This window comes from Periplaneta americana, chromosome 10 (assembly GCF_040183065.1).
Source record: "Periplaneta americana isolate PAMFEO1 chromosome 10, P.americana_PAMFEO1_priV1, whole genome shotgun sequence".
Taxonomy (NCBI): Eukaryota; Metazoa; Arthropoda; class Insecta; order Blattodea; family Blattidae; genus Periplaneta; species Periplaneta americana.
This window is the reverse complement of record NC_091126.1, coordinates 16,078,233-16,327,853: the sequence shown is the minus strand read 5'-3', so window position 1 is coordinate 16,327,853 and position 249,621 is coordinate 16,078,233. Positions and strand designations below refer to the sequence as shown.

The following is a 249,621-nucleotide window of genomic DNA, read 5'->3' as shown; positions in this document are numbered from 1 at the left end:
TGTGTAAAACTGAAGTCATTAGGTTGACGTGTGTCTAGTCGTTTAACTTCTATTTTTAATGAAGAAAACTATGTTTTAATAGGTAATCCACCTTATTCATGTTTTCACACTTCGCTCGCATGCACTATTCAACATTTACACGGACACTTCTAGAACTAACCCACTGTTCAATGGCACTGCGACTCACAGTACAACAAATAACTGCGATTGTCCCTTCCGTCCGGCAGGCGGGCCAGGCTCGTTGGGCCTCAACGAGAAGCATTATACCCGTGACGGGTCCACCGTTGTGGCTGAGAGGTTAGCGAGTCTAACTCCGAACCCAGTGGTCCTGGGTCAATTCCCGGTTAGGACGAGTTGCCTGGGTGAGTTGTTTTCAGGGGTTTTCCCTCACTCCTATTGGGTTATTTTACGACGCTGTATCAACATCTCAGGTTATTTAGCGTCTGAATGAAATGAAGGTGATAATGTCGGTGAAATGAGTCCAGGGTCCAGCAACGAAAGTTACCCAGCATTTGCTCGTATTGGGTTGAGGGAAAACCCCGGAAAAAACCTCAACCAGGTAACTTGCCCTGACCGGGAATCGAACCCGGGCCACCTGGTTTCGCGGCCAGACGCGCTGACAGTTACTCCACAGGTGTGGACCCCTCACTCCTATGGATGAATATCAGGTAACATTATCAGGCGATTGGAACCCCACTCATCTTCGCCACTTCCTTTCCTCCCCATCATCCTTTCCTTATCATCCCGTTTCTGGTTTTTCAGATCACTCTGCCGGCGGCCTCCCGAAGCTGCTGACTCTCTCGACTGGCCTCCGTGGAACGTAGTTCATTGATGTTGGATGGCTTCTGCAATGCTACTCGAGGCTGACCTACTTGGGGGAGGAGTTTCGCCTCGGACCGACAGGGGGCCTTGGGGGAATTTGTCGAAGCAGGAATGGTATATGGATTCTGTTGGCTGTAGGGACCGGTCGTTAAGGGAGTCATATGGTTAGGGTGGTGTGCGTAGAGAATATGTGGCAGCAACTCATTCCATATCGAGCTTTAGTACAATAGATCTTAATGGGCCGCAGTGCTGGGCCATCCGTGCCCGCCTCAGTTAAATTCCATTCCAATTCCATACCCATGACGGTAACTTCGTAACACTTCGTGAATCTCCGTCGATAGCGAACATTGCATACCTCCCACCATGGCAATTAAGAGCTAAAGTGATTCAAGTTGTGGGGCCCTTTGACACGGGCCCAAGGTCACAGAATTTAGTGTCATACAGTCTTTGACATTTTACTGAAACACATTGCGCCATTTTATGAAATTTACTGAAACAATTATGAATTCAGTACACTGTCTTGAACAAAATTTACGCATTTTAAATGTGAAAAGAAAATTACTGGGGAACGAAATATTGGTGGAGCATGGCCCCGTGGCCCTAAGGACGGGCCGCCCCTGCAAATGATGGCCTTTGCAATGGTTGGAGTCCTATGTCGAATGCATGAATGGAAACAAATGGGAATTTTTATACATATATTGATGAGAGGAAGACGTAAACAAATGGGAATTCTATATATAGTGATTAGAGGAAGAGCGCACTAACATGCATATTGTTGAATGTTCACACTTTGCTATATTTTTGCGATTTATTTCGTAGCTATGTCACGTGCAAATGTGAAGATCGTTTCTACTTAAACGCACTGGAAAATCATATGTTTCTTTTTAGATTCGATAACTACGTCATTAGTTCTTCTTAATGATAATATATAAATACTTATCCAATATTCCTTTCTGACAACTCGAGTAGTTCCCTTGTAAGGATAGTGACCACCTAGTTTGCCGCATCTGTGGCTGAAGTGTTAACTGACGATGCTATGAATGCTTTTAATGCTATCGGTTAATAGAGGTCCAATTCTAATCTAATCTAATCTAATCTAACACACTGGTCTTTCATTTAGGTGACTCAGGTTCGACTCCTGGCCAGGGTGTGATGGAAATTGTGGTGGACAAAGCAGACGTTGCAGAAGGCTTTTCCCGCGGTACTTCCGTTTCCCTCTATCATTCCAGCAATACTTTACACCTACCTCGTATTTCATCAATCAACTGCAATATTAATGGTAGTTAAAAATAAGCTAGGGTGAAGTGTTGGTGGTAGTACAAGTTCACCATGCTCATATAGGGCTCTGAGCCATGGGGCTTATAAAGTTCTCGTCTGAAGATGGGACCCGGCTCTCTCAGGGCTGAAGTAGGGTAGCCCATCTGCCAACAACGAATTCACTAATACCACCTGTCGGATTATATATAGGACGCATAATGGGTAATATAAGCCCATGATATGACAATCCGTCCCATATTCGACCCTCGAAAAGCCAAGCTAAGCGAAGGCAACCTGGCATGGCAAGAATGAAACCGAGACTGACAAAATTCGCAGTGGAACGTAGAATAACTGTGATATAGTAATTAATTTATCAGAACCATAAAGATTTGGGGACACACTGGGCATTTCATTTACATATCTCTTCACTTTATGGAACAAACAAACCAAAATGAAAGTCGCTAGAATACATTTCGAGTTTTTCGTCATTTTGTTTTTGTTTGTTTGTTTGTTTTTTTTTTTTTCAAATATATAGACCTATTAATATTTCATTGAAATTATTATATTTCATGTGCATCATTCCCGGATATTGAGTATGAAAAATCCGTTCAATAGTTAAGGAGAAATTATTATACACAGACGAATCGACGAACAGCAGCTTTTTCGATATTTGTATCAGGGATGATTTTAATGTGTTTCCGCTAAAATATCGAATTGTTATTTTTTCTTTTTGTGCCCAATAAGAGAGAAAGTAAAAATACTTCCATGTGAAGAAATTTCAGTTTAATCTTCGTTTATAGATGAATTCTATGACACAAAAAGTTATTTTATAGATACATATAACATAGCAAAAATAATTGTTTGAATTGATAAAGACATGAATGTATTGCATGTTACTGATACCAGTAGTCAGTTTGTTAGATCCTATGTGCGTCTGAGACTGATCCCTAAGGGTGCTATTCATAGACATTTCGCTAGCCCGCGCTACGAGCGTGCTAAACAGGATTCATATCATATCATATCACATCGCTAACACTGGTTTATGAATACGAAAAACGTTAGTTCGCTGATCATCCACCAAAAGCCCGCGCTAAGAATGTCTATGAATACGGCCGTTAGTTTGTTAAAATTAATATTGGCTATACCGGGAACATTAAATCCAGACGTTTGAGGTGTGCAGGGCATGTAATATGTATGGGCGAATCCAGAAATGCATATAGTGTTAGTTGGGAGGCCGGAGGGAAAAAGACCCTTGGGGAGGCTGAGACGTAGATGGGAGGATAATATTAAAATGGATATGAGGGAGGTGGGATATGATGATAGAGATTGGATTAATGTTGCACACGATAGGGACCGATGGCGAGCTTATGTGAGGCGGCACTGAAACTCTGGGTTCCTTAAAAGCCATAAGTAAGTAAATAAGTAAGATTGAATAGGTCTACATATAGGTAAAATCTCAAAATTTTACTATCATAAGTATTTCTCGAAAAGTAATGTTTAAAAATTTATAGCTACTGAAGAAATCTTTCGCATTAAATATCATTACGCTGAACTTAAGTCTTAAATTGATTTCCGTCGATCAAATCGTGTAATGACAAGTACGGAGATACCATATAGGCTAGAAGTAGGCTATTATGTGGTGACCATCTTGAAGTAATTTGTTACAATGCAATTTATATTCATTGTTTACAGCAATAATTATATTGTGGCAAAAATTGTGGACTTGTATAAATTTAGCATAATGAATAAATATTACTCTTTCCTATTTAACTTAGTACAGTGCGTACACGAATTCTTTTACTTACAAGGGAAAGCGATTAGCCTATAAAATATTGATTCGAGTTCCAGACTAATCTACACATAACTTCTAAAATTCATATTACCCGTACCAGTACCGGTACCGTGCTTTGTTTCGAAATAAGGAGAAGTAATTCGGATGTCATCGGTTTATCCGCTTAACCTGCAATTTGTTTCTCTTTCTTTTCTTTTTTTCATCAGGTAATGGTATGTGGTTAAAATTACGAACAAATAATAATGGAGTAGAATAAATAGCTTGTACACGCTTCCATCAAAACGCTTTTTACGACCAGTAATAAGACATTTTACAGAAAGAAAGTCGCTCGTTCATAATTTGAATGTGTGGGTAATTGTCAAATCCAATCATGCACTCTGGGCAGGTAAAGTCTTATTGGTAACTAGGTCTAATACTCGTAAGAAGATTCTCAGGTAGGGGGCGTCTTGTACTAGTAGCCTTCTAGCAGTGATTGAGTACGGAGGGTGTTTGAAGCTTGTAAGGTACGTATGTCATTTGTTGTGGTCTGTTTAAATATGTCAAATATAGTCAGTATGACAATGGGTGGTAAAGTACCGTAGAGTACGGTAAAATCTCTGAATGATGGATTACAAATATCGTCGTTTACGTAAGAAGGATAGTGGGCCTATAGGCTAAGCATTGCGCTCACTGAACATAAATGACTTACGACTAATGTCAAAGTAAACAAACTTGTATCTCTTGCCAGCACACATTGGAATCCTCTGTTCGTTCGGCATTATTCCTATTAAGTAGTAGTATTAGTAATAGCATTAGTAAGCTTAGTAGTTGTATTCGAGGCTATCAGATAGAAAGAAATGACTGTAATTATGCAGTAAGCTTATCGGTAAGCATCAGTGATGCCATCTTCCCGTAATAGAAGGGTTAAACGAGCGTTGAGGGACTTCCGCCGATTTTGGAATAGACACTATACACTGACCCACTTAGGTTAATTTCAGTTAAGAAACACGCCAAACGAATTATCTTTGCACCAAAAACGGATGCTCCCTGGACCAAATTATCGTATTTTATAATTATTTGAATACAACAGAAGTCTTGCTAAAATCGGCGAAGTCCCTCAACGCTCGTTTCACCGCAGAATTTGCAGCATTTTCAATATCTCAATCCTCGTTTGTACTCATTTTAACAACGTTTATTTCTTCTAATATTGCTGTTATGTTATAAATAAAAATCTATATTATTCAAAACTAATTAAACAAACAAACGAATCGCATTTCGCAGGAAGAAATAATAATAATAATAATAATAATAATAATAATAACAATAACAATAACACAATCGCCTCTCCACAGAAAAAAATGTTCAAAACTAATACAAATAATACAATTATTACTTTTATTAAAAAGTTATTTTTTTTAACAAAGTGGATAAAACCTTGTACAATATAACTTATCATAACTACAATACTCGACTGGTTATCAAACGAGGCCGTATCATATTGTAATATGAAATGATGAAATGTTACGATACTCATATCGTAAATTAATTAAACCTCCGTTATATTCAAAGATAAACCACACATGTTGGGCCAATTGAATAGTGTTCATAGATTTGATAAGAAACGTAAAAAATTATATATTACAGTTATATGAACATTAATGTAATATAATTATTAAAAATTAGTAAAAGTCAGACATGTTTCAGAGATGCTTCTCCATCCTCAGTGACTTTACCACGACGCTGGTTCGATCACCTGGTCACTGAGGATGGAGAAGCAGCTCCGAAACATGTCTGACTTTTACTAATTTTTAATAATTATATTGTATTTATTAATGTTCATATAACTGTAATATATAATTTTGTTACGTTTCTCCGTTATCTTATGAACGACATACTTTCGGCCTCTTTATATCCGTAAATTCTTAAATACATTCAAGCATTTCCCTGGCGGGGGGGGGGGTTCTTTAGTAATGAATTTAAACGATAAACCTCTATATTACCTACATTTCGTGCTAATGGGTTTAATAAGCTACATTGGGAAAAGGAATCTATAACTTAAATCTTTGTAATCTCAGAGTCCACAAGGATTAAGTTTTACTATGCACCAGTTAGGTTATAGGTATATTCAATAAGAATTTGTACAACTGTTGAGTGACATCTGTGACCAGGTCATTATTTTTCTATGTTTTACATGAATAAATGTGTGAATGAATGAATGTGTAATAAATGTTTACAATACATAAACAGAAAATCTTCCTTTGGCTTTGGCCTGATTTATGGTTAAAATAATAGTTTGTTTTATTCTTCGTGGTTTACCTCTTAAGTGTCATCTCATAGGGAAAATACTCTATGTACCATAGACAAATAGGTCTGCATTAGGTAACTATTTACCTGTTGCATTTAGACTAAGTGGATTTAGATGGAGCCATTGATTATCTCTTACATATGAATGGATACTTCAACAGTGAAAGTACCGGTATGTAGGTTAGTGCTAATCAGAGCTATCAAAAATAGAGTACAACTCTAATTGTTTTTTTTATATACATTCCAAGACCTACTGCAGATAGCAGCAACTCCTGTATATAAAGGCTTGACAACATAGAAAACAGTCTGTCATGGTGATCACGGAACATCACTGTGGTCTGCAATCTGGTAAAACCAGAGTGCGGCAGCTTTCTTCACAAGGTTCTTGTAGTCTGGGGGATCTGTATTGTACAAGAACACGTACTCTGGCACTTTTTCAATTAACTTTTCAATGAAGGTCTCTGCCATTCTGTACCACCAACATGGCAAATCTTTCTCCAAACACAAACTGTCTGCTGCCTGCCATGATCTGTCAGCCTTTTGTTTGACAGGGATAATAAAATCTTGTATAATACAATCAAATGCTTTCCTGCCACAGACACAGATTGCTGTCCACCTCTACAGCTCGCTTTCTGTGTGGCCAAGTCTCAAATGTTGTTTCGTTTACAAGTTTAATTGTTAAAGTTAATTACGTACAAGACTATCAATATTACATTTTTTAAATTGAGAATATTCCTCACTACAGAAGTTCTTCTGCTGCCAGAACAAGATGACATTACAGCCATGCTTCACCTTTTCTTTCCATTTATTAATTTCCTTCATTGATCTCTATCTTGAGCATCATCTTCTGTAACTCCAATATTCCTCACATATTACTATATATTCTGTTTCCAGGAAGTCTATGGTCGCTGTCTTTGTCTTCCCTCCAACTTCCATTCGTACACCATCTTAGGAATACGTGTCTCATCCATTCTGCAGAAATATCTATAGCATTTCAATCTTCTTCTTTCAATTTCCTCAATTATGTCCTCTTCAACTTTCATTTCTTATCTCGGTGTTCCTGATCATTTCTAGCCGTGATTTTCTAGCTGATCTTCTCCAGAAGTCCATTCCAACTGCAGTCACCTTATCAAAATATCGTCCAGGTCTCTGTCCCTTACAGGACCACACTTTCCAGTAGTGACTTGCATATCAACCGCTTTGTTCCTGCTCCACAGTACAGAATTCAACATGCCGACTACTGTCCTTCCATTGCTTGCTGCTCTTTTAATTATATCCATCTCTGATGAATATTAAAATTCTTTGGGGAGAACTTACTCTCTGGAATAAATTAAATTCAAACATTTTAGCTTAGCAATCAAGGGATGAAGAGCAGTGAGAAGTTTCACTATGGTTGTCCACTTTCAGCTGAATTGTGAGGCTTAATATGTACATAACGAAAGTATTTCTAAATGGAATAGAATTTATAGGCTACTGAATGAATCATTAAACCATAAAACAAAATTGGATTCTTTAATGTTCATCACATCTAATATGAAAAGAGGTACAGATATGTTTGTTTAGCTTGAACACATTCTGAATGATTTTAGTAAGAATATTTCAGCCTCTACATTTGAAACCATAACCTATTTAGGTCAACAACCTATAAGAAGTAATATAATATTAGCTTACAGAATAAAATATTAGAACAAGTAAGTCTAAATGGATTTACCCATCTACTGTAGGATACAAATTAACACATTTAAGAAGGCGACAAAGATTTCCAAACAAAAATATTATATATACCAACAAATATTTGGCATGTTAAATTAAATTTTGAAAACTGATCAGGTGAAGAATTAAACTGTTTTTGAAATCAGCTGGACACTTTGTTAGACCATAAAACAAATTAAATTTGACAGGAATTAGAAGTGGTATCTATTTTATAGAGAATAAAAAAAAAAAACAATACAAGCAAATTTTAATACAAGTTTTATTAAGAGTAGAATAAAACAAAATCCACCTAAATCTTTGAATTACCGACCTGTAGGAAAAAGAAAAAAGTAGGAAGACTATTAAAACGTTTAATTGACCATTTATTTCATTTTGTGTGCTGAAGCAGACTACCTGGTCTAGTATCATGAAGGATTAAGATATAATTTTTTTAGTTGGTTATTTAACAATGCTGTACCAACTACTAGGTTATTTAGAATCGGTGGGATTGGTGATGGTGAAATGGTATTTTGGAGCAATGAGGCCGAAGCGTCTCCATAGATTACTTGACATTTACCTTACAGTTGGGGAGAAAACCTCGGAAAAATCCAACCAGGTAATCAGCCAAAGTGGGAATTGGACCTGTACTCGAGCACAACTCCAGATCGGCAGGCAAGCACCTTAGCCAACTGAGCTACACTGCTGGCTTAAATTTTTTATTGCACATAAATTATGAGCTATTGATAGTTGTAATAATGTGATGGGAAGCATTCTGACAATTGGTTTCATTGACTGGCCACAGCATGCAAGTCTGCCGAAGCTGTTGACTGCAACCACAGCAGTGATGAAGTACCTTAGTTCGAATAGTAGCCTATTCCTTAACAAAAAAAAAAAAAAAAAAAAAAAAAAGGAAGTTTATAATGACTTAGAACTAGTGCTGCTTATGATTAGGTTTTTCTCCAGAGTGGTTGTTTGTGCACTTTCAATTGGAGACCTCCGGATTACCTCCGATTGATGCTGCACAGGTTGATGTGCTGTGGCGCAGACATACATTTTCCGCTGAGCATTCCTTTAATTGGATCAGGTATTGATTCGAGTCCGCTGACGTCAGCGTATCTTTTAAAATAAGTTGTAATTTGTTGTTGTTTAATCTCTCTTTTATGTTAATCTCTCTCTCTTTCTTCAGCTCTTTTTTTTCTTGTTTTGCTTCAAGAGCTACGTTAGCGGACAGATTTTTTTCTAGTTTTAAAATTCATAGTATATGTGGAAAGGCGTATTAGTTTTAAGTCATTGATCAAATTAATAACGTTCAATCTAACTGCAAAACTAACGCAGAAGTAAAGCTTTTCAGTAGCTAATGTAAACATTTATGCTGTAGTTCTCCTAGAAACTCTCCTTTAATCACAAACAGTGTTTGTCAATTATTATTCTAATCGGTTTAGTTTAACGTAAAATATATTGAGGGAGCTTCAGAATGGAACAAAAGAAACGTGGGCTATCAATGGGTTAAAGTTTACTGTCCAACATAATTTATTCAGATTCTTCACCGGACAGGATTGTGATTATTGTGTTAAAGGGTGTCCATATTTGAACTGCCGCTTCTAAAACGCGCCACTGTTTCTCTGTACCGTAATAAAAATATAAGTGGATATCAACTTAAGAATAATTGTAATTATATTATTACCACATGTTTCTTTAGTTTCATTCAGAAACTCAATATTTTAATCCAAACAGTAAAATATAATTCAAGTTGTCTAAACAGCAAAATATAACTCAAATTGTCTTTCAAATATTCCATATGCTTTTTTATTGCCTCGAAAGTTACGTTTTAGAGAAATTTCAAGACTTTTTCCTATACTGTGGGCCTTTGGGAACAACAGCACTTAAACAATTTAAAAAGAAATCTTATCAAATGTTTTGCGTAATTGTTTTCATCAAGTTCGCGTTTGTGCGATCACTTCAAATGGTCTAACACATTCGAAGTTCCACCACCCTTAGAGTAAATTCGCCCACAAAGTTTACAATGTGCGACTTTATTATTACCTTCAACTAAATTAAGGAATTTTCATGCGACAGATATCCAATTTTGTGCCATTTTATCCCACTCACAACTACCGTCAGTCCGTATGCGCCGATTGTCCTTGAGCTAACTGTCGCTTTGCTCCAAACCACCGCATCCTTCCTTATGTCCCATGTTCCATCTACGGTAGTACCGGAGATCACCGGTGGAGAGCTTTATTCGTAATCTCCGATTCCTCCACGGTAGTAGTCACTCCGATGAGCAGCACTGCTTAGAACTGGGGAAGAGTTTTATTTGCTTACGAGGTGAATATTTTTGAGAGAAGCAGTGTCTCTGGATTTCGGGTAAGAATCTTGTAACCTTATATTAAAGGCATTGCTTACCTCTAAATTATAAATGACACTTCTTTGCCAATCATTTATATTTCAGCTCTGGGATGGTCTCTGCGATGTGTCAGCAGTGAATCAGCAGAGATACTCTATCTGCCCTGGTATTGTCTCCCCATTGTAGAAATTGTTTATCACACTCATCTCTCATTACACCATAACTGTCTGGGAAAAAGACTAAATGGGAAAACGGCATATGCATTTTCAGTGACGTATTGCACCCTGTAACTTGGTACAATGATATTAGGCACTTCACAAGTTCATTACAACTTTCACTTCTCACATTTCCTGGAAATTGTACCACCACATTTCAGAAAACGTCCCATGCTCTATGTTCATCACCAGTTAACAGAGTTTCAAAATATTGGTCGTTGAGAAGTTCACTAATCTGTGGGCCTATAAAATACCCCCTGTGATTTATTCTGACAGGTGGAAATTTAACTAGGGAAATATTTCAATGCATTTTTTTTTAATGTATTTTTAATATACATCTTGATTACATAACTTTTAATACTATATCACTTCGGATTGTAAAGTTTATATATGCTTTCACGTGTTAATTAACGAGGTTGCCTTGTTGACTACTGGGTGTTCATTTCAAAGTGTGTCATTACGTCAATGTTGATGAGTCAACGATTTGAAGCGAGTTTCAGCTTTTATGTCAGAGAAGTTGCCTATTAATCAAGGCGTTCAATCTGAACTTGAGAACGTGTATGGTATAACTTGAACGTCGTACCAACAGATGGCAGTCTGTACGGTCTGTGTGCTACCATAACCTCTTTCGAACTGTGTTTTGCACGTCCAAGTCGTACGCAGGGTACTTGTTATCATCGGTTGCGTACCACAACATTCCACAACACAAATCAAATGCTCCATGTCTATGTTGACCATCGAAATTAATGTCAACAAATACGTAAGTAATCGTCTTAACCCTCTCCCCATATCTCGACAGTAAGAAAAAAACTCACCCCAGTACGTGTTTCGAAACAGTTCACATTCCTGCCACTACCGGCATTACCGTACGTATTGGTAAGTACTCTTCAGAATGAACGCCGTACTTGCTAGGCAACTTCTCTGGCACATAGGTAATACACCTCTGCGGAAGTGTAGGAAGATTGAATTCTCTATGCTCATCGGCTAGCCACATGATGGCATACAGCGAGCCATGACACACTTTGAACTGAACACCCAGTAGTTTCAGCCTGTGAACTATTCTCAGAACTGGGTGGTCTTTGCATCTTCTGATTGCGTTTCATGTGGGGATGTGTTTGTGTAGTGTAATGTGGAGTCGAAACCTTATTTTTAATATTCTTCATTTAAACAATGGAAGAAGTAAAATCTTGCTAGAATTTACCAAAGGAACATGTTGAATGTTTTTTCTTCCTGGTTTCCAAGACTCTCGGAGTAGTCAGTTTTCCTCGATGTAGAAGGATGCCTTAGCATGGCAGTCCCACTAACATAAAAAAAACAGTACTTGGTTTAGCCTAGCTGCAGACCAAGAAGTATTGCTTTATTTTAGTCATCACAAATGTACCAATTATTGCATTCTTTGTAATTCATGGCAACTAAGAAAACTCTGTTCAAGGGCTACTGACCAGTATATTACTCTCTTAGCTTGACACTTCTGGCCAGAAGGTCCTACTGTTGCAATCTGGATTCAGGTTCTTCTTTGTTCTTAGATGGTGCCAAGTGTCTCACAAAGTTGTTAAATTCTCAGTGATTATGTGGAGATTTAATTAAGATATATTAATTCTGAAGTCAAGAATCTTAGAATGTAGATGCACCCCAGGTATAGAAAGATCAGCTATAGCTGAATCTTTCTGCCTCATGCTCATTGGATGATGAATCGAAGGAGTGGGATTCAGGAGTCTGGTGGAATAGGTAATTTTCCACTACATGGCACAGTACGAATAGCCGATGGGATATTTAAGTCACTTTTTTATCTAAATTTCTAGAAATGAAACAAATGGTCCAGTAGTGTAGAATAGCTCTTTAATGGATCTCACAGGGAAGTTCCTCTTTCCTTGAGTTCAAAGATAATGGAGTTGATAAATAGCTCTAAAACGCGGTACCTTTATACACCTACGAAAATGCAGAAATAAAAAAATCTGATGTTGAAAATATTACGCATTCATCATATGAATGAATTCAAACAATAACTTCGGTGGTACAATCTTAGGCAAAAAAATGACTGGCGGCCATATGTTAAGTCCCCTTTGGAAGACTTCAGCCATCCACACCTGTGGAGTAATTGTTAGCGTATCTGACCACGAAACCAGATGGCCCGGGTTCGAATTCCAGTTGGGATAAATTACCTTGTTGAGATTTTTTCCCGGGTTTTCGCTCAACCCGATATGAGAAAATGTTGGGTAACTATCGGTGCTGGGCCCCAGACTCATTTCACCGGCAATATCACTTCATTTCATTCAGATGCTAAATAACCTGAGATGGTGATACAGTGTCGTAAAATAACATACTACAAAAAAAACTTCAGTTGATTCTGTGAGTGTTTAGGTTTACATGTGAACGAATTTCTTTTGCATGACTCCACTTCCTTTTTCCTTTGTTTAGTTTCTGTTGCTTTTTCTGTCTGTATATTGAAGGAGTAAATTAGGTGTAAAATCAATTCTTTGCATAGTTGTGTGAACTAGGCACTGCTGGAGTAGACAAATTCACGCTACTGGAGATCGGTCATTTTTTGTATGTAAGGCTGTACGTACCTAAATTCGACCTTCCCCTCATCATCTACATAAAGATTTTTTAATATTCCAAACTCCATGTGATTTTTAACATTTTCCATCAATTGCACTTAAATAAGAACTACAAAATAATTGAAATAATTTATTTCCATTTTCATCAATCGCTTGATCATATCAAACTGATTAACATTCAAAGAATTCAAACTTACAATAATAATGAGACTAAATAAATAACCTTAGACATAATTGCTGTACTTCCACTAAATCTTATTTCATACTCTCTTTACTGACATACTGAAATGGATAATTTATTCAGCATTGGTGATATGAAAGGTGTTGTCATGAAGTGAAGAAGGAAACGGCTATTTGAAGGAGTCATTTACGTCCTAATTCAGAACTATACCTGGAATTATTCTTGAGCTTGAGGAAATTTTCATTCAGTGTAAATGAAGACGGATGGAATCAAATCCTTAACATCTGGAATATGACACTAGGTAGATAACCCACAATAATCCTGTCTAGTTTCCATGAATCGTATGTTTTTATACAAGTAAACACACATTTTGTTTTTCAGTGTTTGCATACATCAGTAGGAATACAATGTTTATAATGTAACATATAATGCTACACACTCTTATCAAAACTATAAGTAATCATAGAATGTACACAGACAAAAATAAATCGGTATTTCATCTGTAAAGAAAAATAAGTACATTACGTCTTGTTAAATATTATGTGACTGTACAAGCATACATTGGAAACAATATAATTAAGAATATACTTATTTTCAGCTAAATGAAAGTGTATACAAAGGTAAAATAATAAAATATTTTTGTCAGAAGTACTACTATAATCTCTATATTGTTAATAATCATTTGATATACCTGTGCTGATAGCTTCTGCTGGAACTAACCCACCACTCTACATGATGGGATTTGGTTGCCATAGAAACACTGGAGGTGGATTCCTCAGAAAAGAACATTCGTATATCAAATGAATATTATAATTGTCGAACATTAGCATTCATGTGTATCATATACATTTTCAGAAATCAATTTTTTATAATATCAGTGGCAGCTTTCTATTGAAGCATTTGAATTGTTGAGTGACTATCATTTTGGAAAAAAAAATTACAAGAATTGAATTTATTATTAAATTTTTATAAATATTATTCAATATTATTTGTTGCTAGTCAAAATGTTAACTATCACTGTGCTCATATACGGAATTTCTCTGTGTGAATAGCCTGAACTGCAATTAAATCAATTATTATTGACGCAACTCACTCATGCCAGCTATGATCGATCATGTAAGCTGTGTTGATGACAGGTGTGTTACTAAGGTGAAATTTTGGCCATTTTCAGTCAAAAATCACATTTTCGTTTTTTTTTTTTAATGAATCAGCAATCTCTTATTTTTATGTTGAGCAAGTTTAAGTGCTCTGCAGTGCTTGAATGCATAAAAATTACGTCATATTTAAATGATTGCACTTTTCAGCTTGAATTTCTTGCCAACTTTACAATCTGTTTTCTCACACTTTTTTCAGCACATTTCAGCTTTTACAATTTCAATATGAATGACATTTTTATTGCGTGTTCTATATACTGTGATTAACGAAACATTGTAGCATTTTTTGATGTACTAAATAGTTTTCGAAATTAAAAAAATATAACTTATTTAGTGGACAGAAAACTTTACATTTTGAAGATGCATATTTAAAAAAAAAATTCTCCCCATTTATAGATGTAAATTTAAAATTCTGGATACTTTGCTCTTTTTAGCCATATCAGAAATGTAAAAGTCATGCTTGAAACTTGTATTTTGTAAGGGGTGACTATGGTCTATTACGATCTCACAGTTGAATTTTCAACCCAGTGTTTCTCTGAATGACCTAGAGATCTCTTTCCATTTGGATGATAGTGAAACATGGATTTTGGAATTGTATCTGTAGGCATGTGATGCATTACAGGTTCTAACTGTAGTTCCATGACATGATCCCATTTGGTATTTCCTGCTGTGTAAATTTAATTTCATTAGCCGTTCTTCTGTATATATCAGACGTGAGCATTTAAAGAGATGCGCCGTACTACTCTGATTGCTGCAACACGCATCACCAGTTAACGTAATACTCAGTGGTGGATCGCGTGAAGTATTCAAACACTGAACGTTAAGTAATTATGCAGGACAAAAAGATACACAGTTTTCTACAAATGTTATTCTTATGAATAATGACAATGAAAGAAAACAAATTTTCCAAAACAAATACAAACTATTTTACAAAAATCTGAAACATAACTGTATGTCTAATTTAAACAATTACTGTAAAATCCTTATAAAATGATATAAAACGTACAATTCCACAACAGTTAAAAAGTAATGCCATAATCTGAACCTATTTGTTTTGAAAGGGCATCAGTCACTAATTTGCATCCTTTGAAAATAAAATTAAGAAACTAAGGAAAAATAGATTCATAACAAAATATCAAGCACATTATTAAGAAACAGAAAAACAACAATTAGGCTATTTTTTCAACTTCTTACTGTAGTTCTTTGTTGTTTTTTTTTGTCAATTGACTCATGCCCTTAAAAGAAAGGATTCGTTTATTCTTCTTCGTCACGTAAATGAGCAAGTGTTTCAAAATTTGGAGTTACGTCAGACATTGCAATTGTGAGCTGATAGAATGAATTTTCGTCTGAAATGCGTGATCTTGATTTGGATTTTACAATAGCCAACTGAGAAAAAAACTGTTCACAAATAAAGGATGAGCCAAACATAGAAGCAATTTTCATAACAAAACTCCGAAGATGTGATTATTTTACTTTGCAAAGTTGTTTAAGCTTATATACATCTAAACCAGCCATATTTGTGCACTTGCACTTGGGGTTTCGCGGCCAGACGCACTAACCGTTACTCCACAGGTGTGGACTACTATTATTATAAAAAATAAAATAAAAAAAATTGTTCCATTAAAACGAATCTTTTCATAAAGTCGCTCAACGTGCTAGTAAAATTTTGTAGCATAATAAGCACCTAACGCTTTCCCCTTCTTCGCAACAAAAGAATTCATTTTCCCATTTTTTGTGGAAATAATATTTTTGGACTTTTTTACTTCAGGAGCTTCCTTAGAGAGGGACATTTTGTTTTAGTGAAATCCACCACTGTCCGCCAGTTCTTCAACCGGTCGGACAGGTATCCCAGCTAGGGGTGTGGAGGGAGGGAGATCACGTCCTTGCGTTCGACTCCGTTCGACATGTACTACTGATGCCCACGTCTGGTATATATAATGAATTGGTCAATATCAATACTATGCTTTACAAAAGTATTCTAGCCATATTTTCATAGTACCTATGGCATATCAGTTTGCATTATTTACTTAACAACCACCTGTATCATTTTGAATACTCACTGCATTATCACATCTTGTATTCTTCTTTTTCTCATAAAATTAAGATTCAAATTATAGTTTACATTATGAATTATTCTAAGTAGGATTCGCAAAATCAAAGTCAATTTCACTCCATATGGAGTTAAACACCTGTCATAATTATAACAAATCTCTGATTAGTTGAGTCGAAATTATTAAATGCTAAATCACGATATGGTATCCATTTCAAAGATTCAAACACATTCCCTACTGATGCTTTGAATAATTTAAAATTATGCTATCCAAGTACTTCCCTCAAACAGAAAACTAAAAAATGAACTAGTGAGACACCTCAAAGGAAACTGTACTGGTATGGCTGAGGTGTTTGCAGAAGCATGCCAAGTATTCAGCTTAATTCTTACGATTTAATTGACTAGTTCTGCAGAGAGAAGTTTATTCTGTTTAAATAGGATTAAACCATATCTCAGGAATAATTTGTACAACAGCTTTAATTCACTAGCCTTAACCACCTCAGTGAATTAATTAAATCTCATTTCTTCTACAAAGACACAAAAATTGATCTGGTTTACAGATAGTGAGGTCAGTTTTAATTTTAAGTGCAATAATTAGTGTCTGTTATTGTTACTGTTGGTACTATTAAAGCACATCTGGTAATTTAATAACGGGTTGTTATTTGGAGCAAAATTTATTCCTTTGAGAGAGAAAAAAACCTTTTCTTCAGAAGCTTCTTCATTCACTCTACAGCTGCCACTGATACATAAAATAAAGCTTTTGGATTCTGCTCTACATTACTCATGATTTCCTTGGAGGAAGTAATGTTGAAGTCATAAATTTACGAACTTTACAAAAATATTTACTAAACCTAACAATAGAAAGTAATGTAGTCTGGTATAATGTAAACTAACCTAACTTAATCTAATGTAACTTCAATCCAATCTGAAGTTGTCACTGATCAAATCTACCTATACTTGTATGAAAAGAAATAATCCACTTCTACAGGTGCTCTGAAAAAAGGTTTCAATATTTTGAGAGGTGATAGTAGGCATCAAAACAAGAAATAAAATTCCTACAAACATGGGTCCTAAATTAATATCTTCTGAGAAATGAGCAAATGTTTACCATCACTGTAAGAGCAGCATATCTTCTACATTGTGAACTCTTTGGCAAGAGGAAACCATTTGTCACTACATATTACACAGTATACCTTTGTTTGTGATTGTATGAAGAGGACGCTTAAGCAGACGACAGTACGTTAGAGTACTACTCCAGTAGTATTATTGTACCAGTCAGGTAAGTTAGTATCGTGTCTGAATGGGAGCATGTTACCATCACTGTAAGAGCAGCATATCTTCTACATTGTGAACTCTTTGGCAAGAGGAAACCGTTTGTCACTACATATTACACAGTATACCTTTGTTTGTGATTGTATCAAGAGGATGCTTAAGCAGACGACAGTACGTTAGAGTACTACTCCAGTAGTAATATTGTACCAGTCAGGTAAGTTAGTATCGTGTTTGAATGGGAGCATGTTACCATCACTGTAAGAGCAGCTTATCTTTTACGTAGTGTGAGCTCTTGGACAAGAAACGAAACATGCTCCTATTCAACACACATGATACTAACTTAGCTGATTGATACAGTAATACTACTATAGTAGTACGATTACGAACTGTAACAAACTGCCGTCTGCTGAAGCATCCTCTTAATACAAATATAAACAAAGGTATGCTGTGACAAACGGTTGCATTCTGTTTCCTCTTGCTCAAGAGCTCACAGTGGAAGATATGCCGCTCTTACAGTGACGGTAAACATTTGCTCATTTCTCAGAAGATATTAATTTTAGGACCCATGTTTGTAGGACTTTTATTTCTTGTTTTGATGCATACTACCTTCTCTCTAAATATGTTGTTGTTGTTATCTAATGCCGGGCTTTGGCAACGAAGCCATTAGCGTTCTTGCTCTCCAATATTTCTCTGTGGTGGATCCATCAGGTAGAACTTCACAGGTTTGTAGAAGATCTTCAGTCATTTCTTCTTCTTTGTTGCATAGAGGGCAATTTGGATTTGTGTAAATTCCTATTTTATTCAAGTGTTTGGCCAAATAATCGTGTTCTGTAAGCAGTCTGAATTTTGCTACTGCAGATTTACGTGTGATTTCTGCAATAATTTCTGATTTTTTAAATTAAAATGCTCCATTTTTTATCTTTGGCTTTGGTACATAGTGCTTGGTTTTATATTTATTTTTAATTAGTCTTTTGATGGATGTAAAAGGTAGGCTTGTATTTGTATTCTGAATTAAATTGGATCCTTTTTTGGCAAGAAAGTCAGCAGTTTCGTTTCCAGCAATTCTGCAATGTGCAGGTATCCATTGCAATTGAATTCTTTTCTGTAGTTTTTGAAGTTGTTGGATCATTTTGTGACATTCTTTAATTTGGATTTACATCATTTTATATGAATTTATTGCATATAATGCTGCTTTAGAATCAGAGAGAGTGACAGCATTTTGAAATTTATCTATTCTGTACAGTAGGTGTTGGAATGAGATATGAATAGCCATTATTTCCGCATCAAAATTTGTTGTACGATATCCTGCTGGTTGATAAAATGAGAATAACGCACACGTAATTCCTGATCCTGAGTTGTTATCGATAGTAGACCCATCTGTGTAGATATGTAACCATTCTTCTGGTGAGTATCTATTGTTCACAGCTTCTAATGCTAGCGCTTTTAGTACAGGTTTGGAAGTTTCAGATTTTTGTAACTGGTTCTTCTAAATCTAGTTGAATGTTAATTGGTTCGAAGGTTAGAGGGTTTTCTCTGCTTAAAATGTTTTCTTTAGATTTAGGGAGATTCGATTCTGTTTTTATTTCCATGACTTTGGACAGGAAACTTGTTTGTGTTTTCAACTTGGTTGGTTGTAACAGTCTTTTTTCCCATTTTTCTCTCTAAATATTAAAACCTTTTTTTTTTTTTTTTTCAGAACACTCTGTATAATTACTTTGAAATTTGTCTTATATGGCAGACGCCAAATATCTCCAAACATCTATGTAATATAAAAAGTGAAAATAATTGAGAACGCATTATCAAGCTGATTGTATGGAGTCCATTGTAATCTTTCAATGGAATGCCGACAGGCTTAAGTTCACACACTCTCTCAGCCCGCAATTTCCTTCCCTTGCTAAGGATGCATTTTTGCATACCTCTTAAATGTTCCTCCTCACATTTCCACACCCGACATTGTAATGGCAATGCTCAACATCTGTGTTCATTAGCTGATGGTTTGACAAGTAATTCAATTTTGTTGTGAAATATAAACATTCACAAATGGTATTTCTTATACTTAAGGTATACATCGACTGTTAGGATAAAAATTAACATTTTTTCTTTAATGACTTTCAAACTTAGGTGACATAATTCTTGGGAGTAAACTGAGCAATTTATATAATTCCAACTTATAAATCTAATTTGGGGGCCAAAAGAATTTTTTTTTGTGGGGGGGGGGGGGGAATATTAATAAAAGTTTGGACTGATCTAACTACACTAGAAATTGACTTAGGGTAAAATTTATTTCGTCAAAATGATCCCCTTCATATGGAGAATGTTACATACTAAAGTTATTTATTAATCTTGAACTACTCAAAAGATATACCAAAATAATAATAATAATAATTTATTTAACCTGGCAGAGTTAAGGCCATACAGCCTTTAACACTCAACCAGGAGTAAAACTGTGATACAAAAAACACTACAAATTTACAAATTAAAGTACAGTACAATTTTACATACAAAACTGAAGTAGATAATCATAATATAATCTGTCAGTAGAAATCAGACATAATATATAACGTATAAGAAGAAAGGAAAATGTGAACAGTAGGTCAAAATAAATGAGACATACAAAGTATAAAAATACAAGACAATAATAATATTGATGATGAAAATAATAATAATAATAATAATAATAATAATAATTAATAATAGTGAAGTAGAAAGCATAGAATGAACACAATATTTTTAGGTACACACAGTAAGGAAAATTATGATTATACCTAGCTCAAGTTATCACATTACAGACATACCATTATCGGGAAATATGATGAAAACAAAAAGATAAAATAAGTTAAATATTACTAGAATACAAAAAAAAAAAATGTAGTGAATACGTGAAAACATGCCATACAACACTTGTCATAACAGTAAGCTAGTTTGGCAACTCGTCATAAGATAATTTTTTAATTTGGATCTGATATATAAGCACTTTAGAAAAAAAAAACATATATTTTTGGGATAAAAAAATTATAATCGATTGAAAATAATAATTTTAGTTTACAACATAGCCACATGTTTCAGCTTTAATTTGGTACCTCAATGAAGTCTTTTGCCCAACTGGAAGTCTACTTTTTGTCCGTCGGAAGGATAATAAATGTCGGAAAATGTGAAATAGGAGCAAACAGACACTGAAGATGGCGTAAGTATAGTGCACTTATATTATAAATGCCCAAATAATTATGAAATTATTGAGATAATGGGTACAAATTATATATGTTGTTTGAAGACTAGAAGAAATGAGCTTCCAGATGAGGTAAAAACATTATTGACCAAAATTTTGAAGAAAACTGACATTTCTAGAGTCGATATATACCTTAACTACAAAACATTAACAGCTTGATATATTTAAATATTCCTGAACAATGATTTTTGACAGGTTGAGAAATATGCGTCAGATAAGAAATTATACCGGAAAGTGAAAACCGAAACAACTGGGTTATAAATTGTCAATATTATGGGAAATGTTTCTCTAATATAATAAAAAGGTATCCCGTTTTTATGCCATTAAGACGCAAGGGGCTCATGAAAGTAGAGCTCTTTGTTTCCACTACAATGAGGTAGTGCAGTCAGCACTATGCTCGGATCACTTTCGCTCAATATGACATAAGGCCAGCTGGACCCCGGGGCTCTTCTGGAAGTTCTGGCAACGAGAATAAACTCTCCATCATCCGAAATTGAATCTGCGACCTTCCAGTCTGTAGTCAAATGCTCTACCAACTGCCACCTCTCTAATATAATACTTAACAATAAATCTATCTCAATACTCCTATATAACTTAAATTTTAAAGGGTTGACTGAAGAAATATGATGGCTATAAAATGTGTGTGGGAGAATATTAAGGAAACATTAGACAAGCTATAATTATTTTTGAAGTACGCAAAAGAGCAATTGGGGAATTGCCCAATGTGGAAGAATTCACACAAAAATCAATGTACATTAATTACTGTACAGAAAAAAAAATTAAGCATGGAGTATAAAGACCCATTTTGTGTTCAACACTTCTTAAAATCTTTAGAAAACGTGCAATAAAACTATTTTAAACTTGATATTCCTTTTTGTGTCAGAAATATTTTAAACTTTTTGATTTTGTGAGAGAATCTTAATCGCTTCTTAATTTTATGAAGTCTATATGGCCACAAAGTGATCTCTCTTAGTCCAGCATAATATGACACGTTTTTCAATAATATATTAGTAATGCAGGGATATTTGCGTTATAAAACTTTTAGACAATTATTTTAATTTTGCGTAAAAGAATACGTTATTTTATCGCAGGCCCCAACAGTAAACATTCCTTCTTGATAAATCAGTGGAAGTTTGTCTTTAGACTATAACAGTTGTGTTGCTTTCAGTATACTGATTGAGTGATTAATTTTGCATTTCCTAGAAACAAGATAAACTAAGTTTGTGCAATATGAGAGTTGTAGGTGAGTGATAAGACATAATGTTATTGGCGTGTAAACACAGTTTATGGACGTGGATAGGTATGTAATGTTTCATAAAATGTAGAAATAAGTTACAGTATTAATCATTTTTCTCAGCAGTTAAATGATAACAAAATGATTTGGCACTATATAAAGATATGTTACTTATTTACCACAAAGATATAATAAATAAGAATGTAAAATGATGCATATAATCTAGTACAGGGACATCACATTATTTTTACCAACATTTTTAACATTAACCTGACTATACTCGGAAACACTGTTACCCCCTTCCATTACAGGTGCTTGGTGTTACTAGTGCAATATGTAAACAAATCATTTTACTAGCTATAGGAGGAGAGAAAAGTAGTGTATTCATTTATCTTGCAGGTAAATACGATATTACGATTTTCAGTTTGTTTATTACTTTTACGGTATTTTATCAAAATACAGTAGAGTAGTAACAGTTTTTTTTTTTTTCACAAATTCAACTCTTCAGGCGGTTGTATTCATTATATATAATGGGTACTTTATTCAGCATATTACCGTACTTTCGGTAACTCTAATGTTCACTTCTGCTCAGTCCACACAGATTAAGTTATTCAGTCATGCTACACACCGTACCTGTGCGAAGTAAGCAGGGCCAGATGTTTATGGAGATCTCGAAAATCACGACATAATAGATATACTATAGAATTTTACTAATCTTCACGAATTAAATGATTCTGATTAATAATATGAGGATAAAACAATCACGACAAAACAGGAAATAGAGTTCTAATAGCGAAATATGAACACATTCGCGAATTATTATTATTGCGCCTTTTTATAGCGAATTTCATATTCTGAGTTCTTTTTTCGAACTTTTTTTTCCATTTCAATTTGTTATACATTCAAGTAGGCTACATTACATGGTATTCCAGGTGTTCTGATTACATTAGTGAACTCAAAAGACGGAGAATTCAACATTTCACAAATAATTTGAAAGTGTTAATTTGAGGGCTGCAAGTATTTTTTTTCTTCGATTTTAATGAATGTGTGTTAAATACAGTTTCAATCCAACAAATATTGTCTACTGGCCATACCACACCTTTACCAGAATCCAACGAATCTTTAATGTTAATTGTTTGGAAAGTAATATTTATACTGAGTTAATTGTATTTTCCAAAATTTCCATTAATATCCGACAAGATTACAAATCAATCTCCAACAATCTCCTCCGACACTAAAATTAAAATACACAAATGACAAAATTAATCTCCATAATTACCTTCCCTGGTAATAAGCTTCAATAATATAGGCTCTTTCTTCAATAGAAAACGCAACCATATTTCTGAAACACACTATACTCTGTAATGTTTACTTCACTGCTAGCAGACTTCGAATGCAACAGCAACAGTCAGTTTGTATGGCTGACGGGAGCAAGGATATTAGTTAAAGGGGAGTCAAGTACATTCAGAAACGCAGGTACAATAAAAATGCAAGTAAAAATAAAGTGATGTCCCTGTATATTCACTACAAAGCATTAGTGTTTAACATTTTTAAATCTATAGCCCCTTAGTTCAGCACATAAGAAAGAGAAAGTCTGCTAATAATATTGTTTTATATTATGTATTCTGAAACATAATCACAAACGGGTTACATAGCTACTTGAAACTATTACAAAAATGTTCCAGTAGAAAAAAAAAAAAGTTGTTTTAAAACTTCACCTCTGATGTTAAATTCACACACAAGAGTCGTCATAGCAAAATACGAAACCACCAATATGTTGTTCCTCACTGTGTCTCCTTAATTCATTCTTGAACAAATTGCAGAAATATGGAATACTGAGCACAATCACGGCCTTGTTTTCACTTCTTCGAAGAGAAGATAGTAGAACTATATTCCTGCAAACAAAATGTTTCAAATAAATTACCAAAAAAATTTCATGGATTGAGAGGACAGCAAGTGCTTAAAATTATTCACTGTAATCCACCAAGTACAAATTAAGGCATTTAAATTTAAGAAATTGTTCTCTCTCTTATAAATGACGAATCATTATGCATTTTCAATAATTTCAGGTAGCGTAAAATTACCTAAAAATAACTTTTGTCTTGCCCAAAATAAAAGTAGGTGCTTCTTACTGATTCATACACCCTTAATTGGAATTTTAAATCCAACATATGCCATATAATGTTCTAGGGATTTCATATTCTTTAATGCAAAATTACGAAACGTGAAATATTCTGAATGTACCACGTATTTTAAATAAAAATGATGTGCAAAACACATATATAGGCCTAGGTCACAGAATTGCATTTACTGAAATTAATTCCTGTTGCATGCATGTTTTATATTAAACAACGTATTATTCTCTTCAACATTTTAAAATGATTTCTGAGAGATTTTCCTTTGTAACTGGGCCAGGATATTCTCTAACAAGAAACGAACAATAGTAAGCAAGCATGCTGGGTGACCATTTACCACATACCACCCTTCAATTTAAACGAGTTAACCTTGGCTCTCCCAAATAACTGTATATGAAGCAACGCAGTAGTTACCATTGGGGATGCTGCAGTGAGGATGGACTTTAAGTATTTCGGAAATTATGAAATTCATTTTTTGTGCTCCAACTGTCCCCCTTCAAACTTGGACCAGTGAGGAACAATAATATATATTTTGATGGGATTTCTTCCAGTGTTTGTTGTTCAACTTTTTAGAAAAATATGGCTTTTGATAGTGTGATGTTTGTTTAGTCGTCAGTGATAGAAGTTGCCATCCTTGTAGTTGAGAGATTTAGATCAGTTGTGAGATCATTTAAAGCTTAATGTGAAATTAAATAGGGCTTTTCCTTTTTCTTTAATTTGAAATTTGCCTGAAACAGAATAACAATATCTGACACATGAAACTTCTGTTCTCTGCATAGGGGAGAGTCGGGTAGTATCGGACATCGGGTAGTATCGAACAGTGCGTTTCTTTCATCTACCACCATATGGTAGTACCTGAATGAAATGGTTACGTTTCTCTATGCGACATCACAGAAACGTAACCATGTCAATCAGGTACTATCATCATGTGGTAGATGAAAGAAACTCACTGTCCGATATTACCCGATGTCCGATACTACCCGACTCTCCCCTAACATTGGAACTGTGAATGGCTTTGGAAGAAAGGTACCATTTAACCAATCTTTGGCCATAAAATTAATATTTGCATTTTAAGCAAATACTATGCAGTTATGAGAGTTTTTGACATTGTAAACAGTTTTCTAAGCATGCGCTTGAATAGCACTTTGACTACTGCCTCTCCCCCAGATTTACCTTCCCTCCCCACGTTAAGCAAATCTTTGGACTATCCTCTAATCCCGGATAACCAATCAGTTGATACATCGTTGTTAAATAAATTAAGAAAAATAATTCCATCTGAACTCTTGTTAAACAGAGTGGAAGTGATGTAAATGTGCAAATTGAATGGGGCAATAGAAAACTTCCTACATTAAAATAAATAAGAACCTGTTACTGCATTTTGTAATTAAGTGCATGGTTAATAAGAAAATTAGGATGAAAGTTTTCGTAGTTTGGCAACGGAGCATCGTATCATCTATGAATACACATACGAACTTTTTCTTTATATGAAATCATACAAGGCTCAAGAAAGAACCGGCATTCTCTCTCTTTCTGCAATTAATTTATTATAGTTATAATTCATTAAACATTCCTTCAATATCATACACTCATAACACTGTAAAGTTCAAATCTTGGTAATTGGAAAAATACCCACATGATTTTACAAATTAATGGAATGCTTTAACTAGTTCGTTCGAAGTTGGTAGTCTCCATTTTGAGTGATGTAACGAACCCATGGCAGTGCTTGGTAACCACTTTTCTCAATGATTTTCAAGTAGCGGACCTGTAACCAACAACAGAATTAATGTGGCAAAGCAATACATAAAACATAGTGTCAATTTTAAGCTATACAAAGCAGGCTTCATATAATAACCAACACTCTGTCCAAGAAACTTAGGTATGTCATAAATTTTGGTGTTTCACAGAAGTTACAAAAATGTTATCTCCAGCCATCGAGGTATAAATTTTAACACCATAAAAAGGTAGAATTTACATGGTGCTCTTGCAGGCCTATGAGAGATTACTCTCGTAGGTATTTATCTTCGAAAATATGGAAATTATACTTAATTCTTTAAATATTCCAAACAGATACAAACCATATGACATGAAGACAGAAATGCTTTCCCAGTTTCATTTAACTTATTTCTGTTTTCGTGTCTAAAATAAACCTGAAAAATTTTGTTTACCTAAAGACTTGTACATCGAGGAAATGTTCAATAAAATGTTGTCAATGACTCTGTTTTTACAAAATTTTCATGAACAAATGCTTTTATAATGCATGCCATAGACTTGGTGTTACACTTTGAACTACTGAGCAAATTATATGAAGTACAGGTGACTGAACCTTACACAGACTCTCCTTGAAATATGAAATTAATGTTTTGACATTGTCTTGTCTAGTTAGATTCTCTATATATCTTCCACTCCCATCTACGTCTTGGCCTCCCTAAAGGTCTTTTTCCCTCCGGTGTCCCAACTAACAATCTATATGCATTTCTGGATTCGCCCATATGTGCTACATGCCCTGCCCATCTCAAACGTCTGGATTTTAAGTTCCTAATTATGTCAGGTGAAGAATACAATGCATGCAGTTCTGTGTTGTGTAACTTTCTCCATTCTCCTGTAACTTCATCCTGCTTAGCCCCAAATATTTTCCTAAGCACCTTATTCTCAAACACCCTTAACATATGTTCCTCTCTCAGAGTGAGAGTCCAAGTTTCACAACCATACAGAAGAACCGGTAATATAACTGTTTTATAAATTCTAACTTTCAGATTTTTGGACAGCAGACTGGATGATAAGAGCTTCTCAACCGAATAATAACACGCATTTCCCATATTTATTCCGAGACTTATTGTAGGGATTCGTAACAAGCTGTTTTTTATGGTGATGGGTTGTTAGCCCTTCGCCCAACCCCCAAGCTGGAGGACCACCCCTTATCGGCTGTCCACGACTGCTTAATATTAAAATGGATTTAAGAGAGGTGGGGTATGATGACAGAGACTGGATTAATCTTGCACAGGATAGGGACCGATGGTGGGCTTATGTGAGGGCGGCAATGAACCTTCGGGTTCCTTAAAAGCAATTTGTAAGTAAGTATATATCTTCCACTATTAAGGGAAAAAAATCTGAAACATGTCTTTGCCCAGACACGTGGTTATAAGAAAACACATAATTGATGGTGCTTATTCACTGTTATTCGCCCTCCTGTGTGTAATATTATACATACTATATAATTAATATTTGCATTTTCCACAGTGTAAATGCTTCCCATATAAGAGGTCCGTGGCTCAATTTCTGATATGGGCAATGGAATATAATTATCTTCTGTCCAAAGGACTCTTGTGTTCATTCCTTATCATGTGCTGTCTTGTGTTCTTCAGTGGTGGCGTTGTATCGAGCTGACTACATAACCCAGGAGGCCCCTAAGCTGCTTTGCATTGTAAGTTAGACAATTTTATCACTTCTTTTCAATACTAAGAAAGAAAGGTAATAATTCTTTCCAAAATACATGAATTGAAGTAACATACTGTATTTTTGTAGACGTGATCTAAGTTGTGGTTAATAATCATTTAACCATTCGAGCTAAATTCAATCCTACATTCAAAGATCAAACATGATTCTGATGCTATTTGCTTGCATAAGAAGTATTTAAACATTTTTATGCTCGACCATGCCGAAATGTAGTAATTATACACCTGGTAGCAGTCCTTTAATGCATGTCATTAAAGTACACCTATTCATTAAAGTTCAGGTTTTCGATTATTCTCGGATATGCAATCGAAAGACACCGAGGGAAACGTCATGCAGGCTGGAAATCCAATAATGTCGCAGAAGGTTATGTTCTGTTACTATAACAATTAGCGTTAGTTGTAAATAATATTCAAATAAATTCAATTTGTCATCTCGTTTTTCAATTCTAAATCAATTTCCAGGTTATATCAAGGTTAATATTTAGTTTACTCTGTAGGTTATAGGCTATCAAGGTCAATGTGGAGATCTGTTCCTCGGAAAAAATCAATACTTTCGCGTCTGCGCACACCTCACAATTTACGAGGCATTGCACAAGGTCAGTTCCGCTCTTCAGTTAGATACAAATAAAATGAATACTTCTGAATAATTTTAAGTTAGAAATATGGTCGAGCATAAAAAGTCGTATGAAAATTATGAAACTTGCTTGCACTCATTTCATAAACAAACATACTTGCGTCTTAATTACTGTCATTATAATGTACTATTACGTGCACAGTACTGTTTCATATTTACTCTTTTCTAGAAAGAAAATTCTTGGATATCGCAATCAATGTCCACAACTCGGGACAAATTACTCCATTCTGAGACAATCCCTTTCAATGAGGGATGGAACATTCCATGAATTCGAACTTACTTTTTAACTGCATGTCTGCACATCTCAGAATGTTGTTAGGAATAGGTACTCTAAAGGGAATACAACTCTGGGCTTCTCTGTTTACTTTTCTCTGTCTCGTAGGAGACAATGGTATGTTTACATCATAGTGCTCCTGTATTGGCTCTCGCCATATGCAGGAGATTAACAGCAGTCTAGTCATAACTCTTAACTATTAATTTCATAAAGAGTGATCATGAAATCATGTCAATACAAAACCCAAGATTCTAATTATGCATATTATTTAATCTGTCTTTTATGAAATCGCAATAGTGAAATATTTTCTGCTTTTACATACATCTGTCAATTGTATTTTCCAACAAGATATAAGTTACACTTTCCTAATTCAAATTCTTACATGTCAAAAAAAAGTTTGGTACCAAGGTAACGAAATAGTGTCCTACCTGTATACCAGATGTAGTGAAGTAGGGGATTTCAAATTTCACTTGAATTGGAGGTTTTCCTTCCGAATCTTCACCTTCTACACTTGGTAAACCAAAATGTGCCCTCATTAGGTATTCTTTGCCACCCTATAAAAAGTAACAATTAATACAAATGTGATCAACATTGGAATAAAAGGAAAACCGTGTAATAAAGCATGTCAACTGAATGTAAATTACTCACAATATACAATCTGTACTTGTAATGTACTATGTAAGGAGATATTTGTGACATTGTGAAAATTCAGAGAATTAAGCAGAAAGCTGCAATATAATAATAATAATAATAATAATAATAATAATAAGAGATGGGCAGGGCATGTAGCACGTATGGGCGAATCCAGAAATGCATATAGAGTGTTAGTTGGGAGACCTGAGGGAAAAAGACCTTTAGGGAGGCCGAGACGTAGATGGGAGGATAATATTAAAATGGATTTGAGGGAGGTGGGGTATGTTGATAGAGACTGGATTAATCTTGCACAGGATAGCGACCGATGGCGGGCTTATGTGAGGGCAGCAATGAACCTTCGGGTTCCTTAAAAGCCATTTGTAAGTAAGTAGTAATAATAATAATAATAATAATAATAATATGATTTATTTAACACTCAACCAGGAGTAAAACTGCGTTACAAAAAACACTACAAATTTACAAAGTACACACAAAACTGAATAAGATAATAATAATAATAATAATAATAATAATAATAATAATAATAATAATAATAATAAAATGTAAACAAGTAAGTAGAAATCAGGCATAATATATAACATAAAGAAAGAAAATAGCATAATAAAATGTGAACAGCAGGTCAGAATAAATGAGACATACAAAGTATAAAATATAAAAAAAATAAGACAATTATTGATAATAATAGTAATAATAATAATAATAATAATAATAATAAAATAGTGCAGTACAAAGCAAACAATGAATACAATATTTTTAAGTACACACAGTAAGGAAAATTATGATTATATATATAGCTCAACTTATCACATTATAGATATACCATTATCGGAAAATATGAAAACAAAAATATAAAATAAGTTAAATAATACTAGAACATAAAAAAATATATATAATTTGCAGTGGTTTGGGAGTAACATATGTAAGTACAATGGTAGTAGTTCTAGTACATAAGTTTTAATCTGGGGTGAAAAGCTGCGAGTTCGGTGATGCAAGCAGTGTCTGTAGTGTTGCGGGGGGGGTGGGGGGGCCTTACAGCTGGTTGGCTAATAGAGACACAGGAAATGTCCGCTGGGACTCACTGTATGACAAATAGTATTATTTGAGATGCATAAGTTACTTTGAAATGACATATGAAGAATACTAAGCTTAAGCAAATTCACGAGATTTTACTACTACATTATATTTATATAAGTGCCTTTAGCATGTGCGTAAAAATTTACTGATACATCTATTTAATAGTTATGTCCACAAAAACCCCCTTCACAGGAACGAACAATTCCTTTATTGATTTGAATTTTTAAAAATGAAAAAAAAAAAAAAAAAAAAGACAAGAATTTCATATTGTATTATGATAAAGAAAATCAAAGAAATATTAATTACTCTTCTTAAAGACTATGTAAATGTAAAAACTCAAGACACATGTTATCATGGATACATTTGACACGAGTCAAATTTACCCTTGGTAAGTCAGTGCTAGAAGGAGCTAATTGTCATAAAAAAGTATACTCACAGGGAATGATTTCACAGTCCAGGTGATAGCATTCTGTTCTGGAGCATACTTGACACTTCCAATGGTGGTTTTAAATTTAGGCGAGTCTGCATCAGCAGGAACAGGAATTACAATCTCAACATTATTGGCAGTAGACCTACGTTTGAATTGAGATTTTGCTTTGATCATGTACTCCACACGACTATGTGCATGACGCTCGATCACAGACTCGATCCATATTAATGGTTTTACCTGAAAGAAAAATTGTTCATTCTTTAAATATTTAATTTGTACTTAAATTTTATGTTACACAAAATATGGTGGCAATGGGAAGGAGATTGTTCTGTACTAGAGGGAAATAAATTGCGAAATATAAAGAATACTGTTCGAGTTTGAATTCGTCCACAAGAGCGTCAACACCAACAAGTTTTACTTATCTGGTTGAAGATTAGCCACTGCTGTCTGACACGTGGTCATTTCCTATGTGGTGAGCCTCAATCAGAGTGTGATGTGTGTCATGTACCTGTTACAGTCGAACATTTATAGAAAATGATTTTAATTTTGAAATTCATTTCTGAGATTTTTATCCAATACTGCACTTGACAAGGTGATTTAGATTTTATTGACCCACTGTCGCTTACCATCCGGGCCCATTACATCTGGAGGTTATTTTTGTTCTTTTATATTAGTTTTAGTGAAAATTGACATTTCTAACCTACTACATCAGAATATTTTATAGAGTTTTATTGTTTTGAAATCACCTGATAATTTGTTTCTGATGGTATTTGTTTTATTATTTGATGGATCTTTTTAAACACTAAATTAGGGTCTAATAATAGTTCATTCTTTATGATTTTTAACGAAACACCTTGTTATTAATGCATATATGTACCTGATTTTAGTGTGACAACGTTTTTTAGTTAGAGTTCCTATTTTAGCTTATGGTATTGTTTGGGTTTTATGTTTTTTAAAGAATTATTGATAAGGGTGCAAATAGCCATAGTTGCTGATGCGCGCTTTTTTAAACCCCATTATCTATCTACCTACCTACCTACCTACCTACCTACCTACCTATCTTTTATGTTATAGCCTACACTGATAAGTTATAAAAGTAATATCAGTGACATATCAATTATTTTTAGAGAGATGCATATCTGAAATAATTCAAATTAATGAGATCTTCAATACTGCTGCAAAATTTAAAATGACTGCAAATTAATATGGAAGTATGTACAGTATCAATATTTTCTATTTGGGCAAACCTAAAACAATGAGAAAATGATGACTTCCTGAAAATGTAATAATATCAACAAATACATTGCTTAGCCAGAAAACAAGTACACACCACTGAATCTACACACAGTACTGCAACACCTGAGCAATCCAGTCTCGACCTTGAGCAAAAATTTGGAATTAGAATCCACGTACAATAGAAAACAAGGATATGCATAATGAGCTATTGTTAAATTGGAGCAATCTTCAAAAATTGGGATTCATTGATTATTGTTAACTGTAAATATGTCTTGTATGCATTTGTATTGTGTTTGTTTTTCATGTAATGTAAATGTTTTATATTGTTTTGTAAGTTGATTTTCATTATAGCACAAAACAGGATAAAGCCATACTAATTTGGCATTATGGGAAGTAAATCATAAAATTCTACACAAAAAAAAGTAATTGTTCAGGTGAAACTATTGAGCGCATTACAAGACATGCTAACATTACCTATTTATAAAGAAGAAACGAGGTCCTACAAATAGCCTTCAAACATTACCTCATAACCAACCCAAAGCCATATTAAAAGTGTAACTCGGAATCAGTGCTACAATATAATGAAATCTTGTTACATCAAAGTACCAGTAAGTCAAAACAACTAACAAGATATTAGGTTACTTGTGTAGCTATAACAGTGTTACTAGATAAGACTACTGCGTGTTCAGTTCAAAGTGTGTCATGGCTCGCTGTATGTCATCATGTGGCTAGCCGATGAGCCTAGAGAATTCAATCTTCCTACATTTCCGCAGAGAAGTTGCCTGGCAAGTACGGCGTTCATTCAGAAGAGTACTTATCGATACGTATGGTAACGCCGGTAGTGGCAGGAATGTGAACTGTTTGGAAACATGTACTGAGGTGAGTTTTTTTTTTTTCGTACTGTCGGGATATGGGGAGAGAGTTAAGATGATTACTTAAGTACAATATTTGTTGACATTAAGTTCGACAGTCAACATGGACACGGAGCATTTGATTTGTGTTGTGGAATGTTGCAGTACGCAACCGATGATAACAAATACCCTGCGTACGACTTGGCTGCGCAAAACATAGTTCAAAAGAGGTTATGGAAGCACACAGACAGTATAGACCGCCATCTATTGCTATGACGTTAAAGTTATACCGTACACATTCTCAAGTTCAGATTGAACGCCTTGATTAATAGGCAACTTCTCTGACATAAAAACTGAAACTCACTTCAAATCGCTGACTCACCAACAGTGACGTCATGACACACTTTGAAATGAACACCCAGTATATCAGGTCACTAGTACTCATAATGATGGAATTCCTTTAAAGACAAATTTAAAGAAAAATGGAATTCATGACCTGAATTCTGTTAGTCTGGCTGAATTTAATGGCATTTCTAAGATGCATGCACATAAAATACATTTAGATACTAGAGGGGCACACCAAGTATTAGCTGGTCATCATCTGGTTTTGAAACTAGATGTTATAAATGCGTGCTACAAGGTCTGTTGATAATTTTACCCATGTTATTAATGGGTTGAATGTCTTCTTTATATTCAACAAGCTTAGTATAACATAAAAAAAACTTTACTGTTACACACAGGATATGAAAGACAAAAATTAAAAATATAATGTAGAATATACTACGTGAACTTACATGAGTGTTTAGACGATATGACATCAGCTCAAATTCACCATCAGGTGGAATGAAGGAAATTGTTCGATCATTTTCAAATCTGAAAAGATAATCAAATTAATGGAACAAGTCTCGTCATGTTGCACACAGTGTGCGTAATCAAAATATGATCATTAATAAGAATGAAAAGAAATGAATTGATTTTACGAGTAAAAACATGTGTAGTGACGGTTGCTTTGCAGTAATGTTGTCTACCTTCCCGATTTCATAACTGTTCCCCTTTTCCCGTTATAATAGTAGGAAAGATACATTAATGTATCTATCTTTTGGAAAATAATTTTATTTGGATTTTTTCTCTATAATGACTTACCTGGATAAACGGACACATTGATGGAACTTCACATCCTCCAACTCAACTGATTTCGACTTGCCTCGACCTGTACTTTCAAACAGAACTTTGTCATTTAATCCAAGTCGAAGTTCTGGCATACCACTCAAATAGACACGCATTTTGATGGCACCCACAATCTCGCTTCTCAACACATTGCCATTTGCATTTGCCTAGAAATGAACATCGTCAAAATCGATTTCCAATCAAGGTTCGACAGAGAAATCATATATTAATTACCAAATTTCATTCATTCTGGAGTTGGTATTCCTCATAGAAAGACAATTGAAATATAAGTAAAAACGAGTGACAGATCTAGTCTTATAGACAAGGTGAATTCAACAAAGAATGTAAATAACCTTTCCAGATTAATGAAGGAAAAATGGTTTTAAGAATAATAATAATTCTTTTGCCCATTTTTTTCCTGAAATATTATTATCATCTCCCATTTTACTAAAATTATTTACGAAACTTGTATAATAAGTTGGAATAAAATTTTATTATATCCAAAATAGCCTACTACATGATAGTTCCGTTAAAGTTGACAGAACGAAATACTATACTGTATTCTGATTTCATGATTGCCTAAGATTATGAAACGAATGTTGATAAAATGAAAGTAAGCTTTTTGACAATTGTTAAAACATTTGATACTGGTCAACTTGTGATAATCTTTCGTGAAAATGACCAAATGATAGCGTAAGTCCAGTTCCCACAGTGCGTGTTTTCTTGCTGGTGAGCAAGCTTGATGCTGCACTAAATACACTGCTGGCTCCCGTGTTTGTTTCCGTTCATATGCAGTGGGCTCTCTTCAGTTCAAATTGTAAAATCGTGTGTTGTTTGTCTGCTACTTCATCCGTTACTAACACTCATAATGAATAAGAAACTAAACCATAAGTGGAAAGCAATTGAAGTCCTACATTAACAATAGTAAATATTGTAATAAAATAATTTTTTTTAGTGGGTTATTTTACAATGCTGTATGAACATCTCAGGTTATTTAGCGTCTGAATGAAATGAAGGTGATAATGTCGGTGAAATGAGTCTAGGGTTCAGCACCGATAGTTACCCAGCATTTGCTCATATTAGGTTGAGATAAAACCTCAACCAGGTAACTTGCATCGACCGGGATTCGAACCTGGGCCACCTGATTTCGTGGTCAAATGCGCTAACCGTTATTTCACAGGTGTGGACAATAAAGTAATTAAACCAGAAGTGTAAAACAAATGAAGTCCTACATTTAATTATTGTATTCTTGAAAACAAAGGAAGACAAAAAGAAACACATTTAGTTTGAAAACAACTACCTTGGTATCACTGTTCCAGCATGCAGGCAAGCGCGAAAATAAGCAATAGACCTAATCTGAAAATTCAGCCGGCTGTGGACAGGATTTTTTTTAGCAAGGAAGCATACTGAACTGCCATCAGCATTCCCCATATGCTATCAAAGAAACACGCTCTGTGGGAACTGGAATTTAATTTTGATTTAATATGCTGACAGCTGACTGATCAAGGATATTTATGTCTAACACATAAAGCAAAATCATTTATAAAGTTTCAAATGATATTTATTAAATATTCCTTGATTTACTATGACTTGTAAGAGTACAAATCAAACATTAGTACAAAGAATAACAAATGGTATTTTGGACAAGACGAACTGGAGAATAAAGATAATTCACACAAAGATTAAGAAAAATTCAGAAGAGAGATATAGTTAGAATTAACAGTACCCATGTACATACCAACAAATTAACAGACTCAATGACATCAAGGAAGACCTCATTCTTTCTATATTTGATGCCTTCAGATCGCCAAGATACAGCATTTGTAACTGCCATTGGAATTCGTGGTTGAATTTCTAGCTTGTGTCCTTCTTGAGTTATATATCTGAAATGATAGTATATTGTGCCCTGAATATTTTACACATATAAAGAATAAAGAATATAAAAAAATGATATTGGAACATATCTATAAAATGTTAGTTTTCGCATTTGTACATGCAACTGTTTCTATATATTTTCGGAAGTACAAAAGTCGTTTCTCTGCTCCCAATTTCCAATGAACTCTATCCAAGCAGTCTTCTTTCTTAAGTCCCCTTTACTGCATGGATTCCTTATTATCGTCTTACCAACTATGTCTTCTTTCTAAACAATACTAAAATATTCAATGAGAGAAGAATATTCACCTTCCCTGAATTAAGCCTAGTTTTTTTTTTTTTTTTTTTTTTTTTTTTTTTTTCAGATAATGACTATTACTTTCTGTACATCAGAAGTGAAACTTTTAAACAAGACAGCAAATACCATACCGATAATCCGCAGTCAGACCCTGAAGGCCATGTACAGCAGTCATAACACTAACAACAACCTCTTTTTTGCTATAAATTCCCACATTCCTTAGAGAATTAAAGGATCGGACATTCAGTACAAATACCTAGTTAAGAACTTTTCCAAAATTAATTTTTGGAAGATGCAGTAAAAGCACTTATCATGTTCTCAGAATTTATTTATTTATTACATTAAACTAATGGATTGTAAAATTATAATACTGTAAAAAAATTAAGAAAACAGCTATTCAATTGTTGGTCGGTGCTGGGGATAGGGTGGTCCTTAAATGGAGGTAAAAATACATTTATTTTATGGGTTTTTACACAGAGTGGTTGACTTTGGAGTGGCCAAGACTTTGTAATGGCTATTCGCCTGATGACATTTTCAGTGGTGATGGGCTGGACTATTCTATCAATTAACACCAGAAGAAAAAAATTGAAGTTTTAAGGAGAAAAATGTGTTGGTGGTAAAATGTTAAAAAACCAAGTAACATTATGAATATGCAGTAACATCAGGGTCAGAGAAAAGAGATGGTACTGTACTTTTTTTAAGAGAGAATAAATACTGTATTACATGCATAAAAGTACTGTACTATTTTAGTTATATTATTTTCCAACCCTCTCAATTTAAGATTTATTTATTTATTTTCCATTTATCGCCAGAAACATTAATAGTATGTGCATAGTAATATCAGTAGCATAGAAACAGACACTTCGGTTTCAGTGAACCTCAGATATAGTGAACAAAATATGCAGGTGTACAGACGTACACTAAGACTGGAGTTGATTAATTTACGATACTATATTTTCATAATTTTATTCATATTCTCATCATTTAACCAACTAGCTATCTCAACTTAATTATAATTCTTCATATATTGCAATAGACAGAATTGAATTACATTAGCTCATAAATTTAAAATCTTCACAAAAGTGCGCTAGGCTATAACACTCTAGTGTGATTATGAAATCACATACATATATGGTGTCTAATGGTTGAATACTTACTCTTGTAATATCTTACTGTCAGTTGTTTGAGGATATCCAAAGTCAAGCAGTTCATCTAGAAGTTCGTAAATTACAACAAAATTATCTCGTATACTTTCTTCTTCAAGTTCCTTAAAATACTCAATCATTACCTAAAAATGCAGAAAATACTCATAATTTTGAAACTGTCCGGCATATTATTAAAATCAAAAGTTAGAAATTAGAAGTTAGGAAATTGACCCTTGTGTTTAAATCTCGTATAAATTTCCATGTAAATTGGCTTCAAATCAAAATTTGTTCTTTTTTACACATTTCCCTTAAGCCCCTGACACAGGTGACACCTAGCACTGACATTTAACTTACTTTAAATAGAATTTTTCTTTCACTTTATTATTTTATTTATTTATTTATCATGGCAATTGACATTGCGAACATAATACACTAAAATTTACTTAAAAAAATTGATTTGTGTATAAATAATAAAAACAATTCATTTACATTTCGAATTACTAATTTTACTCTCTCAATAACAAGGCAAAATTTGACAAGAGTAACTATGGGCAGGGCATGTAATATGTATGGGTGAATCCAGAAATGCATATAGAGTGTTAGTTGGAAGACCTAAGGGAAAAAGACCTTAGGGGAGGCCAAGACGTAGATGGGAGGATAATATTAAAATGGATTTTAGGGAGGAGGAATATGATGGTAGGAACTGGATTAATCTTGCTGAGGATAGGGACCGATAGCAGGCTTATGTGTGGGTGCCAATGAACCTCCAGGTGCTTTAAAAGCCATTTAAGTAATTAATTATCCAGTTAGGTTAGCCTCTTGGTCTAGTAGTTAGCAATGCTGGCTCCTAAACAGGGGGTTTCTGGTTCGATTCCCAACTCTCCAAAGGAACTTTTCCTTGATTGTTTATTCGTCCTTATTATGAATGTCCTGCATGTTTGTGTTGTCCTTAGATTTAAGTTAGATTTATATTATACATTTTAGAAAGGGGAAAACGCACCCTACCAAAAATCCGCTATGAATATCCCCTTACGGGATCATCAGGGGTTGCTCACAACCTGATGAACTTACATAATCATCAATTATTCGATTACATCTAGGTAAATGGGGACTGGCGTTACTGGTATTCAATTGTAAATTTCCTTTATTTGTACGTAATATTTGACAGTTTCTATCCAATTCAAAAGCATTAATAAGAATTCTCATTCTTTAGTTCCCTTAAAGAAACTTCGAAAGAAGCTTACTCAGGTTTACATAGTCAAACACAATTAATTATTCTGATGATAAACATAAACAACAGACATCTGTAACTTAGACTTAACAGAAAAGCCAGCCAGCTGCGGTAAAATATTCATACATACCATCACTAAGACTACTCACCTGCACGATCTTATGAAGAAACACAAAAACTAATGCTATGTTTGCATTTTTCTTTGTTGTAGATACAATATATAAATTGTTGTATTTTATGTATGCAAATGTACATTCTGATGTTTGCAGAATTGGTGTCAGCATACCTTCCTCTTCTTTTTCCATAAGTAAAGGCATGAACTTTTCAATAACACCAAGGTCAATATCGCCTCGGTAGTTTCTTGATATGAGGACCTGTTATAATTTGAAACGTTTGTATGCAAAGGAAGTCAGTTTATATTAAATAACACAGTACTCCAGGTATTTCTGACACACACTACAGAACCATGCTTTAAATAACTTACCTTGCCTTTCACATCAAGAATATAGACCGCAGATGATGACATGTTGTGATTTGTTGTGATTCACTCGAACATTTCAAAATAAATCTAGAATGAAAGAAAGCTCGGTAAGATCTTCTCAAACATTTGTAAAGCACTAGCTGGTATTTATTATTTTCATGAAACTAGCGCTGAGGTAGTTCCAGTGATTCTGGAAGTGAAAATTGTTGAATTTATAAGGAATTTTTTTGTGGAAATAGTTTTCAATTCAGTGTCATAAAATTTTAGTAAATGTGCCGAATGAACATAAGGTGTTTTAAATTTAACAACCTATTAATTCCCTATTGTATGCTTTGTTTGTTGAAAAAAAGACACGTAACAATTGATAACATCAATGTTTACTTCTTGAAAGCCAGATATAACCTAAACTTCGTATTTAGTATCGTAAAACAAAACATGAAAAATCTAGAAAAAAATGTGAAAATATTACATGTATTACACCAAATTATTTAACTCTTATTTCACCGAAAATTAGAGTAATACAGATATAAATTACGAAAGTACAAAGTTGAACTAGCAAGTTGTTTCGTAAGATTCCTAACATATTTAACCACCACAGATACACTGTCAGGGGTGGTACATTTTTATTGTGATATTACTTAAATTAATTGTTACCTCTGTTTTTACATCACTGAGCATACATAACTTACCAAATGATTAGTCAGATCGGGAATCCAATATTAATCAACAAATACCCATAACCTGCCACATGAGCCGCTGTGGCACATTATCTTCGCTCGTAAATTGGTATACCTTCATAAACCACAGTTCTCGTCATATATATAGGCCTCTTGGTTCTCGTCTACACGTTGTAGTCATGACTCGGAACATTTCGTTAGTGACATTGGAAAACGGAACGTTTCATCGGTGTTGCGAGGTAAATCGATATGCCGTTTTTGACATATTGTACCTTCTCGTACATGTCATGAATCGGATTGTAAATTTTAGTGTCATCATAGGAAATAGTGAATGTAGTACGTCTGTGAACTTTGTGATAATTATTCATATTTAAAATGATGGAGGAAGTACACAACACAAGTGAAATTGAAGATTTAGACTTCTATGATAGACCAGCTGGCGAAAGGTGGGCCCCGCTAGGTGCAAATGATCTGGACGATGAACCAACGTGTTACATCCAAAATAACCGGCAAGTCTAATTTCATATTACATTTGAGATTTGTGTAATTGGATCTTATATGGTTACTATTATAATGTGTTAATGTTTACTAGGAAACCACATATGTCTAGGCCTACATAATATTATAGATCGTGTTCGTATAACTGTAATAGCTATTTTGGTTTACCTTTAGTATTAGTAAGTCTTCATTTGTCATACTTATATTAACCGTGTAGTTTGTAATTCATAATGTATAGCTTATTTCTTGGTTTTGGTTTGTCGATTTGTGAAGTAATTCCTTAGGTTATGTTGTCACCTTATGCCATGCTATGCTAGGTATTTGTCACTACTTAGCTATCGGTTAATACTAGGTGTAATTTTCTGCTTGGTAATTCCCAAGAAAAAACCGCTAGGTATACCTTCATCTTATTTTACCTAACCTCAAACGAAATTGAAATAATGGAGTGACAGAAGTATTAAACAAGTGGTAGGGGGAAGAGGAAGACAGAGACCTTTCCTTAGAAATAAATTATATTCCTAGTGCAGGTACAGATAAATTCGGATATTCTGCACAAGGTGGGCACTTGCGGCGATAGCTACGTAACAGGAGGCCGAGGACTGTGACAAGGTTTGAGTGGGTTAGATGAATGATAGCTCTGATCACATATCAGATTGTCCATTCCCATGTTATGAAATGGAAACATGAAAAGGGAACAACCACCAAAACCTCCACTGTCGAAAAGGTATTTTTTGGTAACGACCGCTAGATGGAAGTACAGTTGCAAGTTATTACACCATGTAGTTCCATAAGGGTTATAGCGTGATTTCTTTTGCAGTCGCTAGATGGCAGCATAGTGAAATTGATAAAAGTGGTTGTCTTGAAAGTCCATTAGATTGATTAGTCCATTAAATTATGTGTGATCAGGGGTGATGGGAAGCTGAGGACCGTGATAAATTTTGAGCGGGTTAAACGGCCCATATACGGTGAGACGTGCCTCGAGGCATGTGCAATACATGGATCTCATGCTGCACAGTTTCATCTATCATCTTGTCCGCACACACACTTGAGACTATTAGTGAGGAGACTATATAATGAGAAAAATACTTGGTTAAATGAGCATTGAAGTAGTTTCGTTGAGAAATGTTACTAAAGGGGTGTATTATGATGTGACAGGTTTGATTAGGTGTGTATTATGTGACAGGTTAGATTAGGTGTGTAGTATTATTACTATGTTGGCGACACTGAAACCCACTGTTACATTAAGGAAATATGGCCGTATTCTTCATTCACGCACGACAATTTTCGTACATAAGTAAGGTACGTACTTAGGGCGGGTTGTGTGGGCATACAGCTCTCCCAGTGATCACATCAATTTCTAATAATCAATACTATAAATCCGAGGCATTTTCGAGGTATTTTAGCAAGTTCTTATGGTGGCCAGGACATAAGTAACCTTCGCCAAAACATGTTACGGTGTTATGCTGACGCTTTACTGAAACTCTTGAGGGAGCTTGAAATTTTCTTTGACATCTGGAGAAGAGTTGACATCTTCACTAAGCTTACTGGAAAATTGCAATCAAAATACCACTCTTAATACAAGGACGAATTTTGATAATTCGGTAGAAAACATTGGTCAATATGGCGGACATCAAAAACAAATTAGGTTGGGTTTGTTCAGGTTTTTGGTACTTTTGCATATAGGTTTCTTTGGTGGACATACCAAAAGGCTAAACAAATCAAACCTAACCTGTCGTTGATCCTCAATGTCTGCCATATTGACCAACGTTTTCTACCGAATTATTGTCGTACCATCGGATCTATGCCCCTTCAGCGCTGTCGTCGTTCTTGAAAAAGTTAATGCCTCTACTCACCCCATTCCACCTGTTTCTCTCCCACTACATCAAACAGCAGGCCACGTACCTTGCCGAATAGGGATGTTGCCAAACTTCCGTCAAACACTGTCATGTCTCTTGAATATTGCTTATAATACTGTAAGGTTAATTATTACTTATTCATAATTTAATTTAAGTAGGTCTAATGACGCTGATTGACTTATGCAAAATGCTATTACTTGCTTAATAATATTTCTTTCACCACTCCGTGCTACAGTATTCATGTTGAGTTGACAACACTGGACTGCAAGTGCAAATAAACTGTCCCACAAAGAGGCTCAAAATTGCTTAGTAGTGGGGGAGAGAAAGAGAGAGGGATAGAAAAGAGAGAAATAGGAATACAGAGAGAGAAATGAATTGCCGAGGCTGAAAAGGAATTAGGGTTCAGTTCGCATATCTTACGGGGGCACAGAACCGATGGTTGGACTATACCCATTTTGTAATATAATTCTTGTCAATCTCATTGACATCATGCTTCTCCAAACTTCTGGAACGGGTCATTCCAGAGTAAGTTTCGTTAGTCACAGGACATTCAGAATGTTATGTATCGAAAACTAATAAATATATTCATGTCTTGTTTTTTTAGTTTTATCCAGCTCAAAATCTGCTACTAATTTCATATTAGCTCAATGCAATATTGTTATTTACTGAGTAAAGAATAATAAAATACAGTGTTAGTCACAGGACCACTTACTGTGGAATGACCCGAACATGTTATTAACACTGGAGAAACCTGGAGTTAATTTTCCAGTTTGCTTAAACTTAGTTATGACTGAGTAGCCTCATGGAAGAATGCACTGTTCATGCATGTGCACTAAGGTTCTTCTGACTGCCAAGTTACGTAAAGGCTGCATACCCAGAATGGCTGGATAGTTTCCAGAGAGACTTTGTCAGTTAGAATTTGCAGGCTGCGTTAAGCTTAATATGTGATGATCTTTTATGATGATTAAATACGAGGGGGATCCAGGAAATAACGACCGTTTTGTTGTAATAATTAAAAAAAAAAATTATTTGAAAAAACAAAGTCTGTTACATAACTGAAGCTTCTTTTACTTCTCTACATAATCACCACCTACATTTAAACATTTGTCGTATCTGTTCACTAGCTTTAGAATTCCTGTGTTATACTCCTCTGCCGCCAGTTCATTAAGCCAGGTGTTCACTGTCTTCTTCACTTCCAAAATGCGTACCACCCAGAAAGTCTTTCAGCTTAGTGAAAAGGTGAAAATCGCTAGGAGCAAGGTCTGGACTGTAGGGCGGATGATCAAAGATTTCCCAACCGAATTGATCCAGCAATTCTCGAGTTGAAGCAGCAGTGTGCGGGCGGGCGTTGTCGTGAAGAAGCACAACTCCTCTCGAAAGCATTCCTCGCCTCTTGTTTTGGATGGCTCGCCGTAGTTTTCGTAAAGTCTCACAATAACGATTTGCATTGATCGTAGTGCCTTTTGGCATGAAATCCAGCAAAAGAACACCTTTGCGATCCCAAAAGACAGTAGTCATGACTTTTTGTGTTGAGAGAGTCTGTTTGAATTTTCTCGGTTTCTTGGGTGATGAGGGATGATGCCACTGACGTGATTGGCGCTTGGTCTCTGGGGTGTTGTGAGACACCCAGGTCTCATCACCAGTCACAATTTGATCAAGAAAGGCGTCTCCATCTGTGTGATATCGCATCAAGAATGTCAATGCTGAGGCCATTCTCTGAGTTATGTGTTGGTCACTCAGTTGCCGTGGAACCCATCGTGCACAGATTTTGTGGTAGCCAAGATGTTGCGACACAATTTCACCAAGCAAAGAACGAGAAATGTCAGGAAAGGCAATATGCAATTCGTCGAGTGATGTGCACCTGTCTTGCAAGATTCTGTTGTTCACTTTAGTCTTCAGGTCTTCTGTGATGAGTGATGGGCGTCCGGGTCGAGTTTCATCATGGACATTTGTTCGCCCATTGTTGAACATATCGCACCATTTTCTCACATTTCTTTCATTCATTACAGTATCACCATACACTTCTTTCAATTGCCGGTAAATTTCTGCAGGTTTCAAATGTCGGGCATTCAAAAATCGAATCACATTCCTCCTCACCTCACAGTTGGCAGGATTATCAATGACGTCGTTCATTTTGAAGTAACACAAAATGCACAATGGCGACTTGTTGCAACCAGTACTCATAACGTTATGAGAACACATGTTAAGGAAGCCAGTTGACCTTCAAACAAGGAAGGGGAGTCAGCTGCGCCGCGGGTATGCGCAAATGGTCGTTATTTCCTGGATCCCCCTTGTAAAAAGCATATTTGTTGCCACACCAAAGAATAAATTGGGAGTAGGAAGACCAGTGATATGGAGAGGTGACATCTACAGGATAGGCCTATTGAAATTCTTGGGATGAGAATCTGGAGGAGATGGCTGCCAATAGGGAAGAATGGATGAATGGATGAAGTGTTTGAAGAAGTCTAGAGTCTACAAGGAACTGCTGAGCGAATTGTGAGCTCTTGTTTTGAATTATTCTCAATTTCGATTAAAAAAAGTGATATTTAGAACCTGCAATAAGGATTTTTTATGTAGGCCTATTGCAATCGAAATTTTAAAATTTAGTTCAGTTGGGAAGGAAATAAAGTAACATTCGTGTCTGTGGTCTAGGTTAAACAGTACGAAGTCACAGTATGTACTTAATTATGATAATTATTGCGTTATACAGGTTGATTCAGGAGGAATAGCAAATATTTTAAGGGGTGATCATATGGACTAGAGTAAAAAAAAAAAAAACCATATAAAGATGTGTGAAATTTTCAGTGGGTGTGGAGATACAGCTGTTTGAATACATATCTAGTTTTCAGGTATAGCTCCCTGTAAAGCTGACGAATAATTTCAAAGAAAAAATTCTTCTGGGACCAGGTATGAAACCTGAAACCTTTGGCTGAGCATGCCACTGCTCTATTGACTGAGCTACCCAGGAACTGTACCAGATATGGGCTCAATTTTTTCCTTTTGTATCCACATTCCGTACCTATTTTCAAGTTCTGTTCTGCAGTTTTAAACTTATCATTATGATTTTTTTTTATTACGTTTATGTACTTAACAGTACATGCTGTACCAAACTTGAACTAAGTGGTTCTGCTCTAATAACCATTATGTGGGTTTATCGATTCTCCAGTTTTAGCTTGCTACTCATTAATTGCTAATTGATATAAGAAATCCCTTCCATAATTTTCATTCTGATTGAGCTGAAATTTTGCATTAAATTTATCTCTCATGTGTGTAACATCATATATCATATACTGTCCACACCTGTGGAGTAATGGTCTGCGTGTCTGGCCGCGAAACCAGGTGGCCCAGGTTCGATTCCCGGTCAGGGCAAGTTACCTGGTTGAAGTTTTTTCCAGGGTTTTCCCTCAACCCCGGACTCATTTCACCAGCATTATCACCTTCATATCATTCAGACGCTAAATAACCTAGATGTTGATACAGCGTCGTAAAATAACCCAATAAAATAAAATATACTGGCAACAAGTATTTAAACTTTCATTTTAGTACTCAAAAAAATTCATTTGTATTGTAATTCAGTGGATTAAAATTTATACTAAAATCCTAGAGCAAATTTTAATTCTTGTACTTATAAATGCAACATTCTCAGAAACATTCAATTGATTTGCATAAAAACTGTTCTAAGCAGGATTTTATATACAGTAAAATGCTGAAATATGAAGAACTGAGAAATACAAGGGTGGCATGTACCGGATCGTTGAGTGGAAAAAGCGCAAATCATTTTTTTCCAAATTCTTCAAATTTCAGTTATGGACTTAGTTTTCGTTAATTGTCCATCACAGCCTCACAGGTGCTGACATTCTTAACTGTTTTCTCGTTTTAAATCAGTGTTTAATAGCAAGAAATAATAACACGAGCTGACAGTGACACATGGCTTTCTGATGTTTTCTCATGCACAGATAACATCTGCATATATCTATTTGCTGCTATTGGTTATTGGTAATGGGTAACCAAGTTTGTTATAGTTTGTCAAAATCTCCATGCAATTTCATTTCAGTTTGATTCAGCAGTATTCAAACTTCTTTGCTAGCATACTCCCAAAATACATTTTTTTTTTAATTTCATACCCTCAAACTACATTCCAGTTATATAAGACTATGAATGATATATACGAAATAAATAAATAAATAATAATAATTGTTGTTGTTCATACAGTAGTTCATGTAATAATAATAATAATAATAATAATAATAATAATAATAATAATAATATTGAATTATGTAAAATGTTATTGAAGTGCAGGAAAAACAATCTGAGTTGATATTGTAAAGAAAATATGTAAACCCCTATATCAATAAATGTAATGAAGTAAAGGTCATAATTTTTACGTACCTAGTCAGTGGAATGCATACCCCTTGAGACAGCTCTGCGTACCCTTGAGGGTATGCATACAGTAGATTGAATACCATTGGTTTAATTTAACTTGAAGGATACATTTATGTTACAGTGGCATCACAGAGGCAGAAAGACTCCGGGACTTAGAAGAGCAGCAGGAAACCCTCAATTCTTCCCTAATAGCTTTAACTACACACTTTGCACAGGTAAACCATTTCTTGTGTGTTTGTGTATCTATACAAATTAAATATATGCCTGCTGTTATGTGAAATAATCATTACATTTTATTTTATTTTCACACTATCTAAGGTGTTGTTCCACATTAACAAAAGACACTTTAAGCATCCGTAGATTACATTAATAATTATGTCCTATGTCTGTCATAATAATAATAATAATTATTATTATTAGTATTATTATTATTTTTTTGTATTATTATTACTATTATTTTGACAGTGTTCAGGCCATTCACTTTTAAACGATTACAGTTACTGGTAATACATTTTTTTTATACTTAGTCTTCATGTGATTTTCAGGTCCAGTTTAGACTGAGGCAAATTGTTGATGCACCCCCAACTGAGAAAGAGAGTCTCTTGAAAGATCTGGAACAATTTGCCAACAGAGGAATCCCAGAATTACGTGATGGAAAAAAAGTGAAGAACTTGATGACTCCATCTTCAAATCCTGTAAGCAATAAGTTCAAATACAGTAGCGTGCAAATTAATCCGAACAACGTAATTACTTATGGAAAAACACTCAAACGGGATAAAAAAAGGATCTAAGACATACCTCAGTAATCTATGTGGCCTCCCTTGTTCCTAATAACAGCTCTGAGACGATTTGGCATGGATTCCACTAATTTCCCACAAATATTCTTCATTTCTTCATCGCGAAACCATACACCAATGAGGGCAGAAATCATCTTCTCCTTTGTAGAACAATCCATTTTTTGCATTCTTCTTTTGCAAATTGACCACAAGTTCTCAATGGGGTTGATGTCGGGTGAGTTGCCTGGCCAGGAGAGTACCTGAATATTCTTCTTGTTGAAGAATTCTGTAGTTTTTCGAGACATATGGCATGGTGCCAGGTCTTGTTGGAACACACCTCTGCCATCCAGAAATGATTTTTGCAGCTGGGGTACGATTCTGGTTTCCAATAAGTGAATATATTTGTCAGAATTCATCATTCCCTTGATAGGTATTAATGCTCCAGGCCCTTCATGTGTAAAACAACCCCAAAACATTACTTTAGGGGGGTATTTGGGTGCTTGTTGGAGATGAGCTGCTGTTACTTTTTCGGATCCTTTCCGTACGTAAGAAACATGGTGGCCGTGGACCTCGAAATGAGACTCATCGGAAAATACATTCTTCCAGTCATTCACTGTCCAGTGTTGATGTAATTTTGCCCACATTAAGCGTTTTTTGCACATAACAGGGGTTAGCAGTTGCTTCTTAATAGGCTTACGAGCCCTTCGTCCAGCTTCCAAAAGCCTACGCCGCACTGTTGTGACGTGAATATTCGCCCCAGTGGTAGCCATTAACTCGTGGGTTAAGTCGACAGCAATTATTCTAGGATTTAATTTACTTTTCCTGACAATTAAACGATCATCTGCAGGTGAAGTCTTCCTTTACCGGCCACAGTTTCCTTTTTTCTGGGGTGTGATGGATCCAATCTCCCTGTATCGTTTTATGATCGAATTAACAGTAGCCAAACCGATGTGACATTCTGCAGCAATTTGCCTCTGTGTCATAGAAGAATGCTCTGCTAATGTTATAATTTTAGACCGTTTTCGTGGAGTTGTATCCATTTGTGAAGATAACAGAATGTACACAGGATTGCAGTATTAAGTCTTCAACACAACTGAAATGCTTATAAGTACAAAACGACAGGCAAAATGTCACATATTATAAAAAAAATAATGACAGACCTTCAACAATGGAATTACACGTACTACAGATGTCAATTAAAGCAGTATGAGCAGCTGTGAGGCCAACAATGACAGAAAATTTAAAAATATGTCATGTTCGGATTAATTTGCACACTACTGTATTTTTGGTTGTAGTAACATTGCAACAATTTCCATGAGAGGTAAAGAAGAATAAGCCATTAGAGCCTTCAAATTAGTACAAGTTCACAAATTAATCTTACAATAACACTACCTGCGTAGCTCAGTTTGCAGGCGCGCTTGCTTGCTGATCCTGAGCTACAATTACGTGTGGGTTTGATTTCCACGTGGGCTGATTATCTATTTGGTTTTTCAATTGTAAGACAAATGTCAGATAATCTGTGGCAAATCCTCTGCCTCATCTCGCCAAATACTGTATCGCTATCACCAATTTCTTCAGTCCTAAATAACCTGGTAGTTTATACAGTGTCATTAAATAACCAATTAGGCTGGGCGCACACTTATCTAGCAAAACTGCTTAAAGCATTATGCTTAACAATGTTTTTGTTTCGTATTTGAGCATTTTTGCTAGATAGAAAAACTTTTCTTTTTTCCGAGAACATTAGAGCCATGGCAGACTAGAAGTAGAAACAGAAATCAGTCTTGCAATGGCGGTAGAGGATGCTGTGGTTGTAGTGTTATGGCATTGGATGGACTTAGATCGAAATTTGCTTAATGCAATTTCGTGTTTGGGCCGGCTTGGGCCTTAGAGAAACGATTTTTTTTTTTTCGCGAATTATGTACTGATTAAAAAATTAATACGAAAATAATGCACAATTAGATGTCCACCCAGCAACCATCCAGAACAGTAGACTACTGGTACGTAAGTTATTCTTTATTTGGACTTCGTATTCGCAATGGCATTTGTATCATCTCTACTGTCATAGATACAGTGCATTGATTATTTGTTTTACCTGGGAGACTGGGAGATTACGCTTTCTCATGCTCCTAGTTTAAAGTAGCTCATTTTGTTTCTATGCCTACCATATTAATTCTGAACTTCTCCATGTCTTTCTAAGGTAATTTCGGGTTTCAAGTCGGACTCTGGTGTTAATTATAAGCTAATCTCGGGTCAAGTTCAGATTTGGGCCTAAGAATTTCGGCTCATGCAGACTTCTGTAATCTATAGTGCAAATAGGACTTATTTGAACGAAAGCAGCTATTTATAGTTACTTGTAAAACGTAATAGATTATACTTCCATGAAAATAACTTCAAGAAAAGTTTTGAGAAGTGTTGAATTTGACGAAAATTTGTGTATAAACAGCTTTAGAGTTTAGAGTGGGACTTGTTAAGAAATTCAAAATTTACTCCATATTTGAATAATTGCAAGGTAGCTTAAAGAGATTAATAGAGCAGCCGCGGCGAAAATGCGACTCACGAGCACATTGTGGCTCGCAGTGCATTTCCCTTGCTTCCTACCTACAACCCCCACCCTCTCACTCACTGGAGTCAAACTCCGTTCCATGTATATTTGTCTCTGACCTGCGAGTGGCATATCGTCGCAATGTCTCTTTCGAAACCATGTACCTCTATAAAAACGAAAGTTTCAAGTAGGATGGGAGGACACATTTTTTGCTGACAATATGATGAGAATATTAAATGTATAATATATTCACAAGTATTACTAGGAAAATGGTTGTGTAACATAAAACGGCATTATAAGTTACTACATGTTACTGATGAAACATTAAAAGGTTAAATGTTGTTGTTGTTATTATTATTATTATCATCATCATCATCAACATCACTGTACGTCGATCCTTTTTCAGCAGATGTACGAATAATGCGGTTAGATCTTCAATTTAAATTCACATATTTACAATGTGATGTTAAATGAAAGCTAGATGTAAGGACTTGACAAATGTTGAACTTTTCAAATCTTTGGCAAAAAATAAATATTTGAAGCTTCGTTCTTTCGCTTGCTCTGTTGAAGCTATGTTCGCTACAACTTACATTTGTGAAAAATTATTTTCAACAATGAAAATAGTAAAAATCAAATTTAGATCACGACTGACAGACAAATACCTTCGTGATCAACTACTACTGGCAGTAAGTGACATAATTCCTGATTTTGAAACTCTGCCGCAGAGACATTCTGAAAACAATTAATTTTAGGTTGTGATAATGTGTCCTATGTTTTTTTGTTCATTTCTTTCTTCGTTACACATACTAAACATTAGTTTGTAACCTTGTACTGGTATATAATTTTATTTAAGTGCTTGATGTAAGGAAAATGAAAAACCGTTAATGTCAGACAGTTGCTTCAATTCCCCTTCGGGTGTCCGCCTCCCTCCATAGGTGCTATGCACGTTGCAGCTTACACAGTGGCTCGGCGCACGATAGCATTTTCGCCACCGCTGGACTACAGTGATAAAATATAAAATGTCAGTTAATGAAAATCTTTGTTTCTATTCAGAATACAAATAATGAGCAATAAGAAGAGAACTGATAAGAGAGCAAAGTTATTACGTGATCATCATAATTTAAGTTTGGAGGTTTCTTTTTGTCCAAGTATGATTTATAGGTTTTCCAGTATAAAGGTGTTAATACGTTTGATATATACTTTGTAGGATGGAGAAGACTTGGAAGAGAAAATGTTAGCTCAGAGAGCTAAACAGAAGGAGTTAATTTCACAACTTAAGACGCAATTAGAAGATCTCGAAAAGTATGCCTATGAGACAGGAGAGGCTGGTCTTCCGCAGAGTGTAGTCATGGAAAGGCAGAGGGTGATTATTGGTGAGTTATATAATGGCAAATATCCTCTTAGATTCTGCAGAGTCCCTTCACATTTTTTGCACATGCAAATTTCATCATAATTTTTTGTTCCAAAAGGACATTATATAGCCCGTAAAGTATAGAGCAGTTGTAAATATCCAACTACAGAGTGAATGGTTGATTGGATTTCTGCCAGCCAGGTTTTACCTTGTTCCAAGCACATTTCCAATCACAGATTACGGGGACAACTCATTGTCGATAATGAAAACAAAACAGCAAAGAATATACCGCTCCTGCATGGGTGAACACAGCATCTTTCCCAGATTGTTTTAATTATAACCAAACTTCCTGGACAGCCCAGAGAATGAAGTTCCATGATGAAATAAATTTACAGACAGTTTAGTTCATGGCTCAATATCTAGAAGATTGTGCACAGCTGAATCACAATCCTCTCATTTACGGCCTTGGTTGGTATAATGCTAGGGTGTGGAGGAGTGACAATTTGACCCCTTAGGCATTATCATTAAACAGGAAGAGAGGGAGACTGACATGATTCCCAGGCTAGTGTGATCCTTCTTGTTTAAGCCACTGTTGATGGCGTGATGTCAAATTTAACCAGAATCCTATCAGTTCCGGACAGATCGACAGGGCTGGAATCAGTGCATGACTTGCCTGGCATCCATAATAATGAGCCCTGAAAGAAATGGGCCATAGACCCATCTGCCACTAGTATACATTTCGGATTTCTTCACTTCTCTTCAGCTGCCGATGGAACCTTGGCATTAGTGGGTCTTAAAACTCCAGCAGGCATTGAGAACTTGGCTTTGGCAGTGCTGCTTTTCTCCCTCAGCTTGAGAGAGCAGGGGATACGGTAGTAGTGTCTATCTATTCTGTTGTGGATACTCTTATGTAGATGGCTTAATTACCCATCCACTTAACATTCCACTAGTTGACAGCCCTTTCAGCTTTTCTCCCTTAGAAATTGACATAAGTCCATTGAGTGGAACAGAGTGAACAAAGTGAGACAAGTGGCTGTTAGGCTACGAGCTCATATAGGGGTTAAGATGAGTCTCAAGAGCCCTTAAGGGGAGAGGATGGTATTTTTTGGTGAAAAATGAGTAAATTAAAAAAAAAATTTCTTTAAAATACTCTGTGATGTGTGGAATGCATAGCATAACATTTTGTGGGTATGTGTGTCCTTATCGGATGTTGAGTCGCTATTTGTAAACTTCCTGCGTTATGGATTTTTAAATCACTCTCCCACTTTTATTGTTGTTTCTGGTAAATTAAATTTTGAAAAAAAAAAATGTTTTTTCTTTAAAATACTCTTTGATATGTGTGGAATGCATTGCATAACATTTTTTGGGTATTTGTGCCCTTATCGGATGTTGAGACGTCATTTTTAAACTTCCTCCGCTATGGATTTTTAAATCACACGCCCCCTTTTATTGGTTTCCAGTAACTTCATTTTTTTGCTACATTGCCAGACAAAAATGGATATAATTTCTGAACTATTAAAGATACATGCATGAAATTTAGAACACACATTCTTTAGACTATTAGGAAACTTTTCTCTGTAACAGAATTTTGTTAGTTGATTTCATTTTAAAAATACGTCTGTTTGTTTGCAAGAAAGGAAATCAGAAAATTGTTATTAAATTTTAATTATTTATTTTACAAATGTAGGGACCAATATCAAAATTCTGTTACAGACAGTTTGTAGAACATGCTTTTGTAAATGCATTGTAAAAAACTGTTTGAATCTATCTTTAAAAACTGTTTAGATATATCGGTTTAGTACAATCCTGCATTAGGTATATTTTTTTTCAAATTAAGGCCCCCAAATAATTTTTTTCAAAATATTTATATCTGGTTGAGTTGCTACAGCTATGAGCTCTCTACATACAAAAAATTAATATTTTACACCAAATAGGAAAAAAGTTAAAAAAAAAAATACCAGCCTCTCCATTTAAAGGGCTGTGATAAACATTTGTACTTTTTTTTTTTTTTTACATACTGTATGTACTCATTTCTCCTCTTTTCATACATTCACTAACTCTTCTGGAACATGAGCTCGGATCTATTGAATTTTTACCTAAGGCCATTACATTTTGGGATGATAATTCTGAATAATTTACTAAAATTTATATCCAGGGCTTCACAACTTCAGTGCTACGTGTATTTTCAAACTTGTGTGACACTTATAACTTCCTCCCAGGCTTCAGATTGAGCAAATTGAGGACAATAATAGTGTTGGGCACGACTTTGTAGAGTATTTCTCCCCAATATGATTTCATTGTTTGTAAGCATTTTGATCATCAGTGCATAAAGAATGAGATAAATTGAGACTAAGTCTCCACGCATGTTGAGAGACAAATGCCATGTCACAATAATATTCATTTTTTTCACTCTGTATATCAACAAATGTAACTATATTTAAAAAATGTTAACTGTTCTAGAATCTCGATTACCTGTCTCACAACTATATTTAAAAAAAAAAAATGTTAACTACTGTTAAACTTGATTATCTGTCTCTTAGTTAACCGATCATTGAATTATCCAATGGTCTTCCTGCTTTTTTTTTTTTGCCCCTAATTAATCACGAAATGGAGCTGAAATTCGATCTGAATGTGAAGCTACAATTCTCAATGACAGTGACAATAATGGAGGGGAAGAAGGTAAAGTCCACACCTGTTGAGTAACGGTCGCGCGTCTGCCGCGAAACCAGGTGGCCAGGGTTCGAATCCCGGTTGGGGCAAGTTACTTGGTTGAGGTTTTTTCCAGGGTTTTCCCTCAACCCAATACGAGCAAATGCTGGGTAACTTTCGGTGCTGGACCCCGGACTCATTTCACCGGCATTATCACTTTCATTTCATTCAGATGCTAAATAACCTGAGATGTTGATACAGTGTCGTAAAATAATCTAATAAAATATAAAAAAAAAGGTAAAGTGCCTGAATCACGCATTCCAGCGCAAACTGCACTTGCAACAGTAGAGACCTTCATCCATTTTTTTGGAGCATGATTTTTTACTTCGTAGAATTAGAATAAAGATCATAAAAATTGTTGATAATGATTTTCAGAAAAAGTGACAGACTTCTTTAAAAACATAAAAATAAGATAACAAGCAGAATGGATTATCCATGTTTTTTATTAACCGTTTCTCACCTGCTCTTCATTACGTTGGATAATCGAGGTTCTACTGTATGAACATTTTTAAACAAACAAAAAAATGCATGAAAATTACTCGAATACTGGGTAATTACTCCTTTATGTACCCAAAAAATGTATTTTATTTATTTATTTTTTGACAGATCAACTGAAAGGGAAGCTCAATTTGAATGTAGACGACATGGATAAATTAACAGTGGATGACCTACGAAGTCAAGTGGATTATGCAATAAGTCAGGTAATGCAATATCAGAAAGAAATTCAATGGGCATGCTGGTGAATTAATTTAAAAGGTCATGTCTGTTGTGAAATTTTCAGGTAGTTGTACATTATTAAGAAGCTCGATTGTTAATATTTTGTAATACCTTGCTGCCGTTTACTTGTAAGATCCATATAAATCTGACTGTAATGAATGAATTTTGAGAATCTATATTAATTTTGTGTCTATTACATGTAGACTACATAGAATTCTTGATCACAATATGCTTTACACATCTCAGAAGAACGACTTATAACATGCCAGTTAATAAAAAGTGAGACAGTTCACGTATAAATGTCAGCTGTTTGGCCAGTGTTTGAATTCTTCTTCAGGTATAGTTTATCGTTCATATCATGTGAGATTTAAATTTGAATACAATTTTCAGAAATAAAAAATTGCTGAAGCCTAATTTTGTACTTAAGTTTTTATTCACTATCAGTATTAACACCATATATGGTGCTTGGTAAATTGGGTCATTGTCATAGATAATTTATTATAGCAAGTAGGTTGGGCATGTTGGGCATGTGTATGATGATACTTATACTTGTATCCCATGAATAGATTAATAACACTTAATAACCAGTGATTAGTAGGGCAAGTAAAACAAAATGGCGGCCAGGTCCACAGGTGATTATTTCGAAGATGATTATTATTGTACAGTACTTGAAGTACTTGGATAGAAGTGATGGTGAGCGTGAAGTTTCTTTAGTGGAAAGGGAGAATTCTTACGAGGAATTAGGTGACAGAAAATTTCAGGAGGTATTTCGTTTATCAAAATCTACAGTTTCGTTTCTGGTGCCACAAATGGATCACTTGAAAAAACACAATAACAGTCATATTTCTCCTATGGATCGGCTGTTTATAATACGATTCTATGTAACTTATTTTTTGTATTTTAAGAAGGAACACTCGAATATCTCTATCTTTGTGTCACTGGCTGAACGAAGAGAGGTTCTTGATGGGTCTTTGGATAATGCACAGTTCCCTGGTGTAAATGGGGTCCTGGATCGTACACACATTCCTACTAATCTTCTGCATCCTTTTCTTTTATGGGTTTTCTATCTTTTTATATAATATATTTGGATATAGTAATTAAGTCTATCGATACTTCAACCTCACATTGGGATATAGTTATTTTTGCATTCATTTTTCCATTGAAAAACAAAGAAATGTTACTCACAAACATAACAGCGCCCAAAGGCAAACAAATGCAACGCGAAAATGTAGGACACGTTCGTTTCGATGTAGAATGGAGTAAGTGCAGTCATTTTTAGATGTTGACTATTATCTTTGCAGAGGTATGGATGCTTTTCTTTAGTCAGTATACCATCATAGACTTTACTCTGGTTAAATGAGGTGTCAGCTAACCATGTTTAAGTAATCAGTGATTATGAATGCTGCACAGAAATTACATTTTAACCACAGTTACTGTTTAACTGTTGTTTTGTAACCTATGATTACTGCATTTTTAACCGAGATTGTTATACTTCGCCGCCAGTGGCTTATTTTCTGACAAGATGAATTAAGGGAAAGATAGGGTGAATTGGAGTGTAAATGGAAGGTTTTATAATGTTGTGGGAATGGAACAGCTGGGAAAAATTCACATTTTCTGATCTCTTCCATCACATGTATCATTGTATTTAATGCTGGAGATTGAACCCCTGATTTGCAGAATGCTGAACATGCTCCTTAGAATTGAGCCACTAGGGGTATACATTGATATATCTGCTGACCACTAAATCTCTACTGGTAATCAGAGAAATATATCTGAGAAATAAAAATTCTTAAGATACTTCATTGTACATCACATCTAAACCTAACTTAAAGCATGTTCTTTGATTATACCTATCCTGAAAGAGAATAATTTCAGTGTATGATAAAAATTAAGCTTGTGCATGCCCTTCAGTGATGTTTGGAATAAATTACTTGACAGAGATCAAAGTAATTAGGTTACTGGCGCAAAGGTATCATCTACTTGCATTTTGTAACAAGCATAACACTTCAAAGAGAATTAACAGTAATGGTTTAGTGCGTAATGGCTGTGGTACCTGTGCTAGCTGCTCTAATACTATTAACTTCATCTTGTCTTTCTCATTTGTAGCTGGTTAACCCATTGAAGATGAAAGAGCACTTGGTAACTCAGCTGAAAACACAAATTTCTGATTTGGAAAGATTCATAGAATTTTTGCAAGGTACTAATGATTTGTATAACACTGTGTGTTTTGATCTAATATGCTTGTTTACCTTTATATGTTTCACAATATGCTCCTTATATGATATTCTGCTTTAACTTTCATGCACTGAAGTAAGTATAGGTCGTGCCAGATAAATCTGCCATGAAATATCAGAATACCTTCTTGCATACGAGTAGAGGAATCAAAATCGTGAAAAATTTGTGGTGGTTTTCTTCTGATATGCCACCATCAGGAAGCACAAACAGTATCATTTTTACATTAGTGATTGTAAATTAATTTATTACATAAAAGAAAGTTGTGTTAAAAGAGAAGTTGGTCTTTTAATTTGCCGTAGTTCTATTTCTTGATTTTTTTTTTTCTAGTAATACCGGTACTGAAATAGAGTTTGAGAACACATTCATTATCTTTTCTGCGAAGCTAGTAGTGTCATATGATGAAGTTCCAAGTGTGGCATTAATAAAGGTGACAGTTGCAACATTTTTTAATACTCACGTTTGAAATAGTTTTGAGTATTAATTTTAAATCCTCTGTGACCGCAGAATTAAATGGCTCTACCTATACTGATTCTTCTGCTCTCATAATCAACTCTTTCTCCTCTCTCCCAAGTCCCAAACTTTTTCAGTTTTCAGCTGGGTGCAAAACTGTCCAAGAATATGTGCATGTGCAAAATTCGTATATAATGTAAGTTGAAAATATGTAGCTACACTATTTAAATGGCTTTTTAATATAGTTTTGCATGTTTCGTCACACACACTAGCATCCTAGGTGATCTCTTGTGCTTGGTATCTACTCCCCAAATGCCTTGTACTGTAGGTTGGAATAACTTGAATTCTATATGGGAATTGTAATTTCGGAAAAATTTATTACTACAATCCAAAACAGAATCCTAAGTACGAATCTTCACTTGATCATTACTTCCTTTCTCTGTTGAGAGTTAATTTTGGTCACACTTAATTCAGTGGCTGTGCATTTGGTACTTTGGTATTCTATTGATTGTACTGTATTATATGTAAATAATATCTTGGGTAGTGTTAGGTTCTAAGTAATCAAAGTAAACATATGAATTCTAATTTTGATAATTTTAACATCCTTTCTTATTCATTGTTTAGTCCCGTCCTTTCCTCTTTATTTTTAATGGCAGAATATATATCTATCATAAAGTATGCAAACCATTTTTTGCATGTATACACTTAAAAGATCGTGATAAATTTAATCCATAAACTTGATCTTTGGAAAATACGTTAAATGGAGTTAGGAGTCTGTCGAATCAAAATTTAGATACAATTTCTTTTTAGAACAGTTTTTGTTAATACTTTCAGAAAAGAAAAGTATAAAAACTAGTACAGGTTGTTTGTAAAATTGGTCATTGATATAAAGAATCTGTTATTTGTGAAGGGATACAGATACCACATTTGTAACTAATGTAAATAGAATGAATACTCACGAGTTTATTTTTAACCTTTTAATTTATCATGTAGGCTAATAAATGTGTGCATGCTAACCTGAAAAGTTGTATACAGATTTGTTTCATGTTAAAAACTCGTAGGAATGTAGAGAGAGTAGTGAACGATCTGGCAATAGGAACCCAGGTTCAAAAACTTCTCAATTGCAAGATCTAGTAATATGTAATATTTGTCAATAAAATATTAATAAATTACCCAAACCCTCTGACATGCATGCATATTGGTTTAACTGAAAACAAAGATAAACTCGGTAATAACTGTTTACTTTCTGCAAGATTGCTCAGACTGACCACTGAACATATAGCACCGGGCAGGCACTACTCTGATGCCATGGCATTCATGCAGATACTCGAAGAGTCACTACCAATCTGCTGGTAAAGTTTTTTCTTGTGATAGACATCCATTATGCATGCGTACAAGTGGGTTGTCTGACTTCCTGGTATTTTATTGAGTACCGTACTATTGTAGACTAGAAGTCATTAATTGAAACATTTCTGTGCATGGACTCTTATTCACAAATTGATCTCTCTGACTTCCTCTACAAGCCCTGTAAGTTCATAACATGGTCACTGGAATGCACTAGGTAAGTGATGGCTATGTTTCCTCTGCTTTTATCTTCTTGGTGTTGCTTGTATAAAAATATTATTTACTAAGCTTCAATTTTTGTTTCAGATATATTTAGTGAACTGTTGACCATATTGATAACTAGAGTCTGAATTTATATGCATTAAAAGTTAATATTTTTACTTTGTATAATTTATGAATATGAAAGCCATTTCCCAAACCTTTTTAGGTGCCATTTTTGTCATTCATTATTTCAGTTTGGCAGTGTCCCAAAGCCGGGAAGAAATTAAACACAGAATAAATATGGGAAATGCCTGTTATTATTCAGTTGAGAAACTTTTATCATCCAGTCTGCTGTCAAAAAATCTGAAAGTTAGAATTTATAATATTACCGGTTGTTCTTTATGGTTGTGAAACTTGGACTCTCACTTTGAGAGAGGAACATAGGTTAAGGGTGTTTGAGAATAAGATTCTTAGGAAAATATTTGGGGCTAAGAGGGATGAAGTTACAGGAGAATGGAGAAAGTTACACAACGCAGAACTGCACGCATTGTATTCTTCACCTGACATAATTAGGAACATTAAATCCAAACGTTTGAGATGGGCAGGGCATGTAGCACATATGGGCGAATCCAGAAATGCATATAGAGTGTTAGTTGGGAGGCTGGAGGGAAAAAGACCTTTAGGGAGGCCGAGACGTAGATGGGAAGATAATATTAAAATGGATTTGAGGGAGGTGAGATATGATGATAGAGACTGGATTAATCTTGCTCAGGATAGGGACCAATGGCGGGCTTATGTGAGGGCGGCAATGAACCTCCGGGTTCCTTAAAAGCCAGTAAGTAAGTAAGTGTCCCAAAGCTCAAGTCTCTACTACATGCTAGTGACTAGCAACTAGGTGACTAGTGAACTGCACACTAGGGAGCTTTGGACATGTATGCTTGAATCATGGCCTTTTCAAGAGACTATTTTTCTAAAAACCATGACATTACGTTACAGCACTGAATTGAGACGGCAGTGTCCTAATGCAGCTTCATTAGGAGTTAGTATGTGGAAAATATAATGGCCTAAAATATTACAATATTAAAAAGTGTAGAAGGTTCGATATTAACAGTGTCAGTGTTCAAAGTTAATGTGTTATTCTACATTATATTTACATTATTTTACCCCTAAAGCATCTTCATATTTCATAACCACAATTGCTGACGATGTGTGTCAGAGGTAAGAACAATTGTTTGTATGCATCTGAAGTCTGATTAGTGTAATATATAGCTAGTCGGCGATGTATGCAATGAAGGGAGAAAGGAACTGGCCACCCTATTCTATTATCTCTTGGCCTAGTTGCCTCATAAGTGGTGCCTTGTTGGTATCACTTGTGACAGTTGACTAAACAACAACAACAAAACAATTGCTGATGAGCCATCCATATTTATTTAGTGTAAAAGTTATCAAGCAAGCATTTTCATTTACTAGCTACTACGGATTTGATTACTATACACTATGTAGCTTTGGATCATGCCTCCTGACGTCACATCCGGCTACTTAGTCAACTATCTTATTCACTTCAGCTGTAAATGTAGCTTTGAGACACTGCCTTAGAACCTACTTCATCAAACATATTTAACTTTGTTACTTAAAGTACTTTTTAATTGACACTTAAAGGGACAATGTATTTCACCAACACAAATTGGGCTTTAAGCTCTCAGTAAACTATATTTAAGTTATTTGGTCATTTAAATAATTAATCCTGCATTAACGTCAGTAATTTTCGTAATGGCGAGGAGAATGGTCTTGATATATAAAAATGATGATTTCTTACCAAGATAGGTGAGGATAATTTCCAAAAGAGAAGATTATTTTAATACAATGGACGAAAAAGATTTGTAAATGAAGTTTAGACTAAGAAAAACATAAGCATTGTATATTTTTAATAGTGCAGAAGGTGATTTAGAATTTCTAACTGATAGTTAAGTACTTCATAATATTATTTAAATGATTCATTTATTGAAGAAACCTTTAATCAACCTTCGGTTGCCTAAAATATAGCAACTGAAGTAATATGAATAACAAATTTATCATGTAAGTCTAATGTTACATTTGAAGGCATTGGAAAAGCGAAATCCATGAAGTCTTTCCATTTTGCTTGTTTCATGTCATTTCCTTGTATCTAATTTCATATTATCCCATTTTGTCTTCAGTATTTCCGAAGACATTGGGATGAGGTTTTTTTTTTTTTGCATTGGAATCTATTTGTACTTATTTTCAACCTTTCTTCTTTTCTTCTCTGCCCATCTGTCATTTTGTTTTCAATGATTTTAATGTGTTTTGACGTTACCTCTGTTTATGGTGAAATTATATTATCGTAATGTAACAAATGAACTCATAAAAATCATTGTCACTGTTTACATTAGCAAGGCACATGGTCTTCGGAATTACTATGATTCCAAAGGCTGTGATGACTTAATTCGAAATTAAATTCATCATCAGCGCTACAACCCGGAGTGGGTTTTGGCCTCCTTAACAACAGCCTTCCATCCTTTATCATGTTAGTCCATCCTCTCATTCCCATAATTTCAAGATCTTTGGATACCCCATCCATCCACCTTAACTTTGGTCTACCCTTTCTCCTCCTGTTATATAGTCTACCCTTTAATATTTTAATAGGAGTGCGTGTTTCAGGCATCCTGTTTACATGGCCTAGCCACCTCAGTCTTTGAGCTTTCATAAATTTTACAACATCTTGACCTCCTATCAGGTTAAGAAGTTCACTGTTGGAGCGTAACCTCCATCCTTGATAATCAGTGACTGGGCCAAAGTCGAAATTAAATTAATTGACATTATTTTAAACACGTATTAGTTTGGTGAAATGCAAATGAATTGAATATGAATTAACTTTTGTATTTGTAAAAAAATTGTACAAAATTGTAAAAATTTTAGAAAATTACTAAATTGTAAAACTATAAAATTTTGTAAAAATTGTAATTGTAATATTGTAAAATGTTGACATGTTCCACATCTTAAAGCTTAATTGCTCATGTAAGATCTATGGAATAAAATAAATGAATGAATGAATTAAGTTAAATGGCAATTAGTTAATTGTGGATTAATAACATGTTTGTGAAATACTTAGTGTAACTTACATAAATTTATGCTTCAATCACAAATCACCACAACCATTATCTCCCACTTCTGCTACTTTTGCTGCTGCCACTGCCACTACCACTGATATGGTCTAGATGTGGTGAGCAACACATGCTCCAAGGCTGCGTTTGGGCATAGGTTCAAATCCCGCTAGGGCTGGTAACTGGGTTGCTTTTGTTTAGAGGATTTCCCAACTATAAGACAATGTCAGGGTAATTCCATAGCTAATCTTCGGGGACAACTTGTTGAAATACAACCTTAATATCACAGATTCAATCGTTATATATAGAATTGTTCAATAACCAATTGAACAACCACCACTCAATTTTAAAATATAATCATATCCATAGTAATAATGCTTATAATAATATTTAATGTAGCTTACACGTAATTGGTTACTTATTAAGGGTTATGGCTTTTTATAAAATTATGAGCATAAAAATATATATGCCTTGGAAGTGTGGAATTTATACTTTTAATTTCATATTTAGTATATTTATATATTAATTCAGAACTTATGCAGAAGATAGAATTCTAATGCAATTTTATTATCACTAGAGTGGAGAAGTGAATATTGTGTACATGTTCAGTATTGATATATCTTATCTTTTACTTCACCAGGTGAGGGCACAACAGAGAAGAGCGTGAAACATAAGGAATGCACATGCAACTGCCCAGTTCATGGTGGATTGTCGTCATTGTCGAGAAGAAAACTTCAGAATAAGAATGAAGATGAGGTGCGACATAACATGAGAAAATCATCACATTATTCAATCTCCATTATATTAAGAAAACGGATAGTTCACATGTTCCAATTTTGCTTTTGAATTGTTGACTATTTCTTGTCTCTCTATACATTCATCTTCAGTTAATTGGGGGGAAACTGCTTCAAATTTAAGGCAATGTATTGGTAAGCAATTTCATGGGAAAAAAACAGTACCAATTATTCGTGTTTCTACCAGTAATTATCACACAGCACATATACTTTGCATACTTCCACTCGGTAATGAGTTTTGGAATAATATTCTGGGGAAATTCCACAGATAGTAACAATATATTTCTATTACAAAAAAGAGCAGTGAGAATAATAGTAGGCGCCAAATCAAGGGAATCGTATAGGACTATTTTAAAAAAACTACAAATAATGCCCATGGCTTGTCAGTATATTTTTTCATTAATAATCTTCCTCGTATGTAATCGTGAAAACTTTGTAACTAATTCAACAGTTCATAGCATAAATACACGTCAAAAAATGACTTTCATACTCCATCGGCAAGTCTATCGTGCTATCAAAAAGGAGTGTGTTATATGGCAGTAAAAATTTTTAATAGCCTCCCTATCGATATAAAAAATGAAACTCAAAACATAAAATTATTTAGGGCCAAATTAAAGAAGTACCTAATTTCTCACGCCTTCTATTCTGTAGGTGAATTCATGACATTCAATAACACTTCATGAAATTGATACTAAAACTTTGTGTTGTAATAGTAGACTATATTGTAAATCTCGTCTGTATATATTTTATCTAGACTGTGACTATAAATTAAGATTTTATAATAGTATTAAGTTTTTTGACTTGTTCCATATTCTAGCTGTAAGCATGTATGAATACCGTGGAATGTTAATAAATACAATACAATAGGAAACTTAGGATCATATAATGAGCTTTCGTGTATGAGTCTTAGATTTACACACAAGTTAAATAAAATAATTAATTGTTATTGTATATATTATTGTAAACGATCTGTAATAATTGAGGTACTTCGTGTTCAACTGTTAAGTTTACTGAGTGTGGTAAGATTAACTTATTATAGATTATGCTTGCCTAGATTAAGAATTACTGTTAGTAATTTTTTTCCATTTACAGATTCGAGCAGAGACAATAAACATAATGAAGAAAGCAGCTACACTACTACAGATATTTGCGGTTGCACAGTTTGGGTGTGGTAGTGAGCATTTCAAAAAGAACTCTTTGAAGAAAACAATGAAAGCAAATCATTGGGGGTAAGAATTAGTTTTTTTTTTTTTCTTTTCAATAATTTGTGTAAAATCACACATCAACACTGGCTGAAATGCTGTACTATTGTGTAAGTGTGAAATGTCAAGTTCTCAGTAGTTGTTACATGCACATATTAATAACTTTACATTAATTTTATTTTAGAGGATAGAATGAATAGCCATAAAGAGTAACGACGATTTCGAGAAATATTTACCAAAAATTGTATTTGTAAGGTGTCCAGTGACATCGTAAATTTTTACATACTGCTTAATTACATTCTACAATTTGCTTATTATTATTAATTGTATTTTTTTATCAATTATGTTTATTATTGTCATTGAGTGTAATTAGTTACCACTGCCACCGAGTATTTACCCATTTGCAGTGTGAATAAATACATACATATAAGAGTATACTAATTGCATACATGTCATACACTTCATATTTGAAAGATGTAACACAGTTCGGAATAATAAGAATTATTCCATATACAACACCAGGAAAGACTCATGTCCTACATTGTAACACAATTTATTATACACAAACTCTTCTTTAAAATTGAAATCTCTAGCTCTTACCCTTGAGATATTAATATCTTTCTTTCTGCATTAATTTTTTTTTTTTTGTAAGAGTATCTAAAACATCACATATCATTTCTACTATTGAGGAACTATGAGCTACCAGTGTAGCTCAGTTGGCTAAGGTGTTTGTCTGCCAATATGAGTTGCGCTCGGACATGGGTTTGATTCGCATTTGAGCCGATTATCTGGTTGGGTTTTTTCCCCAGAGGTTTTCCCCAACCATAAGACGAATGTCAGGTAATCTATGATGAATTCTCGGCCTCATCTCGCTATCACCAATCCCATCAACGCTAAATAACAGGGTAGTTGATACAGCATCATTAAATAACTACTTTAAAAAATTGGATACGAGCAAATTCTGGGTAACTTTCGGTGCTGGACCCCGGACTCATTTCGCTGGCATTATCACCTTCATTTCATTCAGACGCTAAATAACCTAGATGTTGATACAGCTTCCTCGTAAAATAACCCAATAAAAAAAAATTGGAAATGTGAAGGAACTTCTTTGATTTTGTCTTTTTCTTTTCTCATAATACTATACTTAAGTTAAGGTGCTGCAAGAAATTTATTTGTAAATATATTGGAAGTTTTGTTTGGTGTGCCTTCAGTTGTGTCGGGTTTTGTGTACAGCTTTTTAAAACACATTTGTTGTCGGATTCTTTTTTTATTCAGTGTTAAGTTATTCAGAAATTATGGATGTTAGTGTTATGAGTTTTTATTCGAGATATGATGATTGCTTATACGAAATCTTTGAGAGTGGAGGATACTTGTCGAGTGTTGGAGCTAGGTTTGAGTTATTTCTTCTTATATTTTCCGCTATATAAGGAGTAATTGAAAGTAATAATATAACAGAGGCTTTTTTTTTTTTTACAAAAAATGTGACTCTTCTGAGCATTACTCGTTAAAAGTAAAAATATCCTTATATTGAAATGTTACTTAGAGAAAGTAGTGTGTTTATAAAGATGGTCACGTTACTTTCAAAACTTGAATTACCATAAAATTTCACATTTAAGAGATAAGCCTGAGGCAAGCGTATTAATATTGTACAGTGAAACCTATTCAAATCAGAACCTGAATAATCCGGAATACTGTCTATTTCGGAACAATTTATTGGTCCCTGCGAAATTCGTATGTATTATGTGTAATTTTTTTCTGAATGAAACGGAAACTGTCCAACGCGGAAACGGAAACTGTTTGCTTCTGTTCAAAACGGAAATAATATTTTGACACACTACTTTAATGTAAACTATATTTTGAAACAGTATGTGCTTTCAAGGAATGTACGAAATACGTAGGTCACTAAGATAAAAACAAGTTTTCTTTGCAAAATTGTTGAGGGTTTGAGGGTGTGTTGGCCTGGTGGTCATAAATTTTATTACCCTGTTGACTAGGCTGACGAGTCCCTTCAAAGATGTTCAATGCTTCACTCCTATATACTGTCATAGCTGGGTATCATAGAACGCAAGTGTATTAGCGATTTCGTGATAAAAAAAAGTTGTGTAAAAATGTTGCACTATATTAAATGATGAAGTAAAAGTTATCGAGGAAAATTAGAAATGCACGTATGGAAAATAATGTTGAAATTTATGAATAGAAAACTCACATGTAACTTAACACTTTAAAAAATAAAGGCCGTATCATGAGTGAGTGGCTTGCGGTCAATAATGGTGACATAAAAAGGAAACAGAAAACAACTGGTTACGTAGAAATAAATGAACTATTGTGAGAGTGAATTCTTCTTGCCCTTTCAAACATCATGCCAATTTCTTGACCTATTCTGCAAAGCAAACCATTGAACTGGCAAAGAAATTAGATAATCCAGAATTCAAGGCTTCTAATGGATGGCTCCTAGTTCAACTAAATAATCTGTTGTGATATACAGTACAGTATTATAGTATAGTGTTAGATATTAAATTTAGTGTAATTAATAAACTTATTAGTGTTTAATGAGTGAGTTACGGTATAATTTATACAGAAAATGAGATTTTCATCAAGATCATTCACCAATTAAATAAGTGACAGGAAGCTGATTTAATGTCAGTAGTGTTAAACGGAATATTTTGTAATTCCTACAATTTGCGACATGCCATATTGTTTTTCATTTATACAAATGATAAAATATTCCATTTCAACTTCACACCTGAATAACATGGAAACCTGTCCACAACGGAAAAAAAATTAGGACCTCGTCACTTCCATCTTGAACAGGTTTCACTGTATTACATATATCTCCTCCACAGAAAAGTTTTGAGACTGCATGGTTACTCTACATACTAGACTGTAGTCATTAGAGTGATAATTCACTATTTTTATTAAAAGAATACGATCATAGAAAAAACACTTTTTCATTAAATATCATATACCTGTTGCTGTTCGTTATGGTAATATTGAACATTTGCTTATATAAAGGCAATGTTTGTTTTAAATTTTAAAAGTTAATATAAGTGTTACTTTCAAAAGAAGAGTACTTGTTATACTTCGATCATATTTTCAGAGATCTAAGAGCTAGTTTTGAACTAGCTGTGGACTACGTAATAAAATGTGCTTCAAATCCAGAGAGCCCTGTGGACAGTGATTACACATCTGATTCCGAAGATGCGCCTGTGGTGCTATGCAATGTGAAGCTCACCTCAGCTGTAAGGAAACATTTAGCTCTTAGCATCCGTGACTTGATGCAACATGGTTTGATTCCTGTAAGTGATTAATTTCTAATGTGACTGAATTAGTCATAAGATTTATGTACAAGGCAAAAACATAACTGAAAAGTGCTTTGAGTAATCTAATGAATATTTGTTCTGTAAGACATAGGTGTTCGTAGGTACTTTTCATTACAGTACCCATTCATTATCTATTTATTCCTGATAGGTATGATTCTAGACTCTTAAATATGTTTTTTCATATGAAATATATCTTTTAGAGACCATTCTGTAAAAATGAGTTGAAATCTGAAAAATCGAAACTACTACGTGGTTTTCATTTTTGAGTGTGTGCAATGTATGTTCGAACTGCTAGTTTTTAAATAAATACTGTACCTTGAATAATAAAATGATCCTATTTATATATTATAGTTTTCAGTATTTAATTTAGCGTTTTTTTTTTTAATTATTTACATGAAATACACCAATTAAACAAAGGTTTCATATACCATTGGGGATTCAGAGTCTTTCTTTAGGCAAAACACATTTTAAGCAGCAAAGTTTTTAATTAAAATAATTACAAACTTTTCATCATTGTAATATTCGACCCTCAGTTGTCGTACAGTTTTCTCGGATTAGTGTTCTTTGTGTTATACTTATTTACCTCTACCATTTGTTGATATAACAAACATTTTACGTGAGTGCCAAAATTTTGACACACAAATAGTTCTTTACATTAAGAATTGAAATATTTAATTGCTCATATACCCAAGTCTGTAAAGGGCTCTTTTCCAGTACTGATAATGAATCCAACAGATAGGTTCGCCATCTGTTGGATTAGATACCAAGAGCTATTCTCCAGGGCTGATAACAGATCCAATCTCTCTGTTGGATCCTTTACCGAGAGCTATTCTCCAGTACTGATATTGGATCCAGCAGATAGATTCCCTTTTCCTTGCCTACCAGTTGGATGGCTGATAATGGTTCAAACACATAGGTTCCTCTTTCCTTGGCTTCCCACCCCTCTATTACTTGGTACATGAATCTGAAAATTCTGCAGTATCGATCTAATGTTTTCTAATTATTAACAATAATTGAAGATGGTACACACAAAAGAAATGTAAGTACCGCATTGTGTTTCAACAGTTTTCACAGAAGTAAGAGTGATAAATTACATGCTGAATTTTGTAAATTCTGCAGACAAATGAGTTGTCTTTCACAAAAACAGCAATACTCCAAAATTGCATTTTAAATAGTGACCACTATTTTAGCATCAATCCATATATACTGAATTAAACTTTCATTGCCAAGAGAATTAATTCTTAACTTCAATTTAAATTAAGTTTTTATTTAAGAAGTATTCAAAGGCAATTTTGAACACTGTTTTCATCTCCCAATGAAACAGTTTATTTTTAGATAATGTTTCTTGTAGAAGACCCTTCAGATGCAAGGGTAGTGTCTTGATATAAACACAACCTCTTCTTTCTGATTTCTTTAGTATGTCCCTAATGGTGGTTACTAATGCTAAGTTATTCAAATGCAACTTGATGTGATATAATTACGTGTTCTTTACACTTATTTGTTGTAGGTTGGGCAGAGTGTAAGTGTTGTGCCATTTATTGGATGTTTTCCACAAATGAATACAAATGGGAAAAGTATGCATGCCTGGGAATTAGTGCTCAAATATTATGAACTGAAGAATGGTCATCGGTTCAACTCAACACCGGCCAGAAAATTATCACAGAGTTTCAACTTAGACATTGTGGGAGGGACTGCTATTTCAAACAAACAGGTCAGAGTTTATGGCTCTTAATTTTGCTTGCAGATGTTGTACTATAATAGTACAATTCCCAATGTAGAATATTGTTAAAATATAATTTTTTTTATTTCAGAATTTGCTTGGAGTAATAGGAAACATCATTGCTACACATACACGATACAAGCGAAGTTATGACTCACATTTCAAAGCTTTCGTCTGTGCAGCATTGAAGTATGTAATTTAAAGAAATTATTTTGTAAATGGTTTCTAAATTCCAGATTTGAGTCTCAGTTGGTTTTTTAATATGTAACTGTAAATTTCTTTTTATATTTCTGTTTATTTTACAGCATGAAGAAGTTAGTTCCGTGGCTGCATTTGATATTCAGGTGTCATACACTTTTGGAATTGTATTACCAGCCGTGGAGTTACGTTGCTAAAACAGGTAGAAGATTTTTCTAACAGTTTAGTAATTTACTGAAAGCTTACAATTAAATCGGTAATAATTGGGGCCAGGAAGTTCATGCCCTAAAAACGTACTAAATATGCATGCAAGTAGCCCTTTAAAAACCTCAAAATATGCCAATAAATATGCTCTAATAAAATTATATATTTCTGGATATCACTAATAAGTTAATAATAATAATAATATAATAATAATAATAATAACCATTAAATGTAATAACATTGTAGGTCAAACTAGATTAGATTAAACTTACATTATTTAAACTTCATCTTACGATGTTGGATGACGTATATACTCCGTTGATGTGACGAACTTGATAGCTCAGTTGGTAGAGCACCTGACCAGAGTACAGGAAGTCGCAGTTTCGAATCCCGCTCAAGGTTGTGAAATTTTTCTTTCATGCCATGGCATGATTGTGACTATATAAGTATTTAAATATTCATTACATTTTTTGTTGAGAGTGGCACACTACTGTGTCGTGAGATTTGCTAGATTTGCCGCGAAACTTTCAGTAATTTTCTGTTAAAAATAATATAATAATTTCTCTCAATACCAGTTTTCAAAAATAGAATATGATGCTTTTATTTAAAAAACCCAAATTATGCATTTTTATGCAGCATAAATTTGTTGAGCTTAAACGCGAAAATATGCCACAATAATGTAAATATCATGAAATATTATGCATTTATAAAAATAAAAGTCAAAATATGCAAATATATGCAACATAAAATTTGGTTTGATAAGCTTAAATTTTGATGATTCGTGAAGATAATTAATCAGCAAATAATTATAGCCAGTGGAAAAATATATGCAAATGCTTGAACTTTCTGGTCCTAATAATAATATAATGCATTGTATTTTGATCTTACTAGGTGATCACCTCTATTGTTTCAGGTTTTGAAGATAGTTTTCATAGTCTCGAAAGATTGTCACAGTTCAACTTCGAATTACCAGTGGATCTAGCAGTTCGGCAGTTTCAGAATATCAAAGATGCATTCTAGCATTCTGCAACAAAAAAAAATGATGCACATCTGATACGTAGTATGTAGTACTGTTGCCTAATGGCCCACATAAAACTTAAAATTCAACTTGAACATAGCAAAAATTGATATGAATATAAGTTCTTTCCTTTTCTTAAAATTGATTAGGGTATTTGAATTTAAACACGTATGTAAAAAGTTGTAGAATGATATATGTTGTTTATTGAGTTTTTTTATCTTTTGTTTTTAGGGCTGTGTGAACATACTTCTTTCGCCTGAAATCTTGCCTTAAGTGAGGCTTCCAGTTTCGAATGAATGACTTCTTTCTCTTCCCCTTTGTGTTTGTTTAATTTTTGTTCATTTAATTTTGGAAGAGACAAAATACTGATATTTCATATTCTTTATCTTACGAATCCAGACATTACCAGTGAACTTGTTTGAAAATTAGTTTTTAAATTTGAAAGTAAAAAAATATTCGTGATAAAATATTCTTTCTCGGCATTCTTGAATTATTAAATAATTGGATGTGAAAGTTGTGTGCAGTATTTTCTCAATTTTTCTAACCATCCCTTCCTGCCTTTCCTTCACCAAATCATTTTTCTATCTCAACGGTTACAATAAATTATAAATTAACAAGGGAACTGTTGAAGAGCTCACGTCGAAATCTTCTTTTAAACTGCGCACACAGTTAAATCTCCACAGCAGATAGAAAAATTAGCCACCCCAACTGATTGTAAGGGTGTGAAAAATTACTTGGAATATTGCATTAAGAAACAATGACACGGATTATGAAAATGTAGTTTAGCTGCCATCCTCCAAGAATCCATTCATTATGCATTGTGCGAGTTTGAGTGAACACTGACCAAGGACTATTCAATTTTTCAATACTCTTTTTATTCAGTCTTTAATTTCGCAATCTTACAATTTCAGTATGGACATTACCTTTTTGTATTTCGCTATGTCCTATAGAGGCTTAATGACCTGTGCAGTTTATTGATATTGATATTTATGTATGTATTGCAAGTAATTTTACGGCTGTCGCCGTCTCCCACTTCTCAACTTCCAGGTACTCCGGTTTTGCCAATTGCCCATTTGTAGACACCTGCAGACCATATCCTCCTGAACCTCCTTGCTCCATTTTTTCATTGGCCTTCCTCTTCTCTTTTTTTCCGGGGAGTCCAGTTGAAGACCTTATTAGGCCAGCGGTCGGCTGACATTCTCTGGAGATGCCCATACCATATCAGGCGTTTAGTTTCCACTGATTGTAAGATATCTCCTGATACTTGCATTATATTACGGACATCCTGATTCCTAATGTGGTCCATCCTCGAAATTTGACAACTACGGCGCCAGTAATCCATTTCTAAAGCCAACAATTTCTTCTTCATCCTGTCTCTCATTTCCCAAGTTTCAGAGCCATAGGTACATATACTTTCTATTATAGTTTTGTATATACTTGTCTTGGTTTTCCTTGTTACCTTGTCATTCCACAGGAGTGTATTTAATTGTCTTATGGCCCGCTTTCCTTGACCAATCTTATTATTCATATCTTCATCACTTTTGGCCTGACTGTTGAGGGTAACACCCAAATATTTGAATGACTCAGAGTTTTCTATTTGTGTATCCCCAGTATCTAAATTTACCTTGCTGCGACTACCCACAACTAAATTAATTATACAAAGCATTAAAAAATCAGGAACACCCATATGAACAAAGCTCTTGTTCGAATGTAGTTGCATTATAATACAGAAATACAAAAATAAATGCACACAAATAATATATATAAAAACAAAAAAGAACATAAAAAAAAAAAAGCTTTTTACATAATATAAATTTTAGTATCATTGATAAGTAGACGTTTACTTTTTTTTCATTGAAATTAAAAACAGAAAGTGTTGAATGTTCAGGGTGCATTTTAATTATGGAATTATATAATCTTAGACCTGTTTTAAACTTGCCGTTATGAAAAAGTTTTGCTCTCTTAAGGGTAAATTAGCAGTCATTGGAGGAGTCCAGATGAAGACGGGATTATTCACCTCATTGTAACTACTTCGGGGTCCACATTAGCCTCATATAATATTGAGTCCTGGTGGCCATCTAGAACTGTAAATATAAGAAAATGTTATAAAATCTTTGCGATTTTTGTGATAATACTTCAATAATGTGTACTTGTATAATTGTTCATTTTTAAAGAATTCAAATTCAGAAAAGATTAATTTAGAAGGGTAATCAATAGGTTTTCAAACATATTTTAACTATTTTCTTTTGTAAAAAATGTAGACGATCTATAGAAATTTTTTAAGTTTCACCCCACGAAATAATGCCATATTGGATAGTGGACTGAAAAAGAGCTAAATAAACTATGCAAGATACTGATTGGTAAAATATGGTGAAGAATAACAAATTTATAAATTGTTTTACGTAATCTGCTGCATAGAAAAGAGACGTGAGAATACCATTTAAGTTTGAGGGATGAGTTTCGATATGAGCTCATTTAACAGTTTCCTGTAAGTAGTTCGCCAGTCATTCATTGATAAATTGGTTTGTATGCACTTCATTACATGGTCATGTCTTGAGTCCAGTCTCATAATTCCTTTATTCAAATACATAGGTACTCAATTTATCATGTATGTCTAAAATTTTTTATCCATGCCTCCACTGAAGCTTTGAATCTAAGAAAATTATCAGTCAGACTATGAAATATTATGGCTATTAATATATGCCAGAAGAGAATTAATTTAGCATGACATAATTTTAAATATAGAAGGTAGAGTGTGAAATAAATTCAGCATTTCCAAAACTAATTTTTAGTAAACAATTTTCCACTTCCAATATTACTTTTATATCAGTACCAGTGTACAGAGTTTTTCAAGCTGTTCACACTTTCCTAATTATTATTTTTATAAATTCCATTACTAATCCAAAAAGTCCACTTTTATGTTTAGACTATTAAGTTGCCATTCTTTTATTTATTTTCTGTTTGCCAGTAGCTAAATTATGGTGAATGTGTGTATCAATTGAAATGATTGTGAGCTAGATTTTGTTTTTTTTTTTTTTTTTTTTTTCATTTGTAGCATTATTTTGACAAACTGGTAATAATCTGTTACCTACAAAAATATTTGAGAATCCCCAATAAAATGGATAGATGTTCAAGAAGTAGATTATCCATATTGCACGTTACATTAGTGTACTAGAGTTTCTAGTGTTACAGGCAGTGTTTACTTTATTACTCTAGTACTTAAATTATTTATTTCAATTGGAACAAATTGTGATAGCTGTAAAAGTATTTATATATTTAATCCTACCTCAGGTACTTTATGATTGGCTGTTTTATACTCTGCCCATTACCAATTCCTGGACTAATGTTTTAAAGTGAATTAGAACTTCTTCTACAGCTCCTCTCCATTCCATAGTACAGAACATTATTGCTCCTAGTATCCACAAATATTGTTAACCAATTAGAGCACTGATATTACATATTTCATTGTAAAATGTGCATACTATCCCTGTCATCTATATAGACTGTATGGCATGCATTCTTAAGTTTAGCTGTCATGAATAGGATTTGAGGTTATGACCTCATAAGTGAACACGCAGGTAACAGCAAGAACCATGCCAGTTAATTCACAGCTTCCAGAAATTTAAAAAAATAATAATAAATTATATTATTATTATTATTATTATTATTATTATTACTACTACTACTACTACTACTACTACTACTACTACTACTACTACTACTACTACTACTACTACTACAACAAAGAATTCTTTAAAGAAGCAATGTTAATTGAGATTTATATGCAAAGTTCTCCCCTCCCCTTGTACTTCATATTTTAGTGTTAATCTATATGGAACAGATAATTTTCATAATTCATTTTACTTGAGCTCTCAGATTTTTTCCACTTCTAGTTTTTATATCCTAATTATTTTATTTAACATGTTTTGAGGATTCATTTCTGAAATAGGTTAAATTAACTTAAGAAAGATTGGGAATTTTAATGAATATCCTACATTCAGTTCATATTCAGTAGATAGTTGAAGTACTTTGTACTACTAATATAATACTGCATTCCTTTATAGTTATTCTAATAGCATTAAGTTGAACTTCTATGAAAGTGAAAGTCTGCTATTGATACTAGATTGCAAGTATTGCATATGATATATTTATGTAGTTCTAATGTTGGTAAAGTTACTTTCACTTATATTATAATGCATGACATTTAATTTAAAAGGGAAAACTAATAGTCCAATTTAAAAGTCTCTAATTCGTAATTTTTTCTGGTATTTATTTCGTACAGTGTCAAATTAAAAAAAAAAAACGTATTTATACCTGGTTTTTTTAAAGCTGGAACATGACAGTTACGCAGCTAAGCTTGGAACTACAGCATTATGTTGCCAATATGGACTACTTCGCTATCAGCTGATGGGAGCTAGCATTCATTGACAATTGACGTAAAAAAAAAATCGACAGAGAATGAAAGACAAAACGTATCAGTGCTAACATTGTGTGCACAATAAATGTCGCCAAGAGAGCTATTGAGTATTCACCATGTGCGAACTGTAACTTCGACAACTTAACCATTGTTACCATAGCAACAGGCCTACCACGCTATGTGACATTTAGTTTTTTTCCGATCACAGTGCTAATGTCATGACCCACTTTAAAAAATAGGTACAATGACTATTATTATTCAAATGTTAGGTTTTCTTTAAAGACATATGTTCTCAAAACGGTTACATCATTCTAGCTGTTCCATTATAAAAATGTATCCATTTCTTTCATATGGATGATTACTCCATGAGTGTTAGAGACTTGCATAAAAGGGATAGACTGTGGTCAAGAATTAGCAAATTTGTATGCTATATTGTATGTGCCTTCTTATGTTCAGTTTTCACTGGTATGAACCAAACAACTGAACTGTTATAGTTCTGAAATTGATGAAATACGAAACAAGAACTTCTTATACGGTTGTTTAAAATATGTTTTAGTCTTATCTTAAGGCCAGAAATATTTCGAACTGTATTTGGTTGAGAGCACAATAAAAAATTATAATGAATATAAAGATACTAAGTTGTTCAACAATATATATATTTTTTTCCGAAGAATATGAATCGAATTGAATCTCTTTAACAAAGCTGCCTTCTGGTGGTGACTAACTAGACATCCTGATTTTTCTGAAACAGTTCTGGTATTTGGTATTTGTCCCAGTGTCTCGAAAATTTTTCTGAGAACGCAAAAATGTCCCAATTTCCTTGCACTGATGAAAATGTTTCGAAAGCAGTTTTATTTTCCTGTGAAATGTAATGTGATTCGGTGAAAGTATATTGGCAGCTCCAGTTATGTGAAATTGTGTTTTACAGAAATGTAAAGAAAACTTTGTTATTTTGGACAGCATTTTATTATTTGGTAAGTTTTGTATCTTTTAGGGAGCAATGAAAATCTGGAAGGTGTTTTCAGGACATTTATTGGACTGATGAAAATAACCGTGCTTTCCTCAGTTTAGTTAAAGCAACATTAATTGTTAAAAATCATTTTAATCTCTCTTGTGTTGACTTCATTTGGATGCAATCTCAACAGAAATATTATCACAAATCCATAGTTCTGTGAAGTACATGCAACATACTGTACATGACTAAAAGTTACCTACTTAACGTTTTTAAAGTACTTATGGTACAGTATGTTGCATGTATAGGTATTGTTGCATTAAGATTAAAATTATGAGTAAATTTAATATTTATTGTTTATCTTCTAGCACAAAAGCATATATTTGCAGTTGTTTTTACCTGAATTTTAGTTCATAAAATTTGTATTTGATATCTCGCAGCTAACAAGTGTCCCAGTTTTTTTATTTAAAAATCTGGTCACCATTAACATATCTTTGTAATGCACTAATGACCCACATGTGAGTCTCAGTGCTGGCAATATGTTTGTGTGTAAAATAATTAGATGACTGCATTTTCATGAGAGTTGATACCATTTTTGAAGTCCACAGCATTATATTATTCTTTGATTTTATAATTTTTCTTCACACTTGTCTATCTTGATACTTAATAGAAAGAGGCTACATACTATTTTTTTTCCTTTGGGTATATAAAATTAGCTAATTTTTTTAACACAAGCACACTGTAAACTAATTTTAAAATTTCAATTCAGAATGTGAAAATGTTAGTGAATAAATATTAAAACTTACTTGTTAACATCATCTTGAGTATCGAGAAAATACAGAAGAAAATTTCAGTCTATAGTGGTTTAAATTACATGAAACTATATAAAATAATATTCGAAATAGCATTAACCCTCAAGTAGGTGTGCTTATGTATATTGAGTGCCAATTTGATATGAAATTATTTTAACTTTTCTTTTTCTTAGACAATTTGCGAGTTTCTAGTTGTTCTTTCATTGTTGGTTCAGACAGTACTGGGTGTTCAGTTCAAAGTGTCATGGCTCGCTGTATGTCGTCACATGGCTAGTCGATGAGCCTAGAGAATTCAATCTTCCTACACTTCTGCAGAGGTGTATTACTTATCTGCCAGAGAAGTTGCCTACCAAGTACGGCGTTCATTCAGAAGAGTACTTACTGATACGTACGGTAATGGCTGTAGTGACAGGAATGTGAACTGTTTCGAAACATGTACTGAGGTGAGTTTTTTCTTACTGTCGGGATATGTGGAGAGGGTTAAGACGATTACTTACGATTTGTTGACATTAACTTCGACGGTCAACATGGACACGGAGCATTTGATTTGTATTGTAGAATGTTGCCGTACACAACCGATGATAAAAAATACCCTGCGTACGACTTGCCCGCGCAAAACAGAGTTCGAAAGAGGTTATGGTAGCACACAGACCATACAGACCGCCATCTGTTGCTACGATATTCAAGTTATACCGTACACGTTCTCAAGTTCAGATTGAACGCCTTGATTAATAGGCAACTTCTCTGACACAAAAGCTGAAACTTGCTTCAAATCGCTGACTCATCAACAGTGACATCATGACACACTTTGAAATGAACACCCAGTATAATAAATTGTGTTGTGCAGTGTGGAAATCAAGAGCAGTAAACTGAAATAATCTAAGACATTGTTTCTTCTGTGCATAAAATGAGTCAAGTGAATTTACACTTTCTTTAAGCCTGAAATATGTGATCGTGATTCATAATCATAACATGAATATGGTTTAGATACTGATCATAACTGTGAACAGTCTATCACTGAACGTTGTTTTATAGGTAAGGGTGGCAAATGCAAGTGGAATAAATTTCATTCTGCAAGTGATGTAGAACAAAATGAGAAAAAAGAAAACATTTCTTTCTAGGCCTAAACCCGTTGCAGGAAATGTTGCCAGTGAAATGAGACTTTCATGAACATGATCACAATTGAAATGGTTGACAAAATAGTAGGGTGCACAAATTTGCACATAGGATAAAAGAAAAAAAGAAAGAGTTGAATATGTTAGAGAAAGGGATGGAAAAGAATATAGGAGACGTGTGATATTGACATTGTTGGGATTGGTATAACTTATTGGAACCAAAAAGCAAATCACACAAATGTGACCAAACTCTGAGCAAAAGATCAGTCAGGAATGGAAATAGTGAGTACATTGACAAGCTGCAAATGATTTCTATTTATTTTAGAAAGCAAACGTTATTCTGGACCACCAGATAAGAAAGAAGAATTAATGACAAATTAACTCTTATGAGAGTGATTCTAGACTAGTTTGTTGTCAACTGAAAGAACACTTAGATTCTAAGTGACTTTGTGACAGTGACGAAAAGATGCAAGCCTTTCGTAGTAGATGTTCTTTTATTTAGTTTATCCCGAACAAGCTAGCTAAACATAGAATCTAGATTTTTGATTTAGCAGATTCTAAAACCTTCTTAACAAGGAAAGTTGAATATTGTCCCAACCAGGATTTGAATCCAGGCCCGCTCGTTTCACAGTCGGACATTTTGTGTCGGATATTACTATCACTATTTTATTTTATTGGGTTATTTTACGACGCTGTATCAACATCTAGGTTATTTAGCGTCTGAATGAAATGAAGGTGATAATGCCAGTGCAATGAGTCCGGGGTCCAGCACCGAAAGTTACCCAGCATTTGCTCGTATTGGGTTGAGGGAAAACCCCGGAAAAAACCTCAACCAGGTAACTTGCCCCGACCAGGATTCGAACTCGGGCCACCTGGTTTCGCGGCCAGACACACTGACCGTTACTCCACATATTATCACTATTATTATTATTATTATTTTAAAGAATGAAGCTGTCTTGTTACAGAAGAGTCATTCCACTCCAAACCGATTAAGATTGACATTGCTACCTCTGATTTGTTTAATCTTTCGGCCACATTTAGCACTTTATTTAGTCTTCAGCTCAGATGAAATGTAAAAATAAAATGCTCCATTTATGTGTCACATTACGTAAGCACTTTCTGTTCCTTCTCTAATTTAAGTTTTGACTGTTTTCTGTATTCACCCCCTACTTTATCATTTTCATATCTTAACTTAATTGTTAATAACTTAAGGCCGTTCATAATTTATAATCTATCAGTCACAGATGCCAACTTTTTAAGTACATAATTTGTTTACTAGTTTATTTCAGCGGTCAAGATTAATAATACATATTTCGTCACGACAATAAAATGAAATAAGTGTTGCAAAACTTTTGGAAGTTCAAAAAGTTAATCAACAATGGATTGGTTATGAAATTACTGTAAAGAATACGATATATATCAACAATGTGAAAGAAAAAGCATTGAATATAAATTCGTAACTATAAAGTCAAATAATAATAATAATAATAATAATAGTAATAATAATAATAATCCATGGCACTACAGCCCATGAAGGGCCAAGACCGACCAGCTGGATGCTGGCCTCACATCTACATGCCGAAGCAGAGATGGACGATCATCCAACCAGAATGGAGGTATCGTGTGGTTAGCATGATGATCCTCCCAGCCGTTATAGCTGGTTTGTGAAACCGGATTTTCACTACCTATTGCAGCTCCCCAAGTGCATCATGATGCTAGGTGGGCACTGGTCCCATATACTGGCCGAAATTTCATGAGAAAATTTCTTCTCCCATGAGGACTCGAACCAGAGCGCATTCCGTAATGCAAGTCCTAGGTAAGATGTCTTAGACCATGACGCAGGACAGAATAATATTACTATTATTATTTTCTAACCAAACGAACTCTAAAATTTCAGGTATGTAATCAATAAGTTGCCAATGTTTGCATACAGCAGGTGTTATTTTGCTTTAAAAAAAATCATGAACTGTCATATAGCAATAAATTATGCTAGGTATGAGTGAGTCTTGGCTGATATGTTATAATGAGACAGCTGTACTTTTTTTTTATGTATTAGTAATAATTATCTACACATATCTTGGATATACTATAACAATAAATTAATGTAAAATGCTTGTGTTATATGCGCATGTGTATAAAATTTTTCAAATTCCCACAGTTCGAGTATGGTACAAAATAATGCTAGTCCAAAAAATGTGGCATCCCAGGCCATAGACCATGTTGGTCCATGCATAAATACGGCCCTAATTATTACTACTATTATTTTACAACTCACATCAGTAGAAATTAAGAGTATGTGAAATACAGCCTCATTTCCACGAAATATTCGTAAAAGCTTAGAACAACCAGAGAACATAGCATTACTATTATCTCAGTTCTTTATTATAAATTTACATTTAAGATCTGACGTTAAGAATGCTAAATTGCAGGACCAGCATTATTCATTTGGCATCCTGAGGGAAATTTACTTTTTTTTCTTAAACTTCATAAGTTTGAAAATGCTTATCAAAAGTCTCTTTTTCATTAGTGTGAAGCTTTAATAAACCTGTGGCTTGAAACAAGAACATCAGTACAAAGTTTTGTGAAAATATGTTATTGCAGTAGCTTCCAGCATATTTTCTTACATTTAATCAGTGCCATACACACTCTGTGAAGCCAAAAGAGTGAAAGCACAGGCAGTGTCACAACATCAATGCTGGAAAAAGATTCTTCGAAAATATAGGCAGCATTAACTCGTATAACAAAGTTAACTACACATGCGAGATATGTTTAAAAACACTTTGAGCAGAGTTTTTTATTTTTTATTTTTACCTCCAGGGCTGCCAGGTTTTTCCCGAGCAAAATCGGGATATTAAAAACTATAGTCCCGACGCTGTTATTTCCGGCGTGACTCCGCCTCTTTGCTTAAGTCTTAGAAAGTGAAGGCTCTATAAAGTCTAGGTAGGTAGTATCGTTAGCCATTTTTGTTCTTACGTTGCCGAGCTACCATACGAGGAATCTATTTGCCACACCGTTAAACATCATGTCGTAGCTCCTATGATAATAAATCAAACACAATGTAATTCAGCAAATAATTGAGCGGCAAATAACGTCTTCGTGTGCTTTCTGCGAACGCCAATGAAAGAGCTAAAATGGCGGGCGATTATATTAAGCATTTATAGAGCCTCAAGAAATGAATCAGCGAATCACAAGACACACATATTTAAATGTAGCCGACCTGCAACGCGATTGGCTGCCGGAAATTAGAGCGACGGGACTTTAACTTAAATTTTGAATATTTTATCATATGCTTTCTAGTCGCTTTCTGCACTTTCGTTTGTTTTTAATGTTATTTTCGCTTCCAAGAGAAACACTGAAATACGAAGGGCATACAGTACAGTGAGCTCTATAATCGTTTTTCCTTTCATTAAACACAAATATATTTTAGCCACATATTATTAAATTTACTTCACAGCTTTTATTTCTTTTTCGGAAATGGTACTTCAGTAATTTCACTATCTGACAATGAATCCATGTTTAAAAATAGTTCATCAGTCTATAAAAAAAAAGTAATAATATTGTTATCTGTCATTAGTGTAAAATACAATTTCAAAAACGCTCACTGAATGCCTTAAAATACACATTGTTCACTAACTGTGGGAACAGTGACTGGCTACTGAAACAGACTAACCAACACTACAGAGGTTCTCTAAGAAGTATAGTCTTGTGAGTAGTGTTGCCTTATGGCCATCAGCTGAGTTACCTCTTTTACAATATGCCATTGGAGTCAGTATATAAATCAAAATATTGAAGGATTGAAAATACGGGCTGATTTGTTTAAACATGCTGTAATATCTGTAAAATTGGGATTTTTACCGATACTGGCTGATTTCAATCAGGATTCGGGATTCCAACAGCGAAATCAGGAGAATTCTGCCTAAATCGGGATACCTGGCAACCCTGACCTCTTGGTGCCTGAAATTGTTGGTGCTTCTCTGAGATTCCTCTGACCAATCACTTCTGAGTTTGGCCCTGTTCTAGTGTAAAATCATAAGAAAAATTTTTATTTAAAACTAGTGATTATTAATTTCAGTCTATATTTCTATATTTTTCATTCAATCACCTATATTCTCGCTGGGTAAAGCACTAATTTGAGTGAATCTTGTTCAACGTAGCCATGTGCTATGAAGAAGATTTAATTTTTTAATACAGTAACGGGAAAGAAAATAATTTCCGAAGTGTTACGTTGTTTGTTCCTTTGAAAGATGTTCTATTGTTGACAGATGTCTAATGTAATTTGTCTATTTAGGTTTCTCAAATTGGCAGTAGATATAAATGCATGGAATTGGCAATCTACAATTAATTATATATATTCTAATACACCCATTATGACATTCCTACACTTATCTACATATCAGGGTAAAAATCAAATATTGATTTTCCGTAAATTATTTTTTAGTCTTTTTGAATAAACATTAGTTCGGCATCTTGTAATGAATTAAAATGCTGAATTTGAATATAATTAATTTATAAATTTGTGTCCAAATATGAATTCAGTTCCATTTATGAAGATGTAATAATTTCTGTATCGGAAGTTAATTTTGAAAACTTTAATAGCTAACTACAAATTGTTATGTTTAAGTTTTTGTATCAATTTCAGATAATGTTTAACATATGTTGTCATGTGCCATTGTAAGAAACCGCAAGTTCTTCCAAATGCAATGAAATTAGTGTCGTATGAAACAATTTCTTATTAGATTAAGACCTAGTCATGTTTAGTATAATTCAGCTATTCAGAAACTTTTCCCATACCGGTACAACAAAGTACAAATCACTCCTTTGTCAGCACGAGTGTTGCGGAAGGAAATAAAACCATTGTGGTCGTACTTCAGAATTGAGGGATTATGGAAATTGATACAGCAATATCTTCATTGTCCAGATATGAACAATATATGAGAGAAATTTTTAATATTATTGAGTATAAAATCTAGGCTGTTGACAATTAGTGATAGTAAAGGAATGCAGTCACTCTCAGTTGAATTCACATTATAAATTAGAGTTATTTCATGTGGATCAAATTTAGGCCGTGTCTCAAAGCTCAAGTCCATACTACACACTAGTGACTAGCAACTAGATGACTTGTGAACTACACACCAGGGAGCTTTGGACATGTATGCTTGAAACATGGCCTTCTTCATAGATTATTTTTCTAAAAACCATGACATTACGGTGCAGCACTAAATTAAGAAGGCAGTGTCCTAATGCAGTTTCATTACGAGTTATATGGAAAAGATAAGGGCTTAATATATTACAGTAATGATTAAAACATTGTACAGAAGGTACTAACAATATCAGTGTTCAAAGTTAACGTGTTATTCTAAATTATATTTACATTATTTTACTTCCAAAGCATTTTCAGATTTCATAACCCCATTTGCTGATGAGGTATCCATGTTTGTTTAGTGAACAAGTCAACAATCAAGCAAGCATTTTCGTTGACTAGCTACTACGGACTTGATTGCTATGGACTATGTAGCTTTGGATCATGACTTCAGACGTCACATCCGGCTATTTAGTCAACAATCTAGTTCACTTCAGCTGAAAATGTAGCTTTGAGACACGGCCTTAGAAGCATGTCGTATTGCTGTTCAGGGCCTGCACAATAAGATAAACTTTTGACGTGCACTGCAAGTTTGGAATCGAAAAATTGCTGATATTGTAACAATTTACATACTTCTCTGAGTCCTTGGTACAACTGCACTAGCATTTTCTGGAAGATTATACATTAGTATTTGCATAGAAATGATATAAATGACAATGTAATTCAGTTAACTAGACTTTAAATGAAGCACGCACTTAAGCTACTATATTAGAAGGAAAAAAGCGATAAATTAAAAATAAATCGCAGTTAAGTCCATTTTCATACATGCTTACGAGAGAGAAATTGTAATTTATAATTCTGCATTTACTTTTGTCCATAATCTTTATTTAAATACAGTATCCAGAAATATAAAATATATGATTTAAAATTATTAAACTTATCTAAATTTGGTTTAACTCTACTCTCTCAGCATTAGAATATGGAGAATGGTCTTTTTCACCTTTCTCTGTAAGAGAATTATTAATCTGTTTTCTCGATGACAAAACTAAGATGTAATGTTATTTATTAATAAGTTATTTATGAAGAGTAGTACATTTCCATCTTTTAACATTGCTATCTCTCCTGCTAGTTTGTACCCCTCTCTGTTTCCCATTTAGAAGGGAATTTTACATGTTATTTAGTGATATATTTCGAAAAAACATCGTCAAGAAATTGTTCCTTCATATAATAATAATAATAATCGTTTTATTTCCAAAACGCTGCGTGGTGAGATAGTAGCTGATATTGTATACATAAAAACATGAAGGTCATGAGTAACTGAACATTACGTTGTGTTTTTTTTTTTTTTTTTTGTGAGAATCGAGAATTTTCCAGTTTTTCTCCTGGAAAGAAATTGGTGACGTATAAAAAGTAAAATAAAAAATGTGTGGTGAATCAGTATTTGCTCTGTGCGATTATACTCGTATTTTAAGGAAATAGGAAATGTAGCGTCTTCTAAGAATTAAATTAACAGATTCATATTAGCTTTAATTGATTTTCAGGATAAGGAATGTGATGGAACTGAATTATATATGAACATGTGGGGCATTTTATGCCAAAGGATTTTGTGCATATTTCAAAACAAGTTAATTATTTTCTAGTTGATTATATAAATAAAGTTCTGATCATTATAATATAAATGGTGGGCATAGAATCAATATATAATAGACCTTTCTAGGCCTATTTCTGAATGTAAGGAAATAACTTAGACCTACTTCAAATGGAAGAATAAGAAATGTAAAATATTTTTTAAGTTTGTTAGTATTACTGTAATGAAACAATATTGTGATCATTTGTACAATTAAATAATTTAATTCGTGTATATTAGCTCTGTAGGTAGTGGTTTGTTGGTAAAGAACGTTGTTCTCATCATTGTCTTGTGTGAATTGTGATGGAAATTGAACTGAAAAGACCTACAATAAATAGTATAGCATGTTGGCAAGAATGATGTTGATGTGTTTAATGCACATGATAAATAGTATTCCCTAAATCCTTCACTTCTCTTAGAGTTATACTTTGTATTGAAAACTATATGCTTTTTTTTTTTCTTTATAGAGGACGAGGCTCGACTGAGGCTAATTGTGTTTTGCCACTCCTGTTCTATGAATATTTGTCGCCAAATGGTCATGCTCTTGTACATATACAGTACACTGCTGTAGCAATAATGATACGTTAATAATGTGCGATTAAAAATGATGGTGAAATGAGTCTGATGTCTGAAAGTTACCCGGCAATTCTGCTTCAGTTGGTTGAAGTAAAACTTTGGGAAAAACTTAACCAGGTAATTTGTCTCAACCAAGACCTGAACCCAGATCTACTCGTTTCACAGTCAGTCGTGTTAACCACTAATCCACAGCAGTAGACCCTGTATTGGGTTACTTTTGACTGTATTTTGAGTTTCTTTGTTTACAAACCGAGTGGAGGAGATAGCTTGGTTTATCAACCGAAGTTTTACAGTAAATAAGTAAAACTATAAGAAGGAATGCATTCACAATATTACGTATTTTGTACGCTATAATTTAATTTGCAATTTTATATAGGCCTATAGTACTGCAATTTTTTTATAATACATTACGCGATTTTTCATTGTTGAAATAATACTGTACTGGATTCTAGAAAATAGAGAAATTCGTTGTAAAGTAATAAAAATACAAACACTATTCACAATTAAAAACATATCATTTTCAATTCGTCTTTTGCCAAACCAAATTCATGGCACACATCAGCTTCCAAAGTCGTCCAAGTTTGTCATTCTTTCGTCAATTACATTGTTTCCCTGGTGACCAATAACAAGAGATTCACCGTCATAAACAGATATTTCAGCTTCTCGTACTTTTTTTTTGTACATTGTGCATGCAAAGCCAGATCTTGTACCACAAGCAGAACCTGTGAACTTTGACATACTGAATTTTTATTTAAAGATATGTTATTAACAAATATGCGAGAATAAAAACTTTATTTAGCTCCTTTTTATTAATAAAAAAATTATAAACATAAAGTCAAATTTTTAAGATTCTAAACTTAAGTTAATTATAATCGAAATATAAGTACACTATTCAAAATTAATACTGCAATGTTGCTAGCAGACGACCAAATGTTTACACTTCGTGCTGCAAGATTGAATTTTGAAATACTGATATATTTCATATGCAATGTGTCATGCTTGTTTGTGTGATGCAAGTACCTTCTGCTCTGATATTCAATGTACACCTGCACATTGCTTCAAACTGAAATCTAAACACAAAATAGGCTCTCATTATCACAACAGAAAACCAGAAACTGATACTCACTGAAAAAGACAGTCTGTGCCACTTTCTCTTTGCTGCATTAAAAATCGATAGGAGCATAGCTTTACTTAGAACTACTGTATGTGTGGATGCGATCATCTGTCGATATGTGCATAAATTTAGCCTATTATGCTGCATATCATTATTTATTGAGAGACAAATCATGACATAATACAGATTCAATGGAGTCACAGACGGGGAATACAAGGGGAGAAAGAGGGAATACAAGGAGTGAACAGCAGTGACAATAATGTTGAAGACTCTCATCTTGGAACCTGACAGGAATGCGACGCGACCCTACAGTTCGCGATAGTGACCCCTATTAGTAATGCTAGCCTGCTATCAGCTGTTTAAAAATTGTGTTACCTACCTCATAGCGGAAGCTGTTGAGCAAGTCCCATGTCAGCGTCACATTCAGATGCGGTGTTACTGTTTTCACTAACCCTACTGCAGTAAACAAAATAAACGAAGACTTGAATTCGATTTCACTGTGGGCACACAAATCTAGATTAAGGTTAAATCCAGAGAAATTGCAAGCAATCGTAATGGGACATAATCGTCTACGAAGCACTCTTGATAGTAGAACTATACCACATATAATATTGAATGGGTTTATTGTTAAATACAGTGAAACAGTTGAAAATCTTGGCATTTTTATGGATAGCGATCTAAATTGGAACACTCAAGTAACACACATTTGCAAAAAAATATTTTCTCAACTTCACTCCTTGTTCCATATGAAAGAATTTCTACCACTTAGTCTAAAAAAGAATCTTATCCAGACGCTTGTAATGCCCCATTTTGATTATTGCGATTCCTTACTAACTAATGTAAGTTCACTCTTAGCTGAGAGACTACAACGTGTTCATAATGTGTGCATACGATTCATCTGCAATACTCGTAAATTTGACCATATAACACCTTCCCTCCAGTTAATTTCATAGGTGCATCTGAAGGAACGAAGAACAATACATTCACTGTCTCTTCTGTTCAGAATCATGCATACTTCTACTCTGAATTATCTGTTATCGTGCTTTCAATTTCTTACAACTCTTCGAAATCGACATCAAGCACTTCTTTCTATCCCTCATCATAGAACGTCTTTATACTCATCTTCCTATACTGTAGAAATACCTCGCCTCTGGAATTCGTTACCTAATGACGTCAGGGACTGCCGTACTTTATCACAATTCAAAATTAAATTGGAAAATTTTGTCTTAGTTAATGTTTTTAGGTCTTGCTAGAAGTATTGATTTGTGTTTTTTTTTCTTTTTTAATCTAGATTAAAATTGCAATTTTCTTGTTTATGTTAGTTAATTAGTTAGGATACAATTAAATATGATACTTAATCACTCATTTAAAAATGGGTGACTGCAACCTATGTATATTTTTGTGTGGCTTTACTTTTTTTATAGTGTTTTTTTTTCTCTCTCTCTCTCTCTTTATTTTTTGTGTAGCTTTATTTTGTATATAGTGTATTTTTTTCTGTTTATTTCTATTATTGTATTTGTATTCCTGGTGTTGTGGAAGAGAAGGCCTGATGGCCTTAACTGCACCAGAATAAATAAATAATACTGCCATCACCATCATCAATATTATCAGTTATCACTATCACTACCACTACCACTGTTGTAAGCCCCCTTGAACTTATAATAATTAGGCTTTTAATGTTGGGGACCGATAGGATTTTCAAGTTGGCTATCCGTTCACCAGTCAGTACTCTAGCATGCATAAACAGCGTACCTGCTGAATAATAATGCCCAAGGTTGAAGGTTTTCAGGCGCATATTTTTGCAGCGGAATTTGTTGAGTATTTTGAAGTGAATGACAGGAATATTATAGGTAAATTATGTAATACAAATATACGAGGTTACAAGCGATATTATATACAGTGATATTGTAACACAAGAAAATCAAGGTGAAAGCTCAAACCACAAATAATTCTACAGTATGATAGTTTTTCTGCACATAACGAAAGGTGCGTAAAAATATATCTTTGTAATGCTATGTAGCGTATATTTACTTTTAAGAGTTGTCCAGATTTGTTTATATGCACCTTGTTATTCGTGTAATTCGCAAAATCAAGTCAATGTCCTCGTACTAGCTCAAATCCCCAGCCTATGTACCATGCTGCAGTCAACTTGTACAATCTGTCCCCAATATTACAAGCCTAATAATAATTTCATTAATCACATATGATAGTTCATCTTTTCCCAGTATTGTTTTTCTATATTTTCAATGTGTCTACAGAATCCTTCTCAGTCTTCATTTTTCACAAGAGAAAGTGCAGTTTTTGTCACTTGCATTAATTTCTGTAAATTTAAATCGCCCATGACATTATTGTCCCTGACAATATGTTTCACCTTAGTTCAAGCCAATTCAATTGGAATCAACTCGCACATTTAAGGCTGCAATCTAAGAACTTTGTGGTTATGTTGTTCCAAAATGTTGTCAATTCTGTAATTTTTTTCTTTTGGCTTCAGAGATAGAATAAGGTTATAGAGGTCGTTCTTTCTCGTTCTCTCACTTCTTTCTTGCGAAGCCAAGAGATCATGTCTGTCTTTACTGCATATGCAGATGGCGATTTGTCGATCTGGAGACAGTGATACAGAGCATTGTTGAGAACAATAACTGATTGAGAAGGAAGATTGGATATCAACTTTTGTATTACTCATCTTTCAAAATTTTCGGCATTCATCTGACTGTGGTAATCTCCCGTTGCACTTTCGGCTTTATATATAAGTCCTGCATTAGGAAGGAAGCCATTAATTCTTCCTACATGTACCATGATCAATCGTTGTTCAGAGTTCACATTTATGTGGAAATTTTCTCTCATTTTACCAACATTTTCGAAATGTCAAATTGCTATTCACCCAGGTCTCGTTTATATAAAAAAAAAACTGATTGTCCCTTGCTCCGGAATTCATTTATTTGTACCAGATATATCGATTTCCAGTCTACGATGGGTGAAATTATTTTCAGAACACGTGAAATGATAATACACAAGCTTCAGTAAGTTATCTGTTGTTTTTGATTCCCCACTTAGTTTCTCTTCATCACCCCGCAAGTTCCAAGATTTGAGTCTTCAACAGTAGGAAGGATGCATTTATGTGTGATGGTCAATCCCCAATTTACCCCTCTCCATACCTAACTAGGAGGAAAATGTAATTCTATCACAGTCACGAAGCTTGAGTTTATGAGGATACTAGGAACAATAGACTGTGCAGGTACTATTTCGCATTGTCTGTGATGAGGTGATAGTAGCGATCAGCAACTATCTATGGATGCATATTTACTACGTATTGAGCTTCGTGACTGTATATAGTAGATTGTGGTTCTATGTTGAATAAGTATTTAGATATTTAAATTAAATCACAACTTAATTTATTTACTTGAACATTTTCTGACAGGACATTGGTATCATATCCAAGGGGAAATATTCCTTTACAAATTAATTACAGCGAAAGTTTCATTCACATAACTGCTTCACATTTCATGCACATCTAACATTTCACAAAGTAAGACATTCGAGTTCGGCAATGAGATCCATGTGTTTGAATTCCTGTGGTCTGTATGTAAACCTCTCCAACAGCTGCAGTCTCTTTGTATTATCTTGTCCGTAGTATAATTGTAGTTGATTAGCCAGACACTGAGCTTCTGATCCATTCTGCACAGAAAACAAAACATATGAAAATAACACCTTCTGATAATTTTATTTCTCTAACATGGTTTCAAATCTAGCAGTTGCTCAAAAGTGGAACATGTACATTCAGACTTGATCCAGACAATGTTCCCAATTTCATACTTCAGGGAGGGCTCAGTAAAGAATGGAGAGAATAACCATCGAATAGGGAGCAGGTAACATAGTGACTATTTCATTTCTGGTTTTTCGGTTGAATATGTAGGATTTTCATGTCTGTTTCTATGTTGCTGTAGCTGTGGTTGGTGTTTGTAAAGTGTTCTGCGTATGTGGAAGTGTGTCATTTGGTTATGGCTGAGATGTGTTCTTTGTATCGTGTTTGAAAAGATATCCCAGTCTGTCCGATGTAGAAGTTGTTACAACTGTTGCATGAGAATCTGTATATTCCTGTAAGGTTGTATTTGTTTGTGTGTCGTGGTTGTATTGTGAATATTCTATACTTCCCTTCTTTATCACCCAAGTCAGCATAATTACTATGTATAATTCTGGAAGAGCATGTTGCATTGCAATTTTTCTTTATTTGTAGCTGCGTATTGTTACTTTATTCAATATAACTGATATTAAAAATTACGAAATTTGTAGTCAATAGTGGAGAGAACCAGTTGTTAAAAATTAGAAGAATGCCACCACTGGTTACAGGCTCCAAATAGGATGCAACATTTGAAGTTAGTTCCAAAATTAGTGAAATATTGTATGCCATATTCTTCACAAATTCTAGTTGAAGCAAGCAAAGTGATAGGGTTGGAAGTAAATCCCGAAAAGACTAAGTATATGATTATGTCTCGTGACCAGAATATTGTACGAAATGGAACTATAAAAATTGGAGATTTATCTTTCGAAGAGGTGGAAAAATTCAAATATCTTGGAGCAACAGTAACAAATATAAATGACACTCGGGAGGAAATTAAACGCAGAATAAATATGGGAAATGCGTGTTATTATTCGGTTGAGAAGCTTTTGTCATCTAGTCTTCTGTCAAAAAATCTGAAAGTTAGAATTTATAAAACAGTTGTATTACCGGTTGTTCTGTATGGTTGTGAAACTTGGACTCTCACTTTGAGAGAGGAACAGAGATTAAGGGTGTTTGAGAATAAGGTTCTTAGGAAAATATTTGGGGCTAAGAGGGATGAAGTTACAGGAGAATGGAGAAAGTTACACAACGCAGAGCTGCACGCATTGTATTCTTCACCTGACATAATTAGGAACATAAAATCCAGACGTTTGAGATGGGCAGGACATGTAGCACGTATGGGCGAATCCAGAAATGCATATAGTGTGTTAGTTGGGAGGCCAGAGGGAAAAAGACCTTTAGGGAGGCCGAGACGTAGGTGGGAAGATAATATTAAAATGGATTTGAGGGAGGTGGGATATGATGGTAGAGACTGGGTTAATCTTGCTCAGGATAGGGACCAATGGCGGGCTTATGTGAGGGCAGCAATGAACCTCCGAGTTCCTTAAAAGCCAGTAAGTAAGTATATTCTTCACAATATTTAAAAAGCAATAATAATCTAATGCATTGGTAAAAAATAAATACATTGTTCAGAATTATTTAAGTTATTTATAAACTGACACCAAATGTGGCGAGTTATCACAGTATAACTACAGAAATAACATTAACTTCTACTTATGTTAACGACTAAGATGAATAAAAAATATACAAGGGATACTTACAAGAATATCCTTGTTGTACTCTCCTCGCATTAGCACCAACCCCTTTTCTTTTATATCAGTGTAATGAGTCATTGTCAAACATTCTGGAGAATTTTCTTTGTGAGTCTGTAACATATTTAGGAATTATACTAATTTACACAAGAACACTTGAAAATCATTTTTACATTATATAGATATAGAATTAAACATAGGCCTGCATAGTAAAGAAGATTTAATATTACTGGTAGCCTACTTGACTTTGAGAGTGGTTGAGTGTTAGCAGCATTTCATTTGATGATGATTTCAACTACAGAGGTTACTCAGCATTAAAATTCAACATGGTCGACAAATTTTGCTCAGAGCCCTCTATCAGCTACAAGTTTCTTTTACATGCCACAAATCTACAAGGCATATCCCAGCTTTACTTCCCTCCCAGAGGAATCCATCTCAAGGAATTTATATATACTTTTAAATCACAGTCTAGTATATACAGTCGCGAAGCTCAATACATAGTAAATATGCAAACATTAGATAGTTGCTCACCACTAGGATCGCTAATATCGCCTCATTACAGGCAATGCAAAATAGTACCGTCACAGTCTATTGTTTCTGGCACCCTCAAAACTCAAGCTTCGTGACTATATATAGTAGACTGTGTGTAAATTCTACCACCCTCAACCGGATTCGAACCTGTGAACTGTAGTCTAATGGTTAGTATAAAACTTTAGGCTACCAAGGACAACTCAAAGTGTTTGATTTCTGAGTGATTCTTGGATTTAGAAAATTTCTCTAACCATTAAATATCATGTTTTCATCACTGAATTGGTTGCCATATAATGGTCCTGAAAAGAGTAGCCTTTTTCAATTGCAGGCCATATCCCTTCCTATCTAAAAGTGGAACAGGTAAGCAGTTGCTCACAGCTCCCTAGACAAGGTAGTGTAACTGAAAAAATAACATAAAAAACTTACATATTTTATGTAATATCACAGTCTTAGTATATACAGTCACGAAGCTCAATACGTAGTAAATATGCAAACATTAGGTAGTTGCTCACCACTAGGGTCGCTAATATCGCCTCATTACAGACAATGCAAAATAATACCGGCACAGTCTATTGTTTCTAGCACCCTCAAAACTCAAGCTTCGTGACTGTATATATAGACTGTGGTAATATCTCAGAACAGTGGCCTGGCCCATTACAGTTCCTTGTCATGAGACTTTCACAATGATTCCATCTGCTGTCCAGTTGAGAGAGACCAAAATGAGATTTAGAAAATACTTGAATAGGGATATGAAATCTTTCAAATTTGTTAATTGTCAGAAAATAAATCTGTTAAATTTGGCAACTGATACGTCTTCGGTTGAAATTTTATGGTAATAATTTATGATGCTAGGTCAGTCTTCTTGTTGTACATCTGTTACCTCTATCATCATTACATATCTCTGGTTCATGTACATTCTTCTGAAGTATAATGTACTACCATTGGAATGTTATAAAATGGTTGCAAATGCACTAAAGAACACTATGTTAATTCACAACATTCAAAACTTAAACAATTACCTGATAATTAATTAGCGGAGTAAAATGAGATTCATGTCCAGAAAATTGACATAAAATGAACTCGTATCCCTTGTCCCGTGGAAGGGGAAAGAGGAACTGCAAGCATAGAATACAAAGAGTTATTAATATTCATATTCCTACTGTATTTACAGTGCATACATTTTATCTTTCCACACTAGCAGAAGTAGATTGGAAGTGACAGTGCACAGCAAAGCTGCCCACATGTAGCTCACTGAGTTCTCGGTTATGAGTCTAGAACATGTGAGATAAACTGTAGAAGGGGCAGTTTTTTACAATTTGAAAATTGTGAAAGTGCTATAGTAATTTTGTAGCATTATGTGATGATGTACTGATCCGCGCTTCTTGTGCTAATTTCGTGAGAGATTTTCGCGGGCTTTGTTTTAATAGAGCACCGATATATCCAACTTTTTCTATTAAAACATGATGCCTTCGTCTTCTTTCTTGTCCATTACTGATCCCATAGTTTTCAATTCATTCACTATTTTATGAACTATAATCTTTTCAATTGAATCAATGCAGGAAAATGTTCTTAGAATTTTCTACGAGACTGAGCAGTTGTTAGTGTTTTTTTTTTTTTTTCAAGTTATGGCAAATGTAAGTTATTTGCTCTGTATTGAATCTCTGAACCATGACTCAAGCAACAGCCCTACATGGAGCCCTCTATCAGGGATAGGTAATTTATGACACGAGACCCAAAACTTTACTTCCCTCTTGGAAGAAGTCATACTGTGATTTTATTGCCCTTTGAAATCCATCACCTTGGTTGGGTGTGAAGCTGCAAACTTAGGTTCCAACAGCCAGCAGGGTAATCTCGAGATCACAAAGGACAACACAATCATAAAGTACATTTATGCTCGACCATGCCGAAATGTAGTAATTATACACCTGGTAGCAGACCTTTAATGCATGTCATTAAAGTACACCTACTCATTAAAGGTCAGGTCTTTCAGCCAATGACGACTCAGGTTACAACTGTTCAGCCAATGACAGGTCAACTTTCTACCGTTATAAAACCGCAAGTATCGATTATTCTCGGATATGCAATCGAAAGAGAATTAGCGAAGTCACGGAGGCTGGAAATCCAATACTGTCGCAGAAGGTTATGTTCTGTTACTATAATAATTAGCGTTAATTGTAAATAATATTCAAATAAATTCAATTTGTCATCTCGTTTTTCAATGTCTAATTTAATTTCAATGTTATCTCTGTAGGTTCTTATGGCCTAGCAAGGTCAATGTGAACATCTGTTCCTCGGAAAAAATCAATACTTTCGCGTCTGCGCACATCTCACAACATACGGGACATTGGTCAAGGTCAGATACAAAGAAAATTAATAATATCAAGTTAGAAATATGGTCGAGCATAAAAAGTCGTATGAAACTCGCCTATAATGGTAATTGAGAAGCTCGTATGAAAATTATGAAACTCGCTTGCGCTCGTTTCATAAATATCCGTACTTGCTTCTTAATTACCTTCATTATAGGCTCGTTGCATAATGTACTATTTAAGATACCGTATGTGTTACGGTATGTTACATGACTCATGTACTTCAAATATTTGTAACATTAACTAAGCCATTTTTTGAGAAAAAATAACCTATTATTTGATATAGCGTTGTCAAATAACAAACTAAAAATTAATAATGATAATGATGATGAAAATAATAACAATAATAATAATAATATCATCATCATCATCATCATCATCATGACGCCTTCAGAACCTGTTTTGGTCTCATGAAGTAAATCTAATCTGAAACTGTTCCAAGCATCATGTCCTTGGTCTGCCTGGTTTTCCATAGGACTTTGTAGTTTATATCTGCCCAATCTGGGAACAGATGCTACTCCCATATCACATGTGGAAGACCCCTGTTATCTTCCCTTCAGCTCTTGCCAGTCAATAAGCCAACAAAGCTATAGACCAGCCATTTTAAACTGATATGCCATGAGAAAATGAAAATAGTAAAGGTTGTAGCAAAAAGTGGAAAAATAAAAGTGAAAAGAGTAGTAAAATAGTGAGTCAAGTCAACATTCAGTAAACATATTCCCCCGTAAAACCTTCAAAATCCCCCCCCCCCCACTCAGTTGGAAACCATTGGTCTAGACCAGAGGTCTCCAAAAAGCGTATTGTCATTCGTGCTCTCGATGCTGCCTGCCGAACACAGTGTGCTGTAAGGCTAGTGCAGGGGAAGGGACTCATACCTCAAACAGATGGAAGCGATCAGTGGGGGATCGTGGCAACGGTCTGCTTATATTTACAAATAATAACATGAAAAGAATAAAAAAATATACGTTTGTATATTATTTTGACATACTATGAAGCTGGAGCCCCGTCTGTTGCTATAGACACAAGCCATTGCAAATTCAACCTCTTCTGTTCTATGGTGCCTTTCAGTGCCTGGAAAAGTTCTTCTCCAGTTGTATTTTGTAATTACATCTAGAAGACATTCAGACACAGAAAAATGTTCATTAACTCCTCGGATGAAAATGACAAGGTGAGCTTTGTCATTTCTATCTGTGCTTTCGTCCAATGCAAGTGAGTAAGCTACAAACTGGTTAATTGTGGTTTCGACTTCAATTACATTTAAAATCTTGAAATTCTTTCTCTGAACTCTAATTGGAAACAATTTAATTTTCTTGAACTTTGACTTTGTTCTGGACACAGTATTTTAGTAACATCCTGTATGCACGATTTTACAAATGATGCTTCTGTAAAGGGCTTCATTGATTTTCTAATATTTCAAACTAGAACATAGATAGCAAGAAGCTTTTTTTGTTTAAGACTGAAGACACGTGTGTGATTTTTGTTTGTATTTTATTGTTTTTTATTTATCAAAATATTTGTAGGCCTACTCATTTCACCTAAAATTAAACGAAAAACTATATGTTTGTCATGCAGAATTGAGTGTAAACGTATTGCAATATACTGATTATTATGTATAACCAACAGTTATACAGATAGCCCCAAAATAAATTATTTTCACATGTCCAACATGCCTGTAATTGTATGATATTCTTTGTGCAGAGTCGAGTAGTGTTGTCGCATGTTGAATTTTAACACACCCTTAAGAATTTTCGAACAAATTAAGCATTTCACATTCTCCCCACTAACACAAAAAAGTTTCTCTTCCTATTCATCCTTGAATGTACTACGTCCATGATTAGAAGACATTGTGAAACGGTCGAACACTCCGACCAACACAGTGATAATGGCAGTCCGCCACTGCTCTTTGTTTGTGCATAAACATTGAGTACAGTACAGGTGGGGATGGGTGAGGCAGAACACGCTCATTACGTACTGCCTTCGGTCCCGTTCAGGGGCTTACTCGCGAGTACGCTTTTGGAGACGTCTGGTCTAGATCATATGAGTATGCAGCAGGATTTTAAATTACACCTTTGGTGGACCACATGTTGAAAAGTTTCAAAACGCTGCTATAGTCATAGTACCTTCAAAACTAGATACTGCACCCCAACACCACATCGAGAACACTGTCCCCAAGGTCACCGTATTATACTTGAAAATAATTACACAATTTAATTAAGGACTTCAGTTTAATGTAAACAAACTGTAATAATTACTTACTACTGGAAATTTTAAACTTCTCTCATGAATGGTATCATACATTGCACTAGGTATTGTAGCAGCAATAACATTTTTGTGCTTATGATACTCCTGCCATATCTGAAATTTGAGGTAATAAATATTCATGTAATAACAAATAATCATTCTTCAATAAAGGATACAATTTACATTTGCACATTAATGAATTCTGTAGTGTTAATCCAACCTGTTTTATTTCTTCACCATCTTTGTCTGCAATCAGTTCCATTTTCATCACATCGTTTAATACCTAAAACATTACACATCAAATAAAGTCTGTGTTAACAATTCATAATCTGATATCTTAAACACTGAAAACTGAAATATTTATACATGTTAAATTGTAATTAAATATAATAGAAGAACATATGTGTGACAATTTTAAAGGTAACAGTCAACAGTTACTAATAACAGTGATTCCTTTTTCTACTTCAGAATATTAAGCAACACTCACAAAATTGAAAGTCATTTGTAACTGAGAAACATAAAAGTACTCGTCTCTTTCTCAATAACGAAGGTAGATCTGCCCTTTGAAATATCTTTGATTCTTAGATATGTTTAAAACAATATGAACATTTCAAAGAAACCCCTTTCCCAACACCTAGGTTATAAAGATGTATAACTGTCTAATTTAGAAGGTTTTTTTTATTTTAGTAGGTTATTTTATGATGCTTTATCAACATCTTAGGTTATTTAGCATCTGAATGAGATGAAGTTGATAATGCCGGTGAAATGAGTCCGGGGTCCAGCACCGAAAGTTACCCAGTATTTTCTCATATTGGGTTAAGGGAAAACCCCGGAAAAAGCCTCAACCAGGTAACTTGCCCCGACCAGGAATCGAACCCGGGCCACCTGGTTTCGCGGCCAGACGCTGTAACCGTTACTCCACAGGTGTGGACAATTTAGAAGATTGCAAGACTATACATTTTGAGTTGAGAGAAGATAAAACATTTTCTTTTTTGTAATGAATACTATGAAACAGTAATCCCACAAATGGACATTCATGATACTATTCTGGAGAACACTTAGGAATATAAATGTTTGTGAAAATAGATGGGAACTCTATTTTTGGCCTTTTACAACCATTATGGAATATAATGTTACCTTCTGTTTGGTATATGTAGGAGAACTGTCCTTCGTGATATCTACTTTCGGATCTGATAGTGATGAAAACTTCCTTTCCTCAGGCGTGTTTGCCTTTGGTTTGGTTTTCAGTTCATTAATTTCTTTTAGTCGACTCAAAAATTCTTCTGGAGATGTACTGCAAAACAGAAGAGAAAAAGTAAGACAGAAATCAGGAAACTTTGGCTATTCAACTGTGATCTGGGACCTAACATCTCCAATGTTTCAGAATTGCATACAGGTTCCATCTTTTGTAAAGTCTGCAAAGCAAAAGTCTAGTCAAAAGGGAGAGAGGAAAGAGATCTAGAGTGAGTAGGCTCTATACTCCACTACTGTGGAGTAACAGTCAGCATATTTAACTTTGAAACTAGATTCGAATTCTGGTTGGGACAAATTGCTTGCTTGGGGTTCTTTCCAGGGCTTTTCTTCAACTGTTTCGAAAAAAAAATGCTCTGCAATTTTCGCCATTAGACACTTGGGCTCATTTCGCTATCTTAAATTTCAATTTCATCCATCATCATTAGATAGGTTCAAACACATGATTCTGTAGGATGTAATACCATTGACTGGCATCGTGCTGAGGAGGCTGCAGAACTCTTAGGGAGATGGACTGATGTTTATCACAGACTCCATTAGAACTGAGTGTTGCGTAGCTGATACTTACAGGAATGCAGTCCTATGGACTTAAACAGTCATCCCTACGAAAGGAATGGTAAGCACAATAACCCGAGCTTTGATGCACTTCATTATAACCAGGTATGCAGGTGAAGCAGAAGCTTAAGTAGTTTGCCCCTTATTACTTACCACTTACTTTCTCCTAATTAGAAAGGACTTACAACTCGACCAAGTTAAGTCTGCGAGCCGAGAGGGGAAGTTTTCCTACTGCACTTCAGTTCATAGAGTGGTAACAATTTAAGACGCTTTGAAATAGACTGTACTTCTACTTCTGCTTGACAGTGAGGTTTGGTGTTCTGATTGGCAAGCGTGGGCGTAGGAGAGAAAGTTGCATGAGGGAGGGAGGCTGGGATACAGCGTAACTGTTGCCTTTATCTGAAGACAAGGACAAAAAATCCGTGTGCTCCGTAGTGTATTTTAAACGATGTGCACACGTTGAAATCTGAGCGTCAAGTGACCTATGTGGCAACTGTGTTTTGCCTCTACATTCCATCCCGATATCCCCACTCGCAGACTTGACTTGGACAAGCTGTAAATGACAATTTTATAATTATAATAGTGGTAGTTTAAGATGTAGCTTTATACACAAGCATGAGCAGCCAGCCATTCTAATTTTGAAAAATATATGTGTTCATGTATTTTTTTTTTAATTATTTATTAATACATTATCTTTACATGAGAAAGTGTTCTGATGACGAGCTAAAGGTGAGAGGGGTGCAGAGTGAGGAAAAAGATTTTTGCAAATTTGCACAGCTCAAAAATTGGGGCAGTCTCACAAGGACAGCGAACATCCATCCATATAATTTGGAAGAGTATCTAAGTAAAATCTAACAGGCATGAATATATATCAGAAGGAAGGGACCAGGTCCGTGGCCCATTTATTTTAGGTCTCATCCCAACATTTGCCTTAACATCTGAGGGAAACCATGTAAAACAAAAGGCCTCATGAGTTGTCCTATTAACAATAAGTTAACATAATAGCTAACTAATTGTGACTCTGAAATTTCTCCACATCAGTCGACCCGCATGGTGAAGTTTCTATTTACTTATTAATCTAACAGTGTTGTCATATATTCACTGTAGTTGTAGAACTGGAGCATAGAAGAAAAGTTGTTAAATGTAAAGTCGAGGTATACAGTACATGGTTTGCCAGGCAGTGACATCACACCGGACCCTTATTCAGGGGCACTTTCATCAAGTAAAGACCTAGAAATGGAACCTCTATACAGCTCGGAAATGTTGTACTCCCAGGACATGGTGAAATACCCAAAATTCTTCTTCTGAACATAATCACCAACCTAAAAATCTAATTAAAACAGAAATAATTCCATTAGAATGGCTCCAGAAATTTCAGACAAATATTTGTACACTGTATCCATACTTCAAAAGAATTGATTTAACCAAGGGAAATGAATACTCCAAGGAAGATGAACCACTGTCATCTTTTTTTATACAAAATTTCAGCTGAATACCTTTAGTTTTAATCAGTACATCGCGAGGCATGTTACAACCTCATTACCACAGTAATCTGAAGGCAAACTACAGAATAGCTTACATCTTGGGGATTTCCCCCCTTTATCTGTAAACAGAAACAAACCAAATCTAACTTAATTACTATGATAATTGAAGTTTCGATATCGCTATGCACCACTACAGTATTGACGTCTGATTTGTGTGTGTTAAGCTATTCTATGATGAAATTAAACTGAGACATTGTATAATTTCACAAATCTACAATATCTGGAAAAATAAAGAAGCGTATTTTTGTAGGGTCGAGGATTAGTGACAGGTTAGGTTGGTTTGTCCAGGCTTTTGATATGCTTTGCATATATGGTGTCTTGGTATAGGTAAGGAGGGATTTTTCGTGAGGTCATGGATCAGTGACAGGTTAGGTTTGGTTTGTTCAGGATTTTGGTATGCTTTTTCATAGATCGGTAGGTAGACAGATATAAAGCGAGTTTTTGTAAGTTCTGGGATCAGTGACAGGTTAGGTTTAGTTTATTCAGGTCTTTGGTATGGCTTGCATATATGCTTTTTGGTAGACAGGTATAATGATTTACTCTGGACAAAAGAAAGTGGTACTTTCCCATTTAGTGCAACATCATGGTGTCACCAGTGGATTACGTGAGCATTGCGTGGTCGGGTATATTAGAAATGAAGTTATTTGGAGGGGGTTGAGTGGATTTATAACTTTTACAATGATCACATCGTATCTCTAGAAAGGTGTGCTATTATTTTGAGCTTATTTTTAATGATTCTAGTACTTTTTTTTTTTCTCTCGTGTGGTGTGGAGTGGGATCGAAGTTTCGGCCTGTGGTGTTATTAAACAATCCCTTATAGCTTCACTGGCTTTTGTGAGATGTATGTATGTATGTGGGTTTAGTTTATAGCTACAAATACTTTCAACATTAAAATCGTTTGATAGTTACCTGTATATTCTAATGCACTGCTGTAAGCCCACTCACTTGTTACTAATTACTAACATGCGAGAGGTCCAGGACGAATTACTAGGAAAATTATTAGTTTCCCTAAGAGTCCTCCCTGGACCTCTCGGGTGTTACATTTATAAGAAATAGGGCGAAGGGTGTGCTACAACTGTGCATTAGAATACACATTTAAGTATCAAACGATTTCTATGCTGAAAGTAATGGTGGCTGCAAACTAAAATCATCTGTTTATCACTATATACATATCACAGAAGCCAATTAAACAAAAGAAAATTGTCCCGGTCCCTTCTTTGGTGTAGCTTTCCTGGAGAAATACCGAATCTCAAATGAATTACTGTTGGCATTAACATTGCCAAATATCAATGTCAATAGTCTAACAATGAATATTGTAGTTTAAAATATTTCGGGAAGGGGGAATTCACACTTGAGCACGTTATCATACAGATAAATGTGTGATGTATCACTAGAATGAAAACTCAACGAACTTTTGAAATGTTGCTATCTTCTGTGCATATTTCTCATAGTATGGATTATTTTTCAGTTCTTCAATCGCCTTTTCTTTTCGGAAAGGAGATGCCATAATCCTTCTTCGCTGCGTAAATTTAAATAATATACTTTTATTGCACAACACATAGAATCTTCTGCTACTTAATGCCATTGCCATGAATCAAATGATGACTAGTTTTGCTAATTTCGACATATATGTTTGCATTTTTTTTAAGAATGGAATTTCAGAAGTACTTTATTATATTGTAAATTAATTTTATGTAAATACGCGGATAAGGATTTGAATACAAATTAGATATAACAATTTATATACATTCATCTGGTTTGTTGTCATCACCGCCGTCTGGAATGTAACGGCGGTGATTGTCATTAGAGAACACATGGATGTTCTACAAGGCAGAGGCATTTTGAATATGGTGGTTGGTTCTTTACTTAGTGAAGAAACTGAAAACACGAACAGAAGATACCTAATTGTGGACTAAAATGTGTCATGTATTGAGTAAATCCCCAAAAAAACTTCTAAATTAAATGAAAATGTCAAAATATTCAAGATTGGAGAAGGAACTATTTTATAGGGAATAGAAACATTTGAGAAATTGTGGGAAATTTCTGTTTAATGGTTCCCAATTCCGAACATTTTATACATAACATGGGCTGTTGTAGGTATAAGAAACATGAAACAAAAATATTTAGACATTAATTTAATAGTAAAGAGAAATTCTATAATCAATTCAGTACTCTGCTTAAAATATGTGTCTCAACTTCTCGTAATGCCATTTTCGCCGCTAGGGGCGGTGTTTCATACTGGAGAATTAAAAACACTTGAATGATATTGACATTTGAGCATTGAGAGGACTCACCGTTGCTTATTAAATGTTTCGTACATTATTTCATGGACAATGAATGCCATTTTCCAACTTTATAACTCAATTATATTAAAAGAAATTGTCATTCTTGATATTGTAATATATAGTAGAAGCTCTATTATCCGTGGTAATGCATGGAGGGGGTGAGCTGAACGGTTACTCGAAAAAATCGGATAATTCGTACCATAAAGATTTTCGTAAATTTAGTGAATAATACTTACTTACATACAAATGGCTTTTAAGAAACCCGAAGGTTCATTGCCGCCTCACATAAGCCCGCCATCGGTCCCTATCCTGTGCAAGATTAATCCAGTCTCTATCATCATATCCCACCCAATGACGTTATAGTTACCTACCGATCCCACCTCCCTTAGTGAATAATATTTTTACATTTTCGTAATTACCTTCATGGTGTTGCGTTTAACATGCTAGATAGTGGATCAGAAGTTCACTAATTTAAGTCTGGTTATCAACGACGGGTTTTTAAGGGACAAGGAAATTCCTTGCAATGGCTGTCTGTAGAAAGATATGAGTAGTGAAGGTCTCGTGTTGTAGATTTACGTACTTTATACACTCCAATCTCGTATTCTGATGCGAGATGAGCTACGGTTTCTCTTTCCCCAAACCATTCAATTATTTACACTTTCTTTTTTCCATTCTTAGCACAATGAGATTCCTTTTGACACCCGTACAAAACATTAAATTAAATTTTCATATAGAAGTTTATATAGTACGACAATTCGAACTGTAGACCATACTGTGTAAAGGAAAAAGCTTGTAATCACACTCTCTAGAAAAAAAAATAACGTGCTAATACAATATGCACCACTTAATATATTTCTGCAGCAAAAAAAAAAAAAAGAGAGCGAAAGAGAAAGACAGACGGTTAATCCACCAATCGGTTAATAGGGTGACGGTTAATCGGGGTTCTACTGTATTGCATACAGCACAAACTGAGGCATTTTTGAAGTGACATCTGTACATTTCATCACGTATGTTTATCGTCCATCTCTTACGATTTCAGAGTCTGATTATATGAATGTAAAAAATAAAATCCTTTTTATTTCTTAAGAGTGTCTGTAATTTACAAAATGTTAATACCAGAGTATGTATTAGGAAAAAGAAAGAAATGCCTTGTAAATTATATTGAAAGCCGTAGGTACCGCAGTTTATTCTTTGGTTTGTGGGTTTCTTTCTGTAGATTTCTTGGTTTCTATTCTTTAAAGTACTCTAAAATAATATAACGCTGTTATAATTATAGTGAGCGTAAAATGACTACAGTTATTCAATTAATGCAATAAATTAGTTTCTTAGAAACACGTGTTGCATTTCGACAGTGTTTTGTTCATTTTTTGAATAGTCCGACTGCGTTGATGAGAGGAATTTATAATTTGTTCATATGGTGTTGGCAACAATGACCTTCAAGTGTCATGTGAGAAACGCCATGTTGGATATTATTTTTACTATTGGAGTTGTTCTTGAAGCGTAGGTGTTCAGAGCTAGGGACGGCATTTCGAAGATTTGTGTAAAATGTCTAACGGGTCGCTGTCTTCGAGCACACCTGTAGCAAGACTTTGTCATATTATTCAGTGGAAACATTTTGACGGCTATGGATTTAATCTACACGCAGAAAAGGGGAAACCGGGCCAATATATTGGCAAGGTGGATGAAGGATCCCCTGCCGAAGCTGCAGGGTTAAAGCAAGGGGATAGAATTGTCGAAGTAAATGGCGTAAATATTTCTAACGAAAATCACAAGCAAGTTGTGCAGAGGATAAAGGCAATATCGAATCAAACAAAGCTTTTGGTGGTGGATTCTGAAGCTGACAAGTACTACAAAGCGAACAACATCATTATTACGAGCAGCCTTCCTGACGTTGCGCACCTGCAGACGCCAATGCCGAACGAGGACGGCGAAGTGGATATGAATGGTGAGAAAACTGACGGCAATTGTGAGGATTCAAGTTCCCATAAATCTGAGAGGAGTGGTGCTTCAGCTGAACCTGAGGTAAGTTTCACCTACTTACGAAATTTTGCCCGTATAGAAAATGGGTTTGGGAGAAACTAGCGCACGGGTAGTTCTATGTACGTATGCATTTATTTATACTGCAAATGGTCAAACACCCGGTGGCATTGGTAACTCAATTACACATAATAATTACAATTAATACATAATAATCTGGTGATTTCAGGAGTGAAAATCGTTGAATTTGTAAGGGATTTTTTGGATATGCAGTTCATGGTAGCAAAAGCCTAAACTAACCAAACCCAACCCTATATGCAAGGTGAATAAGCGGAGTACGAAGGGAATTACCTCAGCGCTAGTTTAGCCTTAAATTTATTTACAAGTTTGGAAGCCCAGTGTTCGTACTGCAAACTACAACATAATGCAGTACCTAGGCCTATTTAGCTTTCATGACTTGTATAACAAGTAATTCATAATCTTTGCGATTTTCGACTACGGCGTGTTTAATTTCTGTTACAGTATTAATTTTGTGGCACTGATGTGGACCTGCAGTTATTGTTTACAGTTTCTTGACAAGAATGCCTTATAGTTCAAATAATCATTTTATGCAAATAAGTAGTACTTAGTATTACGTAAGTTGGTTCGGCCATGAAAGAAATGTGACTCGCGGTATTTAGAAGTAATGTAGTTAGAGCGTTTCCCATTATTGTCAAAGAAGTAATTTAACAGTTTGTAACGATCCCAGTGAATAGGAACCCCTTCTCACCCCATTCTTTTACCACCTGTATACGAAGATAGAGCAACCTTCGAATCGTCGTGATTTTCTTCTTTACCTGCAATAGAAAAAAGTCTGTCCAATCTACACATATTCTCAATATTTGATCATTGCTTTCTCCCTCATTTGGGTCAGTATTTTAAATGAATTTTCAAGTTTTAAATGTATAGGATCAAAAGTCCGAAATCCAGGGGCATACCTGCATAGTGTTGCTGAACTGAATTTTATTTAAACATATTATTAATCTGGAACAATTTTCATTACAACGTTCAAATCATATGCCTAAGTACTCTCTAAGTTTGAAGGTGTAGTGTTGTGGGGTGTCCAAGTGTCACATTTGAAAAATCACAGAAATTTTGTTTCAGAGTGGATACATAGTTTATAAATGAAGAGTCCACTGCAAGAATGATGGATTCATTTGGAATACATTTTGGAGGAGAAGCAATTGAAAGTTTGAAATGCTTAGCGCTCAAAGCTTAACTGTGATTTTCCGATCATTACTGGAGAATGACTAGGCTATCAGTGTTAATGCCATATAACTCTCTATGTACATTCTATATGTCTTAAGCTATGCACTGACAGTCTTGGTTCATTTTCGACAAGAAAGTGACATTCATCATTCTTGCAGTGAACTCTTCAAATATATTGATGGATAGGAGAAATGTATTAACCCCGAATTAACGTCACTAAAATTTTTATATACCACATTTGTTCTATTATGTCTGCTTTACTGTATTCTTATTGCTATTTATGAACAATTGAAGGGCTCAGAGCCAAAGGCGACTAACCCAAAATTGCAAAATGAGTAAGTGTTGAAATTATGAGCATCCTGACAAAAATGATTGGTTTCACAATTTATTTTAATTGGTCTACATTGAATGAGTACAAAAAAATATCATGAATCTATTAACACCAATGTATTGTTTTGAAAAAAAGGCATAATAATGAACAATACAAAATTGTGGGTTTGTCGCCTTTGACTCCAAGCCCTTCAATTGCCTTTTGTTAGGCATTTTTCTGCATTATTTTCTCGGTTGAATTAACTTGTTGGAAGATAAATATGAAGTTCTGTAAGTAGAAAATGAGATACCAGTACCAGTACCTACAGTATACATGGAACTGAATGATTCCTTGCATGTTGCATTTTGGGTTAAGGATGCTTAGTTAATCGAAATGGACAAAATCGCAAAACATTCGTGAAGTCACTGTCAGTATTATTGGTAAATGTTACATCTCATGACCTCCAAAATAAATTCTGTAGCATAATGTGGATTGGTATACAATTTTTATTTATGGTGTTGGATAAAGATCAAGTCGTAGGGAAAGTTACCGGTATTTTTGTCAAACTGTTAATTAAATTATATTTTTTATATGGCTATGTAAACGAAATAATGCATGATGTTGCATATTGGAAATTAGATAAATTATATACAGTTTATCAAACTAATGCGCAAATTTCTGCAACACTTTGCTCAGGGAATGAGTTATAAAACTGTAACCAGATATCAAAATCATTTAAATTTAGCATATCATATTAGTTCTGAACCTGAACTAATTTCGTCACATTTTTGTCGTGTATCGCAAACCGAAAAAGTGTTTTTTTTCTACCATCAAGATATGAATATGCAGTATCCAGATTTCCGACGTGGGTATGTCATTTTACGTTAATTCGCATGGGTCTAAAGAGATGTCTAACACAATTTGTGAAACACTTCCACGTATCAAATTTCGGAACACGCGACAATTGGCAGAATGAAGCATAAAATGAGAAGACCTCAGCACTTCTTTAGCAATCTTTATTCAACGTATTAAAAAGTCAAATTTGAGAAACACAAAATCAGAACTTAAATGTTAATGGTGTATTTTCCCATTATTTAACAGCATTTTATTCGACGGATTATGTGCGTTGAAAAGTGGCGCGCGCGTGTGTGTGTGCGCGCGCGTGCGTATGCGTGCGTGTATATTTTATACTTTAATCTGGACGCCAATAATGCTTTTATGACATTAACTGGATTAGAAGAATATTGACAGTTTTTATTTTTATACATTAGGCTAGTGAGTTACGACTTAGAAACACAGTATTGTCATGTAATTTTCCAGTGACGTACAAGCATATTTTAGTGATGACATAAAAGTGCATAATCCTTATTAGTGAAACTCACAACATTTATTAAGAAGACTAAATATTTTACTTATGATTACTTAGCAGGGTATTTTATTATTTTCAGCTTTACCAAATAGGCGTATAACATTTTAAATTAAATTTTTAGCTATGTTTATGATGTTACAATATAAGCCTTTATCTTCCATATTAATATCAATGGCTATTCGTGCTTTAAAATCTGTTCAGATATCCCTGAAAATGTTTCAGACGAAGTTTTACAGAGATTCACACATAAGCCTAGATTTTAGAGTTTGGGAAGCCTCAATGTTGTTACACGACCTTCATGAAACTTACGTAACTGCAATGATGTCACTGGATACGTGACATATCAAGGAAACAGACACAATAAAATTTAATCTTAAACTTTTAGAAAGGATTTAATTTATTTCGTGTTACTTGTCACATACAGATTAAGATTTTGATGATAAACAATAATAAAATAGACGAGAAGAACCTTGGAATGGCCAAATTTAGCTTGTTTGCTATCGTATTCATTTTTATAAGATATCAAATGTTTTGAAATATTTTATGACCGATTTCGTGATGACTTATACCCTACTTCGTCCTTCATACGTGTGATGCATTTATAAATTGATGTCAACTCCTGGAATGCGTACAGTGGCAGCATTTCAAGTATAAAAGACTATGATGCCTTCCTCTGACACATATCGTCAAGTGAGATGTACTGCCTGATAATAGATGTACATAATGAATTATACAGGGTGGAAGTGAAATAATCCTCCATATTGAAAGGAACGATAGGGTACATTTAAATTAATAGAAAATCTATAATTACGTTTTGTGATTAAATGCATGGTTAATTAGAAAATTAAGTTGGAAGTCTCGGCAGTCTGGCAACATCGCCACTAACACACTGCTCATTCTTCCCGTAATACAGATTTAGGAGGTCAACGAACTCAGGTCTGTGTCCTATAGGTGAACCTCTCCCTCTGGCTAAAACATTGCAATCTGTTTGCATCGTTCAATGGCTTGAAACTAGTGATTTTTAAATTAAATTTACACGAAAACCGTCCACACTGTGGAAATATGGCAGAGGAAAAAATGACTCATTATTAGAGTTTCTATTCATATGGACAAAAATCACGATCCTACTTGCAATAGTTACCAAATAAGAGGGTGTTAAACATTTGGGAAAATTTTTTTCAGGGGTTATTTTTTGAGACATTTAAAAAAAAGCTTTGTAGAATTTTGTTCATTTGTGCTTCCTTTTCGAGATAAAAATTGTTTTATACGAAGCATTTCATAGCGTGTTTTAGGAAAGTCATTGATTTAATTCCAAATATGCTTAGCCAATTTAAGAGAGCAGTGAATTATGATAATAAATGATTGAAAGAATTCTACTTTTCTCCTTTAAATGCTTTTTCAAAGTGAATAGTTACATTTGTTGAGATGAAATTTCTGCACATTTAAACGACAAAACTAAAATTCTTTCAATCATATATTATCATAATACACTGCCCTCTTAAATTGAGCATATTGGGAATTAAATCAGTGGCTTTCCCAAAACACGCTATGAAATGTTTAATATAAAACAGTTTTTACCTCGAGAAGGAAGCAAAAACGAACAAAATTGTATTTAAATTTTGTTTGAAATATCTCAAAGAATAACCCCCTGAAATTACATTACTTACGGATCACACTCTGTTTTCAATAGTTACTGTCATGCTGTTTTATGTGCATTGTGTTAATTATATTTACTTGATTGCAGTTTCAAGTAATTAGCATACGTATTTTGAAGCTTCCTTACGTGTATGAAATTTGAAACTACAAACTCCGGACTTACTGCTAACGTTAGTTTTGTTGATAAGTTTCCTTTCTTAATTTCAGCATTGGTACCTTGCGTATGATGTTTCAATTATAAAAATAAATTCTGCATGTCTTTATTCATATCACTTATTTTACATGAGTAGGCCTATTGATTTTCAGAGGAAATAATTACATTATACATGTTCTCGGGAGACATGAATTAATTTCAGAACGAGTACATTTTTATTTAAGCAAATTTTTTATACTAATCAAAATCGTTAAGAATTTACTCCCAATTTTTCCTTCTCTTTTTCAAATATTTACTTCTGTAATGCAGATATATCTTGGGAAAATAGTGTCTAACAAGACAGGTAAATATTGAAAACTTTGTGTGTAATGCGTACTATATATCCTGTATTTACCAGTTTAATTTTGAGATTGTTGCATAAATTTTCCAGACCTCGTAGTTTTATATTTCTTGGAATAGTTATTACGCAAAGAGCGAAACAAACAACTTGTTTGTGGTGTGATGTGTGAGAAAAGGATTGAAGAATGGCAGTATGTTAATGAATTTGAAATGCCGTGACTTGTGCAGATTAGCTTATGTTCAGATGACGTGAAGTTAATGCACACTTTTAGTATGAACATTGTCAGTGCCATATTAATATATTTTCGAATACGTTATTGGTTACATACGAGTATTTGTGGGGGGGGGGACCCATACGGTTGCGTCCTGATTGTTGAATTGGCATATTTGTTACTAGGCTACTTAAACTGGAAATTTAATATGTAGCCAAGTTAGTATTTATTAAATGCTGTAGTTGACGAATGTAACTTTTAATTTTCTGGAATATTGAAAGTACTCTTACCATAGTTTTATTTTGTTTCTCACGTAAGATTTTCATCTTTATATATGGAGTTTTAAAATCTTTCGTAGACTCTGAAGAGTAAAGGAAAAAAACAATCAGTGACGGTTCTCTTAAGGGTGATGTCATCATTTAGTTCAGTACATTACTGCAACATTTATTGCTCCTGCCAATGGAAAAGTAGCAAAGGATGACTATCCGTGGTGATAATTCTCCTTTGAAAGTTTTGATAAGGAAAACACAGAATTTTTTCAATAATATACTGAATTAGAAGATAATCACCCTTAAGAGAATTGTGACTCTGATTCTTTTTCCCCGTGTACTCTTTATGTTGTTTGCTGGTCTTTTATATTACGTTACATTTCTTCATATACTTCATATTGACTTGTCAGTATATTTTTATGTACACTTTTTTATATTATCTTTTATTTTGAAAGTTTCCTTTGCCTGTTCGGTATTAAAATCTATAAATATTCGTATATCTATTTTAGGCCTTCACGGAGTGAAGACAGGTCTGAACTTCGTAAGTGATGCAACAATGCACCACTTACGAGGCAACTAGACCAGGGTAGAGTAGGGTGGCCAGTTTCTTTACCCCTCCATTGCATACATCGCTCATTAGCTACATGTTTCACTAATCAGACTTAAGATGTATACAAACAATCACGTATCTTCAAGTGAGATGTACCGCCTGATAATAGATGTACATATCAGCCAGAACCTCAATCAGAGTCAGTTCAATTATATATAAACTGATAAATCTGCACTTGACTTTTGACACATTTATTGCTTCTAGAATTGCCATATAAAAATTCCTCATGCGTAGTGGAAAGGAATTCTTACTAAGGAATTGTAAGTTGTTTTGAGTGCATTTTAAAAATATAAAACTGTCAATATTTAGAAATGTGTTTTGATTCAAGATGTAATCAGTTATAATTGCGTTAATAGATTTGTTTGCCTCAACTGAAAGTCAACATTTGTGCTGCTGAGGTCCCTTTATCTCTAATGTCCCCTAAAATGTGCAGGTTGGCCTGGGTGGCGCAGTCGATAGAGTGCTGGCCTTCTGTGCCTGAGGTTGCGGGTTCGATCTCGGCCCAGGTCGATGGCATTTAAGTGTGCTTACATGCGACAAACTCATGTCAGTGGATTTACTGGCATGTAAAAGAACTCCTGCAGTACAAAATTCTGGCACCGGTGGCACTGATATAGCCTCAGCAGTTGCGAGCGTCATTAAATAAGAAACATAATTTTTAATTTAAGATTTGCAGGATATTTCCAAATATAACAAATGATTTTTTTTGGACTAAGATAAACTAAAGAATTTTATTACTGGCGCGCGCGGGCGTGCGTGTTTCCCCCCCCCCCCAATAGGTGATTAACTCCTTGCTAATCAACCTTTGACACTAGGTTAATTTCTATCCATAGCTATTCACTATGTATAGTCTTAGAGAAAAGTTTTGTCGCACAGAAGTCCCAGAAAAGAGGCAGTGCACATGATCAGACATACAACGAAACAAAACTAATTTTATTATCTCAACTAGTCCTTCTCTTGTGAACCAGTCACTCATCCTCTGATCATGTGCACTGCTTTTTTTTCGGGGAGTTATAAAAGTATCTGTGCGACAAAACTTTTTTCGAAGACTACACATGGAGAGGGACTCACCTCTAGTGTTTATTTCTGTAGAAGTGAAGAGATTGAACATTTTGTTGTAGCATATATATATATATATATATATATATATATATATATATATAAAATTCAAAATAATTAATTTGCTTAAATTTGTTTCTAAGGCTGGTATAAGACTATGTTCACTTTTTAATTATTGTCTTGCTTTTCCTTCTCGTTTTCGTCACCCTCTCCCAATAAAATAATTGTCGTTCAACAATTAAAGGTGATTTAATCCATACTTTCATTTCAGGCCCAACCTGAGAAATTGTCATACAAGAGCAGCAGTACTGGAACCACCCCATCAAGTGAAAGGAAACATGATATGGATTACAGCCCTGAACCACAAGTAGATTCTGCTGATGAGGTAAATGGCTGTTTTCATTGTGCATATTATTGTTGTTTAGTCAACTGTCCGAAGACAGGTCTTAACCTCAAAAGTGATACCAAGAAGGCACCACTTATGAGACAACTAGGCCTTTATTATTCTATTATATCTCCTCCTGAGTCCTGAGAATATAGTATACTTACTATAATTCATACATGATTATGATATAAGATGTATGTGCAGAGACCTGAAGTGTACTATAATATACCTGCAGAATTTTTTCAGCATTTTTCTTCATGTCGGTGGTTTTTTTTTTTTTTTTTTTGAAGTGTAGAATTAGATTGAACTTAAACAACAGTTGTATCAGGACTCGGGAGAATATTGAGAATTCAGATTAGCCTTGATATTTTGAGAGACTTCTTAGTGTCCTATCAGCAAGGGATCATTGCTGAACAGGAGCTTTGATTCTGAAGTGTGAGGTCACATTTCTTGGAATGTTTTCGTGTTAACTTTACACTAGATGAAAAACAGATTTTTGAAAGCATTTCCTCTGTTGATAACGGAATTACAATTATAGGGGTGTTTTCATATTCAATGCTCAATTGGCACAGCTTATTACTAATTTATTTTAATATCCAATAGCATAAGATAATACAGAACTTTTTTCTCTATCTTATGATCATTTAAGAAATTCTGAATCATTTTTACTATTTTATATAATTGTGATCAAAATCCTGGTAACGGAATTACAGAAAAGAGACACGCATTTTTAACTTTTACATTTAACATCGCAATTCTCTGAATCTACAGTCATTTGTTAAAATGTTTATGTTTTGCCATACAAGTAATACCGTCCATTGCAGGGTCGGGAAACAGCCTTTCTCAGAGGGCTTAACCTTTCCCATTACCTTAGTTGCTGTTATGCAGACTGCTGTATATACAGTATGAGTTTACTGTCCCTGGTCTAGTGTAATGAGGACTATTTATCTTGTGATAAAAACACATCTACATGTTCCATATATGCTTTGTTTTATGAAAGGTACAGTAATGGAATTACATATCGTAAGGAAACGTCTCAAACATCATAACTTAACAGTTAGTGACTTATGTTTACTGAAAATGACTGCAATAATGTGGAACTGGCTTAATCTCTCATTTCATGTTACAATTTGTTAACTAAAGATACATTGCAAGACAGAACATCTCCCCAATGGTGAACTTCAGGCTATGCTAGAATTGGTACACCATTTTTCATTGCACTTGCGTCTCGCAACACTATCTTTTATTATTATTCCTTCGTCAGCTAGAAGTTTTATTATAACTTTCTTCTTCCTTGGTGATTTGAGTAGATGTCTCTTAAGCCTTTGTTTAGTTTTTCATATAGCTCGAAGTGGTAAGTTATTTGGATTGCCATGTGATTTCATTGAGTTTTTTTTATTGCCTCTCGCTTTTCTGATCCTTCCCTGTTAATTTTCTTCATTTTTATTTTCTCTTTTTTTAACACTTTCTCTGTAACTTAAGAATCTTCTTCCGAATTCTTTTTATTTTGCTTTATTATATTTCTCTTTGTCTCTCTCTTCAGCTTTTTCCTATGACCTCTCATTTTTTTCTTTTGGTGTTAGAGACATTTCTAACATCAATCTGTAAAGAACATGAGCATGGAAGCGACACATAAGTTTTTCTTGAAATTGAAATTATCCTGTTCAGACCTGCAATTTGTTGACTTACCTGTAATTGAAATTATTCTTATATATTATTATGTCTTCACTCAAAGCAAGACCTAACATTACACATTTGCTTGTAACTATCTGCAACACACCATCAAGGTAATATGTGATCCAATGAAATACAATGAACTACATTAATAAAGCCTAAGCAATTCGAATGTTAAGAAATTCTGCCAACTTGGAAAATAAAGAGCATAGAAATGAAGTAGAACAATGTATTATTTATGGGTATGATGTAAAGTTCTCTATGTGGATTTGAATAATGTGAAAGTTTTGAGAAGCCTGATGTAATTCCATTACTGCTGATTGTAATTGTTACCACCATTAACCTAATAATAAATAAAAATAAAATTCCAATAAAAGTGCTAAATGTTTGTCCCATAATATAGTTAAGAAATACTGCAGTTCATTATTCTTACTTTTTTTGTTAAGGTAATAAAGAGAAAAAAACATTTTTTTTTTGTAACAGAATTACTTTTCATGGAGCATCTTATAGAAAAGTTATAATATAAAATATAAATTCTGCAGTGCTAGTCCCTCTGATATCTAAGAATGTAAACAAAACAAAAGTAAACATTCTCTGTAAATTCTTATGTAATGAATATCTTTTAAAATGCAATATATGCAATGAGGAAACAGGGTGACATGGGTGAAAATTTTCGTGAAAAATATGAAAACCTGATAAATAATTGTTAATCTCACTTGTGAACATGAAACTACATACATTTACCTGCACTTCGGTATATTTTACAGAGAGATTGTATGCATTTTAAATTTTCATGTGCATGTCCACTTTCTCGTGGAATTGACCATAATGGTTGTTTTGATGAATTTGTGTACTAAAGTCCCGTCGCTCTAATTTCCGGCAGCCAATCACGTTGCAGGTCGGCTACATTTAAACGTGTGATGAAGATGTAAAGCATTTCCTAAGGCTGGATAAATACTTAATATATAATCCCCCGCCATTTTGGCTCTTTCGTTGGCGTTCTCAGAAAGCGCACGAGGACGTTATTTGCCGCGCAATTATTTGCTGAATTACAGTGCGTTTGATTTATTATCATAGGAGCTACGACGTGATAATGTTTAACAGTGTGGCAAATAGATCCCTCGTCTGGTAGCTCGGCAACGAAAGAACAAAAATGGCGAACGATACTACCTACCTAGACTTTATAGAGCCTTGACTGCCTAAGACGTAAGCAAAGAGGAGGAGTCACACCGGGAATAACAGCGTCGCGACTATAGTTTTACTCCAAATAGCATGTATAAACCTATTCGTATATTATTGTTCTTTGTGCATTGAAATTCTTAGGCCCGGTTTCTTCAACCTTCGTTAAAATGCACCTAACATAGCGTTAATTAACTGTAAGTTAAAAGTATGAATTGCTGTTAAAAATATTGCGTTTCTTCGACTTTACATTTCACATTTTAACATTCTGTTTGTTAACTCTCTGTTAGGACCAGAGATTCTAGAGTTTAACCATAACCTATAACCAAGTATAGGCTCACTTCTGTTTTCTGAACTCTGACAATTGTGATTCTCGCTTGTTTCCGTTGTTTGATTCAGAGAGAATAGAAGTCTTTCTATTCTCTCAGGTTTTATTTCTGCTTCTTTCCTCGTCTGTATCACAATAGTGTGGAGTGGTGTATTGGTATTGCTGTTATGAAATGGAAAATACTGAAACAAAAAGAAATCTTGGGACTAATTTCTCTTCTTTCGAAAGAAACCTTCTGCTGGAAATTATTTCGCAGTATAAACCAATTAATGAGAATAAACAAACAAACGAACCTTAAGTTGAAAGCGAAAAGCGAGTCTTGGCAGAAAATAGCCTATACCTTTGTATGAACTTCTGGTCTGTCAAATCACAGAAATCATCCGCTCTGTTTATGTATTCATGGATATCATTTTCTAAATAATCCAGATATGCAAGTTCAGCATCTAATGCACCAGCCATATTGGATACTTCTATGCTAACAGAGAGTTAAATGATTTAACTGCATGAAATTGGGCAGTTAAATTAACATAGGTTTTAACAGCCTGTTAGTACTAACAGTAGTTGAAGAAATGCTTCAACTGTTAAGTTTACAGTTAAAATGGAATAACACACTGTTATAATTTAACAAAGGTTGAAGAAACCGGGCCTTAATTACACAATATTTAAAGCAGCCTTGCTTGAAAATGAGATATAATACAGTAAAATACTTTGTTGTGCTTAATGTAAGTTGGTAGCCTGGCGTGAAACAAATCTTGCCTTTCTTTTCACTACACCTAGAAAGTTTGTGCATATTGAATTTAGCTCTCAGATCTTTTTCTACTGAAGTTTGTTTTCCGTTTGATTTTACAGGGTCTCTCATCTGTAGAAACGAGTCTAAGACCACCTTCAAGCAATGGAAGCAGCAATGATGGTTTGGACATTAACAATCGAAACAGCAGTCTGAATCTCAATATGACTGCCAAGGAGCTTCGAGCCCAGTTGGCATCTCGCAAGAAGTACGATCCTAAGAAGGAGTCGATGGACTTCAAGAAGAAATTTGATATTGTCCAAAAATTGTGAAATGGACATTTCCAATCTACTCAGTATTGACGCTCTTATACCTTTTACTAAGTAAGCATAGTAAGTATAAGAGAAGTTGGCTACATATTTGTATGTATAATATCAGGATTAATTTACTCGTATATGCTATTAAGCATAAGGGAGGTAATACACTTATCGTTCATACAAACATTTAGCTATGTTATACTTCCAGACATTATAGGATGCAGAACACCGTGCCTTCTGTATTAGTACTTATCCATCTGAATTTCATGATATAGCCGTCCATATGCAGCAGGTCTGTATCAGAATCAGTTACTACAATGTTAACAGTTTCTGTATTAATTCTAACATGATGCAGCACTTATTGTGCCAAACCACTTCGTAATGCGATATCAGTTTTTTAGTTATAAGACCTGTACAGTCTTTGAAACACTTGGGGTAGCACAAGTGGAGGGTCCTCATTAACTGGTTTGTTGGTTGTTTGCACTTTAGATAAATACTTAGAGTTAGAAATATTACTAATACTTCCAATCATTTACATTCCAGTAATATACCATGTGATAATACTTTCACTATAAAGAACTATTATTATATAAGTTCATCATATAGACTAAGTATCTCATCTTATAACGGACATATCTGTTGTTTATTATTTTTTTATTTAGCAGATATGAAATATAGAAGGTGTTATATAGTTCTATAAATACAAGTATGATTTCATTTAATATCAATCAAATTCACTTAAGTAGGCTTAGAATGTGCTAGTATATCAAGTTAGTAGAGTAGTAAGTGGCCAGTTTGTTGCCACACATTTGAAGAGTGGCAGCACCAAAGGAGTTACGCTAAAGCAGAAAAAGTTATAGAGATACATTTATAGCTTTGTCTCTTTATTACGTAGGTCTTCAGTATTTCACGGCCTGTTTGGAGACTTGCAATGAAGCTCTTCAGTGTCTGTTAGATAATCACCCGAGAGCTTCATCTCTAGTCTGTCTTTATAGTCAGCATATTTTAATCCCAATTCTTTCCTGCATATAATAAACTAGAGATGAATAACATGAAACGATGAAGTTGCATTTAGAATTGCATGCTTCTGTTAGCATGTTGTCAGACATATCATTTAGGCATTTCATATAGAAATGAAATTAACTACATATATAGCTTTCACCTTTTCGACGTAACAGATTAATCTGAAAGTGTTTCATAGTAAGTTATATATTGAAGATCTCTTTTGTTTTTCTTTTCATGCTATCCTTCTCATAACCATGAACTTTGATCATGAAAAGCAATTGTGTCTGCATTTCATTGGTTTCTGGGATCATCCACAAATTTTGTATTTTTATTTTTTTCTTAGTAACTTAATGTTACATAAAAGATATATATTTTTACTTACATGTATTTTCACGACACTATATGAGGATGTCTTGTTTAAAATGTATATAAAAATCACACTGCTCAAAAAATTAGTAAATACTTGTTTGAAAAGAATAAAGTATTGTATATCAACACATGATGATTTCTGGAAACTAATATTGGAAACATTTTACATTTGTATGGGATTCAATTAATCACATAAAGAGACTGATTATTGTGTAATAGTTTCAAAATGTTGTTTCACTCATTTTACACTATTTCACTGTTGCATAGTTGCTCCAAATTGCGTGTGGTCTCAAGTGCTAATGTTTCGAGGTCGTTAACTCTGCGTCCTTGCTTTTAGCTGTCACTTGCCTGTGTCCTGGAACAGCCACAGTATTTTCCAAATGTCAGTGTTGTTGGAAATTGACTTCTGTAGTCTTTAATCTTATTTGTCTTATATAAGTCTTCCTGGTACTGAAATTTCTTTACTTGTATCTTACCGTGGTTGCAGTATTTTAACCCCTTATATGTTGCAGTTTGAGTGAAACCTCGATGTATGTAGTTCATGTAAATTTTACTCTGTTACTTGAACCCTAAAAACCAAACAAAGTAAGATCCCTAGTGTTCTTATTGAATTTAGAATATCGAGTGTTCATTGAGTGGTACTACACTCTTTGATCGAAGTAAACCGAATTAGAAAGTCCATCACATAAGTTCTTTTGGGATATAGATGAGTAGTATTGTCATCTCTAGTACTGTATATCACAATGATGATTATGATAGGATTGGTAGTGTCTTGGTAACGTAACAAGTCATATGAGCTGAAGTGATGAAAACTGTAATGTAACACACATTTTTACGAAAATGAGATCATAAAACAAGCGTCTGTGCAAGTATGTCTAATAACTTTGAGCAGTGTATTTCCTTTTGTAGTGACTTTAAATAAACTCTCTAAACACTTGAAAACTGTTAGGACTGTACTAATAGTAATTTTTCATGTAAAATGTGTGTAATAATTATAGTTTTAGAGAACACCTTACATTATTTCTGTGACTGAAAATGCCAGTCCTGTCTGTTCAAATGGGGAAGTTTCTTTACAGAGTAAGATACATGAATTGGAATTTGTTACTACTTAAATTGAATAATGTTTTTATGCAACAAGTACAGGGTCCTCCATACATGATGCTCCCTCACACCACAAGTTCAGTAGGATTTTCTGTTACATGCCTCACAGTTGCTGCAAAATCGCCTGCTATTTCTATGCTAGTAACTTTAGTCCCTAAAACCTGCTTAGTGGGGCAAATGTTCATAAGCAACTTAAAAATGAATGATAGTGCATTTTACTTGTATTGTCAGATGTTAAAAGTTCCTCTTGTTGTTTCAGTAAGCTAGATCTTTTACATCTCCAAAGTAGGGTTGCCATCTTTTGGAGTCAATATGTCTGGACACATTGATGCATAGTGTGTGGCGTGGGGAACTTACTACTTCGACATGAATTTACCTTTAATCTTTCTGCTTCTAGTTCACTCTCAACAGTTTTAACATCAAGTCTATTCTGCTTAGCTGATAGGTTTTGAATTGTGGCTGTTTGATTGGTTGATTTCTAATGGAAGACTCTGAAAATTTACTTCGTGTGTCTTCTGGCATCCTAATAACGTTCTCCTATGCTGGTATCTTTATGAAATTATGCATTCTACTTCTGCATTGTTCATGGGAATAGATAGAACAGATCTGACTATTTTAAGTAAATTTGGGTTGTTGCCACTGGATTTACGTAAAAAAAAAATCCACTCACTCATGATCTGTTGGTACATTCATCCTTATTACTTCTTGGGACAATTTATCTAGTACGATGTATTTGTCGTATAGTTTGTCACGAACAATTCTCAGTTTGCTTTCATGTTATTTGTGGTGCCTTCAAATGTTCCAGGTTTCTTTAAATCTAAAGCAACGAGAAATCGGAATTGGACAATATTTCCAAATAAGCTAACTTCTTTAATAAGCACTTAGCACATCGTTTTTAAAAGATACCTGATCTGATGGACATAAGTTCTTTAAATTTCACCGTACTTTGAACTCATAAAATCCATCACGAAATCTTGATTTCAGATTATTTCGTAATTTATTTAATATTTCATACACATCTGTTGATTATATTGGACGATTTTTCAATAGTGAAATTGTTATTATTATAGAGCTCGTATAGTTACGTAAGAAAAAATATCACTTGGGAAATGTTAACTCATAGCCATTTATGTTCTCCTGATTCTTAATAAAAAACCAAATTGAAGTATTAGTTTCTTTCTCTCATAGGGAAAGAAAATATCTAATAGACTTTCAGTTTTTCAACAAGTAATCAACAACAAAAAACAGAGACAACCAAGAAATTGGCATACAACAAACTCAAGTTCTGTAGATGACTAGGGAAAATTATTAAATACTGTCACCATTAGACTTTCTACATCGTTTGTAAGCAATTTGCATGCATTCTTGGCCTTATTATGTATAACATGACAATTACAATTATCTTTCACAGTGTTATCAATTAGAGATTTAAAATGTTTGTAGACAGAATGATCCTTCCATAATTAACTAACACATTGTCCACACCAAAACCGGAGATATTGCAAGGTTTCGAACTACATTCACGTAGTACTGAATATACAGTATTTTATCAAATATAACGTCGAAAGTTAAAAAAAAATTCATAAATTAAAAGCCCTTCCCCTCATACCATTTTTCCGAAAAATATTGACAATAATAGAATAACATTTCATGTTTCCATTATTCAAAGCATCATTCGTAATTCAGAAGAACTTTTTGTCCTCTTAAATCATTCAGTAATATATCAATTGAATGTGGAGCTAAAATATTTTGCACAAGCATTTCACATTTGGTGCTGTCGTGATGTAATTTGTCATTCAATTTAAAATCTTTAAAAACTGAACGTGTCCGTTTTAATCCACAGTCTGTACACAAATAACTGTGGTGATGCATCACAGAATTACACATGAATACTTGTTCAGCTGATTCAGCAGTGTTTCCTGCATATTAATCTTTCACATTAAATTACTATTTTTCTTTTATTTTTTTGCTGCTATTGCGAGCAATATCTTCATTTCTAATGGAAAAATCTTCAGGACAGAGAACACATTTTGCCAAACCGACATCATCACACTTCACTAGCCACTTTTGAAATTTATCTTCTCCTAGCCTTAGTTCTCTGAAAGTACACATTCGTCTTAATTTATTTTTTTGACTGGACTTTCCTTTCTCATTCTCAATTACTGTTGTTACGTTTTTCTCTCACTATTCTCATACTAGCACATACCAAAGCACTGGAAATAAAAATATGTATATTAACAAATAAGCACTTGTTTCTTATCTCGCAGTCTAACTCTGCTCACTGGACATCATTCAGATTAGACAAATTCAGATAGGCAAGGCCTATTCAGGTTAGCTGTTGCATTATGCATAATCACTGTGGGAATATGTTGCAAAAGATACTTAACATAGAATCTGAAAAAATCGGGACAATGCAGACAGAATCTGTACAGGTGGCAGCCATACTCCAAACATTGTTCTGAATTATTCAACTGATATCTTCATGTGAATTGTTTGAAATTACTTGTTGGATATTTTCTTCCACGTTTTGCGTAACTTAAAACTCCAAAAAAAAACTCGCTTAAATATACTACACCACCGTCATATGATTAGAAAAACACAATAGCTTGCACTACAGAAATGAATAATCCCTTCAATCTTCTCAAAAAGTAGCTTGAGTTGTATTGCACACGAATGAGCAATAACTTCAGTAGCTGCAACAGACCAGCTGAACTGCATGCATGCAACGCCCGACAAATGCCCTTGAACTTAGGCATGTATGACTAGCACACTGTGGGAGGCTATGTATCTGTATGGCCCGGAGGACTTTGTACTTTAACCCTTAAGCCACAACAGCTGCAAATATAAAAGAAGACTAAGAATAATACGGATTACACTATTATTTATGCTGTAAGAGTTGCTCAGGATTTTAGTGTAGTATTAACTTTATCACATATTAGCAATTACCAACCATGAGTTGGTTAAATGTCACATTAATTTTTTTTTTTTATCAAACTCCACACAGCTATTTAATTGGTGGCAGTCTCTTCATTGATTATGGGTATAAATGTAACATCTGTTTATTTATTGTTCATTTGCAAAATTCCCGATGCAATTTGTTTACACTGGTTTAAACAGTTTTATTGCAAGCACATATACACAGATAAAGATATGTGACATTCATAAAACACAGAAGGACAAGTTAATTTCATGTTTAAAAAAAGTAATTCTTGGAGTGCCAGAATAATATACATCTTTTTGATAAAATATTGCATGAATTGCCTGAATCGATACAATTTCTCTATGATGTGCATCATGACGAAATTATATAAAAAATACTTCGGTGATTAAAAATTATGCAGGACATATTCGAATTAAATTTTCCACAAACAGTAGCTTCTTGTGAGTCTGCAAGAGTCACAAGATTTTTTCAAATAAAGATTATTTAAATACTCGTATTTTTAGAGCAGAAAATCTATCAGTAACATTTTTATAAAAGGATGCTTTTCTCTCAATACAACTAGTTCATTTCGAACAGAAGTGTTGGCCATATGTTATGCCTACAATGTAGTCTGGTAAAATTGATCATTTCCAGTTAAGAAAAGCATATTTTTAATGACGCACATTTTGAGCAAATAGTAACCAGTAGCACGAGAAACTTTAGTGCTTTGTTTAAATTATTTCTCTTTAATATAATTATTTTCAGGATTCAGATTTCTGTAGCTTTGATCTACATACTCCAAGTAATGTAATTTAAATTGTCCTTTAAAAATAAATGTATTTCAGTATTTGTTTAAATGTCATTTCCTTGTTATTTTATCTACATGATTGCCCAGAGGTTTTGTTTTCACTTCACTTTAAAATCGTATGACATAAATTCGTCACTTAGCATCTCTCTCTCTCTCTCTCTCTCTCTCTCTCTCTCTCTCTCTCTCTCTCTCTCTCTCTCTCTCTCTCTCTCTCTTCTTTCTTGGCATCTGGCACTCGAAGCATTAAAAGGTATTGAATTGCAAAGGAATAACCAGAATTAGACTCTTGGATATTTCACTATGTTGTGAAGCTTGATATATATTGGGGCAGATAGGTAAGAGCAGAGTAGACGACCCCTCTTTGCTTAACCTATCTGCCCTGATGTTGGAACCTGAATGTAATTCCAAAAGATTGAAAATGTCAAATTCTAGAACACAGTGGAATATCGAAAAGCCTAATTCTGATCACAGGCTTAAAACGCATGCGAGGGAATAAGTTTACATGTCTTTGTCCAGTTGTATTACGATATAATTACATAATTAGTGATGTGTACCTGAAAACAGATTTCTTTGGAAATAGAATATTAGAAAATGTAAAATTATATTTTATTATATGTATATTTTGATATATATTTAAATGTATTTCCTAACGTGCTCCAAATTGTTTTTTCTATGATGTTTTATTTTGATAAATTAATTCTGACTAGAGGTTCGTAAGATGAAAAATCTTTGACTCTTGTACACTAGTTGCTTCATGATTTAAGCATATGTATATATGGCACTTTATTAATGTAAATCAGTACTGCATTATGAATGCTCGCATTGTGCCTTAAAACGGTGCTAGATAAATATTTTACTAATACTTGTTGAATTATTTTCATTGACATATTGTCATTGGATAACATGAACATTTAATTTTGAAAACTGTTTCTTCATACACACATTTTAGATATATATATTTTTTTATTAAAGAGCTTCTGATGTACTCTGCTGAATGCTTGTGAAAGAACGTATCTCTTCTAAGCAAAGACTTACGTAATACAGGTTTAATTGATGTTGCAAATCACATTGCACTTGATTGTGTATATTCCTTGGTGATGGCAAGTTCTACATTCAACAACGATTTCCATGATAATTCTTATCACGAAGATTTAAGTAACAGAAGTGTCTTCTTTGATACTCGAAATATTTGGCCAAAATTTTTAAACACATTATACTAGAACTTTGGTTTGCAAGCATTGATGTGTACATGTGTTACCAGTATGATTCAACTTTGCACTTAATCAGTGGGTGTCTGCTGTCAGGATATGAAATTAAAACTTAAAAAGCCAGTCAGATTTTTGTTTCAGTAAATGTTACGGAGCATGTTTAAAATTCATCTCAAGTTGCTACTTGAGTTATTGACTTCGAATATCTTTAAGCTAAATTGGCACTCGTAATGTTTTCAGCAGTGTTTATAAAAAGTGGATTTGGAAGAAAATTATAAAAGGATGAGTGTGTTGTTCAGTGCTGGTAACTCACAACATGTTTCAAATTTAAACTTGGATTTTGTGGACATTATCTTACATTCAGACATCAATCACCCTTTTCTCAGATTGTTTCCAGAATCGAGGTTTTATTTATTAAGCAGTCTGGATGTTGTCCAATTGCAAGGCATTTATTCCTTTCATTTAGGTATATTATGTTACTATTGTACCAGATAATTTGTAAGACTTGCAATTCTGGCAAATTGTATGTATAATCCCAAACGAAGTTAGGTAGTATTGTTTCTGGTTCAATAATAATTATGCACAACGAAGTAGAAGTTCTATTTGAACCAAATATGTGATGCAAATTGAATTTGGATGTAAATTTATATAACATATTACGATAATTGGGCTGTGTCCTAATACACAATCCTAGTTGAATATAAAAAACGATGTATTGATTCTTCCTTACAGATTTGTATAATATATTGATAGACGTTAACATTGTGACAGAAGTAATTGCTTTATTATGTTGCTCATCTCATATTAAAAAGTTATGGGCCTGTTGCTTATATTCTTTTAAGGGTTCAAACATTTCAGCTTGTGTGGATTTTTGTCAGGTTGGTAAATGTTTAATACGCATATTTGTTTGTGTTCGTACAGTTTCTGTTTTAAGATAATAGTATGCAGACTCTGAAGAATTTCTTTTCATAGCTCACGTTCTGCTACTTTAAATAGTACTGCTTGTGTCTTGAATTTAAATGAAATACTTTTATGTCTTAAGGTACGGTTTCTTTACGGCGATCATCGCCAGATGCACATCACCAGCGATTGTCGCCTGAGTTGCTAGCAGTTGAAATGAATGCGCACGGTTTCTTTACAGCAAAGATCGCCAGCACAGTTCGTTGGACGCGATGCAGATCGTTGGAGGTTGCTTCTGAAGCAAGTTCAGGACGCACATCGCCGCATTCGTGTTCAATAATCGATATTTAGACAAGGTCATATTGTAATATCGAATATCTAATCTGTACGCGTTAACCACGTCTGTACCATCTGTACGTTTTGGCTGCAAAACAAATCAAGACGTTTTGTAATTTTTCGCGGTCTGAAGACGAAATTATTATTGAATATGTCACATCATAATGCTCTTTTTAATATGAGCATGTGAATTAATAAACAAATTAAACAATAAACCCTTACATTACAGATTACATTTTTATCACGCCCGAGCCCCAGAGAATTTCGTTCAGTGTTGAGTAAGTGGGAAATTCTCTCTTCTGTAAGTTTTCCATCAGCTCCCTTGCACTAGATTTCGTCTGCCATAACCTCAAATTTTACAGAAATAATCGATGGTGTTTTGGTAAAAGATCTTAACCCTTATTGTTTGGAATACACCATGTAATGTAATACAGTATAATAATAATAATAATCAGTTCATAACCTGAGTTACTGCCAATATTTCAGCTGGAGTAAGGGGGGTCTTGACAAAATTTGTAGGTAATTTAACATTGTCATTTTCAATTAAACTCAAAACATAATCAAACTGGTCAGGTGAGAGTCTGAAATATTCCTTAAATTTTGTAGCGTTTTTATAAAGATGTCTCATTATCAATGTGTTAAAACAGCCTTCTGTAAACCTATTCCTGAATATTTCATTAGTCTGTAGCTTGTTCCTTTTATAATACGCATGCTCGATAATGATATCATCTCCCTCTTCTAGAATAAATAGCAACTTCATTATCTTGGATTTATTCATATAATTTTTGGGTTATGTCCGTGGCCTACATTAATTTACTTGATCATATGTAGTAGATGAAGGAATAAACAAATGAGAATCTACAGCGATGTGCGTCAATAAAGAAACCACTTCTCGGCGATCATCGCCAGTGTTTAAAATCGCCGGCGATGTGCGTCCGACGATGATCGCCGTAAACAAACCGTACCTTTAATCTTCATATCTGAATATATATCTAACTCGATAGCAAGAAGAGAAACTCTACAATATATACATTTCTTTATTATGAAGATGCTTCATTCTTCACATCTCAAGCCAAATACATAGAGTAAATACGTCTGAAAAGAGCATTGCTCCAGTGTACTTTACAGTGGATTTCTTTTTAGTTCGTGTTATAATTTACATATACTATCTGAATGAGTGGAGATGACGTCTTTCATTTTCAGCACTATCTTGTTTTGTGTTAACTGACCTGTCTTAATACATAATGGCTGTTTGCCAGATACTGTATTATCATGTAATATTTTTGTAGTATATTTTGAATTAATATTATGAGGGGAAATGTTCTGAATCTAGGTAGCCTATTTTTACTTGTGTAAGAAAATTAATATAATGTTTCTACTTCATATATTTTTGTACACATACACACACACAGACACACACCAAACAACACACACCTACCTGTAAGTTACTGGTATTGAATTTCTCTGCAACGCATGAACTGATTTTGTGAAGAAATTTCATGTCACTGCAGTGAAATTCATTTTATTGGGTAGACTTTTCATAGAAGATGTATATGCAGTACTAACACTTATAACACGTACATTTAAGACAGCCATTTAATAGAATGGGAACTTGTAGAAATTTCTGTTGTATGAATTCTTGAGAGAAATAATGTTAATACTGTGAATTTTTTCCAGTATAAAATGTTAATAAAATATATTTATCAATAATATCTGTTGTACTAGTGAAAATATGATTTCCCTTATTTTATCTGTCTTTTCTTGAGGAATGTAACCAGAAAGTCTGTATACAGGTTTGGAATAAAAATTCAAATGGAACATAGCCACTTCCTCTTTGATAATTTGCCTCTCTTAAGCCACAATCTATCTTGTTCCATTATTGTCAAATGGCCCTGTTAAAATCATAATTAAATTTAATGGTGTATTGAAAAATTTGGGTTCATTTATATTAATAAGTGTTTGAAATTAAGGTCCTTTCTAATAAGAGGCTCTCACGTCCACTTAATGACAGGCTGTGGGGACTATTGCAAGACAACCAAATTGCCAGGTCTACACATTGTATATCATATTAATTTTTCTTTGTCATTTTCCACTTTTGTCTTTTAAGTTAAAAGTACGATAAAGATACTGGTAGCGGCCTATCTACAGTGTGGTAGGGGAGGATACCGTTAGATTTCCGTTCCGAAGTCCGAGCTATTGTTAAACCCCATGGTAACGACCCCCTAAGGAATGCAACCACTTACCTGATCTATTCACTGCGAACTGTAAAGAAAGTTTGTATGTGAAAGTAAAATAGCAAAATAATATAAAATTTAGAGAGCGAAGAAATCATATGTTATATGCAGTGGCATAGCATGAAATTTTGAGCAGGGGAAGTGAACTCAAGTTGTCTTTCATGCAATATGAGAAAACGTATTACAAAAATACAGTCTTAAAATAAATAGTAGTCAATTTCAAGTCAGCAGTCGAAGATTGGTTGGAACATCGTAAGCAACACCAATAAGGCATGACCTCAAATGATACGTAGTAAAATATGATTTCACGGTTTACACATACTGTATCTCGTAACAAATAGATACGTATAACATTAGCTCACTCCCTGTCACACTTAGAGAAATCACAATATTAGTAACATTACGTAAGTATGTGACTGTCTTTTGGTTGTGTCCTTCATTGACAGCAAGGGAGTCGGTCATTTGTTTTTTAAATCGCACTTTTGTTCGTAAGTCAGTCTTGATAATAGAATTGTCCTAAAAAAAATTCAAGTAAATTAGTGTCAGGAATTGTTATTTCGCTCATTATTTGATATATCAGCCACAATGCACATTAACACTTCAACTGAACACAACTGACGATAAGGGATAACTCGGAAACTACTTATTTTAAATGTTAAAGCTAGCTTCTTGCGACAGGGTAGTTCGAAAGGGATGGAAAATCTGCGGGGTGGATTACACAGAAGAAACCAGTCTGCTTGGAAGCTGGTGTGTGCAGGCTTCTTGTTTACTGCTGCATCACAAATCATCCTGAGCTGCCGCATCACAATATTTAACGCGTAAATATAAATTCTAATAAAATTAATAAATAATTTTCTCCATAAACTGCAGGTTTATTATGAAATTATTATTAACTGGGGAATCTAAGCTTTTTAGCTTGCATTGACGCTACGCCACTGGTTATATGAATGAAAAAATAATGCTTTGTACATAAAAAAAAAAAGTATTTGAAATGATACGGGAGTCTATAGCCCCCTAGACTTGCCTTGTAGCCTATCCGTGCCTTAATAGTACTGTACCGCACTATCACCAGTAAGAAAAAGTATGAATCGGAGAGTATAATGCCACAACTTTCATTTTTCTATATAAGATAGATTTTTAAGTTCCAATTCATAATCAGGGAGAAACGTTTTCACTCTATTTTGATGTGAATGGGTTTAAGGGGACTAGTAGAGGACCACAGTGAATTTGGTGTAAATTGTTTGCAGGCAGTGTGGATCCCTACATCTAATGTAGACAGTGAGACAGGTTTTCTGCAAATACGAAGTAGTGTCAACTCTTGCGGACTATGTCAAAATCATGCTTGGTTTGTATTTTGGTGATGCAGATATGAGCAAGAAAAAAGTAACAAGTTTAATATTAAACAAAACATGATATATATGATTGAAAATGTATTTCATGAAATGCCCATTTTATTTCACCAAACATACGACCCCTACTAATTGTCAAGAGTTTCTGGCAGAGAAATAAGATTCAATTTCTTCCACACCCACCTAATCGTCCAGACCTGGCCTCTTGAGTCAATTATCTCGAGTCCATTTTTATTACCGAATACTAAACAGCGGCTGAATTGACCACCACCAAACAGAGAAAACAAAAGCCAAGACAGTTTCTAAACAGCTTTATGGAGCAAGAATTCGCCACCGGCGTGGCTCAGTCGGTTAAGGCACTTGCCTGCCGGTCTGAAGTTTCGCTCGGGCGCGAGTTCGATCCCCGCTTGGAATGATTACCTGGTTGGGATTTTTCCGGGGTTTTCTCCAACTGTAAGGTGAATGTCAGGTAATCTATGGCGAATCCTCGGCCATATCTCGCCAAAATACCATCTCGCTATCACCAAGCTAATCGACGCTAAATAACCTAGTAGTTGATACAGCGTCGTTAAATAAACAACTAAAAAAGCAAGAATTCCAGAATAGTTAACAGTATTGGACAAATACCGGTAGCTGGGAATGTTATGTACACTGACGCTCAAAGATATCTAACCCTACTGATCGGTAATTTGTTGGTGTAAGTGTGGCTTCTTTAGTTGGTACTTCTATGAATAGATGGCGAAGATAATAATGTCGTCAATTGAACATAAATATACCCGCATTATAGTATTCAAGTTTTCATATCACTCTGATTGTAAAACAACACCGGGTTTAGCTAGAAACTGCTGATATTGTCAATTATGAGAATAATTTATGTTTAATCTACCCTCTTTTTTATCCTTTAAGATCTACCCACATATCATAATTTTCCCCGACACTCTTTTTAGCCGCCCAATAATGGTGCCACCTATTAAGAAGCAGCAGAACTACTTCAAAGTTTGTCAATATTTTTATCTTTGGTTCTGACTTATCCCGTGGTTCGGAAGTTCGCTTACACGATCATAAAATCGTAGGTCAGATATCTTTGAACGTCAGTGTAGATTCCCAAGTGGGAGTTTTGAAGGTGATAACATGGATATATATATATATATATATATATATTATATTCATCCATGGTGATAATCTTAAGATGTACATTGATTCAACAAATGTCTTAAAAACCTTGCTTCTTATTTTAAAATTAAATTTTTAGTTTTATAAAATCAGAAATACCGAGTATATCTGTTAATGGTGCATTGTGAAATGAAAATACTTCAAACACAAATCTTCATTAAAGTGTGTAATTTTTATGGAAGGATTGAAAAATAATTGATCCAAAAAAGATGCAACCTCTGATAAAAGCTTATAATGAAGTAACATAAAAGATTATTTTTGCATGCTATTAATGTTAGAAGTGTGATGGATTACTGAGTCGGTAAAAAAAAAGTGTCATACTTCGTCATATATGATAAGCAGCAATTATAATAGCCATATAAATAAAGTGTGCCAAATTACAGAATTTTATTCAGTTCCTAACAGAATTTGAAACATTGAAAATTTAATTTAGTTAAGTTGTTGCAAATTTTAATGAAACACGACTCTACAAATCAATTGAACGAGGTCAGTTCTGATGCTATAGATGTGCTCCCTAGGGAGAATTAAAACCTTGTTTTATAGCGACATGGAAATACACTGAAATGAATAAAATTTGAGGACATGTTGCTCTCCTTACATACAGTAAGGTTCTGTTGACATTAAATGTGAATGGCACTTATGACGAAGATTTCCATCATGATTTCATAATCAATTCTTTTAGACAAATTTTTCCAGAAGAATTCTAATAATTATATAGTGAAAATAGATATAGGTTTTGCAAATTCGAAGTTGAACTAGTATGTATACGATTTTATGAAGTGCCAATCATTTCGTATATTTCTGTTATACAGCTAAGATTCCATAGCCACTCGCATGTTGGTTCGCGTTGCAAATCAGAAGCCTAAACTATTTTAAATCGTTTGATACCTGCTTCCAGATTCATTCCTTTAATTTAGTACTTTTATAGTTATCGTCTTGTGTGTCATACAAATAAGTATGACACTGAACAATTTCATTGAGCTGCTTTGACACATTAAAAGCTTTTTGCTATGTTTTCTGAATAATTAATTGTAAACAGCAGAAAAATATTTTTCCGATCTCACGAGACGATAAAAAGTGGAAAGTGAATTACATTTATTTTTATTTTTCTGTCCGCGAGAATCTCAAGTTGTTCTGTTACACAATGAGCTTAACAGTGTTACATTCTCTGGCTATGAGACTTCAGTACTTCCATTCACCCTGATTGGTATCGTTTCAATACAGAACAAATGAATTTTCATGTAAAAAATTTCAGATTCAAATGTAAACCAAGCCAAGGTCTCATCTTTAATATCATAAAACTGTAATATTTTTTAAACATTATAATGTGATCTTCACAATCTAATTTTTAGCCATATCACAAAATATCCTTTCTACGTGTTATTTCTAATTTAAAGAAATCAGCACTTAATCCATCAATGTCGATTATTGTTTTCCAACTCAAAATAGCTCTAACACTAAAATATTCATGGCTATCAAATAATGATATAATCTATTATACGTAACTTTCTCAGACTTTTGAGAATGTTGTTAATAATCATATGCGTCTATAAATAGCAATAGTATATTTCATTTCCCTTTTCCTATACTGCTTTCACATTGAGTTACAATTGAATATTTAAGTATCTCTGTAAAAAAATGTCACATTGCTCTGCCAAATTGCATAAATATTGGATTGGTTTCATAAGTTCGTAGCGTTTTTGTTTCGCGTGTTGGTACTCTGGCTGCTATGGGGTTATTTATCGATTGCCATTTTTTTTATTTGAAGTTCAAACGTTGTGCTTGAGTTTACATATTGAAGTTTTCATTTTTTCAGATAGTGAGTGGAGCCGTGGACGCTAGAAAATGGAATGTCAAGTGGAGAAAATGGAACATTTTCGACATATTCTTCTTTTTGAGTTCAATAGAGGGCGAAAGCAGCGGAGGCGGCCAGAAACATTTGCGCCGTGTGTGGAGACAATGCTATCGAAGAGAGCACGGCAAGAAAATGGTTTTCTCGTTTTAAGAATTGTCGTTTTGACATTAGTGGCACCCCACGTTCAGAAAGATCTATGGGATTTAATTAAGACCGTTTAAACACATTAATCCACAATGATCCTCGTCAGTGTACCCGAGAACTGGCAAATGTGATGAACTGTGAACATTCCAACATCGTGCGACATTTATTGCCACCAACTGAGACGTCTGAGACACACGCAATCCAAGAAAAAGACCAACAAAACTGCGTGAACTGATGCTACTCCACGATAACGTCAGTCCGCACTCTGCTAACCTGACACAAAACATTATCCAGGAGTAGGGTTGGGAAGTCATTCCTCAACCCACCTTATTCACCTGATCTAGCGCTCTCAGATTTTCACCTTTTTCGCTATATATCGAACAACCTTCAAGGAACGTCCTTTCCGCATAAAAATACGGTCCGAACTTCTTTAGCTCAAAACCACGCGATTTCTATAGGCATGTAATTGAAAAACTACTCCAGCGTTGGCAGACTTGTAAATAGTGAAGAAGAATATATTGTTGATGATTAACTTCTCTCTTATGTGTATCTGATGTGTTTAATAATGTGATGAAAAATCGCTACGGAATTATGCACCAATCTAATAGAAGAGAAATGTGTAGAACATATTAGAAAATTTACACGTACCGGTACTAGATATTTATGTTTTTATTTATCGCACTCATGTTACACGCCTATCAGCCACCGGCATAGCTCAGTCGGCTAAGGCGCTTGCCTGGGCGTGGGTTCGATTACCTGGTTGGATTTTTTTTCAGAGGTTTTCGCTATCACTATTTCTGATATCTTCCACTCTGCATTTACTACAATGGCTGCCGCTCGAAGGTTCCAAATATTTCGCGTCAGCAGCGCTCTCTGGAAATCCGATGTTTAATTTACAAGGTCCTTGAATCTAACCAAGTGGGCTATAGCTCTGGATCTAACAGGCAGTGGACAATTGTGTCCAAGATGGCGCCAATGATATATACACTGTATGGATTCGCAATATTTTTCTTCGTGTTTTGGTGCGGAAAATGGATGGTACATTTAATTGCAATATTTTATGGGTAAGTAGTAAAATAATAGAGGTTTACATTATCTAATGTAATGTTTTCTCCCGTGGTATTGTTTTTGTGCATATATAATATAAATGAATATATCGGTGTATTTTCGAGATACCTGCGGTCATTCGTGTTTTTTATTATTGCAGGATAAGATATTGATAATCATTTTTAGCATCATTGTTGATTTTAAAATTCTAATGTTATGCAGCAAGAAACACTATTACAAGGCGGATGAAGTCATTGTCACATGATAATCCATCATATAGTAGGGGTGTCAAAAGTGCATTCGATTTTTGTTACTTGCTAATCATAGTGCAATAATTCAAAATTAAATAATAATATTAATAATAATAACATAGCTCAATTCTTAACTAATGTCTGGTGAGCTAAAATTATATTACACTACTTCTGTTGCGTCTGTATTGCTATTGTGCTCTAAACGCCGTTCATCGCTCAGAGGATGAAGTTTATTTTCGGTCATTTTGAGTGAATTTCTGTTTAACATTTGATGAGTTATGTGTTCCCATATAAATCACATTTATCATAGTTAATGTACCCTACACAACCCAAAATAATCTTAGTTATTTCAGTGATTGGCGTATACCTATGTCGGTAAAACCAGATTAGCATCGAAACATTGAAAAATAAGACTATGTTAAATTCTTTCACTCGAAGGAAGATCACCGATTTTGTATTGTAGCAAGAGAATGTCTTACATATGACACTTGTTTCGAATTATTGACATTTCCCAATTGAAACTCCATTCAGGGTGATATTTGACATAGGCAATAGGAATAACACCAAGGACAACAGGTGCTATTTATCATTGCTCAACAAATAATTTGGTTATTCTGCACGGCGTGGAGGACCTGTGCGGATTCATTCATTCATTCATTCATTCATTTATTTTATTCCATAGATCTTACATGAGCAATGAAGCTTTAAGATGTGGAACATGTCAACATTTTACAATATTACAATTACAATTTTTACAAATTTTTATAGTTTTACAATTTAGTAATTTTCTACAATTTTCACAATTTTGTACAATTTTTTTACATTTTTTTTACATTTTGGCGAGATGTAGTGACATGAGATGAGGTCCGAGGATTCGCCAAAATATTACCCGGCATTTGCCTTTTCGGTGGGGGAAACCTCGGAAAAACCCAACCAGGTAATCAAATCAAAGGGGTTGATGCCAAGGACTCGCCATAGACCATCCGGCTTCAGTCTCACGGCTGGGGAAAACCTCCGAAGAAACCAAAGTCCAAAGGGGGATCCAACCCAAGCCCAAACGCAGCTCCGGATCAGCAGCCCAGCGAGTCTGTCGACTGACCAACATCGATGGCTCTACTAAAAGTATACAATACATAGCCAATCAGATTATTAAATTTACAAACGCAAACGATCATTCATAAGTTGAGCTATATTATAATACAAAACAATTTAATTAAATTTAAGGCATAAACAATTCAACCAGTTGTGATATACAGAAATTGATAATACATATCATGCAAACTACTTCAAATTACAAACACAAACAATTTATCAGTAGAGCTATATAGATTACTATTCAATTTAAGGCATATACAATTCATCGGCCAAATCTATACAAATATATACAATACAAAGTAGCATACTTTCATTAAGCTATACAAATTTGTGCAATTAATATCAAGTAGATTAATTCAATTTATAATCATAAACAATTCATCAGTTGAGCTATACATATTACCATTCAATTTACAGTAGGTCTATATACAATTCATCAGTAGAGCTACACTGACTAGTAATCATTTTAAGAACATATACAATTCATCAGCCAAACTATACAAACATATACAATCAAATTAGTTCAATTTACAAACTTATTTTCGTTAAGCTATACAATTCATATGAAGTAGATTAATTCAATTTATAAGCTTAAACAATTCATCAGTTGACCTATACAGTATACTATTCAATTTACAGTACATACAATTCATCAGTTATGCTAAACAAAAAATACAATACATAGTAAACAGATTAAGTCAATATAAAAACATATTTTAGTTGAGCTATATAAAATTGTACATGTCATTTAAGTAGAATAATTCAATTCACAAGCATAAACAATTCATCAATTGTGTAGAAGGTATGAGTATGTAGAAATTTGGTTAATTCTTTTCTGAACCTTTTCTCGTTGTTCTTCAAATCTTTAAGATAATTAGGCAGTGCATTGAAGACTGTTATACATGAATAGCGAACTCCTTTTTTAAAACAGCTTAGACTAACAGAGGGTAGATGAAGATCTGATTTATGTCTTGTATTAAAATGATGAATGTCTTGATTAGTACTGAATTTATCTTGGTTCTTAATATACAGCATCATTAGGGAAAGAATGTATTCACAAGGTAAAGTCAAGATTTCTAAGTTTCGGAAAATATTTTTACATGAGGTCCTTTTATGCACACTGGCCATTATTCTTATAGCTTTCTTTTGTAAAACAAAAACGTGTTTAGCTTCAGACGAGTTACCCCAGAGTATTAATCCATATTTCATTACAGAGTGAAAATATGCAAAGTATGACATTTTAAGTAAGTTTATATCACCAATAGTAGATAAGGATCTTAATGCATAACAGGCAGAGCTCAATTTACTAGTAATACATTCTATATGCGTTTTCCAGTTCAAGTGATTATCCAATTCTAAACCAAGAAACTTTGTGCTTATAGATTCTTTGAGATGAGTTCCATTTAATCGAATACTGTAGGAAACCTGAGCACTATTGTGTGTACTAAATTTGACTGCACTGGTTTTATCAACATTAAGTGCTAGTTTATTTGCATGGAACCATTCATTCATTAGATTCAGCACTGTATTAGAAGTGTTTATAAAATGATCGTATTGTTTGCTTGAAATAATTACACTTGTATCATCTGCAAATAAAATTACATGGGATGAATTGTTTATGGTCAAGGCTAAATCATTAATATAAACTAGAAACAACAATGGACCTAAAATTGACCCCTGCGGAACACCATGTTTAATATTTCTAAATTCTGAATAAGTAACTTTATGACTATTTGGTACATTTATTTCTACTTTTTGTTTTCTATTTGATAAGTACGATGTAAACCAACCCAACATCTCATCTTTAATGCCATAAAACTTCAATTTTTTTACTAATATACTATGGTCTACACAATCAAATGCTTTAGCCAAGTCACAAAAAATCCCACCTACATGTAGTTTCGAATTTAATGAATTTAGTATTTCATCCACCAAACTAAAAGCAGCATTCTCTGTCGATTTTTGTTTTCTAAATCCAAACTGTTCTAAAACTAATATATTGTTGGACTCCAGGTAATGATATAATCTATTATACATAACTTTCTCAAACACTTTTGAAAATGTTGTTAATAATGATATGGGTCTGTAATTAGCAATAGTACATTTATCTCCCTTTTTGTATATTGGTTTTACTATTGAATATTTGAGTCTTTCTGGAAAAATACCACATTCCATTGACAAATTGCATAGATAGCTTAACGGAGGGGATAATATTTCAGAACAAGCTTTCAGAACTTTACTTGGAATTTCATCATATCCAGAGGAATATTTTGTTTTTAGTTGTTTTATCACATGCATGATTTCTGCTGCGGTAGTGGGAATAAATTTGAGACCTAAAAACTCAGTGCATCATAGGATAGTAGTTAAATATAACATTTGGGTTGCATTCAAAAAGTATTGATTATTCAATCTATCTTAAATAAGAAGCAATTAATTGCAATCAGTTTCGACCTGATATTTAGATAAATTTTATCCTTATTTTTAGATGACTGACTACTTAAAAGGAGGCATAGGCCTGTGAAAAGTTTAGAGTGGGTTAAATGAGACTTTAGTGAGGACTGTGACAGGAGGTTGAATATTATGACAAATTTTGAGTGGGTTAAATGAGACTTTAGTGAGGACTGTGACAAGGTTAGTGGATTAGATGTGGGATGTAACGAGGTTGGAATGGTTAGATGAGGGGTTAAATAAGTGATAGGAGACCGATGGTGACAAGTTTAGATTAGGTTAGATGAGGTAATATCGAAGTGACATAGGTATAGGTTATGTTGCTTCGTCACTTTTTTCATATTTTTCGACTTATTCTAGTAATTAAAACAAAAATGGATAATTCTGTAGAAAACGTTGGTTAATATGACGGACATTAATGACATCATCGAGGATCAGTGACATGTTAGCTTTGGTTTGTTCAGGTTTTTGGTATGCCGTGCATACTATAAGCTTTTTGGTAGGCATACCAAAATTTTGAACAAACTAAACCTAACCTGTCACTGATTCTCATTGATGTCCGCCATATTGACCAACGTTTTCTACCAAATTACCCAAAAATATTTTTATTCTCACATTTTAAGTATTATGGTAATAAAAATATGCCTAATTTCTTTCATTCAAAAATATCATGTGCCCGTATCGTACAGAATCCCCAATATAATTTCATTGTAGAACAATTATCCTTTAATCCGTAGGATTTACGAAAACGCAGGTATCTTATCTTATGATTTGTGTGTAACGAAATATGTTTTGGGTGAATGTAGAGTATCCAACACCCACTGAACGAATATTTCACTTTTATTTCACTGCCAGTGTTGCGCTATAATCGTATATGCAAGGTAGGCTATAACAAAAACCTAAACTAACCAAACCTAACCTGTCAAAGAAGCAACAAGTTATACTAAATATGTGTAAAATTGGCCTATGTCTCTATAGTGGGTGGGACATAAGTAACATTGACCATGTTTTGTATTCACGAAGATGCGAACTTATATATACAGTACTACTTTCCATTAACAGATCTAACTTCATATTTATAACACCATAAGCATTGCTGTAAGAACTTATATATTGCTGATGATGCTGTATCTACATCCTGAATTGCTACATAAGTAATTTTCGTTTCTATAGTTGAAATCTGTAGCCTAATTGCAGCTCTTGAAATTCCTTACACCCTCTATATTATGAAGAAGCACTACTAATTGAGGGACTCGGTGGAAAAGGGGCCCATGCCACGAAAACTAAATTTTGTAGAAGAAGCATTTATTCCACTGAGATTCTTTCTCTTTAAGTGAAGAAGAGCCACTTGTAATACTTACTGTGTCCAGTAGACATATGCCGTAAGACTGAAAGTTCATATAGGAAGTCTTGATGACAAGATCTGTCGGATTATCGAAGAAACTAAAAATCAGTAGGAATGTGGCATGTACCCCTTTTCCACTGGGCCCCATAATTTCAGACACGATATGGTGAAGAAAGAGAAATGCGAGTGCAGTTTTGTCATACATTCTAGTTCATTGTGGTTAAAGAGGCAACTTTCAGTATGTCTAAATACATTGTAATGCCACTAGTTCCATGTAGATTTTAAAAGTATCTAGCTCTTCGTAAGTAATTCCTGAGTATCAAAATTCTGAGGAGTAGTTGTAATTTTTCATCAATAATGTCACTTTAGTGGTACACTATATAACTACATGTAAAATCATGTTACCAATCTTGCGCGTGTTACAAATAGTCTTGAACACACTGTTTTATAAACATTTAGCGAATACAGATTAAAAAGTTGTGGCCCAGGGAAGAGATTCATTTCGTTGATTCGATTTTTCAGCCCATTTTAATGATTTATGTGGTTATAAAATTACGTTGCAAAATTCACTAAATATGTCATCAACAGCATGCTAATCGTTGTTGGCTCAAATTTTTCCTGCATGTTAGTCAAGCTATCAACATTTATCCTTTTTCTAATATCATATCATCACTTTTACTACTACTAATACTTCTATTACTAACATACTACCACTACCAACACCACTACTAGCACTATTACTGTCACTGTAAGTTACCACCAATACAACTACTACCACACTCACTGCAAGTAAACTCACGAGATTTTACCAACACTAATACCACTCCCACCATTGCTATCGTAACACCACTTCCGGTAATTTATTACTGTTATACTCTTTGCTGCTGCTACTATTACTACTATCACCAGACCTTTCATTACTGCTATTACCAAACACTGCCAAAACAACTGCTACCACCACCAACTCAACTACCAACATCCAATAGTACTTTTCCTTGTATTGTAACTGTTGTTACCATTACTAATACCAGTACTACAAGTATTGACCCCCAAGCCCACTAACACAAGCCCACTTATACTAGTAGTATTACTACTTTCGTTACCATCACCACAACAACTCTTATCTACCACTGCAACATGAGTTACCACTATTGTTACTAATAACAAGGGAGGATCCATTAGGACGGTAGTGTAGCGACACTGCTTTACCATCAAGACTCAGCTTTAGAATATTCCAGCATCTCGTTCCTTTTTGGGGGGGACTGTATGTGAAGTTATTACGAAGAGTGGGGATGTCCGTTAAGAAGACGCCTACATACTCAATAGTTGGTGTTCTCTAAGCTCCAGACACTCCACATTAAATGTGTACAAGTAATGTCATAATAGCATAACTACATAAAGGCTTGCATTAGTGTCTTATGCCTATAATAAAGTTATATTCAACTCCTGTATTTCTAATATCATATGTAAGGAACTGTTGCAGAAACCTGTTATATTAGTTTGCAATTCTGATAATTTATAGGGCATTTTTGATAATATGTGAGAAAAGTTTTTTGAAGACAATCCTAATTTTTGGTGCCATATGAATTGCAATTAGTACCAAATTAGTCAACACACTGCACTCGCAACTCTATTTTTCTACCTCTATAGCTCTTGTACAGTTGATTACACTGAAATGTTGTTTTAAATTGTAAATTTGTTATTTCTTTATAAACTCTACGATTTTTATCATCACTTTCATCTCTGATGAGGTTCTGGCTGATATGTATGTCTATTATCAGGCAGTACATCTCATTTGACGATATGCTTCAGAGGGAAAACAATAATAATTGTTGTAGACACTTAAACTGATATGTGTAATAGGTTACTAGTCAGCGATTTGCAATGTAGAGGGAAAGGAACTGGCCACCCTACCCCTATTCTCTCCTGGCTTAGTTTCTTCATGTGTGGTGCCTTATTAGCATCCCTTATGAGGTTCCAGCCTTTCTTTGGACAGTTGATTAACAAAAAGAACACTTTCACTGCAACTTGACCACATATCTCATAAAATATGTTGATATAATATTAATAAAATTGTTTAAAGGTACTCTTGTATTAGCAATATTAAGTTTCCTTCAGTGTTAGAAGAAACTGGAAACTGTACAATTTATTATATGTATATGAGCTAATACTGTACGTTTGTGCAACAGAACATTCATAATTTCACTTGTAATTTGTAAGCATGGAGTAATAAAGTATAATTTTATTGTACAACATAATTTTGTGGAACATATTCTTCATAATTCGTAGAAATTACAGGTGAATTTACTTGCATTGTATTACACTACACTTCTGTGGAATAGTATATACCACTTCTGTGGTAGTGGGTAAGCACCAATAGAATTTCTTCGAAGCTTTAACGGAACTTCAAAATACTGAAACGATTGCACGATAATTTCGTATGTGACGTGCAACGTGAATGAGCCCAAAAGAACTGAAAACACTGAAGAAAAGAATAAGGTCTATAATACTTCCGTACGAACGAAAATGAACTATTTGAGTACTTCCAATCCATCCGCTGTCTCTTCACACTGCAAATAAAATGATTCATTTTGTTGATAAATAGATTTGGAGACAGTACATTTATGAACTAATGATTTTGAAAATTGTTAACGGGAATTTTGGAACTCGGAATATTTTATTTCAGAAGAAATGAATTTGGAAAAGCGTGCGGAAATATGTAATACCAGTATTTTAAATTTAAATAGCAGAATACAACATTGGCTAACTGTTGTTGCTTTGCTATATGAAGTAATAAAGAGAAAAACGTTGATTTCGAGATTTTCACAGGGACGCACGTTTTCAGCATCGATGGTACAGAAAACGTGTTTCTGGATATTTCGTTTGGGTACAGTAATTCCTCCGAAACCATTTGTCATATTTTGTTTATATGTCGTGCCTATGAGTCAATTTAACTCGAAATGGTGCAGAAGAACTGTAATATCGTATTTACCCGCATAATAGACGCAGTTTTTATATTTTTTATATAAAAAACTAGAGTGCGTCCTTTATGCGAGGAAGAAATTTAGTGAAAAAAAAAAACCATATTAAATAAAGGTGCGCCAGCTCGACTGCTAAAATAATTAAATAGGATACGTAACGATATATGGATCGCGACTAATTTATATGTCGATTGCGTCGCACTTAAGACGATCGATAGTTAGCAGCAGTTGTATGAACAGATGGTGACTTGTAACAATGAATACAGCGACAATAAGACAAGACACTTTATTGTTATTTTTAACACTAGTCGTACCACATTCACTGTCAGGTTCAGCATCACTGCTATCATTGTTGTTTAATAGCTTGAATTTAAACGTAAGTAGTGCATCCAATCTTACGACTTTCGATATTGTTAAAATAATCTTTGTTTAAAATGAGTTGCGTCTATTACGCGGGGATTATTTTTGTTTATTTATTTATTTTTATTTTAACGAGAAAAATTGAGATGCGTCCATTATGCGGGGACGTTCATTACGAGGGTAAATATGCTAAATAGATTTCAGTGAAAAAAAGAAATCTTATTAGCAGTCAATATAAAATGGCCATTTACTAAAAATGTATCAGTTTTCTTCGTGATTTCTTGTTTTATATATAGTGGCGTGGCACAGTAAATGGTATAATTCGTATCAAAGGAAAAATTACAGCATTTGTCCAGAGAAATTAATTATTTTCAGAATTAATTCTACTTCTGGTTATGAATGCCGTGTCTAATTTGTACCGCCTACAGTACAGAAGAATCGCCACAAAATACCATGTGACGTGCAAGTAACACAAAGGGTAGTTCTTTGTTAAAGGATTATTAGTTATTAAAAACAGTCCACTCTTGTTAAGCGTTGGTGAATTTTCGTATAATCGATTAGTTATGAAAAGATCTGAACTGCAATACGTTAAAAAGAAAAATAAAGGAATGTGCATAGATTCTCATAAATCGCTAATATTTTTCCCTGTTAAAGCCAAATTTTAAATATCAATTAAATTGTATTAAATTAAAACGAGTGCTTTAACAATATTAATTTATGTATAATTAATCGTGTATTGAATTTAGCTATTTAAGTTAAGTTGCCGAAGTTCAAACATTTCTACAAATTTCTGTTTTTTTTTTTCGCCATATTGGCTAAACTAGACCTGCAGAACTGTAGCTCTTGAGAGCGACTGCTTTCCTCCCCTTTCTTACCTCACCCACCTTTTCTACCTGTGCGGTCACGGCGTTCTAGTTACGCTCGGCTGCATCAACATTCATTCTCGCGGCGGAAGTCGATCATCCCCAATAGAAGTGGAGTGAGGCTGACGTCATATTTCCCCTACTTGCGCGTTCTGCAGGCCTGGGCTAAACACTAATACAATCACGGAATATTTATACCAGTCCTGGGCACAACGGGGAAGTAGAACTGAATTCTGAAACCTCCTCCCATCTCCATTCCGCTTCACTGCCTTATAAACAGTGGGCACTGTGATGGATTTCAGGCGACCAGCGAAAGCGAAAGTTCGTAAAAGCTATGATGCAATCCGTCACTGAGCAGTGCTTAACTCCTGGCCTACTCTTCTCAGCTGGGGAAGGTGAAGTGAGAAGTTAAGGGCAAATCTGTATGACTCAATTGAGCTGATAGCGCCCAGGCCTGATTTAGACAGTCATCACCCATTCTACACACAAACAATGTCTCCTGATTGTTGTCTGGCTATAGCGAAACGTTGCAATACGCTCTTTCACAAACCCGAAACAGTTTCTTCCTATGAAAATCACACTACATTTACGTTACGAACAAAATAAATATAATAGATTGTGAAACTTTTGTTCTCAGATCTCTGCATCCAATAATAAATTGTTCGGAATTATGGTCTGAAGTCCTGTGATTGAGGTTCTGGCTGATATTATGTACATCTCTTATCAGGCAGTACGTCTCACTTGACGATATGTGTCAGAGGAAGAACAATTGTTTGTATACATCTGAAGTCTGATTAATGTAATATGTAGCTAATCGGTGATGTATGCAATGGAGGGGAAAGAAGTTTGCCATCCTACCCCATTATTTCCTGCCTTACTTGCCTGATGAGTGATGCCTTGTTGGTGTCACTTGTGAGGTTCAGACCCGTCTTCCTACAGTTGACTAAACAACAACATGGTCTAAAATAGTTTACGAATAAAAAAAAATCCTTTCAATAAATTGAATACGATGTCGAACTCCAAACGGAATTTCTTACTATCTTAGCGCCACGACCGTACATAGAAAAGAGGTCATTGTACCGCCTCTCCCTCTGAATCAAACGCATGGGAAATACCCCCCTTTACTTCCCATTAGAACACAAGAGATTATTTTATGCAATATTAAAGAAACTTAGAAATCATTCTTCTCTGGACCAGATAGAATAAGGTGCATCTATATGCTTGAACTTTTCTTTCAACTTAGTTCCCTTTATCGGTGCCTAAAATTCGTGACTTTAATTTTAAAAAACTTTGGAACAGGAGCAGCATTATTTTATGCAGAGTAAATACGGAGGAACAATTTCGTTTGTCTAACACAGCGGTCATCAGCACAATGCACCCTCGTGCTAGCGTCTCTTACCCGCGGATAAGACATTGCACTCGCGTGCATCCGTGACTGCTGACGGGAATGCTTCCTCCCTCTCCCTTCTGCACGACGGTGCATATTCAAATACACTTCTTACCCGTTACCCATTTCAGCGAATGCTGACGATCACTGGTCTAGTACTTTGTATTCTTAGCCGAATTTCTTGCAATAAGACAAGCCCCTGTTTCTTCAACAAATATTTCTCATTCGTTAATTCTTCTCTTTTCCGAGTCTAAAAGTGCATTACTTAATATTAGTTCAGAATAGAACGCGTATGGTTAGTTGGCTTTTAAACAAATTGTATCAACGAAATAATCAAATTCAGCTAGTCTGGATCTCCGCCCACAAAAATATCTTTGATAACGAAAACGCGGATGCATTAGCCAAGGAAGCGATTTTCGTTACCTATTCTTTTAATTTTCATACTTAGTCAAAGTACGATTCACTTTTTATTAATTCCCTTTTATTTAACCGAGAATTTTTCATAACCATGCATTAAAAGTCACGTGGAACTGTAAGTTTTTTACAACTGAACATTACAATATTATTTATACATTCAACAGTTAGTAATGTTACATTCAAATGCTGACGCTAATATCGAGTTGCAGACAGGATGGAGCATCGATAAGAAATTGAAGTGAAGTGACCCACTGGCAGTGTAAAGTAACCCCACACTCAATGATAAGATTAGGTAGGAATTCATTGTCGTAACATCGTGTACTGACTGGTAGCACGTCTCCACACAGCAAATGATATTTTATTTACCAATGGCATACTTCCATTTTATTCAGCAATCGTTTGAGAGAAAATCCAAATAGATTGCACTTCATTTTTAGGTATTTAAGAAAGATAATTTGAAGCGGGTGGCAGTGTTGCCAGGTGTAGGGTAAAATCCCTATCTTACGAATATTTTAACCCTGGTAGGGATTAAGGGATTGGCCAAATTGTAGAGATTTTATTATCTGTTTGTTAATATTCATAACAGTCGCCATGTGTTTTAATTAATTTCAATTTTATAGTTCTAAGAATCTGAAATGCACTTCGACCTGCACTTACACAAAGCATAATATGATTACGTTAACCATAGTCACGTATCAACACATGCTCTTTTATATCAGAAAGGGATTTCCCGTTGTTATCTATTAGGAATTACGTAATTCCTAATTACATTTTCTCACTTCATTTTCTCTTGTTGCATCATTGTATTTGGTCCACATTTATCCCGGGATTATCTGTGTGAGTTTAACTTTTCTTGTGAAGTGCATGTGAGTACTAATTTATGACCATTTTTGTGTGGGGGTATTGAAGGGTTGAGTGTTTTTTTTTCGCCATTTCCGGCTGATCTGCCGGAATTTCGGGCTCGCGTCATTAACGCCTGTACTGAAATTGACAAGCATGCTACATCGAGTGTGGGACGAACTTTATTACAGAGTTTGTCTACAAAGTCACTAGAGGGGCATATATTGAACCCTGCAAAAAAAAAAAAAAAGACTTTGTGGTTTTTATATGCAACTGTACAGTTGTGTGATGTGTTACGTAATATAACCACCTACAATAATTCTTTGAAACCGTTTCAGTCATTTGTAAACACCGCATACATTTACGTGTGATCAACGAATATGCACGCGAAAGCGAAAGCTGATCTTATTATCTTATTGCACCGAGTAACGTTAAAGTTAACTGAATGGCTTATACCAAAAATAATAAACTTAGATTAGATTACGATTAACTTTTAACTATATTTTGTGTAATACATTCGAAACTAAAAAAAATTCAAGACATTCAGTTAGAAAATATGTGACATTTTATAAAAAAATAAAGAAAATAGTATAATTGGAGATATTTTCAGATAGAAAAGAGTATAGAGTATTTAGACCTCTAGAAGAGTATAACCTTTACTACTGCTTAAATACGGGTTTACGGATTTTTCTGGATCCTCTAGCGATAAAAATAAAACTTTATCCATTGATAATAAGGAAATGGCTACTTTTGAACTTGGTTGTAGCTTGTAGGTATAGGTATGATATGAATTCCTTGAAATTTGTTTTACTCTTGTACATTGCAATTTGTTATTTTAAGTATGGATGTGATATTTGTAATACAATAATTATTCATTTTTCACTAACGACTTCATTGCATTGTGTTAATTGTTTATTGAACTTGTTTTTGATTCATACTTGTATCTGTTATGTTAGAAACAATTTTATTATTATTATTGTTGCTCTTTTCAGGAAATGGAAACTTCATAAAAAAGTTACTCAGCTGCCTTGTGAAACACCTTACCCTGGTGTATCAATCTTAAAACCATTAATGGGTGTAGATCCAAATTTATTTAGTAATCTTGAAACCTTCTTCACAATGAATTACCCCGTGGTAAGTATAGGAATGAGATTAAAGCGTGTCAGTTCACTGTTTATAAAGTGGAATATATACATTTAGTCCCAGCAGACATTAATTTCCAATATTTCTGTCAGCTGACCAGATAGGACCCCCCCCCCCCATGATACTACCGCTGCTTGCATCTGCAATCAAATGTTACTTCGCCAGATTAAAACTTGCGTACTGTGTATATTGATAACATTCGGTACTAGAGTTGAGCTTAAACGATATTTTCAAGTATCTGTGACAACTGTGACTGTGACAATTAAATATCTGTGACTTTTATCTGTGATTTTGTCACACCGATATTTTATATCGCTAAGTAAGCACAATATGCATGAATTATACCGATATTTTGTCACACCGATAAAAATTAACAGGAAATATTGAAGAGCAGTGCAATGTGAATACGATTTCTCTATACACGCCACATTTCAGTGGTTTATATGGGAAAATCCAACAAATAAATTATGTACATGTACCATTAACAAATAAATACTAATCTAACTTAACAGTAACATGTAAAAAGTTAACATATACCAAGAGGTTATATCGTAGTTGATTGTAGATACGAAATCAGTTGATAATTTTTAATGTAGTTGGGTACGGAGAAATTGAGGTTATGTGATTATCCTAATCGTTTTAAAAATTGATCCTTTTTATTGTATATAATATAATCGATAAATTATTTTAAGTCGTGCATTAACATTATAATATTGAGTCAGAATAAAAATTAACGAAACGTAAGTATTCGGAAAAACAATAGAAAATAATTACAGAACAAGACAGTTGTTCAGACAGGATTTTACACAAGATAAAGTATTGGTAACCAATGGTATTATTATTATTATTATTTAAATCGTGTAATCACTACATCATTTATAATAAGATGGTGTAACTAGCGCTGAAGTAGTTTCGGCAATTTCGGATGTGAAAATCATTGCATTTATAAGGAATTTTTTTGTGGAGAGACAGTTGCTCAGGTTAAACTAGCGCTGAGGTAGTTTCGGTGATTTCGGAAGTGAAAATCGTCGAATTTGATTGTTTGTGGAGATGCAGTTGATCGTATATCTAAGGCATAACAAAGCCTAAACTAACCAAACCTAACCTGTCAGATTCGTATATGCAAGGTGTATAAGGGTAATACGAAGGAAACTACCTCAAGGTTAGTTTAGCCAAATAAGTTTTATCTCGTTCGGTTTTAATTCTATAGGTGCTGTTGTCGGCTTGTGAGAAATGCTTCGAAAGTTCGGAAGAGCATAACGTTCAGTGATACGGAATGAACTAACATGATTTACGTTTGATACCCCTTATTTTCAAATGTAATTAATTATCCCATTTATGTGTAAGTGTAGGTCTATTTTAAAAGTGTGCAAGGGCAATGAGAACGATTTGTTGGAGCAGTGTCTGCTAGATGTCAGATCTTTTTGGAATTTATAAAATCGACAATTTTTGCTAATACCCCATATTATTATATTTAAAAGTTGAAAATTACTTGTAAGTTGATGATTTTAACAATATCTAGATAAATATCACTAAATGTCAAGTTTAGAACATTGATTAGGCCTATTAATTGGGTAAAATAACACCCCACACGAGTACCAATGTTAGAAAGCACTGTGTGATTTCCTAAGAGTTAATAACCATAAACATACCGGTAATGAACTTATTACAAATAATTTTATTTTAAGTTTAATTATTTTAATGAATACTACCCTGCACTGTTCGTGTTTGAGCTATACATTAAAACTGGATCATACATAAATGACAGAAGTACATGTAAAGTTATTAAAATAATGTAGGCTCCTGTAACTATTCTGTTTGTAATTAATAGTATAACTAAAAAAAATATTGTTACTGCGTAAAAATTGAGTGGAAAATACTTATACATTAATATATATTCACAGTAATATGAAAATGTGAAGATTTCGGGGGAATATATAAAATATTTATAAAACATATAGACTTAATATGAAAACAAAATGTTAGATTCATGATTGTATTATTATAATGCCGCTAATAACTTTGCAACACATCATCACTTTGAAAAAAATAATATTGAACAAAATATCACGAAAAAATAATCAAATACCACCGCCCGATTGCTGTTATTGTATCATGCACATGCGCAAACCCACGACGTAGAGGAGAAAATATCAGTCGCAGACGTTGCAACAGTCACAGAGTACTGAATACGGAGCAGATTTCGATAGCGATATTTTGTCACAGATATTTCGCATCATCAGTCACAGGTTTATCTGTGACAAAAAAATACCTGTGACAAAATATCGGTTTGTGAAATATCGGCCATCTCTATTCGGTACTCACCTTCCTCACAGTAGCTGCTGTAAGTGTTGCCCATCTTTTGTGATACATAATTCACATCATCGTAAGAAACCATCATTCATATGTATCAGTTTCTCTGCACTAGAACGAATTTCCGTTCGAATGTTGTCTATAATTTCCTTTAGTGTATGACTAAATTTAGGATTGTTTTTTTCTACACGAACTTGGTGACCAGGAAATTTACGTCTAACATTTTCTCTTGTTTTGTTAAACGAATTCTTTTTCCATATGTACGTTCAAAATGTGCATTCTTTCACTAACAGGATATGTAACCATTGCGAAACAGCACTACATAGGAGAATAAGCTGCACTTATTCTTAGCTGACTCAATGCGTGCTTTTGTTGGGACTCAGTGTATGTATATACAGAGTGGAAGTTATTTTTTTTTCTTCCACCATGTTAATAATGTCAAAACAAGTGCTTTTACAAATTTTGGCTAATTGAACACTATTACGAGAACTTCCCCAGAAAGTAAGTTTCCCTGGGGCCGTTTACAGAAAGAAAACAATCTCGTAGAAAGATTTATTGGAACAGATACAGATAATGTTGAGGTATTACAACTCATGCCTGTAAATTAATGAATCCTCACTATGAATGAACTCTGAATAGGCCTGTATACACAAATGAAGGGTACACGGGAATAACGATCAATGTCCATTTTAGAAAGTTTCGAGAAAAACGAATTTTAAAGTTTAAGCACTTAATACTTTGTTATGTGTGTATTTAATAGAAATTGACATAGTGGAATGTCAAGAACGATTATTTCTTATTACTAGCTAGACCACATGATAGTATTTCCTTTCCACTATAAGATGGTGTTATTAACTCAATTTCGACTTTTGATGGACCTTGATCGTTTTTCCCATGTACCTTTCAAATGGAAGCCTGCTGTATTTGCAGTTTGGTGCTCTGTTCCATGTATTTCTTAATCCCACTTCATACCAAAGAAAGTCACTTTGAAGGGAATTATTCCAACACCAATATCAGGCAATAAGAAACACAGTTTATTCAAATTCATGTATGAATAAGGACATGTATTTGGGGAGTGGTTTGAATGAATATACATGTCCCCCAACAACCGTTTATTTTTCTTCACCAGTTCCAATCCCAACTACAGCTGCTCCCCACTTCTTTCTTTCCTGTATTAAATGATGTTAGAGGTAATGGAAAATGATATGTATAGTAAAAACAGTAGTTGAACTTCATACGTGTGGTTCCCATTTTGATGTAAGTTGAAGTGCGCACTTTCACATCTGCAGAATGTTTGTAAATGATTTTATTCATGTGATTTTCACGTAAGGAATGTCTTACATTGGTGGTTGGCAAGAAAAAACAGAATAGATAGAATTTTTCCATATCATACATTCATTACTTCTGACTAGCTTCAGTAGTAGTTCAGGGTGTGTCAGATTAATGCTGTATATGTTATATGTTGGTATACAGTATATTTAATGCGTTGCTAATTTTTTTCAGTATGAAGTTTTATTTTGTGTGGAAGATAAAAGTGATCCTGCTGTAATGGTAGTATTGCAGCTGATGGAGAAGTATCCAGCTATCAGTTCCAGTTTATTTACTGGTAAGTACCAGAATTATGATGATACAATTAAAAACGGTCTTAATGTACATAAATTTTATTGTTTAGGTTATATTAGACAAAAAAAAAACAAAGATTCCAAATTTCACATATGAATGGAGCAAAAAAGACTGTCCTATGTATAGGACATTGGGATCATACGTTATAGTATATTTCGAATTATAATATTATTTCTCAGCATAACATCACACATTGAAATTGCATACATAATGCGTATATAATTTAATTATTTGAAGAAAAACATATAATTTTATCATATTATAAAAATACTGATAATAGAATACAACAGCATCAAAGTCCTAGCACAAGAAAAGGAATGGACATGTCTCAAATTTTACTTTTCACACTTTTTGGTCACTCACAGTTTATGGTATCTTTAAAAACACTTAACACAGAGACCTCTTTTACATTTTATATAAATTGTAGTTGGTTTCCCCTCGTGGCACCATCCACAGTGTGGCAGTTTTCCAGAGGTATTCTTTTCAATCCTATGCTCTAATTTGTCATATTTAACATCCTGAAGGCATTTTTTCTTCGATTGTGGACCAGTCCTAGGTCTTGGTGTCATATTACTTTATAAAATGTACGTAGCAAGCCTGTAAGGTCACAAAACTCTCACAACAAATTCATTAAATCAGTGATCTTTTGCTGAATGGTTATGAAGTCTTAATTTTAAACTACAAGAGCTGCAAGAAAGATTATTCACACATAGTAAAGTTTTTTTTTTTTTTTTTTTACAGAATAAGAACAGTGCTGAAAATTCACTGCTCTTATATCTCTGATAAAATGGTTATATTACAGACTTTATAATGATTATCCTACCTATGAGAGTTATGCTGCAATGCTTCAACATTTCCATTGTACTAGTTTGCAAATTCGACGAAATTGTCAATCTTTAAACTTTCTTTATAAAATTATTAACAATAAGTTGGACTGTGTTGGTTTATTTTATTATATAACATTATATGCACCTAAGCTTAAAACGAAATTTCGAAATTTGTTTTCATACCAAGGACAAATACTGAATCCCACAAAAATTCCCCAGTTTTCCAAATGTTACAGTTATACAATAAATTACATCCTCATCCGAATGTTGATATTTTCAATATGAATTTCTCTAGATACAGAATTATTTGTTATCATATTTTACAGAATATTGTTGTTAGTTAATTTGAAGCTACTTTCACACCTTATTTCAATTTCTCTTTTTTCTTTTCCTTTTTTTCTATTATGTTTCAGTTTTTAATAACTGTATGTTTCCTTTTCCTTGTTTATGTCTTATCAATTAATTTGTTAGTCGTGAACATTGTAATTGGGCTTTGCCTGTTATGTTCATCAACAAATGAATAAATAAATAACACACTTGTGGCAAATGCGTAGATGGGTGAAATGTATTTAGTGTTTTTAATTATATTTTAAATAAAGTTCACCCATTGTAAAATTGGTTTGCATTAGTTTAAATTCATATGTAGTTTTGGTAATGCAAATTGTTATTTAACTTTTACTTTAACCCTAATATACTCATGTAAAATAGGGTTTTTATGTGGAAAATAAAAAAAAAAATTGTTATTGGTGAATTTTTGGAGTTGTGTCTGTGTGTGTGTGTGTGCGTGCGTGCGTGCGTGTTACAGTATTTCCGTGTGTATCATGAAAGTAGAGTATATGGAAACACTATAATAAGCTTATTGTCAGAGCACTTACTGCATCTTTAGTAAGTATGTATTGTGGAATGTTTCATCTTATTACATAATGTAATAATTTAAAGATAACATTATTCAAATTGTGCTCAAGGGACATCTGTTTAGTTACATAGGTGTACAAACTCTTTCCTAGTGTTATGTTCCTATTTTCAGGTGGTTCTAATGTTGGAGTGAATCCAAAAATTAATAATATGCAGCCAGGTTTTACTGCAGCAAAATACGATCTTATTCTTATATCAGACAGTGGGATTAGAAGTAAGTGTGTTTTATATTTAGATTAAAATCATATTCGAATTAAAGCACAATTTACATAAGGTTCATGGCCAGTGATTTCATTCAGTTGCTGGTTGTGATCTAACTCTCCCAAACCTGCTTATACATGATCAGTTGTCTTTCAATTAAATACAAGACAACTTTTCAAAGATTTATCAATATTAGAAAAGATTTGTCAAGGACTGCTTCATATTAGTCAAGATTTGACATGATTTTGAAGCATGTTTTTCAAGTTCATGTACTATGTAGGCCTCCCTACGAGATATTGCAGAACAACAATGTAAATCCTGTGGAGAATAATTGGGCCGTACAAAACAAAACAATATTTATATTATTTAACTGTATTGTACCATACAAGGAAGAATATTACGATTGCATATGGTTACAAACGAAGTATTTACGGTTAGTATTCGCCTAGGTTATAGGTTAGAATCCTCACACATTTCAAGCAAAGAGAAAACTATGTTAACATAACAAAGCTGAATTCATACAAACAGAAAATGATGAGCACTAAACATCTTAGACTTTTACAGTTACAACAGTTGCTCACAATGCCCACCATGGGTGTCGACATATTTGAGTATGTTGAACTACTATTTCGAGCAACATTTCCGAAAGTGTCCTCAGCGATTGCAGCACATGCCATTTCAATTTCTTCCCGAAGTGTTGCCAGTGTAGCTGGTTTTCCAAGGTATACAAATTCTTAAGAGTCCCCCATAGGTAAAAAGTCCAACGGAGTTAGATCCAGAGAATGCAGTGGAAACTCAATCGGACCTCTTCATCCTATCCAGTGCCCTGGAAGATAGTCATCAAGGTACGCATGTATATTTCGGTGGTAATGTGGTGGTGCATCATCCTGTTGGAAGTAAAATTCCTCATTTTCATAGAGTGTATGAATGGTGGGTAAGATAGATGTGCGTTACGTGTTCAGGTACATTTGGCCAGTTATTGTTCCATCAAAAAAGGATGGTCCAATTAGACTCCTAGATGATAACCCAAATCAGACATTAATTCCAGGTAAATTAACAGCCTTTTCCACAAAAACATGTGGATTGTTTGCACACCATAGACACAGTTATGCCGGTTAACAGTTCTGTTCAACTTAAATTGTGCCTCATCTGATCAAACAACTTCCCTACGAAGGCCTCATCCTCTTGCACCATGTTCCAAAACCACTCACAGTAGTGCATTCTTCAATCGTGGTCATCTTCATTTAATGCATGCAAAAGTCTTGGGATGAAAACTTTCAACTTTGCTGTTTTGATAATATGACACATGCTGGTTCTGCTAATTCCAGTCTCAAGTGCACATTGCTTTGTAGATTTCTGTGGTGAGTGCTCAAAACGTTCCGAAACCATAGCCGAGGATGCTGGGCTTGTTGATGTGCAAGGTCTCCCAGATCTGCCCTTGTAAACATCGCATACAGTACCATGAGTCTCAAATTTGTCACGAATGCGTGCAATTGTTAATTACGTTGGAGGTTCTGTTCTGTACTCACGTCTCCAATGCCATTGAACTTCAACAACATTCTCGGTTCTCCAATACCTCTTCAAAATTGCTTCCCGCTGTTCAAACGATAATCTTTGCTCCATTTTGTTGTTGTTGATTGACCTGTTGCGCAGCAATGCTAGCATAACGTGAGTCTCATCTGTTTACAGGACATCATACTACACATTACTGTTGTTTTTCGGTCCAACTTTGAAATATATTAAATAGATACCACTTGTCAAAGTGTATATACATTTTTTCGGCACCCTCTGTATATTATACATGTATAGTGGTACTTGACTTGAGTATCTGCCTTACAATTTCCTCATATGCATTATTTTTCTTTATTTCATTGTAGTATTCCACAGAACCCATGGCATACAGGCATGGGCTTAATTCATGTAATTGATGATGCTGCAATGCAGATACATTTAATACCGAATTTAAAGGTGTCAGATTTATTCACACTACTGCAGCAGAAATCACGTATATGAAAAACATATAAAAACAAAAAATTGCTCTGGATATGATGAAATACGAAGGAAATTTCTAAAACCCTCTTCTGAAATAGTGTCTCCTCCATTAAGCTATTTATGGAATTTGGCAGAGCAGTGTGGCACATTTCTCGTAGATACTTAAATATTCAGTTGTAACTCAATTGTGAAAACAATATAGGAAATGGGCAATAAATGTACTATAGCTATTTATAGACCTATATGATTATTAACAACATTCTCAAAAGTTTGAGAAAGGTATGTATAATAGATTATATCAGTATTTGAAATCCAAGAATAATTTAGTTTCACAGAAATTTGGATTTAGAAAGTAATAATCAACAGAAAATGCTGCTTTTAGGTTGATGGATGAAGTACTGGTTTCTTTAAATTCGAAATTACACGTTAGAAGGATATTTTGTGATAAGGCTAAAGCATTTGATTGTGAAGATTACATTATATTGGTAAAAAAATATTACAGTTTTATAATATTAAAGATGAAACCTTGGGTTGGTTTACATTTTTCTTATCAAATAGGAAACAGAAAGCCGAAAAAATATATAAAACAGTCACAAAATTAGTTACTCAGATTTAAGAAATATCAAACTTAGTTCCCCAGGGTTCAATTTTAGGTATGTTATTATTTCTAGCTTATATTAATCATTTAGCTTCTACTGTAAATAATTTATCCCATGTAATTTTAATTGCAGCTGATGCAAGCGTGATTATCTCAAGTAAAATATATGATGTTACACGCAGTCATAGGGATTTGGATTTTCTCAAATCCCCTTCACTTTTCAGGTGGATAAATGCCAGGGACAAGTTAATTATTTTTGTCTTCCTCCCAAAGAAAAATTGAAAAATTGTAGCTATTATTTTCTTCTTAGTATATCACCAAACTGAAGATTAATATTTGATCCTAATTTTGTCTCTCAATTCTTCAGTGAAAGAAGACACTTTGTTGGACATGGTGTCGTGTATGACAGAGGATGTGGGTCTTGTTCACCAAATGCCATTTACATGTGATCGTGATGGTTTTGCAGCTACATTGGAAAAGGTGACGTTTGTTGTAATTTTAACTTGCTTCATATATTTTTTAATGAATTTTAATTATTCTGATTTTATAATCTAATATTTTTAGCTCTGTGAGTTGTGTTTTAAGGTGATATTTTCATTTTTAAAACTTGGATATAAGAATATCTTGCTTCTGTTACTGTATAAAAGCAGGCAATTTACCTCAAGAATATGAAGCATTGTGTCGGAGTAGCTTTTAATAAGAATATCTTGCTTTTGTTACTGTATAAAAGCAAGCCATTTACCTCAAGAATATGAAGCATTGTGTCAGAGTAGCTTTTAATAAGAATATCTTGCTTCTGTTACTATATAAAAGCAGGCCATTTACTTCAAGAATATGAAGCATTGTGTCGGAGTAGCTTTTAATAAGAATATCTTGCTTCTGTTACTGTATAAAAGCAGGCCATTTACCTCAAGAATATGAAGCATTGTGTCGGAGTAGCTTTTAATAAGAATATCTTGCTTCTGTTACTGTATAAAAGCAGGCAATTTACCTCAAGAATATGAAGCATTGTGTCGGAGTAGCTTTTAATAAGAATATCTTGCTTCTGTTACTGTATAAAAGCAGGCAATTTACCTCAAGAATATGAAGCATTGTGTCGGAGTAGCTTTTAATAAGAATAACTTGCATCTTTTACTGTATAAAAGCAGGCAATTTACCTCAAGAATATGAAGCATTGTGTCGGAGTAGCTTTTAATAAGAATATCTTGTGTCAGTTACTGTATAAAAGCAGGCCATTTACCTCAAGAATATGAAGCATTGTGTCAGAGTAGCTTTTAATAAGAATATCTTGCTTCTGTTACTGTATAAACGCAGGCAATTTACCTCAAGAATATGAAGCATTGTGTTGGAGTAGCTTTTAATAAGTATATCTTGCTTCTGTTACTGTATGAAAGCAGGAAATTTACCTCAAGAATATGAAGCATTGTGTTGGAGTAGCTTTTAATAAGAATATCTTGCTTCTGTTACTGTATGAAAGCAGGAAATTTACCTCAAGAATATGAAGCATTGTGTCAGAGTAGCTTTTAATAAGAATATCTTGCTTCTGTTACTGTATAAAAGCAGGCAATTTACCTCAAGAATATGAAGCATTGCGTCAGAATAGCTTTTAATAAGAATATCTTGCTTCTGTTACTGTATAAATGCAGGCAATTTACCTCAAGAATATGCAGCATTGTGTCAGAGTAGCTTTTAATAAGAATATCTTGCTTCTGTTACTGTATAAAAGCAGGCAATTTACCTCAAGAATATGAAGCATTGTGTCATAGTAGCTTTTAATAAGAATATCTTGCTTCTGTTACTGTATAAAAGCAGGCAATTTACCTCAAGAATATGAAGCATTGTGTCAGAGTAGCTTTTAATAAGAATATCTTGCTTCTGTTACTGTATAAAAGCAGGCAATTTACCTCAAGAATATGAAGCATTGTGTCGGAGTAGCTTTTAATAAGAATATCTTGCTTCTGTTACTGTATAAAAGCAGGCAATTTACCTCAAGAATATGAAGCATTGTGTCGGAGTAGCTTTTAATAAGAATATCTTGCTTCTGTTACTGTATAAACGCAGGCAATTTACCTCAAGAATATGAAGCATTGTGTTGGAGTAGCTTTTAATAAGAATATCTTGCTTCTGTTACTGTATGAAAGCAGGAAATTTACCTCAAGAATATGAAGCATTGTGTCAGAGTAGCTTTTAATACGAATATCTTGCTTCTGTTACTGTATAAAAGCAGGCCATTTACCTCAAGAATATGAAGCATTGTGTCGGAGTAGCTTTTAATAAGAATATCTTGCTTCTGTTACTGTATAAAAGCAGGCAATTTACCTCAAGAATATGAAGCATTGTGTCGGAGTAGCTTTTAATAAGAATATCTTGCTTCTGTTACTGTATAAACGCAGGCAATTTACCTCAAGAATATGAAGCATTGTATTGGAGTAGCTTTTAATAAGAATATCTTGCTTCTGTTACTGTATGAAAGCAGGAAATTTACCTCAAGAATATGAAGCATTGTGTCAGAGTAGCTTTTAATAAGAATATCTTGCTTCTGTTACTGTATAAAAGCAGGCCATTTACCTCAAGAATATGAAGCATTGTGTCGGAGTAGCTTTTAATAAGAATATCTTGCTTCTGTTACTGTATAAAGCAGGCAATTTACCTCAAGAATATGAAGCATTGTGTCAGAGTAGCTTTTAATAAGAATATCTTGCTTCTGTTACTGTATAAAAGGAGGCAATTTACCTCAAGAATATGAAGCATTGTGTCGGAGTAGCTTTTAATAAGAATATCTTGCTTCTGTTACTGTATAAAAGCAGGCAATTTACCTCAAGAATATGAAGCATTGTGTTGGAGTAGCTTTTAATAAGAATATCTTGCTTCTGTTACTGTATGAAAGCAGGAAATTTACCTCAAGAATATGAAGCATTGTGTCAGAGTAGCTTTTAATAAGAATATCTTGCTTCTGTTACTGTATAAAAGCAGGCAATTTACCTCAAGAATATGAAGCATTGTGTCAGAGTAGCTTTTAATAAGAATATCTTGCTTCTGTTACTGTATAAAAGCAGGCCATTTGGCTCAAGAATATATAGCATTGTGTTGGAGTAGCTTTTAATAAGAATATCTTGCTTCTGTTACTGTATAAAAGCAGGCAATTTACCTCAAGAATATGAAGCATTGTGTCGGAGTAGCTTTTAATAAGAATATCTTGCTTCTGTTACTGTATAAACGCAGGCAATTTACCTCAAGAATATGAAGCATTGCGTCAGAATAGCTTTTAATAATATCTTGCTTCTGTTACTGTATAAAAGCAGGCCATTTGGCTCAAGAATATATAGCATTGTGTTGGAGTAGCTTTTAATAAGAATATCTTGCTTCTGTTACTGTATAAAATTAGGCCATTTACCTCAGGAATATGAAGCATTGTGTCTGGCTTATGAGTTTTATTGTCTTGGAACTTAAGAAATATCTGCACAAGTTGCTCATCTTAAAAAAAAAAAATTACTTTTCCGAAAAGTTATGTAATTTAATATTAAATGAAATATATTGTATCATATGAGAGAATATATGTGTTTGATACAGAATGTCTTATATACATACTGCTGCAAATAATGAGACTGAATGAATTTGAAGAAGCAAAGTTATGTTCGATATCACTTTTCTTTAGTCTAAATATATTTCTCTAGCCCTGAAATAAAATGACATGATCAGCTAAGGACTGAGAAGACAATCTCAGATAACTGATTATGGTTTTTGTGTTCATCAGATATCATAGAAACGTCTTTCATTCTGCGGAAACTTGAGTTTCGGGAATGGAAACTAGCCACAGAGTGCTGCATTTTGTGAACATGTTGAATGAGCAAAAACAGAGATTTATTTTCGGTTCAAAAACTCTTGCACAACTGCTGCCATGTGAGTTGGTGTATATTTGTGGAACAAAACCCAGTTGCCTGTTTCTTGATGCTTGAATTTTAAATGATATTCTGCAATCGTTCCAAAATCTCAAATCATGCTCTCCAATGAGAGCCATCATAGGTGGAATAAATTTTTAATGCATAAGTCATTTGCATCTGTGAAATGCCACCACTTTGATCTCTGCTCTCCATACATGTCTTTCAGATTTCTTGTCTTGCTCTTCTATTGTTCGTCTCTGTGTCTTTCTGGATCTACATTGTTAGATCTGCTGAGGGTTCTAATCTAATTCGTCTTTCTATTGTAGGCAGTGAGCATTTTAGTGTCCAATTAATTGACATCTTCTCTTCATTTCACCTTAAATTTGTTGTTGTTTGTTTCCCTCCAAAGGTCTTCATTTCATGTGACAGTCTTCTTAGTTTTATGATAATTACAAACAGTGATTAATATTTGCGACCTAATTGAGATTTAGCTTTCGACTTCACATTTTGCATACATAATGGAACAATGACTTCACAGTTGTGTTCAAAATTTCTGAGCTTAGTTGTTTTAGATATACGTATTACAATTCTTCCATAATGAATATAACTGTATGAAAGTTTCATTTGCCTGATTTGAATTCTGCAACATTATCTTTAGTGCTTTTATTTCCAAGATAAGTAAAAGAGTTGACCTGATCTGTGTCTTTTTTACTCGCATAATGATTTTCATCAATATTTACATTTATTCTCGCATCATTATTTATATTGATGTGTAAATCCTGCAATCTTTTAAGTTTCTCGTCCATATCTATAGGACTTCGCTGTGAAAGGCAGTTATTCTGCAAAGTAAAAAAAAAAATTATATTGTATCTCTCATACTCTACTGAATCCCTCTTTTCCTACTGCCCTTCACCCTTCTCATCACTATGTCCAATACCAGAAGAAATATGATTGGGGAAGAAATGCAGTCCTGTTGTACTCGAGTTGTGACTTCCGTTTGGTCTGTAAGGTTACATCATGTAGCATTTAAATTTTAAAACCCACATCATATCTCTTATCATTTGACGTTGTGGTTTCTGAAAATATTTGTTTTTGATAAGTTTGTACTTTGATACTTCGTTTAAGGATTGAAATAATACACGTTTCATCTCCCTGCTATGATTGAGTCCAAGAATTTTGTATTTTGTTGAGCAGTTTCGTTGATGTTTTTGGCATATTTAATAGGTCTTGATCATCTAGCAATATGTGAGGAATAAAGCATGTACAAACTTTAATAATAATAATAATAATCATCATCATCATCATCCAAGGCACGACAGCCCATGAAAGACCATAACCGATCAGCCACCTGCTGACCTCACATCCACATGCCGAAGCAGAGGTGGACGATCATTCAACACCAGAATGGAGGTATTGTGTGGTTAGCATGAAGATGCCCCAGCCATTGTAGCTGGCTTTCGTAACCAGATTTCGCTAGCTGTCGTAGCTCCCCAAGTGCATCACGATGCTGGGTGGGCACCGGTCCCATACACTGGCCGAAATTTCATGAGAAAATTTCTTCTTCCATGAGGACTCGAACTACGCGCATTCTGTAAAGTGAGTTCTAGTCAGGATGCCTTAGACAACGATGGCACGACATGGGACATGCACATATTTTCTTTTTATATAAATCATGGACTAAAGTCTTGCGTATAATTTCCATCGAAACGCTGATCATCTGACAAATACTTAAAGCCACACAACATTCAGACATCAGCCAACTAATTCCTCTGGTTAATTCTTCGTTTCAGACTGAAATTTGATGCAATGAAATTGAATTGTCTTCCATACATAATTATATTCTTAGCCTGCCTTGAAATCGACAGAAAATTTGTGTATGGGATAAACATTTATTCCTATGGGCTTGTTTCGTTATCTTGGATACATTTTTACCCATTTTTATCCAGAACTTAGTATTATTATCTCTTTCCTCCATTTTGTTACTATTATCTCTTTCCTCCATTTTGATTTTGTGACAACAGTTATCTAGCCAACATTGTTTAGAAACAGGTCAGTGGACATTTTGTGTAAAATATGGTACATAAAAAGATTTTGTCATGTTATTTTCAAAAGTTAACTTAAGTCCATGCTTAGAAAAAATTCAGTCTCGTTATTTACTGTATTTGCTGGACTGTGTTTGATCCTTGCGTAATATTAATTACATTCTTGATGAAATAAGATATAATAATATCATGTAAGCATATTATTATGTAGCCTATTTGAAAACTTTACAATTCTCTTAAAGCGTAAATTTTCTCTAAACTGTTGATTTATTTAAATTTACAGGTTTACTTTGGCACGGTACAAGCCCGTATATACTTAGTTGCAGATTTCCTTAGAGTTAATTGCCATACAGGGATGTCTGCACTGATGCGAAAATCCTTGATTGATGAGGTTGGAGGAATTCAAGCATTTAGTTGTTATTTGGCAGAAGATTTTTTCCTTGCCAAATCATTAACTGAACGAGGTTGGCGGATGTGTGTTAGTAGTCAGCCAGCATGGCAGAATTCTGGTGTGTGTGAGGTCACCAGTTTTCAGGCCAGGTTGACGAGGTCAGTGTGCTTATAATAGAAATTTTGACCTAATTCTGTTCTAAAGGTCTTAATAGTTAGCTTCTATTTTCAAATGTACCATGCAATCTCTATTTACCTTCCCCTCCTCACCCTTACTTGGAGAATGTAATCTTTCACTGTCCACATTTGCATGAGTTTCAAAGGAATTCCGCTCCTCACATTTCCATAAACATTGTTGCAGTATGCATGAAATAGCAACAGAAGTGTCATGTCATGTGTGTTATTCGTGTGTGATGGGTTTTTAAATAGTCCATATTTAGTGTGAATCTAAATTCGTGCACAAGCTTTTCGTGGTGCGATTGCTCATTACAAAATAAGAACAAGTATCGTATAACTTACATCTTGCGGGCTCAAATTATCGAGAGAGCAGTCACTGTCAAATAGGGTAATTATCATTATTAGTTTTCAGGTTGTGTTCAAAGCGTTCTCTGTCCATTTCAAGACACTTCTCAATGTGCTGCATTGCACTGTCTTGTACGCAACATATGTGGGCATCAGTAATTGTTGTGGCAGCATGAAGACTTGCCACCAGATCATTGATGGGCCTAGCTGGTACCTTGTAGACGTACTTCAAGTGCCCCTGCAGGAAAAAAAACCCATGGGAATCATATTGGTGGCCATGAATTTGCTCCTGTGCATCCAATCCACTTTCTTGTATGCTGTGTGTTGTTTATAACATTTATCAAACAATTTCTCCATAGTTTGCTAGAGCATTGTCGAGCTGGATCCAGTTACTCTGCCTCACAGCTTAAGGCAAATCATCTAGCAGCCCTGCTAGAACATTGTCCAGAAACACCCGAAAATGGTGAGCATCGAGTCTCTGATGTAGAACTTAGAGGCCAAAAAGAGTTCACACATTGATGCTAGCTACTTGTAAATCAGACATGATGTCCTCTTTTGTGAACAGGATGCGAATTTTCGTGAGACTAAAAGTGATTGTTTTGGCTGCTAAATACACCTTCATGCATGGAAATTGCCTGTTCTGTCCAGAGAATGATTAATTTGCAGTTCGTTGTTAGGCTATTTGCAAAAGTGCATCCTTTGAGGACAGTCTGCTGGAAACAGTTGTACCCTTGGTGTTAAGTGGCACTGATACATTTATTCATCATCCAGTACTCATAGGACAGACGACTGAGACAGCCCTAATTTTCTAGACATACTGCGCAAGCTTCTCCATGGTTCCTATTTTACAGACACAATTATGGCATTTTCCTTTAATGGAGTTGAGACATTTCTTGGAGGATCTGTATTCACATGTACAATGAATGACTCCTAAACAGTCTCATTATCCTCACCTAAAACTAATGAAAAATGTATGGACCTATATGATTGCACTAAGTATCTTGAAAACTTGAGCCTGCTGCAAGTTAGGGGATAAGTGACTTTTGTTTTTATTTTGTAATGAGGAATTACGTCATGGAGTGCTTGTGTGCGAATTTAAGTTTACTCTTTAGAATTAATTTGATATACTGTTCTTTATAAATTAATGTTGAGGATTATGAGTGACAATGGTTTGAGTCAAGAATTAGAAGGTTTTCGCGCTAAAGGCTGGTTCACAATAAACCGGGAACGAGAACCAGAATGAAAACGAGAAGGAGAGGAAGTGAATATGAAAATTTTTGATTCACAATAAACCGAGAACGTAGATGACTATGCATATCGATATGCATGTCAATAACGATATGTAAAGTCGATAATATGCATTCTGATGTTATTTGTGTGTAATTGACCAATGGCGTTCTCTCATGAGTACAAGGCAGCCAACATAAACACAGGTTAACCAACTTCGAAATTTCAACTAAAACATTTCATTAGGTACGGTACTATAAATATGCCCATCCATCTTTATTATCACAACCTATTTTAAGTCTACCATAACGTAAAATAATTAGAGAAGAAACATTTGTAATAGAACAAAAATGAACACAACAGTAGTTATTGAATTGAAGCATGAATATGTAGTGTGTAATACAACCAATACAGTAATAACATATGATTCACTTACGATCGGTGTTCAAAGACGCAGCTATTGAAAGCCACGTATTCTCCTTCATTTTCTCATCTTTATACGAGGCGCGCCATTTATCGTAAACGTGAGGATCTTCCTCAACACTCAATATTAAAATCTCATCAAATAAAACTTGCTCCATGATGCACAGCACAGAACAAAATAATGCATAGATTATGTCACGGTCTTCTTGCTACAAAATATATGACGACAAAATAGCTTTTAGATGGCAATAGAATGAATCTAGTGGGTTGTGATTGGAAAAGTAAACACCAAAGTTGAAACTTGGCCAACTCTCCGTTCCCAATTCTGGGCTCCGGCAAGCTTTTCGTTAATTGTGAATGCTCACATTTAAATGTACACATTTGAACAATTTTACAGTTTTCGTTTTCGTTCCGATTCTCATTTCCGGTTTATTGTGAACCAGCCTTTAGTCAGACAAAAAGGGCCTGGAGAGAGAGAGAGAGAGAGAGAGAGAGAGAGAGAGAGAGAGAGAGAGAAATAGTGAGGAAGATTGTATACTAAAATCATGGTGGAGCATTGGAATAGGAGATGAGAATTGGTATGAAGTGAGTGCTGTGAGAGAGTGAGCATAATACTCGGTGGCCCAAAAATAGGTATACAGTTAGAAGCTTGTCAGTATGTAATTGTTCATATTTTTCATATCATATGTAGACAGTAGATATACAAAGGTACAGATAATTGTGTTTAGCCTTTGTTTGTGTATAGTCTTAAGAAAAAAGTTCTGTCGCACAGATACTTTATAAGTTCCGGAAAGGAGACAGTGCCCATGATCAGACATACAATGAAACAAAACTAATTTTATTACTTCAACTAGTCCTTCTCTTGTGACCCAGGTCGCACGTCATCTGATCATGCGTACTGCCTCCTTTCTGGGACTTATAAAGTATCTGTCTGACAAACATTTTTTCTAAAACTGTACGTCAGTTGCAGAGACGCTCGAAATTTCCTCCCTCAAAATTAATGCACTCCTGGAACCTGTCATTGACACTACATCAAGTACAGTTCCCATCAGTCTCTTGAAATACATCTTGTACTGTGTGTGGTCTTCCATAAACCTAATCTTGAACCATGTCCCAAAAGAAGCAATTACCTTTGGGCCACTCGGTATATTTTGCAATATTTTTCCCCCACTTCAAATTACCCCCCCCCAAAAAAAAGGGCATGTTTCTGACTTTACACATCAGTGACATATATGCATACTTTTCAGTGTAACTTAAGTTCCTGCTACATAACATATACCGGTATGTAAAATAAAAGTTTTTATGCTCGACCATGTCAAAATGTAGTAATTATGCACCTGGTAGTAGCTCTGTAATGCACATCATTAAAGTACACCTATTCATTATAGTTCAGTTGTTCAGCCAATGAGAAATCACCATTGTAGCATTATAAAAGCGCAAGTATCGATTATTCTCGGATATGCAATCGAAAGACAACTAGTGAAACGTCATGGAGGGTGGAAATCCAATACTGTCGCAGAAGTTACTATAATAATTAGTGTTAATTGTAAATAATATTCAAATAAATTCAATTTGTCATCTCGTTTTTCAATTCTAAATCAATTTCCAGGTTATATCAAAATTAATGTTCATGTTATTCTCTAGATTATATCAAGGTCAATGACATTCGTTCCTCGGAAAAAAATCAATACTTTCGCGTCTGCGCACATCTCACAATTTAGGTCAGTTCCGCTCCTCACTTACATAACCATAACATGAATACTTATAAATAATTTCAAGTTAGAAATATGGTCGAGCATAAAAAGTCGTATGAAACTTGCCTATAATGGTAATTTAGATGCTCGTATGAAAATTATGAAACTCGCGCTCGTTTCATAAACAAACATACTCGCGTCTTAATTACTACCATTATAGTCTCGTTGCATAATGTACTATAATTAAATGTTTGAATAAGAATTCGCAGTAATATGCAGTGTGATTGTTTAAAAAAAATCGCATAATTAAGGAACAATACATTGTTTACATTATTATATTATGAAATAGTGTTAGTTATTTAATATTGTTAGGAAAACTATTGTGTCTCATAGTTCATAATAATGCCTATGTGCATCAACTTCAGTTGAAAGTGTAGTAACCATGGGTTACAAAGCCATGGTTAAAAGTAACTGTGCTTAAAATACATTTCGGTGCACCATTTATAATCACTGGTTACTTACACAGGGTTAGTTGACATCTCATTTAACCAGGATAAAATCTGTGATGGTACACTGTTTCTACAAAGTGACAAAAGAGTAGTATCCATACTTCTGCAAAGATGATAGTATACGTCTAAAAATGACTGCACTTACTCCATTGTGCATAGAAATGAATGTATACTGTAATTTCGTGTTGCATTTGTATATCTTTCAGTGCTGTTATGTTTCTGGGTTGCCTTTCTTTGTTCATTGCTGGCTTAAAATCTTAAAAAATAGAAAATAAAAAACGAAAATATATCCCAATGTGAGTCTGAAGTATTGATAGTTTTAATTATTAGATATATGTATGTATGTAATAGGAAAAAAAAAAAAAAAGAAGATGGAATATCCATAAAAGAAAAGAATGAAACATAGATCACCTGGAGATTAATACGAATGTGTATATAATCCAGGGTCCCAATTATACGAGGGAACTGTGCAATATCCTAGAAACCATCCATCCTGGTTGGGACAAGTTATCTGGTTGAGGTTTTTTCCGGGGTTTTCCCTCAACTAAATAAAATCAAATGCTGGGTAACTTCCAATGCTGGACTCATTTTGCTGGCATTATCATCTTCATCTCACTAGATAACCATAGTAGTTGATAAAACGTAAAATAACTAATAAAAATCCATCCATAACCTCTCATCATTCAGCCTGCAATGTAGGAAAAGAGATACTCTTACACTTTGAGCCAAATGTTATTCCATTGCCTGCATTGTGAATGATTCATACTGCAGTTCTGTGCATCTGTTCAATGTTCCCTCTTAAAATACCGAAAATATCAATTTCGTAATATCTATTGTAAGCATCCAATTCATAGGAGAAATAGGATTTACGTAAAGATTAATTTTTGGTCCTACAGAATTAATCTACTATGGTAACAACCAAGGACCCAGGTTCGATCCCCGATGCCGGAGCAAATTTTTCTTCCCTAATAACCATTGTTACCATAACAGATTAATTCTGTAGGAGCAAAAATTAATCTTTACGTAGATTCTTCGCCCAACAGTGCATATACTGTGGAACCCCAGCCACCAAGACACTCAATTGAGTGCGCTCCTTGCATAATGGCAATTGGCTTAATATAATATGTCAACATATATATCGAACGTGGAGTAAGGCCATAAAGGAAAAGGCACTAGAGGAGGGGGATTCGATCCAGTGCTGTGGATTGAACTTCGGCGTAGCTGCGCTTGGTACGTAGAACCAAGGACCCGGGTTCGATCCCCGGTGCTGGAGCGAATTTTTCTCCTCTAATAATCATTAATAACCAAACAGAAATAAGATTGTTTGTCTTTGATGGATATTTCAAGTGAGCCATCTGTTGCAGTAAAAATGTCATCGTAGATTTTGTTCACTCTTGATTTCTATAAACAAAATCTCCTGAAATTATCTGTCGCCTAATCCTTCATAAGAAGACTCTCTTTCTTCTGACACAGTTTTACACTCACCATTATTCCGATTCACTTAATCTAAATACAATAATTTGTCTTCAAAATCTTCAATTGTGAATGTGACTGATATTTTATTTTATTACTAACCACTGGTTACCTCCTTTAACCACTTGAATACTGGCAGTTGGAGATTACTGTGGTTAACCTCCTGTTTTATTCCTAACCGAGATTGATTCACTGTAAAAATGCTTAACCAGGGGTAATGTGGCAATTTTAACTGGTGGTTACTCTACTGACCTTGATGCACGTGGTCATTATTGTCTAAACGTATTAATTATTGAAATGATGACAAACTGTAAGGTAGATTAGGACTTAATTGTGACTTTATGACTACTAGACTAATTATAAATGGCAGGGTTATTTAACTGTTGAATTTAATAAATGTTAAGGCATTACTTAACTCTTTGATAAAAAAAAAACCTGTTGGTCATTGTTTCCTCTGGTTTATAGTTACTTCCAACCAGTTCATATCTGGTCAGTGGGAAGTATAATACGTGAGTGGTTAGGGTTGGTGCACAGTTGTCAGTGAATTGTAAAATAAATGGGCTACAAGGGATCAAATCTTAAAGGGTAAGGATGATGATGATTGTCAACGACAATGATAAGGTTGTTAATTAAGAGAAGAGAAGTTGCATGACAGTGATAGTACGAGTAGAAACAGTTTTGGTGACAATGGCTATCAGTATATTAAGTTAACCCTTAAGCAGTCGCGCCTAACTTTGTAACATGAAGAGTCGCGTGGAGTGTTGCTGGCACCCCAAATATAATGGGTTGTTATGGGCTATTCTTTTTAATGACCAATTAAAATATCGCTCTTTTTTTATTTATACAACTATATGAAATACTTCAATACCTATCCAATATTATGATTAATGTACAGTAATGGTAATACAGTGAAACCTGTTCAAATCGGAACCTGAATAATCCGGAATCCTGTCTATTTCGGAACAATTTATTGGTCCCGGCGAAATTTGTGTGTATTATGTGTAATTTTTCCTGAATAAAACGGAAACTGTTCAACGCGGAAACGGAAACTGTCTGCTACTGTTCAAAACGGAAACAATATTTTGGACACACTATATTTTGTAACTATATTTTGAAACAGCGTGTAATTTCAAGGAATATACGAAATATGTAGGTCACAAGATAAAAACAAGTTTTCTTTGCAAAATTCTAGAGGGTACAAGGGTGTGTTGGCCTGGCGGTCATAAATTTTATTACCCTGTTGACTAGGCAGACGAGTCCCTTCAAAGATTTTTAATGCTTCACACCCGTATACTGTCGTAGCTAAACAGAGCGTAAGCGTAATGATTTCCAGGTAAAAAAAAAAGAGTTGCATAAAATGTGGCATTAACATTAAGTGATGAAGTAAAAGTTATCGAGATAAAGGAAAATTAGAAACAAAGTCTATGTTAAATAATATTAAAGTGCAGTTGCGGAAAACTCAGGTGTGACACTTTAAAAAATAAAGATCATAATGAGTGAGTGGTGTGCGGCCAATATTGGTGACACAAAAGGAACCAGAAAGTAACTGTTTATGTGGAAATAAATGAACTGTTGTGGGAGTGGGTTCTTCATGACCTTTCAAAGAACATGCCAATTTCTGGATCTATTCTGCAAACCAAGCTATTGAACTGGGAAAGAAATGAAATAAACCAGAATTCAAGGCTTCTAATAGATGGCTCCTGGTCCAATTAATTAATAATGTGCAGTGATATGCAGTACAGTATTAGAATATAGTGTTAGATATTAAATAGAATGAGATTAGTAAACTTTAGCAGTGTTTAATGACTAATGAATGAGTTATGATAATATTTATACAGAAAATGAGATTTTAATCAAGATGATTCACCAACGTGATGAGTGACAGAAAGCTGATTTAATGTGATGAGTGTTAAATGGAATATTTTGTACTTCTTGCAGTTTGCGGCATGCCATTTTGTTTTTCATGTATTTGAATGACAAAATATTCCATTTTAATGTCACGCCTGAATAATACGGAAACCTGTCCACAATGGAAAAAAAATTAGGACCATGTCACTTCCGTCTTCAACAGGTTTCACTGTATTTCAATATTGGTTCACATGTAATCGAATGTCTATTCACTCCTAATCATAATTGACTTTTTATCTTCGTTTCGAGACCACTTTCTTGATTTTTCTGTGCACACAGTCACTATTGAACATGCATTGTTATTATTTGTTACACAAGCATGGTCAGTTTAGTCACTGTCACTATTTACAATAGGACCACTGTTGTAACACTTCGTCACCCCATACCACTTAAACCATAATTATCTCGAGTATGCGGATTCTGATTTCAAACATGTTTACAGTTATTATTGCCTTACCAATTCTAAGAAAGGTACTGAAAGTTTCAGAAGTACGGGCTTGCTCAATATGTATACTGTTTTCGCTGTAAGAAAAATCCTAATGTAAACATAAGCACGTTGCTGTCACACCCATGATAGGCTCCCAGTCGAAACACTCACATGACGCAAGAAAATATAGTCCGTATTTGGAAACTATAATCTTGTATTATTTGAAAATAAAAAATTGAAATCTAGTTGTTAAATACAATGAAACAAATAACTTCACTCATATGTAAAACGCTATGTAAAAGAAAAGTTCCTTTTGTATTTTGTTATGTACTATGAACGCGGATGAATACCAACCGTAACACCGAGGTAGTCTGTTCTTGTAACAAGCTGGCGTCACTTGAGCTCGTTGTTCACGTAGAATGGCTTCTGCATTCTCGGTGTGTGTGGTTATTAAACATGAGTGGAAACCCTCTCAAAAGCAGAGGAAAACAAATAGTCTTAAATGTATATAATACCCATAAGTTGAGTTGAATCCAACGTTATCCATTCAGAGCAAGTTAATCAGACCGTACGTTCTAGCTGGAAGGGATAACTGACGCTGTTGTGGACCGTCTCGTCATAAATCCTGCCGACGATAGTTCTGACGACTCTGATTTGGAAGGAATAACTCCTTTGTCCCGCAGCGATTGGCCTTACACCAAAGTTTAAAATAATTACAGTAATTATAAAGTAAGTTTCCTAAGCAAACGAATGCATAGCAGTGAGGTTAGGTTTACTTGATGAGTAACGGGAAATGCTTAACATGAAACAGAATGTACAACAGTAGGTGGGAACACGTACTGAGAATCTATGGCGCCAAACAGTGGCCAATGAAGCCTCAGTTCAGTCACGTAGGATTTTTCTTACAGCGAAAAGATTATAGTTAACAGCTCTGTATATGTTACTGGAGGTGTTGACTACTTAAGGGTTAAGAGTAAAATCATTGTGGTTTATTTTGTTAAGATGATGGTATTCTGAGGGCAATGTATGGGGATAAATTAATATTGATAAAGTGAGAAAATTAATCAGTGAGAAACTTCGCCACCTGTTTTTGTAGATGGGCGAAATTGCGGGTAGCCATGGTGCCTCATACCATTCTCCTGGAGCCTTTGTCCGAGTGTATGGTAATAGGAGCATGTGCATCATGGGCTGTCTCATTCCTCTTCAACTGGGATCCTCTCGTGTTCTACTTGGTGCACATCCTCGTCTGGTTTCTTCTTGACTGGATCTTGCTTTCTATTATTCAGGTGCAGTAACAATGTCTTGTCTAGCAGATAATTTTTCAGAACTTTCTGTATTAAATATATATTGTATGGAAAATGGTATAAAATTTTTTTCTTCGGAAGTACTTCACTTTACTTGTCTTGTAGACAGTAGATTTTAATTAATTTGATTAAATTTTACTATTACACTATTACCATTGGTAGAAGTATAGTTTAACTCAATATTGACAGTAACTAGTGAAATGAAGCTTTCGATGTATGCTGTAAACAGTTAGATTTTCCTTCAATTTAATAAACTATCGTATTTTCTATTAATTGCATTGATTAAGCTTTGAGTAGATAGACCAATAAAGTCTATGTTACAGTTAGAACTTGAGTAATATAATTAATTATTACAATATTTAATAATGTGATCTGTATTTATTGCTGGCACTAATATGTTAATGAGTAAACCTGTACTATAGACTGCGCTATTCATCTGTAACATGGGCGATCAGTAAACAGAATGTCAGAAAATTGAATGCTTTATTACAAAGTGTTCTGGGAGATTGTATTTGAAACATAAATTGTTAATATGTTTGGTGTCTATTTTCGCATTTAATTTGAGGAAACAAAACATCAATGTTTTAAAATTTCCTTTATTTGATTTAGACGATCGTAATGACAGCCATGAGCATAACTCAGAGTAAGGAACTGGTCTCCTGATCCTAGGCTATGTCCAGGTGTAGATTCGAGTTCCACTTGGGCTGAAAGGGTTTTTCTCAACTGTAAGGGAAATGTAAAACAATCCATAGTGAACTTCCATCACATATTTCTAAAATATTTTCTCACCATAACAATTCCACCAACTCTAGGTAACTTTGTAGTTAATACTGGTTGCGAAATAACTCATATAATTGAAAATAGCAAAGGTATCACTTGAACACAACAGACATTGGAGAGTCTGTGAGCATGACACACACACCTAAAAATGTAAAAATTGTAGCTATTTGCTTTCATATTCATATAGGAAAAACTACATTATAGACATTAGGAATGACTTAATGATTACATTTATTGCTTATTTACGTGGTATCAGTACATTTTAACAGTTCAGCGCACTCTTCAGTGCTGTTGACGACAGTAATTATTGTTCTTCTGAGTTTCTCTTGTTCTTTTGTGAGGGCAGCACTATTCATAATACGAGCAACCAATTCGTCCTTTGTGTTTACTTTGTTTTTATACACTTTGCATTTTATCCACCTTCATAGACAAAAATCGACAGGAGTGAAATCTGGAGACCTTGGTGACCAATGCTCAAAATGAGAATTGGATTGTTTTAAAACTTTCTATTTTCTGAATACACAAGGGATAGAAATATATTAGACATGTTTTGTTTCAAATATTATCTTCTATCACTTTTCAGTGTAAAGACACCCAATACTGTACATCATATATAGCTTGGGAATAAGACATTTCGAGCCACCAGCATAGCTCAGGTGGTAGTAAATTTGCCTGCTGATCCGGAGTTGCCTTTAGGTATGGGTTCAATTCCCGCTTGGACTGATCGCCTGGTTGGGTTTTTTCTGAGGTTTTCTCCAACCATAAGGCAAATGTCAGGTAACCAAATCTACGACGAATTCTCGGCCTCATCTCGCCAAATACCATGTCGCTATCACCAATTCCATTGACGCAAAATAACCCAGTACTTGATACAGCGTCGTTGAATAGCCAAGTACAAAAAAATCACTTCTGATTTGCTCATTCACACCATGAGGTACGTCACATACTGTTACTCAGAAAGTAATACAATGCATTGGTGAGCTTCCACCGTATATAGTCCATACTACAGAACATCCATAAGGTCAAAATGTCCATAAGGTGAAAATGTCCATGTACCAAATGTCCATACGACAGAAAGCCCATATGATAAAACGTCTGTAAGGTCAAAATGTCCATAGTGTCGAACATCAATAATGTCCAAGTTCAAAGGAAAATTCTGCTTGAATAGAACACAATAAATTTTATTCCATAACTCGTACAAATAGGTTATTAATCATCGGGAACCGGAGCCCCACTTTTAAGATGGTAACCAATACTTTTAAGATATATGAGAATTTCTTCATTTTCTTTGTACCTGTTGTAGTTTCTCACAATCTGGAGAATTTGTCTTTGATTCGTCAAATATGTTTTATTCACCAGCTCTTTAATTTATGTATGCCTCCCTCTTGCTTGCAATATTTGTGTCCCAATTTCATTTTCTTTATGCTTTAGGCACTGTATAATTCGCCAAATGGATGAATGATATACAGCCAACACACATTGAAGATGATTGTTCCAGCCTTCTACCACATTGTTTGTGCGTTGCATGCCTTCCAGGCTTGGGAGATAGATGTTCCAAATATCTCCACAAAAGCGAGGTGGTACAAGTCTTCGTCTCTTGTCCGTACCTCTGATGTAATTTACCTCTAAATGTGTACACTCATCCATTTGTTCACTCACCTCTGCAAAGACTTCTTGTATATCATCGAGTGAGATGAAAGGGAGTGCCGTTAATGTGGTGACATCTTTGCAAACAGGGTTGTTAACCTCATCATAATAACTTCTAAGACTAAAATCATTAACATGCATCCAGATCATTTAGTTGAAGTGAAACAAGCACCCCTTCACAATGGCTCCTGGAAACGATCTTCTGACTGCGTTCATATTTGCCAGTTCGAAGTCCATCATTACTGTAAGTCGTTGGGAACGAATTGGTATTGCTAGATAACTACATCGATTCTTTATTTTCTCATGAACTCTGGAATAAGTATCTTCCGCAAGTCGAGTTGTCAAACAGAAAACAAGAGGAAAAACATACTCGAGATATCTCCCTTGCACTGTGAACAATTGCGCAAACTATTGGATGCACACTTGAAAGTCCCATTACACTGAGACAGAACCCTTAAGGAATCATCACAAGAAAATATTAAAACTCTATTTTCGTCATCCTGGCCTGAGTCAAACAATAGAAACTGTTGACCTCTTGTCATACGGTTAGTAGGAGCTGTTACGACTATTGTAAGTCATTGTTGTTGAATTGGGAGGTTGCTCATGGGTTTGTATACGGTTTACCGTTCTTTTCAAACTTCTGCGCTCAGGCATCTTTAGTGTTACCTCCTCCACAGGAGAGCCAAGAGTTGCTGCCAAAACAGTTGATGGAGTTTCATTTGGCATCGCTCTTTCTCTTGCCTTAACACAGTTCATGATGCGCTTTACTTCTATACCTGCTTCATCAGCACTATGTAAATGCTTATCTGTGCCATCCCACAAAACCCGAATGTTATCCAGGTTGCTGTTAGTTGTCATTGCAGCATTACAAATTTTTCTTTCCCTGCATCGCCAATATATTTTTGTCCTATCTCTATTAAAGTCGGGCGGCCGGGTAGCTCAGTTGGTAGAGCAGCTGGCTACGGACTGGAAGGTCCGGAGTTCGATCCCACGTGGTGACAGGATTTTTTCTCGTTGCCAAACTTTCAGAACGGCCCCAAGGTTCACTCAGCCTTCTATAAAATTGAGTACCGGGTCTTTCCCGGGGGTAAAAGGCGGTCAGAGCATGGTGCCGACCACACCACCTCATTCTAGTGCCGAGGTCATGGAAAGCATGGGGCTCTACCTCCATGCCCCCCAAGTGCCTTCATGGCATGTTACGGGGATACCTTTACCTTTACCTTTACCTTTATCTCTATTAAAGTCATGATGTTGGTACAGTTGGCCACGAAAAGAAAGGAGTGGCTGTGGCTTACCCTTCTGTGATGGCAATAACTGAGGATTTTGTTCCATCTTTAAAAATTTCAGTTCTGATTAGTTTTGTACTTGAAAATTTTTGCATAAGTTACTATATCTACCATGAACAATGGATATAGTGTACATTATATTGCTCATAGTTCATCTTTTAATATTTTTAAATTACAGAAGAAAGCAGTGAGAATTATTTGTGGTGTTGGACCAAAAGAACATTGTAAACCTGTAAAATTCTCACTCTTCCATCGCTATATGTATTGCAGTGTTTGTTATATACCAAAATGAATATAGATAATTTCCCTTTGAACTTGCATTTTCACGAACACCATACGAGAAGTTGTAAAGATATAAGACTTGATTTATACAGATACAAGACTACACAAAACAGTTTTTATTATATGTCTCTGAAGTTTTATAATAGCTTACCTAATTCGACTAAAAATTTAAATTATGATTCATTCAAATTGTTAATTAAAAGAAAATTGTATGAACACAGTTTGTATAGCATTAACGGATATTTTAACTTGGCAAATAATTTTGTATGATTTTATTTATATTCACGTTGCTATGCATAAAGTACTTATGTCCAAACAATAAAGTAGCTATCTATCTATCTATCTATCTATCTATCTATCTATCTATCTATCTGTCTATCTGTCTATCTGTCTATCTGTCTATCTGTCTGTCTGTCTGTCTGTCTGTCTGTCTGTCTATCTATCCACCTACCCACCCACCCACCCACCCACCTACCTACCTCTATATCTATCTATCTATCTACCCACCCACCCACCCACCCACCCACCCACCCACCTAGTGGACATTATACTACTATGGACATTTTGACTCTGGACATCAGAGTGAAGTGGACGTTATAGAACTGTGGACATTTTGACTGGGTGATTTAACATGGACATTTACAACGTGGACATTATTCCATAGACATTTTGATGTATGGACATTATAATCCTGGACTTTATGTCTGGTAACCATTGATGTAAATTTGTCGAGTTTAACATCTCATTGCTGTTTATAACTCGGTTACCTTCAAGTATTCATCTGATACTAACTTATGTGTTTGAATGACTAACAAGGGGAGTTGACATTCTGGATGCCAATTGTGTTGAACTTTTATTAGGCCACTTGGGTGGAGTACAATACCCATCCAAAAATCTTGTCACCTGGACAGTATTTTCAGAGATTTTAGCTTCTGAATTTCTTTGTATGCTGTAAGCTTGAAGTGAGTCTGTAGTGTACTGGATAAGGTGCTGGATTAGTAATCATGGGTTGATGGTTTTGTCTTATATTGTAGTCGGTATTTTAATTTTAATTTTCAATAATAATAATAATCCGTGGCGCTACAGCCTGTGAAGGGCTTAGGCCGACCAGCCGGCTGCTGGCCTCACACCCACATGCCGAAACAGAGGTGGACGATCATCCAACCAGAATGGAGGTATCGTGTGGTTAGCACGATAATCCCCCCAGCCGTTATAGCTGGTATTTGCAACCAGATTTCGCTACCTATCGTAGCTCCCCAAGTCCATCACGATGCTGGGTGGGCACCGGTCCCATACACTGGCCGAAATTTCATGAGAAAATTTCTTCCCCCATGAGGAATCGAACCAGCGCGCATTCCGTAACGTGAGTCCTAGGTTTAATTTTCAATTATGTCTCTATTTTCATTGTTTGTTTTATTTAGAAGAGTCAGTTTCCAGAACCATTTAGAACAATACATTCTAACAGGTTCTGAATAAATAAATGAGGGATGCTAAGGACTACAAGTTCTAATTTAACTAATGTTCGTTTAATTTCCCTTTAGTGTTCACTTAAAATCTCTTAAAGTAAAATTACCAAGCTTTGTAGATTTGAGCTTCACTAGACACAGCACTGATGAAATATTGCGCCATGTAGCTATAAGTAACATAATTGAAATCACGAAGAAAAACTTCAGTAGTTTTTCTTCTCTAGTAGATAAAGTTCGTTGAACATCAACATGATATCCACAGCTGCTTTAGTCAGTGTTTATTATAAAATCTCGCAGAAAATTATCTACGAAATACAACGCTATAGGAATGCATTTTCTCCATCAGATTTAAGGTGATTAGTCAGTTAATCTGTTATACAATAGATTTTTATTACGTAAATTGTCTTTTTGCTTTATAGTAACGAAGAAAAGATTATGCAGCAGCGACTGAAATTATCTCGAAAACGGTGTGCCGGGAACTGGGTCCATTTCATATACATGCACACATAATTATTACTGTAATATTTGCTTAGTTTTTGGAGGTGACTGTCCACAGTCCACTAGAATACTCGGACCTGCATGTTTACTCTTATGTCCTACCCGTTCCAGCTGCGACAGAGGTAACAACTGATGTTGCAGCGGTGAGTAACTCACTCTTGAGTTCAGATTAAGAAAATACATCTGCTGAAATCCCTGGCGCCCACTATACCCCACAGTCTCAAGAAAGCTGGTGGGAACACAAATAGAGACTGAAAAACACGCAATTGACAAAGCTTCAGTCCTACTTGAAAAAGGCCAACTAGATCCAGGTCTGAAAATAATAGAAAGCTGTATGTCTCGTGACCAGAATATTGTACCAAATGGAAATATAAAAATTAGAGATTTATCCTTCGAAGGGGTGGAAAAATTAAAATATCTTGGAGCAACAGTAACAAATATAAATGACACTCGGGAGGAAATTAAACGCAGAATAAATATGGGAAATGCGTGTTGGACTCTCACTCTGAGAGAGGAACATAAGTTAAGGGTGTTTGAGAATAAGGTGCTTAGGAAAATATTTGGGGCTAAGCGGGATGAAGTTACAGGAGAATGGAGAAAGTTACACAACGCAGAACTGCACGCATTGTATTCTTCACCTGATATAATTAGGAACATTAAATCCAGACGTTTGAGATGGGCAGGGCATGTAGCACGTATGGGCGAATCCAGAAATGCATATAGAGTGTTAGTTGGAAGACCGGAGGGAAAAAGACCTTTGGGGAGGCCGAGACGTAGATGGGAGGATAATATTAAAATGGATTTGAGGGAGGTGGGATATGATGATAGAGACTGGATTAATCTTGCACAGGATAGGGACCGATGCCGGGCTTATGTGAGGGCTGCAGTGAACCTTCGGGTTCCTTAAAAGCCATTTGTAAGTAAGTAAGTATAAATCATCACTCATCCCCCAGAGGCAAAGGGTAACCAAACCTTGGTTTGATGCTGTGTGTTACTAACAGAGAAAAGGAATGATCAAACTGCACAGAGCGCGAACAGACATGTGCAAGGCAAATCTAAATTTCTGCCTAAAAAATCTGCTAAAGACTAAGGAAAAAATTTCATAGAAAAAAAAAAAAAAAAAAGGAAAAGTCCAAGCTCAAGAGGAGTTAACAGATCCATTTCATGTCGATATAAGGAAGTCAATCAGCACTGCTATGAAGATCGTAATGGAATCTTGGGTAAAACACTACACTCTTCTCCTCAACCACTGCATGCCAAATCAAAGAGCCATTATCATGCGACATGCTGATAAAGCATAGCGGAAGTAAGAGCAAAGATCATCAAGACGAAAAACAAGAAAGCAACCAGAGAGGATGGAATTTGTAATGAAAATTTCAACGACACAGCAGATCAGTTGGGTCCCTTCTGATTCGATCTATTTAACTTATGCATCGATTCTAAAGTGTATAATTTTTTTTCTGTGTTATTGTATTCACTTACAGCAATGTATTGCTTTTATTGTGATCCTATTTACTTTTATTGCGTCTTTATATTTCTCCCGTAAATTGTATAGAAATGTTCACCATTCATTTACTGTCCTCACTTTGCAAGGTATCCTGATTTTGTGACTTAATCATAAGATGTTTTGTTTGTGTACAGAATTTAGGTTTTGTATATTTTCATGATATGTATTATTCCACAAAATGTAGAAAGTAATACAGTGCGTTCGTAGCTCGGCCGGACTGTTCCGCGGCAAAGATCGTCAATTGACGAGAAATTTTATAGACACTTCTACTATTCATGCAAGTAGTGTAAAAACTAACAAGCATGCAATCAAGTCTGTATCAGACAGATTTCTGAACTGTAATAAATTCTTATTGTTGTGTTATACAGGGCTACTACAAAGGCTTTATCCGATTCCATAGCCTTGTATTATGAAAAGTATGAGACATACATTATTGAAAGTTATATCAATAAAAAGAGAAACTCATCAAGTTTTTGGTCCATCAGCTGCTACAAGTGCTCGATGTGACCTCCTCGCGCCACGCGACAAACATCCACTCGGTAGTCTTAACTCCTACCACACCCGCTGGAGCATATCACGATCAACTCTAGCCACTGCCGCACGGATCCGGTTATTAAGTTCTTCAAGATTAACTGGCAAAGGAGGTACATACACTTGATCTTTGACAAACCCCCATAGAAAAAAATCACAGGGAGTCAGATCTGGCGACCGAGGAGGCCAACGGAGAACACACCGATCGTTGTTAGAAGCCCGTCCATACCAACGTTGTGGTAGATGCTCATTAAGATACTCACGCACTTCCAGATGGAAATGTGGTGGAGCCCCATCTTGTTGAAATAAAAACCCTGGTTTATCTTCATGTAACTGAGGCATCAACCACATCAACGGGCTTCTAACAACGATCGGTGTGTTCTCTGTTGGCCTCCTCGGTCGCCAGATCTGACTCCCTGTGATTTTTTTCTGTGGGAGTTTGTCAAAGATCAAGTGTACGTACCTCCTTTGCCAGTTAATCTTGAAGAACTTAATAACCGGATCCGTGCGGCAGTGGCTAGAGTTGATCGTGATATACTCCAGCGGGTGTGGCAGGAGTTAGACTACCGAGTAGATGTTTGTCGCGTGACGCGAGGAGGTCCATCGAGCACTTGTAGCAGTTGATGGACCAAAAACTTGATGAGTTTCTCTTTTTATTGGTATAACTTTCAATAATGTATGTCTCATACTTTTCATAATACAAGGCTATGGAATCGGGTAAAGCCTTTGTAGTAGCCCTGTATAATGCCACAGAACAGTCCAGCCGAGCTGCGAACGCACTATACATGTGAAATAAAAACCTGGAATGTTACCATTGTAAAATAGAGATAAAATAAAATACAATACAAATTTTATTAATAAGATTAAAAATTTAAATGTCTTTGTTTAGTGATGTCACTTTATTCTTTAACCTCTATAATATATTACTGTATTTTCATTTCATATATTAAAAAGAAAATGTTTTTTTCCAAAACTTGCAATTCCTCTGTCCTTTTATTACAAAAAATTCTGTTAGGTTAAGTTCGTCATTTATTGATACTGTTGAAAAGAAAATGAAAATAAGGAAAATAAAATGGGGGGGGGGGGAAGTGAAGAAGTATTCCCGAACCATCAACTCTATCCAATACACTACAGGACCACTTCACTATATTTATAATGTGGTAAAAAATTCCATCTGCTACTTTTTTCATCCAGCAACATTGTTTGTAGCATGTTAACTTGAAATTTGGTGCTAGTATAATGTAATATTTCAGATTGCTGTTACTATGTGACATCTGTTTTGATTTGATTATACATGTAAACTTCAGAGGAGGACTATTGTTTCACCATTTTATGAATATACCTAGTACACCTCACTTGACGATATGTGTCAGAGAAAGAACAATTGTTTATATGCATCTGAAGTCTGACTAGTGTAATATGTAGCTAGTAGGAGATGTATGCGATGGAAGGGGAAAGGAACTGGCCTCCCTACCCGTATTATCTCCTGGCATAGTTGCCTCATGAGCGGTACCTTCTTGGTATCACTTGTGAGGTTCAGACCTGTCTTTGGACAGTTGACTAAACAACAAACTAGTATGAAACAAGAGTTCATTTTTTTGTGAAACCACATATGCTGCCATATTTCTGACAATCTTTCAGAAAAGTGAAATTTAAGTTATTTTCATTTTATTATTTTGTATTTCTAACCAAGGAAGATAGTCTTCTCTTTTCTACAGTTCTTTATATAACATTAAAGTAGTGATCCAATTGTTGATTATGATATTTTCACTTCCATAAATTGGTTCTGTACTGATAAGTCTTAAATCTGCAACAGTTGCAGACTTTTTTTTTTTGGTAGGACCATCCTGGTTGCTCTCCACAATTTTCATATTAGAATAGTAAAACATTTACGCATCATTCAAACAAAAGATTTTTGTGTTCTTGCTTAGCGTTGATGGTATCTACTGGCGAAAATCCAAACTGGCCTCAAAATGCTGGTAGTTGTTCATGGATGGTGAAATTTTTATTGAAGGAATAATGTGTCTTACATTTCACAAAAATTGTAAATATTTCTCTCACAGCAGCCAACTTATCTTTCTTTTGCTATTCTTGTATTGAGATCTTCTTGTCAAAACAGGTACGTCTTACCAGAAATGAGGATAGGTTTTCAGAAATTACCATTCTAATATTGAGTTCAAGGTCATCTGCTATCCAAAAGTCTCGAACATTCTGGAGTCCACCATGAAATACTCCTGCAAGGTACTTTGTACTCAAAAATGATTTCGTTCATTTACATTTCTTGGTCAGCTATCTTTTCACAATTCAGTTTCTCTTTCATATTGGATATGTTAATGTTTGGTTTTTTCAGCAGTCATAATATAATATTATCTCTTATATCGTCAGTAACAAAAAGCTTACATCAATCAAATTCTGGTTTCTCATTCTTAGTGGTCTACACTACCAAACGCAGTTTTTTTTTTTTTTAAATATTATAAGGCGTGTCTGTGTCACTTTTCCTGATTGTTTATTACATTCTTACCTACAAATAAAAAAATATGCAGACTATAGCGACACTATACGAGTTTTTAGGCCTTCATGGTGACTGTGATCAGAATTAGATTTTTGGGTATTGCACCGTGTCCTGGAACTTGATATTTTAAGTTCCAGGATATAATACGTAATAACAATAATAATAATAATAATAATAATAATAATAATAATAATAATAATAATACTACTTAATGGCTTTTAAGGAACCCGGAGGTTCATTGCCGCCCTCACATAAGCCCGCCATCGGTCCCTATCCTGAGCAAGATTAATCCAGTCTCTATCATCATATCACACCTCCCTCAAATCCATTTTAATATCTTCCCATCTACGTCTCGGCCTCCCCAAAGGTCTTTTCCCGTCTGGCCTCCCAACTAACACTCTATATGCATTTCTGGATTCGCCCATATGTGCTAAGTGTCCTGCCCATCTCAAACGTCTGGATTTAATGTTCCTAATTATGTCAGGTGAAGGATACAATGCGTGCAGGTCTGCGTTGTGTAACTTTCTCCATTCTCCTGTAACGTTATCCCTTTTAGCCCCAAATATTTTCCTGAGAACCTTATTCTCAAAAACCCTCAATCTCTGTTCCTCTCTCAAAGTGAGAGTCCACGTTTCACAGCCGTACAGAACAACCGGTAATATAACTGTTCTATAAATTCTAACTTTCAGATTTTTTGACAGCAGACTAGATGACAAAAGCTTCTCAACCGAATAATAACAGGGATTTCCCATATTTATTCTGCGTTTAATTTCCAATATTATTCAATATTTTGAAATTAAAGGACGAGGAAACTAAGCAACGTTATCAGGTTGAAATTTCAAATAAGTTTGCTGCTTTAGCAACTTCCGACAAAGCTGAGAAAGAGTTAGATGTTAATAGCGTTTGGGACAGTATCCGAGATAATATCAAAATTGCAGCTGAGCAGAGCATAGGTTATCATGTTAATTGTTTCAAAGACTGAAATCACCTCTAGCGAAAGAAAATTAGACAATCTATTTAGAAGTGAAACCTAGAATTTGGTTTGCGGTTGCAGAGCTAAAATATTTTGAGTCTCAAGTCCTACTCAGACCATTTCCTTCTTTATAGTTTCGCTGACTAAATTAATTACTGCATTAACTGTAATTTCCAAATAACTACACTTTTTCAATCAGTTAACATTTAAAAAATAACTAAGCTTATTTCAAAACACAGTCATTTCTACAATAATTGAAGTTTCTTGAAAATATTGTTACCTTGATGTTAGTTTGTATCTTGAGAAACATTGAGGTAAAGATATTGAGTGTTAAGAAGTAAATAATGCCAAGTGATTCTTCGATCTACAGCTGTATCTTTTAATTGAACCGACTGTTTAACAGGTAATGCTACATAATAAAGTAAAAGGTAAAAAAGGTAAAGGTATCCCCGTAACATGCCATGAAGGCACTTGGGGGGCCATGGAAGTATAGCCCCATGCTTTCCATGACCTCGGCACTAGAATGAGATGGTGTGGTCGGCACCACGCTCTGACCGCCCTCCAAATTGGTGTAGGTAAATGATATCTTATTGTTTAGTATCATGTCAAAGCCTGAACTTAAGAGTCTTCCACTGTGTGTCAGAAAGTAACATTTTTGACATGCTTAATATAGGATCTCTTCCACTTTACAATTAATGCAAATTTCGTTTACAGAATGGTTCCCTCCCATTTAACAAATTCGATTTTGTAATGGGGTGGCTCTTTCGAGAATGGAGCAGTCCATACTTGTTTCTTCATGCACTCTGGGATCCAGCGATAAGATGGCGTGCACGGACCTACAGACTTAAGTGGGGCGGTGTTGCAGAAGAACTTAAGCCCAAAGTGAAAGTATGAAAGATAGAGGCATCTTAATTAAAAAGTTGAACAACAAGAAACAGACAGCAGCACTCGAAATGCGGAGTTACTTATCATCTGTGGATGGAAACTTACTGCAAAATAGTACAACCACCACAAGTGAGCCGTTTCTTGGTGATAATTTCCAATTGGTGATAAATACATTCAGGCATCACGATGGATGTTACGTTATGCCTCTCCGTCCATACGGTTTGTAAATAAGCTTTGTATATGAGTTGTCATCGTCGGATGTGAGTGACTAGAAATGTGAGTACATGTACATGCCTGGTGCCATTGTTGCATTGATATGAATGTTTTCCTAGATACTTGCCACAGTGCAGATTTCAAATTGTGGACAATACTTCGGTAATAATGTAATTTGTTGTAGCAGATCTTTTGTTAACCATTTTTGACATCTATTTCCTGGTACGTGTGAGGAGTTGTGAAGTAGTGTGGACATGAAACAGTGATGCATTGTAGCGCTTCTTCTGCAAGCATTCCCCCCGTTGTGTTTCATATACTAAATGTGTTGGTTGATGAACAACTAGAATTCTGTCTGGAGAGCTAGAAAATTGTCACTTAGTGCCGGTAATATTGTGTTACCTGTAAACTGTTACGAATACTATTTATTAATAATTGTGAATGTACAAAAATTATATTTTAAAGATATATTTTCTGACTCTCCAGATAGACCAATCATTCTGCATAGTGTGTTAGTGTTGTGATGGTATCAGCCATGTCTTAGTAATCATGGACACATTGCTCAGAAATTTTTTAGCCTGTCCTTATTTTAGTAAAAACAAAGGTGATATCTAGAGTATGTATTAACAATGTTTCCTAAGTTCTGTTAACAACTTTCCAATGGGTATGAAATGCTGTTACTGTTGTAAGACCAGAGAAAAGTTGTAAACAATCAGCCTCTTGCAAATTTCTGAAACACTGCTGTATCATCTTAGGTGCATTATTCTATAATTAAACATTTCACTAGTGAAGAGAAATGTCCTGTAAATTTATATGGTAATTATTTTAATATTGAGTATTACGTATTATTATTATTATTATTATTATTATTATTGTTATTATTATTATTACTATTACTGTTATTATTAATTATTGTTAATGTTGTTGTTTTGAAGTAAATATTTCTCTTCTTCCACTTTATCCCGCCGCTGCTGCTGCTGCTGCAAAGATTGGCAGTATCTACATGCATGATTCGATTTGTGTTCTCAGTGGTGGTAGCCTGGTACGTCATTCGGAAAACAATTGCCACTTAGTGTTACATTTTTACAGTTTATAGCTATTCTTTTGAATGTCCGAAATCTGTACTGTTCATGTTACAAGGGACTGAAAGAATCTCACAATCCAGTTACGCATAGCATTATAAAATTGCGCCAGTTTAACCATCTTACAATCTCTGCTTGCTGAATGTTATATAGTAATCTTGATCGTTCTTTCAAATTTCTTGCATTCTCGTGTTTGACTATATTTCACAGTAGGTCTACGTTATGTATATGTCTCAAAAGCAGAATACGTTAACCCTTAAGTAGTCACGCGGGGCATTGTGAACACCCCAGTCAGATATTACGGAGCTCGTAATTGAATCGCACTTTTTAGAAAGGAACTAAGTCAAAATTTGCTACTTTTCAGGAGAGCATAAAAACATTTTTTCATGTACATATTGCAGAATAAAACATTTAAGACTTACGTTATATAAAGATAACATGGGATTGAATTTAATGATAACAGACTTTTGAAGAACATTTTCTGCTACAATGGTATACATAAATTTCTAAATTTGAGACTTAGTTCCTCTCTTCACCGGAAATTGTTTTTGAAAGAACAAAATAAATAAACTAAGTTTATTCAACGCAGATATACATGTATTTTGATTAAATTGACATGTTAGAAATTTTAAAATAATATTATGAATAAAAAAATTAGTTCAAAATGGACATGTTTCATAAAAATATTAACACATGTGAAATGACTAGTGGGTCTCATTCATGGTGCACCAGGATCTGTGTAGGAGAATATGAAAATATTGATTCAGCATTTTCATCACTGACGTACTTCATTAGTTTCTTAAGGTCTTCAATCTTTTGGGCATTGATGGGAACTTTTCCTTCTGGATATGCCTTTGTTAGTTCCAGTGTCAAACTCGTAAATTCCCCTTCCCAAGGAGAAACCTATTGCTTACATAACTCTTGATGTATGGGCAAGCTTCTACAATGCTAGGACTATCTGAGCTACTCTTTCATACAGAGAGTGTGAAATGAACCTTTCTCTCACAAGGATTCTATGAAGTTTCTTCTGATATGATATTCTTTTTGAAAAATTAGGCCATCACATATCAAAGTTACTGATCAGTTTTCAGAGTCCACTTTATACGGTTATTTCTATATATTCTTTTATTGTATACACCCTATCGGCCCCTGTTATTGTTTTTCTGAAAACCCCAAAATCCCTATCACACGGGAGAAAGGAATGGCCTCGGTCAGGAAAATAATTTTTTATAGTTTTGAATCTTCCAGAAGCTGCCAGACCAAGACAAAACCTAACTCTTGTATGATTTTTGTTTTGGCCTGGGCAGCTTTCTGAGAACGTGTATGTTTTCGTCAAAATAATATTTAAAAAACGAACAAACATCACTGGCTCCCTTTCGAGCCTGTCCTTCATAATACATGTACAGCACACATTGGTTGGATTTAAGATCATGAATGCAAAATATATTAACCTGTAATTGCCTCATATAGAAGACTTCTTTGAACTGGTAATTGGGAGAGGGGCAGGTTTATAATATTATGCTGACAGCGTTCATCATGTCTTTGTATTTTGACTTAGTTCCTTTCTAAAAAGTGCGATTCAATTATATATTTAGTAAGCCTGTACTTCTGAAACTTTCAGTACCTTTATTGGAATTGGTAAGGCAACAATAACCGTAAACATTTTTGAAATCGGAATTCGCATACTCGAAATAATAATGGTTTAAGTGGATGGGGGTGATTAAGCGTGACTGCTTAAGGGTTAATGTAATAATTCTTGTGTTGCCTGCTGAAGATTAACCTCATTCTCTGCCTGCTTATCCACATATAATTTATTTCAGACATCAGTATGGGTTGAAACACTAAATTTTAAGTGCCTTGTATAAAAAATTTATTCCTTTCTTATTCAGGCTACCAAAAACTGACACGTAATTTTCATAATTCATTAATAAACTATATTGCGTCATATTATGCATATGATAATATTATTTATTGCTTGAAATATTATATATAAATTCACTGTTCACTTTTTACATGGCGAAACAAATCAGTCAGAGTCACATTATATGTGAGAGAGTAGAGGGAGGGAAGGGGAGAGTGTTTTTTTATATATATTTCGTCCTATGAATCATACAGAATGATTTTGGACACGTCAAAAGAAATTAAAGCTAGAATTAGTTTCTAAAAGTAGTACACATTAGCAAACCAATAAATAAATATATATAATAACATGGTGCATAAAATTGACAAATGATTGGACACTGTAACTAATACAATACTATTAAATACACAACTAAATTTATATAGAAGCAAAGGAAAATGTCACCTGTATAAATTAAGGCGAAACAAATTATCAGAAATTCACATAATAATTCTAAAACTAATAGTTAATGTATACTCACATTTACATTATCTATGGAACCTTCATTACCTACTATTAATAAATATATACATACAAACTTAACAACATTTACTAAATGTAAAAAGTGACATTGAAGATATTCTTGTACTGAATAAAAACAACCATCCATAAGAAATGTCTTTAAATCTTTCTTGAATTTAACATCTACATTTAAGTTTTTAATAATCCCGGGTAATTTATTAAAGAGAAGTCTGCCATATTGTCTGGTTATGCTTGTTTCTTGATGATCATGGCCCTAAATTGTTCACGGTTGAAATCTTTGTGATGTATTGTTACTGACAACTGCTGCTATATCCGGTTTTTGTAGTCCAGCTAAGAGGACTTATTTTTCCCTGTCATTTCTGAATTTGATTCTTTTTCATTTCTGAATATTTTCGAAACCATATTAATCTAATTACTTCTCGTTTTATTAAAGTTTTACTAAGTTATATTGAATCCTCTATTTATTGAACATTTTTCATAATTTATTTGATTGTTAGCCATTTATACTTGAGACACGTAATAATTGCAGATAGCATTTACAATTAGTATAATAATAAATGTAAATTGTCAGCATATTTCAAAGACGAAATTCTCATGCTGAATTGCAACAACATATTAGTGGTTCTTTAATCCTTAATAGTCCTATAGGTACTAATGTAGAGTTGAAAGAATGTTCACTGTTAATAAGTAGTATTGTAACTTACATATTTGGTTTTGATTCCCCAAGAAGTTATTTCATTAGTAAGAAACAAATAACCTACCACCTTGGATTCAAAATTAATTACAGTGTTTTGTCATCTGATACATGTTTGCTGAAATTGTTTAAGTACAGTAAATTAGACATTATTTGTTTGGTCATTTGTACAGATGGTGAATTATTTTGTTTTATATACGTATATTGCAGATAGGTATCATTGGATGAAGAGGTTATGTTGTTATTGTTAACTAATGCTGAATTCTTGGCATTAAAGCCATTGCTTTAGCTGGGGGGATTGTCGGCCAACTCCATCGAACATATCCCTTCTTCACCACATAGGGGACGCTTATGCATGCCAAGGCAGGTCATAATGCTGAAATGGCATTTGCTCCATTTTTGATGGAACAGTTCTGTAGTGCTCGGGAAAAAATATTAATTTTACAGGAGAAGGAAGAAAACTGTCCTCACACTGGTTTATGTCGATTTGATTTTATTCTGTATGAATTATTCCAATGGGATAAATACTTGTCTCTCTTATCCCAAGTGAGCAGATGTTCCGTAAGTTGTCAATAAATAAATACAAAATTTTTGTGGAAACTGTCTTATGCCACTTTTCCCAAGCATTGCAGAGTTATACCACTGTGACTTGATCCAGATTTTATAGTATGGATATTTCAGAAAAATTTTCGAGGCATACAAATTCTGTTACAGATGTAATGTGAGATAATATTGTTTTTTTATGGATATTTAGGCCAACAAAGAATGCGTTTGTAGACTTTCGAATTAATTGGACTTCTATATTGATTTGTTCCCTTGTGAAAGCTGCATAAGTGAGTATAGTGAACAGTGGCTCACTCAAAATTCAGAGTGAAATGTCTGAGTGATAAACAGTTTTTTAATGTGACTTTAGCAGTGCTCTATTACTTAATGCCACACTAAACTTAAAGATTGTTAGGTAACTTTTTTATTGCTTTGTTTTCTTTCAACCCAGCATCTGTATGTCAAATTTACTTTGTTTGAAAAAAACACACATTAGCCTCATATTATATGAATATCATTAATATTTATAAATAATCATATTTGATGCACAACCTTGTTACTTTCTTGAAGGTACTACGTATCTTTTAATTTATATTGGTGTATTGGCCACAGTATTTGAGGAGCATCATCGCAAACCATATTATGTCCAAAAAAAAAAAAGAATTATAGGAGAGACGAAAAATAAAATACTTCTAAAGTATGACAGCTATTTATGAAGTAAGAGTTCTGAATCTCATTTCTATACATGCTAAATTGGATAATATGTAAAATGAAATATTTTCAAATTTCAGTCCCTAGAAATTATGGACTTTTTTTTGGGACTTAATACAGTTTGATCCATTCATCATGAAGTTTATAGAATTAAACATAAAAATAATGTCAAATTAAACCATAGGGGTGGAGGGGGCACAATCAGACAAAAAAAATGTTTAAAATGATAACTGCTAAATTTATAGGAATATACAAAAAATTTTTAGGGGTCCACATTATTTATACTTTCACTTAAAGCATGACAGACTCACAGAATCGTAATGCAACATTTTTATTAGATACAGACATTTAATATTACAGTAGCATAGTGTCTTATTGTGCCCCACTATGGGGCACTATCAGACATCACTGGTGCAGAATTAGACACTTACTAACGCTGATAGAATCCTGCAATTTTTTCGATTTACTTGATTAACAAATCATATATAATTCTGAATTCGAAGTTTTTAAGTTCTATTGCACATCAATATTATCAAAATGGACTTCAAATTGATGATAAAATGCCTGTTGCTTTGTTCCTTTCAGTTTCATTTTCAGTGGTGGTGGTGGTGGTGGTGGTGGTGGTGGTGGTGGTGGTAAAATAAGTTTTATATCTTGTAAGCTTACAGACAATATATCCTCTACAATTGGTTCTACAAATTTATTTTCCATTTGCAAGCTTTTTAGTAGCAAAGTGACTTCAAAATCACCATTCTCATCCTTTGGAGCAATAATCCTGCCAACATAAAAAAATGTTTTTCTTGTTATGAAAATGGACTAACACATAATCGCCATCCTGAGGCTCTCTGTGTAATTCCTCGAAACCAGTAGGCTGTCATCCAATCCATGTCATCACTTTCATTATAAACAATATCCAATGTTTGCTTATCAGTTTCTGGCTTCCTGTTTGTTATTTTCTTCCTTCTAAATAGTTGTTGTTTTTTTTTATAAACATTTTGCTTTTAATTTGGTTCGATGCTCTTCTAAAGATTTTTTGATTGCAGTGTCTGTTGCATTACAGCTTTTCCCTTCTGAATCATTATGTATCTGTGAAAACAAAAATAAGTTGTTATAAATGTTTAAAATAAGAAGTTAGATAAAGCATGTTCTAACCCTAGAATTTATAGGCCTACTCAAGCAGAGTTTGAAATGAAACTCCAGCATACGCTGCTGCTTTTCGAATACTCATGCCCTCCATACATAATTTTACCGCATGTTTCATCATATCTGATTTAAAACTGCCCTTGTCAGTCTCCCTTTGTCTGTTTCTGACCATCCTGTAATTAGAATAACATATGTTTTACTGTCACAATTATTACTATTATCAATGTATTGTAATAACTAAACAATAGTTTACAGTACTAATTAATGACAGACATTGTCTGATTGTACCCCATTGTGGGTGTCTGATTGTGTCCATAATGCACGTAATCTCATTTTGATTTGGCACTGGCATATGGATACTCTGCTCAGATTCTGATCAATATGTAAGTGTAGCTTAAAAACAGCTTTATAAAGTGTGGTATATTTAATTATTTAAAAATATAAGTACACACATAAAAACAAACAACAGAATACTGAAAGGAAATTTTTTCAAAATCTTACCTGAAATATACAAAATTCCTTCAACTCACGAACCACAAACAAAGCAGTCTTGCAATCAACAACTCTCAGCTTGGTATGGGTTCAACTTCTTGTCACTAGATGGTGATTGATGTACAACAATTCCATCTTGCGAAAAAGTCACTGTCTTATTGTGCCCCTTCCTCCCCTAAGGTCACCGGCATGGCTCAGTCGGTTAAGGCGCTTGCCTGCCTGTCTGAAGTTGCGCTCGGGCGTGGGTTCGATCCCCGTGTGGGCTGATTACCTGGTTGGGTTTTTTCCGAGGTTTTCCCTAACCGTAAGGTGAATGCCAGGTAATCTATGGCGAATCCTCGGCCTCATCTTGCCAAATACCATCTCGCTATCACCAATCTCATCGAAGCTATATAACCTAGTAGTTGATACAGCATCGTTAAATAATCAACTTAATAATAATTCCTCCCTTAATCATTAATATCTAAATAGATACACAAATGAAATACAAAATTTATATAATCTTAACATCTATACAAGAGCACAAATCAGTAAGAAAAAATAATAAAATGTGTATCAATATCAGTTTTAATGTGCAAATAATTATAACTCCCTGGTTTACAATCTGCTCATACCACACTCTTCCTCCAAACAGTTGCACGATCCCACATTATTATCATCATCCTCACTGTGCACTGCTGATGTATGTAGAGCAGGGCTGGGCACCGGGAGCAAATCCAAACTCTAAACGGAGATGCTTAATATTCATCCGTCATGGCATCAATGCTGTGTGGTGTTTGGCTGGGAAGAAAGGGATTGAAGAGAAGTTATATGCCTCGCTGTGAGAGAGTAGAATCCGCTATTGGTGCCCAGCCCTGATCTAGAGCATTAGTAAAATAATTTAATCCTTTTTCACACATCCAATCATTGCTAAACTTCTTTCTTAATAAATTCAAAACTTTATTCTGTTTCACGTTGGAGATATTGGTAAAGACATTACGAAATAAGAGATTTTTCTTGTTAGTATTTTATTTTCCTCATTAAATACGCACCTTGTCTCAGACTGCAGTTGCCTTACTGACTTATTATGTTTTCTTCAGCTTCTCGAGTTTTCGCCTACAATTACACCATCCATTGTAAAACACAATTTCATAAAGTATTAAATTTAGAAATTTCGTCGACAATGTGCTCATTGCTACACTGATCGAATGATCAGTTAATAAACTTTATAGTTAAAAAATTTCAGGATAACCAATATGGTAAAAAAAGTCGTTGTGGATAAAGTACGGTTTGCACCAATTGTGAATGTGGACAAAACACGGTTTGCAATATTCACTGTTTTTCACCATTCATTTATACCGGGATAGAACACTACTTGACACAGAGTTCAGAGCACGAAAGAGCACACTCAAAACTTTGTGAATTGATGGCAAACTCGATTTTGTCCAGTGGTGTACATAATACGATTTGCAACGATGCTCCTCATTTGAACCCCTTTAAATGTGATTAAGTTGGAAGTTCTTAGTGCCCAAATTTTCAATAAAAGTGAGCAATAATTTGTGAACAAGATGTCAAAGCACTCCATCATGCTGAAAGAACTTTATGTGGCCTTCTTGTTCGCAGAGAAATTTTTTCCTCTGAAACGGAAATTGTCAACTAGGAGTTTAGGTTGTTATTGATTAAACGTGTAGGTACACCAGGAAGTGCCAATTACTGAACTACATGTAAATAGAGGCTGTTAGTGTGCATGTCTTCAAATCATATGTGCACGAGAACAAAATCAGAAGCAATATTTTGACATTTTTGGTTATATTTATCTCTTAAACTTGTCCACTTCTTACTATTCGTCATGATGAAAGTGTAACTGTACTTGTAAGTTCTTTGTGGGAGCTCAGTCGTGTAAATATATATGTATATATATACACATTTCCTCACCCACGTATTTTTTATAGTGATATTTAATTTTTTTTTTTTTTTTTAAGAATACTAGTCCGCATGTCTTGTGCATCTATAGGTAATACAATTTAATATACTCTTCATTTGTGAAATGTTGTTACAGAATAATGTACAAAGCCAATATTTTGTCATAAGTTAGATATATTTATGTAATATTTGGTAACAAATACTAGATTCAGTGCACTTAATCCTCTCCCATATTTTTCCTTAAGAGGAAAATGTTGTATATAAACTGTAATACAAAATTTAAACTATGCAAATTCATACATACAGTATCTGTATTTTAACTTAGTATGTAGACTGTATATTTCCAATATAAAGCTGTTGCACCTTACATTGCAACAAACAGTTTACAATAGTAGTGTGGAAGAATTATAAAACAAAACTGGACTCTGTCTTGGTATAATAGGTGTTTGAATTTTTGAAAAATAATATTCATTTACTTTATGTACCAGTTGAATTTGCGACTGGCAGAATGGCTTCCTGCACTTGTTATTTGTGACCCATATCAGCAGTTTAAATATTACAGCATAATTTCTGAGTGAGTAGAATAACTAGATTAATACAGTTTATAATATTTGCTGAAATTTTAAGGTGAACTTCTTTTTTCATTTAATTTTTATCTTACACTGCCCAAAGTAAGGAAATAATCCATCTGCTTTATGACTACTTAATCGCAAATTTTGAATGATATGTCCTATGCTCCTTGATATTTCTGTTGTTTTTTCTTTTATTGTTATTATTGATTATTAGAACACTTACTAGTGTTTATGTTCCATTAGTTGGATCTTTACTTAGGAAAACATATTGAATATATGCAGTTACATCGCTTTTGTAGTTTCAGTAATGATTATTCCAATAGAAAATTGGTATTTAAACTGTGACAGTTACTGAAATTTGAGACTTAATGCTGGTACCACAAGACGAGTTGTCACATTATATTCTTATTCCTCGAACATGATAAATTACAGTACACGCGAAAAAGATCATTCTTTTAATTAGCAAGTATACTATTATAAACCCTTTGCTGTGCCCAATAAAATGATATTTCGTATAATTCCTTAATTTCTGCATTCCCTAACATTGAAGATTGCATTGTGGGTGCAACTTACATGTTTGTGTGTATTTACTTTGGCCGTTTTATCACAAATTTGAGAAATAAATCAAAGAAAACATATTTGTTATGTCATGCAGTGAAGGACATTTTTATCAGTTTTGTTCTATGATTTCGTATATATTTTAAAAGAAAATATGTAGAATCTTGAAAATGATGTAATGTGGGTGATAATTGTGTTGTATTTTTAAACAAGCAATATGACTGCTATCTTCTTGCTCTCTACCAGTTACTGTTAAGAAAGGCTGGATGAAAGGGGTATAATGGCATTAATTTTAAGAACAGAATCTTTAGGTTGTAAGTAACAGAAAAGTCAAATGTCACTGTAGTATTTGAATAACGGTTTAGCTGAAAAAAAAAAATGTGTCAAGTATAATCAATCCCATTTATGGTAAAACTATTGGGAATTGAGATGTATGTGTGGTAAGGACGCATTTACAGAGTGACGGAAATTTAAGTTAATTTTGTACATTATTACACAAATGAAACATTTTTGGAAAAAATGACAAAGGAATATTTTTTTTGGCTTGTTCTTCGCGTTTATATCCTATCACTCATACGTCTCAATACCCAATAGTTTTACTACTGGGTGTTCAGTTCAAAAGGTGTCATGGCTCGCTGTATGTCGTCATGTGGCTATCCGATGAGCCTAGAGAATTCAATGTTCCTACACTTCCGCAAAGGCGTATTACCTAAATGCGAGAGAAGTTGCCTAACAAGTACGGCGTTCATTCTGAAGATTACTTACCGATACGTACGGTAACGCCAGTAGTGGCAAGAATGTGAACTGTTTGGAAACACGTACTGAAGTGAGTTTTTTTCTTACTGTCGGGATATGGGGGAGAGGGTTAAGACGATTACTTACGTATTTGTTGACATTAACTTCGACGGTCAACATGGACACGGAGCATTTTATTTGTGTTGTGGAATGTTACTGTATGCAACTGATGATAACAAATACCCTGCGTACGACTTGCCGGCGCAAAACACAGTTCGAAAGAGGTTATGGTAGCACACAGACCGTACAGACCGCCATCTGTTGCTACGACGTTCAAGTTATACCGTACACGTTCTCAAGTTCAGCTTGAAGAACGCCTTAAATAATAGGCAACTTCTCTAACATATAAGCTGAAACTCGCTTCAAATCGGTGACCCAACAACAGTGACGTCATGACACACTTTGAAATGAACACCCAGTATAAATGGGAGTCAAATTTCTGACCTACGTTATTTTTTTTCGGCTAAAATATTATTATTCAAATACCAAAATGACATTTGATTTTTTTTTTTTTTTTTTTTACTTACAACCTAAAGATTCTATTTTCAAAATTAATGCAGTTATACCCCTTTTACTCATTTCAGCAAGATTTTATGTTCTTTCAATCTTGTGTAGGAGAAAATGGCTTTTATTTCGTGGGTACATTTTATGATCTGTATTGAAGTATAGGTAGCTGTTGAATTTACTCATGTTGGCATAAAGCAATACAGAAACCGTTGTCAAGTTCAGTAACAAAAATCTGTCGTCATTTCATGATCTCCTCAAGTGAATACCGCTCGTGACCACAGAAAACTGCAGGAAAGTGTCACTTGGACTGGTAGTTGGTTGCATTGTCGTGCAGTCTTTGAAATGCCTAAGGGATACCCATTTTGACAACAGCATTAAAGGTACCATATTTGTTATTGACCAAATAAGTGCAGAGCCATACAAGTACCATCATGAGTAAGATATGATAAATACACTAATGATTCATATAGTGTATCAGTGATCTCATAAAAAGTGTAAATGAAGTGAGAAATTAGGTGTATACATGATAACAGAATTATGTGGTTTTGTGTCCTTTATTACTATTTTTATATAAAGATTAATACATTTTGACAAGTAAAATTGGGAAACAGTTACAAGGTTCTTATGAAAAGAAAGCTTGTGTTAACTGTGAAAATTAATCTTCGTTCTCTGTTTAATTTCTTTGCATTTCATGGGTGTGATTAGTTGGAAATGAGTGGTGTGATATTTTATGTATGATATTGGAGAATGATGTACCATATCTACCCAAATATAAAGCGGACTTTTTTTTTTCTACGCATGACATTTGAAGTATTGAAAATATATGTGCCTAATTTGAGGTAGTTCAGTTGTGTTGCAGTTCAATTGTCTGCACATTTGCCATAACAAAGTAGATTGTTATTTACTGGCAACTAAGTGGTGATTGAAGTATATGTGATTAATTTCAGTTGCCTTTTTGCCTTCCCCTGATGATGAAGCCAGTAAGAAATTTCGAAGCCTCATATGCTTTTCATTCCATTACATAGTTGAAATGCATAGAAATCACACATCATCTCTAAGGGATTGATTGCTGTGACTACTACACTTTAGAGAAATTTTTTGGTAATAACGAAGAATTACACAGTGTTCTATCAACTTTTCGTATAATAATATTACTAGGTAATATTAATAATATTGTGTTGTTATTCACAAGAATTTTAAAGCATTTTTGTCATATAAACAGGACGAGAAACAATAATAGAGATATGGAATGCCTTACATTTTCTACGTAATAAAATTACCAAATTTAGCTTATTCATAAAAACAATGTAAGGTGAAGGAGGGTAAGTGTGCACACCTAGTATATTATTGTCTGTGGAATCTATTGTATTATAGATGAAATATTGAAAAATTGTTTAATGAATGACAGTACAGTGAAACCTCTCATTTACGGACATGGAAGGGACGTAACAATCTGTCCGCATCTGGGAGGTGGCCTTTGTTGGGAGCAAGGCTCCCCAATCTAACAGTAAATTTATAGTATGCATCATGTATCCCTTCACGCTTTTAATGAAATGTATTACTGTAGTTTAATTCTAAATACAGTATACAATACTACAGTAAATTCTTTGCAACTCTGAACTACAGTAGATAAGACCGAAAAAGGAAAATACAGTTCTGTACCATGCAATTTTATTCTAGGTCTACAGTTATGCAGTACTTTAATTTACAGTTTTCAACCTAACCTTTACGTTCAGGTGCCATGTCTCTCGAAGCAGAACGACTGATGGAAGTGAAGAGAATAATTCTACTAACCCTATCATGTGTCGAATACAATTTCACGATTGCGGAAACCTTGGACCCATCAGACAGGTTAAATTTTATGACTTAGTTTATCCACCCACTTCCAGCTAACAAGGGGTAGCCGGCTGGGCTAGTGGTAGCCTACGAGACCCTTATTATCTTCTTTCATGTTAAGGAATTTTTGTACAGTTCTCAAAAATAAATTTTCCATTTTTGTAACACATTAGGTCTTGAAATCCAAGTTTTGTCCGCAGTCAGGAGGTAAAGCAAGCTTTAGGACTGTGAAACAGCTGTCCGTGTCCGTGTCTGAGAGTGTCCGTAAAATTTATCATTATTTCTGTATTATTTCAATCAGTCAATCAATATTCCCATCATTCCTAGGTGGAACATAGGGCTCTCAGAAAGCTTCTCCATCTGACTCTATTCCTGGCCAACGCCTTAATCTCACTCCATGTCTTCCCCATCGTTTTTGCTTCTGCGAGAACAGTTCGTTTCCATGTTATCTTGGGTCTGCCAATTCCTCTGCTGCCCTGCGGATTCCAATCCAATGCCTTCCTGGCGGGGTCAGCTGGAGGTCGAAGTGTATGTCCCAGCCATCCCCACTTCCTATGCCGAATTTCAAATTCAACTGTTTTTTGTTTAGTTTTTAACCATAGGTTTTCGTTGGATATCTGGACCGGCCAGAATATTTTTAATATGTTTCTCAAACATTCTGTATTATTTCAGTTGGGACATAAAAATCTGTCCACATATGAGGAGTGTCCGTATCTTGGGGGTGTCCGTAAGGAGAGGTTTCACTGTATTATACGAATTATAAATTCAGGAAATGGACTTTAGGAGAAGATAGTAAACAAACAAAATTTGTTTTTTTAAAAGGAGGCAAATGCACACTCTTAGCCGCACAGGCGGGTAAGAGTAAGCATAAAGAATTTGCAATGATTAAGTCATGAAACAAACATCTGAATTCACGCCTAAACAATTTGTTTTATATGAGAAGATTTTTGAGGTAGATATAGAAATTTTCAGGCTTTTAATACACTTATAACTGAAGTTTTTTTTTTACATTATTCTAGAGCACAGTGCCCACAACAGAAATATGAGATTAAGTAATAAATTTAACTACAACTGTAGAAACGAGAAATAATAGACAATGATTACAAAAAAGGGCTCAAGAACAATAATCGCATACAAATGCTCTAAATCCTTCGTAACTTGAACATAAATCACTCACTCTGTGCACACTCTTAGCCGAGATCGAGTCAGTTTAAGAATGTGTTACTAAAGAGCAGCACAATACGGTCATACGACATTAGTTCATGCCACTTCATTGCCACAAATAGGACTTCATTTTGATGTCAACATGTTCCTTCTGACTGACTTTTAATCTGTAGAAAGCTCAAGTTTTCTTTTGAAAAAATGACCTTTGATTTCAAACAAAATGTAGATTCTTCTGCGTCTTGACCAAGATATGTCTCAACCTTGTCAATAATCCATACTCAGTGGAGTAATGCAAGCAAATTTTGCAGTAAGCATACCAACTATGAAAAATTCACGAGGGCACTCTTACCTGACTGCCCACACTTACCCTCCATTACCTTAAAGGGTGTCCCAACAAGAATGTCGAATTTAATAATGTGAATAAATGCAACAAAAACAGATAACAGAACAAATAATAGTGTCGCCAACCCAGTGACAACAAAACATTGTTGGGACATTGCATAATTGTCTTGTTGTTGGGTTGGCATAACTGTTATCTGTTTTGTTGAATTTATTAACATTAAAGAACTAGCTAAATATAGAATAGACTTCGTGGGAGTACAAGAGGTTAGGTTAGATGGGAATGGCATCTCACAAATAGGAGATTACTTGTTGTATTATGGGGAAGGAAACAATAATCACCAATTAGGAACAGGATTCTTTGTTCATAAAAGAATAAAATCAGCAGTAAAAAAGGTCGAATTTATCAGTGACAGGTTATCATATTTAGTACTTAAGGGTAGATGGTGCAACATCATAGTTATAAATGCACACGCCCCTACAGAAGAGAAAGACGACCATATAAAGAATAGCTTCTATGAGGAATTGGAACATACTTTTGATCAGTTCCCTAGATATCACATGAAAATTTTATTGGGGGATTTCAATGCTAAAGTAGGACGGGAGGATATTTTTAGACCAACTATTGGAAAAGAGAGCCTACACACAATTAGTAGTGACAATGGAGTTAGATTAGTCAACTTTGCCACATCGAAAAATTTAATTGTCAAAAGTACAACATTCCCCCATAAGGATATACATAAATATACTTGGACTTCTCCAGATGGATTGACACACAACCAAATAGATCACATCTTGATAGATAAACGGAGACATACTAGTATAGTAGATATTCGAACTTTCAGGGGTGCAGACTGTAATTCTGACCATTATTTGGTGATTGGAGAATTAAGAGAAAGATTATCAGTAGCCAAGCGAGTAGAGCAACAAGTTAATATTACTAAATTCAATATTTTGAAATTAAAGGACGAGGAAGCTAAGCAAAATTATCAGGTCGAAATTTCGAATAGGTTTGCCACTTTAGAAAGTTCCGATGAAGTTGAGAAAGAATTAGATGTTAATAGCGTGTGGGAAAATATCAGAGATAGTATCAAAATAGCAGCTGAGCAGAGCATAGGTCATTATGAAACTAAGAAAAAGAAACCGTGGTTTGATGAAGATTGTTGCATGGTAGTAGAAAGAAGGAAACAGGCAAAATTGAAATTCTTACAGGATCCAGTTGAGGAGAAGAGAGATAATTATTTCAATGAAAGACGGGAAGCAAGTTGTACACTTAGGAATAAAAAGAGAGGTTACTTGAAGGAAAAACTGAATGAGGTAGAAACAAATAGTAAGAATAAAAACATTCGAGATTTATATAAGGGTATAAAGGAATTTAAGAACGGATATCAGCCAAGGGTAAACGTGATCAAGGATGAGAATGGTGACTTGCTTGCAGACTCTCCATCAATCCTAAACAGATGGAAAAACTATTTTGCGCAACTACTAAATATACATAGGACAAATAGAAATGATCGGGACGAAATTCAAATACAAACTGCTGAGCCATTTATACCCGAACCCACGCTTTCAGAAGTCGAAATTGCGATAGAAAATCTGAAAAAGTACAAGTCTCCAGGTATCGATCAAATTCCAGCAGAATTAATACAAGAGGGCGGAAGTGCATTATATAGCGAAATTTATAAACTTGTACTTGCTATTTGGGAAAAGGAAATTGTACCAGAACAATGGAAGGAGTCCATAATTGTACCTATTTTTAAAAAGGGGGACAAAACCAACTGTGGTAACTTTCGAGGAATATCACTTTTGTTGACGCCGTACAAAATTTTGTCCAATATTGTTTTGAGAAGATTAACTCCGTACGTAGATGAAATTATTGGGGATCATCAGTGCGGTTTTCGGCGTAATAGATCGACTATTGATCAGATTTTTTGTATTCGACAGATAATGGAGAAAAAATGGGAGTATAAGGGTACAGTACATCAGTTATTCATAGATTTCAAAAAGGCATATGACTCGGTTAAGAGGGAAGTATTATATGATATTCTTATTGAATTTGGTATTCCCAAGAAACTAGTTCGATTAATTAAAATGTGTCTCAGTGAAACATACAGCAGAGTCCGTATAGGTCAGTTTCTATCTGATGCTTTTCCAATTCACTGCGGGCTAAAGCAGGGAGATGCACTATCACCTTTACTTTTTAACTTCGCGCTAGAATATGCCATTAGGAAAGTTCAGGATAACAGGCAGGGTTTGGAATTGAACGGGTTACATCAGCTTCTTGTCTATGCAGATGACGTGAATATGTTAGGAGAAAATACACAAACGATTAGGGAAAACACGGAAATTTTACTTGAAGCAAGTAGAGCGATCGGTTTGGAAGTAAATCCCGAAAAGACAAAGTATATGATTATGTCTCGTGACCAGAATATTGTACGAAATGGAAATATAAAAATTGGAGATTTATCCTTCGAAGAGGTGGAAAAATTCAAATATCTTGGAGCAACAGTAACAAATATAAATGACACTCGGGAGGAAATTAAACGCAGAATAAATATGGGAAATGCGTGTTATTATTCAGTTGAAAAGCTCTTATCATCCAGTCTGCTGTCCAAAAATCTGAAAGTTAGAATTTATAAAACAGTTATATTACCGGTTGTTCTGTATGGTTGTGAAACTTGGACTCTCACTCTGAGAGAGGAACATAGGTTCAGGGTGTTTGAGAATAAGGTGCTTAGGAAAATATTTGGGGCTAAGCGGGATGAAGTTACAGGAGAATGGAGAAAGTTACACAACACAGAACTGCACGCATTGTATTCTTCACCTGACATAATTAGGAACATAAAATCGAGATGTTTGAGGTGGGCAGGGCATGTAGCACGTATGGGCGAATCCAGAAATACATATAGAGTGTTAGTTGGGAAACCAGAGGGAAAAAGACCTCTAGGGAGGCCGAGACGTAGATGGGAGGATAATATTAAAATGGATTTGAGGGAGGTGGGGTATGATGATAGAGACTGGATTAATCTTGCACAGGATAGGGACCGCTGGCGGGCTTATGTGAGGGCGGCAATGAACCTTCGGGTTCCTTAAAAGCCATTTGTAAGTAAGTATTAAATTCGGCGTTCTTGGGGCACTCTTTATATTCTTGAAGTTTCCGCATAATGCATAATATAGTCATTTGTGTACTCTTGACATACATAGCAATTCTTAAGAATTTCAAGGTAAGATGGTTGCAAAAACATTTTTATACAAACATTTCTACGAAAATTATTTACTGAAAATAGAAATTTACTACAAAAGCATAAATATATAATAAATCCCGGTACATTATAAAATCATATATATATATATATATGCATACATACATATATGCATACATACATATAATGATAAATATATTATGGATATGTTACAAACAATGTTTATTACATTGTATAAAGTCACTCCCAATTATTACTTTTCTCTTCTGTTACATCTAATACTGGTACTTGAAATTAATAACAGTCTTTACTAATGAAATTGGGTTGTAAGAGCCATCTTGTATTTGGGTAAATACGGTCTTGGTTTGCTAATAAAAGGCACTGCAAAGGGTTCAGTTGATTGAAGCTGTGAAATGTGCAGTGTAATTGTTCTTGCCTTATGCCTGAAAATTATTGTATTGAAAATTTGAAGGTAAATTTTAAGATAATATTAACCACTTACAAGTTTCTCTCTTGAATTTACTTATATTTATATTTTTTATTCTTTTGTCTTTGGCTCAATTCTCTAAACAAATATAATGTTTATAATAAATATAACACACAATTAATGTGTACATATCACGAACAAAAGAAAAGAGCACCATCCATTAATACATGATCCTGTAATTAAATTACTATACCACCGAAGAGAGAGACCAACATAATAAATAGGAGAAAAAGGCCAAAAACAATTAACTTTCTTTCTCTTCACATACAACAAAAATTCGTTCTAGCACGAGTGCATTTTCTTATTTTATTACCCGTTTCAAAATCATATATTTTTAGATTTCATATTGTGTATTTTTTTCACAAAACTAAACACTGTTTTATTTCTGTGTATGTTATTTCTTAGAGATTATACACATAATGTATATTTCATCTTATCTGGTATTTCAGTGCTGCAAAATCTCTATAAAAATTCAAGGGACCCAAATGCGTGTATTATTATAGACGTTGATCATATAGAGGTTTTTGCACAAAATTTCAAAAGAGACATTATTATATTATTTTATTATTATTATTATTATTATTATTATTATTATTATTGCTGCTACTACCACTATTACTAATTTCATTATTACTACTATGACATACTATTTAATTTTGTTGAACTTTTGTGGTCATTCTGAATATGTAGTAGTGAAAATGTTGGCAAATACTGAATGAACTGTAAGTGATATCATTAATTTCAAGGGTTGTTCTTTGAGATATTTCGAACAAAATAGTTTAAAACAATTTTGCTCGTTTTTGCTTCCTTTTTGAGATATTTTTTTATATGAAACATTTCATAGCGTGTTCAGCCAATTTTTTTTTAATCCAATTTAATAAACCCTATTTCACCCTGAGGTATATTGGGGTTATAGTTGGCATCAAAATACATATTTTATAACCAATAAACAATAGTAAAGTGATAACATGAAATAGTGGTCACAGTTACAATTTACATGAATTATGTAGAAGCATGCACATTAGTGAAAGAATGGCTCCTGTTAAAGATTAATGAGATGTTTGAGGAATAATCAACATAAAAGGTATACAAGACTGTCTAACCGTTTCAGAGTAAATCACGATTTTAGAAAGATAATCAATAGTAGATTAATAAAACAAAGTTTCATTTTCACTTTCAAATTAATACTTAATTCATGAACAATGAAACAGGTAAGAGTAATAAAGAGATATTACAAGTAATGATTTACGGTTACAAGTTACATACATGATTCAGGAACAATTACAATAATTAAAATATAACACAAGTAATGACTTACAACTAACGAATACCGAAATTCTTGAAGGGCAGTGTATATAATGGTAGGGTCAATACAAAAGATTTAAAAATAAATGTAGACAGTACAGTAAAGGAATAGTAGAAAAAATGACTTAAGATTACAAATTAAACACATTCTTTTTAAAGCAATAGGTAACAACAAGGAGATACTAATAACAAGAGCCAACTTGAGAGACAACTGTATTATGATAATAAATTATTGCAAGAATTTTAGTGTTGTCCTTTAAATATGCAGAAATTTGATCCAAACGATTGTGATTTTATTTTGCAAAGAAATTTTACAATGTTACTTTTGTTCGGATCAAATTTCTGCACATTTGAAGGACAAAACTAAAATTCTTTCAGTCATTTATAATCATAATACACTGCTCTCGTAAATGAACTGAGCATATTGAGGATCAAATCAATGGCTTTCCCAAAACATGCCATGAAATGTTTCATACAAAACAATTTTTACCTCGAAAAGGAAGCAAAAATGAGCGAAATTGTATTTAACTTTTTTTTTTTTTGTTTGAAGGTACCTCAAAGAATAACCCCCTGAAATTAATGACATTACGTATGGTTCACTTTGTATAGCAAGCACGACATAAAATGACATTATGTCTCTGTAAGTAATAGATCAAGATAAAAAATTAAAGAGTTTTTGTAACCAAATATAATTTTTAGAAAAGCATCAGTAACTGAAAAATTCCAAGAGGCAGAAGTGTGTTGATGTATTCATTATTTTCCCTCTACTTCCCCACTGTGCAGTGTTAGTTATTAATTAATCTTCTCAGTAGTCTTTAATTTTCCTTTGTTGTCCTTACTTAAGAATGAGTTTGATTTAAATGTTGCACTTCTGAGGGATAATGAATAATGGTATGCTTGAATGTATGTTAGATTGTAAAATACTAGTTGAATGAAAGAAAACAAAATGATATTGTCATTTAAGCTTAGTAATCATTTACATTGAACACACAAATACTGTTACATTTCTATCCTATTCCTGTCTTGGTCATTCAGATGCATCCTGCAACAGAATCTTCGCTGCTCCGCACAGTTCAGCGATGTCAAGTGAGAGTTATTGTCCAAGTTAATAATAAAAAGAAAGATTTTTTAGTAACTATAGTTGTTCATTTTATTTCGGAATATGTATTATATGTCTTTCTCGTGTTAAATTTTACTGTACCTGGTTAACATGTTTCAGCCTGCTATTGGCCTTCTTATTTTATCTCATGCACCATTTGTAGAAGTCGCTGGAATCAAAAATATGTGTGAAATACGAGATTTTCACCATGGTTCGGTTTTTGGACTTATAGGGATTTGTGGGTATTTGTATTATGTTCAGTTATTTTTCAAAACTTCGGAAATCCATACTGGTCAATACCATCTTTAAGTGAAGATACAGAACTAAGTAGTTGAAATCGGGAGGGTTTAACTGTTTTGATGCAAATCATCATGGAAGTTCGTAAGTTTCCCGCATTGGGGTCAATGTGTTGCTATTCAATTCAATTTATTTGGCCATTAGACATACAGTTTTAGGCTTCGTCAGAATACATTGAAAATCATATAAATACATTTTAAAAAACACTAATAAAAGAAACAGTAAAATTTAAATAATACAGTAGAACACCGATTATCCGTTACCCTATTAACCGATTGATGGATTATCCGACTGTCTATTTCTCGATTTTTTTTTCTTCAGAAATAAATAACTTGTATGAAGTATTGTTTTGTACATCATATTAGTAGGTTCTACATATTTTTTTGCTAGAGAGTGTTATTACAAGCCTTTATCGTTATACAGCATTGTCTACTGTTTGAATTGCCGTTCTATAATATAATTTGTATAGCCTATAAAATGTCTTCCACGAGTGTTAAAGAAAATGTATTGTACTAAGTATCGAAAAAAAAATGGAAATAATTGAATGGTTTGAGAAAGAAGAAATTGGCTCATCTCGAGTCAAAATACGAGATTGGAGTTACAACTGCGCGATTTAATAAAAACAACAAGGATATAGTGTTAAAAAGTATGTAAATCTACAACATGAGATCTCCTTTATTGCTATCTTTCCTGAGACAGTCATTACAAATGGCTTCCTTGTCCCTTAAAAACCCGTCGTTTACAACCAGACTTAAATAAGTGAACTTTTGATCCACTACCTAGCGAGTTAAATACAAGACCATGGAGGAAATTACTAAATCTTTCATGGTACGGATTATCCGATTTTTTCGATCAACTGTTAAGTCCATCCCCTTCATTACCACGGATAATAGAGGTTCTACTGTACAATGAAAACCTGAAGTAATTTGAGACTTTTAGATTAAAGAAAACTAACTAAAGTACAATTAAACTTATTTATTAAAATGCAATTTCATACAAATTTGTGTTGAAAAACTCAGCAACAGAATAAAAAGGATTATTTAATAACCAATTGTAAAATCTAGTTTTGAAGCTATTGATTGGTTATTTTTAATATTGACTGGAGAGCTTATTTTATAATTTCATCCCCATAATTAAAAAGTTTGTGTTGCTCTTGTGTAATCTACAATATGGAATATTAATTTGTTGACTATTTCTAATTTCATGATCATGTAAATTGGCCACTAATGAGTAATTGTCGATATTTTGTCGAGTGTAAAGTACTAGATCATATATATACAAATTTATGATTGTTAAAATCCGCGATTGTCTGAAAAGTGGCCGACAATGTTCCAGATAGTTTGATTTACATACAATTCTAATGGCTTTCTTTTGTAAAATCAACACGCTTTCAATTTTGGTTCCATTTCCCCAGAAAATTAGGGCATATCGGATTATCGACTGAAAGAAAGAAAAGTAGGCACATCTTACATAAATTTGAGAGACGGAAGTCGTTAATTTCTTTAACAAATATAAAACTCTTGATAGCTTTGTGCATATGTATTCGATGTGCTTATCCCATGTTAAACTGGAGTCTAAAAAAAGTCCTAGAAATTTTGTGTAGTTGAGTCTGATGTCCTTATTTATTAGATAATTTAGGCTGAAAGTTATGTTGATAGTTTTTTCTTGATTAAGCAAGAAACCATTAGATTCAAACCATAAAGCTATCTGTGATAGAGTGTCATTGTGTTCCGATGGGAATTATGATCATAAGTGTTGCCAATTTGACAATTTTAAACATATTATAAATACGCATTATTTACAAAATTTGCCACTTTTATAACATTATTATTGAAGTATAAAATTGCCTTCATGTATACATGATTTAGAATTTTAATCAGAGATAGAGTAGCCATATTACCCACTTATGCTTAGTTGGTCAGTTGTTAGATGTTGGCGATCCTGTTATGTTTGAATATTAAAGGCACAGGCAGTTGATGTGAACAGATTGGGTAGCAGAAGGAATGTGTTGTCAATGGTTTTTCAGTTTAATATTAAACTGTTACATGCATGTGATTATTATGTTAAACAAAAATCATATGCAGTATGCATATTGTGCTTAAGCATTTCAATTAAACTAATAAATCATTGCTCACTCTACCTTTGGGTGGTGGCAGTGGCGGCAGCGGTGGTGGTGGCAGTGGCGGCAGCGGTGGTGGTGGTGGCAGTGGCGGCAGCGGTGGTGGTTGTGGTGGCAGCGGTGGTTGTGGCGGCGGCGGTGGCGGCGCGACAAGTACCTGTAATACCTGTTGAGCTGTGTAACACGATTTGTAGTTCCAGCCACTGGCAGTAACTTCTTCTTTCCTGGTGCTGCTACAGTCCTCAGTCTAAGAGCAGTGTTTCTCAACTGGTAGGCCACAAAGCTCTCCATAGTGGACCATGAATATTTCGAAAATTTCAGATCGATTTCAATATTTTTGCTGCTGCAGACGTCGTTACAAACTTGGATGATCCAGACAATTTCTTCATTGATTGAGCACTGGTCAAATAGGAATATTTTACAGTCGAATTAACAGTGGCTTGTAATGGTCAGTGCGTCTGGCCGCAAAAGCTGGTGGCCCAGGTTTGATTCCCAGTTGGGGTTAGTTACCTGGTTGAGGTTTTTTCTGGGGTTTTCCCTCAACCGAATATGAGCAAATGTTGGGTAACTTTCGGTGTTGGACCCCGGACTCATTTCACCGGCATTATCACTTTCATCTCATTCAGACGGTAAATAACCTACTTACTTACTTACAAATGGCTTTTAAGGAACCCGAAGGTTCATTGCCGCCCTCACATAAGCCCGCCAGCGGTCCCTATCCTGTGCAAGATTAATCCAGTCTCCATCATCATACCCCACCTCCCTCAAATCCATTTTAATATTATCCTCCCATCTACGTCTCGGCCTCCCTAAAGGTCTTTTTCCCTCCGGTCTCCCAACTAACACTCTATATGCATTTCTGGATTCGCCCATACGTGCTACATGCCCTGCCCATCTCAAACGTCTGGATTTCAAGTTCCTAATTATGTCAGGTGAAGAATACAATGCGTGCAGTTCTGTGTTGTGTAACTTTCTCCATTCTCCTGTAACTTCATCCCGCTTAGCCCCAAATATTTTCCTAAGCACCTTATTCTCAAACACCCTTAACCTATGTTCCTCTCTCAGAGTGAGAGTCCAAGTTTCACAACCATATAGAACAACCGGTAATATAACTGTTTTATAAATTCTAACTTTCAGATTTTTGGACAGCAGACTGGATGATAAGAGCTTCTCAACCGAATAATAACAGGCATTTCCCATATTTATTCTGCGTTTAATTTCCTCCCGAGTGTCATTTACATTTGTTACTGTTGCTCCAAGATATTTGAATTTTTCCACCTCTTCGAAGGATAAATCTCCAATATTTATATTTCCATTTCGTACAATATTCCCGTCACGAGACATAATCATATACTTTGTCTTTTCGGGATTTACTTCCAAACCGATCGCTTTACTTGCTTCAAGTAAATAAAAAAAAAATAGTGGCTTGTCCACACCTGTGGAGTAACGGTCAGCACATCTCGCCGCAAAACCAGGTGGCCCGGGTTCGAATCCCGGTCGGGGCAAGTTACCTGGTTGAGGTTTTTTCCGGGGTTTTCCCTCAACCCAATACGAGCAAATGCTGGGTAACTTTCGGTGCTGGACCCTGGACTCATTTCACCGGCATTATCACCTTCATGTCATTCATACGCTAAATAACCTGAGATGTTGATAATAATAATAATAATCCGTGGCGCTACAGCCCGTGAAGGGCCTAGACCGACCAGCCGGCTGCTGGCCTCACGCCCACATGCCGAAGCAGAGGTGGACGATCATCCAACCAGAATGGAGGTATCGTGTGGTTAGCACGATGATCCCCCCAGCCGTTATAGCTGGTATTCGCAACCGGATTTCGCTACCTATCGTAGCTCCCCAAGTGCATCACGATGCTGGGTGGGCACCGGTCCCATACACTGGCCGAAATGTCATGAGAAAATTTCTTCCCCCATGAGGACTCGAACCAGCGCGCATTCCGTAACGCGAGTCCTAGGCGGGATGCCTTAGACCGCGACGCCACGGCGCGGGACTGAGATGTTGATACAGTGTTGTAAAATAAGCCAAGAAAAAAAATAGTGGCTTTCTTTACATTTGGATGAATCAACAAATGTTTAGAATAGTAGTGTGTTGTTACTTATGTGAGATACACTGATTATGATGTGGGTAAAATGACGGAGGAACTTTGTGCCTGCACACTGCCAACTCAAACTACAGGGCTAAAATTTTTAAAGCTGATATGGCATTGTTAGTAGAAGAGAAGACGTTATTAGGGATATGCTACTGGAGCTAAATGACAGCTGTGAGCAGTAAAGGATGAAGATAAATGCAAACAAGATGAAGACCATGGTTATCGGAAGAAAAATAAAGAAATGAGACAGTAGAACAAGTGGACAGCTACAAATACTTCCAGTGTACTATAAGCAGTAACATGAGCTGCTGCCAGGAAGTCAAAAGGAGGATAGCAATGGCAACAATGGCAAAGATAGCTTTTAATAGAAAAAAGAGCATCTTCTGCGGACCTCTGAGAAAAGAATTAAGAAAGAGACTAGTGAAGTGCTTTGTGTGGAGTGTGGCATTGTATGAGGGCAGAAACATGGACATTACGACTAACTGAAGAGAAACGACTAGAAGCATTTGAAATGTGGATATGGAGAAGAATTGAGCTTGTGAAATGGACAGACAGAATAAGAAATGAAGCTATGTTGGAAAGAGTGGGTGAAGAAAGAATGATGCTGAAACTGATCAGGAAAAGGAATTGGTTGGGTCACTGGCTGAGAAGAAACTGCCTACTGAAGGATGCACTAGAAGGAATGGTGAACGGGAAAAAGAGTTCGGCGCAGAAAAAGATATAAGATGAGAAATATTAAGATATATGGATCATATGCAGAGACTAAGAGGAAGGCGGAAATAGGAAAGATTGGAGAATTTTGGGTTTGCAGTGAAAGACCTGCCCTTGGACAGAAAACAATGTTTATGTATGTATATAGGCTGTGAAATGTGTAAAGTAAGCAAACCTCTTACTTTTAGGACCATAGAATGCCCTTGATGTGTAATCCAGGAAAATGTGTGTCTCTTGAATAAAAGTATAACAGTTAAAGAAAATAAACCGTAAATAATATCGCTCACAGCACAGTAAAGGAACTGAATTGTTAAGAATTAATATATTATGTAGAACTTATAATGGAAAAAAATTGTGTCATTTTCGTGTTATTTTTCTTTGCAGTGTTATTTGTGGAGGAAATTTTATTTGTAACATATACTGTAAATTATTATTTTTTTTTTTTTTTTGCTGCAGTGATATTATTCTTCAAAGTTAGTGGTTCATTTTTAGATAATGATTGACGTGATTTTCCTTTACAGACGTACTTTCTTCCTCTGGATATGTTTATGAACCATGAACTTACTCGATAAATTTAATCTGCTGTAAATGTAAACACTTGTGTCTCATTATCCTAGTGAAAACAATAGATTTTTGTTTAAAGGACTTTGGTATTTTAGTGAATACTTGATGCATATAAGACATATATCATTTATAAAATGCGAAATTGTCAGCTAGTGTAAGAATAAGTACATTCATTTTGATAGAATTCATATAGCAGTGCCTCAGATTTGTGGTATTTTAATGCAAAACACTTACGGCTTATTGAAAATCATTTGTGATAAGTACAAAAAATATTAAAAAACCTGATTTCTTTAGAGTGTAATTCTTTTCATATTTTGTGAAAGTATTTTTCATTTGCAAAGGTATTTATGGAATGAATTTTATTTTTAAGTGATATTATTTTCTTTCAGTAGTGATACCATTTTTAAAGTGACATTTTTTGTTCTACTTTCTCATTACAGAAAATATAAAGAGGAAGGGAAGTAGTGTGATTGTTCATTGTTAACTCTATAGCATCTCTTGGTGCTTTCTGATTGACCTAAAAAATGACGTTACTTATCAGCAATGTGACATTGAAACATGTGCTCAGGTTTCTGTCCTGTGATAGGTATATGACATTGTGTTTTCTTATTTGAAAATTGGTTAATTAGGGTGCTATTCATAGACATTTCGCTAGCCCACGCTACGAGCATGCTAAACTAGCCCCGGCTATCAACTGATTACTTGTACGGGATTCATATCATATAATATCGCTAACACTGGTTTATGAATATGAAAAAGTTAGTTCGCTGATCATCCACCAGAAGCCCACGCTAAGAATGTGTATGAATACGACCCTTAATAATTCAGTGTTCTCACAATCTTAAATTTCCAGATTCTGGACACCGAGGGAACTTTCCTTCTTCAAGGAAAATTTCCCGAGAATCTAGGCTCGGCAATCAAACCCAGGACCCTCAGATCTGGAAGCCAGCATGCTGACCATCAGATGAAAGTATTGTGATGCTGCAAAAAATCGATTTCAGGATTTTAGTGTTCCTTAACCGAACAAATTTATTCTATTTAATTATTTGCTTACTTACAAAGGGCTTTTAAGGAACCAGCAGGTTCATTGCTGCCCTCATATTAATCCTGCCATTGGTCCCTATCCTGTGCAACATTAATCCATTCTCTGTCATCATATCCTACTTCCCTCAAATCCATTTTAATATTATTTTCCCATCTACGTATCAGCCTCCCCAAAGGTCTGTTTCCCTCCGGCCTCCCAACTAACACTCTATATGCATTTCTGGAATTGCCCATACGTGCTACATGCCCTGTCCATTTCAAACGTCTGGATTTAATGTTCCTAATTATGTCAGGTGAAGAATACAATGCATGCAGTTCTGCGTTATGTAACTTTCTCCATTCTCCTGTAACTTCTTTCCTTTTAGCACCAAATATTTTCTTAAGAACCTTATTTTCAAACACCCTTAATCTCTGTTCCTCTCTCAAAGTGAGAGTCCAAGTTTCACAACCATACAGAACAACCGATAATTTAACTGTTTTATAAATTCTTTCAGATTTTTTGGCAGCAGACTAGATGACAAAAGCTTCTCAGCCGAATAATAACACGCATTTCCCATATTTATTCTGCGTTTAATTTCCTCCCGAGTGTCATTTATATTTGTTACTATTGCTCCAAGATATTTTAATTTTTCCACCTCTTCGAAAGATAAATCTCCAATTTTTATATTTCCATTTCGTGCAATATTCTGGTACGATACATAATCATATACTTCATCTTTTCGGGGTTTACTTCCAAACCTATTGCTTTACTTGCTTCAAGTAAAATTTCCATGTTTTCCCTAATCGTTTGTGGATTTTCTCCTAACATATTCACGTCATCCACATAGACAAGAAGCTGATGTAACCCATTCAATTCCAAACCCTGTTTGTTATCCTGAACTTTCCTAATGACATATTCTAGAGCCAAGTTAAAAGTAAATGTGATAGTGCATCTCCTTGCTTTAGCCCACAGTGAATTGGAAAAGCATCAGACAGAAGCTGGCCTATACGAACTCTGCTGTAAGTTTCATTGAGACACATTTTAATTATAATTAATCGAACTAGTTTCTTGGGAATACTAAATACAATAAGAATGTTATATAAAACTTCTGTCTTAACCGAGTCATGTGCCTTTTTGAAATCTATGAATAACTGATGTACTGTACCCTTATACTCTCATTTCTTCTCCAACATCTGTCGAATACAAAAAAATCTGATCAATAGTTGATCTATTACGCCTAAAACCACACTGATGTTCCCCAATAATTTCATCTACATACTGAGTTAATCTTCTCAAGAGAATATTGGACAAAATTTTGTACGACGTCAACAAAGGTGATATTCCTCGAAAATTACTACAGTTAGTCTTGTCCCCCTTCTTAAAAATATGTGCAATTATGGACTCCTTCCATTGTTCTGGTACAATTTCCTTTTCCCAAATAGCAAGTACAATTTTATAAATTTCACTAGATAATGCACTTCCACCCTCTTGTATTAAGTCTGCTGGATTTTTATTGATACCTGGAGACTTGTACTTTTTCAGATTTTCTATCGCAATTTCGACTTCAGGAAGTGTGGGTTTGGGTATAAATGTCTCAGCAATTTGTATTTTAATTTCGTCCTGATCATTTCTATTTGGCCTATGTACATTTATTCGTTTCCCAAAATAATTCTTCCATTTGTTCAGGATTGAATGAGAGTCTGCAAGCAAGTCACCATTCTCATCCTTGACATGTTTCCCCTTTCCTGATATCCGTTCTTAAATTCCTTTATACCCTTATATAAATCTCGAATGTTTTTATTCTTAGTACTATTTGTTTCTACCTCATTCAGTTTTTTCCTTCAAGTGATCTCTCTTTCTATTCCTAAGTATATGACTTGCTTCCCGTCTTTCATTGAAATAATTATCTCTATTCGCCTCAACTGGATCCTATAAGAATTTCAATTTTGCTTGTTTCCTTCTTTCTACTACTGTGCAACAATCTTCATCAAACCACAGTTTCTTTTTCTTAGTTTCATAATAACCTATACTATGCTCATCTGCAATTTTGATGCTATCTCTGATATTTTCTCACATACTATTAACATCTAACTCTTTCTCAACTTTGTCAGAGCTTTTTAAAGTGGCAAACCCATTTGAAGTTTCGACCTGATAATGTTGCTTAGTTTCCTCGTCCTTTAATTTCAGGATATTGAATTTACTAATATTAACTTGTTGCTCTACTCACTTGGCTACTGATAGTTTTTCTCTTAATTCTCCAATTACCAAATAATGGTCAGAATTACAGTCTGCCCCCCTGAAAGTTCGAATGTGTGCTATACTAGTATGTCTTCTTTTATCTATCAAGATGTGATGTAGTTGGTTGTGTGTCGATCCATCTAGAGAAGTCCAAGTATATTTATGTATATAAATCTACGTATTACTCTGTGAAAAGATTTATTAAATCTACATACTTAGAGTCCACACCTGTGGAGTAACGGTCAGCGTGTCTGGCCACGAAACCAGGTGGCCCAGGTTCGAATCCTGGTCGGGGCAAGTTACCTGGTTGAGGTTTTTTCCGGGGTTTTTCCTCAACCCAATATGAACAAATGCTGGGTAACTTTCGGTGCTGGACCCCGGACTCATTTCACCGGCATTATCACCTCCATTTCATTCAGATGCTAAATAACCTAGATGTTGATACAGCGTCATAAAATAACCCAATAAAATAAAAAAGTACATACTTAGACGTCAACAAACAAAATTTGAATACACAATCTCAAGGGAAAAAATGGAACTCTCTGCATCATAATCCACAGTTAATTCCCAATTTACCACGAAAATCGTCTGTAGCTGCATTTAGATTGGCAACAGGCCATAATTGTTTGGCCAAACACCTGCATAGAATTGGAATATATCAGTCCCCTAACTGCCCATTGTGCAACTCAAACCAAGAAATGGATTCGGAACACATCAAAATCTGTGCTTCAGTGGCTGGCCATGATAATATCTTTGAAAAATATTGGAGTGCAAGAGGTCAAATGACTTTGTCAAACACCTGGCATTAGAAAACAACAACAACATATTTATGTATATCCTTATGGGGAAATGTTGTACTTTTGACTATTAAATTTTTTGATGTCGCAAAGTAATTTATTGTATTAAGAGAGTCATTTCATAAGTCATGAAAACTATGTTATACCTTCCAACTAACCGAAAATGTGGTTAGTTCTGTATATACGTTTGAAAACCTGTTGTACACTTACGAGATGCTACCGCCAGATTGCGTCTATGTGCTTTGGTGGCTGTTGACAGTACACTCAAAAGTTAGTATGCTAGAGATTGTGCTCCGAGATGGATGTAAGTGAAGTCGATCGGTGGTCATACATGGAAATTGGAGGTCTTGGAACATCCTACCTGCTTGCCTGACCTCAGTCCATGCGACTTTGATCCCATTCCGCAGTTGAAGAAGCCATTGCATGGGAAGCGGTTTGCAAACAGAGAGGACCACTTAACAGTGTTTCAACGAGAGGTGGTACACATAGACGAATCTCACACAACTGATGGTATTCAATGCCTGCATCATCGTTGGCAAAGATGTCAGAAGCCTTGGGGGGGATTATTTTGAAGGGTGTTAGCTGTGAGTAATGTACTTTGTTTCTTTTTGTGCATAATAAAATAATAATTTTTATTTACGCATTTTTCAATTTTCCTTACCCATTGCCTCCTGTACCCAGACTTAATTTGATACTAGCATTGTGAAGCACATTCTAGTGACCTTCAATCACATATAGTGAATTTATATTCCTGCAACTTTATTGGCTGATAAAATATAGTTGCCATGACTTGCGAAATGACCCTCGTATGAACTACATTTTTCAGCATCCTTGTGGAAATAATGGATGATGTTATTTAGAGTGCCTTACTGGAGTGAAGTCATTCTCATTGATCTCGCACTTAATGTCAGGTCATACTCCGGTTGAAGATGATGGATTTTTAAAGGGTAATAAAATTATTAACATGGCTTCCTCTGGGAGGAAAGTAAAACTTGGTGACCTGTGCCATAGATTTACAACATCTGAAAGAACGTATTATTGCGGAAGTTGTTCAGATTCTAGTGTCTAATCAGTTGTCATCAAGAGGTGGTAGAGGATGTGAAATCTTAGGCAACATTTCCAGTGGTTTTTTTTTTAAAGAGCTTTCTGAATTTTCAAAATAATTCATATAAAGACTGAGACAGTTGTCGGAACAATAATGGACAAGATTAAAAATAGTGTCTTTGTTTCGTTTCTCGTTACTGGCTAATGAACGAGAGACAAGCAAAATGTTTAAGATCTGGCAATTGCTCTTTGATATATGCTAAAAGGTGTATTTCTGTTTTATAGGGTCTCATATTTTAAGATGAGAATATATTTGCAAATATTTTTGAGACATTAAGTGAAGTAGGATTGAATTTGGACAAAATAATTGCACACTCATATGATGGTGCATCGGTGATGAAAGGTAGAGTCTGGGGGTGTGCTAGTTTTATTTTCAAGAGATCTCAATCCCCACATCCTACGTGTTTCTTCATTGCTTCAGTCACCAGCTTCATTTAGTTGTTCATACAATTGGAGGACTGCCTGAAATATAGCTTTTTGATATTTGAGAGCAACTGTGTGTTCTTCAAGAAACACCTTGCTGGAATTTACGAATGCAAGTCTTTGAAAATGTTAATGACGCAATGATGGACAGGCCACCTCCAATCACTTCGAGTTACAAAGTCTGAGAAATCATCATCAGTTAGTGCTACAACCCGGGGTGGGTTTTGGCCTCCTTAACAACCTTCCATCTTACTCTGTCCTTTACCATGTTAGTCCATCCTCTCACTCCTGTAATTTCAAGATCTTTGGATCCCCCATCCATCCACCTTAACTTTGGTCTATCCATTCTCTTCCTGTTATATAGTCTACCCTGTAACACTTTAATAGGAGTGCGTGTTTCAGGCATCCTGTTTACATGTCCTAGCCATCTCAGTCTTTGAGCTTTCATAAATTTTACAACATCTTGACCTCCTATCAGGTTAAGAAGTTCATTGTTAGAGCGTATCCTCCATCCTTGATCAGTGACTGGGCCAAAGATTCTATGCAGAATCTTCCGTTCAAAACTTCTTAAGGAGTTCTCTTCTTTCTTTGTAAATGTCCGTGTCTTTGAACCAAAGGTAACTACAGGACGAACTAATGTTTTATAAACTTTAATCTTTGTCATCCTCGATAACAACTGATTTTTAAACATTGGAAGATTAGCATAATAAGCCCGATTTCCAGCCTGTATTCTGTTGATGCAACCACTCACATCACAGTTATTATTAATAATAACTGCAAGATATCTGAATTGGGATACACCTTCAAATGTATACTCCTGGATGGTAATATTCTTAGGAGTCCTTCTCAACTTAGAGGTGGACATATGTATTTAGTTTTTCCTTGATTCACTGTTAATCCCATGTTTTTGGCATTCCTGGATAATTCATTAAACAACTGTTTGAGTGTGGGAGCATTTCTAGATATAATAGCTATATCATCAGCATACGCACAAGTCTGAGAAATACTATATATTTTTCTACCCTTCTCAGTCTCTTAGTCACCACCATGGTATGACAATTTTGGGACTCCGAAAGTAAATGCACTTGAATTGCTTAATGAGATACAGTAGCGTGCAAATTAATCCGAACACGACATATTTTTACATTTTCTGTTATTGTTGGCCTCACAGCTGCTCATACCGCTTTAATTGACATCTGTAGTACGTGTAATTCCATTGTTGAAGGTCTGTCGTTATTATTTTTTTATAATATGTGACATTTTGCCTGTCGTTTTGTACTTATAAGCATTTCAGTTGTGTTGAAGACTTAATACTGCAATCCTGTGTACATTCTGTCGTCTTCACAAATGGATACAACTCCACGAAAACGGTCTAAAATTATAACATTAGCAGAGCATTCTTCTATGACAGAGAGGCAAATTGCTGCAGAATGTCACATCGGTTTGGCTACTGTTAATTCGATCATAAAACGATACAGGGACACTGGATCCATCACACCCCAGAAAAAAGGAAACTGTGGCCGGATAAGGAAGACTTCAACTGCAGATGATCGTTTAATTGTCAGGAAAAGTAAATTAAATCCTAGACTAACTGCTGTCGATTTAACCCACGAGTTAATGACTACCACTGGGGCGAATATTCACGTCACAACAGTGCGGCGTAGGCTTTTGGAAACTGGACGAAGGGCTCGTAAGCCTATTAAGAAGCAACTGCTAACCCCTGTTATGTGCAAAAAACGCTTAATGTGGGCAAAATTACATCAACACTGGACAGTGAATGACTGGAAGAATGTATGTATGACTTGAGGCTTTCCCGTTGTTTGATATAGAATAACTCTTCTCGGGTTCTCAGCCAGGTAAGTTGGAGATTAGCTTCCAAGCTTTCGACGGCTAGCTCTGCCATCTTCTTCAGGGACGAAGTGATGTGGGACCACGTCTAGCCGGTATATATGCAAAAGTAGGGCTCATGGAGAAGAAAAACTTCAGGAGTTCCAAGAATACCTGAACAATATCCACCCGAACATCCAGTTCACGAAAGAGGTGGAAAAAGACGGATGTCTCCCCTTCTTAGACATTCTCATCTCCAGGAAGTCAGATGACACACTGGGTCACAGAGTATACAGGAAACCAACTCATACCGATCTATATCTGAATGGACGCAGCCACCACCATCCGGCACAGAAACGAACGGTCCTGTCGACTCTTCTACACAGGGCGAGAGGAATTTCAGACAAAGAGAGTCTCCCTTCTGAGATCTGTCACCTACGTAAGACGTTCCAACAGAACAACTTCGGCAACAGGGAAATCGGCTTGGCCCTCAGAAGGGCCTTTTCGGACAAACCACCTGCCGAGGAACAAGAGGAGACAAAGGGCATGGCATACATCCCGTTCTATGGCCCCATCTCGGGCAAAATTAGCAGAATGCTAAGAAAACACGGGATTAAAACCATCCATAAGCCGCCCACAAAGATCCAGAACTTGCTGAGACCAGTTAAGGATGACCTTGGTCTCAGGACACCTGGTGTCTACAGAATACCTTGTGAGTGTGGGAAATGTTACATCGGGCAGACGGGACGAACTATTATGGAATGCCGCAAGGAACATCTACGCAGCATAAGACTGTATTATCCTGATAAGTCTGCAGTAGCCCAACACAGCCTAGAAACTGGTCACAAGATAGATTTCGGCGCCACCACTATCTTGGGCAAGACATCAGGTTACTGGGACTTAGTTATCAAGGAAGCCATCGAAATCCAGCTAGATGGCAATAATTTCAACAGAGACGGGGGTCTACAGCTGAGTACGGCATGGAAACCTGCCATCAATACGCTTAGACCACCAGCACGCGGCAGACAGTCTGGACGAGCAAGTTGCTCCTGATTGGCTGCCGTGTCCACCAACCAGAATGCGCCTGGCGGTCGGGACTAGGAACTAGCTCCTGATTGGCCCGCAGCAGGAAGCCCTACTTTTGTATATATACCGGCTAGACGTGGTCCCACATCACTTCGTCCCTGAAGAAGATGGCAGAGCTAGCCGTCGAAAGCTTGGAAGCTAATCTCCAACTCACCTGGCTGAGAACCCGAGAAGAGTTATTCTGGAAGAATGTACTTTTTTCTGATGAGTCTCATTTCGAGGTCCACGGCCACCATGTTTCTTACGTACGGAAAGGATCTGAAAAAGTAACAGCAGCTCATCTCCAACAAGCACCCAAATACCCCCCTAAAGTAATGTTTTGTGGTTGTTTTACACATGAAGGGCCTGGAGCATTAATACCTATCAAGGGAATGATGAATTCTGACAAATATATTCACTTATTGGAAACCAGAATCGTAACCCAGCTGCAAAAAATCATTTCCGGATGGCAGAGGTGTGTTCCAACAAGACCTAGCACCATGCCATACGTCTCGAAAAACTACAGAATTCTTCAACAAGAAGAATATTCAGGTACTCCCCTGGCCAGGCAACTCACCCGACATCAACCCCATTGAGAACTTGTGGTCAATTTGCAAAAGAAGAATGCAAAAAATGGATTGTTATACAAAGGAGAAGATGATTTCTGCCCTCATTGATGTATGGTTTTGCGATGAAGAAATGAAGAATATTTGTGGGAAATTAGTGGAATCCATGCCAAATCGTCTCAGAGCTGTTATTAGGAACAAGGGAGGCCACATAGATTACTGAGGTATGTCTTAGATCCTTTTTTTTATCCCGTTTGAGTGTTTTTGCAAAAGTAAATTATGTTGTTCGGATTAATTTGCACGCTACTGTATGCAGTCTCAGCTTTTGTTTTCTCACTTGGAAGCCATGCCATGTGTAAAGTGCTGGGATATTTTGAACCTGTACTTTTAAGTGTGAAATAGAAGAAAAACATTAATATTGAAGCAGCTCTGGGATTTGATAATTGTGTTCATAAGCAAAAATTTATCCAGTTTATAAAAAAGGAGACCGTCAAAACTGTGAAAATTACAGAGGTATAAGTGTTTTGGGGATTTGTTACAAAATTTATGCATCGATACTAAAATCTCGTTTTAATGTAATAATGGAAAATATTATCCTAGAACCCCAAAATGGATTTAGGAAAGGCAGATCCTGTTCCGATTGTATTTTTACTATTAACCAGATATTTGAGAAACATAGCGAATATAATATACCAACTTTTATACTCTTTGTAGACCTTGAAAAGGCCTTTGATATAGTTAATAGAAATAAATAATGGAATATCATGAAACAGAAAGGAGTACCTCAACATTTAATAACTGTAATAAGAAGTTTGTATGTAGAAAACAAGATATTGGTTGAAACTGGAACGAGACATAAAAATGATATAACGGCAACCATAAATAGAGGTGTAAGACAGGGATGTCCACTTTCGCCTTCTCTCTTTAATGTTTATATTGACGATGCCATATTCCATTGGCAGACAAATTTAGATTCACATTTTAAAATACAAGAACAAATATTAGATACGTTACTTTTTGCTGATGACCAGGTTCTCATTTCTAGCTCAGAAAATGATTTACAGAAGGCCACATTTCAACTAAGTAATATTCTTAAAAATTATAATCTTAATATATCAACAAAGAAAACAAAAGTTTTAGCTTTTAAAGGGCCAGATACCTTTCGAGCAAAAATTATTTTGGATGGGAAACCTATTGAGCAAGTAAATAATTTTAACTATCTAGGCTGTAATATCTCCTATTTTAAGAAGGAAGATCTTTTTAATAAACTTAGTAAATTTAATTTTATATGTGGCACAATAAAGAGATCCCTGAAATACACTAGAAGAGAAACCAAACTAAAATTCTATAAGGTTATGGCTGTGCCTATATTGCTGTATGGTAGTGAATTTTTTACTTTAACCAAGAAAGAAGAAAAAACTATAGAAACAGCTGAAATGAGGTTTTTACGTAGTGTAGCCAGTTGCACACTTTTGGATAAAAGAAAAAGTGAAGATATCAGGAATGAATTAAATATTTTTAAACAGATGGATAAAATAGAGCAATATAGGAACAATTGGAAGGAGCATGTTCAGAGTATGAAACCAGGCCGAATACCAAAAATTATTTTAGATTATAATCCAGAGGGTAGAAGAAGTGTTGGTAGGCCAAAGAAGAGAGGGATACAACTTTTTAATTGGAATCTATGAGACCGGAACAAGTCTAAATGGCTTAAGCCGTGAAATGTCGATGATGATGATGATGATGATGATGAAGATGAAGCAATTCCAGAAAATAAGAAACTACTCCATTCTCACAAACTTGTTAGAGGCTGTCCCCCCCCCCCCGAAAAAAAAAAAAGTAAAATGAAATTAACCATACCACAAACAAGGAAACACAATCGTACAGTGCTTCTAAAGTACAATAAATTTAATATTAAGTTATACTTTTTTCTGATTGAGGTTCTGGCTGATATATACTGTACATCTATTACCAGGTAGTGCATCTCACTTGACGATATGGTCACAGGAAGAACAATTGTTTGTATACATCTTAAGTCATTAATGAAATATGTTACTGATCAGCGAGGGGGAAAGGAACTGGCCACCCCACCCCATTATTTCTTGGCTTAGTTGTCACATGAGTGGTCCCTTATTGGTGTCACTTATGAGGTTCCAATCTGTCATCGGACACTTGACTAAACAATTAAGTTGTGAGGACCTCAATAAGGAGATGGATTTAGATAAGTTTGTTTTAAATTTTTTAAACAAAAAAAAAAATCGAGAAAACTTTTGCTAGTGTAATTCTATTTCGAAGTGTCGTTAGGTAGACTGTTTATTCTCCTTTTTCTATAAGTAGCATTACTTTTTTCCAATTTAACATTGTAAAATACCGTTTGTTTTTAACAAAGAGCTTCTAAACTTATCCTGTATATTATTATTATTATTATTATTATTATTATTATTATTATTATTATTATTATTTCTTTTTTACATTTTATGTTTTTTGTTCATTTTCTTCAATTTATTTCTTATTATTCATTTATTACTTTTGAAGTGTATTTCATAATATTTCTTGTTCAATTATTTTTGTACCGGTATATATTTCACTGTGATTGTATGTTTTTGGCGCTTCTGGTTGGGTGAAAGAGAAGACCTTAACCCTATCAGAGTTAAAAGTTAATAACAAATAACATAGTGTTGTTATAGAAAATCTAACACATTATTTATCTCCCCCCCCCCCCAAATTTAAGGAACTAACTACAGGCCTGTCTGCATCCAAGACGTGTACAATTATAATAGATTGCAATTTAAGTGGGCAATAATGCGATTGTTACTTTGTCACAATGAGAGAGTGGGTGACATTTGTTCATACTTCGATAGGCCTATGTTTTCATCAGGATCTGTATTTGAATTTCGTTCACTAAAGAGACTATTTTCTGATGTATACGATGAACCTTATTTAGATATTGTTCCAGATGAAGTCCACACCTGTGGGGTAACGGTTAGCGCGTCTGACCGCGAAACCAGGTGACTCGGGTTCGAATCCCGATCGGGAGAAGTTACCTGGTTGAGGTTTTTCCGGGGTTTTCCCTTAAGCCAATATGAGCAAATGCTGGGTAACTAAGGGTTCTGGACCCAGGACTCATTTCACCCTCATTCCATTCGAACACTAAATAGCCTGATATGTTGATACAGCATCGTAAAATAACCCACTAAAAAAAGTTACAGAAGAAGACAGTTGAAACTCCAAATTTCATTGAGTGAGTTTAAAAATAGTGTTCTATGTTATGTTCCAGGCTATATAATAAGGAAATTACATAAAATTTTTAACGTGCTGTATTTGATTAGGATGATGCATATCACAAATCATAATATTTTTCATACATATTTAACTGCAAAGAGAGATTTTAACTTTGTAAGAAATGCAGCAAAGCAGAAACTTATCATTTCTGCTCATGATGCATTTAAAATTATTCAGTGTGCAGAAAAAGAATTAGGTTGAAAGGTGACTTTAATGCACGGATGAAGACTTGCAGTCTTGACAATCATTGTGCACATTCAGTCATTGCGACGCTCTGATCCGCATATCAGTTTCTTTTGTTCCTCACATCCCCTGAATGTAGAATACGTAGGTATCTGAAGAAATGAGTGAGATTTAGGTATAGGTTGATTTCGTATTGTGTTAAGAAACAGATTCTTATTTCAACTCATAAGAACTGTAGAAACATTAGAATAAAGCTTAGAACTTAACCTATTTAGTAATACAGTATATGGTAGCCTATAGATCAGGCATTCTCAACCTGGCGCTCTTTTAATGAAATTTGGTGCTCTTGTCATGTGAGTAAAAAAGAGCTCGCTAGCACTAATGCTCCTGAGGGCCTTTTTTCAATTCAGAGTTTATTGTATCAACAGAATCTTAATAATAGTTTCGTTTTTAACTTACCCTTTATGTAAGAGCCTGAACAAATACTGTTTCTATCCATCGACTATAATAAATTATCTTACAGACCTGATACAGCTTCTCGTATTTCATAGTGTATAATCCCTTTCAATTCAGTGCGAAATTAAACGGAAAATCAAGGGTATTCAAGAGAATAATATAGCTGCAAGTGGAGAACTTTATAAATCTTCAGACATTTTCAGCTTTGAAATATTTGTTTTAAAGGGAGAAATCAAAGTCTTTGGGAAGCAGAAGATACAAAACGGCTCCAAATACTACGGAGAGTTTCTCTCAAATGTCTGGCTTTGTTCGAGACAATCTACCTATGCGAAAAAAAAGTACTTTCTCACTTATGAAATACCGGTACCTTAAGAACAAGACACGATCATCATTAATTCACATCTGCAGGATCGTTTTCGTGTAGCTAAAAGCGAGTTCTATTTGGACATCACTGAAAATCTGAGGAACGTTGAAGTTCAAGAATGTCAGTAGCCTGGTAAATATTAAAAAAATATATTTATTCATTTATTTATTTTGTGTATTCATATATTCATGTATTGTGGGCCCCTATCATCACGACATGGCACGTACAAAAGTTGTGGATAGAGGAGACGGCCTCCAGATATGGGGGTAGCTGCGAACATATTTAATAAGCAGTCGAGGACAATCGATAAGGACGTAAGGAAAATGAAAATCCGTTAATAAGTCAGACAGTTGCTTCACTTCCTCTTCGGGTGTCCGCCTCCTTCCATAGGTGCTATGCACGTTGCAGGTTACACAGTGGCTCGGCGCAAGATTACATTTTCGCCACCGCTGATGTACAGTATAGTCCAGACTTTATTCATTATTGTAGACAAGCTGTAGTAAATATCGAACGCGTGATATGCTCTTTGACTTAATTCCAGCCTTTATTCGTTATTGTAGACAAGCAGTAGTAAAAATCGAACGCGTGATATGCTCTTTGACTTTCTTATTTCTCTGCTAATTGGATTTAAGTTGGTACACAGGTCAAAACTCACACATTTCTTCGTCTCATAGTAGCCGTGATTCCTTTGTTCTGATGTGCAGTGGTTGAGTATTGAATGTGTGAATTAATACAGCTGTACAGTGATATTGGTAAGAATTTGTAAATTATTATGAATTGTATTTTGCAAGTATTATTTTTTATCTGTAAGACATATAAGGAAAGTTATATGAAACGGTGCATTATGTGTAAAAAATGTGAATATTGTAAGATTTGTAATCATATTTACGGTATTCCGACGGTGCATAGTGCTAAAAGATTTCGAAATTTTCAAGTTTATGGTGTTTGGTTTTAGTCTGCAATCGTGCTACTTTATAACATGTACAATAATTTAACTTAGTCTTTATAGATTTTGATACACTAATACGCATATGATTTGTATCATAGTAGCACACGGTACTAATATTGGCAAAATGGCGGAACAGAATGTGGCAGCGAAAAAAAAAAAAGAAAGACGCAACTATCGAAAAATGTTATTTAAAATACATTTTTGTTTAAGATTTCGCGAATAAAACAACAAATATTACTGAAATTCTTAAAAAACTTGAATTATTTTACACTTTCTATCACTTCTGAAAAATGTAAATTGGCCTAGTGTGATATTATGTCTTAGACCTATTTATAAAATTGAAGAAATGTAGGAAACATAAAATTTGTATTCGGTGCTAAGAGTGATAGTGGAATGATGTAGGGTAACAGAACACTCTCGAGATAAACCGTCGGGGAACTTGGCATTTTGCACCAAAAGTATCACTCCGCCATCAGCTGGATGCGTAGGCGTATAAAGCCAATGCTCTGGCAATTTAGCTCCACGGCGACCTGTGTATTTGTGTTTGGTAAGATATGAGATAGCCTACAGAAGATTCAGGAAAATGTAAAACATTTGTGTGTACATTAGGAACGCGAGAATCTTATTCTGCAACTATACTGCGTTCATATACTTTGGGTCTGGTCCGAGAGGGTGGATCCGATTGCAATTGGTCGGAGCTCCACACGTCATTTGGCTGACGTCACGTCAAATCAAGGCCACGTAATGCGCTTGCTTACAGTGTAACATACAAGCTCTGAAGATCAAGACGCGTTATAAAGTGTGAAGCGAGGTAATTATGTCAGTTATAGCTCAATACCGCAAAACTTGTCTTTATATTTAGTCTTAGACCGTTGAAATACTAGAACAAAGAAGATTTATGCGTGACATGTGTGAAAACCGACTCGTGTAGAGACGTGTGTAAACGTGGCGTTACAGATCTAAATTATCGCTGTCTGCGCCTGCGCCCCAAACCGCTTGCCACGTATGCGTGTGTGTCTTATAGGCCCCGATGTAGGCCTAATTAGATAGCCTAATGCTTGTCTGCAAACTTGAGATCTTACGTTTCATTGTCTTTTAGTTTTACTTTACTTTTTGAAGTTTTAAATTTTAGGCCTATACGCTTGGCTGCAAAGTTGAAATCTTGTGTGTCTTTGTCTTTTAGTTTTACTGCACCTCTTGAAGTTTCAAATTTTAGGCCCACACACTTGGCTGCAAAATTGAGATCTTGTGTTTCTTTGTCTTTTGGTTTTACTGTATCTTTTGAAGTTTTAAATTATACACAAAATCCTCAGTTGTAGGTATAGAGTTTTTAAAAAAAGAAGAGGTAAATTTTATTGTTCATACTTTCTTCATTTTCTATAGGCCTACAATCTTAAAAATTATGGTACTGGCATACTGCACAAGAAATGGGATTTGTTTTCGTCATCACCCATTGCCGTAACTTCATCGTATGTGTCCACCATTTTGTTCTTGTACAAGTAACAGTCTGTATTCAATGCTGTATACAGCAGCTTTGAGTCCGTGTTCTGGAATATCTGTCACTGTGTGTGCGATGGAGTCCTTCAACTCATCAGTTGTAGGTTTGCTCAAGAACACTCTTTCCTTCAGATAGCCTCACACCCAATAATAATCTGATAGATTAATGTGGCGATTATTGCACAAAGAAACTTCTGATGTTCCTGCAAAAAAATCCCATTTATTTTGTATTAAGGCAGTGCCAGAAATTTTAAGATTGTGAGAAAATGAAGAAAATATGTGAAATTAATATTATATCTTACTTTTGAAGAAACCTATATATAACGAAAACTTGGTCAGTGGAATATAGGCCTAGATAACTTATGACTGGAAATTGGTAACTGTAGATTTTGACAGTAGGTACAGTCCGGTTGAACGAATTCTTTTTTTTTATTGGGTTATTTTACGACGCTGTATCAACATCTAGGTTATTTAGCGTCTGAATGATATGAAGGTGATAATGCCGGTGAAATGAGTCCGGGGTCCAGCACCTAAAGTTACCCAGAATTTGCTTGTATTGGGTTGAGGAAAAACCCCGGAAAAAAACTCAACCAGATAACTTGCCCCGACCGGGAATCGAACCCGGGCCACCTGGTTTCGCAGCCAGACGCGCTGACCGTTACTCACAGGTGTGGACACGAATTCTTAAATCTCTTCTTAATCTCATGTATGTATGTATGTATGTATGTATGTATGTATGTATGTATGTAGGTATGTGTATGTATGTATGTATGTATGTATTTATGTGTGTGTGTACAGTGTGTCTCATTTATCTTGACCACCCAAGATAACTTTGTACACAAGCACCAAATGAAAAATTTGTTTCATACAAAAGATGTACAACTGAAAGGGGGAGACAATAATAAAATTATTGATGGGGAGGTCCACACCTGTGGAGTAATGGTTATCTCGTCTGACCGCGAAACCAGGTGGCCCGGGTTCGATTCCCGGTCGGGACAAGTTACCTGGTTGAGGTTTTTGCCGGGGTTTCCCTCAACCCAATATGAGCAAATGCTGGGTAACTTTCGGTGCTGGACTCCGGACTCATTTCACCGGCATTATCACCTTCATCTCATTCAGAAGCTAAATAACCTAAGATGTTGATAAAGCGTCGTAAAATAACCTACTAAAATAAAAAAATTGATGGGGAGGCAACCTTGTAGCGTTATTTATTAATGATATACGAGTACTAATGTGTTTTCTTTAAATGACATTATGTATTTATTATTCAGTGATTGAATTAAGCTCGTCAATACCTATCCAAAAATGTATCACAGTGGGTCATTCTAATAAACAGAACGTTATTTGATGCCTTGACGGCATGGTTCCTAGGCATAGTACGTATAAGGGAAGCGGTTTGACTTTAAGTTGGTGTAAATAATACGCAGTAGGCCTACATTGCAGATACCCAGGGTCGCGTAATCTACTCCACGTAGCAGCTTTCGTTTACAATAAACACATGAAACCACAGTACCACAGCCCACTCGCTCAGTCATCGGTGTTCAGCGGAATGAAGACAAAGCTACATGACTGTAATGAGTTAGGCGACTCTAAGTATCATCTGTGATGCACTACGTAGGCCTATTGTTCACACCAACTCTAAACCCCATTTCAGTTGGGTTGATAGGCTTTCCCCTCTACTCACACTCCCTACCAACAGTGAAGGGGAAGATGCTACTGTCCATCTCACAAACGTTCGACTAATTAACTTTCTACATAGTGACAAATTTTATTTCTGAAAGTGTTTGCCGGTACTCTATATTTCGAAAGTCCGTACTAAGCGTTTATATTGAATTTTATTGCTGTTTATATTAACAGGCACATTAAAAAGTTACTGACAAGAGAAGATAAATGTTTTCTCCACCGCTAGTTGCTACTCTACAGCATACACACTCGGACAATCTGCACTGTGTCGCTCCCTCTGACTTCATAATACAAACTAACATTCCTTAATCTCATTAATTATTAGTTGAAAATATTGTAAGCACTACACAAAAATATACTCTAACATGTAATTTTCAAACAACTGTGACACTGTATTTTATATTGACTTATGTACTTTAAGTCCCGCGCCGTGGCGTCGCGGTCTAAGGCATCCTGCCTAGGACTCGCGTTACGGAATGCGCGCTGGTTCGAGTCCTCATGGGGAAAGAAATTTTCTCATGAAATTTCGGCCAGTGTGTGGGACCGGTGCCCACCCAGCTTCGTGATGCACTTGGGGAGCTACGATAGGTAGCGAAATCCGGTTGCGAATGCCAGCTATAACGGCTGGGGGGTCATCGTGCTAACCACACGATACCTCCATTCTGGTTGGATGATCGTCTACTGCTTCGGCATGTGGGCGAGAGGCCAGCAGCCGGCTGGTCGGTCTAGGCCCTTCACGGGCTGTAGCGCCACGGATTATTATTATTATTATTATTATTATTATTATTATTATTATTATTATTATTATGTACTTTAATATTTTATTTGCTAGTGTGTATAGCTTGGGGGGTGCAGGTATAAGAAGTAACAGCTATCGGTCTGTCACTGATGGACTCAGGGCAAGTAGAAGGGGAAAAAAATGCCTTCGCATCCTCTCAACTTGTATGAAATGTCGTTTAAGTCATACTATGGACAGGAACCATGCCGTCAAGACACCAATAATGTTCCGTTTATTAACGTTCTCTTTATTAGAAGGAACCACTGTGATACATTTTTGGAAAGGTTTTGAAATATCGAATAATAAATACATACTGTCATTTAAAGAAAACATTTTAGCACTCTTATACCATTGATAAATATTGCTACAAGATGGCCGCTCCATCAATATTATTCCCTCCTTTCAGTTGTACACCTTTTGTATGAAATAATTTTTCATTTGGTGCTTGAGTACAAAGATATTTTGGGTGGTCAAGATTAATGGGACACCTGTATATATATATATATATATATATATATATATATATATATATATATATATATATATATTGCACTTTTGAATTAACGAATTTTAATTTTAAAAAATAATAATAATAAATGTGTTAATTATGTGTTTTTTGTATCGTTTCATTTACTAGTGTTGAGGTTCAGTGTGTGTGGCTTGAGCGTAGACTACAATTTTGTGCATCGCATTGTGGCTCTTAACTCTCACAGTGTCTTTCAACGTAAGTAATGCTATCACAATTACTGCTACACTTATAAGTTACAGCATGGATAATTATTTTTAAAGAACTATTCGTTATGGATAAAATTTCTAACCATGTACACCAGGTGGCCCCTTTGTGCCGGCAGCTGTTGAATTAGAATTTTCTTCGTGCATACCGATGAATTATAGGCTATGTCAGTAGTGTCAGAGTTGTAAGCTCCGAAACCGGTTGTGGTGCTAGAGACGTCCAGTCGGAGCGTGAACTTGCTTATGTCTGTGGAAGCACCGGAGCACGCAACGAGTTATAGTGGAGCGCTCCGCTCCGTATAGGCTGTGTCTGACAACGCTGGGCTATGTGTTAAACAGTTAAAGAATTCATAGGTATCTCAATAACAATGAAAATGTTTGACTCTTACATCCTTCTAGCGGTCGAAAAGTAGTAGAATAGTCACGAACCCACTGGATTCATTTCGTTTCTGTTTTGTTTGCGTACAATTACAGCGGCTCTTCAGATTGTGATGAGATATCTGATGTTGCTGTTCGTTTAGAAACGAGGAATGCACTGACATTATTATAAAATGATAATGTGATATTTTGAAAATTCAATTACGGTGCATAAGTACTTGTTTCCAGTTTCCTTTATTGTGTCTGAACTAGCGACAACCTTGCCCCTTTAGTATAGACAACCCTTCGTGCTTACCAGCCTGCGCGGCGCTAAAGGACCACCTGTTGTACAAAGCATTTCAGTTAAGATTATTCGTGTTGCTTAAATGAGTGAAGTTCATTTCAATTTCCATATTTATTGGATATAATTGAGGCGTCAGGTTCCAAAATCTTTCTTATCCAGTTTCTGTGATTTTCATTTAAAAATGAAGAGTACGTTTTCATAAGCTATTTAAACCTATGTTTTGTTTAGTTAAACTGTCGGAAGGTTGGTTGGAACGTCATACGTGACACTAATAGTGTCACAACTAAGCCAGGAGGTAATGGATTAGGGTGACCAGCTAATTTCCCCCTCCATTAAACCTATGTGTTAAACTTTAGTACAAAAGAGAAAAATCAGTCTGAAAAGTTTCAATCTTCCAAACTTTACGGACGATAACAAAAATGCATAATATACGGTACTGGATAAGATGTTGATTAGAACCGTACACTGAACAATGCAGCTCAGGGATTTGGGGATACTTGGAATCAAAACAAATAATAATTGGCCTTCTCCCTTACTTAGGCCTATATACCTGTTTCTCTCTGAGTCTTATAAAATATTAAGCTGAAAATATTAGTAATTGATTAACTAGCGGACTTACTCGTGTTAATTATGTAAGTCTGTGCGGCTTACAGCTGTTTCGGTGCTTTGTCACCATCCTCAGAGCCTACTAGATCTCGGCGATGAAGCACCGAAACAGCTGTAAGCCGCACAAACTTACATAATTAACACGAATAAGTCCGCTAGTTAATCAATTATTTATATTCAAGTGTTAAAAGTAGTGTACGCAAGATTCAGAATGAAAATATTAGTTACATTACTGAAAAGTAACGAAATTTAATTATTTCGGAATTATATACCAAATAATGTTTTATCATAAGTCATTAGCCTGATGAAAAGAATTTAATTAAATGAAATGTCTCGTGAGTTGAATGTAGAATAAATTATGTAAAATATGAACAGAAAACAGGAAATTGATGGTGCTGGTCTTTAAAATCTGAATTATTGAACTATAATGAAGCACCAAGAAAACTTAGTAAGCCAGACAGATATAACCTTGTATAACAAGCAACCTAAACTTTCTGTTGTAGGCCTAATTATTGCTGTGCTGATAGCTATAAATATAAAATATCTTCTATACTGTTTTATTTATATATCGAAATATATTCATAAACTTTGAAATATCAACCAAATTCTTGTCTTAAACGAGATGTTAATGGATAAATACTATTATGAAACTATCGTAATCTAAATTCGCTATGGTTGCATGAAGATGAAGCGGTTAATGAAAAAAAAATACAGTTAGTTTTGGAACAGGCACACTAATGGCTTGGGCCTATGTGTCAATTAGAGTGACGCTATCCGTGACAGTGGTGACAAGAGAATACATTCATTTTTATTGGTCGAGTACATTATCGTACACGGTAAGAGAGTCATAACCATGGGTGGGCAACTCGTACTCTCGAAGTGTCAACACAATCTCAGTGCAGGTAGAACGGACTCTGTACTAGCTGTACTGTCTGTGTGCGGTTCTTTCAAGACACAAATTTGATCGTGTCTGCAGTAAGAGGCGGCTCATTGTAAGCGCAAAACAATATAATTTCCAGATCATTTCCCCTTTAGTTACGAGTAAAAAGAGAATTTTTTTTATTAAGAAGAGAGGTAAAGCTTGTACAGTATTATATTACACTTTCTTACGCATGACATTTTATGTTACAAATAAACAGTGAAAGTTTTAGTAAAGAAATACTGTCTGCATCTGCTTTAGAACAGCTAAAGGTAAAAATGAGATATCAACAAGGTGAGACTGATATCAAATATCATTAGCACGTTGTGCGTGCGAGTTACAGAATTGCAAGAGTTATAATCGACTAGCTAAGAACATTTATGGATAAATTTGAAATGTGGTAGTATCATGTAGAACATAGACAACTTCACTTTCTTTGACTATAAACTATCTTAAAGAATGATAAGAAAATCTTCTTATCAAATATAAGACCCTACTTCAAGACCTACAGCAGAATTCACTGCTAAGTTTGGAGAAACAGTAACAATTGACAAGGAATCGAAATTTTTCTGAAATATTTTTAGCTTACGTCGATAGAAAATCCTGAAAATTTATAGCTTGAATTAATAAATCTACAGAACAGCACGCCACTCGATTCCAGCAAAATCAGGAATCGAACTGTTCGTAATGTTGCCTAAGTTAGAATTTCCAAATATACTCTTTGCTTCCATATCTTACTATATGTGCTTGAGGCAGAGTTTAATGCAAGAAAGAAGTGTAAAAGCTCTCAAAGTAAAGAAAGAGCTCAGAAATAAGCTTATTTCATCTGCCGTGACATGTAAAAAATACTTCCTTGAATTTGTTATTGTTTACGAATACAGACTATTACCTTTCTGAGAACAGAGGAATACTCTCTAATGTATAAAGACTTATAAGTTCTCGGGTTCTATGTTTCAAATGAGACATATAATAAGAAATATTAATAAATAGTGTAATAATAAATAAAGTGTTGCAGCTATATTTGTTGTGTCTTGAAAAAGGTTGTAGTCAGTTTGTGTTTACAGTATTAAACTAATTCACAAAACTAGGAAATAATATAATTTTGTTATGTGTTTAGGTACAGTCTGTCCAAAATTACTATACTTATTGTACCATGCGTCATTCTGAAATTCAAATCATGGAATAGATATCACGACCACCTGCATGAGCCGCCAGAGCGTACCGTGGCTTTTGCAGCGAAACTACAAACAACTTGTAACTGCTGCGGCTGACTTCGTCTGTCTTTCTCTCTTTCAAGGTTTTTTAGCACTTTGGGAGCACGAGTTGCCCATCCCTGGTCATAACTATCGTATACGAGGTGGCAACACTGGTCACTGCTGTGCCAGTCAGCTCTTTCCTGAAAGCATATGCTGTTCGGAATTGGAAGTCTACGCGATATTGTACAGCTGTCTAAAATATAATTGCACACAGCTCTGGAAAACGGTTAGCATGCCTGACCGTGAAATGAGCGGACTCGGGTTCAAATCCTGATGGAACTAGTTACCTGGCTGAGGTTTTCCCTGAGCCCAATAAGAGTATATGCTGGGTAACTTACGGAGCTGGACCCTGGACTTATTTTGCTGGCATTATCACCTTCATCTCATTCAGACGCTATATAACTTAACCATAACAGTTGAAAAAACGTCATAAAATAATCAATTAAAATATATACAGCATGAGCCGTACGTCATGTCATTAATTTCAGTGGATTATTCTTTGAGGAGTTTCAAACGAAAAGTTTAATATAATTTTGCTCGTTTTTGCTTCCTTTTCGAGATAAAAATTGTTTTATATGAAATATTTCTTGGCGTGCCATTGAATTAATTCCAAATATGCTCAGTCAATTTAAGAGGGCAGTGTATTATGATAATGAATGATTGAAAGAATGTTAGTTTTGTCCTTTAAATGTGCAGAAATTTGACTCGAACAAATGTAAATTCTCGTTTTGAAAAATAATTTTTAAATGTTACATTACATTCTTACACCACCGCTACTCTGCGCTCGCGAGTTATTTCTTCGACTCTCCACCTTCAGGTGAGTGTTTGCTTTCAATGAGCACGAGTTCCGTTTGGACAGGGTTGAGATAGACTATACTTAGATATGAAGAGTCCACTGCAAGAATGATGGATGTCACTTTCCTTTCGAAAATGAACCAAGACTGTCAATGCATAGCTTGAGACATATAGAATGTACATAGAGAGTTGTATGGAATTAACACTGATAGTCATTGTCCAGTAATGATCGGAAAATCACAGTTAAGCTTTGAGCGCTAAGCACTTCAAACTTTCAATCGCTTCTCCTGCAAAATGTATTCCAAATGACATCCATCATTCTTGAAGTGGACTCTTCATATATGGATCACATGCGGAGACTAAGAGGAAGGCAGAAAGTAGGAAAGATTTTATAATGCCCTTGGGCAGATAACTATGAATGAATGAATGAACTATATTATGAAAAATGTTACAAACACAATTTTGAATTGTGAAAAATTATGACGTAGTGCACGAAAACTGACTTCATTTTTGCAAACAGCATGGAAGTCCGAAACAGCAAAACCCATGAAGATCAGTGTAATGAGTGTGGCAACGTCTCCTATAATTAATAATTAGTCGGTTCTAGGCCTGCGTTCTCCACGCGATATTGCAGAAGGCTGATTGTCTGGATTGGTTTGGCAGTTAGAGTTGTTGATGTAACCAATTTTAGCGGCATCGCTTTGATACTGTAAATATTGCAACACTGTTTTCCTGTATGTGTAGGAGGTTTCAAACACTAGACATACTTACTTCTCAGAATGTTATCGGAGTGCTCGGTCTAAAAGATCACCATCGCACAATACACGACTTCGCTGCTGTTTAACGGGGAAAACACGTCAGAGCAGTACATTGGCAGAAGGGTTAAGGTTTTCAGAATGCAAATACGGGACGCAATGACGTCGAGCCTCGAGGTGTGATGTTTATGGCAAGAGAAAAGACACATCATTTGAGAGAACCCGATATGCGTACCTTGCCATAGTTTTGTACATATCTAAACCACTTACACTGAATTAATAATAATTATTGTCGGACCATCGGATCTGTGAACCTTCAGCGCTGTCGTCGTTCTTGGAAAAGTTAACGCCTCTATCCACTCCATTCCACCAGCTTTCCTCCCACCACGACAAGCAGCAGGCCACGAACCTTGCCGAATAGGGATGTTGCCAAACTTCCGTCAAACAGTGTCATGTCTCTTGAATATTGTTTATTAATAATGTGAGGTTAATTACTACTTATTCATAATTTAATTTAAGTAGGTCTAATGACGCTGATTGACTTCTACGATTATTTGGAGATAATTATATGATCACAGTGGCTATTTGTTGGTTAAATGGAAACTACGTGAAGGGAATCTATTTCGTTTTTAAAGAGAAATGTTTTCGTCCTCATTATGTTACATTGTTAGGTTTGGGACGTGATCTTGAAGTCCTAATCAAATTGTAGGAATGAAAGAACACATAGTCATGTACCCTCTTTCTTTCTCATCCGGGTTAGGGACCGGCTATGACGAAGTTACTACATGCTACGATCTTAATTACATATTTGCACACTATATAACAACATAACATTGCACGCATTATATTCCTCACCTGACATAATTAGGAACATTAAATCCAGACGTTTGAGATGGGCAGGGCATGTAGCACGTATGGGCGAATCCAGAAATGCATATAGAGTGTTAGTTGGGATGCCGGAGGGAAAAAGACCTTTAGGGAGGCCGAGACGTAGATGGGAAGATAATATTAAAATGGATTTGAGGGAGGTGAGATATGATGATAGAGGCTAGATTAATCTTGCTCAGGATAGGGACGGCTTATGTGAGGGCGGCAATGAACCTCCGGGTTCCTTAAAAGCCAGTAAGTAAGTAAGTAAGTAAGTAAGTAAGTAATATAACATAACATACTTGCTTAATAATATTTTTTTTCACCACTCCGTGCTACAGTATTCATGTTGAGTTGACAACACTGGATGGTCCGACAATAGAAGCTTAAGTTATTTTATTGTATTTTTTTAGTTGGGATTTAGATTGAAACACAATTGAAATAGTTTTGTGCTACTTAAATTACGCAATGAAATTACTTATTTCTAGTGGAAAGAATACCGTCGTGAAAACTATATTACATTTTTGTACTTATGTACTTACTTACATATGGCTCTTAGAGAATCCAGAGATTCATTGTCGCCATCACATGAGCCCGCCATCGCATCGGTCCCTATCCTGAGCAAGATTAATCCAGTCCCTAGCATGATATCCCACCTCCCTCAAATCCATTTTAATATTATCCTCTCAACTACGTCTCGGTCTCTTCAAAGATCTTTTTCTCTCCCACTTCCCAACTAACACTCTATATGCATTTCTGGATTCACCCATGCGTGCTACGTGTCCTGCCATCTCAAACGTCTAGATTTAATGTTTCTAATTATGCCAGGTGAAGAATACAATGCGCGCAGTTCTGCGTTGTGTAACTTCCTCAATTCTCCTGTAACTTCATCCCTCTTAACCCCAAGTATTTTCCTAAGCACCTTATTCTCAAATACCCTTAACCTGTGTTCTTCTGTCAAAGTGAGAGTCCAATTTTTACAGTCGGTAATATAACTGTTTTATAAATTCTAACTTAGTACAAAGTATATTATGATTATTTATATATTGTTTATTTTTTAAAATTAACTAGCAAAGCAGAATCTATCTTACTGCTTCAAAAACGAATGACAACTATGATTAACATTCAAGGTAATTTGAACCTCGGCTTTCGTGAGAACTATGGAATACTTATTCCTTTCTTCCCCCCCCCCTCCACACTTCTTTGTCATAACTGACTTACAATAGAAGCGTACTGAAAAATACGATGAAAGACTAATGGAACGGAGAAAAATTCCCTCCGGCGCCGGGATTTGAACCCGGATTTTCAGCTCTACGTGCTGATGCTTTATCCACTAAGCCACACCGGATACCCACCCCGGCGCCGGACAGAATCGTCTCAGATTAAGTTCCAACTCTTGGGTTCCCTCTAGTGGTCGCCCTCTGCACTACGTCATAGATGTCTATGAACGTAGGACTGAAGTCCACACATCATCGTATGATGACGTAGAATATCTGCATGGAAATATCATATGTACTTCGGTACATTAAAATAATATATATCATATGCGTAAATCACTTCGTGATTTAAGACGGCGCTTATTCCGTCGGATCCCGGCCAACTAGTCACTCGTAACGAGTGCACCTCAGCACATGTGTGGACTTCAGTCCTACGTTCATAGACATCTATGACGTAGTGCAGAGGGCGGCCAATAGAGGGAACCCAAGAGTTGGAACATAATCTGAGACGATTCTGTCCGGCGCTGGGGTGGGTATCCGGTGTGGCTTAGTGGATAAAGCATCAGCACGTAGAGCTGAAAATCCGGGTTCAAATCCCGGCGCCGGAGGGAATTTTTCTCCGTTCCATTACTCTTTCATCGTATGATGACGCAGAATATCTGCATGGAAATATAATATGTACTTCGGTACATTAAAATAATATATATAGTACAGAAAAATGCTGTAAGAATTACTTGTGACATGACGTTCTTTCATGTTATCTATAATGGTATGATTTAACATATGATATGATATATCAATACAGGAAAGATGTGGAATATTAAAACAAAATGATGAAAAATGGCCATTCTTTTTTTGTGTTATTTTACGACGCTGTATCAACATCTAGGTTATTTAGCGTCTGAATAAAATGAAGGTGATAATGCCAGTGAAATGAGTCCGGGGTCCAGCACCGAAAGTTACCCAGCATGCCATTCTTCCACTAAATACGGAATTTTGGACGTTTGGACATCCCGTATGAGGTCAATTAGAGACAAATTTTTACAGTCTCAAATACGGGATGTCCCGTACAAGGTGTCTGATTTAAGCCGTTCATTTTTGTTTAGGCATTTCAAATGTGTGTTCAGACATATGAGAGGAATTTAATGGTTTCGCAGGTGGAATCAGGGGTGTATATAACGTCCAATGACATCGTCACCTGAATGTTACGAATTTTAGTTTTCGTGTGATATTTTTAAGTTAAACATGTGCAGTCTACTTGTTATGTTAATTATTTATATTCTTTCGGCTTTCCAGCGTTTCTCATAGTTTCATTGGATAGTGTTTTATCGAGTAATTTGTTCTTCTCATATTATTTGTTAATATATAAGCTATCTCCAGTCACTTAAATTAATTTGTTTTGCTTCATTCGGAATAAATAACGGACATAAAAAGAAGGTACCTGAAGAACGGACAGCGTAAAGATTTAATAATAATAATAATAATAATAATAATAATAATAATAATAATAATAATAATGGTTTATTTAACCTGGCAAAGTTAAGGCCGTATGGCCTTCTCTAACACTCAACCATGAGTAAAATTGCGTTACAAAAATACTACAAATTTATAAAGTACACTACAATTTCTCACACAAAACTGAATAAGATAATAATAATATAATGCAAACAACAAGTAAGTAGAAATCAGACGTAATATATAACATACAGAAAGAAAGGAAAAAGGATAATAAAATGTGAACTGTAGGTAAAAAATAAATGAGACATAAAAAGTATAAAAAATAAGACAATTATTGATAATAATAATAATGATGATAATAATAATATTAATAATAATAATAATAGTAATAATAATAAAATAGTGAAGTACAAAGCATTCAATGAATACAGTATTTTTAGGTACACACAGTAAGGAAAATTTTGATTATATATTAGCTCAAGTTATCACATTATAGATATACCATTATCGAAAAATACAAAAACAAAAAAGATAAAATAAGTTAAATATCACTAGAACAAAAAAAAATGTGAATACGTGGAAACATACAACTTGTCATAATAGCAAGTTAGTTTGGCAACTCGTCATAAGATAATTTTCTAAATTGGTTTTGAAAGATTTCAATGTTCGGCAGCCCTTGACTTCAGGCGGCAGAGAGTTCCAGTGACGAGTGGTAGCAACAGTGAAAGATGAGGAATACAGAGATGATGTGTGAAGTGGAATTTCTAGCGTGTTATCGCGTTGTGATCGAGTATTAATATTATGATTGCGAGAGAGAGTATGAATAAATAAGAGGGGGATGAAGTGTGCATAATTCGATATAAGAGAGAAAGCGCGTGCAGATTTCTCCTCTCATGTAGCCCAAGCCATGATAAACTTCTCGAAAGAAGGTGAGATATGATCATAGTATCGAACATTACAAATGAAGACGCAAGCGTTATGAACACGCTGTAGTTTCTGAACGGAATCAATCCTGAGATCACTGAACAAAACGTCGCAATAATCGAAGTGAGGTAGAATGAGTGTCTGTACCAGCGTCTGTTTTAATTTAGATGGATAATGATACAATCTTTTTAGTGAATGGAGAATAGAGAATGCCTTCTTACATGTACATTTAATATGTGTATCCCAATTGAGATTAGATTCGAAATGCACTCCGAGATTTTTTACGGTAGAGCTAAACGGGATGATTGTTTTATTCAGTTTCACAGGTGGAATACTCACAATTTATTAATTTATTTAAATATATTTTGAGTACGTCACTTCTAGCAACACTACCATAAGAACGTCACAACCTGGTAGACGATGGAAAACGTTGAATTCAGACTGACATATCAACTGGTCTCTGACATACGAGATCAATGACAACCCTCATGGAGCTGGTCAATGTCGACATATTGCTTGCTGCAATATCTTATATTCACTATTATTCACTTTTGCTGTCACGAGTTTCAGACATTCGAACCATGAATGATTACCGAAGGCAGCATTCAAGCTTCTATAGCTATTGCTATGGAAATTCTGGTTCGCAAGATGTTTAATCTATTATATATTTTCGTTTTAAAGTAGTATTAACTAGGACCTTCTAGAATCACCTGCTATCGGAGTTCGATATTAAAGAGTAAGAAAAGAAGAACCGGGGATCGAACACTCACAGGCAGTCAAAATATTCACAGAACCCGTTACTCTAGCTGAGAGCCATTAACTACCTTCAAAGATCTGCGTATTAGAAATTAATGTTTCTTTACTCAAACACATCGTATGAATAAATTTATTATTCAATCAACCAGGTTATAACTATTTATTATTTTATTCCTTTTCAGTGATTATTAAAACTAAAACAGAAGCGCTGAGAGTTAGTGAATTTCAGCGACGAAATATGTATACCCCTAATCATGTTGTGCGTGATGCCTAAACAATTTATGAACGGTTGAGTCAGACACTCTGTACAACACGGGACAACTAGAAACCATAATTGTCAGCTAAAAATAAATGACAACGCTAATTACACTGATTACTTTTCCGTTATACCTGAAACAATGCACAATACTCACATTGTTCTATCAATCTGCACTTTTGTGAGACAAATACTGTAGATATCTAATATATAATATCACTGAATCCCAGAAACTTACCTCAGTCCTAAACACCATTGGTTTTAAATAATTTTGTTTTAACGTTACGTAAATCTAACTTCTTAATGTGCACTTCTGTATGGTTAATGAGGCAAATAGATATTTAATATATAATATCACTTAGTCCCAGAAATATATCTCAGTCCTGAACACCACTGGCTTCAAATAATAATTGTTTTAACGATATATAAATTTAACTTCTCAATCTACACTTCTGTACGGTTAATGAGGAAAATAGATATTTAATATATAATATCGCTGAGTCCCAGAAACATATCTCAGTTCTAAACACCAATGGTTTAAATAATAATTGTTTCAACGTTATGCAAATATAACTTCTCAATTTGCACTTCTGTAGGCCTATGGTTAATGAGGCAAATAGATATTTAATATATAATATCACTGAGTCCCAGAAACATCTCAGTTCTAAACACCATTGTTTCTAAATAATAATTGTTTCAACGTTACGTAAATCTCACTTCTCAAACTGCACTTTGTATGGTCAAGGAGGCAAATAGATATTTAATATATAATATTACCAGGGGCGGCTTTCGAAGGGGGGCTGCGGAGCTGCAGCACCCCCAGACATTTGTGGCTCTTGTCTCGTTTTATGTTGTGAAATACATTTATTATACAGTCTCTATTTAGCGGCTCGAATTGCTTTTTAAATTTCGCTCTCATTGACATGCATGCAATCGTTAGTGAAGTCACTTCCTCCCCTGGTGCTGCCAGAGCGAAGCCAAACACAAGGACAGATTGGTGAAGCCACTTCCTCCCCTGGAGCTGCCAGTCTCGTCCAGGATGCTTTGCGCGTTACTTTTACCCCTCCCCCTTCTGCCCCTCGCCATGAATCCAGAGTTTCCAGGCGCTGCAAAATTTACAGCAGTTTGTCAGTAGCGCGCAGTTTTAAATACATTTTCTTTAATGTTGTGAGTATAACAAGTGCGACAATGTTTAATTCTGTACAATATTTACAGTCAATTCAGTTCAGTACCTTAACAATTCAGGAGAAATATGAAATTAAGTGCCCATCAGTTGAATCTGATAACGGAATGAGCCGCTAAACAAAACAGCCTACAAAGCTCGCATATTTTTTGCTGATTTATCCAGTATCCTTGCTTTCTTCTCTCGATCTCCACATAGTCTGTATTAGATTAATGTGTTTCAAAGACAATTCCATCAGCTGGGGCAACAAGATGGAGTTTTAAAATAAGAACAGTAAATGTTGTTCATGAGAAGAAGGAGCCATTGCTAGAATGTTTTCAAACCATGATGGAATCTGAAACCTCTAACAACATCACAATAAATGAGGCAAGCGCCCTGGTGCGTACTATTGAAAATCCTGAATTCAAATTTCTGGCTCAGTTTTTTTTTTTTTTTTTTTTTTTTTTTTTTTTCATTTTTTGATGTATCATATAGATATATTATACAACCAACTACAACATCGCCAGTTAGATATTTCTAAGGTTCAAATCTGCATATAAAAAATTAAATTATGGTTTATTTCACGACACTCGCAACTGCTGGGGTTATATCAGCGTCGCCGGTGTGCCGGAATTTTGTCCCGCAGGATTCTTTTAAATCCCAGTATATCTACTGACATGAGCCTGTCTCATTTAAACACATTTAAATGCCATTGACCTGGGCCGATGACCGCATTATCTATGTTTTCCATTGTAAAGACTTTGTTAAACGACATATCGGATTTTAATAAGAAGATGATTTAAAAGTTTGCAACCTACAAGACAAGGCGCATGGAACTAATCTTTAAATAAGGTACGTTGCATGGTTTATTCTTGTATGCAGCCCCCCGAATTCAATACCCACGAGCCGCCACTGAATATTACTGAATCCCAGAAACATATCTCAGTCCTAAACACCAAGGGCCATATTCATAGACATTCTTAGCGCGGGCTTTCGGTGGATGATCAGCGAACTAACGTTTTTCTTATTCATAAACCAGTGTTAGCGATATGATATGATATGAATCCTGTACAAGTAATCAGTTGATAGCCGGAGCTAGTTTAGCACGCTCGTAGCGCGGGCTAGTGAAATGTCTATGGATAGCACTCTAATGGCTTAAATAATAATTGTTTTAATGTTATGCAAATATAACTTCTCAAGCTGCTTAAATAATAATTATTTTAATGCCATGTAATTCTAACTTTACAACCTGCACTTTCATTCATTCATTCATTCATTCATTCATTCATTCATTCATTCATTCATTCATTCATTCATTCATTCATTCATTCATTCATTCATTCATTCATTCATTTATTTTATTCCATAGATCTTACATGAGCAATGAAGCTTTAAGATGTGGAACATCTGGTTAATGATTCAAATAGGTATTTAATATATATCACTGAGTCTCAGAAACATATCTCAGTTCTAAACAGCATTGGTAATCCACTGCAGCTTGGGCTAGGCGTATATCTAGTTTATTCTACCTTAATTTGAGCTATCGTTTGCACAAATTTATCGTTTTGTTATACTGTGTCGAAGATCCTGATGTGGCTGAGTGGCAGACTATTATCCTGTCACGGAAATGGTGCGAGTTCTAATCCCGAGCAGACGAAAAATCCATAATAATATTTGTGCCGATGAGGTCGCAATTGAAGTATTTCTCGGGGTTCTCCCGTTTCCCCAAATTAAGCACCTATCATTCCGTCAGCATTTTTCTACAGGGACATCATTTTATTTTTACTTCAATTTTTATTGTACCTGAGTTTTGGAATGTACTTCACTCCCACCCCTTCTACTAGTAAACTTCCAACCGTTCACAATACAGAGCCGAGGGCGCGTAAGCAGTACTGAGTTACCGAGTATAGTACGTTTCAGAAATATGTTCGCGTTTTCCAGTGACGAAAGAGCTTTCAATATTGAATCATATTTTCGTACGGGTACTGTCGTCCGTTTCCCTATGTCGCATCCCGGTTTCCCCCACCTGCTTCTGTTCGCCCCTTTGTAAAGTCTAGTAGCTGGGCTATCTTAGCTCTTTTATGAAAACAGTAATTTCTGTTAGGAATTGGACGTCTACGTAATATTATTCAAGTGTTTAAAATAACTTAAATAAAAGGGCCTCCTTAAGTAATTAACTGTCACGTGATTTCCCCCCCCCTTTCTACAACCCTGCAACAAAACCACTTGAACGGACAGTAGATAGCATTTCTGAGTGATTTTATCTTTTCGGATCGGGCAGAAGTGAAGATTGAATTTACAGTACGTAAGGTACTCTTTTATAGAGTAGGTACAGAATTATTTCAACATGAGTTACTCGTACGAAGGACGAAACTGGTAATTGGAATTAGGTACAATAGTCTATAGCGCGATAATATGCACAAAAGAACTGAAGCCTGTATCGAAATGAACGGCCACCATTTACTAAAATGTGTTTAAATATCCATATTATAATTATTTTTCAATTTAGCTTCATTCTCTATATAGTACGCTAATGTGCTGTAACAGTACAATATACACTGCATAATTAATACTTCCGAATGGATAGCTCAATTCGTGTGTAAAACACTAAGTGTTAATACAGTACTGTATTTTGATTAAACAAAAACCTAATGAAAATTATCAAACTCAAAATTGCGATATTTCCTAGTTTACATAAATGGATGAACCACTTTTCTTCCCTCCTATACCTAGTAAAGTGATTTGTATTTTACGCCATTATCATCGAACTCCGTCGTGGAAAGGGCAGCAAACGGTGTTTCCTGTTTCAATCGTTAATAAAAAGGTTTAGCCAGGTTAATATTAAAAATGTTAGTAAAAATAAAATGATGTCCCTATATTTCGTTACCATTCTGTAGTATTTCCCAAGGCCGGCTGGGGGCACACGGATAGTCTGGCCTATATTGCTTAAATTTCAATAAAGGCCTACACGGGAAAAAAATTGAATCTTTGTAGCCTACACTGCTGTCCGCAAGAATTCGATTCGAATAAATGTCTCTTTAGCAGTGGCGGTGCGTCAATAAGAGCACAAGAGCACGTGAACACCTTGTTTCCATTAATGCACGACTAGTTTTATTATTTGATACCGTATTGACGTAGTGGGGATGTATAATATCAGAATCGAGTATTTTAAACTTCCCGCATCTTGCATAAACTTCTTATGTAAACTTGGCAACAACCGTTCACGTACAAGCCGTGCTCTTTTCGAGATGGTTACGGGAATTTCACGCATGCGCGGAAGAAAATTGTCTTTAGCTGGCCGCTTATGACTCGTCAAGAGCACAAAGCGTTAAGTGAACATGATGAGTATCTATCCTACAGATGTCAGGTGCATCGGTGCCTATCGTTCACGTGCTATATCTCGAGGAGGAAATTTAAAAGCCTGTAGATGTCAGCATCTGACTGTAGGAACGTTTACTTTACTTGAATGTGTGTACAGTGCTGCTACGAGAGTGTAGTTTGTGAATTACTATACTTCTGTGTCGGCATAATAGCATAGTTTGACTTTCAAACACGTGCTGGCTGACTGTGGTGGTGATATGAATTTAAGTATCTGTATGGTAGTGTATAATATTTAAGAATAATATTTACTGGCATGTATATATAGTAATCAATCTGTGCGAATGAGATTACAGTACTGGTATAGGCTATAGTGTATCAGTGTATTGTGAATCAAAATATATTACTGAACACACGCGTTTGTAAATAACGGGACTGTGGTATGTATTCATTATTAACAAACGTAAACAATGAACTCTGTTCAATGAAATTTAGAACAGTAAAGAACTGGGTAAACTGGCTTACCAGGAAAAATTGGAAATAGAAAGACTGAGTTTCATTATTATTACTATTATTATTATTATTACTCTTATTATTATTATTATTATTATTATTATTATTATATGTCGTTTTGAATTTATATACTGTTTTTTTCGATAGTGAAACATTAGATTCATGACATTTCATATTAGACTAAACGTACAATTTCAAATTCTCTTCGATTTTGGAACCACAAAATTGTGAACACACATAATATTTTATCACGAGCCACCACTGCTCTTTAGAGAAATTCCCTCACCGTGTGAACGTACCCTAACGATTGCAATTTTATTGAGTTCGGAGGCTATGCTAGGACACGAGTTCGAAACGCGATTGGAATGTTAACTTCGTGCTGTCTCTTTCTGAATTAGCCCATTTAAAAATTGTAAAGTGAATGTCAGGAATTCTCTCTGCAAATCCTCGGATTTATCTCGCCAAAATATTATTTCGCTATCACTGATACCATCCACGAAATATAAAATCGATTTTAGCACAGCGTTACAATATAACCGATTAATGGATGCAGATAAAATGACTAGTGAAATTTGTCAATTCACCTCGATTATGTGACGTAATTATCGTCGGTAATATTCATTGTCACAATTGGAAATATAGTAAAACGTTGGTTGTGCGTAACTGAAGGGGAATGATTTCAATCACGCATAAGTCAGAACTACTTATAAATAAGGTTTGAATAAAAGATAATTATTTTCCAATGATAAGGGATCAGTTTATCAGAATATACTGGGTGTTCATTTCAAAGTGTCATGACGTCACTGTTGTTGGGTCACCGATTTGAAGCGAGTTTCAGCTTATATGTTAGAGAAGTTGCCTATTATTTAAGGCGTTCTTCAATCTGAACTTGAGAACGTGTACGGTATAACTTGAACGTCGTAGCAACAGATGGCGGTCTGTACGGTCTGTGTGCTACCATAACCTCTTTCGAACTGTGTTTTGCGCCGGCAAGTCGTATTTGTTATCATCGATTGCGTACGGTAACATTCCACAACACAAATCAAATGCTCCGTGTCCATGTTGACCGTCGACGTTAATGTCAACAAATACGTAAGTAATCGTCTTAACCCTCTCCCCATATCCCGACAGTACGTATTTCCAAACAGTTCACATTCCTGCCACTACCGGCGTTACCGTACGTATCGGTACGTACTCTTCAGAATGAACGCCGTACTTGCTAGGCAACTTCTCTGCCTCTTAGGTTATACACCTCTGCGGAAGTGTAGGAAGATTGAATTCTCTAGGCTCATCAGATAGCCGCATGACGGCATACAGCGAACCATGACACATTTTGAACTGAACACATAGTAGAGGGCTGGGAGCACTTAAGAACTCTTTTAGCTTTTGCAGATATGTTTTAATCAATAGAAAGTGACAGGAAATTCAATGCTTAATATGAAGTCACTACATGCATTTACTATGACATATTTTCAATCGTGAACTCAGACTTCAAGATGACTCAGGTATCATTTTTTATTATACAGGTTTATTACGAACTCCTTGCATTTTCAGTTTCTGTTTTGTTGGGATTTATCTGAAATTCTTTTATTAAGCTAACTTTTCTAGCAGTAGCTCTTCCTTTTACTGTCACACATGATTATTATTAGACAGATACTGAGTGACCCGCAACTGTTAACAAAATATGTTTGAAACATGTCCCGTGAGAAAGAAGATGTGCTAGCATATAAAGAAGGAACATACTGGCTCTGTATTCGCCTGGATTGTGTGAGTTTGCCGTGTTATTGGCACGAGCCCAGTAACCTTGAAATCACTGGTGTAAAGAGGCAGCGGTCTTCACTGTCACATGGTTTTATGTTCCCTGTATCCCACATCTCTCTTTAAGAATTGAGGGACGTGATTAAAATGTATTCCAAGTCATAAGACAAACCTTGTGAAGTTAAAATGAAACTTTGTTACGCATCAAAACGAAAAAAAACCGTACAATTGAAATTCGACTTTAAAAACATACTACTTGCAAAAGCGAAACACGTACAAATATATTACGTGAAGTTCAGAATTAATTTATGTGCAGTTAAATTTAACTTTGGTAGGTACTGTACATAATTACATACAAATCAGAATTACGTAGCCTATAACCCATGTTTTACTGTATTTTCTACTGACATTATAAACTAAGTTTTTGTTTGTTTTCAGTTTCAAAGTTACTATTTAAATGTAATTCTCTACCATTTCAGAAACAAAATGGGAAAATCTACATCAAAAAAGAAGTGGAGGAAAATCTCTGTAGAAAAGTTAGTTAAGAGAAAAGCAGCTGCAGAGAGCAGTTCTGTCCCGGCCAAACTAGGTCCTGAAACAGTGGCAGATAGTAGTACAGAATTGAATAAAGATCATGCTATTACAGAAATTGGACGGGTTGCTCATAAAAAGGACGAAATTAAAGTAGAAGCTGTGATATCACATCAGGAAATGGTGGACGATGGTAGTCCAGAAGTGAATAAAGATCATGCAGTTACAGAGATTGGCCAGGCTGCTCATAAAGAGGACGAAATTAAATTAGAAGATGTGATATCACATCAGAAAATGGTGGACGATGGTAGTCCAGAAGTGAATAAAGATCATGCAGTTACAGAGATTGGCCAGGCTGCTCATAAAGAGGACGAAATTAAAGTAAAAGATGTGAAGTCACATCAGAAAATGGTAGACGATGGTAGTCCAGAAGTGAATAAAGATCATGCAATTACAGAGATTGGCCAGGCTGCTCATAAAGAGGACGAGATTAAGACAAAGACAAATATATTGATTTCTGAAGAGACTAAGGACGATAAAACAGACAAAAAAGACAATGTTGTAGGAAACTTAACAGAGAAACAGTTTTCGAATATATCAGACGAAGTCGAAAAGAAAGACAAGATAGTTAAAGAAGAAGGAGGGATTTTGAACAGCGGCATTAAAACTAAGAATGCTGTTCCTCCCCAAACTATGGCCGCGGAAAATGATAAAGTAGATATTAAACAAGAAAAATTAACAGAAATATTTCAGAAAAGGGATGATAATATGAATACACCCGACGAGAAGTCAGAAGAAATAGTAATAGGAGAAAAAGCCTCGACAAGCGACATTAGGAAGACTGGAGCCATTAAAAAATATTATAATCATTCGGAGGATCATGCTGCTGGAAACTTAAGCACGTCCGTAACTCCTGCTATTTGTGCAGACGGGAAGGGCCACACAAAGAAACGTGTGATATTTAAATCAACCCCGGAAACCATATTTGTCGGTCAAGGAGCCATGAAAAAACAATTGGGGATTGAAGGGAAGAAAAGTGATGTAGCAGAGCATGCCGAAACTCGAAGGAAGCTGATAAAGGCAATGTTCAGTGACTGTGTGAATTCGGAGGGGAAGACGCAATATGAAAGCAATTTAAGTAGCAGGATACCCAAGAAGGCTTTTGGGAAGGAAAACCTCGCAGCAGAGGAGACCTTGAAGTCTATGGCAGAGGAAAGAAGTGAGAAAACAGTTAAGGACACCGAAATTATTGTTGGAAGGTCGAGGCAGGAGTGCAATGATTACTTGACATACTCATTAAACATGGTAAGTATTCTGCAGTCGTATCATAATAAGTATGACATGTGAAGCAATAACTGAGGACCTGAATTCTAAAACATGCTAACTCCAGGAGATTTCTAAATTCCATACGTACTAATTACATAGACAGAATAGTTTAGAATTCAGGTGATTTCTCATGAGGCCAATAAACTTGACAAGGAACAATTATTAGTCTGTTTTTAACATACGTTATCATACCCTGAGACATAACACTAGCATGCTGTATATGTGCTTAACTCAATTTTCCATTTTTGAAGTTAGCATGTTTTAGAATTCAGGTCCTCAATTGAAGACTGCAATAAAGAGCTCCAAGTGCGGATATTTTTTGAAAATTAGTTTTTTTCCAAAATAGTCATGTCCCAGACGCAATGCAATAGGAAAATAGGATAACTTCTATTGTAATTTTATTTAGAGTCTAACTACTCCCATAGATGTGCAAAATGCATGATAATACAGTACATTAGGCCTACTAGTTTCCAGGACTTTTCCTTTTGGCACTTCCAGTCTTTTTTATATCCAGTCTTCAATTATAATTTCACAAGAGGAAATTATTTCTAGCACAAAGATTTTATTTTTATCTTATTTATTTGCCAATTATTACGGTGAATATTGTTGAAGCGTATTGAAAACTTTGTTAGCATGCATTTCAGTGGTCTTGTTATGATTCATTTCAACTTCATCTGACTTTAATGCCGACTGCACGGTATATATAGGTGGGAACGTAAACTCCAGCTATCCTGTGGGTCAGTAATAAAATTACTTTTGGTTCAAGATCTTTCGTCACAGTTAAAGTCGTATGACTCACCGCGGAACTCGTCACACGTACCTAAGTAATCATCCGGTTTATATTGTCACAGGTTATGTCTCGTCGCATGCTAACATAGTTGTCATTACTAGGGAACAGGTTTATAGTTGCGTAACTATTTTGTTTGCTACGTCCCAGACGTAGACTAATATATTTTGTGCGAGATCGTGCGTATTTGCTTGCTTTCCGCACAAAACCAATACGCGGTAAGTGTGAAATACCACATTCAGTATTCCCAACGTAACACACATAACAATTTTCCTCTTCTTACCGCTTAAGCGCCATATTCATTTTACTGCTTTAGGCTTTTAACATATTATTTTTAGAGACGTTTAACATACTAATAATTATAAATTGGAAACTTACCACTGCAATATCACCTAAATTGCAATGTTAATTATTGTTTTTAAATATTTCCAAAAATTAAGTAAAGTCTACTACTCCACGAAACTTATTGCATTCCTGATACAAGTAACATTAAGGAAGCCGTGAAAAAATCAACAAGATTCCAGATGCGGATGTTATTACTGCAATATGTTATATAAATGATATTGTTAAAATATTAAAATGAAAAATAAATCATTACATAACCTTACCGTTTGTTTTAAGCTCGCATTTATAGACTGGGGAAAAAAATAGACAGACGTATATCACGGCCTGCTGGAATATAGTAAACATAGCAAACATTTTATAGCAACAATTTGAAGATAGATATTCTTGTTTTTAAAAGTTGCCGTCATTGAACAGAAACCAAGATGGAGATTTCATTGCAACTAATTAGAAATTCCTCTTTCAGGTATGTAATAAACGATCTCCGCACAAAATAATGTACGATACACGAGCGGTATGTTTGTTTTCATGTTCTCGGAAATTAAAAAAGCTCAACTACGTTTCGCTTTTTCAATCTTTTCCTCGAACATGAAAACATCAACATACCGCTCTTGTAACGCATATTACTATTATCGTATGTAGACTAATATGTTATTCAGATATTTCTACGTTTCATGTACACAGGATTCCCCTATTCAAATTCTATAGGACCTAAAACGCCTAAATGAACCATAAATGCTTAAAAACCTACGTTTGTGTTTGAAAAGCGCATTTTTAGTATTTTGCATATACTTAAAATAAAAATACCGGTACTAAAAATGCGAAAATGTCCAAAAACTACAAGAACGCCATTAAAATGAAAAAGGAACCGTGTCGTTAGTTCAGGGATTACTCCTTAGACCACGACACTAAGGCGACAGGCGGAAACAACCATTACTAATGCAAATTAAAAATAAAATGCTGAATTTGCCCGTCTCCTTGTTCCAAATTTTTGTCCCACCTGTTTGAGATGTGACCCACAGATCGCTTACGTAAATAGAGACGATGTTTCCTGGACGCTAATTTCCAGTTCTTTCTGAGAGTGTGGATTATTACTGCCCACTTTGTCTTTTACATTTCCCTCGTTCCATATTGCTGTGAAATTCCTTGACTCGAGTACTATCCCTTGATTTTCTATGCTAGCTTGGAATTCACAACTGCTCGATGTCTTCTGGTGAAAAAGGGGTGACAAGGATATCCTAGTCGTTCGGGTAGTGATAAACAACTTCGGTTAGTCAAGTAAATTGAAGGGTTCAGAGCCATAGTGGACCAAGCGCCATTTATTAAAAACGAAGAAGGCAAGGGTCAAAGTTAAGTGAATACAATAGTTTAATGAAGATTGACATAACATTTAGTTTTAATGTGCAAACTTCATATTACTTGCTATGTGTTTCG

The 249,621-nt window shown here is 34.9% G+C and overlaps 6 protein-coding genes across 11 annotated transcripts in view; 4 read left to right on the top strand and 2 right to left on the bottom strand.

The window, feature by feature from the left end:
• Positions 1–19,990: 19,990 nt before the first annotated feature.
• On the bottom strand, positions 19,991–39,834 carry AP-1mu (adaptor protein complex 1, mu subunit). Its single transcript, XM_069836947.1, has 11 exons — positions 39,704–39,834; positions 39,018–39,101; positions 38,683–38,907; positions 37,315–37,445; positions 35,726–35,870; positions 33,964–34,154; positions 33,615–33,693; positions 30,740–30,970; positions 29,004–29,129; positions 25,849–25,977; positions 19,991–23,975 (listed from the first exon to the last, which is right to left on the bottom strand). Exons 2-10 carry the CDS (start codon positions 39,057–39,059, stop codon positions 25,879–25,881), a joined length of 1,269 nt encoding a protein of 422 aa, XP_069693048.1. The 5' UTR covers positions 39,060–39,101; positions 39,704–39,834; the 3' UTR covers positions 19,991–23,975; positions 25,849–25,878.
• A 39-nt stretch (positions 39,835–39,873) lies between these two features.
• On the top strand, positions 39,874–70,841 carry LOC138707464 (RUN domain-containing protein 1). Of its 2 annotated transcripts, XM_069836946.1 has the most exons (14): positions 39,874–40,200; positions 46,550–46,643; positions 46,974–47,123; positions 50,954–51,119; positions 54,413–54,507; positions 56,630–56,720; positions 62,513–62,628; positions 63,759–63,895; positions 66,966–67,164; positions 68,696–68,899; positions 69,000–69,097; positions 69,214–69,308; positions 70,224–70,370; positions 70,560–70,841. In XM_069836946.1, the coding sequence occupies exons 1-13, from the start codon at positions 40,067–40,069 to the stop codon at positions 70,328–70,330; spliced, it is 1,686 nt and encodes a 561-aa protein (XP_069693047.1). In that variant the 5' UTR covers positions 39,874–40,066; the 3' UTR covers positions 70,331–70,370; positions 70,560–70,841. The 2 variants fall into 2 exon arrangements, with proteins under 2 accessions (XP_069693047.1, XP_069693046.1); XM_069836945.1 differs by having other exon boundaries at positions 70,224–70,841.
• An 18,555-nt stretch (positions 70,842–89,396) lies between these two features.
• LOC138707463 (ATP synthase mitochondrial F1 complex assembly factor 1) lies at positions 89,397–101,555 on the bottom strand. 2 transcript variants are annotated; one of them, XM_069836942.1, is made up of 7 exons: positions 101,292–101,547; positions 97,667–97,823; positions 96,750–96,812; positions 96,545–96,643; positions 92,942–93,037; positions 91,401–91,505; positions 89,397–89,696 (listed from the first exon to the last, which is right to left on the bottom strand). In XM_069836942.1, exons 1-7 carry the CDS (start codon positions 101,468–101,470, stop codon positions 89,541–89,543), a joined length of 855 nt encoding a protein of 284 aa, XP_069693043.1. In that variant the 5' UTR covers positions 101,471–101,547; the 3' UTR covers positions 89,397–89,540. The 2 variants fall into 2 exon arrangements, with proteins under 2 accessions (XP_069693043.1, XP_069693044.1); XM_069836943.1 differs by lacking the exon at positions 96,545–96,643 and having other exon boundaries at positions 101,292–101,555.
• A 2,050-nt stretch (positions 101,556–103,605) lies between these two features.
• LOC138707462 (Na(+)/H(+) exchange regulatory cofactor NHE-RF2) lies at positions 103,606–126,334 on the top strand. The gene is made up of 3 exons (XM_069836941.1): positions 103,606–104,186; positions 111,639–111,752; positions 115,783–126,334. Exons 1-3 carry the CDS (start codon positions 103,710–103,712, stop codon positions 115,990–115,992), a joined length of 801 nt encoding a protein of 266 aa, XP_069693042.1. The 5' UTR covers positions 103,606–103,709; the 3' UTR covers positions 115,993–126,334.
• Positions 126,335–132,311: 5,977 nt separating this feature from the next.
• GlcT (ceramide glucosyltransferase) lies at positions 132,312–213,680 on the top strand. 4 transcript variants are annotated; one of them, XM_069836938.1, is made up of 8 exons: positions 132,312–132,443; positions 145,406–145,547; positions 149,373–149,475; positions 151,347–151,448; positions 154,393–154,505; positions 160,232–160,497; positions 169,618–169,807; positions 209,866–213,680. In XM_069836938.1, the coding sequence occupies exons 1-8, from the start codon at positions 132,346–132,348 to the stop codon at positions 209,989–209,991; spliced, it is 1,140 nt and encodes a 379-aa protein (XP_069693039.1). In that variant the 5' UTR covers positions 132,312–132,345; the 3' UTR covers positions 209,992–213,680. The 4 variants fall into 4 exon arrangements, with proteins under 4 accessions (XP_069693039.1, XP_069693038.1, XP_069693041.1 ...); XM_069836937.1 differs by lacking the exon at positions 209,866–213,680 and adding an exon at positions 182,022–188,399; XM_069836940.1 differs by lacking the exon at positions 209,866–213,680 and adding an exon at positions 175,706–177,729.
• A 32,007-nt stretch (positions 213,681–245,687) lies between these two features.
• The window catches only part of LOC138707345 (DNA ligase 1-like), a 22,347-nt gene continuing 18,413 nt past the window's right edge, over positions 245,688–249,621 (top strand). Inside the window, exon 1 of the mRNA XM_069836632.1 lies at positions 245,688–247,037. Within this exon, the coding sequence (XP_069692733.1) occupies positions 245,688–247,037 (1,350 nt within the window). The remainder of the gene's footprint in view (positions 247,038–249,621) is intronic.

Bases quoted from the DNA above. Each gene is read 5' to 3' on its own strand.
- AP-1mu (XM_069836947.1), bottom strand. From the start codon at position 39,059: ATGTCATCATCTGCGGTCTATATTCTTGATGTGAAAGGCAAG. The intron at 35,871-37,314 runs GTAAGTATTCAA...CTATCATTTCAG, and splicing joins GACAGTAAGATATTACAAGA to ATATATAACTCAAGAAGGAC. The intron at 34,155-35,725 runs GTATGTACATGG...GTTCATTTCTAG, and splicing joins TTGAGTCTGTTAATTTGTTG to GCAAATGCAAATGGCAATGT.
- LOC138707464 (XM_069836946.1), top strand. From the start codon at position 40,067: ATGATGGAGGAAGTACACAACACAAGTGAAATTGAAGATTTAGACTTC. The intron at 40,201-46,549 runs GCAAGTCTAATT...TTTATGTTACAG, and splicing joins TGTTACATCCAAAATAACCG to TGGCATCACAGAGGCAGAAA. The intron at 63,896-66,965 runs GTAAGAATTAGT...TCATATTTTCAG, and splicing joins ATGAAAGCAAATCATTGGGG to AGATCTAAGAGCTAGTTTTG.
- LOC138707463 (XM_069836942.1), bottom strand. From the start codon at position 101,470: ATGGCAATGGCATTAAGTAGCAGAAGATTCTATGTGTTGTGCAATAAA. The intron at 96,813-97,666 runs GTAACATTATAT...GTAATGTTTTAG, and splicing joins CTACATATACCAAACAGAAG to GTATTAAACGATGTGATGAA. The intron at 91,506-92,941 runs GTAATTGTTTAA...AATATGTTACAG, and splicing joins CTCCGCTAATTAATTATCAG to ACTCACAAAGAAAATTCTCC.
- LOC138707462 (XM_069836941.1), top strand. From the start codon at position 103,710: ATGTCTAACGGGTCGCTGTCTTCGAGCACACCTGTAGCAAGACTTTGT. The intron at 104,187-111,638 runs GTAAGTTTCACC...CTTTCATTTCAG, and splicing joins GTGCTTCAGCTGAACCTGAG to GCCCAACCTGAGAAATTGTC. The intron at 111,753-115,782 runs GTAAATGGCTGT...TTGATTTTACAG, and splicing joins AAGTAGATTCTGCTGATGAG to GGTCTCTCATCTGTAGAAAC.
- GlcT (XM_069836937.1), top strand. From the start codon at position 132,346: ATGGCGCCAATGATATATACACTGTATGGATTCGCAATATTTTTCTTC. The intron at 132,444-145,405 runs GTAAGTAGTAAA...TGCTCTTTTCAG, and splicing joins TTAATTGCAATATTTTATGG to GAAATGGAAACTTCATAAAA. The intron at 151,449-154,392 runs GTAAGTGTGTTT...TCAATTCTTCAG, and splicing joins ATCAGACAGTGGGATTAGAA to TGAAAGAAGACACTTTGTTG.